This window comes from Lagenorhynchus albirostris, chromosome 20 (genome assembly GCF_949774975.1).
Source record: "Lagenorhynchus albirostris chromosome 20, mLagAlb1.1, whole genome shotgun sequence".
Taxonomy (NCBI): Eukaryota; Metazoa; Chordata; class Mammalia; order Artiodactyla; family Delphinidae; genus Lagenorhynchus; species Lagenorhynchus albirostris.
The window spans coordinates 43442424-43677519 of NC_083114.1; the positions used below are offsets into that span (position 1 = coordinate 43442424).

General features: G+C 42.8%; 2 protein-coding genes across 8 annotated transcripts; one reads left to right on the top strand and one right to left on the bottom strand.

Moving 5' to 3' along the window:
- Nucleotides 1-18100: 18100 nt before the first annotated feature.
- WNT3 (Wnt family member 3) lies at nucleotides 18101-67111 on the top strand. 4 transcript variants are annotated; one of them, XR_009537450.1, is made up of 6 exons: nucleotides 18101-18272; nucleotides 56498-56739; nucleotides 60236-60501; nucleotides 61098-61573; nucleotides 65170-65638; nucleotides 66281-67111. XR_009537450.1 is itself a non-coding variant. In XM_060133315.1 (6 exons), exons 3-6 carry the CDS (start codon nucleotides 56613-56615, stop codon nucleotides 65363-65365), a joined length of 1065 nt encoding a protein of 354 aa, XP_059989298.1. In that variant the 5' UTR covers nucleotides 18232-18272; nucleotides 38425-38606; nucleotides 56498-56612; the 3' UTR covers nucleotides 65366-67111. The 4 variants fall into 4 exon arrangements, 3 of the variants coding, with proteins under 3 accessions (XP_059989296.1, XP_059989297.1, XP_059989298.1); XM_060133315.1 differs by adding an exon at nucleotides 38425-38606 and having other exon boundaries at nucleotides 18232-18272; nucleotides 65170-67111; XM_060133313.1 differs by having other exon boundaries at nucleotides 65170-67111.
- Nucleotides 67112-70823: 3712 nt separating this feature from the next.
- On the bottom strand, nucleotides 70824-228058 carry NSF (N-ethylmaleimide sensitive factor, vesicle fusing ATPase). 4 transcript variants are annotated; one of them, XM_060135079.1, is made up of 21 exons: nucleotides 227995-228058; nucleotides 202576-202661; nucleotides 200533-200632; nucleotides 198166-198205; nucleotides 183224-183390; nucleotides 180366-180473; nucleotides 179817-179892; nucleotides 176998-177153; nucleotides 141143-141342; nucleotides 127287-127452; nucleotides 126136-126210; nucleotides 125763-125950; nucleotides 119245-119340; nucleotides 115650-115806; nucleotides 112415-112548; nucleotides 100871-100937; nucleotides 98564-98643; nucleotides 78156-78290; nucleotides 76742-76855; nucleotides 72937-72992; nucleotides 70824-72448 (listed from the first exon to the last, which is right to left on the bottom strand). In XM_060135079.1, the coding sequence occupies exons 1-21, from the start codon at nucleotides 228004-228006 to the stop codon at nucleotides 72328-72330; spliced, it is 2334 nt and encodes a 777-aa protein (XP_059991062.1). In that variant the 5' UTR covers nucleotides 228007-228058; the 3' UTR covers nucleotides 70824-72327. The 4 variants fall into 4 exon arrangements, 3 of the variants coding, with proteins under 3 accessions (XP_059991062.1, XP_059991061.1, XP_059991063.1); XM_060135078.1 differs by lacking the exon at nucleotides 227995-228058 and adding an exon at nucleotides 209250-209298; XM_060135080.1 differs by lacking the exon at nucleotides 227995-228058 and adding an exon at nucleotides 209250-209298 and having other exon boundaries at nucleotides 70824-72483.
- Nucleotides 228059-235096: the final 7038 nt, after the last annotated feature.

Consider the following 235096-nt stretch of genomic DNA (forward strand, 5'->3'; position numbering starts at 1 on the left):
TTTTTTTCAGTCCATGTTTCTTCACTTTGCCAAATGGTACAATCCATCCTAATTTGCCACATAAATGTTTGAGAAGGAATCAAGTTTTACCACTGGTTGTCATTATAATTCTAAGAGATGATCCTGTGGAGAATCCCTTTGCTATTCTGAGTTCACCTTTGGAGTGAGAAGTAGATTGAAAGGGTGGTGGGGACTTTAGAATAGGAAGTAGGAAATGCCTTTGAGACTTGCTGAACGTTGTCCCTCTGTGTTATTGACTCTGGAATCTCATTTTTAGCCCCCAGCTCCAATGTCAAAGTGTCCCCCGGTCTCTCCTTCTCTGGATTTTGCACCCAGGTTGTGCCTACATGTCTCCTCATGACCAGGCATTGTGCCCACTATGACCTGGATGTAATACAACGAGTTTCCAATAGGGGTCGCTGACCACAACGGGATGGACACCTGCAGTTGAGCGGAGAGAACCCTGGGTCCTAACTTAACTTTGTCCTGTGACCTCGGTTTCCTTATCCATCAAATGGATATAACACTCCCTGTCTGTCTCCCTCACACAACAGTGGTGAGAAATGTGAGGATGAACGTGGACACCTTCCAGTGTCATTCAGAAGAGGCAGCTCCTGTCTGACTTTCTCACAGCTCCGGTCTAAATGATTTCAAAAACCCAGTCATTCCGCAGCTATCTGTTCAGCATTACTCATTGTGCCAGCGCCATACAGAATCCAGAAGTCATTTCTACCTTTGCATAAAAGGACTTCGAGGGCTTCCCTGGTGGCGCAGTGGTTGAGAGTCCGCCTGCCGATGCCAGGGGACACGGGTTCGTACCCCGGTCCGGGAGGATCTCACATGCCGCGGAGCGGCTGGGCCCGTGAGCCATGGCCGCTGAACCTGCGCGTCCGGAGCCTGTGCTCCGCAACGGGAGAGGCCACAACAGTGAGAGGCCCGCGTACCGCAAAAAAAAAAAAATAAATAAAGGACTTCGAGTAAAAATTTAAAGCAAACTGTAATCCTGACGGCGAGGGGGAGGCTCTGGTGGGCAGTAAAAGCAGCATCCGCCGTCCTGGGAAAGATCATGGAGTGTGAAATGGCAGGACATCTACTTGTCCTGGACACCTACTGTGGTTGGAAGTCTTTCCCACCCAATAACTCGTCTCTTCTTCCCATAACCCAGAAAACAGAGGCACAGAAAAGGGAAGTGACCGGCCCCCAAACCTGGATTCCAGGAACCTCCCTGCCAGCTAATCCCAGAAAGTGGGGTGGGAAGGAGCAGTGCGGGAAGACGAGTGACCCGAGAGGGCTGGGAGGGACGGAGAAGGGAGGACCTTCCTGTTCTGACCCCCCTGGCCAGGCAGACGGAGCCGAGGGCGGCCGCGGCGGCCAGCCTTCTGCAGGAGCGCCCCCTGCTGCTCAGCGGTGCCGCCCGTTGCGGAGGCAGCCGGTGGAGGACGATGCTCCGCGCTGGAAGGGCTGTTCTCTAGGCGAGCCGAGACGCCCCCAGAGTAGAGAGCAGGGAGGACCCAGAGGAGTCGTCCCAACCTCTTCACTTTGCACGTGGCACGCGAAGCTCGGAGGAGGAAGTGACTTGCTCAAGGGCTCTCAGCGAGCCCGCAGGAGGCGGGTCTCTCAGATGTCCTGCCTGACACCACAGAGCCCATCTCCCCTCCCCTCCTACTCCGAGTTCCTGAGCCCAGAGGGCGCCTCCCTCCATGCACTGCGCCTGGCCAGCCCCCCCCACCCATTCCTCCTCTCCAGTCCCTACCCGCCCCACAAGCCCATCTCCTCCAGGAACCCTCCGGCACTGCAGCCCCAGAACTCTCCTTTCTCCGAAGCCCTATTGCCTCCAGGGGCCGCGATGATTTTCAATTCGGAGACATGGCTTTGTCAGGCAGTTGGCACGGCCTTGGGAACCATAAATGAGGCCTCTTTCTTTGGAATTCTCTACTCACCTCCCCGCCAGCCTCTCCCCACGCAGAAGTGCCTGGTATAGGGCTGAACTCACTGGATGATGAATGTTGATGAACGTCTTTTTCTTCTTCCCACTGCAAAGTAGCCCAGCAGTATCTGTAGCCCCGGACAGCCAGGATGCCTGTGCTGGCATTGGGGCTCTCCTTCTGAGCCGGTGACCTTGGGCAAGTCACTTGAAATCTCTCAGAGCCCTGGTTTTCCCGACTGTAAAATCAGGCAGGGATAAAGCTATTCTTTGGGCTGGTTGTGAGGATTAAATGAGGTAACGTGTACAGTGTGCCTGGAACATTGTAGGTGCTCAATAATCGGCAAAGTTGATCAGTCAGGCTTCCAAGGAGCCTTAGGTTGGTCTCTCTGGCCTCATCCTTCTTCTAGCTGGAGTCCTCTTTCCTAGATGTGAACCTTCCAACCCTAAGCTCCCCACCTCCTGTCCGCTGTTGTAAGCGGCATCAGGGAAGGGGACACACAGTGGCTATGTAAGGATCATAGGAAAGGAGGATGCTGTTGGAAGACAGAAAAGGCTACACAGTGGGGGATAGTCAAGTCACACTGCCAGGCTGATGCTTCTACTAACAAGGCTCTCAGGTACCTGGGTCTGCCTCTCTCGCTCCCCTCTTTGTGCTGGCTTCCTCCCCCTGCACTCTTTCTAAACAGGTCTTTCTGCTTCTGCTTCCATTAACTCCTCATTCCTGTTTCTTTCCTGGTTCTCTCAGAACTTACAGCCTGCACGTGGCTCATCATGACTGCTGTGACACCCCCATGGTGCCACAGCCATTCAGCTCTGGGGCCCAGTGGCATCTGCCATGTATCCTAACACATGTCTGAGGGGAAAAGGGGGACCCCACACTGGCACTTCCAGGATCTGTCAAAGGCTGTGGCCTGTTGTGAACTGGCTGCCCAAGGGTCAGGCAGCCACACCTGGTCCAGTTGGCTGTGGTCGTGGGGACAGGGTATCTGCTGCAAGCATGGCCACCAACATAGTTGCATGTCTAATAGAATAAATATTCAATAGACACTGTTATTATTAATAATAACAACAATAATAATAGAAACTCATGGAAATTCATTAGTAAAGGAAACAACCTCTTGTGAGCTGTTCTATGTGGTGAACAATTCCCTCTACCTGCACAGACCTCATGCCATATTGTCTGTTCTGTACACCCAGATTTTATGGACTGCATCTGCTTGACGCTTGATATACTCAGTGAGAGTGGTGCCAGGTCTCATGTGGGGCTTTACTGAGGATTAGATGGGAAAGCAAATGAAACCCACCAAGACCAGGGCCCAGCACCTGCTGAGTCCCCAACATTAATCCCGCTCCCCAAATTTCCCCATTTACACTCCAAACTCTAGCCAAGGAAGAGCATCAGTATCTGGCTAAATGGGTAGGTTATCTCTGTAGCCCTGTCGTTGCTGGTGGAGTTCGATTATCCAAGTTAAGGGATGTAAGAGCAAAACAGATGATATGTGAAATACTTGCAAGAATCCTAGACTGGGTTCTTCCCGAAGTGAAGGGTTACTGAAATCCTTACCCCTGGATTTCTGTATTTGCACATCTGACTCTATTTATCCCAGGGAGTTATTGAGCAGCACACCTCCACGTTAGAAGGACACAGCTCAGCGGGTGGCTTCCAACCAAGACATCAACCAACCTGTGGCCCTGGGCACCTCTGCTCCCCTCCAGCCTGGCTCACCAGGGAGGCCGATCACCTTCCACCGTGGAGGAATTGCCCTAACATATTGAGTATTTATCAGGTGTCAGGCACTGTGCTAATTCATTTCACTATCTTATTTACTCCTCCCAATTTCTTCAGAAATTGACTTTACAGTGATCACCTGAACTGTTTTGTTTTTTTTTTTTAAAAGGGCTTCAAATGCTTGGCTTTTTATTTATTTATTTTTGGCTGTGTTGGGTCTTCATTTCTGTGCAAGGGCTTTCTCTAGTTGCGGCAAGCGGGGGCCACGCTTCATCGCGGTGCGCGGGCCTCTCACTATCGCGGCCTCTCTTGTTGCGGAACACAGGCTCCAGACGCGCAGGCTCAGTAGTTGTGGCACACGGGCCTAGTTGCTCCACGGCATGTGGGATCTTCCCAGACCAGGGCTTGAACCCATGTCCCCTGCATTAGCAGGCAGATTCCCAACCACTGCGCCACCAGGGAAGCCCTGAACTGTTTTTAATCATTGACATTTGCAGTATTACATACTTTTCTTCCTCTCATGAAAAAGATAAAACACAAAGATATACAAAACGTGTCCTTGTTCTTTGCCCTTAAAACTCCATAGAAATGGAGAGAACAACCTCAGACTTCCTCTGGGTACATCCCTAGAAACCAGAGTCTGAATGAAGTTCAAAAACTACCATCGGTTCCAAGGAATGCAGCTCGTGTCCCTGGGAGCCCCAGGTGGAATTCCCCACGCCCTGTTCCCTGTGCATCTTCTTGTGCTTCCCTCCTGGAAAGGAGATGAGGGTTTACTAGCTGAGGCGAATTTCCGGATCTGTGGTGAGCTGTTACACCAACTGCCCCTAACCACCGCCCCACACCCGGCAACACTCATTGTCTGCGCCTCACCAGCTGCTGTTCCTAGAAGCCCCAGCAGGTGTCACTGTGACCCCGGCCATCCTCACAGGCCCCGGTTCTGGGTCGGTGCACATACACGTTTGTGGCCTGGGGGACTCTCAGAGGTGGGACCTCACCACTAAGGAGTCCCACAGGGAGGGTCTTGTCCCAGAGAGAAGGGCCCTGTCTCTGCTTCACTCTTTTCCAGGACCATTTTAGGGAAGGGCTGTGGTTCAGTGAAGGTTCAACCTCATGGTCAAGGGGCTGAGGGTGCAGAGGGTGGAGAGTGAAAGGCACAGAGGGGATCTAGACCCTCCTCCCTTCCCCCCAACCCAGCGGGATCTCTTCTTCCATTGCATTAGGAGAGTGTCCCCCCCACCAAGCCCCCTCCCCACTTCAACCCCCCTGACCACCAGCCCTGAGCTTTGGGGACTAATCTTGGTGACTGCTGAGGGCCCCTCAGGATCAGGAATCACTATATTGATGAGGAGCTAGAAGGCACAAAGAGGGCTGTAGGTCAGGGAGGCTTCCTGGAGGAGGTGAGTGTGGACCCAAGAGATTAATTCATGGCTCTGCCCCACATTGCGAACAAGGGAGATGAGGGGCCAATCTGGGGGATTCAGTACTGTCTTGGGGGAGAAATGCCGATGGGTGAGTTCATCAGTGGCCATTTGGGGAGATGTTTCTGGGGTCAGGGTGGGCTTCTCTCCCCCCACAAGTCAGAGAAGCAGGAGCCACAGAATAAGAGGGTGTGAGGGGATGGGAGAAGCTGGGCAGGAGTTATAAGGGGAAAACAGGACGCTGAGCTGTGAAATCGGAGAGGGAGACCTTCCTTCGAGGCTAAAACTGGGTCCTGTGAATGGGGGAGGGGTGTGACAGCCCAGGGAGTGGGAGGGGGCAGGGAGGAAGGACTAAACCCCGTGCCCAGCCTTTAGAACAGCGCTGAGCCACCAGGGGTGTTTGCTTCCTTGACCCCTTAGCCTTTCTTGGAATAGAAAGTCAGTGACAAGCCAGGGAGATGGGCTTTTCCACGAAAGACTCTCAACACCTCCCGTTGTAAAACCCAACCAGAGGACTTCCCTGGTGGCGCAGTGGTTAAGAATCCATCTGCCAATGCAGGGGACACGGGTTCGAGCCCTGGTCCAGAAAGACCCCCCCCCATGCCGCGGAGCAACTAAGCCTGTGTGTCACAGCTACTGAGCCTGCGCTCTAGAGCCCGTGCACCACAACTACTGCAGCCCGCGCGCCTAGAGCCTGTGCTCCGCAACAAGAGAAGCCACCGCAATGAGAAGTCCGCGCGCGCGGTAACAAAGAGTAGCCCCCAATGAAGACCCAACACAACCAACAGTAAATAAACAAGCAAATAAATAAATAAAATTTATTTATAAAAGAAACCCAACCAGACCTCAGAGGGCCCAGCAGAACTTCCCGGTCCCCTAACGGCCCATCTCTCCACCCCTAACCCTAACCCTCCTGCCCAGTCAGCCTACCCTCCCCCAGAGGCCCTCAGGCAATTAGTACTAGTCACCACCCACCCCTCCAGCCACTGAGCAGGACACCACCAACCCCCTACACCCACACCCCATTGTCCCCTCTGAGAGTTTGCAAGTTTGCCCTTTTGGTTATCACCTCATGGAGATTTGGCCCTTCTGGAAACAAGTCTTGACACCTGGGGTGGGGCCTGGCCCCGGGTGGATGAGGACAGGAAAGAAGAGAACCAGGAAAAACACACGCTTCAGTAGGAACAAGATGCAAAAGAAGTTGGAGGAAGAGCAAGCCTTCGCACCAGGAGCCGCAGCAGACAGCTTCTAGTGGGCAGTCTCACCCGCCTGCTTTCTCCAGGAGTCCTGTTTTCCTGGACACTGCCTCGCATGGAAAACATCTCAATGCAGACACACATGCAGAGTAAGAGATTTCTTTGAAGATGCAGCGACTTCTCCATTTTGTGCAGAACTGGCCTCTGCTGAGCTATTTCACTCCCTCATTCACTCCCCGGGGGCCAACTCTGAGGGGCAGCAGGGGATGCAGGGCTGCCCACTGCCCGGGGCAGGAAACAGGTGTTGGAGCCCAGGCAAGCCTCCGGCAGTGCCCCTGAAATTCAAACAGAACTTCCCAGACGCCCAGCTGGGAGGTTGGGGCGGGCTGGCTAGCTGTGTCTTTCCAGCACTAACACTTTGATGCTTCGAAGGGGGTTGGGAAGGCTCACAGGACTAGAACTCAGACCTTAGCTGCTTCCGGGGGAGCAGAAGAAACCCCTCCTTCTCTAATTTGACTGCTACACGAAGCAACAGATATGGCAGCCTGTTTTCAGCGGGGCACAAGAACACAATGTTGAAGGAACCCTTATACCACGGAGCTCACACTCAAGTCCATCACGACCGGTCGGGCCTCCAGATGAGCCGCCAGGCGCACCTAGCAGAGGATGCCCTGGTCTCGTTTACTGGCAGCCCTTGGGCTGAGCGCACCATGCACAACCCTCACGGTTGACATCCATCGATTGACAGCCGGGGCCTCGTGTTGCCAGCGGCCCTCACCCTCCATCTACCCTCGTGGCTGTGTGGAAGACTACTCATGGAAACAGACGCAGTCACCAACTGACCAGGCTGCAAAGACACTGTCCCAGGTGCCAAGGCACAGCCTAGGGCAGCCTGTTCCCACGTGGGATCTGTGACAAGGACCAAAGGGCCAGAGCGCAGGCAGGGGGACTTGTCAGCCCCCCAGCCTACCCCTCTAAGTCCCCGGTTGAGGATTCCCAGACACCTGGACACCCCCAGGCACTAAGGGCCCACCCTGAGCCCACAGAATACTGTGACCTGCCTTGTCGGATTCCCCCAGTAACCCCATCCCGATGCCACCGGCCCTGCCAGCTTCCTGGGGACCCTGGCTGGTGAGTTTCACCCCGGAGGTGGCTGTGGCATTTTGGTGGCCAGGGCCACCGCCTTCCCGAGTCCTTTTCCGTTGCTCTGTAGCCCAATCTCGTTCATCCATAACCCTCAGGAGCGGGTGGCAGGGCTGGGGGCGACAGGGGCTCTCTCCAGGCAGCGGCGGGGGCGGGGCCGGGGGCTCCCCTAACTGCAGAGGCTAGCCTTACACACCCAGCAACACATGTCCCCCTTTATGGACAGGGCTTTCTCTCCTTGCTTAAAGGCAACTGTGAAAAGAGCAGGGCTGATTCTAGCTGCCTAGCCGTCTCCTGGCAACAGGCCTGGCAGGAGGTCTTTCTTTCTCCACCCCCCCACCTCCCTTCTCTCCTCCACCCCCCACCCCTTTCTTTCCCCCCTGTGTCTTGTGTTGTGTATCATTAAAACTTCCCTCCCAGCCACTTCGCAGCCAACAACCAGGCCCTTCTGGGGCCAGTTCCCTTGGGGCAGCTCAGCCAGCCGGGCCCTGGGGGTGGGGGACCTGCGGGGTCAAGCCCCCAGAGAAGAGCCTTTGTGTTCTGGAACCAAGGCTTAAACTCAATTTGGCAACCTTCGGCATGTTCACGAGAGCAGCCACTAGAACTGCCTCCACCCAGGCACCTCTCCCTTCTCTCCTCTCCTCCCTCCTTCCCTCCCAGGGCTCCGTCTCTCCTGTTAGTGCCTTAAGCCTGCCAATAGGGCCCCTGGGCACTGCCCAGCCCTGCTAGAGCCTCACCGGGCTGGACACCAACAACCCCTCACCTAGAAGGACAGTCCCAGCCACAGGCCTGCAGCCAGCGCTGGCCAGTGTCCTAGTCCGCCCTGAAAGCGGCAGGAACGCAAAGGGTGGTGGTCGCGGGAATCATGGGGAAGGGGACCATCCAGTCCATGATGTCAGGACCAGAAGGACTCCTCACTTGGCCACTGTAGTCTAGAGAGACACCGGGGCCCAGAGAGGGTAAGTGCCTTGCCGAGGACACACAGCCAGCTGGGGAAGCTGAGGCCGCGGCCCTGGTTTCTGGTCTCCCTCTTCTGTGGCTCTTTACACCCCTTACGGGAGGGAAACGGGCGGCTCTCTGAGGCCGATGCACCTTCTGGGGCCTGATCTGCTTCCTCAAGTCCTTCTGGCTCCCCCATACAGAGAGCCTCTGTCAGGCCTGGACTGGAGACTCGGCTTCCCCCTCCACCCCTCCCCTGACGGGAGTATCTGGGTCACCAAGGCCTGGGGCTGGGCCACCCCGTCATCCAACACATTCGTAAGGCTGGACGGCTGGCCCCAAGGCTCCTATCTGATACCCCAAGGCAGGGACGATGCTGGGGTGATTCTCAGCTCACAGCAGGGGTAGCTGCCACTGAGGACTCCAGTGCCCTCCCATTCTGCCAGCTTCTGGAGCTAGGTCACCCCCCGGGGCCCTGGCCAATCACCAGGTGCCGGCCCCTAAGGTGCCCTGACCACACAGTGGCACTTGCAGGGCACCCTGAGTGCAAGCGCTCAGCTCCGTTGTCCCCACGATCCAGTGTTTCCCAGACTCCAGGCATTTCCATGCCACCTTCACTTCACGGGTGTTCTGCTATTACCACTTTTCTTTAAATTCATTTGCTTTCCTTTTAATAACTTCAATTACAGAGGAAACTTTAGATCACTATGATTTTCAACAATTTCTTTCTAACCAGAGGCTACGCCCCTCCAAAGACTGAATGTGTGACCTTCTCTCTTTATTACAAAGGGACCTTAGTAAGCGTTGCTTTAGCACCAGACAGACTCTCTCCTCCCTCGACAATAATCAGGAGGAGTGAAGGGAACCGGGATAGGAAATGTGAATAAATGAGATTTCTCACGTGTGACTCCACGTGATTTAACGCCACGCTTCATCTCGTGGGGCATCCATGGTCCTCTCCGGCCTCTGAGAAACATTACCATTAGCCATGAAAATGCTCTTGAAATTCTAGCCTTTGGCCAAACTGTATTTCAGACTTTCTTAAATTCTGGAGCAGAAAAAACAAAAGAAAAAAAGATAAGAGAAAAGAAAGTAAAAGAAAAATATTTTGGTTATGCCACGTTCTCTGATTTGGGTTTCAGAAAATGATTTCTCCTCTTAGCACTACCCTCTTAAATATGTAGAACAAAAGGCAGAGGGGAGACGGTCAAACTCGGGGTAGGTAAGGAGGACGAGCAGAAGGAAGCCTTTCGGACCACGCAAAGCAGGGAAGCTGGGAACATCATCGTGGTCACCGCCAGCCTTGAATCAGGAGACGGTCTGGTCAAGATTTTGCCATTTGTTTGGTCACGAGTTAATAATAAGTTTGGGGGAACCAGCATTTGTGGTCAACTGTATGCCCCCAGCTCTTGGGGTAAATTATGCCATTTGACCCTGTGAGCTGTGGTATTGGTACATGTACCCATTTGCCAGATAAGGAAACAGGCGCACAGAAGTCTAAATAACTTGCCCGAAGTCACAGCTAAGCAGTAGAGTCAGGGTTGGAAATTGCCCTTGTCTGATCACAGAGCCCATGCTTCCCCACAGTACTATTCTGACACCCTCTCCCCCAACCCGAGGCCATCTGGCCAGCGCGGACAGACCCGAGGAGATCCTGGCCCCTCAGATAAAAGGGTGAGTCTGATGCGCAGAGGCCTGAAAACGGTGCGTAGAAAGTAGAACTCAGCTCTCTGTTCACAGATGAGTCTTCCGCCAGCCCCTCCGAGCAGCCCCAGAAAGTGGTGCATGGATGTGTGGGAGGGGGGAGCCGGAGGAGGCCAGTGACGGTAGGGCCCAGATCACAGGTGGAGGAGGAGAGAGTGTGGAAGGGAGGCAGGGGAGTTGCTGCAGCTTGTTTTTCTTTTTTTAAAAAGTGAAGATATAATTCGCACACCGTGAAATCCACCAGTTTACAGTATACCATTCAGTGGCTTTTGGTATATTCAGTAAGTTGTGCAAACATCACCATTATCTAATTCCAAAACATTTCATCACCTCTAAAAGATACTCTATACCCATTAGCAGTCAAGCTGCAGTTTCTTAAGGAAAAGGAAAAGGCAACACCAGATGGAACGCTATTCCGGATTAGTTTTAAGCCCCACCTCAACCCTACACACCCTCCCTTTTGTTGTTTCCTTCTTCCCCCAAGCCATCCCCGAGTGAGTCTCCCAGCTCCAGGCTCCAATTGCAACCTCATTCCCAACCAGACTAAACCCCCAAACCAAGAAAAAGAAAACCAACCAGCCCTTAAATTAAAGCAACTCAATTTGTAAGTCAATTAACAACACTTTACCTAACTGCCCTATGCCAGACACTATGGGCAGGAGGATACAGAATTCAGTTAGAAGGACTTTGGGTGCAAGTAACAGCCTGAAGTAGCCTAAACAACAAGGAAAATATGTTATTTCACATAACAAGAATTTCTGAGGCAGGACTCCCCTGAGGTCAGCTAATATGTCAGCAATGGTGTCAGAGACCCAGCTTCTTTCTCTCTTTTTCTTCTTTTCTTCCTCTGCTAGTCAGCCTCATCCTCAGGCAGCTTCCCTCATGGCACAGAATGGCTGCTGCAGCTCCAGACATCACACCCAGACACAATAATGTCCAAAAACAGGAAAAAGGGACATGTCTTAGTATCATTTTAAGAGCCCCAGAAAACTTAGGGCAGAAAAGTTTTTGTACCCTCCAGCAGACCTCCCCTCATGTCTCATTAGCCTAAACCGGGCCCCATGCCTGCCCTTAAACAAATCCCTGGCAAGGGGAATGGGTGTCCATGATTGGCTTAGATGAATCAGAATTTAACCACTGAGCCAGGCTGGGGAGCCAGAACAAACTGGGGACCCTTGCCAGCCTGGAGCAAGAGGCCACCAGCAGTGTGGGCTACACTACAGCCTAAATAGAAGTCTTTGCCTTTGAGAGGCTCAAGAAAGAGCAGCTGACTGTCACAGAGGAATGGAAGGGGCACTTACCCATCACTTAACATGTCCCAGGTGCCATTTCTGACACTGCAGGAATCACTCCACTGAACAAGCAACAGCCCTTTGAAGCAGGTGTTATTATACCCATTTTGCAGGTGAGGAAACAGGCTCAGAGAGGGTAGGTAATGTGCTCAGTGTCACACAGTTGAGAGGCAGCACTGGGATTCATTGGGGTTGTGGTGGTGCCATGAGATCTGGGCTCTAAGACCACCACTCAGACAGAGGGTCTCTCCAGACAGATATATGAAACTCCATTCAAGCCTTACCTGGAAGCCAAGGCAACTGAGCAGAGGAGGTGGGCTATGCCAGGTGTGGAACAATGCCAGACAGGTGCCCCTGGTCTGCCCAAGGACTCGCCTACACCTGTGCCAGCCACAGCTACCTGTTCCTGGGTACCTGCTGGTGAGGCAGCTCTGACCCCATTGCGAGCTCACTGGATCCACATCCACATGTCCAGACTCCTTGGACCCAGAGCCAATGGTTGGGCCCATGTGAGTTTCCAGCAATGGCTGCTACTGGCTGCATTGTTTTGTGGGGAAGGTAATTAGCTGGCAGAACTCTGGAGGGTGCAAACCAGGATTTGACCAGAAATTTCTGTGTCATCTCCAAGGATAACAGCAGGCATTAGGCTTGCTCTATCCCATCTCCCTAATGGGCCCCCACAAAAGTCTCCCCACGAAGACGCCGGAGATGAAAAGAATCTTCACAGCTCTTACCTTGGTTTAAAGGAAATATTTATTTGATCTTCTGTTGGAAAACTGTGTCTCCCACAGATGGCAAGGCCTGGACAGTTTTTGGTCATCAGCGCTTACCCTGTGCTCTATGAAAATGTGTTGAATGAATGAGCCATCCCCCCACCCTGTGCACATAGGGCACCTACTGTGCTCCTGGGGTCCCCTTGAGGATGGACCATTCCTCCCCCAGAGCTTGGCCTCAGGCTTTGCCCACAGCAGGCGGAAAATATGTGTTTGTGGGTGATGGGAAAAACGGAAACACTTTCCTGCCCTGAAGCCCAGGTGAAAGGGGGCCACAGCCTGGCTGAGGTTGGAGACAGAAGAAAGCAGAGATGGTTCCTGGGTTGCATCTGGGGCTCCCCTTCCTGGTTATGTCTCACCCACTGGGGAATGGAAAGAACACTGGGACCAAGAGAAACTACGTCAGCCACGCACAGACAGCCACGCAGAGGTCTGGCTCGACTTCCTCAAGGAAGAAGCACTTCCCCGGGCAGGAACGGGCCTTGGGTTAGAGCCCCAAGGCCTCAGGCAGGCCCATCATGTCTGGGTGTGGGCTCAGGGCTTGGAGGCAAAGGCAGAATAATGAAGGATGGAAAAAGACAGAAGAGTTGGAAGAAACGGAAAGTGGGGGAGGGAAAGAGGGGGCAGAGATGGGGGCTGGCAGCACGAGGCCCACCAAGCCCCAGGTGTCCTGTGTTGTGGTAACTTCCTGACAGGCTGCCAACCCCTGATCTCAGCCCGCTTGGGGCAGTGCAGGTGTCATCTGAGGGGGAAGCAGGTGCCAAAGCCGGAGTAGGGTAGCTAGGGGGGAGTGGCGAATTCTAGGTGCCAAGATCTCAAGATGGGGACCCCAAAGGGCCATAAGGACCTCAGACAATGGTCCCCCATCTGAGGCCTCAGCCGCTGCCTCCCCCCTTACTCCCTCAGCCAGTCATCGGCGGCGTTTATTAGGGGCCTGGGCCAGATCCCGCTCTGGGTGTTGGGCCTTCAGCAGAACTGAGATTTTCGAGTAGGAAAGAGACAACATTAAATGGGCAACTTAACAGACACATTCAATATGGAATATATGAAATACAAGGTCAGTGTTTAGGGCTATGCAGAAAAATACAGTGGAGTAAGAGGCCCAGAGGAACAAGGTGGGGGAGCAGCTAGGAGGATGGGGCTGAGGGTCTCGCCGAAAAGGAGATTTTGAGTGGGTCTCAAGTTGGGGTGTCAAACAAGATTTTCCTGAACAAATCCTTCTGGCAGAGGCTCCTGGGCGCCTGAGGAGCTGCTTAGCTGAGGCTGACAGGAGCAGAAAAAGCAACCCAAGACAGCCACTTACTCCTCAGCCCCTAAGAGGAGAAGAAAGAAACCCAGTATTTATTATTCGCCATCCTCAGTCTGGCGTTCTGTCAGCACGGTTCTCATTTAACGCTGACAACTCCCTATGAGATATAAAGTATTGTCTCCACCTCGGATGGCACAGAGGAGGCTCAGAGATAACAGGCAGCTGGCCAGGGGTGCCCCCAGCCCATTTTTCTGTTGTCCCCTCCCTTCTAAAGGACTTTGACCCCAAATCCCTTTCCAAAATGCCCTTGGGGAACTAGAGATGACTAAGACAGGAGGAACTACTGGGACAGGGAAAACCCCTTACCGCCCCACAGGTGGCACCTGTGATCTTGGGATGCTGGTGGGCCAGGCCAGGAAGGACTCAGTGACATCACCCTGCCGTTTGCAGCATTCCGTGTCTCGACACAAGGTTGAGGCAGCTGCACGGAACCCGCCTGATGCCCAGTGGGAGCCGGGGCCTCACATCACCCCGCCCGCGCCCGCGTCCTGCATCTCGGGCGTCCTGCGTCTGTGGCGCGGCCCACTCTCCCAGGGGAGCCACCTGGGTGGGGAGGAGAGGGGAGCCTGAAGCCACGCACACCTTATCCCCAGCTAAGCTCGGGGATTGCGAAGTAGATTAAAGGCATTCACTCACGAGGATGCCTTCTTAACCGGGATCCCCAAAGATCCGGGCTGCTCACCGACAAAGGCTCCGGCTCCCAGCCCGCGGGGTCGGGGGCGGGGCGGAGCCACCTTCCTCGCCTGCAGACTTCCTGCCTTATTATCAGCACCGCCGCCAGGGGGCGCGCCGGGGCCGGGAGACCGAGAGGCTAGTGGGCTCCGGGTCGCCTTTGTGCGTTCGGTTGGCGTTTGTTGCTCACCTGTGTGCTTACCCAGTGCACGCTTCCGGCATTTCCAGGACGCTGCCTCTACACTGGGCGGTTTAAAGAAATCTCGTTTGATTAATTCCTGCGCCACCACCCACGCTGTGGACCACCTGCCTCCTGGTTGCCCTCTCCGGTTGTCTAGCTTTCTTTCTAGTGGCCTCCAAGGAAAACCTCGCTTGAAACCGTTCTGCGGCTCCTGTAGCTCTTGGGGTAAAGTTAAAAGCCCCTCTCTCGGTCGGAGTCCGTGGAGGGAGCTCCCACGCGCCCCCTTCATGCTGTTCCCCGCGGGAGTCGCGAGGTTGCAGACCTTCCGCACTTGCTGCTTACCCCGCCCGCAGCAGCTTTGCCCTCTCCCCTCACCCTCCCCAGGCTGGTCTGGGCTCCTGGCTCCTGGGCCCCAGCAGCCTTCGGGCAAGTTTCGAGCAAAAGTGAAGCGCACAGCGCTGGATCGAAGATGTCCTCCTCCTCCCTCCCCGCGATAGACGGGTAGCCCGCTGCGGGCGGGGATAAGGCTGGCTGCCCCGTCCTTTGTCTCGGCGGTGCCTCCGCAGGGGGCCCGGTTGGACAGCGGCCGACTGCTTGCCCCGGGGGAGCGCACGTAAAAGGGAACCTCGGGGCAGCTAGAGAGGTGGAGGTGGGATGGAGATGGGCGGTCACTCGGTCGGTCTGAGGTCCCGGACACTCACACAACACAGAGTGCTTCCCACGTGCCACCCCTCAGCCCCCAGGTCCCTTTCAAGAGGCCACCCTCCCACTCAGGCGGAGGCCTCGGGGTCCAACGCCCGGGAGCCTCCACCTCACCCGCCCTGGCTGGCCTTGGAGTGAATTTAACCCTTTCCCCACCGCGTGCAACCCTTCGTGCGGTTCGGGTGCCCATGAGAGAGGGCGTTTCCGTTCGTGACACTTGGCTCTGGGGTGCCCTCCCCCTCCTGGGCAGGGACCATTTCTGTGTTCCCACTGGCAGCGTTGGGCCGGCAGGAGGAAGGAAATTAAGTCTGTGTTGAAGGAAGGACACCTGGCAGGGGAGGGAAAGGGCTCGGGAATCCCCTCTTCTGGGGAGCTTTCAAATGGGGGGAAACCCCCACACAGTTTCCATTTTCCAGGGCGCCTTGCCCGGCCCGCTAGCAGGTTCCCACATCGCCCCATCCAGTCCGGCCGCTAGCAGGTTCCCACATCGCCCCATCTAGTCCTCTCCTTCTTCACTTCCTCAGTGTGAGGCTAGCAAAAGTCTGGGACTCCACCCTACCACCCACTTGTGTCCCTGTCTCTCTTCCATTCTCTGCCCCATGCTCAGGATCGGGATCTCCGGGTGCTCCCAGGCTGCCTGGAGAAGGCATCAGGATACACGCATCCCTTCAGGGAAAGGCCAGCCTTGCCTACACAGCCCAGGGCCACTGGCCGGGCGAGCCAACCCCCACCCCACCTGCAGCCTCGGGCATCTCCTGCCCCCACCTCCCAGGCTGGCACCTATGGAATTTGGGGACCCAGAAATGACCCCGAAGAGATCATCTAGTCCATCCCCCACCTGCCTCCTGGCCACCCTGAATCTGCAGTGGTGTCTTGGTGGCCAGGGAAAGGTAGCCCTCCTCAGCTCTCAGAAAGGTAGCCCTCCTCAGCTCTCAGAAAAACTGACAGGCAGTATTGGAGTTCCAGCGGGCACGTCTGATCAGAAAACCAGCTGAGAGCCCCCATTGGGGAGGACAGAGCTCCGAGTAGGACTTAGGGTGTGTGTGGACGGCTCTCTACCCCTAGAGTCGGGGCCCTGAGGCTCCGCAGTCAGGGAAAATGGCAAATCCTCCGCAACCCCCTTTCCAGGTGAATCAGAAATACGGCACACCAGAATCAGCCCGCCACGGGGCCATCTCTGAAGGTCCCCATCTCTGCAGCCTCCACCCCGTCCACTGTCCAGGGCAGGTTGGGGTTTTCTCTTCGCCTTGTTCATCCTTCCCCATCTCTGCCTCTTCCTCCCCTCTTCTTCCCCTTCTTTCTCCGTGGGCTCCCTCTGCTAGTCTCCCCTCCCTCTCCTCTCTCTCTCTCTTTCTCTCTCAGGCCCTCGCTTGTGCTCTCTCTCTTTTTTCACTACTCTGTCTCTCCCTTTTCTCCCCTTCCCTCCCCTCCTCTCTTTCATCTCCCCCCCACCCCCCCTCCAGTCGAACACCGGGCTAGGAACGCGGCAGAAGCTGTGACAAGCCCAGGCGGCTCTCCCGACCCTCGATGCCCCCGGGCCAGTTTTCCAAGCTCCCCGCGCCCATCACAGCCTTGTGCGGAGAGGGCTCTCGGGATGGGCAGGGGCAGTGGGTTCAAGCTATGGGCACGGGTGGCCCAGATCAAAGGCTAGGAATGTCTGGCCCTGGCTTGGACTTCCTCCAGCCATGCCCCCATCTGGCAGAGGGCCTGCCACTTCCAGCCTTGCAGCACTGGGGGTCAGCTCATTTGCTGCCCCTTCTGCCACAGTTCTGGGAGTCACTGCCCTCAATCCCTCTTACTGCCCTTGCTTTCTTTGCCCCAGGCCCAGGGATGATGCTCCAGCACCCATCCCTCGCCTGGGGTGCCTCTGGGGGCCTTGAGTGGCCTGGGAGCAGGGTTGCGGGGCAGGTGCCCAGGTGACAGAGGTCAAGGCCCCCCAAATCTGGCTTCCGTCTCAGCACCACTTAAGGCAGACCTAATTCCTTGACTCTGGAGAGGGAGAAGAGAGAAAGAACCCACGGAGGCCTTGGAAGGACTTCTTTCCTATGGCGAGGGGTGGGGTATTGGGATACATTTGGTGTCCACACAGGAAAGGGGGACGTTATCACCAAACCCCAGGTTGGAGCCCAGGGCCTCAGGCAGGAGAGTTGGGCAGGGAAGCGGGTCTCGATGGCAAGGAGGTCCTCCGAGGACCCCAGCTGCTCCCTATTGGGGCTACTGCGTTTCACGCGCCCCAAACTGTTCATCCACAAGATCCAAACGGGACCGCGGGTCGTCCTTCTGACCTGAGCCTGAGGCCGGGCCTGAACCCCTCTAGGAGGAGAAAGTGACCCGGCTCCCCGCGCAGGAAATGCAACTGGCTGCTGGTGTCAGTTGCAGGAAATGCAAAGGCAGCAGGAGGTCCCGATACCGATCTGATCCCTGACAAAAGACTCAAATGACACTCGGCTCTGTCCCCCGGCGCCGCCCGCAGCCAGACCTTCGAGCCTCCGCGGACCCTTCTGCGCGCCTCTCGGATACCCGGGAAGCGACCTCCCGCGGCTGGGTCGCGTGGCCGGCCCGCTCGCGGGCTCGGGAGGCTGGGAGGGGTTGCATTTTCCAACCCCCTCCGAGACCCTCGGATCCTGTCCTGCCCGAGCGAAGCTTCTGGAAACATCCCTGTGCTTTCTACTCTCGATTCCTCATAGGCCCAAGTCCCAAGAGGTCACGGTCTCCCGAGAGAAAAGGAGCCACCCATCAATACCCACGCCAACCTGGCACCACGTGAACGCCCCAGTCACAGCCCCGGCTCCCTAAACCTGGCTGGCGGGGGGCCGCGGCGGTCCCGCGCCAGCAGAGGGTCCAACGTGCCGTGTCCCCCCAAGTTCCCACTGTGTCCGGGGTGCGGGCTTTGCCCAAGTTTGCTGGGCGATGCCCTTCCCGGAGCCCGACTCGTGGGCCGGGCGGGAGGGGCGCGTGATTGACAGGCTGAACTACAGACTCATCTCTTACCTTAGGCCGCGGGCGCTGATTGGCTGCTCGCTGACATCCTCAAACCCGGCTGCTCCGCGCTGGGCTCGGGAGGGGGGCAGCTGCGGGTGGAGGTGCGCTTCTGACAAGCCCGAAAGTCATTTCCAATCTCAAGTGGACTTTGTTCCAACTATTGGGGGCGTCGCTCCCCCTCTTCATGGTCGCGGGCAAACTTCCTCCTCGGCGCCGCTTCTAATGGAGCCCCACCTGCTCGGGCTGCTCCTCGGCCTCCTGCTCTGTGGCACCAGGGTCCTCGCCGGCTACCCAATTTGGTGGTAAGACTCGTCTCTTATCTGCCCGCGGCCAGATTTCTCCGCGGAGCCCCAGGGAGGTGGGGGGCGCTAGCTGGGGGTGGGCTGCGGCAGGGCTGGGGCTCCTTTCTTCTTACCTCCCTCCAGCACCCCGACTCGCCCACCTCCCTGGATTTTCTGCTGGTGTCGCCTTCAGAATCCAACTCCTGGTTTCTCTGATAATCACCATTTTCCCTGCTACTCGCTGCAGAGGCTGGAGGACTTTCCCCGTCTCAGAATGTCTCTTATTCTTAGATCCTAACCCTCCACCCGTCCCAGTCTGGGGGCCCCGAAGACCCTCCATTTGCTTGCAGTTGGCTTTCTGGAAATCCAGCGATGTCCCTGGGGCCCAGCCACTCCTCTTCTCCATTTTGGGGTCTTCATGGGCAAAATCATCCTGTTCCTTCATTGCCACCCTCACCTCCTCCGGCGCCTCCCTCAGGAGATTTCCCCACAATAACCCCCCTGTGCCTTCAGATTTTAGACCCCAGTCGCTTCAGGGATCCCCCAGGGCAGGGGGTGGGGGGTGGATTTCATCAGATTCTCCCTACTCTGCTCTAGATGAATCTGGAGCCTCAGAAGTGAATATGGTATTTGCTGATCCGAGATGCCATTGAATTCAGATTTAATTCATTTCTTGCTTGTCCATCCTGGCAAAAGCGGGGCTTCTTGAAAATGTAGTTGTTTGGGAGGGGGTGGGTTTGTTCTTTGACCAAAAACCCAATTCTCCATGTCAAATTCGTTCCTTTTGGAAAAACCCGAGGACCGAGGAGAAAGGGAGAGAGGGAGAGGAGGATCCCGGTCCCCGAGAAATGTGGATACAAAAGACATTTTTAGTAAATAAGGCTGGGAAACCAGGCGCGGTGTTTTGGCGGGGGCCGGGTGGGGGCTGTGCGTGTGTGGGGGAACTGGCCGTGGAGTAAACAGCCCTTTGGGAGCCCCAGTTCCAGGGAGTCCCCTTGTTTTCCAAGCGGCCTCATCGACACCCAGCAGGTCCCAGAGGCCAGAGGGGAAAGACACACTGAAACCAGTTCTCTAAATTACACCCCGCCTCTCCTCAGTCTCCAGCCCCCTGCATTCCGGAAAACTTTAATTAAAGAATCTTCCCCTCCTGGATGTAGGAGAGGCTCGGCCAGGGGGTGGGGGGGTGTGGAAGGTGAGGAGGAAGAATTTGGGATCTGTGAGTTAGCAGAGGGACTGTGGCCCTGGAATGAAAGTCAGAGAGGAGTGCCACCTGCATGTCCCCCTTTCCCTTAACCACCCTTTGCCCAGCTTGGGATAGGGGGAGCAGAGCAAGGAGATTTGGGGCCACACCCTGAGTCTGCCTGCAGCTGTTTGGGGGTGGCAGCATTTGTGTCTGGGTGTTTGGGGGGGTCAGGATGGGAATAAGAGCAGGGTATGGCCAAGGGTCTCCATTTAGAGGGTACTGAGAGTTGCTCCCAGGACAGACATCCAAGGGGAGGTCTTTCTTCTGCCCAGCCCTTCCTTCCCCGTGGCGATGGGCTGGCCTGAGGCCTCCTGTACATAAAGAAGTCCCCAGGGTGGCCGGGGCCGCCAGGGATGCCAGGTTGGGGACTTTGCCAGTTGCGAGGAAGGCTGCTGCAGAAACCAATCCTGCCCCCCTGGCCCTTCCTGACCCTCTTCCCATCCCCTGCCCAAGGCCATGCTGTTCTCTTCTTTCACAGGGACCTTGGGGGTGGGCGGGGAGGGTGGGAAGAGAGGGCTTGGAGCCCCACAGGCTGCAGGAACCAAGGGGGGAAGAGCAGCTTCCCCTATCCTATGAACTGGACAAGAGCACTTCCGGGGTCAATGCTGGTGGCTGGGGGGTCTGCTGTGTGATGGTGTATTGGGGAGCATCCCGATAGGGACCACCCAATAGGAAGATGTTGGAAAAACCTGGAAAGCCAGGACATTGGCCCTAACATAACGCTGGACACATGGCTTGTTTGGGGTTGGCGGGGACAGGGATGCTGCTTTGTCTGAGCAGTGTGTGTGTGTGTGTGTGTGTGTGTGTGTGTGTGTAGGTCTCTGACCCTAAGGAGTGTCATCTGTACACTCGTGTGCCTCTGTGTGAAGGAGTGTCTGTACCTGCAACTGGATGACTGTGGACGTGAACTTGTGTGAGACGTGCCTGAGGGTCCCATGGCCCGTGACAGGGTGTACTGTGTGTCTGCACACAAGTGTCAGCAAATGGTTGATTCTATGTGAGCGTGTGTGTATGTGTATGAGACAGAGAAAGTCTAGAAGTATCTATGCCCATGTAAAGGTCAGCACCTGTGTCTGCTTATGACACCACATGACTATGTTCATGACCAGGCATGTGAGCAGGGTGTGTGTGTGTGCGTGTGTCTGCACGCGCGCGCGTCTGCATGCGTGCACGTATCTTCATGGTTGTATGAGGGGAGAGCTCCACAGATGTCTCTGCGCATGGATATCAGTGCTCATGGCCATGAGCTGATTGTGAGTATGAGTGTGGCGAGGGCTATGTCTGAGTTTGCCTGTGACCCTGTCCTCAAGTGCTAGTGACCATGGCTGGGCCCATGGCTATGGATAGGTTCACAGACATATGACCTGTAAGTGTGAACGACATCCCAAACTTGGGTGCTTGGTGGGCGTCCATGGTCCTGGAGGGACAGTCCAGCAGACACAGACAAGGGTCTAATGAGGAAGCTGCAAGGGCCACAGTGACCTGGGATCCAGGGCTGGGCAGCATGGAGAAGGGGGACGGCGCAGAGCCTTCTTTGGCACAAGCTCCTCCTGTCTGTCTGAGGACTGTGGTCACCAGCCCTCCCCTCTTACACCGTTTGTCTTTGGGCTTGGAGCTAGGGTGGTGGGTGTCATGTTCTCAGGGCCGGGGCAGGGGGCCAGGGCTGGGACAGTGACAGTAGAGTAGAGGGGCCTCAGATTCCTATTCCTGCTCTGCCCCCAGGGCAGCCAGATACCAGTTCTTTAGCCCATCACGGCCTGTGCTCTTTGGCCCTCCCAGCTCACACATTCCCTAGGAGAGACTTTAGGGGGAAATAGTTCAGCTGGGATTTCTGCCCCCATCACCCCTCAAGGAGGGCACCCCCATCCCAAGCGTTCTGTGCTGCTCAGGCCCCAGCCCTGAGAGAAGGTAGACCAGAAGCCTGAGCTACAAGGGGCCTCAGACAGAGGCTCATAGAAGGAAGAGACACGTTCCAGGGCCTCGCAGCCAGGTAGTGGCGGAGCTGGGACAGGAAGCAGTGGCGGCAGCACTGATTTCTATAATTCTTCTTGTCAGTCCCAGTTAGCGCCTGGTAGAGGAACTTGTCTTTCTTTTCCTTCCTGGGGGAAAATTGAACGATCTTATTAGGGCCCAGCCTAGTGCCTGCTGCATTCCGGAGGCAGAGGCCCTGATGGAAGGGGCCTGTGCTGGGGGTCGGGAGCCCCCCTCTGTGGGACACATCCCCCTGGGTCTCTGTTTCCTTACTCAGGAATCACCAGCCTGCCCCTGCTTCACAGCTTGGGTGAAAGTGCTCCGCAGAAGTCAAGGGCAGTGAGCTGGGCAACAACAGCTGAGTTCTCTCTCCACCATCCTGGGAGCCATTTCCCCACTCGAGCACTTGCCCTAAGCCCTGCCTCAGTTTCCCCATCTGTCCGATGTCCCGCTGCCTCCCCCACCCACTCCCACCTCCACCCGCCTTTCAGAGGCTTGTGAACATGTTCAGTCAAACCCCGTGGGGGTCAGTGGGCTGGGCCCAGGGAGGCACCTGGAGACTGCGGGGAGGAAGGCCCCAGGCCAGGTGTTAACACTTGTAACAGGCAGGAATTACAGCTGGCTGGGGCTGGGGCTGGTGAGGAGCTGAGCTGGCTGGAGGCTGTTGATCCCACAGACAGACAGACAGACAGATGGGCAGATACCAGATCGGATGGCCAGGCTTTAACCGGGTGGTCTCTCCCTTCCAGGGCAGGCCTTACCCTGGGGGGATGTGGTGGGGAAATTAATCCAGGTCTCTTGGAAGTGAGTTAACAGCCCTCCTGCCCACCCCACCCCCCCATTGTGGGCGGGGCTTGCTGTCCAAAGCGAGCAAAATTGGTTACTGATCTGTTTGTCTTCTGATGGGACCACATTTTCCCTAAAAAAACAAAAACAAACCAAACAAACAAACAACGACAAAACGCAGGTCAAATGTTACTCTAATACCAGGAGCCTGGAGCTGAGTTATGTTCTTGGAAGAACCTGCTTTAATATGTGGGGGGGAAGGTATGGGGGGTGGGAAGGGGTAGCAGTCGGGGAAAATTCTCCCAGAATCTCAGAGCATTTTATCAGCAGCTCTGTGGCCATGAGGTGAGGGATGGGTAGTATCTGGGCTCTGAGCATCTCCCTCACTCCAGGTATCCTGAGGGCCCCTGGTCTGGGGAGGGCCTAGGACAGCTGCCTGGTGGAAAGAACTTTAGCAGGGAGGTCAAAAGAGGCAGGAGCTGGACTGCAGTGCCAAGTCCTTTAGTGGGTACGCTCCCCTCCCTTCCTGCAGCTTTCCCAGTGGCAAACCCGGCCAGGCCCTGCCAGCACCCACACCCTGTGGCATCTGGGTGCTTGCTCAATCACTGGTGCAGGTGGAGAAACTGAGGCAGACAGAGAGGGCCCTAGGTAGAAATCCCCAAAGAATAGACGTAGCCAAGCAGGTATCTCCCATCCTTCCCACTACAGAACTTAATGCTAACAAACCTGAATGGTACTCAGGCAGATGTAGGATGGAGAAGGTGTTATGGACACCAAGCGGGCAAAGGGAGCTATGAGCTTGGGGTTTTCTCTAGACTTTGAATAGCTCTCTCCTGGGTCTGGGCAGGAGACAAGGAGCTTGGGGTTGGGGCAGGAGAGGTGACTCTTCTCAGAGGATGTAGCTATCGGACCCTTCCAGGGAGCGTGGGAAAAACCAAGACCTTTCTGGCTTCGGAATGTGGTCAGCCCAGGGGTTGAGGAGGACCTGGTCTTCTAGCCTTTTCTGCCCACCCTGCCATGAGCCACAGAATCCTTCTAAAGCTACCGAGGGGGGAAAGGACAGTCTCCACTCCCTGTCCCTAGCTGGGGGAGGAGGTTAGCCTGACCCCTCCCTCACAGGTTAGTGCCATCCTGATGCTACAGCTACACGTTCATGTTACTTGGGTGCCAGGAAGTGGGTAGAGCTTGAATGGAGGGACCTGTGTCTGGGTGTGGCGTTTACCAGTGACTGGCTGTGTGACCCAGGAAGAGTCCCTTTCCTCTTCTGTGCTTTAAGCCCTGTCCTCCCTCTGGGCTTCATTTTTCTTGAGCAGCCTGAGGGATGCCTTCTGCCTCTTGGAGTCTACAGGGCTATGACAGGGAGCTGATTCACGGCCGTGAAGCAGGGAGCTCCAGGTGGCCCCAGTGCCACTACCCCCGGGAGCCTATCTCCCCCAACCCTCCCTCGCCATTCAGACAGTCAGAGCCTGCCTTAAGCAGCCCAGCCCTTTCGTTCTGCAGCCCCATCTGACCTACATCCCAAAGCTGGCTGCCCCACTACTGCCAGGGGTGCCTGCTTGCACCCCCAAACCTCATTTTCCCCAAACACTCACGTTCCTCTGGAGCCAGGCTGCCTACATTCACGTTCACACACTGGGCAACCTAGGGCAAGTTCACCTCTCCGAGCCTCAGTTTCCCCATCTGTAAAATGAGAACAGTGACTGTTTCTACCTCACAGGGCTGTTGTGAAGATTAAATGAGTGAGTACATGTAAAGCTCCCTAAATAATGCCCGGCATACCGGAAGTACTATATACATATTATTTTCACCCCCTGTGTGCAAGCTATTTTGACTCCTTTAAGTCCTGGATCTAAACTTGCCTCTTCCAAGAAGTCCTCCCAGGTTGGCCCCACGTGGCTCTGTTTTCTCCTTATCCTCAGAGCCAGCTCGCCCTGTTATACTTGGTACTGGTAACCATGAGCCTGTGGCTTTATGCTTAACCTGAGGAAGTTAGGCTGGGCTAACCTAAGCTCAGCTGTTTGCCTGCCCAGGAAAGGGGTGGGTAGAGAGGGCACTGTCGTCTCCCCTAACCCTCCTCCCATCCTACAGTTTGCTGGACTCTTGCAGCCACTGCCATTTCCAGCTGAGCCACCTTGGGCTAGGCCAGGGAGGGGTAGGGGAGGCAGGTTCACGGCAGGGGGGTTGGGAGGGGGGGAGTGGCACTGGGGCCGCCTGGAGCAGCCCGAGCAGAAGTTACTCCTCCAGGAGCTGAGAGATGATTCAGAAGGTGATTTATAGACGGAAGGCAGAAAGCTTGGCTCCTGGCAGAGGCCTGCTGCTTAATTACATTCTTTGGGGGGTGGAGGTATGAGTGGGGCAGCAGCAGGGGAGCACCTTCTACCCCCTCCCCCTCCAGATCTTGTCCCTGTAGCTGCCCCAACTCCAAGCGGGTCCCTTGGTCTCATGCTGCTAGAGAGGGAATTCCCTGTTCTCAATGAGAGACTAGGCCGGGGGGCAGGAAGAGCTTCTGGGGGTCAAGGGGGTGGAGAAAAAGGGAAGAGGCCGGAGTCCCAGCTCCTGGGACTCCTGCAGGGGAGTCTGGGATGCAGAGGGGGCTGGAGATCACTTGGTCTCCTCCCTGCTCCTGGGCAGGTGAATAGCTAACCCACCTGGGCAGAGGGTTTCTAGAATCTTCCTGAGGGTGCAACCCCATACTTTCCCCCCAGTGGCCTATCCTACAGCTGCTTCAGGGTTCTTCCTTCAAGTTGGCTTCATTTCTGTTGCTTGGTTCTCAGTGGGCTGGGGGCTGGGGATCTGGCTCTGTGCTCAGAGACTGAAACCCAGTTCTTCGGCGTTAGGCAACCTGTGGTACGTGGCACAGTGGCCGCCTTAGATCCAGAAGGTTTTCCAGGCAGGGTCAGCCTTGCATCGGAGGGAGAGAAACTTTCTTATCCTCACATTAAACTAATGTCTCAGGGAGTTGCCACAATTCAACTGCTAAAGGTAAAATCACTTCTGTGCCGCTAACAAGCAGTCCCCGTTCTGTTGGTTACCGGCTGTGGTGATGTCTGGGTTCCCTCTATGAACACTGACCCGTGCGGCAACCAGCCTGACATCTCTCCACTGTTCCTCAGTTCCCATGCAGCCTCCATCACAGCTTTGAAACCCCCAAACTCCGCCTCTAGTTTTTGAGGCCAGCAAGGTGTGTGTCGGGGGCAGGGGGTAGGGAAGCCCAGGCCGATGGAGTCTGTTTAGCGTGCACAGCCGGGAGGAGTTGGCAGGGGTCAGGATGGGGACACTAGACAGCTCTCTGGTTCCCCCTGAGGCGAGCCTTCTCAAAATGGCCTCATTATGTGTGTGGAGTGAATTCCAGAAATGTCAGGCACACCCATACATCTAGGGGAAGTATGTTGGGAGACAAGAGGGGGCAGTGTGGGGCGGTGGGAGGTTTCTGGGCAGGGAGTTAGGAAACCTGAGACCCGGCTCTGCCACTGGTTGCAGTGTGACATTAGGCAAGTCCCTTCACTGTTCTTGACTCAGTAAATAGGGGAGTTGAACAAGCTGCTGGCCTTGGACTTCCAGCTATTCGGATTATCTGTGTCTGGTACATGGGTGGGGGCGGTCACTTGAGAGCTGACCTCAGGGCAGTGTGGGGAGGACTGAGCCCAAAACTTTATACTCAAACAGCTGTGAGGTCATGGATGAGTCTCTAACCTCCCCGGGCCTCGGTTTTCTCATCTGCAAAATGGACCATGATAAGGCTATTAAGAGCTTCAGAGGAATACTCCTTACGAAAGCCCTTGAGAAACATGAAGTTCTTTCCAGAGAAGCTCTCTATCATTGCTGGTCCTACCAGAAAAGAGGAGTAAGAGCCAGCCCCTAGTCAAAGGGTGCTAAGGATGGACCTGGCAGGACCCTCTGAGTCTTTGAGCTTGAGATTTGGTATTTCCAGCAGAGGAGGAAGGAATGGGAGCCGGACAGGGGAGTTCTCAGCTCCTTCCTGAGGGGGTCTTGAGGTTCAGTGGGGAACACCAAGGGGAGAGAGCAGAGGTCGGAGGTCAAGTGGCCACAGGGCATGCCCAGGTTCACCCAAACTAGTGCAGAGATCACAGGCCTGACCTGGGCTTAGCCAGGTGTAGGATTTCTAAGCAGGGACACAGTGGTGGGAGATGGGAGTAGAGGTTAGGAGGAGGAAGGGGAAAGGGCCAGGAGCTGGAAGGGGCTCTTCTGAGGTCTGTGGCCGTCAGGAAATCCAATCACCTGGATGGGCACCAGCAAACTGGGAAACCATTCACTCAAGCTAGGCTGGAAAAACAGGAAGGACCGTGTGTGTGTGTGTGTGTGTGTGTGTGTGTGTGTGCCTCCCTCCCTCCCTCCCTCCCTCCCTCCCTCTCTCTCTCTCTCTCTCTCTCTCTCTCTCTCTCTCTCTCTCTCTCAGTGGTGAGGGGGATGGGAGCAACAGGACCAAACGCCCTGCCCCTGGGCACAGAGTCCCACTTATCTGCCAGAGCCAGCTGGGCCAGCAAGGAAAACCGAGGAAAACCAATCTCTCCTCGCAGGGCCCATTGGGAATGCAAATAGGGGCTGCGGCAGCGGGAGCGAGCCAGCCTCCTGCATCCTGTCCGGCTCACCACGAATCTCCCTAACCTGGCTTTCTGAGGCTGTCTCTCCCCTGCTCTAAAACCTCCCATGGTTCCCCACTCCTTGTCTGGCACCGAGGCTCCCTAGGCTTGGCCTCCACCCATATCAGCTGTACCTTTCTTAATCCCCCACGAGCCTCCCAACATCCCTCTGTGCCTGTTCATGGAAATACTTCGCCACCTCCTCTCTCCCCTCCCCACACGCAACTGCTGAAATTCCATTTTGCTTTCCAGACCCAGACCAAAATCCTCTTCCTTTGGGAAGCCCTCCTAGATTCCCGAACCATTGCCCTGCAAGCAGGGAATATGTCATCACTCCCTTCCCTCCCCACCTCCCCCCAGCCATGCCATGTATTCCCACCACCTTCTCCCACGGACTGTGGGCGTCTTCTGCTCCTCTACCAGACTACAGATACCTTTTAGCCGCCTCGTGCTCTCCTCCCCCAGTGCCGAGCATATGGTGGGGGTCAGTAAACAAAAACACAGCTCTGTGCTGCGTGTAAAGGCAAGCGGGCAAAAGAGGTTCTGAAGAGAACCAGCTGCACGCGGCGAATCGCGACAGTGCCGTGAGCGGACTGGAGGAGCAGAATGAATTAAAACCTCGTCCCTGGGTGTGACCCGGGGTTCAGGGCTCCGAGCACAGTGCTTCTGCTGACTTTGAAAGGCAGCTGAAACTGATTCCCATTGCTCAGCTCAGGCCCCACGTGGCTAACAGCCCCTAGGTTCAGAGGGTACCCAAGAGGATGGGACCCTGATCTGAGTAGGCTGCCGTCCCAGAAGCTGAGGTGCACCTTGTCTCCGTGGGCTCAGTTCCCCTGGGGTTATTTTTTCCATCCCAGCTCCATTTGCAAATGTTTCCTATCCGTGCCATATTTCTCCCTCACAGCTCACACGATGCTTAGGTGTCTGAGTCTTTAGCTTAAAAATCCCATTCGGTGGGACTTGTTTCCCTATCCAGGCGTGGGTCGGTATGTTTGTTAATGGTGTGTATGTGCCGGTCCCTATACACCCATCATGATTTAGAACGAAACCCTGCCCATTTTACAGATGAGGACTCAGGTCACAAAGCCTGTGCTCTGAACCCAGGCTCTGTTGGGCCCAAAGCTTTTTCCTTCTACCACCATTCAGACTCAAAAGTGGATTTCTTGGGAATTCCCTGGCAGTCCAGTGGTTAGGATTCCACGCTTCCACTGCAGGGGACCCGGATTCAAGCCCTGGTTGGGGAATTAAGATCCTGCAATCCGGCATGGCCAAAAAAAAGTGGACTTCTTACATGCGGCAGGAATTTACTTATTCATATTCTATGTTGGTCCTCAAAGGATGGCTTTGAGTCAAGATTACATTTGACCTTCAACTTGAAAGCTGCTGCTTTGTGTTTGTTGATACTATTTCTGAACCTCTGGGAGGTCTCTTATTTGGGGACATGTGCAAGTCACTGGCAAGCTTTCCACATCTACGAAACTGGCAGTAGTGGCGCTGTGACTGTTTTGTTGCCTGGGTGGGAGTGGAGGGAGGGTGGCCTTGGGCAAGTCACTACTTCCCGGGCCTTCGTTTTCTCACCTGTGAAATAGGAAGACGGTAGAGTCATGACCTCTCACCCCTCACATTACTTCCAGCTGTAAGATTTCTCATTCTACTTAATCCCTTATGCTCCTTTGCATCCAGCCCCCATCACACATACCAGAAAACAATAGGACAGAATCCTCTTTCTTGCCCCAAACAATTCTTGTGTTAGTATCTCTGATATAGATGATTTTTTACTTGACCTTTATACTTCAATATTCACCTTGATCTCTCTCTGAGGAGCTAGGATGATTCCTCCTTGCAGTTAAAGTATGTTTCCCTTTCTGTCCTGACTGTGAGAAAACTAAGTCAAACGTGAGCTCAGTCCTTGCACCTGTATTGACCTTGACTTGGTGTATTTGTCATCTTCTTCACCTTAATCCTGATTTTCTATTTTCATTTTATTATTCAATCCCATGTGTTTTTTTCGTTTCTTGGTTTTTTTTTTTGCGGTACGCGGGCCTCTCACTGTTGTGGCCTCTCCCGTTGCGGAGCACAGGCTCCGGACACGCAGGCTCAGCGGCCATGGCTCACGGGCCCAGCCGCTCCGCGGCATGTGGGATCTTCCCAGACCGGGGCACGAACCCGTGTCCCCTGCATCGGCAGGCAGACTCTCAACCACTGCGCCACCAGGGAAGCCCCCAATCCCATGTGTTTTGTGTTATAAATTCCTTGAGGGCAGGCACTGTCTCCACACCACTGTCTTCTCTGTGACTGGCAAGTACGTAGTAGTTGCTCAATAAATATTTGTTGCCTTTGGAATTTGTTGCCTCAGGCACTTCAAATCCTTCTGGAAAGAGGCAAGGCATACATAAATTTAAAATATTGCTATATCAGAGAGCTGGCCCTCACTGGATTGTTTTGGGTTGCAGGAATTCTGATCAGTTTCTTTCTGTTTCTTTATCGTCAGAGTGTCCTCCAAGTCTACAGAAGCTTTTTCTTTGGGGAAGTCACCATCTTTGCTTTTCTCCATGATCTTCTTCATCCTAAACTTGAAGCTGATACACAATTTTCCTCTTGGGAAGCTCTCTTATTTCTGGCCAATGATTGTGCTTTCCTCTTTCCCTGTCTCCCTTCACCCCTGGTTCCTCCCACCTTCCTTTGCCCTGGAAGGCAGCCAGTGCTATTGAGGCCATTCTGCAGGTGACGGGATGCCCTGGTAGCATCCACCCTGTCTCTCCAGCTGGGCTGCTCCCACCTCCCGCCCCCCAGCCATGGTGAGAACTGCTGTCACTGTGGGCACAGGTGGGAAGGAAGAGAGAGGCCCTGCCGAACATCGCACACAGCCCTCGCTGCCAGCCAGGCCCTTCCCATCAGCAAAACCCTAGCGGGGCACTGGCTTGACCTGGGAGGTGCTAAGCCCCCATCAGTGGGGGGAGCTTCAAGGAGGGACAGAGAATGGCTGGCGAAGGGGGGCCAGGCTGGCCTCACCCATCCGCCAGCAAGGTGTCCTCTTAGCCTCTCACCTCCTCTCTGCTTCTGCACCTCTGGGACCACCCTCCTCAGCCCCTAGACTTCAGGAAGGAGAGTGCTGAACCACAGGCCGGGTGGTCCTCCATCCTAACGGAAGCTTCTGCAGGAGAGACTCTGCAGCCTTCCTCAGCTATCAGTAAGGAAGGAGTCTATGACCTTGGCACTGTCCTTGAAGCTAAAAGAGCCCCATGAGATTGGCATCTTCATTCCCATTTAATCTGTGAGAAAATGGAGACTCTCAGAGCCCAAGCAAGGAGCTGGGAAGCAAGTGGGGAGGCAGGATTTAACGTCCAGCTAATAATTTATTGTGTATGGTGTGTGCTGAGGGAACACAGCACACACTTGAACTCATCCTCCCAACACCCTCGGGAGGCAGATACTCTTGCTATCCCCATTCTACAGATGAGGAAACTGAGGTCCTGAGGAATCCACTCCATTGCCCAAGGCTCCACAGCTGGCAAACCCCAGAGCCCCAACCATGACACAAACTGCCTGGAGCCAAGCTCGCCAGGCTTCACAGCCTGTGACACAACATCTCAACAGTCAGGAAGTTCCTCCTTAGGTCTGACTGCAGTCTTTCCTGACTTAGTCCAAGCCCAGATTCTCTCATTTGGTCTCCTGGGGTCATGAGCTTCATCGTAGATTTTCAGCTTGACTCAAGGACCAGGATGCATTGCTCACTGAGTCTTCCTTTTTCCAGAACAATCCCTCCCAGATGACCCAGTCTCCTGCACACCTTTAACCATCTTGTTCTCCTTCTGATCTCTCTCCAGCGTCTCTACGTCCTTTTGCCAGTGCTGTGACTCATAGCACAGCTGTTAGAACAGGGCAAAGGGGTCCTGCCAGGCCCTTCAATTTAGACGGCTCCACCCTGGTGTCCTAAGGCTGCACCCCTCCCCGCAGGGCAAGGAATCTGGGGCCCAAGGGGTCATACCCACAACACCTCACCCCCAGCCATGCTCTGGGTACTCCGAAGTATCTGCAAGGCACCCTGAAAAGCCTGGCTTCAGTGGCTGTGAGTCTACTTCTGGGCTGGGCAGACCTCTGCCTGGGGTTCATCCTATCAGGTCAGGCCATGCTGCTGGTGTGTGTGCCCCGAGGGATGAGAGTGGTAAAGGAGAGGCCGGCCGTTTGCAGGGCCTGTGAACGGAGCCTGTCGGTTCAGTCGGGGTGACCAGTGTGGATGAAGCAGGGATGAGGGGGCTGCTGGCTGTGAGCTGGGGGCTGGTTCTCTCCATGTCACTTTCTAGCTCAGAACGCCGTGGAGAACCTAGCCTTCCAGGTGGTGAATAAGACGATAGAATTTTTTTTAGCTTATTATTGAAGAATACCTAAAGAAAAGTACATGAATTATAAGTGTACAGCTCATCGAGTTGGATAGAATATATATATATATTTTAATTGAAGTATAATTAATTTACAATGTTGTGTTCGTTTCAAGTATACCACAAAGTGATTCAGTTATACATATATATATATATATTCTTTTCAGATTCTTTTCCATTATAGGCTATGAAAAGATATTGAGTATAATTCCCTGTGTTATACAGTAGGTCCCTGTTGTTTACCTATTTTATATATAGAAAAGATATTTTATTTAACAGTTTGTTAACCTGACATGAAATTTTTAAATATTGGGCGCCTGGTGGATGAGGCTTCCTTTAGTACTCTCACCCCAGGTCCTGTAAGTGTTCCAGCCAGACCTGGGGACTTGGACAGGAAACGGGGTTCCCCGGGGTCTGACTAGCACAGAAGCTGGAAGAAGCCCTGCTTTCTCCATCTCTGCATCATCTTATCATCTTTCTCCATTTCTGCATCATCTTCCTACCTTAGTAGGCTGACTTCCTTCTACATCAACACTTCTACCTCCCTTGCAGTCTGTGGTCACCTCTTAGCTTCAAATCCCTTTTGATAAACTGGGACCTTGTCTTAGTCTTGGCCTCAAAGGATTTTCCTTCATAGTTGGTCAGTTTTGTCTTCTTTCTTTATTTATCTGTTTAATAAAGACATATAATCCAGGCTGGATTATATTCATTTTTTCTCTTTCTGATTTTTAAAAAAATATTTACTTATTTATTTATTTTCTTTCTTTTTTTTTTTTTTTTTGTCTGTGTCGGGTCTTAGTTGTGGCAAGTGGGATCTTCGCTGAGGCATGCGGGATCTTTCACTGCGGAGTGGGCTTCTCTCTAGTTGTGGCACGCGGGCTCCAGAGTGTGTGGGCTCTGTAGTTTGCGACACGTGGTCTCTCTAGTTGAGGCATGCGGGCTCAGTAGTTGTGGTGTGTGCGGGCTTAACTTCCCTGTGGCATGTAGGATCTTAGTTCCCCGGCCAGGGATTGAACCTGCGTCACCTGCATTGGAAGGTGGATTCTTTACCACTGGACCACCAGGGAAGTCCCAGTTTTGTCTTTTTTTTTTTTTTTTTTAATTTATTTTGGCTGCATTGGGTCTTCGTTGCTGTGCACAGGCTTTTCTCTAGTTGTGGCGAGCAGGGGCTACTCTTCATTGAGATACATGGGCTTCTCACTGTGGTGGCTTCCCTGTTGCAGAGCATGGGCTCTAGGCGTGTGGGCTTCAGTAGTTGTGGTACTTGGGTTCAGTAGTTGTGGCACTTGGGCTCAGTAGTTGTGGCACATGGGCTTTGTTGCTCCGCAGCATGTGGGATCTTCCCAGACCAGGGCTCGAACCCGTGTCCCCTGCATTGTCAGGCAGATTCTTAACCACTGCACCACCAGGGAAGCTCCCAGTTTTGTCATTTTTAAATGGCCCAACAGAAGAGCATTCAACCAGCAGGTCTGACTGTGATGTTCCACCCTCTTTTTTTTTCTTTTTTAATTAAAATTTTTTCTTTACTTCTTTTTAAAAAAATTTTTATTGAAATATAGTTGAGGGCTTCCCTGGTGGCGCAGTGGTTGAGAGTACGCCTGCCGATGCAGGGGACACGGGTTCGTGCCCCGGTCCGGGAAGATCCCACATGCCGCGGAGCGGCTGGGCCCGTGAGCCATGGCTGCTGAGCCTGCGCGTCCGGAGCCTGTGCTCCACAACGGGAGAGGCCACAACAGTGAGAGGCCCGCGTACCGCAAAAAAAAAACCCCAAAAAACAAAAAGACATATAGTTGATTTACAATGTTGTGTTAGTTTCAGGTGGTGTTCCACCCTCTTTAGCACGGCCTGTGAAACCCGGAATGATCTCGCCCCTTCCTGACTCTCCACCCTAACTCACCTCCCACCACCACATCCTCACCCTATGACCTACTTTCACTGCACAGGCGAGAGCCTGGACGTTGGGTGACAGCAGTCCTGGGCTCTAGATCGTTCTGCCTTTAATATCTTGGTGACCTGAACCTGTCTGAGCCTCAGCTTTCTCTCTGTAAAACGAGGAGTAAAGGATGAGGTAACACATGAGAGACTTAGTATAGTGTCTGCTGTCCACCCTTTGCCATCAATGTTGCTTTATCATTTGGGTTGTTCTTACACTACCTCCCATCTCCAGGCCTTTGCGTTTGCCCCACCTTCTTTGGAATGACTTCTGTGAACTCCCCTTCGTTCTTCAAAGCACAGTCCAGGCACCACCTTCTCTGTGCTTCCTTCTTTCACACCTGGCCCCAGCTCAGCCCCTTCCGGGTGTATCCGTTTCATTGATTAGACTGTGAGCGCCCCGCAGGCAGGACCGGGTCTCCATCACCTTTGCGCCCACATCACAAGGATAGCGCAGGGCACACATTGCATCCTCTATGACGGGTGGTAGGATGAAGGGACACCATTGAGAGTCACCTGCCAGTTGCAGGCTCAGTCTGCAGCCCCAGCTAGATTCCCATTGCCTCTGTGAGGCCCTCCTAGGAAGACATGGGGCCCCTGTCACGAGTTACCTCTTCATGTGCATCTGGCTTGTCTTCCCAACTAGAGGGTCAGCCCCTTGAGGGCATGATTCTGCTCTGTATTTCTTCATATCCCAAGTGAGCCCCACACGTCATCCTGAATATTGCAGGAACACAGCTGGTAATAGTATTGGTTGGTTGGCTAATGCTCCGGGCTCCTTCCCAGGCAAGCTTGAGTCCAGGCTCAGCTGGTTCCCACTCTCTGGGACAGTTTTCCCCTCACTCTGTGATTTCCCAGAGAGTCCAGCTCTGAGCTTCTAGCATCTGTGCTGGAAGGCAGCATGGTGTTCCAGGAAGAGGAGTCAACCCGGCCTTGATGTGAATCTCTGAAGTGCTACTTAATAGCTCTGGAACTTTGGGTTGTTAAAAAAAAAAGTGAGCCTCAATTTGTTCATCTGTAAAATGGGAGCAAAGATTCCGATCTCAGGGCAGTTGTGAGGAAGAAATGAAATAGTACTCAGGAACTGAGTTAAAGATGAAGAAGTATTAAATGAATTAAGGATGTTCTGAAGTCATTCCAATGTATCAAGGGTCATAAGATATTCTATCCCAGACCAGGCTTCTTTGGAATAGGAAGATCTGAATTCCTTCCAACACAGGAAAGGCCATACTCAGGGAAAGCTGTACACTTCGTGGCTGTTGGAGTTTTTTCGGGGGGGGTCCTAGGACTGGTCTGTGTAGGTTTAATGTGTCCCTAGTTAATAGCTAGACACTGGCCATTTCAGCCCTGCTAAGCACAGTGAGAAAGTTTGACTGGGGTACCAGGCGGCCTGGGTGGGATGCAGGCTGACCCAGGGATGGCAGTCACTGTACACTTCCAACCTTTAGGGGAGAAGAGCCTGCTGGACCATAGGAAGGAAGGGGAGGAAACCGAAGCACAGAGTGGCCACATAATACTTTTTGTTCTTAAAAACATTTTTGATTGCAGACTGATACCAAATGTTTTTTTATGATGTGACGCTTGATGCACATGAGAGAGTGAGCATACCATAAATACAGGATATAATAACAAGATAAAAACAACCTGGGCCTTACCACACCCCTGAAGAACCAGAATATGATCAAGGTCATTGCATCTATCTGTGGGGTTCTCCCCGTCCTATCCCCGTATCTCCCTCCAGGCATGATCACATTCTGAATTTTGTATATTTATTCCATCACTTTATTATTTTTTAAATTTTTATTTATTTATTTAATTTTGGTTGCTTTGGGTCTTTGTTGCTGCATGTGGGCTTTCTTTAGTTGTGGCGAGCAGGGGCTACTCTTTGTTGTGGTGCACGGGCTTCTCACTGTGGTGGCTTCTCTTGTTGCGGAGCATGGGATTCAGTAGTTGTGGAGCGCAGGCATCAGTAGTTTTGGCACGTGGGCTCAGTAGTTGTGGTTTGCAGGCTCCAGAGCACAGGCTCTGTAATTGTGGCTCACGGGCTTAGTGGCTCCGCAGCACATGGGATCTTCCCAGACCAGAGCTGGAACCCGTGTCCCCTGCATTGGCAGGCAGATTCTTAACCACTGCGCCACCAGGGAAGTCACTATTCCATCACTTTAAAATAATAGTTATCCCAGCTAGGAATGCCTAGACAATATATATTTTTTGTTTATTTTATTTTATTAATTTTTTTATTGAAGTATAGTTGATTAAGAATGTTGTGTTAGTTTCAGGTGTACAGCAAAGCGATTCAGTTATATATATATATATATATATATATATATATATATATATATATGTGTGTATATATTGGGTTGGCCAAAAAGTTCGCTAGGGTTTTTATCATGTTTTTCTGTTCCATCTCCTGTCAGTGGGCGAGTGTCTTGAGGTGCACATGAGGGAGAGTAGCTCTCTGGGAGGGGTACCTACCCAGGAGTAGAAATTTGGGGCTGCAGGACGTGTGAAAGTTCTACTTTGCAAGCTGATGCTAAACTGTTTTCCAAAGAAGTTGTGCCCATCTGCACTCTCATGTTTGCTCTACATTTTCACTGACACTTGAACTCGAGTGAGTTCACTCTTGTCAGTCTGGCAGCTGTAGGATGTGGTCTGTGGTCTTCATTGGCAGAGGTGGGACTGCTTTAAGGTCCCAGAGTTGGGAGAAGCAGAGGCAGGGCTGGGACCCTGGGGATCATGTCAACACATAAAAATGTGCGTTTGGGGGAATTCCGTGGTGGTCCAGTGGTTAGGACTCTAATGCTTTCACTGCCAGGGCCCGGGTTCAATCTCTGATCAGGGAACTAAGATCCCACAAGCCGCACGGTGCAGCCAGAAAAGAAATGTGCATTTGGAAGAACATATGGCCACGGCTGGTGTGTCTGGTGGACATCCTCCCCGACCGCCAGCTCCTCACGTTTTCGGCCCAAGGGCCAGAGGGCGCCACTGGCCATTTGGTGGCAGGGGCAAAAGTAGCTAACAGAGCTCCAGCCTTCACTTCCCTGGCTCACCTCCTCCCCCCACCATCTTCCCCTTCGTACCCTCACTGGGCGTGAACGCCCTGCCCAGTATTCAGAGATAAGGCCGCTCTTCCCAGGAGTCCCCATCCCATCAGCCCCACCAGAGCCAGGGCACATTTTCCTCCTGGCCCCCTCTCTGCCCTTCTGTCCCAATGGGCCACCCTGCCTGAGTTACAGCAATAGCATCTCTCAGGTGCCAGTTTATGCCTTTTTTTTTGCGGTACGCGGGCCTCTCACTGCTGTGGCCTCTCCCGTTGCGGAGCACAGGCTCCGGACGCGCAGGCTCAGCGGCCATGGCTCACGGGCCCAGCCGCTCCGCGGCATGTGGGATCCTCCCGGACCGGGGCACGAACCTGCGTCCCCTGCATCGGCAGGCGGACTCTCAACCACTGCGCCACCAGGGAAGCCCTATGCCATTGTTTTCTTTTGGCTGTGCTGTGCAGCTTGCGGGATCTTAGTTCCAAGCGTGGAGTCCTAACTACTGGACTGCCAGGGCATTCCCTCAGGTGCCTTTTCAGGGAATACCAGCAGGTGAACTTCTTCCCCCAAGCCTTCATCCAAGCACTGGGACTCCCTCCTGAAAGAAAAGCCATGAGCTCTTCAGTGCACATCAGAAACCAGACACGGCTGCCATCACCTACTGGCATCTCTGTCCTCACTGTTTGGTCCTTATTCATCCTCCCTTCCTGCCCTGGAGCAAAATGCTACTTCCTCCTCGGGCCTCCATTATAAAGATAAAGGGGTCTTAGGACCCCTTTCCTGACCAAAAAATTCTTTTCCATCACTCCTCCATCTGGCCATGACCTTCCTGGAATTTTTCAAAATCCCGTTCAGAGCTGTCACCTTCCTGGGAATCTTCCCAGTCTAACTTCCACCCTCTCTCCCAGGTCTTCTGCACACCTTTTGGGTCAGAGCAGGAAGTTGCAAACTGTGTTTCTTACACCAGTCCCACGTAATCCTGCTGAGGAGGGCTTTTGGTGTCAAATAAGTTTGGGAGGTGCCACCTGCTACTTCCAGCCTCTAGGTGTTTGTGGTGCTCATTAGCATATTAGCATCTTGTATTAGCAACACAGAGAGGCCTGCAGGCATGATCCTTGTTTTCATTTGTTTAGTCTGTTTTCCAAAAATATTTACTCTCTCAAGTAACAACTTACTACCTGTTTGGAAAATGTGATCTAGGGGATTCTCCTGTCCCTTTTAGTGTCAGTTTGTCCTTGTGGTCTTATTCATCTCAGCAATTGGGCTATGATTCCTCTGACTTTTAAAAATCATTCTGTGTGAACTAGTTCAGTCCAGAGCACCCATCCCAGAGGGTCTTGAGTTGAACGAATGCATGAATGGATGAATGAAGCAATCAGCTAATCAACTGATCAATTTAGCTGAATCCCGTTTCCTGTGAGGCTGGCAGAAACCAGGCCCAGCTGATCTTTGTACCCTGGGGACATGGGTCTCTCTGGCCAGTGTCAGACCCTTCCCACAGTATTTCTACAAAGCCTAACCCCATCACGCCGGTAGAATGCATCTCTTACATTAGGTCTCCTATCGTTTTCGTTTTAGGCATCTGTCTCCCTATGAATCTGGGAGCCTCTGCAGGGCAAGGACCATGTCACACTCACCTCTCTGTATTCCCATGAACGGGTGCTCGGTCCCCACCTGCTGAGTAATGAAGCTCTCCACCAACCTCTTCCAGACAGCCGGTAGAGCACTGTGGTTAAGGCTGAAGGCTCTGGAGTCAGGCTGGATGCGCTCCAGACTACCTGGGTAACCTCCAGCAAACTACGTAATCTCTGCAGTTCAATTTCCCTCCCCCTCTGAGGGTGATGATAACACTACCCTCCTCACAGGGTCGCTGGGAGGATTAAATGAGTTAATACGTGTAAAGCACATGAAATAGTACCTGGCATGGAGATGGCATTGGTCTGTGTTAGCACTTATAACAATAGCAACTACCATCCATTGTGCCAGGGATCGTGATAAGGGCTTTACCTACATCCTTTCGATGACTCCTCCCTCCAGTCTCTTTGAAGTAGGTGATGTTTACAATTTTCCACCTCATGCACCGGTGGTAGCAAAGGGACCAGGACTCAGGTCAGCCAGATCGACCCGTAGTAGGCGGCGCTGCTCTCCACTCAGGGATTGGGCGTCTCCTCTACCTCTTTTCACCTATAATTAACCCTAATGAGAACCTGACTTGTCCTCTAGGCTTCCCAATAAGACGGAAATCCATCGCAGGGTTGGGTTTTACGTGTACGTATGCGCATAACAGAGAGCACGTTCGCGCGAGAACGAGAGAGGCCGCGGTTGTTGCCAGCACCTTCGTGGCTGACCCAGAAAGACCAAGATACTGAGGCAGGACTTTGAGACTACACAGCGGAAAGTCACCCGTGAGTCAGCAATGCTGCCGAAAAGGCAGAGAGGCCCTGGAATTGCTTGGTATCACCGCCCCCAGCACCTCGCCGCGGGCCCCGGGTGAGCCTGGGAAACGTTCGCAGGCAGGACGCCTGTGGTGGCGTTTACCCGGTTTGGTTATCCTGGTGAAAGATGGAAAGATTCCTGAGGGTTATAAAGGGGCACCCGGATTTGGGGGGGAGGGGGCGCATCACCCCGACTTCTGAAATGAGCAACCTGGAGTCCCCTTCCGCACGTGGCAGCTGGGCTTCTCAGACCCCGGAGGCGGACTCCATTCTTCCCCAGCGGTTACGGGGTTGACCGTCCTCCTCTTTCCGTACTGGCCAGGGCTTTGTTCTAGCACCTTCCCCGGTCTGGCCGCACAACAGAAGTGAGAAGTGGGGGCCTCGGGAGAGGGGCTGAAGCTGGTTATGCGAACCAGGAGATTTAAGATGCACATGCCAGAGGCTGTTTCTCTCGGAGCAGAGAAGGTTGGGGGACTTCATTCCAGGCAGGTGAGCGGCTGCTGCCTCAACCCCTGAGCACAGGTCACGGGGGCCCAAATGGCGGCCGGAGGGCTGGCGGTGCGGTGAGCGGGGAAGATCTCCCACCAGCTGTCATGAGGCAAAGGCACCCCCGAATGGAAGCAGCCAGTGGATGTGGCAGAGGGAGTGAGAGAAGGGGGCGCTGAGATCTTCCTGGCCTGGAAAGGAGGGAATTCCCAGGAATCCCTCTACTGACTGGGCTAGCAAAAGCTTGAGTCTGGTAAGGTGTCAGCGTTTAGATTTTTATCCTCTCCACATGGTGCAGTGTGTTTGTTCTGTGAACAGAGGAGAATCTGAATTCCCTGAAGGCTTGGAAGCACCCCCTTCCCCCAGTTGGCTGAGTTGCCCAGCACCTCAGCTCCTGGGGCCCCAAGTGAACTCCCCCATCGGGGCCATGGAGCCTCCTGGGGGCCTTTGTTTTGTTCCAGCTTCCCCCAGCGTTCCTTCCAGCTCTGAGGGACCCCTTTCCAGGGGGGCAGCCCTGTGTAGGGCCCGGGCCTCTTTCAGGTCCATAGGTGGTCCCCACTTCCCTGACTATGGGATCTAAACTCATCAGCTGGGACCGCAAGCCCTGGCCTCCTCCCTCTGTGCTCCTCGGGTTTCAGTGTTTTGAGTCACATCACTGTCTCAGAAGTGCCCTTCCTCTTCCTTTTCTCTCATAAAGATCTACCCCAGAGCACAGCCCTTTGAGGTCTTGTGGATTACCCGCACCCATCCCGCTCTGCGTGTTCCTTCCATCTCCACCAGGACGGTCCGTGTGCTGGCTGGTCCTCTGTTCCTGTGCACGTGGCCTGCCCGTTCCGTTTTACCCTCCTCCAGGTCAAGGACGTGACACTGTCCTGTGCCCAGTTCCGTACAGAGCACACAGTGGGTGCTGAACCAATGCGTTCTGCTTGAATGAACTGGTCATCACCAGTGGGTGGAATCTCCACAGTGGAGCAAAGTAGCAACAGTACAGGATTTGGGGTCAGACAGACAAGGGTCAAACCCCACCGCCACTTACTGGCTTATGGTGCCCTGTCTGAACCTCAGTTTCCTCATTTGTAAAGAGACAGTATTTACCTCCCAGGGCTGTTGTGAGGATTCACTGAGATGCCATTGATGCTTTGCAAACTGGAAGGTGCCGGAACATGTGTCATCTACCCTGACCTCTCTTGGAAGAGGTCCTGAATTCTTGTGTCCTGTCTCACACACAAACCTCTTCAGCCCTCAGATGGAGGTCTCCTCTCCCCGGGGAAGCCTTGAGTGTGGGTCTGGCCTTGTCTGAGATACAGAGAAGTAAACCTGGAGTGTGGAAGATCATGACAACATTCAGAGGAAGAAAGATCAATAGGCAGGGGCCCCCACATTTGAATTTATAGGGCTGTAAGTCCAGGGAGCAGCCTGAGTAGCCCCCTCCCCCTCAGCCTTCCACCAACACACTCCATACAGACCTTGTCCTAATGTTTCACCTCATTGCTCTAGTGGCCAACTCAGCACCACCATATCCTAGCTGTGTGACCACAGACAAGTTACTTAGCCTCTCTGAACCCATGTCAGATGGGGATAATAATAACCTCATAGGGTTCTTTGGCAAATTAAAATATATGTTCTATGTTAAGTGCTTTACATGGCTCCTGGCACTAGTCAGGGCTCAATAAATGTTAGCTATTATTAGTAATAATAATAACCATTCTGAGTGCCCCAGTAAATTGGTCCCCTCACTACCTTACACAGTTCAGTAAATTATTTTCTCATGACCTTATTAACCACTCTCTACCCAAATAAATGCACTCACATTATCTTATGCAGCACTGGGTATGCACCTGTAAAAGCCTTCCGCTTTATTTTATTTACAGCTCTGCATGTCCCCATTACATCTCTGTTTTGTGGCTACCTTCTCCTGTCTGTGGTACTCAGGCCTTCTCTTAGCCCACGTGATTTATGAAGGACCCTTAACTGGAGCTAATTGCTAAGATATTTTTCCCCTCATGTTGAACACACATCCTATTAGTAGAGAAATTGGTAATTAATTTTTAATTTTTTTTTACTTTAAATGTCTGCTGTGTGTGTGTGTTTGTGAAAGAGAGAGAGAGAGAGAGAGAGAGAGAGAGACTGATTTTATCCTTTCTGTCCAAAGTGTATTTCCCCTGGAAGAAATACTTTTGTAACAAATGTGACTAGGAACACAGGACTGAAAATATGGAAATTGCCTGTGGCACTAGCACTCGTGCAGGGATGCAGCTGGTCTGGTGGGACAACGGCGTATGCAGTGAGCAGAGGTGAGGGAGGGGAAAGTGAGGACAGACCGAGAGGAGGCGTGTGCACAGGAGGGCTCCACCGTGGATGTGTGGAGAGAAAGCACTGCCGGTGAGAGATGAGTGGGGAACTGGAAATCCTAGACAAAAACAGAGTAGCTGTGGGCAAGAACCAAGAAAGATGGGGAAGAAAGGAGGAGAAAGGCCTTGGTACCTTGAACCCCAAGAGTGTTTGGTGGCGTCCTGCATTTCTGCAGAGAGAATTTCCACTTAACAAACATATACCCCACCACTGCAAGGCTAAGAAAAGGACACAGGATTGAAGGCTTGGGTGGGAGGTCACTAGATGAGGCTGTAGGAGGAAACGATTCTTTTGAAATATACTTTCTATCTTGTCTTTTTCCAGTGCATGTTAGCGTGTGTTTTGTAGTGCACCTGACAGGTGAGCATGGTGGCAGGCTGGCGTGCGATTTAGACCTAATGTATGTAAATGGGGGGGCATGCCCAAACACTTTTTACTGATGTGTTGCCGGATCCAAAAAGTTTTGCTTCCGTTCCCATAAAGATGGAGATCTGTTGGGAGGCCAGGAGAGAGACGATGAGGGAGAGCTGCTTCATGAGAGGATGTGGACAAAACCGTGGTTGTAAAGGATGGGTTAGTGCTGGCGCAGGAGGAGGTAGGACCCCTGGGGATGGATGGCAGAGGGCTGAGGAGGCCCAGCTATGCCCCCGCCCGACCCCCGGTGACCACTGGCAGGTTCTGAGCCTTGTCTGTGACCGAGGACAGTGTTTCTCCTCCATCTTGCCTCCTCTTTTATTTTTTTGGTCCCCGACCAGGGATCCAACCGGTGCCCCGTGCGGCGGAAGCGTGGAGTCTTAAACACTGGACCACCAGGGAGGCCCCTTGTGTCCTCCTCTTATAATGGAGGAAGGGAGGCTACCACAGAGAGGAGGGGGCACCCAGACCAATTAAATCCCTTTCTCTGGGGATGGGGCCCCAGCATCAGTAGTTTTAAACTCCCCCGGGGCCATGTGACATGCAGCCAGGGTTGAGAGCCGGTGACCCACCCCTCTGAGTGCTGGAACATTTAAAGGTCCTGCATGGGTCTGCAGTAGACCCGAATATGACTCATAATAGGTGCTGAGTAGATGCTTGCAAAACTCAGGCGCCTGTGGCGAGGGGGCCCTTGAGAAGAAAGGACAGGGGGAGTGAGTGCAATGACACTGCAGAGGAATTGGCGGCGGGACTCCGAGACTGATGAATTTGGAGGGGCGCAGAGGAAGATGTTGAGGCTCGCTCGGGCTGCCTCGCCTGAGGATGGGGATGGGGCCGGGAGGGAGGGGCAGCCACCGCTTTGAACTTGCGTGGAGCCTCCCTAAACAGAGCGGGGGTGGGGTGGGGTGGGGTAGGAGTCCAGGTGCCGGGCAGGGCTGTTTCCCACCTGCGCGTGCTCAGCGCCGTGGGGGGACCAGGCTCAAGGAAGCGCTCCTGGGAACGCGGTGGAAGTACCCGCCCTGAAAGGCGGGGAGCGGACGGCGCCTTGACCGCCCAGCGGTGGCGCAGCGCCCCCCCACCCCGCCCACCCGCCCCGTCGGGTGCACCTGCTGCCGCAGGGGCCACGGCGGGTCCGGAGACTCGGCCACCCTCCGTGCTCGGGGAGGGCGAGGCCAGGTGCGAGCCCCGCGCGGGTCGTGTCCAGAAGTCCCCACGAATTAGTTGGAGTTTATGTTCCTTCTAACTTTTATTATGAAAATTGTTAATCAGGAAAACAAAAAATAATTCCAGGAGCACCCACGTACACACCTCCTAGTTCAAGTGTTTTTCATTTTGCCGTAATTGCTCCCCCCTCCCCTTTCTCTCCTCCCTCCCCGCCCCCCATCCCCTACACAGTGTTTGGTTTGCTGAACCATTTCAAAGTAAGTTATAGTCATCATGACTCTTCACCTCTGCATTTTACAATGTAAGGATGACGCCTATGACCACATACCATTATCACACTTAACCCAATTATTAATGATTCCTAATGATTCACATTTCCCCAGTTATCCTCAAAATGCCTTCATGGCTAGGATTTTCAAACCAGTTTCCAATTATTTGATTGTTCTGTCTCATAAGTTTATTTTAATCCAAAACATCCCTCCCCTCCTTCCCCCAACACACACGCACACACATGCACACACACACACGCGCACACACACACACACACACACTTTTTAAAAGTAACTTGGACTTTGAAGAGTTCAGGCCTGTAGCCTTGTGAATTTGTCTGGTCGCTTCCCCATAGTGTCATTTGGTTTGTTCCTCTATCCCTCGTGTTTCCTGATAGCTGAAAGTTACTTCTAAAGGCTTGTGGAGATTCAGGTTAAACATCTTTGGCCAGAGAACTTTCCAGGGTATGCTGGATACTTCGCATTGCATCATCTTATACTGAGCTGTTGTCACACTCTGGAGGAGGTTTTTAACGATCCAGCTTCCTGGACTCCTCCCCTGATAGTCTGATTCAGCAGGGCTGGCTTTGGAGCCCAGCTGTCTGTATTTTTCAAAACCACTGCAAGTGATCTGAGTCCCGTAGTGCCATGGCCGCACCCACGAAGAGCAGCCAGCTGGTGAAATCATGCTCTTGGTCCTCCAGAAGGTGTGGTGTGAGGGAGTGTGGGTGGGATGGTCGAGGCAGGTGAAGTCCTCAGGGCCCCAGCCCTCACCAGGGCAGGTGGTTCTTGCTGTCTGGGTGTGAGGCAGGGTGGGTGGGCACGCCGGCCCCGGTCAGGGAGGAGCACGGGCTACCTGGGGCAGTGCCCAGGCTCAGCTGGGAGCTCATGCAACACCAGGGGTGCCCCAGGCACCACAGGGCCTGACCTACCATGAATATTTGTTGAGTTGAAGACATAGGGCTTTCAGAGGAGCCCTAGGGAGCCACTGTGAGAGTGAACTCCCAGCCAAGCAGCTCTGATTTCCAGGTTCCCTCCTGGGCTTCTTCCTAAGATTCAGATAAAGGATCTCCAGACAGTGGAAGCAGAGGCTGTGTGATAAGGCCCAGAGGACCAGTGCGGCCGTCACCTGCCCTCAGCTTGTCCTGGTGGCAGCCTGTGGGATTTGGGGGAGGTGAGGAGGTTGGGGTAGTCAGGTGGAGCCGCTCAGTGTGGCGGAAGGAGGAGGTGTGCTGGGCCTGTTGGTGAACAAGCACTCTGCCCGCCCAACCTACAAAAACGAAAGAAATGGTTCCTCCTCTCAAAAAACTGTTTTAGTGGAAAAACACAGCGTCAGTGGACGATTCAATGGAAAGTGTCTGAGTTTCCCTCTGAGGTATATATAAGAACTGGGAAATACCCAGAGGGAACAGTTTAAACTGGACACATTAAGAGGGGCTTTTAAAATTGGATCTTGATGGATGAATAGGAGCCCAAAGTAATAAATAAGAGGGCTGATGGGCTTCCCTGGTGGCGCAGTGGTTGAGAATCTGCCTGCTAATGCAGGGGACACGGGTTTGAGCCCTGGTCTGGGATGATCCCACATGCCGCAGAGCAACTAGTCCCGTGTGCCACAACTACTGAGCCCACGCGCCACATCTACTGAAGCCCACGTGCTCTAGAGCCTGTGCTCGGCAACAAGAGAAGCCAGCGCACTGCAACAAAGAGTAGCCCCCGCTTGCTGCAACTAGAGAAAGCCCGTGCGCAGCAACGAGGACCCAATGCAGCCAAAAATAATAAATAAATAAAAATAAATTTATCAAAAACAAAAAGAAAGAAGAAGGAACTGCGTGGTGGAAGGGAAGCAGAGTTGTGGCTGGGGGCATCTCAGGCCTGGACTGTGCTCCCTGCACTGTCTCAAGCCTGGAGGTACCCTGGGCAAGTCTGGGCTTCAGCTGGAACTGGACCAGATAGCGGCCAAGGTCCCACCAACCTGGACACTGTGCGGCCTGGTACTGTGATAGAGTAACTAAGGCCTGTGGCCGCTCACAGAAGGCTTTATAAAGCCTCTCTAGGGCATCTCATTTCCCTCCCCCGCCCCGCCTTCTCCATCTAGCAAGAGACGGCAGGGGAACCTTCTCAGGCGGACACTCTCATTCCCCAGGCTTTTATCAAGCATCTACCTTTGTACCCAGTGAGCACCCCAGAGACCTGGTCCCACCGTGGTTTCTAGAACGCTCAGCGTCTCTCAAGTTGCTAAGGCTGGACTCATTTGGAGAGAAGCCATTTGGTTACCTTTGTACCCAGTGAGCACCCCAGAGACCTGGTCCCACTGTGGTTTCTAGAACGCTCAGCGCCTCTCAAGTTGCTAAGGCTGGACTCATTTGAAGAGAAGCCATTTGGCAGAAGTATCCTGAACCCCAAGCCAGTCATTTAACGTCTTCAGGCCCCAGCTGCCTCCGCTGTGCAACAGCATAACCACCTGTGCGGGTCTGGGGGCAGAGACTGGGCCGCACCTTCCAGCTCTGAAGGGTCAGGACTCAACAAGTGTGACGTGTTTTGTTTTGTTTTAATTATTTTATTTATTTATTTTTGGCTGTGTTGGGTCTTCGTTGCTGCGTGCAGGCTTTCTCTTGTTGCGGCGAGCGGGGGCTACTCTTCGTTGTGGTGCGCAGGCTTCTCATTGTGGTGGCTTCTCTTGTTGTGGAGCACGGGCTCTAGGCGCGTGGGCTCAGTCGTTGTGGCGCACGGGCTTAGGTGCTCCACGGCATGTGGGATCTTCCCGGACCAGGACTTGAACCCGTGTCCCCTGCATGGGCAGGCGGATTCTTTTTTTGTTTTTTTTTTTTTGCGGTACGCGGGCCTCTCACTGTTGTGGCCTCTCCCATTGCGGAGCACAGGCTCCAGACGCGCAGGCCCAGCGGCCATAGCTCACAGGCCCAGCTACTCCGCGGCATGTGGGCTCTTCCTGGACCGGGGCACGAACCCGTGTCCCCCGCATCGGCAGGCGGACTCTCAGCCACTGCGCCACCAGGGAAGCCCGTGACATGGTTTAAAGGGCTCGCCTGTGAGTTCCGAAGTGCTCGAGGAAGCCGGTGCACTTGGGAGTGCGTCCCTCTGTGTCACCTGGAAACATTGTCCGCCAGGGGTCTTGGTGCCCCTCGGGAGACCCTTTGGGGGTCTGAGGAGTGAGGCCCTGGGCCCCCTTTCGCTTCTCTCTGGACACCCACCTGGGCTCAGGCCCAGTCTTCCCAGCCTAATACCTGCCTGAAGGAAGAGGCCGAGAGCTCGTGTGTCCTCTCGGTGCGAGGAGGACACAGCCCTGAGGACCCAAGCTGGAGCTGCTGACGGGCCAGAGAGGCAGGAGCCCCTCCCCCTTCTCCAAGGCCTCTGTCCCCCTGCTTCCTCTCAGTTCTCACCCTCTCTTCCTCCTCTCCAGGTCTGACCATCCCGCCCTGTGCCACCCCCCTCCCCCTGCAATTTGCCTGAAGGGGTCGATCCCTCTCTCTTACCTCCTCCCCTTCTCCACTCTGATCAACTCCACTTTCCTATGAAATTGAGAAGGCAAAAAAAAACCCTAACGCTCACAACACAACAAAAAACAGGTTTCAACATTTTACAGGTTTCAACATTTTTCAGGCCGCCTTGTCACATCTTATCAGATCAGCCAGGAGCCTCAGGCCAGGCACTCTGGGAGCCGCTTTGGAGAACAGAAGCTGTAACATTCCAGCCGAGGCCCTGCCCCACCCTCTGCACCCCTCTCTTCCCTCCCCCCTCCCCATCTTCTCCCCAAAGAAACGTCCCACAGGGCCCGCCCCTCCCTTTTACTGGGAACTCTGCAAGACCTTGGCTTTGAGTGTCCCCCCACTCGCTTCTCTCCCTTCCACGGCTGTGGCCCCTCTGAGCTCTCAGGTGGTCTGAGGTGCCCACTTGGTCCTGAAAGGTGGCTTCTAGAAGTTGGGCAGCAGAGGGGAGTTGTCATAGCCACTCACAGTGTGCACAAGTGGCCACTTGGCCAGTAGGGCCCTGAGTTGTGCTGGAGAGTTTAGGGCACCGTGGCCAGTCCTCAGGGGCTGCTGCCAATGGGAGGGAACGGCTTTTCACTTTGGTTCCATTTGGGGGGGGGGATGCGTGGGTTTTGTCACCCATGGCGATGCGGACTGCTGGCCTGGAATACCCCCTTTCCCCCACATTCACACCAGTACAGATCCAGGAAGTGCTGACCGAAGTCCAAAGGGCCAGATTTCAGCCAAAACAACCTGAGGGAGCGACCCAGATCCTGGGTCCCAGGGCGAGCGGGACGAGCTCCCCGGGGTGGAGTGGGGGGCAGGCTGGGAGGTCCCACTGTGAGCACGGAGAGGTACCTCCACCCCACCCCGCAGGAGGACAGGGCTGTGAACTGAAGGCTTAGGATGCATCACCCAGGGAGGAGGGTGGGGACAAAAGTGGAAGAGGGAAGGAGCAGAGGAGAGGAAGGAAGGAAGGGCGTGGTGACTCGCTCTGTCCAAGTCTATTGGCTGCATGTCTCCTGCTCAGGAATACCTGCAAGAAAACAGACCCGGGTGCTTGGTGCCCGTGTTGGCAGAGCCCAGCCCGACCAGCCTGCCTCCTGCCGGGTTTTGAAAAGCCCTCTCCACCTCTTGGCCTGAAGTTCTAGCCCCCCTGGTGTGAGGGCCCTGTCTCCACCCTCGTGCCTCCTCCCTCCCTCCCTTGGCACATGGCATCCACCGCAGCCACCATGAGGCTCCCCGATTGTCTCACCCTTTTTCTGGGTGCCCCCTGGGGGAGACAAGACCTCGAGTACTATTCAACTGTTAGCTCCGGGACGGATTCCCAGATCTGAACTTCTAGCCTTGCTCTTTCCCTTGGGCTCCAGCTCTGCACCCCCGGTGCTGTCTGGACCTCGGTGCCTGCAGGTCTCACCAGCCCCACAAACTTCCTCTTTTTTCCCCAGACTGCTTTGCCTCTTACGTCCCCTTTCTCGGTTGACGGCATCTCCATCTTTCTGGTCATCCTGGCTCAAAATCTTGGTCATCCTTTCCTCCTTCCTGTTGTTTCCATGTGACCCATCCTTACTCACTGCTTCTGTTTTTTTTTTTTTAATTAATTTATTTTTATGGCTGTGTCGGGTCTTAGTTGGGGTGCACGGGCTCTGTAGTGTGTGGCCTGTGAGCTCAGCAGGTGTGGTATGCAGGTCTTAGTTGCCCCGCAGCATGTGGGATCTTAGGTTGGGATCGAACCCACGTCTCTTGCATTGGAAGGCGGATTCTTAACCACTGCACCACCAGGGAAGTCCCTTCCTCTCTGCTTCTAAGGCCACTGTCCTGAGACCCAGAGCCACAGGCCCTGCTAAACTAAATGGGAGGTGCTCGGGCCCCAGGCCAAAGAGGTCACCCCTGACCCCTGAAACCTGTTCCCCTGGGGGACTGTGATACGCAGACAGGCCTGAGACTCTCCTTAGCATAGAGTGTCACCCTGGCCACCTCACCCCCACTCCTTTCCCAGTCTTGGGTCTCTTAGTGCCCACCCGCTGGCCCCATTCTGCAGTTAGACGTTGTCTAATAGGTTAATATTCCAAAGCCCAGCTCAGGAATCTTCAATGACTGCTCATGTCGCCAGAGTAAAACTTGGCACTCGGGGCCCCCTTCCCCTCCTCTGCTCCTTTGTAAGGTCCCTGGACTCCAGATGGGGTGGGCCCACCGCCATTCTCTCCCACCTCTTGCCTGGGGCTCTTCCCGGGCACCCCAGCTCCCCCTGGGGGAGCCCCAGCCATCCTTCGCCAGCTCAGTGCCTGCCAGCGTGCTTCATGGTCACCACTGCCTGGGACTCGCTCGCCCCTCTTCCGGGATGCCCCCACTCTTACCATGTGCTTTCTGGCATGAGGGTTACTCGGGTGCTAAGCTACAGGTGGCTGGGGACCCTTTGTCACTCATGGCACCCAGACCTAGCAGGTGCTGGACAAACGCTTGTTGGTCTGTAACTGACAGATGCCTCCTGGTCTGGGTGCCCCATGGGTGTGGCTCAGTTCATCTCCATGTTTCCAGTGCTTGGCACTCGGCCCCATTCAGTGGTCACTTAAATGTGTGTTGAGTGAATAGGTGGGGAATGAATTTGTTTACCAAGGGAAGGCTTTAACCTACTCTGCTAAGGGCAGGCACCTCTATGCACTCCACATGTTTACTGCTCTTGGGGTCAGGTTCTTGCAGTTGCTTCTTCAGTGACTCCTCTCTGGACCTTGGGTCCCAGCTCAGTGTGTGGATGCTTTCTACCCTCACCCTTCCCTTCCTGTGTATAAACAAGGGTGGCCCTGTAGCTCTTCTTGGGACACATGAGAACCAGAGGACCCATCCATGCCTACTGAGTGAATGGACCAGCTGCTGACGGGAAAGGTCCAGGGAGATGTTGATGAAAGGCACCTGCTGGGGTATCTAGGCCCGCTCTGAGGTCTACGGGACCACGTGAGCCCTTTGGACTCAGAAGCAACTCCCTCCCCTTGGCTCGTACTGAGATGGGTTCAGGGTTGGGTTGGGTTGGGAGGGTGTAGAGCTGTGCTTAGCACCCGTGGGGCCCACATGTGCTCCAGGGAGGATAAGCGGATGGGTAGAAAAAAGTGGGAGCTTGTGACCCTTGACCTAAGGCCCTCCTCTTGCTTTGTCACAAGCTCCCTGCCAAAGCACCGGGGTGAGTGGCCCTTGCCATCGTGTTTAAGCTCTTTGGAAGTTCTAGGAGTTGGGTGCATCAGGGCCCACTAGGCCCTGCCCTCCCCTACCGCACTGGGTACATGTGCCCCTGAACTTGTCAGGCTCCCCTCATGATGTCCACCAGCCCTGAGTGGCCTCTTGAGCTAAGTAGAAAGGTAGTAACCTTGAGTTCCAAGGCCAATGCTGGATCTTTACTTTCTGCCCATTTTCAAGATCTTCTTTCCCGTTCTGGAAGTTTCCATCTTGCCCCAGGCCAGGGTTGGGCCCCTCTGGACCCAGGAACAGGAAGGCCATCTGTCCAGTACTGTCCAGGAGCCAGCTGGTAGAGCACCAAGCACTGGGCTATTGTTTCCAGAAACACGGTGGTCACTCTGGAGGAAAGAGACAAAGGACCACAAAGGAGGTGGTTCTGATTCCTCCCTTTTTCCATCTCCTTCCCTTCCTCCTGAACTCATGGCAGTCAGCTTAGGAGGCACCGGTTCTTTGGGTCAGCATCTTCAGGTGGCCTGTCTGGGGCTAGCAGAGATGGTCAGTCCTCGCCGTTGGAAAAGGTGAGGCCGAGAGGACCATGACTCCAAGAAAGGCATGACCAGGGGAGGCTTGGCCACGGAGCTCACGCTGAGACTGGAGAGCAGAGGTGGGGACCCCGGAGCCTTTCCCTGGGCTGCACCCTTGGATCCACCTTCCACAGCCCCGCCCATATGTGACTGTGTGACCTGGGAAAATAACAAACTCTCTCTGGGTCTCAGTCTTCCCATCCAGGGGAGGAAGGGATTAGATAAGACCAGTGGTTCTCAGACTGCATCCTGCAGAGGGGCCACAGGTGAGAGCAAGGGGGAAGGTCAAGGGATAGGTCTCTGGGCCCCTGCCCTTCTTTTTTTTTTTTTCCTTCAATTTAACCATTTTTAAGTGTACAAATCAGTGGCATCAAGTAGGTTTGCAATGTTGTCCAACCATCACCACTGTTTCCAGAACTTTTCATCGTCCCAAACAGAAACTCATACTCATTAAGCTGTGACTTCCCCTCCCAGCCCCCAGCTACCGCTAACCTACTCTTGGTCACTGTGCATTTGCCTGTTCTTGGTACCTCATGTAAGTGGAATCATACTATATCTGTCCTGTGTCTGGCTTGTTTCACTTGGTATAATGTTGTCAGGGTTCATCCATGTTGTAGCCTGTATCAGAGCATCATCCTTTTTTGTGGCTGAATAATATTCCACTGTATGGATTTACCATGTTTTGTTATCCATTCATCTGCGATGGACACTCAGGTTGTTTCCACCTTTTGGCTGTTGCGAATAGTGCTGCCATGAACACTGGTGTACAAGTATCGCTTGGATCCCTGCTTTCAGTTCTCCAGGATCTATACCCAGGAGTGGAATTGCTGGGTCATGTGATGATTCTGTCTTTAGCTTTTTGACGAAGAGTCCCTCTTTTTATCTGTTTTATGTACCAGGGAGGGTGGGGGGAGGATGTATATTAGGAAAAAATGGCTAACAAATAAGAAACACCCTAAACTAGATGACTCCTGAGGCCCCTCCAATCTCTCAAATACTGTAATGTTGGAAGAGTCGAAGGTCAAAAATGTAGGAAAGTTTGAGTGCAGGGGAGGGCACCTGGTTGGGTGTAGGGCTCCAACCCACGTGGCTCGTTAAGGGGAGCAGGGCGGGGACAGCACGTGGTCCCCGCCGGCAGGTCATTGCTGGGTGGACGGCAGAGTCTGTGGGTCCACCGCGCCACGGTCACTGAACAGGCTGCGCCGCGCGGGACCCTTGTAGGCCTCTCACTATATGCTGTGTGCCTAGGCTGGCTCAGCACCGAGGTGCCCTGTGCTCACCATGCAGGCCCACCTCCAGCTTCTGGAGGCCGAAGGCGCCGAGCAGGGCGGTGAACGGCTTGGTGGGGCTGGGAGGCTGATTAGACCGTGCATGGCATTTAAGCCTGGCCTGTTTGGAGAGGGGGTTTCATCCTCAGAGGTCAACATCGAGGCCTCTGGAGCAGCCTGTCGCTGGCTGGCACCTGCCACCCATCCGCCTGGCTGCCTGTGTCTGTCCTTGGCCCAGCTGGGCAGTGGGTGGTTGGGCGGAGGATGAACTGTCCTTAGGGGAGGGTGGCAGGGCCCTTGGGCCGGGCAGGGCCAGGAGCTGGGTATAAATAGGCCTGGCGGTGCCCTCCCCCCTCCCCCTCACCAGCTGCCAGTGCCAGGCAGGTCCCCACCTCCCTTGGGAGCCCAGCCACTCTCTCGGGTCCTAAACGTAGGAACTTCCTCAGCGGAACTGAGGAATCTTGTCCTGTATGTAGGTGGAACCTCCGGATGCCTGGAAGCCTGGGGAGTTTGGCTGCAAGACTGGGGGTGGATCAGACTAGCCTTTTGGGAAGGAGTCGTTCTTTTATTCCTCCCCTGGAGAATCAGCGAGTACCTGTCATGGGCCTGGCCCTCTGGTCGGCCAAGTGTGCTTGTGTGGGTGCTTGTGTGTATATGTGTGTGTGTCTGTGTGTGTGTGTGTGTGTGTCTGGTATGGTGAGAGGTGTTGGTGGGGGATGGGAGGAGATGCAACACAACCTCTATCCTTAGGGAACTCACACTAGCACAACCAGATGGAATTGGAAACAAGTCAGTTCAGCCCTTTGAGATAAGGTCTGAGTGAAGTAGAGGAGAAACAGAGGGAGGAGAGGTTACTTCTGTCTGGGGGCCCACGAAATCCTTCAGAATGGAGGCGGCCCAGGAACTGGAGGTTGAAGGATGGGTAAGATGTTTGCCGGGGACTTGGGCAGTGGAGAGGCGGATGGCGGGCGCTAGTCAGCCAGCAGGCCACTCCCACTTGGGTGCGAAGAACTGAGGGGCATGAGGCTCACCGTGTGGCCTCCTCCAGGGGAACATGCACTTCGCTGGTGGGGACAAAAGGAGCTGTGAGTCAAGTTAACACATCTGTGGTGGTGGAATCTCAGACATGCGCATGTGTGGGTAGGAGGCTCACCAGTCGGGTGGCAGGGCGTATTTGGGGGAGGGCAGCTCTCCTGCAGAAATCCATCCCACGGCCACAGCCCCACTGGCCCCAGCACCAGCCCTCAGAGCTAAACCCCCATCCCTAGAGGCCCTTGCTCATCACCGGCAAGATGTCCAGATCTGAGCTGAAATCCTTGAACGGAGCATCCTGGAAGGGTCCCTATGCCCTTGCCCTTTGGGTTAACTTTAACGCTCGGCCAGATCACAGATGTCTTTTCAGCCACCCTGGTTAGGACTGAGCTTCCGGGAAAGGGGCCAGCCTTGCATCCTTCCCAGTGATGGATGGGAAGGGGCTCTGAAAATTCCGATGTGTTCTGTCAAGTCAGGGATGGGAGGGCTGAGAAATGCGGTTGATGACGTAGCAGGGGACGAAGTGCTGGGGACAGCCCCTAAACACATGGTAACCACCATGACCACCGCGACTTGAGGGCTTCCTATGTGCCAGGGGCTTTCTATCCTTTATCCCTCCCATTATGTCTATTTAACAGGTGAAGAAACTGAGGCACGAGGGGTTAAGTAAACTGCTTGAGATCAGCAGCTTGGAAACAGCAGAGCTGGATTTGAATGCAGGCAGCCTGGCTCCAGGTGCACGATGGACCTGGACGGCAGGAAGGAGACAGGGTTTGGTGGGAGGAGGGAAAAGAACTCATCGTCTCTGAGGCTGGGAGTTATTCTTGGAGGATATCATCCCTGGAGTCAGACAAACCTGTGGTTGCCCAACTTCTCTGCCTCAGTTTCCTCATCTGTAAAACCGAGATGACAGTACCCACGTCATAGAGCTCTTGTTGAGGATTAAGCGACATGATATCTGTGAAGCGCCTGGCATACACGTGCTAAATAAGTGGTTGTCGTGATGATCGCTAGTGTTGAATGCGACTGCAGAGGAAAGGAAATCTGCTTGGTCAGAGGAGAGAGTGCGACTGTCCAGGAGGAAGGATTCACAGTCAAGGGCTTGGTGCCCCGGAGGGGAGCGCAGGGGACCGTGGCATCTCCCTACTGGGAGATGTTTGGGGGACAGCTCTGGCCTTTGCAGCCAACCAAGCCCTGCCGGCCAGTGTGTAGGGCTTGGGCATTTTGCTGGGCTGGGTAGGCCCACCTGGGACCCACTGGGGTGGGGATGCTGGTGAAATGAGGGAGCAGGGAGCCGCTTGGAGGGCTGGGATCAGGGGCAGCCTCACGGAGTGGAAATGAAGAGCCAGCCGGGTCTTCCCCACAGCCCAGCCCCCCCCGCCCCGTCCCTGCAGCGGCACCAGCCGCACCTGGCTCCGTGCATCTGGCTGTGTGGCCTTGAGCAAGCTGCTTCTCTCTGTGGGCCTCTGCTTTCTCATCTGTATAATGGGCTTTGTGCTCTCTAAAGGCATCTCTTGTAGGTTCTTATTCTGATCCAGCTTAGGGTGCCCAGGCCTGCAGAAGTGCCAACGGGTGTAGGGCAAAGGCCACTAGAGGGCAGGGAAGGAGGAGAGGGACAGAGGATGTGGAAGGAGTAAAGGAAGGAGCCCTGGGGCCCTGGTGTGGTTGGTAAGCAGACCAGTAAATGGGGGACGACATGGGACAGAGCCCCCTGGTGCCAGAGGTGATTGTGACACAGGCCTGACCAGGTTGGAGTTTGCAGTGGGTCCAGGAGGCCAGGTTGAAGGAGCGCGTGGGCTCCTCAAGGCCAGTCCATCCCTCTAGGGACAGGCATGGATGGAGTTGCCTTTTGGGGGGAGACCGGGGAGGGCTCTGGCCGAAGGGGAGGGACATGGAGGCTGGGCAGTTGGTGCCAGGTCTCCCCATGATGCTCTGGGACACTCAGGGACCAGGCCGGGTATGAGGAGGTGGCAAAGAATCGCCAAATTCCTTTAGAGGGGTCCTCAAGGCCGACACTCAGAACCAAACCCAGGTGAGGCCATGGGGCTACCTGGCAGCGACCTCCATCCAGCCCCAGCTCCCCTCTCCAGCTGTCTGCATATAGGGCTTTGGGGCCTAAACGTCAGAGGAGGGAGTGGGAAAGGCATGGCCTTCTTCCCTTCCTCCCATGATGGCCCAATGCTGAGTCATCTGCACTGAACCCTGGCTTGGTTTCTCTATCCGGTGGTTGCAGTGCCACTGGGGCAGCTGCAGGGCAGGCCTGGATGTGCTGGTTAAGAGCACGTGGAGAGGCAGCCTGAGCTGGGGCGGGAGGCTCACCTCTGCTGCTGCACAGTCCTGCAGACTTGGGCAGTTTACTAAGCTCCCTGGCCTCAGTTTCCTTGTCTATGAAATGGGATGTTGACGATGATAATGAAGTTCCTACTTCACAGACTTGCTGTGAGGTTTCCATAAGGTAAGACATGAGCACTCAGAACCGGTCCAGCACATAATAAATGCTAGGTGTTTGATTATCATTATTATCACAGTAACCAGTTTATAACTGTAAACAGGGCAGGGGCAGGAGAGGGCAACCTGCAAAGCCCTGTCAGATGCTGTGTGTGTCTTGGTGCGCATCAGGGGGCTCTGGGCTGACCTGCTCTATCACTCAGGTCCAGTCTTAAGGCCCAGGGTGCAGACGGGCCAGGCCTGCAGTCACTCCCACCCCTCAGGACCCAGGCAGGCACCGCAGAAGGCAGGGTGGTCCGTGGTTAGCCCCACCTAGACTGACAGACTACTGACTGAAAAATGAGGGACGTTAGAGTGACGTGATTTGATCAAGGTCACTTGCATTGGATGGGGGGAGTACGATCTGAGGTCTTCTCCCTCCTGACCCTGAGCTAGACTTCCATGAAACAAAGCCAAGCTCCAATCTCTGGTCAGAAAAGAGATGGTGCTCCAGAAACTTCTAGGGAGCTGCAAAGATGGTCACAGAGGCCCTGGCGGACAAAGACCTGGGGAGAGACACTGGGAGGCTCTGGGCTGGGCAGGCATCGTCCCAGGGAAGAGGCTGAGAGGCATGGCCACAGGTGGTATATGTGTGTATGTGTATGTATGAGTGCAAGCTTGCACACGTGCAAGCTCCCTGCTAGGACTGAGGCTTCTCTACTTCCTGCTTTCTCTGAGATGTGATGGAGGTCAAGCCAGCTCCTGCCATCTTCGTCTCCGTAGATTTTGTTTCCTTCTGATGGATCATTGAAAGTCTCCATGTGGCCCTAGAAACTGAAACTCCCAACCTGACCTCTCCCCATCAGGGAAACTGGCCCAGAGCCTGGGAGGGACTTGACCTGGGCCTCTAATACCATCTTTCCATCCAGGGTTCTTTTCATAGGATTGCATTGCTCCCAGGTGCCCCTGCAAACTGGAAATGCCCATGGCAGAGGGCCGACTCCCTGGATCAGAGCTCTGCTCTTCAAGGGACAGTATACACGCCAGGTCGAAGGTAGTGCGTTCAGATGCCAGGTTTCTCAGGGCCATGGCTTCAGGCTCACAGGCCCTCCCTGGCTCCACCTACCCTGAGTACTCACGGAGAAGAAACGATGCCCACAGTGGGCCGCGTGCTTTGTGCCTGCAGTGCCACTGCCTTCTGTCTGCCTGCAGGTCCCTGGCCCTGGGCCAGCAGTACACATCCCTGGGCTCACAGCCCCTGCTCTGCGGCTCCATCCCAGGCCTGGTCCCCAAGCAACTGCGCTTCTGCCGCAATTACATCGAAATCATGCCCAGCGTGGCCGAGGGCGTGAAGCTGGGCATCCAGGAGTGCCAGCACCAGTTCCGGGGCCGCCGCTGGAACTGCACCACCATCGACGACAGCCTGGCCATCTTCGGGCCCGTCCTCGACAAAGGTACCGTCTCTGGGTGGGTAGGAGGTGCGCGAGGAGGTGGGGGGAGGGCATCAGGGCACAGTCACTCTTCCACATCAGGGCGTCTCAGCTCTGAGCCCAGGGTCACCAGGGGAGGGCGATAAAGCTGGTCACGACCTGCGGCCTCCACAGAAATTGGGCCAGGTCCCTCTCTGGCCTGACCCAGGCTGTTGTCGGTGGTTGCCACACCTTCCCAGGTGCTGCTGGGGGCTGGGCAGCCTTGAGATCCCATCCCGAGATCCTAGGGTAGGCTAGGAGGCTGCAGCCTTCCTTTCCTCCTGGCCGGCACAGTGGGTGGCCCCAGGCTTTGATGTGGACTTTCGTGACGTTTTCCCAATGCTGTGTTAAGTGCTATGTAAATCTAGTTTTGGGGTGGGGTGAGAGCATTGTCCCCCTTAGGTCCCTCCCATGTAGAAAATTCTGGAGTTGAGGAAGCTGCCTCGTGCTGGTGGCACTGCATTGCCCCCAGGTGCTTCCGTGGGACGCTTCAGCTGGTCCCCATGCCCCTGATAGCTGGATATGCCCACGGATTGTGGTGGGGCTAGAGGGTGTGCTGGCTTTTGGGTAACTTGCATCTTGCAACCTGTGAGTCTCATTGGCTGTGTCGCAAATGAATGGGATTCACATTACTTGACTTTGAACATGAAGGCACTGGGAGAGAGGCATGAGAGGCACAACTGCTCCCAAGAAGGGGATTTTGGGGCTGGTGAGTTCTGGGCTGAAGTTGGGCTACTATTTGAGCAATCGCAGTGTCTAGGAATGTAATGACCCAGCTGGCCTCCCGGGAGCTACCATTCCTTTTCCTCAGCAACTTGAACCCTCCTCCGGCCACCACCAGGGCTTTGGCACCCAAACAGGTGAACCGGGCCCTCCCTCCTTTTAGAAGAGTTGCCATTTACAGCCAGAAGGAAAAGGGATCTGAGAACCAGCTGGACCTGGGGAAGGGTTGGGGGGGAGTGGCAGGGAATGAGTGGGGCGAAGCCGACCCCCCATTTTAGAGTGGAGTCCCCCTTTACTGTGTCTCAGGTGCACCTTGTAAGTCCGACCTACAGGCTATTGTCATGGGACAGAAGGGCAATTAGCGAATCAATGGATGATGATTCTGCTTAGCTTCTATTACCAAAGCTAATTATTCCTTGTTTACATAAAAGGTTTGGCCTCCAATTGGGGCCAAGTGGCGGTGGTTTGCAGGTTTGCATTTCAAACCTGATCTTGCCGGCGTGTCAGTCTCCTCGCCTTCCGGTGCCCCACCTCGGGCCAGGTAGTCCTTAATCAAACAGCCTGGCGTCTAGACGCGCTCCCCAAAGCAAGACTCACCTTCTGATTGCTCTTCCCCGCGCGGGACGTTAGCCTGTGAAAACCGGGTCTCTGAGCTTATTATCCCTTCACGTCTGTGTTTAACGTTTTAAATCACCGTTGTAGGTTCTAGGACTTACCTACATCTCGAAATTGCAAGAGGGCAGTTTTGTGTGGGGGGAGGGAGGGAAGGTGTCAGAGACACTGGGAATCTGAGGGAAGCTCTGCGGTCTCCGGGAGGAAGGCCCCCGCATGCACGCGCGCCCCAGCGCCCAGAGCCCGGCGGGAACGGGTTCGAACGCAGCTCTAGGCTCCACGCTCGGGCCCCGCTTCTGGCGAGTCCCGCACCCCTGCCGTGTGGGCCGCCAGGGTAGACCTCTGCCCACGGCTTTGAGACCCAGGGTGGCAGGGAGGCGGTCTGCTCCGGGGCGCGCATCTTCCGCGGACGCCGGGGACCGACTCCCCGGGGCTGGCCCGCCCGGAGCGGAGGCCGGGGCGGGGCTGCACCCGGGCGCGGGGGGCGCAGGGGTCAGCGGCCGGAAGGCGCGAGGCTGCGACGGCGGGGTGCGGGCGGCGGGGGATCGCGGTCCCCGGGCGGGGCGGGCGGCCCGGAGGGGCTTAGGCGGCTTGAAAAGGGGCCCGAGAGCCGCCCCCCACCGCGCGGCCCATCCCCGCGCCCGCTGCGGCCGCCGAGCCATTCACACGCCCTCTGGCCATTCGGCGCGGCGCGGGGGCGGGGGGCGCCGCTTCAATGGGGATTTCGCGGGCCGGCGCCGGGGCCGGGGGCGCGGCCCGGCCGCGGGAGCCGCCCGTTGCTACGCGGTGGCGGCCGGCCCGGCGGCCCGGGCCCGGCGGCCGCATTATGCGGGTAATGCGGTGTGACACCGCGCGAACAAAGGCGGATTGAGCGGCCCAGCGGGCCCCGCCGGACGGGGACCAGCACAGCAGGGCTGTCAGCGCCGCTCCCAGGCTAATCCCCGCCCCGCCCCCGCCGCCCCCGCGTCCCCGGGGCTGGGAACCGAGCGCGGCCCGGGGCCCGGGCGCCGCCGCCGCCGCGAGAGGCCGCGGGCCGGCCGGAAGCGCGGCGCTCGCCCTCGGCGCCCCCGGCCCCCGGGTCGCTGAGGGGTGGGCAGCCGGGGACGAGGTCGGAGCCGGGGCGCAGCGCCTCAGGCCTCGGCCGCGCCGTGTCGCAGTCGGCGCTGGCTGCGCGGGTCCACTGCCCAGGCGGGGACCGCTCCCACTCCCCGCCGGCCTGCTCGGGAAGGGGGACGCACCCTCCTCTGCAGGTGGCCCACGAGGGCCCCGGGGCCTCTGAAGAGATGGCAGTGGCCACGAGGGGTTACCAGGCTCCCTCGTACGCCGAGCTGCCCTCAGCGCTCAGGACCAGAGCCACAGCCCAGGAAAGGAGGCATCCAGGCCAGCAGCCCGGCGTTTTGCAACCTGCCTGACCTTGGGCAGGTCACCTCCCTGCTCTGGGTTTCTCACCAGTAAGGAGAGAGATGGTTGGACTGCAGGTCTTTCAGGCCTTTGCCTCCCTAGTTGTCAATGTCTGTATCTGCTAAATGGGCCTGTAATAAGACTTTCTGCCTCACAGGGGTGAGAGGATTAAATGGGATAAAGCACACGAAGGGCAGAATCTGGTGCAAACCCAGCACTCAAAGGTAGTTATCATAATGATGTCAGCGGGGTTGGGGGGGGCACCCTGAGAATCTCTTCTTCTCTTTGCTGGACCCTGGGACAGAAGCAGGGAAGTGCCCTGTGTCCCTCCATCCTCCCGGGAGGGGCTTGGCCTTCTCAGTCCAAAACCTTGGCTTTGTCTGGGTGGAGGACAGGAGAATGGAAGGGGGAAGCTGACATGCTGACCACTGCACTCCTGGCCAGGAACTCTGGTGGCAGAGGGAAGTTGTATCCACCTGCCAGAGTTGCCTTTCCACCCCTGTTTCTAACAGGCTCCACTCTGCCAGCTGTTAAAGCCCTGGGTTAATCAGTTAGCAGCTCTGGGCCTCAGTTTGTTCATCTGTAAACTGGGGATACCCACTAGGGGCTAGGCCAACCAAAGAGGAAAAGGCACTTCTTCTTCCTTGGGGCTGCAGAGCCCCTTTTCGCAGCTGGGGAGGTCAGGGCAGGGCAGCCGCGTCCCAGGGCCCGGCCTGAGCAGCGCCTCCCAATGCCTTCCCCACAGCCACCCGCGAATCGGCCTTCGTGCACGCCATCGCCTCAGCCGGCGTGGCCTTCGCCGTCACACGCTCCTGTGCCGAGGGCACCTCCACCATCTGTGGCTGCGACTCGCATCATAAAGGGCCGCCCGGGGAAGGCTGGAAGTGGGGAGGCTGCAGCGAGGACGCCGACTTCGGGGTGCTTGTGTCCCGGGAGTTCGCGGACGCACGTGAGAACAGGCCGGACGCGCGCTCGGCCATGAACAAGCACAACAACGAGGCTGGCCGCACGGTGAGCCCTGGCCGCCCTCACCCCAGCCCTGCCCAAGACCCCTTTTCCGGACCTGTCCCTGCCCCTCCCTGTGGCCCTTGTGCATTCCTGGCTCCCTGCTCTCCTCTTTCCCCCTCCTTTCTCCTCGGACTGCTCCGGGTCCCCACCCCCACCCCACCCTGGGGATGCGGCAGCCCGTGAGCGCAGGTACCAGCCAGCCCATCCGGTGCACTTCAGCTGCCTGTGTAGGGCTGTGAGACCCATGGACCTGGCTTTGAATTCAGCCTCCATCCTTTCTTATGGTTGCTTGACCTAGGGCTAGTCACTTAAGCTCCCAGCCAGTTTCCCTATCTGTTACACGGGAATAACAATCCTTATTTTCTAGGGCTTTGAGAAGTGGATGTGATTTCTGCCAGTGCTTGGGGTGTGAAGGGGAGGGAAACAAGGTCATCATCCTTTAGGTCTGCGCCTCAGTCCCCAGTCAGTTCTCACCCTGGCATGGTGTAGGAATAGAGAAGGCTTCAGCGATGGGGGTGGGTGGGTCAGAGTGGGAGGGCCTGGGTGTGCTCCCAGGTGGGGTCAGTCTGGGGACCAGCTGCTACTCGTCCTCTTTCTAGACCATCCTGGACCACATGCACCTCAAGTGCAAGTGCCACGGGCTGTCGGGCAGCTGTGAGGTGAAGACCTGCTGGTGGGCCCAGCCCGACTTCCGCGCCATCGGGGACTTCCTCAAGGACAAGTACGACAGCGCCTCGGAGATGGTGGTGGAGAAGCACCGGGAGTCCCGTGGCTGGGTGGAGACCCTCCGCGCCAAGTACGCGCTCTTCAAGCCGCCCACTGAGAGGGACCTGGTCTACTACGAGAACTCCCCCAACTTTTGCGAGCCCAACCCCGAGACGGGCTCCTTCGGCACCAGGGACCGGACTTGCAACGTCACCTCCCACGGCATCGATGGCTGTGACCTGCTCTGCTGCGGCCGTGGCCACAACACAAGGACGGAGAAGCGGAAGGAGAAATGCCACTGCATCTTCCACTGGTGCTGCTACGTGAGCTGCCAGGAGTGTATCCGCATCTACGATGTGCACACCTGCAAGTAGGGAGCCAGGTAGGGTGGCCCGGTGGGGAGGCTGGGGTGCCTTGATGCAGGGCACTGGGTTTGGCTGTCTCCTCTTCTTGGCAACCCTGTTCTGTTTCTGGGCGGTCCAGGACACGTTTCCAAAGCCAAGGTAGGAAGCCAGGATTTCCCAAGCTTCAGTGGGAACGGTCCTTGGGCAGTGTCTTGGTGGATTACACAAAGCACAGATAATAACCAAGTGTGTACACACGAGGCTGCGATTGATTAAATCTGTGTACAAGTTAGTAAGTAAATTAGGAGCCAGGTCAACTTTTCGCACAGCCACTAGCTATCATTATTGAACATCTGTGGAGCCAGAGGAGGGACTGTGGGGTTGGAGGCTGGGACGCCCGACTTCTGGTCTTGACTGTGCTTCTAACTTCCTGTTCTTTCACTTCTTTGGGCCTCAGGTTTCTTACTGTAAAGTGAGGGGGTTAAAATACTTGAAATAGCAGGCCAAAACGTCTCTTGTGCCCCTGAGGCAGAGTCGTTTTGCATCCACCTTGAACTTAGAGGGCAGGTTTTTGTGCAAGCGTCAACTCCTACCATCCTCAAGGAGGTGGGCGGGAGGAAGCGGTGTATAAGCCCATATCCCGGCAGATCTGAAGCTTGGGTGGAGCGGGGCACACTCACCGTGTTTATGGACGGTGATGGGGAGGAGGAAGGAGCCAAGCTCAGAGTGATGGTGGTGAGTAATCAAGGGCTCAAAGGCTGGTGGATTAGGCTCCCACGCTTCCCAGAGGTGGCCTGCGCGGGAGACACTCTTGCCTGGCCCTCGGGTCCATAGGTCCCCAGGACAGGTCAAGATTGGCGTGTGGTGGTCCTGGTCTTGGAGGGTCTCTAAGGCCCAAGGGAGGGTTTCTCCCCTTTCTCTGCCCTGAGAAGGGGCCTGATCTACAGGGGTCCGAGCCCTGGTCCAGCTTCCACCACTCGCCCACCTAGTGACCCAAACAAGGCCATCTCCTCATCTGTCATCCTCCCCAGAGGTGCCGTGAGGAACAAAGTGAAGGACACTGGAGACAGTGCTTGAACTGTTGTGAAGGACTCCCCTGCCTGGGTCATCGCTGCCTGGGGCTGTGTCAGCGAGGGCACCCCACTGGGCGATGCGGTCCCACACAGGGCGGGACTGGGGGAGGGGTCGGACTTCTGTGCTGCATGGAGGGACCTCACGTGCTGGGGAGAGCTCTGCTGGAGGGGTGGCTCAGCCAGTCTGGGAAGCCCCTCTGTGTAGCTCAGGTTCCGTCCTGGCAGGGGCAGAGTCTTGGGAAGACAGCAGGACACTTTCCTTGGTGTCTGAATAAAAGCAGTGTGGGGAGTGGAAAGAGGACAGAGGCGGTTCTACCTCCACCACTTCCCAGCTGGAAGCCCACTTTCCTCATCTGTACAGCAGTGGTGATGATGTGGGCCTAGCAGAATTTTCCTGCGGTTCAAGCAAGCCAGCAGATGTGAATGCTCATCTGAATAGGGTGCTAACAGAAAGTGATAAATGCCATGAGAGCCAGGACATGAGGGCAGTCATCGTGCAAGGAAACGGTGTCATCACTTGGGCAGTTTCATCTACTGCTTTTCAAAACGATGGAAGAGAAGTCAGTGAATAAGAGAGAACGCCCAGGCTCCCTGTAGCTTGTCAGGTGGAAGGAATGTTTGAAACCTGCGGTGCTTCCTTCCTCTGATGTCCATTCTGGCCAGAGGCAACAGTGTCCCCGCTGTCAAGCAGGACACGGCTCTGGCCATTCTGAGAGGAGGCTGGGGGGAAATCGGAATTTCAGAACACTAGCCCTGGAGGGGGCACAGAGGGCCGTTTGTCTAGCCTGCCCATTGCACAGATAAGGACACTGAGCCCAGGGCTCTGCCTCCAGAAAGGCCCCATATGTGGGTCCTGCAGAGGCCACAGCGGCAGCAGCCCAGGCCCCTGCAGTGGCTCTACGGGGCTCCAGGGTGTCACAGCTCTGTTCCAGCACCTGCCCTCCCCTCCCCTCCCCTCCCCTCAGTGAGCAGCCGAGAGAAGCCATCTGCCAGGTGGGAAGGAGATGCTGGGTTTGCCCTCAGTGTCCATAAAAATCCCCCGCCTGCGATCTGATACTGATCGTAAGAAGAGTCAACCCTCTCCATCAGCCTTCTGTTCCCCGTTTCTGAACAGAATGGCATTGCCCCCAGTCTTATGGAAAGTACTACGTGGATGTGGTTTCAACATGCCACGCCCAGGTAGAGGGTGGCCCCCCGGGCCCTCATACATGGACACTCTGGAGTCCTTGCTCTGGGACAAGTGGAGAATCGTCCCCCAGTGTGGTGCCTTTCTGACAAACACTCAGTTTGGTGAGTGATTTGGGGCAAGTTGTTTTGCCTCCGAGCCCCAGTTCCCTCACCTGTGGACTAGAGGTCATCCGTACAAACAGCCCTGGCACAGGGTCCAAGGAAGCAGCAAAAGATTCCAAGGCTGAGTGGAGCTGACCTCCAAGGGCGACTTCCCCCAGGCCTGCTGCTGGTCTGGGGCCACAGGCTGAGACCAGTTGCCTTTCCTGTCCTTTCATCCACACCGACGCTCTGCAGGCAAGATGAGAACTTTGGAGACAGGCTGGCAGGGACTTCAGGGAACAGAGCCTGCAGCCTTCCTCTTGGCTGCACTGTCTCCAGTGCAGGTGGGAGAGAGAAGGGCGCCCCAGAGCAGGACGTGTACCCTCCACACTCTCGGGGAGGAGCCCCAGTCAAGATGCTTTATGCCACAGGAAGGCCAGAGTCCTGGGCCTTCCTTGTGGGGAAGCCTCTTTCCATTGCTTGTAGATTTTGTCCAGTGTCTCAGGCTAACCACTGATTTCCTACCTTACGAGTTCCAGGTTTATTCCTTGTTATTCAGATTCTGTGAGCACAGTAAGCTGGAAAGGGCTCTGCGTGAGAGTCAGGTGGCCTGGCTGACCCCAAGTCCTGGGTCTGTCGCTATCTTGCTGCGAGACTTTGGACGTGTCCTTTTCATCTTGCTGAGTCTGTTTCTCTCCATGTAAAAGTCTACTGGCCAAGGAGTTGGGGGTTGATTGGGAACACCCGTCAGAGCCCTTTGGGCTTAAATCCTTTGTGACATGTAAACACAAATACAAATGAAGAAAATGTACACATCGGTGCTCCTATGAGAAGGAATTATTCATAATGTAATAGACTATCTTCTGTTTGGACAGCTTGATACAGAAACACAGTGTACAGGAGTCTATGAAGCTGGGAACTGGGCCCTAGATCTGCAAGGTTTCTCCCAGTCTCTATGCAAGACAGGTTCCTGTATCAGTCTCGTTACCTGCTACTGGGCTTCCTGTTGCCCAAGCCCCAGCTAGAGGGTGGAGAGGTAGGATGTGGATCCCAGCGTGTAGACGCTGAAGCTCTGCTGCTCTGTAGCTCCCACGCCCTTCCTCAGTGGTAGACCCCAGGTAGCGGAGGGAGCATGGAACAGCCACTGGAGTCTCCTGTTACCTCCAAGTTCAAGAGAAATGCTGAGACACCTGATCAGCAGCCTCTGAGCTTTGCACCCTGTGGGTGGTCTCTCTGGGAAAATAATCATGTTCCTAATTCTTCCTCTTTACTTTCCAAAGGGCACTGGGAACGGGTGAAGTGTGTGGCTGGGCAGATTCACCGAAGTCCTCTGGGAAGCGGGACCCAGAGCCGGGCTCAGCCCTCAGCATCAGACAGCAAGGAATCCGGACTGTTGCCAGATGCACGTGTGGTAAATTACCTGGATCCAACCCGCCCGCTGCCTGGGAGGCCTCCCTCCCTTCTCTCTCATCTTAAGTTTCTCACCCTACTCTGGATGGTGTGTGGTTTTTAAAGAAGGGGCTTTCTTTTTAGTTCTCTAGGGTCTGATAGGAACAGACCCAAGGCTTATCTTTGCACATGTTAAAGAAAATAAAAATGGAAAAAAAAAAACCCCACAGAAAACCACTTCTACTCCAACAGAACAGGCTGGGCTCATGTGAGCGCTCTGCCTGGTGGTAAAGACATCAACGTGGGCAAGATTCTGTTTCCCAGCTGCTTCTTCTGGTGACATTCCAAGATGCCTGCGAGGTGAGAGTTAGGAAGTAGGACAAAGCCCTGCAGTCTCCTTTTCTCTGTCTACTCCCATTCAAATCTGATAGACTTTCACATTCTGATAAAAGCCATAGGTTTAGCTGGGATCAAGTGGTAGGGAGGCCCAAGGCAATCGTTAGAGTCAGGTTTTGAGTTTGAAGAACCGGGAGTTCCAGGCGGCCTGGTAAAGCTGTTTGAAGAGCAGCGGTATGTTCTTCTCAGTCCCATTTTCTCTGTAACCCTGTTCTGCACGAGAGGCTCTTGGGAACTGCAGTCAGATCTCAAAAATCTTTTTCTACCATTCTGCAGTTTCCACCATTAACGCAGTACTTTTTTTTTTTTTTTTTCTGTAGTGAACGTTGTAAATAGGTTATGTGTGTGGGGCAAGCCTCCTCTAGCTCCAATGGCTTCCTGAAGAAAGTGGTATCTTTAAAGGGGCCATTCTGTCCCTCCCAGCCCTGCTCACCTGCAGATTCTCCATAAAAACAAACTCCAGGTTGAGCAGTTGGACTGTAGGTCACCTTAGTATAAATTAGACAAAGGGTCAGAGGGAGAGTAGCAATATATTCCTGAAGTTCCAATGTTGTGGCTAGTAGATGGGGAGGATACCGATGATTCCTTCGTTTCCTCTCCTATAAGGACACGTCGTCCTGCATCCTTGTCTTTCGTTGGCCTGCGTGAGGAAACAGAAATGCAGAGTTCCTTCACACAGGTCTTCCGGCCTCACCTGTATGCTGACAGCATCAATCCGTGCAGACACCAAGGATCAGCATTAGGTGTTCAAAGTGGGGCAAGCCGTCACTTGCTCCCTTGGGTAAAGCGTCTCACAGCTGAGTCCTCCTTGATCCACACGGGTCCTCTGGAGTGTCCTAGAGGAAGCGAGCACAGTGGAGGCAAACGGGTCTGATGGTACGAGTCAGTGCAACAGCTCTGCCTTAGGAGTCAGAAAGAAGAGATGCAGCAGGGGCACAGTACAGAACACAGTGATTTCTTCCTCTTCCCCCTTCTCTCTTTGCCTAACACTGACCTAAGGTACCGGGTCAAGCCATCTTCCTATGTGCTCAGGCAGGTTCGCCAAGACGACTGGCTAGAAGCCATGCCTGCACTCTTGAATCTGCTGGCAGTGAGCCCTGCTAAAAAGATACACATCCCATCCCCTCTAGAGAGTCTGAAATGCCCCTCCCCATCTCAGACTGAAGTTTTAAATCATGTCAACCAGATAATGCTTGCTTTATGTGAGAATTCTTTCAGCAGAATGGATACAAATTTTCAAAACAGTCTTTTCATATCTATGTATTCTGTATTAAAAGTGATAAAGTCATGTTTCTGGGGCGTATTCAAGTAGCTGACAAGTAATTATTTAATAATAGTACATTGAGTGCATTGTAATTATTCTCGCCATAGTCAGGTAATAGTATCCAACAGAAATTTCCTACCAACCTGCTGTATCCAAAGTTTTGTAAAAAGTTGTAGAAGTTGTTGATCTTTTTGATTTTATATTCAAAAAGTCTCTTTTTATAAATATTATTTATTATACAATGTATATACCTTTGAGTTAACTAAGATTATATATTATATAAATATATATATATTTGGAGAAAATATATTTCATCATGCAGTTTTTTTCTGTTAAGTCATTAAAGAGAAGGTAAACAAACTTAAAACGGATACATTGTACAATGTGTGGAGTTTCCAGATTAATGCTTAGGAGGTCAAGAATATGAGATTCTGAATGTGGTTGCCTCCACTTTCACTCTGAAATTAGTGGCCCAAATTAAGGTAATTTCCTTTGTTTTCTAAGCAAGATCATCTGAGACGTCATGGACAGTAAGTCTGATCTACTAAAGGACTTTCTTACAGGCTTACTTTGTTCTAAATCAGCTTCTAACAAAGAATTTCCAGTTTTAGAAGTCAGCAATTGGGGCAGTAATTTACCTCATACACCCCAGCACTTCCAATGCACAAATTAATGTCACAAACACTGAGATACGGCTCGAGGCCCACAGACCATGGGGTTGGCCACCGACTTAATCCCTTTCTAACCCATGTTTTCAACTCCATTTATTGGGAAAATAGGATTTGCTTTACTGAAAATGAAACTTGAGTGGACATGGCTCTCCCCTGCTAGTTCCACTTGAGAGCTAAGCTTCGGAAAGGGTAGGTTGGCGGGAAAGAAGAAATGGTGTGCCCTGGGCTCTGGAACAGGTGTCGTTTGAAGGTTTAGATCTGTTTGGGCAGAACAGACCCACTAGTGGGCATGCTCTTGGGAAGGCCATTCTCTCCTTGCACTGAGGCTCCTAGAGGACTCACCTGAAGCTAATAGGTAACGACTTTTCATCAATGAGATGCTGTAACTCTGTCTCATGACCACAGACAATCCTTTGGTCTTCAGACCTACCCATAAAATGTCACCTTCGGTTTACTTGGCACAGCAAAAATGTTTTCTCTTCCTTTTTCTTTCTCCTGATTTACCTTTAGTAGGAGTAAGTAAATTCATCTCACTTCACAGAAAAAACAACAGAAAAATAGAGGGGTCTGCCTTGTGCGGTGGAGATGGGCTGCCTGTGCTCTAACCTTAGATTAGGGATGGCTACTAGAAGTTCATGAACTTTCTTTTGCCCGTGACATGTCTTTATTTAGTACCTGAAAAGCTCAAATCACAAAAATGGTGGTTTCAGCTGTGCAATGAATCGGACGTGGAAAGGATACAGATCTCCCCGTCTCATGGAGCTGCTCATCTTTGTATTTCACTTTTACATGAAGCTAATACTCATCTACCCCAGTATTTTGGGCACTTTTTTTTTACCCTATAAAATCGCCAAATATTTAAATGGCCCCTGGTCACACTCACCAAGGCCACTGGTAATCCTTTCTATGATTAATTATATTCTATGATTTAAGAGAATACAGTTTATAGCAGTGCTTGAACATTTAGTTTCTCCATAAGCATGAATACTATTAAACATCTAAAAACAAGAGGAAGATCCGCCCCCCCAAAAAAATCCAGAAGAAAGAAAAGATAATATAATGGGAATCATTATTATCTTTCAAAGCAGTATTATTTTATGAAGAAAGAAGGGAAGGGAAGTGTGTGAGAGAGTTCAAGGATGAGGGGATGAGGAACAAATAAAGGCAGAAGGAAGAAGCAAGGCTAGGGGAACGATGATGGTGAGATTATTCTAGGTGCGTCAGATGGTGGTGTCCAACGAGCCAACGGTGTATCCACACCGGCCCTGGGGATGTGGATGTGTGCTAATGTGCGTGGCTCACCTACACGCACACACAAGTGAACTTATTTCAGCAAAATTATGGCTGCTATAGTGTCATCATTTCTCCTAGCTCAACAGAGGACTTTCTAGGAGGCAAAAAATGATCTTACCATTAATCTTATACTCCCCAAATGGAGTGACAGGGTCAGCTGTGTGGAGAAAATTTCAGCTGGGAAAATTTCAAACCTGAATCCCCCTTGCAAACTGTCTCCGCTCCTTGGGATTCTTGCCAATCGTAGGCGCCATCTTCTGCATCTTAATGTCACGGTGTCCACACAGCACACGCCCTCTGTGGGCCCAGCTCCAAGACCCAGTCTCGGCACTGCTTGCCAGCTGAAGAGAAACTTTGGATCATTTTGCAATAACTTCTGAAATCTACATGCTTTTTCGAACTCTCGTACACACCTTTCCCAGTCACTTCTTTGAAGAGGCTTATGGATCAAGTTGCCAGGCAAGGAAGATGAAATCTTGCTTTTACCTTCTGTGTTTGGGCTGGGTCGGTTGTTTATAGCTGACTCAGTGCTTCAGCAAGTCTGTTTACCAGGATTTGATTATTATACACACTTAAATCTGCTTCAAGACTTGTTGCTGAAACTTAGGGAGGCTGTTCACTGTAGTTTTTAGGATATGAAAAAGCCTTAAAGTAAAACAAATTTCAGGTTTGACCGTCATTATCCAGGTTTTCTGTGTTACATTAAAAAAAAAAAAGGTGTTTCAGGGAAGTTGTACAACTTTAGAAAGGATAAAAGAACCTCCTTTTCTGAGGTTTTAATTACATCTTCTGATAAAAAGTAGCCTGTTAACAGTTCATCCATAGAAGAAGAAATCTAAGGCAGCAGATAGTGGAGTCTCCTTTGCTTTATCACCAGGCCGTGCTGTAATCTCGAACGCTCTCTGCCCAGCATCGGCTTTGAAGAGTTCCGGGATGGCTCTAAGACATTCTCAAGGCTATGCAGGGACCAGGTGACCTCAGGGTCCTCCTCCCAGGAGGGTGTGGACAGCTCCTGGGGAGCTGACCCTGCTGTTGGAGGAGCCCTGAGGTTGACCTCTCCCCACAAGCCTTGCTGATTTTCTGGGTGGCTTTTACTCCTAACCCGAGCCACCTCTAAGGATCAGGGTTTAGGCTAAAAGATCTGATAGCTCAGAAACATGCAAATGGATGAAGGATACCAAAACGAACCATGTGAAGAAATCTCACTGAGAGTGTTTGAGTCCCTTGGCTTGTACGTATCATAGGAAGGAGTAGTTCTACTTGAGAAACAATTTTCCCTTCCAGTTTATTACTAACCCGCTTATGGCTTTGGTACACTTCAGTTTTCTAGTAAAGGGAAATAAGTAAAAGAGGTATAAAGATTCTTGTTGTGCACTAACTTTATAAAATATGCTATCAATCTGTATTTCCTTTATTTATTTATTTATTTTTACATCTTTATTGGAGTATAACTGCTTTACAATGGTGTGTTAGTTTCTGCTTTATAACAACGTGAATCAGTTATACATATACATATATCCCCTTATCTCTTCCCTCTTGCATCTCCCTCCCTTCCACCCTCCCTATCCCACCCCTCTAGGTGGTCACAAAGCACCGAGCTGATCTCCCTGTGCTATGCGGCTGCTTCCCACTAGCTATCTGTTTTACATTTGGTAGTGTATATATGTCCATGCCACTCTCTCACTTCGTCCCAGCTTGCCCTTCCCCCTCCCCATATCCTCAAGTCCATTCTCTAGTAGGTCTCTGTATTTCCTTTAAATTAACTATATTTTCTGAATGATTAAAATCAGAGATTTTAAAATAAAAATCATCCATCTCCTTACACTAGTTAAAACAAGGAGGGGCTTTTCTGATCCCTTTCTTCACACACTCATATCAGTTATGTATATTGTTTTGTACAAAATATTTGGTCTACAGAATGTTTTCAAGTATATGTACTCTTTATTGCATTCCTTCATTTGCATTAAACAATATTTATATTTTTTCAATATAGTTTTGGACAAAACACAAAGACATTAACCTTATTTAACAAGACACATAAGTTAATACAATGTGTGCTGCTTTCATGGGAAGAGAAAAAAGAGGCAAGATCTAAAACAGATAAGGGAATCCAGGATATTGGCCACCAGCAATCACAGAATTTCACAATACAATCCACCTAAAAAAAACACAACAAAACAGCCACAAAATAAGCTAGGGATGAAAACCCAAAAGAAAGTAGTTGTGACATACAAGTCTACCGAAAATATACAGAGAGCAAGACCTGGAGATAATTTACCTTCTACCATGGGGACAGATGACATAGCTACACCCAAGTACCTGATGCGTGACAAGCCTTACAGGTGGTGTTAGGTACCTTCAGGTGGCTCCTGATTGCTTGTCCTAGAAGTTTAAGCAGCAACGGAGAGAGAGTGGCATGTTCCACAAGTCTCCTCACCAAACATGACGACCTGATCAAATGTCTTCAAACTCGGCTTACACCACCGTTCTCCTTCTCTTTGGAAGAAGTGCATAGTGGGGAAAGGAAACGTCTTCAGTGTATTGGAATGGATGTTAAAAGACTGAGGGGAGAGGACTAGAAAGTGGTTTATTTTTTCTGGAAAATAGTGTTTTATTATGCTAGGTAGTACAGATAATTTAAAGGAAGGATACATTCTAAGTAAGTCATTAAGCTAAGGAAAAAGGAAAAGTGGTGATACTAGATAAGCCTTTAGTATTAAACTAAGGGATTGACCCATTCAGAGTTGGACACTAATGAGTGCTGAGAGGGTTTTAAGTTACTTTCATGACGCCTTTCTGTTTAGGGGTGTGTGCTTTTTCCATACACATCTCTCACAAGCTGTTAACAACATCTACCAAATGGTAATGATTAGCATATCTCTTGCCACAGAGCAAATTACTTATATTAAGGGGGTGTCACAGCCAACATGGTAATAATCTGACTTTCTGTTAAGAAAGATCTCCTGACTGCAACTTGGAAACATCTCTGAAAATGACTGAGAACAGCATCTTAGAAATTCAAAGCCCTGTTTCTTTAGGCAAAGATAACCGGGCTTCCAGGAGAACCTTTAACCGTATATCCAATTACCTTTAGTGTTAGCACAAGGAAGTTACAAAATAATCCCTTTGAACCCATACCTCTATTCACTGCTCCTGGTTTACATGTAGAAAGTCTTCCTTCTACTCCGTGAACTGCTGTGTTGCAACATCGTTGCGTTTATTGAGAGTTTTTGGCTGACGGTGGTGGTAGGGAGCTTAGAATGTGTAGTGTTCACAAGCACAGTATGTTTCCCACGTTTAAAGACTGAGCAAGAAGGAATCGGCTTGCACGGAAAGGTGAGCACAGCATATTCTAAAGCAAATTTATACCTTCCACAAAACTGGGTATCTCAATAAGCACAAGGAAGCGAGTTTCACTGCACTAATCATGCAGAGCGAGCACGTGTTGAAGGTAGGGAACATTTCACTTTGTCCAGTATCTTCAGTAAGTCGAGTGAAGATCCCAGGCCACCTTCACCTTGGTCCCTTTCCTTGGTCACTTTGTATCTGAAAATAGTTCATTTTCAAAGTCGAGGGGGCTACTGAAAAAGACATATCCAAAACACAAAAAACAGATGACGGTCTGCAAAAAGCCGTTCATCACAAAACCACACTAAAAGCTTCTTAGTGGCTTTTCTACATTTTTCACTATGTATTTGCTATTAGATGAGCATTTCACAAAAGAAAGTGGTTATGCTCCATGCAATTTAAAAGCAGGTTCCAATAAATATGTACCACTGAGCTTTTTCCTGCCTTGTGACAAGGAAGTTTTGCAAAGCAGGACAGGGAGAGCAAACCAAAAGTACAACCCATTTCCTTGCTTGGTCTCCTAGACCTACAACACAGCCAAGAATTCTAATAAATGGAAACAAAGTTGTCCAAGAGAGGTTGAGAATTCAAATTCACATGCACTGTACAGCAACTCTTAGAATAGGCACATGGGTTTAAAAGAGTGGGAAGTCTGGCTGGCAGTCTTAAGTGTCGCATGTACTTACGCTCCTTCTTCTCTCAAGAGGGCCAAGAATTTTCTCACACGGTATTCAGGATCCATCTAAACACATCAGAAGAAATAAAGACAACGGGTTAGTGGTGCCTTCTAATAACGATGCACTTACTTCATGCCAAGAAAATGATCGGGTTTATACTTCCTTAGCGCTTTGCTGAGTCACAGAAATGTGTTACCTGCTCCTTGACCAGTATTCTGATACACAGCAAAGCAGACTGTGTCACTCAAGGGAAGTGAATGGGATTTCCCAGCATAGAGAATCGCCATGCACGAGGTTGCGAATGACCCAGCTGGTCATCCACAGGCACCTCAGTTGAGCGCTCCCTTAGCTAGCACCGGGTGAGGAGGCAGCACTGAGAGGCACCAAGTGTGAGACCGGGGCTGCCCATTCATGGGGGTGCACACGGCATCCAATTCACAGGGTTCATCGAAGGCATCAAAGTGAGACCAAAACTGAAGAAACCAATTGGTGTTGATTAAGCAACTAGAAAATAGCTTATTAACTCTATATAATGGACACTTGAGCTTTTCTTAGCCTTGGTCTCTCTTGCATAGTTTCTTCTTTGCAATCAATGAAAAAAATTGTGCTGAAACTAAAAAAAAAAAAGAACAGTGGGGCTGATTCCTCTGACATGCTCTCTGGATAATCCGGGTCTCTTGTGACTGAGAACCACATTGTGAGTCTAAAAAAAAGATGGGGGAGTTAGTTCTGGCTCAGGTTGTAGGTTCAGGTTGTTATTATTAATTATCCCTACTCATTTTCATTTCATATTCATATTTCTACTAATTTGTTTAATTATATTCTCATTGGTCCACCAGAGATGTGAAGTAATCTAAAAAATGATCATTAGAAACATCTTTAATGGGGCTCCCCTGGTGGCGCAGTGGTTAAGAATCCGCCTGGCCAATGCAGAGGACATGGGTTCGAGCCCTGGTCCGGGAAGATCCCACATGCTGCGGAGCAACGAAGCCCGTGCGCCACAAATACTGAGCCTGTGCTCTAGAGCCCACGTGCCACAACTACCGAGCCCGCGTGCCACAACCACTGAAGCCTGCGTGCCTAGAGCCTGTGCTCCACAACAAGAGAAGCCACCGCAATGAAAAGCCCGCGCACTGCAACGAAGAGTAGCCCCCACTCGCCACAACTAGAGAAAACCCTGCGCGCAGCAACGAAAACCCAATGCAGCCAAAAATAAACAAATTTATAAAAATTTAATTCCTTAGGATTAATTTTTATTGTAAGAAACACAATAAATTTTTATTGTAAGAAACACACCTAACTTTTAAAAAATGTTCCAGGGCAAGGAGTCTGTTTCCCAAGAGGGAACTCCCTGCCCTCCAGGAATAGCTTTCAAATGCTCAGTGCAGCTGTGGGTAAATGTGCAATTGGATTCCCCCCTCCAACCACTATTTTTTTTTTTTTTTTAAGATTTCTTCTCTTCTATCCCAGAAAAACATCTGAACAGAAGTTTCAAATGTATCAAAGTTAAGAGGTCAGACTACAAAGGACTAAGAAAAAGTGTGAATATTTAACAAGAGAAACATTTTTCCTCTTTGGGAATAGAATTACATATGAGTCAATTGTCAAGTTCTTTAAAAAAAAATGGAACTGGCTGGAGTTCCGCTGTAGTCAGTACTTGCAGGTCTTTGCCCATTAAATATATTTAATATGTGTGAGCAAGGACTTACTGACTTGCCTGTAGCTATGGAATTAAAAGTCAAGAGAAAGGGAGGAAAAAAGTAATCTAGATAAATGACTTTATTCCCTCAGGTGACATCCAGTCAGAGCAGATCCTCAGCACTGTGCAAGTTTTAACAGAATTGTGTATAGTGAACAGAGAGGTAACATGACTTACATTCTGCTAAACTACATGCCTCTTCACTTAGGCTCGGTCTCTCTAAGGCAGATCTAAAGAGAATTCACTCAGCTGCACCAAATCCATTTGATGTGAAGGGGTTCAAACTCAGAGGCCTATGAAGTGTCAGTCGCTGAAGATTAGGCCTGAGTGCCCCACTCTCACTTTCCACCCCACATACAGAGGAAGCATTAACTTGATCACTGACCGGTGGGCATCAAAGGAAGAGGAAGGGGTAGGGACTGGGGAGAAAAACCCACATAGTTTCTTCTATGCAATTATTGAAAAAAAATTGTGCTGAAACTTAAAAATTGAAGAGTAGAGCTGACTATCTGACAAATTTATCTTTTCCAAGGAAAGAGCCAATGTATATGCACCTTTACCAAGAATAATCCTAAGCAAAGTGGTTTGTCTGTAACTAATTTACTGCTCAAAATGAAAAATAAATAAATTGGCTTTAAAAGAGTCCAGCTGAAAGTTCAGTAAATTAAACTTTAGGTTTCTGAAAGCTACAATTTTATTTTAAAATAAATTTACCGGACTTCCCTGGTGGCGCAGTGGTTAAGAATCCGCCTGCCAATGCAGGGGACACGGGTTCGAGCCCTGGTCCAGGAAGATCCCACATGCCATGGAGCAACTAAGCCTGTGTGCCACAAATACTGAGCCTGTGCTCTAGAGCCCACAAGCCACAACTACTGAGCCCATGTGCCTAGAGCCCGTGTTCCACAGCAAGAGAAGCCACCGCAATGAGAAGCCCACGCGCCACAACAAAGAGTAGCCCCTGCTTGCCACAACTAGAGAAAGCCTGCGCACAGCAATGAAGACCCAATGCAGCCAAAATTAAATAAAAATTAAATAAATAAATTTATATAAAAAAAAGAAATTCACCAGCAAAGATTAAAAAGCATTTGCTTCGTGATTCCAATTTGTTATTGGTCCAAGAGCCTATTTCAGAAGTAAGTGAAACTTAAATTTCACCTCATCCACCCACAGCTCGCACTGCTGGAAGAGCAGGACTGAGCATAATACATGACTCTCAGAATGCAGCCAGCCTGTCCACCTAAGACCTGGGAGAGATTCATTCAACGGAAGTTTACTGAGTGCCCAACTATGTGTCCAGTTCTGTTCCAGGGGCTGTGGATTTAGTAGGGAGTGAGAGCCAAGGTCCCTGAACTCACAAAGCTTGGAAGTGATTTATTATCTAACTAGTATGTCAGATAAGGACAAAAAGACACAGGATGTGCACACAGAGGGGTGGAGTTACAAAAAGAAGAAAGGGAAGTTGCCCGTAGACGTGAGAAAGTCCCAAAGAGGTTTCATCTGTTTTTGCCCAGGCAGTAGCCAGGGGCTTAGTTTTCTATGTGATCCTGGACGCTTCAACCCTACAGTAGTTTGCATAAAATTTCTAGGAGCCCTGCCAGGGGAGAATATACACAGCTTAAGTCTAATCTGTACACTCAATTACCTTGTCCCTTGAAACTGTCTCCCAGGCCCCTTTTGGTGTCTGTGCGTCGCTTCCTGACCTCTGATGGACAACGCCATCCCACCCCCCGACCCCTGTAGATAACTGGCTGTGACTCTGCATAACTCATTGACAAACCGGTGGGACACTCAGGACCCTCACCTCTAAAATGAGGGGGCAGCAGAACAATTGTTCTTTTAAGTCCTTTCTAGTTCGAAGACCTAGTGACTCCCTAAATTAAAACTTAAAGTAACTCTATATTCTTTTCTTCTATTTTTGAATTTTAAGAAGTAGGAAAGAAAAGTACCAATAAGTTATTGTTTGATCTCAGAAGCAGGCTACTAACACCAACCTGATTCTGGAAATAATATAAAAGAATTATAATTTAAAACCTCAGCGAGAGGGAATGATAAAAACTCTTGGGATATATCGTGAAGCTTCTATGTCTGAACCATACGGAGAAGCAAGCATCTTACCTGTAGGGACATCTCGATCAACATTAGTAACTTCTTGATTCCTATCCACACCTTCTTCCCTTTGACTTGCTGTGCAATTGTGGTGCGTTCTTTATCCCTGAAGTTGCCCAACAGCTACAAAAACAACAAAAAAAAACGAAAGCACTTCTGTAAGTGCATCAACAACATTAGTTAATTCCCACATTTACCCTTAAAAGAACAGTGATAAGAACTACCTAACTGGTTCAAGCTGACAGAATTCTCTCATATTTTAAAATCTAACCTGACTTGCCTGAGATCCATTAGCTGCAATCATGAAAATGAAAACTGGTATCCTAAGCTCTGTTTTCTTACGGACCTTGATTATAATTTAGAGATATATTTGCTGGGGGAAAAATAGCTCCAATCCATAATAAATATCAGTTAAAATTTTTAACATTCCTTTCTAGGAATAATCTGTTATGTGTCAAAGCAGACTAAATTTAATTCTCTTACTCAACCCCAGCACAAAAACTGCTCAAACAGGTAAGCTGGAAACATTTATCATATAGATAGTTTCTATTTTGTTGGGAATATGCCCCAATTGTATGGGTCTTGAGGATTTTGAGAAGCCTTCCTGGGCTTCCCTGGTGGCGCAGTAGTTGAGAGTCCGCCTGCCGGTGCAGGGGACACGGGTTCGTGCCCCAGTCCGGGAGGATCCCACATGCCGCGGAGCGGCTGGGCCCGTGAGCCATGGCTGCTGAGCCTGCGCTCCGCGATGGGAGAGGCCACAACAGTGAGAGGCCCGCGTACCGCAAAAAAAAAAAAAAAAAAAAAAAACAAAAAGAAGCCTTCCTGACTCACTGCTGAACAAGTCACTAGATAATATTTTCTAACACCTCATCAAGTCATTTGTGCACATTGATATTAATCAAAAGTTTAATAAAGGATATATATTTTTTAAAATTAAAGACTATGTTATCCTCAAAAAAATATTTCCACATTATGAACTTGTTAATAAAGGGGTTGCTTTTACTTCTATAGCTTTTTTCAAGTTTCTAAGGCTTTAACCATTGCTCCAATTTATTAAATGCAAGTAAATGGGCTGAAAGCAACTATGAATAACTGAATTTTCTATTTCTTGATTACTCTCCTCCCTCGCCCCATTCCAAGTTTCTGGTCCATGTAATCTATATGCATTAGTGATGCTGGGCACAAAGTAATTCACTCCTGGCAGTTTGTATGCTGCTTCCACCAAGGAATGAGGAATTACTTCACTCTCACTTATATTTATCTCTTCTTCCTCTAATTCCTGAAAATGACTGCAGGTGTATCCCAGGTTCCGTGTTCTAGGTTAACACAGAAACACCAGGTGCGATGTCTGGGGCACCCTTAGCATTAATCCAGCCTCAATTCCTTTCTTTGAACGGTGTGCACTCCACTGGCTCATTCTCACCTCCAAAGCCTCTAGCAGCTGCTCTCCTGTGGCAATGCTGGGCACATGGATGGTGGTGCTGAAGGCGTTAAGCATTTCCATCTCCTGAAGGACATCTTTGCGGCTCGTGGTCCCAATGATAAGAAGCTTGCGGCCCTGATCATAGGGAGAAAATGTGTTAAAACACATGCGAAACGACTGATTAGGAAACTAGAGTAAGCCTGAACAATATCCATTTATTTAATCGCAGAAATGCAAATGATTAGGCAAAAGAGAAGGAAAAAAATTCAGAATTGTCCTCTTGAAAACCCTTCTTTTTGGGGCCGTGCTGCGCGGCATGTGGGATCTTAGTTCCTGCCTGCAGTGGAAGCGCAGAGTCTTAACCACTAGACCGCCAAGGAAGTCCCTTGAAAATCTTAAAAAAATGTATCAACAACATGATTCAGAAAGAGCAACACTTTCTTCAGCACGTGGTTCAGAAAGAGGCAACTGTTCTTTCTCCTTATCCATATCAATAACATCATCGATCAGTAAATCAGGAAGATACACAAACCAAACAGCAAGATACCTGAGTATATGTTTGTAATTCATTTTTCACAGCCAACATAGTATCAATATATGTATGGTTGGGAAAAAAATGAAATGAATGAATGGAAACCCCATGCCACCCACTTAGCAAGGCTTTATTACGGTCTTTAGGAGAGGTAGGATAATAATAATAGCTTACATTTATGCAGCAGTTAACTGTGAAAGGCATGGTGCTAAGTGCTTTACATAATTGTCTCACTTAATATCTTTAATTTCTTTTTAATTTTTAACCCCAAAATATACAAGGCATGTTAAAACTATAGCAGGCCTAGGCCACCATTCCTGATTCCCTCTCTCCAGAAGCAACCATTTTCTACTCTCTTAGTTTTTCTTCTTGTATTTACTTCCTTATCTTTAAATAACAATGGTACACTATTATTTTGATTTTTCTTTTCAGCTCTAAATATTATTTCCTGAATTCCTATTACGGAAGAGGGAGAGTTAATATTAATTTTGCACAGCCCCCCACCCCAATATGTCCTTTTTCTCATCCTTCCAATTATTTCACAGTCTTTAGTTAAATCTATATTCAGTATTTATTATGATTATATAAATATGATTTACAGCTAAGCCATGTAGTGTACTATTAAATTTCCTTTCTTGGGCAACATTTTGTTTTTATTAGAGTTAATAATTGCCATTCCCCCCCCCACCCCTTTGCTTAGTTTATCAAATACTTACCACAAGTTCATCCCAAACAAATACAGACACGGATATCATACCAATATGTTCACACATGTTAGGGAATTTTAAAGTTTTGGCTGTTTTTTCTCAAAGACATTCCCCTCCTGGAGTCCTCTGTTCTCAAAGTTCAATCCGAACTGACTGTTCTCTAGGCCTGCTGCACAGCTGTAGCCCTAGAACTTTCTTCTCTCCTCTGTTAGATCCCCTGTCTCCTCACCTTCCTTTGTTTTTTCATTTATTCTCTCTTTCCATGGTACATATACTTCAAAAGCTTCCTGAGAAAGGGTGTATGGGAGGTAAAAATTTTAAGACCTGGAAATGCCTTTATTCCACCCTTAATACTGTACACTTTATACTTGATAGTTTGGCTAGGTATAGAGAACAAGGTTAGAAACAATTTTCCCCACAGAATTTTCAAGGCATTGTTCTATTGTCTTTTAATTTTCAGTATTGCTGACTAGAAGACTGATGCCATTCTGATTTTCTGACTCATTGTTTCTAACTTTTAAAAATAAATACAATTTTAAAAGAATCTTTTCTTTATCCATATGTTCTATAAGTTATGAACCTTGAGATAAGTCACTCTTTCTTGTTTACTGAATGTTTCTTTTTTAAAAAAATTACATCCTATTATATTTCATGGATACTACCTTTTAGATCTCTGTGAATACTACACATATTAAAAAATGTTTTCTTCTTTTCTCTGCTTTGTCTCCTGTGAGTTCCTTTTTCTTTTCTTTCCTTTTTTTTTTTCTTATTTGTTCATTGGTGGTTTTCTTCAAGTGTCTGGTGATTGTTGGATTACTATTCATACTTAAGAGTTAAACTAGTGACTGGAAGCTCTGAGAGCTTCATGATAGGATGATAAGACTTGGCTGATTACTGGGCGTCTCTCAAAGGTCAGGATGTGTACATTTTCCCCGGAGAATCTTCCAGTCTCCTTCCTGAGGGTTATGGAGACTAGTTCCCAACATACTGCATGGGAGTCGATGGGGGAAGGAGTCTGGGTACCTCACCACTCAATATGGAGACTTCCATTTACTCCTATTTGCAGTATGGCACCTCTTTAGATCAATCTCTCATTCAGTGTCCATTATAATCCTAAGAATTAAGTATGAGCATTATCTCTATTTTACTGATGAAGCTACTGAGTCTTATAGATTTAACTAATTTGTTCACGGTCTAATAACTAATAAATGATGGAGCCAGGAATGGAAACCAGATCCAGAATCCAAAATTGTATACTGCCTTTTTTCATGAAGAAAAACACGTTTTAAAAATGTTTACTCAGAAAATGGAAGAGGAATGGATTTTAAACTATGTCACTAGATTTATGATACACACTCATTCCACAGATAAGCCTTTAATACAATTAAACGTTTCACAGATCTTAGAAACTCAGGGCATTAAAATAAATAAGAAAATTTAAAAATGATGTGAAAATTAAATTAAATGTAGGAAAAGATTTTAAGAAATTGAAGATCAGATGCCAAAACAATTTCAATTGGGGTTTTGTAAATATTAAACCACTATTGCTAATAAGGTGTGCTAGCCTTCCTCAGTCTTACTGATTGCTTTTGTCCATCTGTTGTGCCAAGAATGGATGATGCACCAACATAAACAAAGGCCTACCAAAGAAACAAGGTTGAGGCTTTCTGGTATAATTAGTAATTGGCATACCAAATGCCTGTGCAAAGACTGTGAGAGAGAAGTATACCTCTGAAGTATACACTTAAAGGGTAATCATTGTTATTATTCAAGAAACCCACTAGCTAAAAATCAAACACATTGTCAACAGACCTTTACCAAGCTCCTGGATGAATACGGAACAGACCTTGTATATACAGAGAGACAGATACAAAACAGATCATTATAATACAATACGGAAAGGTAGAGGTATTGCACATAGAATGTCATGGTAGAGGGAAGAAACGTGTGGCAGAGAAACATCTTCTTTTTCTCTGGAGGAGACAATATCTGAACTGAGTCTTAAGGAGTGAGTGGGGTGATTAGGAGACGAAGAGGAAGGACATCCAAGCCAGAAGGAGCAGAAACAGATAAATCCAAAGGCAAAATAACAAAAACAAAAACTGGGGTGCTGGGGTAATTACGAACACATAAAGACATATAAGCTTCTACTATGGAACAGAAAAGTGGTGCATTTACACTCGAACTATTTTTCAACTATTTTAAAATTCTGTTTGTAAACTTAGGAACATATCCTTGAAGGCTCATAGATGCCAAAAGCCACACAGGCTGGTATATTTTCATTACAATTAAAGATAACTGTTACTTTGCTTTTTTCCTTAGGTTTTTAATGTTCCAGAGTCCATAATTCAAACCCCCTCATCTTGCCCCTCTCTTACAGAGGACAACACTGGCCCTAGAAGAATGGCTTCTTACCCATTCCCAAAGGCTGGAATTGCCATTTTCCTAGTGAAACTTTGTCTTATGTTACCAGTGACTATGCTCTCCAGAGTGTTAAGACTGGGAAATGTAGAGCAACTTATAATGGAGATGTTAACTTATGTTCTGCTTTTCTTCTTGTTTAACAAGACTGCAAACACTGCAGAGAGGTCATGACCCAGGGAAGTTCAGGCCTTGACTTGTTGGCATCATCTTTAAGAAAACACCGAAAACATTACCAAATAATTAAATTGTGCTGGGTCATTCTGTATATTAATTAGTGGTAATACTCGTGAGGACGCTTTACCATGAAAAACCAGCTCTGAATATATTAATATCATAAATCACACTGGAGAACATCTTGGAGAAAAAGTTGCCAGCAGCATGAAATGAGAAGGCCAGCTTTAAAAATAAAAGTAGAGCTTAACCCAGAAAGAGAAATCCAACTACTAGTGGCTACTAGTCTGAGTCTATAACGCCAAAACATGCCCCTTGATGGAAAGAAAAAAAGCTGAGCGACAACTTACTTGGAAAAAATTGTTCCCAGCATACTCTTCACTGAGATTTTCTAGTCCTGATGCAATAAAGAAAAGGCCTAAATAAAACGACTATCTGCCAATCGGATTATGATAAACATTGTTCCAAGGTTAAATAAGTATTAGTTAACTAATTCTTAGTACCATAAGAAGCAACTCAGGTGAAAACATTACCATGAAAAAGGCAGGGCTCAGTCAGGTGTTGATCCTTCAGAAAAACCACTTCTTTACATGATGAAGAATGAGCCAAGTACTAAGCAGTATCTAAGCCTTTTGCCACACAAAGGACTAACCAGATAATCCACACCCTTTCATAGGTCCTGCCCATTGATTGGCCCCAATAAACTGATTTGCAACAAAAGTTCATGTGGAAGAAAGCTTTTTTTTCCCTCCCTTAAATAAAAATGCCACCAATATAATACTGCAGTGAAATGGAAGGGCTGATTTTAACCTGCTAACAAAAGTAAAGTCAGTTATGCAGTAAAGAAAGGCCAATTATTTCCATATCATTCAATGCTGAGCAAGGGCAATACACCCTTGCTAAGAAGAATGAACTGTGAACAACTGGAAACCCTGAAATGGATTAAGAAGTGAGTGTGCCGGGGGCCTTAAACTTTATTTTCTCGTTGTTAGAATTTGAGGCTTTTGTAAACAAAAGTGAAATTTTTCAGAATTCAGAATTTATAAGCCAAGTTAAAGATAAAATAGATTAGTTGATCAGACCATTAACATGAATTGACTCTGTTCAGGTATTTATGGAATTATGAGATTCAGTTTGTGCCTCTAAAGTGAGTACAGTCTGGCTGGGGAGACCAAGTAAATATTCAGGGACCACTGCCAAGTAACACACCAGCAAACACCAATGAATAATGGCTGAGGGGACACAGCTTATGGGCACAGCTTCACTGGCATGGGGTCATCCGGGAAGATTCCTACAGTATCATAGAGACACTGATGAAGAGGAGGCCCTGGAGGAGAAGGGACAGGCCTTCCATGCTCCTAATTCCCATGTGGGTGGTGGAGGCAGCTGAGCCAGAGCCCTCAGGGCTGAAAACGAAGTCTTTTTAGAGAGATGGGGAGTAGGCAGCGGACAAAAGGAAGACTCAGAATGCCAAACTAGAAAGGAGATTTAGTATAAAAAGCAACAGGAAACTAAAGAAGGTGCTGGAGGAGGAAGAACTGTGATGACGAGAAAGATGATCCCAGCAGCTTCATGCCGGGCAGTCGGCAGCCTGTGAGGGGGCTGCTGTGGGAAAGACGGCTCTGAGAAAGGGTCTCAGAGTGAGCGCACCTGGGAAGGGTCGGCGCCTCGTCATCAGTGATGCACACACGTGCCTTCCATTTCAACGCAAGCCCAGGGTGGGCAGAAAGCAAGGGAGGAGAGGCAAGTCCCCTGATGGACAGGTGGCTTGGTACCATACAAAAAGTACAGGCTCCACCATTCATAGCTGAGTGATTTGGGCTAGATTACTGAACTTCTCAGCACCTGTTTCATCCTCAACCATAAAAACGGGATTAAAAAATCCTACCTACTTGTCAGAGTAGAGCATGAAGTGAGAATGTGTGGGGGAGGGAGGCCTTTGCCATCACTGTCAGAGGAGGCAGGAGTGAAAGGAAGTGAGAGCTTGAACGATGGTCTTGAGAGGAAGCTGAAAAACTGTCCTCTGCCTGGGATGTCAGGAATCTATGACATCGGGTTGGGTGGGCGAGCAGTGGGGCACCTGAGAATTCCTCTCTTCCCAACAATGCACGGCACTGGCCGCAAATGATGCCAAGAGAGTGCATTCTCCCAGAAGGCCAAGATTCACTCTGCGTTAGGGGGAGATGAGCGCGCCGATCTTCAGCTTAACGACAGTTAGTCAAGGCCCAGACGAGGCCTGAAGCTAAAGATCAAACGCCCCTCAGAAGCAGCCGTGACAGCAGGTTGAGAGTGAGGGGCCTCGGTGAGAGGCAGGGACTCTGAGGAAGAAATCAGCTCAGGGCAGAGGATGTGAAGCTTTTCTGGTAAGAGGTGCTTCAGTTTGTCACACTAGCTTCATTCTTGAAATGGGAGTAATGTCTGATATTTTAACTTAGTTTGTTATTATTCAGTGCAGATTAAATAAAAAATTCTATCCACCATAGAGCTTATACAACTTTACCACTGCATTTATTTGCAAGTCTGAATCTTGTTTCTAGCTTGTCAGCTCCCTGGGGGCGGGGCCATGTTTTATTCATCTCTGTCCTTGCAGGTCTTTAGCACAGCATGCCTGGCACACAGAAGATACTCTGATGTTCCCTCTACCTAGAATGCTCTTCCCTTATACATCCACATGGTTCTCTGCCTCAAAGTCAGGGCTCTGCTCCGGTGTCACCTTTCCCACAAGGCCCACCCCCCCCCACCCCCGCTTCATCTCCCTTTATCCTGCTCTTTCCCCCCACAGTAGGATCACCTCTTAACATACTATATACTTTACTCATTTACTGTCTTTACTTATGTATTCTATTTATTGCTGGTCTTCCCTCATAAGGACAGGACTTGTGCCTGTTTGGTTTCACTGATGGATCCAGGGCTAGCATAGTGCCTTGAACATAGTGACAGGTTGATACATTTGTGTTGAATGAATGAATGGTGACCTCAGTGTAGGTTTCAAGGGCTGCAGATCACTCCTTCCTTGTTACACGTCTCTTCTGGCCCTGAATAATGCACACTATACCAAATGTTCAACAGGAAAATAACTACCATTTCAGAGTCTATACATCTGAGCCCCAAGTGTTGCATACTATGATAACAAGTCAACAAGTTTTAAAGAAAACAATCCAGAATGATCAGCATGTATGCTTCATTTACAACATAACTAGATGCAAAGGATGTCATACCGCTTTCTTTTAGCTAATCAATTGATCGTCAATAGTTAAGCTATTCATAACTATTCATAATACAGACTTCTCTGACAGAGAAAAGATAAGACTCATTAGAAGCCATTAATTTAAGCTAGCGAGATAACTATCATTAAGCATCTCCTACAACTCTTGGTTTCCCCAAATCAAGGGAAAAATTTGACTACTATTAAAAACAACCAGAAGTCTGGACAGCAAAAGGAGAGGAATGGGGCCTCTTTGCATATCCTGCATGCATTTGATTTCTCACGCTCAAACGTCTGTAACTTCTTTTTTTGGTAGTTAAATGTTTAAGTTGAATACCAAAGGAAGGATGTTTCAAATAAATCATGTTACAACTAGGCAGACAACTACATTGAAACTCTCCATTAGATTTTACCCTGAAGCAAATTCTTGGCCTACTGTCTTTGTAACCATCCTCCTGGTGCTGTAGGCAGGACAGAGGACAATAAAGAGGGGGAATTCATAATACATATTGAATATGAAATGAGGAACTTCACCCCAAATAATTTTTTAAAATTACTATAGGCAAGAGCAGACCACTCTGAGATATTAAAGAATATTCTAGTACCAGTTTGTGAAAAAGACATGGAATCATCAGATTTTATACTCGGAGCCTCTCTGAAAGCTTGCCTAGTTCTCTCCTCCTCCCTCTCCTCTCCTGGCTATTTTGTAGGTGAGAAACGGGGGTAAGATTTTACATCCAGGGAGGGAGCTGAAACCAGAGTTCAGGCCTCACCGATATTCCCACTATGCTTTGCTGTCCACTCTTTTTTTTTTTTTTTTTGCGGTACGCGGGCCTCTCACTGTTGTGGCCTCTCCCATTGCGGAGCACAGGCTCTGGACGCGCAGGCCCAGCGGCCATGGCTCACAGGCCCAGCTGCTCCGCGGCATGTGGGATCCTCCCGGACCAGGGCACGAACCCGTGTCCCCTGCATCAGCAGGCGGACTCTCAACCACTGAGCCACCAGGGAAGCCCTGCTGTCCATTCTTATTTGTGTAATTTTTAACTTATATCAGCAATGGCTGATCTCTTAATTATGAGTTAGATATATCACCTAGAAATTACGACCTCTGAGCTCTTAGGAGAAAAGGTTAAATAAATTAAGAAAATAAAGACGTACTGATGTACGGTATTCTTAGTGCCCAGTTTTGTAGGTGCTCTCTCATTAGAAACGTAACTAAGATGATCACTGACTCATCAGCAAATCCAAACTCTTCCACCTGGCACCCACAGTACACTTTCCCTCCCTCCCTCCGCTTTTAGCTGAGATGCCCAAAAATGACCCCTGTGCTCTGATCAGTTCAATTCTCTTCTTCTTTCTCATTTAACTTCTACCTCTGTGATTTTTATCCATAGCATTCCTCTTTATTAAAATGCTTTCCAGAGTTTTCTACCAGTTCGCAATTATCCCTTATGTTCAAGATATTTCAGAACTTGCCTTCTCTCCACATTCTGCCCTCCTTTAACCCTACACAACCCAGTTTGCTCCTTCAGGCTCCACCCTCTCTGAGCATGGATTCAATGTGCCCAGTAAAAACACCTCATTTATCTGGAGGCCAATTTACTGAACAATTTCAACTATCTAGAACATAGCCAAGAACCAAGATACATGCAAAATTCTCTAACTTCTAGAACTGAAAAAACACAATAAATTGAGGTTCAAGTGACTACTCACAGGTAGTACCAACTTATCCACTGGGCACAGCGGGCACAGGGGCAAGGGCCCACAAAAATATTCTAATTTCTTCTAAAATCAGAAGAAAAATAAAAGAACTTTCAGGTTGAGGAAAATGTTTTAAATTCCAACAGTTGGAAAATAAAAGTTTAACATTTTCTTTATGAAGAAAGGGATCCACGGAATTCACGACATGGCCCTGCTGGCAGGAAGCTCCTCTGCCTCTCATCAGAGTCTAGTTGCTCTCGCTTTACAGACAACTCAAGGGTCCTGGAGGTTGCCTTTCTTAGCTCACAGCTAAGAAGCAGCAAATTAGACGAGGGGGAATTGTCAGAGGCAGGCAGACTGACACAACTGACTTGAATTCCTCAAGTAAAAGCTGATAGCAAAACCATTAAAAACAAGAAAAAGTACAACAAACTCAAAAAAACAGGGCACACTAGGTCTACTTAATGACTCCCAGGGCAGAGTCCTCTACATTCCAATAGTTCTTGCATAATCGCCATGTGATTATGGTTTGTAATGAAGATCCTTATTCATTGACGTAGTGTTTATAATACTTTGCTTCAGACACCAAAGATGTATGTAGCATTTCTTTCCTTTTAAAAAAGGCTAAAGTATAACAGTAATTAATATTTAAAGAGGTTCAGCTTCAGTCATTTCGGAAAAATGAAGCCTTTGATTTCTTACTAATTCCTATTCTTCCCTCCAGTGAAACTGAAGATGCCATATGAAGCCTAAGATAAGTAACTGTACACAAAACGTATCCTTAAATTCCCAAGTATCAGTTAGTATGTAAATAATAAAAATGTGCTAGTTCTGGTGCAGGCATATCCTTCACCATCTCTGCCCACTGCTGCAGAGCTGGAATTCCTCAGCACAGCATAATGGTCCTGATCAATCTCCCTTTTACTCATCTTTCAAGACCAGGATCAAGAACTACTATTTGTGAAATACTTGCAGATTTTCTCGGGTAAAATGGACCATACTTTCCTCCATAGTCCACTGGAACCCACATAAGTTATAAAACTTAACTATTTACATCATCATGTTTACACATCTTTCTCCCTCACTGGATTGTGTCAGGGACGCTAGTTGGCCTGCATACAAAGAAAATAAATACCCCTCCTAGGTGGATGAATTAGAAAAAAGCAGTCATCTAGGTATATGTAGCCACCCTTGTCCCCATCTCCTAAAGCCCCAGCACCTTATATGAGTAAAAAGGCACCCCTTTTCCTCTTCCTCAGGCTGGGGTTGCCAGATAAAGCCCTGAGTATAGGTATGTCCCAAACAATGCATGGGATATACTTACACTAAAACATTATTTGGTGACTTTCTGAAATTCAAATTTAACTTGGCATCCTATATCCTCATCTACTAAATGTGGCAACCCTACTCAGCTGGGCAGTTACAGCCCACGTCAGGGTACACGGCTCACAGGGCGACTGGAGTGTGGGCTGGATGTTAACCCCCACTTGCCAGTTGACCTTGTGCACAGCTTGTGCCCAAACTGCGCAACTGAATAGGTGGTCCTGGATTATGAGCTCTTTGAGGGCAGGTAGCATGTCTTACTCATCTTTGTTATTTCTATAGTACAGAACAAAAGTTTATGAAATGTACATCCTAATAAAAGCATATAGAAAGAAATATTTCAAACTTGCATTTCAAAAGAAATATTTTTGGATAGAAGGAAACTTCTCATCTCCTTTCCATGAAGCTTGTCACCATCTATCCTGGTCAACCTTGGTCACATTGGCATTCAACCATCGTTAAGTTCAGCCTGGAAGCACAGCACTGAGCTGAATGCCAGGTGGGTGTCCAAGGACAACCATGAGAGTCAGGAGGCACTTACATACACACTTTTACTTGCAGGACCACAGAGTATCTTACAGACCAGACCTTAAATTAAATCAGCCTTAAAGAAAAAACAAGGCTAACAAAATATATTGCATACAGACAAGCTTAGATACAAAGGTAGATTCATTTAACGGTTATTGTTAGTCAAGCAGCAACTTAGTTGCAAAGGACTGGAATTTTGACAGTTATACTGCTGAGTTAAAAATAAAAATGACTGGGCTTCCTTGGTGGCACAGTGGTTGAGAGTCCGCCTGCCGATGCAGGGAACACGGGTTCGTTCCCCCATCTGGGAGGATCCCACATGCTAGGCCCGTGAGCCATGGCCGCTGAGCCTGCGCGTCCGGAGCCTGTGCTCTGCAACGGGAGAGGCCACAAAAGTGAGAGGCCCGCGTACCACACGCACAAAAAAAATAAAAAATAAAAACGACCGTATACACTTTAAGTTTTTATTTTTCCTGATTATAAAGTAACAAATGCTTATTGTAGAAAATGTATAAAATGTAAGAAATAATAAAGCAGAAAAACCCACCTACGATCTACCATCTAAGAGCAGCTGTCTTTAAGATGGAGAAATAATAGAACTTCCTTTAACTTTTGTTTTTCTCTTCATTCTTTTCAAAAATTCCTTTTTTGTACATTTTAAAATGAATATCAGCTAATAGAATAATAAATGCATTAAAATATTGGGAGGATGAGCTCAAACTTTATTTTCAAAATTTTGAGGCAATCACAGAAAACAATTTTGGCATATTTCCTCCAGTCCTTTTTTCTTCATAACTGAAATCACACTTAGAGAATAACTGAGGATTAAGTGGAAGGTGATCTGATCCTTAGGCAGGCAGTTTCTGACACGGGCCCACTTTATATAGATAATGGATCACTAGCAGGGCGGCCACCAAGCTTTTCATCTCCCTGCTCTGGCTGGTATTTCTCCCTGTCCTCCCTTCCCATTATTACTCCTTACTTGGGGAACTGGCACCCTTCTTCCACCCGCTCCAGGGCTGGCCCCAGCAGGGTCTGTAGGAGCCCGATGGCTGGCAGCTAGAGGGAAAGGAAGCTGTCATTCCCGCTGACATTTCTAGGGCTGGCTTCTTCCGCAGCAGCCACCTGGAGCCTAGCTCCTTTGATATGGGTTGGTTACTTTGTTGGTTTTACATATTTTTTGTGTGAGGAAAGACAGAGTCAGAATTTTCTTTACAGTGAATAATAAACTAACAATTGAGTTGTGATTTGCAGTTTACAAAGAACTATAATCAACATTTATCTTATTTAATTCTCACGATCTAAATATTAGTTAAATATTACTACTGTTCCCATTTTACTATGAGAAAATCGAGGCTCAGAAATTAAGTGACTGAATTCAAGTTCACGTCTTCTAATTCTAACTCCTGAGCTCTTATTTACGCTGCCAATGCCATTCTACACATAGACTCACCATCTTCAAGATATCCATTCAACAAATATCATCATCTATGTAGCCTAAATAGGTCTGCAAAGAGAGAGAGAGGGGAAGAGAAGAAGAGAGGAAGAGAGGGAGGAAGGAAGGGAGGAAGGAAGGAAGAGGAGAAAGGGAAGGGAGGGAGGGGGGAGGGAGGGAGGAAGGAAGGGGGGAGGAAGGAAGGGGGGAGGAAGGAAGGGGGAGGAAGGAAGGGGGGAGGAAGGAAGGAAGGAAGGAAGGAAGGGGAGGAAGAGAGAAAGAGAAAGAAAGAAGGGAAGGGAGGGTCTAGGCAGATTGTCTGGAGCTTTCCTTGTGAAAAGCACTCTTGACATTTGCCATTCCCCAATGTGAGAGGTAAGCAGGATTGTCAAGATGAAAACGTGGTTACAGACCAAGCTGTGACGAGAAAAGATCAAGGCCTTGTTCCATCTACATTCCAATAACCATCAGGAATACTGACAGATTGTTTTGGACCCTTTGTAAGGTTCCCCTTATTGGTTCTTCTCACCCAATAGTTGTTATGTCATATAGTATAAACCCTTACGGATCTTCAAAGATCTGTGTATTTGTTTTGGGGAAAGGTAGGTAGAAGAGAAACTGTGAAATGCTATCCTGTTCCACCTTAGATTAGAAAAAGAGGTGAACTTTAGTCACAAGCAACAGGTAGCTACAGGGAAAAAGGAGGGCCAGTCCCTGGAGGCTAAGGACAAGTGTAATGGGTAGTGTACTTGGGATCCCACAATGGCCACAATCCCTGGCTCTCTCTCTACTCCTCACGCTGTTGAACTCTGAAATTCCTGTTTCTACTTCATTCTCCCTTTTATAATAGGGATCTCCAATCCCCAGACCAGAGTATTTGTCTTAGGACTCAGGAAGCTTCTAAATTTCAGTGAATGGGCGATGGGGAAGCAGGGTGCCTTTACTTCTTTTTCCAGTATTGCAAATGAGAGAAGTTGAACTTGGGCATTCCAACTTGAAACACTGAACTCACTTTCCATGGAAATTTGCTATATACAGTTACATTCTTTAGTTTTCCTATCTTAAATGCTAAAGAGGTTCTGTGGACTATCTAAAGGCACCTCTTTTCTTAAAACAACAGCTGGGAAATACATTTCTAGTTCTATACAACAGCCTTAATAAAATACTAAACCCCTAAGAACTTTGAAACATTAAGAAAACAGGAAGAAACAGAATCTTAGATGTCAACCCCTAGGCTCCAAGCAATGGGAACATTCAAATCACGCAAGAGAAACATTCATCCTTTTTTAAGGATAGGACTTTATAAACTGATTCTTTACAAATGACATTCTCTGTGGAAACAGCATACTCCTACTTCTCAGTAACTCTATGCTTTTCACAATCAGGCATTAATACCTTATATCTGTGCAGCCCGCAGGTTTACACAGAACTTACATTATGTGAGTTGGCCGTCACTGTGGTAGGTAAGGAGGAATTATCTTCATTTTACAGATGAAGAAATAGACACAAAGGTATTAAGGGACTACTTCAAGACTAAAATGCCAGGGCTGTGCTAAGACTCAAACTCAGGTTTTCTGACTCCAAGTCCAATACAATGAGTAAGTTGTGCAGAGAGGATACTCATAACTAGATTCATGGCCCCATGGAACATTATGATGGTATAACCAACACTTTTCTAATGCTGATGTCAAGTCACAGTAATATATTTAAGGCAGTGAGAGGATATTTTGTCTCAGCACCATTAGCATTTTTCTATGATTAAAATTTAGATATTTAATTTTGAGCTACCTGAAAATGGTGTATGTGTGTATATATATTTATCTTATAATTTTTTGCATTAATTAATACATATTTTAGATGTGCTCTACTGAAAAACAAAACAAAAAGCCCTATTTTGAAAACATGGTTTTATTTAGCAGATATCTGCAGCAATGTTTCATGAAAGGACTCACCAAATTTCTTTCACTGTTTTTTCTTTTTTTTTTTTAACATCTTTATTGGAGTATAATTGCTTTAAAATGGTATGCTAGTTTCTGCTTTATAACAAAGTGAATCAGTTATACATATACATATGTTCCCATATCTCTTCCCTCTTGCGTCTCCCTCCCTCCTACCCTCCCTATCCCACCCCTCTAGGTGGTCACAAACCACTGAGCTGATCTCCCTGTGCTGTGCGGCTGCTTCCCACTAGCTAGCTATTTTACATTTGGTAGTGTATATATGTCCATGCCACTCTTTCACTTTGTCACAGCTTACCCTTCCCCCTCCCCATATCCTCAAGTCCATTCTGTAGTAGGTCTGTGTCTTTATTCCTGTCTTACCCTTAAGTGTCCATCAACAGATGAATGGATAAAGAAGATGTGGCACATATATACAATGGAATATTACTCAGCCATAAAAAGAAACAAAATTGAGTTATTTGTAGTGAGGTGGATGGACCTAGAGTCTGTCCTACAGAGTGAGGTAAGTCAGGAAGAGAAAAACAAATACCATATGCTAACACATATATATGGAATCTAAGAAAAAAAAAAAGGTCTTTCACTGTTTTTTGATGAACTTGAAATTGTTCTCTCTCTCTCTCTCTCTCTCTATATATATATATATATATTCAATTTACATAGAACTTTCTGAGATAACCTAGTAAGTAAAGTACACTTTTAGAGAATTTTTTAAACTATAGTAGCCATCTAACGTCACTGACTTAATAAATGAGAAAACTGGGCTACTAAACAGTCAGTCATCACACAGATTTTTTTATAAAGAAGTCCGATGCAGAAGTCAACACATCAGTGATTACAATTAATGTGTCTGGCAAAATTACTAAACCTCTCTCTTAAAGTGGTTATATATCTTCTTGAGTCATATTGTAGTCATTAGCCAGAGTTAATTTTGAACAGATAGACAGAGAGATATTCATGTTTAGGCCTGTGTGATTTGGAATCTCTTCCATTATTTGGTTATTTTGCTAAAGCAACCCAAAGACTGAACAGTTGCTTAATATCACCAAGACTCCTAATAACATATCCGAAGTAAGATTGCACTGAGATGTCATACAAGGATTACAGAAAAAGCAATCTTGTAGAGAGACTGGTGATCTTAAATTAAACCCATGGAGAAACAAATACGTCTGCCTGAGTTCCCATCAGGAATTTACTAACAGTCTTATTGTTAGTTATACCCTTCCCAGCTCTAAGCCCTACTTCTTTCTTATCAGGTAATATTCCTAAGTGCCAGAGCAGTAAGGAAGTGATTTTTTTCAACAACTTTATTTTTCAGCTAAAATTCTAACAACTGTCAGGTCCAAGTTCTACTTCAGTAATATTGCTATTAATTTAGAGTGATCTTCTTTTGTCAAAGTTTACAGTTTCCAAAGAACTTTCCAGCTGGCATGCTGCGAATGAATTATAAGTGTTCTAAGATACCAATTCTCGTCAGGCCTCCTTGGGAAGGCTGGGTGGCACTTGGCGTGGCTGCATCTCTGGCCAGCTGTGAACGGCCTCATCCACTTACCCAAGTACCTCATCAGATGTTATCATTTTCTACATGCCACGATATGAAAAAGGCTGGGAAGCACTGAAGTGAAAAAGGAGTGGTTCTCCATTAGTTACAAGGTTATTCTGGTACATATGGATGAACTCTTCCAAACTGATTTGCAAAAGTGTCAGGTAAACATTAAAGCAGTCAGGTTAATGGGCTTAACTACTCTCACACTTGTTGAGGAAACTGGAAGTCATGTCATTTTACAGCTGAGGAGTTCCTTTTCAGGCACTTTGTCTCCCAAAAAGAAAAAAAAAGAAGGTGCCAGAAGAGACCTATGAGGAAAATCATAAAGCCGCTGGTGCTGCAGTTTCCAGGAAGATTTACCTGGCCTTACTGCATTACTACTGCCTCTTCCTTGACACGAAGACTAAGGCTTTCATCCTCCTGATCCTGAAAGGCACATTCCCTTCGACTTCCATAAATCTGCAAAGCTTGAAAAGAGCCCCAGTGTCATCAAGCAAAAGAGCCGGCTTTAGGAATCTCACTGGAAGGAGGGGTGTCTTCAAGCCTCTCACTGCTAAGCCGGACATTTCCTAACACTGGACAAATTGTACGTCCAGCTCAGGGAGGGTGAACTGCAGTGGTCTTTTACCCTCCAAGCCAATTGTTAGCTTTTCACAAGAATCAGCAGGGAAGCACATGTGAAACCTCTGTGGTGATGGTGAGCACCCCCATGCCTTGTGTGACTCTGCATGTAGATGAAGCAGGCTGGGAGCTTTCTTAGCTACTGCTGCTGAGTTCTCAGAGCAGCCCTTTTCTGCGGCGTGGCTCCCTGCTGGGACAGCCCTTTTCAATTTTTCTATCCCCCCTCGATCTCTTCTCCTGCAGAACACAGGGAAACTTGATTGAAATAAAGACTTAGGGAACATGTTTTATTTTCTCCTGTTCAATCCATTTTAGAAAAGCTTTTAATTGGTTTTAAAAAGATGCTAAACAAAATGTGATGATGTTTTTCAGTCTTCATGAACTACAGATACCACTTTTTATACTTTCAAAGGGCTAATAAATCAATCATGAAATTAACTCTCCAGCTAAATTTAAAGCAAATCCACTGAATACTGGGTTCATTAAAAATCTATGCATTAACTTGGAAAAATTTAAAATTCAAAGAAAATTATCCTAGTAACTGAAATCTGACTTGAATTTTTAGTCCTACACTGAAAATCCAAGACCAAAGCAATCACAAAGGGAAAAAAGGAAGGCTTGTGAACCAGTTTTAATAAGCCAATTTACAATGAGGGAGGGGAGATGGGGGAGGGGGAGAAGTAGAAAAAAAGAATATCTTGATACATAACAACATAGTACCCCTGAAGGGATTCTTTTATTTGAGCATGTGCACACATGCACATACAATTTTTCTATGTGAAAGCTGAATTACAACAAATGCAAAACTAAGGATTCTGTGACTGATATGATTACTGTATTGTATGCATGTACAGTTCCTCTTTTGAAAGAAAAATGCCTACAACTTTTCTGTTTTCTTGACATGATAAAATAATAGCTTTCTACCAGTCTATGCATCTCTACAACATTCAGATTCATATACATTTAATATTTAATTGAAAACATCTGAAAAACCTACATGATAATGGTTTGGTAAAGTGAATGCTTCTACTTTAGAATGACAAATAGTCTTGACCCTGGATCAGCCTGAAAAATTTTCCCTTATTGTCCTGAGAGAATACAAACTAATTTAAAAAAGCAAGGTGGTACAGAGAAAGCATATTTTTATTTTGTTAAATATATGCCAACTAGAAATATTTTAAATGTTACCTTCTTCTGCCACTGATTCACTTATACAGCAGGTCATCTAGCAGTCCAGGTCAGAGTCACCAAATTCTGATTAAGGACAGGCTGGTATTCTCTTAAAAGAGAATCCCCACCATTTCCAATCACTAAGGCAACTACATCTATCTTCTACTTCTTACATGCTCCTATATCCTTCCTTTCCAATCCTTAGAGAAATTCATTCCACAGCCCTTTTTTAAGGATTCAACTCCTGTTTCTAAGATTTTTTCCAATCTGGGCCATGTATGTTGTATGCTCACTCCTTACCTCTAGCTCTGCATGGAATCCTCCTTTCATCATTTAAGCTTCTGACACTATCTATCTATGTATCTATCTATTGTAACCATTTTATCAAGATGTAACTCATATAACACACGGTTCACTGACTTAAAGTGTACAATTCAATGGTTTTTAGTAGATTGCACAGATATGTGCAACCATCACTGGAATCAATTTTAGAACGTATTCATCATCCCCCAAAGAAACCCGGCACCCATTATCAGTCACCTCTCATTCTCCCTATCCACCCCTCCAGTCCTAGGCAACCACTGATCTGTTTTCTATCTCTATAGATTTGCCAGTTCTGGACATTTCATATAAATGGAATCATACAATATGTAGTTGTTTGTGACTGGCTTCTTTTGTTTAGCATGTTTTCAAGGTTCATCCATGTTATAGCATGTATTAGTACTTCATTTCTTTTAAATGCCAAATAATACTCCATTGTATGTATATACCATAGTTTATTTTACTTGATGAACATTTGGGTTGTTTCCACTTTTTGGCTATTACGAATAATGTTGCTATGAATATTCATGTACAAGCTTTTGTGTGGATATATATTTTCATTTCTTTGGGGTATATACCTAGAAATAGAATTGCTGGGTCATATGGTAACACTATCTTTAACTTTTTGAGTTCTAGACTGTTCTTCAAAGGCTGCACAATTTACCTATTCCCACCAACAGTGTATAAGGATTCTAATTTCTCCATATGCATATCAATACTTGTTATTATCTGACTTTTTGATTATGGTAATCCTAGCTGATATAAAGTGATATCTCACTGTGGCTTTGATTTGCATTTCCCTGATGGCTAATGATGTTGAGTATCTTTTTGTGTTATTGGCCATTTGAACTTTACTTATTTTTGAATGTTTTCACTTTAGTCATATCTTGCCAAATATAAACTACAGCAATACTAAATACTCAATCCCACCAAAATGAGGGGACACTCAAAAAATATTTAAAAGTTTATATATATATGTGTGTGTGTGTGTGTATATATATATATATATACATATATATACATATATATATATATTTGAATAAGTTATTCATGAAGCATATCTGTATAAACCTCAGTGCCAGATGCTGTAAGATTTAAAAGCATAAGATAATGTTCCTTTCCTCAAGGGTGTTAACAATTATTTTTATAAAACAAAAAGTTATTCCTAAGTCTTTATTCAAGATTTTGCAAATCATTTGTCAATATGTTCTATTTATTTCTATTAGTATCTATTTTGGATTACAAATAATTCTCAGGGGATGTCTCTGTTTAAATCCATGTGTATAGTATTTAACAATGTAAAGGGATAAGCAGTTTAAAAAGTACCATTGAAAAATTATTCTTTCTTCTCTCAAATGGCTTGTAGCATAAATTATTTTTAGCTAAAAACCTGAATATTATAAGAAGTAAATTTTAATACCTGGGAAAAGTCTCCTAATCTTATAATTTTTTAAATGCTGATTTCATAAAAAGGATTTTTTGTGTGTGTGATATATATATTTTAAAAATTTATTTATTGGGGTTATTTTTATTCTAGAAACTTTAGATATATCTATATACATTAAAAAAATTTTTTAACATCTTTATTGGAATATAATTGCTTTACAATGGTGTGTTAGTTTCTGCTTTATAACTATATACATATTTTTTGAAGGAATCAGAAAAGAAAAAAATTCTCACTTCTCTAATTTCAGCTTCAATATAAGCTAAAACTCCAACTCCTGGGAATAACAGTTTACAGAAAAATGATTTGAAAAAATCCTTTCACCGTGCAAATATGTAGTAAATTTTCAAGGTTGTTGTATGTTTCTTTTCACTAGTTTAGGGAAATAAAAAAAAACCCTAGAAAGTCAAGACAAGTCCTTTACCTTTAGGCCTAACACATACACACATATAATTTTAACTGTTAAATTAAATATTAGATTCACCAGCTTAACACTAAATATTTTCCATACAGCTTAGTTTATATCTCTAACTTCAAATATGAGATTCCCATACAGACATTAAGATGTTTTTTTAAGTTAGTGCTTCACCCCTTTGTATCTGCCTTTGATTGGCATTTCTTCAAGGTTACAACATGCAGAATCAACCAAGAGAATTCATGTCTTATGTCATAGCCAAACATGCTCTGGCAGCCTCTACATAATTAACATATTTAACCAACCCTCATAGGTTAGTTTAAATGTGTTAACCTATCAAAATCACCAGTCTCCAACAGCCACATGAGTAAAAACTACAACCACATGAACCAAGGTTCTGGCTATAAACTCACTCTTCAAAACTGCCACATTACACAAGAAAAATAACTCAAGCTCATCCTTAAAAACTAAAAACAAAACAAAACTCCCTACAGGATGTAAATTACCCCAAATACAAATTCTTAGGAAAACTTATGAAACGAAAAACAAAACAAATGGGAACATGTGTTTAATCCCTTCTACATTACTATCATGTATTAATATCTCTCATGGGAAACGGAGGGAAGTAGGGATGTGTAATATGGTGGTGAAGTTATAAAGCAACACAGAATACTAACTGAAACTGGGATTTTGAGATCTTCAGAAAAAGAACAGAAAATTTCTCTGATTAAGAAAAGTGATTAAGAAAATCATTTACCTTAAGGCAGAAGGCCAGACCAGACAACCTTTCAAAATCTCTTCAACAAGAAAATTTTATATGTTTATGATAATCTGCTTATTTAGAGAGTGCACCGTTGTATAATTTACTGGAGAAACTCTGTGAAAATGTTCCTTATATTATTTTTACCTGAGGAGGCGCCTTTTTCAGTAACACAAGAAGAGCCTGTAATACCAGATTAGAAAATCGAGGGCCAATAGGGACATAATCTGGAAGAGAAACATTGCTATGTTTAGGGATTCGATATACATATGCACATATTCCAAACATTCTGATTTTTCTGCATAAAGAGTCCTGGGGGGTGGTGGTGGGATGAACTGGGAGATTGGGATTGACATATATACACCAATATGTATAAAATTGATAATCAATAAGAACCTGCTGTATAAAAATAAGATAAAATAAAATTCCAAAAAAAAGAGTAAACACAGTCCTAAATAACAGTCATGCAACTAACGATAACAAGACAAAATATCTACAGTAACTTAAATGCTTAAAATAGTACGTAAGAACTCTTATCTGTAAATTTTTAAAAAAGTGTCTAAATATCCATTTTGAGTTCATGTAGACATCTCTGTCTGATATTCAGAGACAGTTTTTTTTTTTTTAAAAGAGGAAAAAGAAATCCCCAGGAGTATTTACTAAACATTTCCAAGAAGTTACTGCAAGCCATGGTAATACAGTGAGTACACAGGCAACAAAACATGATACTAGAAAATGGGTAGAGGGGGAAATGGCAAGTAATAATAATGTAAGTAAGGTACTTCAATACAACTGAAATGATGGTAAAGCCACTAAGATTGGTCCACAGATGGTGAAGAACAGTGAACTTCTCAAATAACTTTCTACCTGTTAAAACTTCTACCCATCCTTCAAGATTCGACACTAATGACACCCGCTTTGCTTTCTCTGCATGTTGCACATGCACCCTTGCCCTGTGCTTAGAGCTGCCTTCAGGCATCAGCCCTCTGAAGTCAAAAGTGATCCTCCCCTTTCTGAATATCCAGAACACATGGCACATTCTACTTTGTATTAATTTTTGCCAATGTATGTCATAATGACAGCATCTTACTACTTATTTTCCTGAAACCCTAATAATTCTAGCACAGTGGTAAGGGCTCAGCAAATGCTTACTGAATAAATGAACAAATAAGTACGGATAATAACTATTCATACAAGTGAAAATATACTCAGAGGGCACACATTCCTGACATAGTACTGTTGCTATGACCACACATCTCAATTGTGTTTAGATAAAGGACTTTACACAGAGCTATGAGTATGTGCCTAAAAGCTTTTAAAGAAATAATCCCAGAAACTGAGCTGAAGTGTATCAAAAATAGCAGACCCAAAACCCAGGTCACTAGATAAAACTATTGATTTAAGAAGACCTCACAGATATACCTGCTTTGCTTTGTAATAAACATTGCCTTAGGAAACAGGAAAATAAAGAAGTAATAGAGGATGTAACACAAGTCTGAAAATCATGGGAAAAACGTAGTAAGAACAGTTAACGTGAAATCATTACTACACCATTATGGACCCCTTAATGAAGAAGGGGTTAGTTAACCAGGTGTTGGCAGTATTTTCAGATATTTATTAAGTTACCAGGTAGGTTCAATTTCAATCAAGTTTATTATAGCATCCTGAGCCATTGTTACAATGAATTTATTCCAGATTTATCTATTTTTTTGCAATGAAATAAAATGTAAGAGTAATAACACTGTTCTGGCATTTATTTGTAGAATACCTCTTATGAGCTGAGTACAGGGACTGTTTTATTCATCTTTGTATTCTGTAGAAGTGCACTTAAACGTAGGAGATGTTTAATAGGTATTTTAAAAAATTACTGTAGAGCACTTTTAACTTTCAGAATGTTTTCAACTTTCACAATTATTATCTCATTTTTGTCTTTACAATTACTCTGTGGGATAAGTAAGGAAGAGAATACAGTCTCTTTTTTATGTGAGCAGAAACTGATGTACAAAGAGATTACAACTTCTGCCCCAAGTGTTACAGCTAACCTGTAGATTTCACTCCAGCCCTAAACCCTTCTTTCCTTAGTTCTGTCAAAGTTCACAAATGGAATCCCTAAGCTACAGGCAGCTCAGAAATAGTATACAGCAAATATATCCATCAACGAAAATTACTAATCATTTATTATGGGCAGGGAACTCTGTGGAAGATACAAAATAATATGAGACATGGGCCCTTATAGGAAAGCAGTTTATAATGCAGCTACGGTCATAAGGCATATTTAACATGAATACCATTGTTGACTTCAGATATAAGCGATAGTGTTGTATTTCCTTATTAGACAAAGAAAGGTATTTCTATTGCCCTATAGATTATAAACACCTGTATTTTCTCTTGTAATTTGTGAGACATTAGCTGTAATGCGGCAAGGATAGTACGATGGCAAAAGTCATGACTCACCAAGCAGTCTCTCAATGTCATCCACAACCACACAACTGAGCTGGGATTTATATGCATCATCAAAGATCTAGAAGAAAGCAAAACCATTTATTATCTCACTGCCCTCCATAATTATGACAATTTCCAAGAAGATAAAATTTAGCTAATTCCTGACCAATGCTCAAACAAAACACAGTAAAACACCCAATATTTCTGACTACACAAAACTAGAATTTAATAGAGCTTCAGAACTTGAAGAGTTCTTACAATTTTAAAAAATTAATTAATTTATTTATTTTTGGCTGTGTTGGGTCTTCGTTGCTGTGTGTGGGCTTTCTCTAGTTGTGGTGAGCAGGGGCTACTCTTCGTTGAGGTGTGTGGGCTTCTCATTGCGATGACTTTTGTTGCTGTGGAGCACGGGCTCTAGGCACGCAGGCTTCAGTAGTTGTGGCTCGGGGGCTCTAGAGTGCAGTCTCAGTAGTTGTGGCGCACGGGCTTAGTTGCTCTGCGGCATGTGGGATCTTCCCGGATCAGGGATAGAACCTGGGTCCCCTGCACTGGCAGGCGGATTCTTAACCACTGCCCCATCAGGGAAGCCCAAGAGTTCTTACAATTTAAAAGGGAGGAAACTGAGGCCCAAAGCAGTTAAATGACTTGCCCAAGATGTCACAGCTGGATCATGGCTGAGCAAGGGCAGGGTAATGCTGCTTTCAGCTCTAAGAGCTGGATGTGTCACATTGGGGCGTGCTGAGGAACAGCTGGAATTAATCAACTGACAAATCCATCAAGTTTATCATAATGGTCTCTCCTATCTATGTCAGAAGCATGACTTCAGTGTTATGACTCAAGAGCTAGATGGAGCCACAGGGATGTGCAGGGTAGAACTGAATATCATTTTATTATCTATAAGAATTGTGGCCTGTCAAACAGGAAAAACACAGAAAGCAGAGAATTCTGTCAACTCAAATCAGACCACAGCAACCAAAGTGTTTACAAAAGAATTAAAGCTGGTATAAAGGATCAGATAGATGCATGTTAGAACTAGACAAAAGATAACAGGACATTATCTTAAGATAACCAAAGTAATGCAAATTAAGCAAACAGTGAAGGAAGCTGTTATATGCTGGCAAGGATGTAGCAATTTCAAGCCAGACAGAAGAATTAATTTATGTATAAATTTAATGTAAGTGCTCAAGGCCTTGAGACCAGCCTTTTTGTAAATGTTGGGCATTCCTATTCCAGTGACCATAACTGGGGCTCAGTGAATCCCACTGGTGTCATCTGTAAGAATTAATTCCTGTATCCCAGCCTAATCTGATTGATAAGTAACCTCAGTGCACCAAGATGGTAACCACGCCTCTCCCAAGTTTGTTTGTAGTAGCACAATATTCCTTACTGGGTATCTTTTAACTATAGAAGATTAAGAATTAGGTATAGAAATAAAGTAAATTAAACCTAAAATATTAATCTTTTTCATATTAAGTTTAAAGACAATCTGTGAATAGTTGGTCTTTAAACTTCTGTAACAATTAACTTACCATGTTAGATTAACAGATTAGTCTTGCTAGTTCAATTTAAAATATGCAGTTGAATAATTAATTTTGATAAACTTTTATGTTGGAAGGTAAAATATAACTTTAATAGCCCTCCAAATGGTAATGGTAATCTGAGATTCACCACAGTTATATTATTAGTTTTAATTTATTACTAAGTAAATGTACTTATAGATTTACTTTGAAATTTAGAATGTTTTGTTTGTTAAACAACTGAAGTACGTCAAAGAGAAAATAAAATATTTTAAATGTGTAAATATTGTTTAAAATATTTAAAGAAATTTGTTATAAAAGTCTCTTTTTGAACTACCTTTTACTAGACTTACAAATAGAATAAAAGAAGTGGACTTAATTTATTTTTATTTATTATGTATTTATTTATTTTAATTATTTGTTTTTATTTTTGGCTGTATTGGGTCTGCGTTGCTGTGCGTGGGCTTTCTCTAGTTGCAGCCAGCAGGGGGGCTACTCTTCATTGTGTTGCGCGGGTTTCTCATTGTCGTGGCTTCTCTTGTTGCACAGCACGGGCTCTAGGCTCGTGGGCTTCAGTAGTTGTGGCACGCAGGCTCTAGAGTGCAGGCTCAGTAGTTGTGGAGCACAGGCTTAGTTGCTCCCCGGCATGTGGGATCTTCCTGGGCCAGGGATCGAACCCGTGTCCCCTGCATTGACAGGCGGATTCTTAACCACTGCGCCACCAGGGAAGCCCCAGGGGTGGACCTTTTTAAAGTTTAAGTTTTCTTTTGTGTTGAAATACTGGATTTTAAATTATATAATTTTAATATGTTGAATTTTAATTTTTTAGACCTCAAATTAGCTACACATGGTCTTTTCTATGCTCAAAACTCGCCCTCAGAGATGCAAAAACAACAAAAACAAAAGCAAAATAATAACTCATGTTGACAATCTAGATGGTAAGTTCCTCCCCAACATACTGTGTATATATATATATATATTATTTTTCTTTTTTTTCTATATTATTTAAGGTAGGAATTGTCTTCCTCAGTATTATGTTTTCAGGATCTGATGCCTCACTGGTGCCTAATAAATGTTTGCTGTATGCATGCATGAAAGAATGCCTCTGTTGCTTTCCTTTGCACCATCCCCCATACCCCTCAGTCACCCTCCCACATTGTATCAAAATCTCACCTAGCCTTTCGTCCTTAGCTACCTGTCTCCTCACTGGACTGTGAGGTGGAAAAAGAACTTTATTCATGTTATCCTCAGTACCCAGCATAGAAGAGTATTTAGTAATAATATTTGCCCAGTGGATTCAATGGTTGAAACAACACAAGTTCTAATTCCATCTTGCCGTAAGTCACTTGTTTCTCTTCTCCTTTGGTATAGCATTTTGTATATTGTGTATATATTAACGGATTCATTGTATTCTTCCCTATATTACACTAGATTTTAAGCCCTGTGAAGGCAAGTACTATTGTATTTATCTCTGAATCCACATCACTTCATATAATGCCTTATCAGAAAGTAATCAATAAATATTTACTGAAGGAATAAATTTAAATTTATGCATTAAATTCAAGTAGAAATACCAAGTAAGTAGTTGGAGATGTAAGATTGAAGTCAGGGTATGGACATCACCCTCAGGGCAATGACTGCTGAAACCATGAGAGAGGCATGTGATCTTCAAGGAGAAATGGTAGAACTAGAAGAATAAAGAGCTAAGGACTGAATCTTGGAGTGTTGTTCTATGCATTCATTCAACAAATATTTTTGAATTCCTATTATGTGTCAAGCACTAATGAAGGCAATGGAAAGAGTAATGAGTAAGGTCACATGTAACTATAATAAAGCATGGCATCACGATGTTAGAGGAAATACAAGATGATGTGCTGGTATACAGCACGGGAGCGGCGGTAGTCCTTGGGGATACCCTACACATCCTGGTTCTCTCTCTGGCACATGGTAGGATTGTACTTCCTTACCCCCTCTTAAGTTAGGGATGATTATGGGGTTTGCTTTGGGTAGTAAAATGTGAGTACAGAGTATATCACTTTCTGAAAGGAGCTTTAAGAGCCACTGCTTGATTCATCATACATCCTTTATCCTGCCTTGGCTATCATGGAATCGCATATGAGATGGAGTCTCTATTACCTATTAGCTTGAATCTCTGAGAAACTATGGCAGAGCTTCCCCTCTGAGTCATGACGGACATGTAATGTGGGCAAGAAATAAACTTTGTTGTGTTAAGCCCCTGAGATTTTCAGCGTTGTTCATTATCGCAGCATAACTTAGCCTATTGTTACTGATAAGAGCTTATGGAGTCAACGATGGTCTCCTAAATTTAGGAAGTGACATTTAAGCTGAGACCTGAAGGATGAACAGTGCAGTAAAAAACAGGAAAGAAAGTGTTCTAAGCAGAGTGTACTGATTATTAAGAGGCACAGAGATGAGAAAATTTAGGAGCACTGCAGGAACTAACATACAGTCAATAAGAACTAAAATGAAGAGGTGTCAGCGTTGGTGCTGTGTGTATGGGGAGTGGTGGGTGAGAGATGAAGCAGAAGAGAAATGGAAGAGACAATGGAAAAGTTTAGAAGCAGTTCCACTGTGGTTCTTTGCTCTTTTTTGAAAACTGGACCATATAGCAGCCAATGTGGTATCCTGCGAACTCCGGTGATTTTAAGAAGTCACTGAAAAAAATGCTTGGCTCTTTACAACATTTGTTCAGAATTCTACTAAGGGCTCTGATGCAAGCATATCATTCTGTCTGACAGGCTGTAATATCGTGGATTAAAGCCACAGGGGCCCAAGACATCATGGACTGGCTACTTGCATTAGTTTTACACTTTCCCTGAATCAGCCCTTCTCCCTTCTTAAAGCTTACAGGGCTACAGGAACCTTATTCAGGACTCTGCTGGGGTCTAAACTGATGATAAATTTATATGCAGTCTCACTAACTTATCTCAGATACTGTGATTCACAAAGCATTACAAATCACTTCACAGCTGACCACATGGGTTACCTATAACATTTTAGAAGAAAAATACCTAGAGCAGTCTTTAATTTAGTTTTTTTTACAGACAGCTCTTAATGTACTAATTACTACCACGGGGATAGGAGTACTCACAGCAAACTCTCTTAACAACATACTAACCATGACAAACGCTATGCAATTCCAGTTGTAATCTGACCAGTTTCAGTTAACTCTGCTTTAATTTAAATACACACACACACCTTTCACTTCTTACACACACATTCTTTTCCTTATGTAGTCACGAGTGTAATATAAGGTCATCACTCTTTCCCTGAATCCATGTTTCTGCCTAGTCTCCTCAGCCTCTTCCATTCTTGGCTTCCTGGCCCAATGCTAAATAAGGAGATACTCAGATTCCACTGGCAAATATACGCGTTTAGCTGCCAGACTAAAATCTAAGTGAGATATTTACATACTGAGCTGGGAAGTTCTACCATAACTTTAGGTAGATAAACCCAAAAAGGAGGAGAGGTACAAGAAGGAAAGATGAAAGAAAAGTAAAATTGTACAAACTGCCGCAGCTCGAATTGAAGAACTGAAGTGCCAAACTTGCCGTCAGTAACAGCACACAGCAAATACACAGTGCCTGCTCCAGACCAAACGCCCAAACAACATTTAGCCAGGCGGGCTGAAGCTGGGGCTACTAGTGGTATCTTACAGACTCTTTAAAAAATTAACTTAAATTTTGATCCTTTCATTTAGTAAGATGAAAGTATGATGCTCAAGTCTTTTCTTGCTGAAGAGGTTATCAGAAAGGGATCATAGAAGTTATCATGCAAAGCAGGACACTTGAAAGGTGGGAGTTGTTAATAATCATGCTGGAACAACAGGTAAAAACCAAGATTGCACACAGCACATTGGAGTGTACGGCCATCCTAGTTCTATCAGGGAGTTTCCTGTAGAGCAGGTAAAATTAGCAGAATAGACGTATTCTTAGAGTCAGGTGAGAAGTCTGAAAGAGAAGGCTAAAGAAACAGAATGGAAGAACGGAAGAAAGGAAAAGTGTGGAAAAGAGTGTCAATAGTCAACAGGGAAAAAATGAGAGGTCTATTCTAGAAGATGAAGAACGTCTCTAGAAAACAGAGTTCCATAGTCTATCTCTAGCTGTGGACATAATGAGGTTGTCATCGTTAAACTCTCTGGTGCCTCCACTGTTGGGTGCAAAGGCAGGTGTAGTGGGTCATGAGAGACAACGTGGAATGTGTGGGGCCTGGGACTGCAGCAAAGGCATGCTGGAGGCCCTGTGAGAGGAGGTGTGGGGCTCCTGCTGCCAAGGGTTTAGGGGCAGGTCTGTTATGGTCCTGAAGGACACAGCAAGCTCTCAAGGCACAGAGCCCACTCCTGGAATCTTCAGACAAGCTGGGAGCCACCTGTGTGCAGGGGAGGGGCAGCAGCTGCAGACGCTGGAGTCTACACGAATACAAATGGGAACACGCCAGCATTAGCTCCATGTTAATCCCAGCCTTTCAGAATCACAAACCACAGCAAAGCGTGTACTAAGTAGATTCTGTCCTCCTTTTTCTATAACCTCTTTAGCGCTCTGAGGTAAGTGAAGCCAAATTTTCAGGTTCTTTGGGGGCTGTAAGAGCTCATCTCAGTTCTGAAGTGGCTCGCATGAAGTACCTAGTTAGTAGAAATCTGATGACAGTAGGAATCTGATGACTTAGAAAATCCCTAATGTAGTAAATCTGTCAGCAATTAGTTGAAAGAATACTCTAATCATATTTGGTAGCACATAAAAACGTAAATGAGCAAATTCAAATTGGTGCTATCAGTAATAATCTCTAGTTTCTAAAAATAACTTGGGAGCAAACCAAGCAAACATTAGTTGTCTTCTAATGAAACTGCCTCAGGAAGTGGACCCAAACTTTTGGCAAAGCACTCAAGCTTCCTGGAATGACCTTAAAATCCCTTATTTGTTCTCCCTGCTTTTCAGGAAAAATTCTTAAATTTTCACATGACATGAGCGACAGAGTGGGGTATTTTTAATAATATAAAAAGTCACAAGATCTGAAAGTTAAATTCCACTATAGAGCTACATACACCATCTTCCTTTGTGTGCCGAACAGATACAAACGTCAAAAGACAGAGTGTATTAAACAAAAACAACAAGTGCTCTGTCCCCCAGCAGTACAGGGACCTGTAGTCACTTCCGGGGTGTCCACTTCTCTCAGTTAATGCATGCACAATCTTCAACAAATCAGCTACATGATATATTAGGATGTTAACCAAAAACATCCAAATTCTGTTGCTTAGTAACTGCTGTCAAAAGATCCAATTTCCAGCTCTGCTCTTTGTATGGACTAAACCATGAAAAGAGGAGGATTAGGCACCATGATTCTGTTCTGTGCAGACTACAATCTGCAGTGGGATTTACAGGAGGATATTCAAAGAAGATTATTTCTTTCTTGCAAAGCCAGTGGAAAGGAAAATTTCTTCCATTAATTTTCAGTCCTTTTAAAAACAAGACTATATTATGCTATTAATGGGTATAGTTTTATAAATCACTAATTTTCTACTTAATTTTGTTCAAACAATGTAGTCACATCGGATTGTTCTATTTCACCTCTGTACTGATTGTATACTCGGAAAGCACCAACATTAGGTAATTAGTTAAAATCAAATTCTACTGCTTTGTTCTTTTGTTCATTTAATGCCATTAATAGAACTAGTAAAATAGGGTTTTTTTTTTAAGTATAGATGCAAAAATGGATAAAGGAATGAAAATTTTTAAACAGAATAAAGTTGGGGAAACAAAAATAAAATGGGGGAGAAGAGAAAGATCTGTGAACACTTCAAATATCTTAATGGAACACATAGTATCCCCCCCAGAATGTAAGGATAATACTTCATACAGACTTTGCTAGTATTGAGGAGTTTATCTATGGAGAAAGGATTTATTAAGCAGATTAAGTATAAGGTGAATTTTAAATTAATTGAGAATAAACTACTTTCATATATTTTAGCACCATCTGTATGTGAATAAGAATACCTTAGTTGCAATTAAATCTTAGATACTCATTAAAGCAAGCCTAATGGCCCTCTCTACTAACAAAAACTCATCTCTTGGTTTAAGTAATAAAATGGTATATAAAGATATTCTATGACTTAAGTATTCAGACCACCTCTCTCTAAGAAAAATTAATGTGTTATAATATTTCTGAGTTTCACAAACTATTGCCATTGCAAAACATTTTGAAAAATCTTTAAAACTGAGGATCTAGTCATTAAAATGTAGGTGAATAAATGATTTTAATGCCAATCTTTTACCTATCAAATTTGCAAAAAATATATATATATATTTTTAACATCTTTATTGGAGTATAATTGTTTTACAATGTTATGTTAGTTTCTGCAAAAAATATTTTAACAACATCAAGTTCGGGCAAGAGCCCAAGGAAACTGACATTCTTATATGATGGGGCCGCAAGTGTAAATTAGCACAACTTTCTTAAGAGGTGGGCTTTATAAACATTAGTATTTTTACATAAGTTTTAATAGCAATACTTATAAAAATTTGAAAACCATTAATATTTTTACCTTAGCAATCTCAATTCTGAGAATTTATCTTAAAGAAATAACCAGAAATGTATGTGCAATAATAATAAGTAAAAACAACCACTATACTTTACTGAGCACATATTATATCCCAAGGCACTATGTGATACCGTACATAAATCACCATCTCATTTAATTCTCATAACAACCCAATGAGGCAGCTATTAATATTATCTTCATTTGGTAGATGAGAAAACAGAGGCTTATATGTTAAGTGACTATAAGAGCTGGTAAGAGCAGTGGAGCTGGGATTCAAATTCAGGTCTATTTGAAACCTAAGTCCAAATTCTCAGCCAGTAAATCAGGATGCTACTCTCAGAAAAATGTAATAAGAAAATGGGGGCAGTGATTGGGAGTTCTACAGAATATTGTTTATAATTGTGAAAAAACCTGGAAACAACATAAATGTTCAACAAAAAAGCAATGTTTAAATGGATATTATACAGCTATTAATTTAACATAATATCGAGATACATTTAATGACAATGAAAAATTTTCATATTAAGTGAAAGAACCAGGTTTAAAACAGTATGTCCAATGTGATCCCCAATATATGTGTGTGTGTACGTGTATCTGAGTAGAGAAGAAAATAGAAGGACAAATATGGGCTTTATTTTCTTCTGTATCCTTTTCTGCATTTTCTAAATTATTTTTGAAATTGGGAAAAGCTACATTTTGGGGGTGGGAGGGAAGCACTTAAAAGGAAAGAAATGTCTTCTCCCTAATGATAAAGAATTATAAATTATTTGTGCTTTGAAAAAAAAAATCTTTCCATCTTCACACTAAAAAAAAAGAAGGGAAGAGAACAATGGTGGGAGGGAGACTAGAACTACTAAAGAATGGCATTAATATTTCATTTTCAAAAGCAAACTGGAAGACTTAGCACCTTTAGATGGGTTTGAGCCCCCAGGCTTTTGTCAATCTATCATTAGGCAACAATGTGAAAACTATTTGCAGGGAAAGATTTTGCAGTATTTCTAATATATTTCTAAGACACCTATGCTTCATTCTTTTCTCTGTTCTGTTCTTTAGTCACAAGGAATAATATTTTTCCCCAAGGAAAACCCAAAAAGTCTTAATATGAATTTATTATACTGTTGAAGCAGAAATGATTTTTGTAACTTTAAGGGTACAAGGATGATCCAGACAGTGAATCATGAATCCAAACCATTTCAAGTAAGCTTGTATAGACACTTATTTTTTTTTTATTTTTTTTTTAAATTTATTTATTTATTTATTTAGACTGTGTTGGGTCTTCGTTTCTGTGCATGGGCTTTCTCTAGTTGCGTCAAGCGGGGGCCCACTCTTCATCGCGGTGCGCGGGCCTCTCACTGTCGCGGCCTTTCTTGTTGTGGAGCACAAGCTCCAGACGCGCAGGCTCAGTAGTTGTGGCTCACGGGCCCAGTTGCTCGGCGGCATGTGGGATCTTCCCAGACCAGGGCTCGAACCCGTGTCCCCTGCATTGGCAGGCAGATTCTCAACCACTGCGCCACCAGGGAAGCCCTAGACACTTATTTTTATACACCTTAGCCTTCTACTCATCTGAAACCCTACCTTGAAAGGCTTCAACAATTTAAAGATTAAATCATAAATTATTAAGCCATTAATTTAACCATTTAAGCCTCTAAAATCAGCACATATTACCTTCCCCCCTCAAGTCAATCTGCAAGAGATTGAAATAATAAAAATGATAATATCTCACACTTGCAAAGCAGCTTTGATGTGCAGGAGCCTAAAATACTTCAAAAAAAAACTTTATAGAAAAAACCAGGACCATCCACCCACATCTCAGAGTACATGTGAGGTAGAAGCTGGCAGCTGGTGGAAAGCAGTGGAGTAATTTACCATATGCACAGAAGACGACTACTTTGAACAAGTATAAGGAATAGATGGAGTTAGGAAAATAGAATCAGCTGTTCAATTAAATGCTAAGTTCAATGGCCACCAATTCCAAAGGCTATTTAAATTTTCAACAACAGCGGTTTAAAGGTTCCCTTTAAAGGGAAAAAGACCAAAAAATAAAGAAAAGCAACCCCTACCTACATTAGGGAGGTTACTGGTCCTAGTGATTCTGTCCAGATTTTCCTGGGAAGGATAGATACTACAGGTCTCACTTCAGACACAGAATAAACAGACTATGATATTTAAGTTCTTGTATCTACAACATTTCCCTCGCTTTCACACTCAACTTCAAAGACCTTACGCAGAATATTTACCTTGACGTTTTGGTGTGGAATCCTGTTCCAAGCTCCGCCTCCTCTATCCATTTCAAGCAATCTACACAAATGATTTTCTGCTACCTGCACAAACATGAGACTAACTTCTCAAACTTATATTTTTTGGGAGTCTGCTTTTGAAAGAATGTATTTTCCTCTTCAATCTCTTCCCTAAAGAAAAACTAAGGTAATTCTATCCTACATCTTTATAAAGTGAGGGCCTAAGAACAAGGTAAAAGAACATCTGAGCTGTCTTTACTAGGCAGCAAGCCCATTCTCAAGATTCTTTCCCCTCATTCTGATTTTCTCACATCTCTTTAACTTACAGTAAGTTCTTATTTATAAAAGATCAAGCATGAAAAAAAGGATTTAAGTAAAATAAATACTTCAACTAAATATATAAAAAATAATCTTTCTTCACTGTCTGGGAGTACGCAAAATCAGAATATCAATGGAAATTAAGTGAGGTGAAACAGGCATTAAGAGTGTTCAGCATTGATTTTTGTTGTTTTTCTTTTCTGTTTTTAATGAGCAACCACCTACTATCCTAAATGCCTTACATGGTACCTGCTTGAATGTAAGAGCGATGAACCAGACGATCTTAGAGTTCTTTCAGTGCTAGGATTCTATGTTGTTCTAACTTTCACCAGTGGTTCAAAGCAGCTGTATTAAGAAGGTGACAAATGGCACTTGGAGAAAGGCAAAAAGACAAGGACCGCACTAAGTCTGCCAAGCAGACTGATTACTATCTAATATACCACCATCTTTCTGTAGGGGTTTTGAGAATATCTTTCCAATGATACACCTCTGTTCTTTCCCAAACTATACAGTCAATTTAATTGACCCTAGTCTGACTTTATACATTGATGAAAGAACTTAAAAATTCCTAAATGAATTTGCTCCACTCTACTCAAACAATCTTAACTGTGATCTTTCAATCAAGTCAATACAAACTTAAGAAATGAAAATTAATCATAATACACACTAAACAAAGCATAATTTGGAAGATAAGGATACTCTAATAAAAATGCATTACGAAGTTAAATACTATGTCTAAAACAGTTGCTGTTTCCCACCAAATTCTGCTGATAATTTAATTCTACTTGAGAAGAACATAACTGCCATGGCATATATATATACACACACAAGGACAGATATATATGTACATGTGTACATACACACGCACACGCGCGTGCACACACATCTAAGAGATAGGAAATTAAAATGAAAGTAAAAATCCTGATACCTTCTTCATGGCCTGACACTTGGCTGTCTCAGAAAAGCCAATCATCTTATCAGGAGAACAGATCTTGATGAAGGGGAAGTTGGATTCCTCTGCGATCTTTGCAGCCAAAGCAGTCTTCCCACTGTGAGGAGGACCTGCATAACAATACGAGCAAGTCAGGGGAAAAAAGCCAACCTAAGCAAAGAGGAATAAAACAAGTTTAAACTTTTATCCACAATGTACTGAGGCCTCAACTAGTTGCTCATTAACATTTCCTGACACAATTTCACGGCAGACATGTTTTCTCTTATTTATTAGCAACTAAATTTAATGAACTGATTAGCACTTCTCAAAAGTATACTGAAATATATTCCTTCTTTCTTTCTCACATAACCGTAATCTTTCAAACTTCTGGCTAAATATAAAAAATGCAAGCGTTTTGCTTCTTTAAAAAGAAAGAGAATGCATTCGAATGCATATCAGTACCTATGTTACTAGTTCTATCAAATCATTTGTCTGACAGAAAAATACAATCTTCTTAGGAGGTGATATTAGGGGCAGAGAAAACTGCCTTATTAGAAGCAAACGTGACTTAAAGAGCTAGGAAACTAAAGACTCAGGTCTTCTCATGAAAGCAACCAAAGCTACTTACTTATATTTAGACATCTCCTCCTTCCATTCTGTGTAATAAAAGATGTGCCCCTCTTCCAACCATAAATTGACCAATCATTCTTTCCCATCTTCTCAGGAACCTGACATTATTATTATTTTTTTTAATTTTATTTTTTATACAGCAGGTTCTTATTAGTTATCCATTTTATACATATTAGTGTATACATGTCAATCCCAAGCTCCCAATTTATCACACACACACACACACACACACACACACACACACACACACCACTTTCCCCCTTGGTGTCCATACATTTGTTCTCTACATCTGTGAGGAACCTGACATTATTGACTGTACCCTCTCCCCCATATGTTCCACCCCTCCCTCTTCCCTGGAGCCTTACCAATGGCATTTAAACATGCTCTAGTCTACTGACAGTTTAATAAACAAAACAAAAAAAACCTCTTTCTTGACTTCACTACTCTCAACACTACTCTGCCTTCTCCCTTCGAAATGGAACCTCCCTAAATAATCATTTACACCAGCTGCCTTCACTCTTCACCTTCCATCCATCCTCAAACAAACGCTATGGCTTCCATTGCCATTACATGGGACAGGCTCCCATCAGGGTCACCAATGACCTCCACGTCGCCAAATCCAACACTTTATCTGTTGGCCTCTCAGGAATATTTGATACAACTGATAACTCTCCTCTTTATTTATTTTTCTTTTTTTCATAATCAATTTTTATTGGAGTATAGCTGCTTTACAATGTTGTGTTAGTTTCTACTGTACAGCAAAGTGAATCAGCTATACCTCTCTTCCTTCCTTAAATACTTTTCTTGGCTTCTGTGACAGCACATTCTCTTTTTCCCCCCTCTTACCTCTCTGGTTATTTTTGCTCAATCTCCTTTGTCAACTCTTCCTGCTCTACTTAGTCCTTAAATGTTGACACACCTCAGAGATTAGTCCTAGGCCCCCCATTTCTTCTCAACCTACCCTTTCTGTAAGTGACTTCATCCACGCCCATGGATTCAACAACAGTCTACACACTGACAACTCATGAATGTATACTGCCAGCGAGACCTCTCTTCTAAGCACTAGACCCACATATCCAGTGGGCTACTCAACATTTCCCATTCAATTATCCTACAGGAACCATGAACTTAATGTGTCCAAAACTGAACTCATGATCTTTCTTTCTGAAATGTACTTCTCCACTAGCGTTCCCAGTTTTAGTAAACAATAGCATTTACCAGCCGTGAATACCAGAAACCTGGGGATCATGTTTGATCTCTCCCCATTTTCAATCTACTTACTATTTCTAAGCTTCAGCTTCCTTATCTACAAAATAGGGATAACAGCAGCATCTGCCCCCACAGGATTGAAGTGGGGTTTAAATGAGAAAGTATATGTAAAGTGCTAGTAGACTGACTGGCAAATAGTTAAGAGTTCAAAGAATGTTAGCTTAATTATGCTTAATAATTAATTAATCATTATTATAATTATCATAAAGTCTCTTTTATTCTCCCTCCTAAATATTTCTCAAAAGGGTCTACATAACTCCATCTCTCCTACCACTACAGTACTTCAAACCATAATCAGCTCTCATTAAAACTAATGCAACTGCTTCTCACCATTGGTCTTTCCTGTGTATTTTCGCCACTCTAATCCTTTCTCTATCACAAAGCAGTCATGACGTTTTGAAAATATAAATCTGATCATGTCACTTCACTGCTTAAAATCCTACAAATGGCTCCCCACTGCCCCCTGGACAGAGTCTAAATCCTTAACATGGTCTACAAGGCTTTGCACGAACTGGCTCCTGTCTAATTCTTCAGTCTCATGTCTTAGCCAATCTCCCTTTCTGGTTCAGTCTCCTTCCAGCCCAGGGCTTTTTCACACGCTGGTCCCTCTGTTTAGAACATCTTCCGCAGTTACTATGCACACCCAGCTTCTCCTCGTCCTTTAGGTCTTGGCTGAATGTGTTTCTCTCAGGGAGCCCCCACCCCTAGCCCTTTGGAAGGGGCTGGATTCCCCTGTCATGTGGACTCACTGAACTTTTCTGTTGTTCTACTAATTATAACTATAAAAAATAATTGGTAGAATGTCCTTCCTTTTTTGTCTACTTGGTAAAATCCTAACTGATCCTACAAAATCTAAATTGAACACTTTCTTTGATCACCCTTGGGCAAAATGACTTGTATTCACATACCCTTACACACATACATGGTAGTTAGGTGTTTGTTTACATGGTTTTTTTCATGACCAGACTCAACTCTGTGAATGTCTTTGTGTCTCCAGCAACCAGTTCAATGCCTAAGACACAGTAAATACTCAGTGAATATTTTTTTAATTGAATTGAATATTATGTAGTATCATAGAGTCTATTAAGTAACATAGAAATTTAGATACAATCCTATAAGAAAACTAGTTGCTATCATTCATTAGTAACATTCTAACCCAAGAAGATTTAAATTCGTGCACAATATCGGAACACAGAATGGATTGCTATTTTCAAATCATGAACAGGTTTAGAACTGAAAATAATTCATTTTTCTGGAATGTGCTAAATGGCTTTGTAAAAGTGCTTCTTTTTCTTTTTTCAGCTTTTGATGCTATCACATCATTTTTTCTCACCTTCCAGAAGGACGCTAACCAATGGTGTGCGGTCACTGTTTTTAGTCTGTTGGACCAGCAGCTCCCCATCTTCTAGAACTCGAGTAACTGGATCACCCCATTTGATGATACCATTCATAATGTAACTTGCATAATCCTCTTGGTTTGTGCCAAATGCCTATGAAGGAAAAGGACAGTTTAAAGCATTTTCAGCGTCAGTATTAAAAATTAAATATTTAAAGGTATAAAGGATGAGTAATAATTCCTACATGCTAGGGCTATAGCAATATCCCATATTAATATAAAAAGCCTGAAAAGAAAAAAGAAACTTTTATAATTTCTCATTTAACTTTTTACCCAATTGGAGCAAAAACTGCTTCACGTGACTTAATGGAATAAAAAATATATTTAGGCTCAGATTCTGTGAGGGCTCAAGCCCTCGCAATCCCTGAGAAAGGGTATGTTCCAACGTGCTTGTTTCTATAAGGAGTACATGGGTTGTGGCCTTCTGTCAAGAGCAAAGAGAAAGAGAGAATATGGATTTAGAAATTAGAAACAGTTGGCTCAGCACACAAAGATACTATCCTAACACTGACTGTAGGTGTCAGATATTAAAATGGAAATATGAAATGGTAATGAGGAGATCTTGTCCACATACGCTTGGTGGTAGGGGATATAAGTCGAATCGCACCAAAAGGTAAGTGTGTGTGTAAATGTAAGATTTAGAACGAGCTAGAAATGAGCAGAGGTAATGAAGATTGAAGGGTTAGGGAAAGGAAAGAAAAGCAATTGCTATATATAATCATTTCATTTGTACTATATATGGGGGCATAAATCACAACCCTTTTCATTTTCAACTTCTAATCTCAAATTGTAACGCTCATCAAACCAGCTACCAAAAGTAGTTAAAAACTTTAGTACTTATTTACTTAATTGAATAGCATTTCCACAAGGTTAACAGGAGAAAAAATGAGTAGGAAAATATAACCCAATATAATATAAAGCTCATATAGCTTGACAATTTCTAATTTAAAAAAATTATCACAATCCTAAAGTCAAATTTTCACTCCCCAATGTATGGAATAACTTTAACAGTTCTTTAGAACTTGCACCTAACAGAAAGTCATCCTTTGTAATACTGTTTATAAACAGTATACAGTGGTCTCATCACTCTATTACTTTGCCACCAAATCATTTTTCAGACCACTCTTTGGTCCTTGCATACACTAGTGCTTTGATTCCTGAGTACAGAGTAAAGTTCTTATTCCCTGGTCTGAATATGGTAAATGCAGTGGCTGTGTAAAAAGTTATAAAGGAAGAGCCTAATAAATACTGGTTGGAAGGCTGTTGTAGGAAATATGTAGATTGGCTGGCTTTTGTCTAACAGAGCTGAGATACGTGAACCAGAAAACAGTGACCCTCCCAAGCTATATAATATGTATGAGTCATCCTTACTTATCCTGTCATTTCAGTTTTTGTTTTATCCCCCAGACCCCTGGAATAAATAAAAGTTACTGCTTACTTAACTAAGTTATCTTAGTTGCCCCTTTCCTTGTAGCCAAATTACCTGCCTTGAAAAAATTTTAAGATAGATCAGTTAGGCTGGGCTCTAATATTTTTGGTAACTATTATAAATAATAACAGCAAAAGATTAAACCATTTCCACTGCTGAGTAACTTTTGAAAAGTCAGTTAAAAGTCAGAATAGTCATAAAAAAGCAGACAGGGGGCTTCCCTGGTGGCATAGTGGTTAAGAATCCGCCTGCCAATGCAGGGGACACAGGTTTGAGCCCTGGTCTGGGAAGATCCCACATGCCACAGAGCAACTAAGCCTGTGCGCCACAACTACTGAGCCTGCGCTCTAGAGCCTGTGCGCCGCAACTACTGAAGCCAGTGAGCCACAACTACTGAGCCCGCGAGCCACAACTACTAAGCCCGCGAGCCACAACTACTGAAGCCCACGTGCCTAGAGCCCATGCTCTGCAACAAGAGAAGTCACCACAATGAAAAGCCCGCACACCACAACGAAGAGAGTAGCCCCCGCTCGCTACAACTAGAGAAAGTCCACACGCAGCAACAAAGACCCAACGCAGCCAAAAATAAATAAATTAATTAATTAATTAATTTTTTAAAAAAGCAGATGGGCTAAAACAAGTTGATTTTTGTCTTTAAAGGAGATACTTGCAACAAATAATTATTGTCAAGGATATATAAAGAACTTATACAGATCAAATAAAAATAAACAATACAACAGAAAAATAGGCAAAACACATGAATGGCATCTCACAGAAGATACTCATATGGCCAATAAACATATGGAGAAATACTTCACAGGTAATCAGTGAAATGAAAATCAAGACCAAAATGTGATCCCATTTTACATCCAACTGAATGGCAAAAAGTAAGTCTGACAATACCAAGTGTTGTATAGGATGCAGAGAACAGGATCTCTTTTACATTATTGGGGGAAGTGTTTATTGGTTCAACCACTGAAAAAAACAGCTTTAAAGTCTTAGTTTGAATTGTACATTCATATACCCAGCAACCCAGCAATTTAATTCCTAAACATATATCTAGGAGAAACTCATTCAAGAATGCTTTAGCAGCAGTTGTTTGTAATAACAAAAAACTGGTAATGTTCCAACTGCCCATTGACAGGAAAACAGACAAATTGTGTTAGTCACACAATGGAAGGCTATCCAGCAATGAAAATAAATGAGGCATAGCACAATCATATAGATGACTTGATAATAAAATACATAATAAAATAGCAAGTCTCAAAAAATCAATACATACCATATTTTATTTTACACACTGTAGACTAATGACAGTATGTCATGAATTAAAGATTAAGGTTAATCCAATTCTGTGCACCCAAGGTCCATTGAAGAAAGAAAAACAACATACACACCTTTTTAAGGTTCTACAATTTGTTTTTGTATTAATATAGGACTCCAAGTAATGGTTACTCAAACATGAGTGGTTGTTTTATAGAAAAATGGGTTAATGACCTTATAATGTATTCTAAAACTCCAACTATGACTACTGAGTTTTGAGTATATTTTAAGAAAATTGACACCTTTTTAAAAAAGGGCACTGAAAATGGTTAAAAGTTTTAGAAACTATAGCAGTTAGAGGAACTGGAGGTATTGAGCAAGAAAAAGGGATGCCTTGGAGGAGGGTGGGGAAAGGGAGAGAGAAAGGAGATGAGAATTACTTTTAAACATAATAACTAACATATGAAGGATGGATGAATTAGGATGAATTTAGGTTTCCGTAGCTTCAGATTATATAAGAACTAATGAGAAAACTATTTCTAGTTCAAAACAATTTAAGAACTAATAATTAGAAAGTCTCAAAATTGAATGGTCTGCCTTACAAGATGGTGAGCTCCCTATCATGAGAAATATTTCAGTAAGTCTTGGTTAATTACCCAGCCATCAGAGTTACTGAACAGATGTTTCTTATATTGGACAGTTCCAGTACTGAGATTTTATGATTTTTTAAAAACTACACGTGATATAACCTTCCAAAATATTGAGTAAAATGGCACTTATTTTTCCCCTGAATTATTATTATTATTTTTGGCTTATACATCACTCAGTATTCATACTCACTGGTTTGATATCATTCTCCAAAGAAGCAAGGAAGTCTCCTCTTGTCACCTGCAGGCTCTCTGCTTTCTCCATGTCCACTTCCACTTTAGTACTGGCCTGATTAGAAATGAAAACAAAACGTTAAGGACTTCCAAGATTTAAGAATATTTTCAGCCTAAGAATACAACACCTGAGGATATAAAAGGCATATTTCCACAGACAAAAAAAATCTCTCTCAAATTCACAAACATACATACACACACACACACCTACATATACCTATATTATGCCTTTTGCCTGAACAACTCCACTTCTAGGTGTTTATCCCATGAATATACTCACAAATGTGCACAAAGTTATATGTACCAGGATATCTACTAGAGTAATTTGTAATAGCCGAAGACTGGAAGCAAATTAAATGTCCATGAAGAGGGTACCAGTCAAGTAAATTATCACATATCTTTACCAAAGGACACTGGATAGAGGTTTTTTTTGTTTTTATTTTTCAAAATGAGGCACGAGGAGGAGAAACTATATAGAGAGGGTCTCTAGGAACAGTGGTTTTCATCCTCAGCTGCCTATCAGAATAACGCCTACAGTCTTTAAAGATATACACACACACACCCCTACATACTTATACAGATGCCCAGCCCCACCCTGCAGGATTTTGATTTAAAAGGTCCAGCAGAGGGTCCATGCATTTACATTTTTATAAAGTGCACAGGTGGTTCTGATGCTCAACCAGGTTTGTGAACCATTATCCTAGGAGACCAAGGACCTACAACTTTGATTTTTACTCATACTCTCTGCTTGAGAATCTATGTGCCAGCTCCAAATATTCTGCTTATTGCACCTGAAGCTACCACTTAGAACAGACATCTGGAGAAGCATCAAGGCCTTTATCAGCACTTGGAGCTGCCTGGACCTGATGAGTGATTGAGATACCAACACACTTTTTAACGAGACTGGGCTCACTCCCAATAGCACAAGGCAAGTGAGTCTAATTTTTAAAATGGTACTATGGGCTTTAAAAAACCATATCTTCAAAAAAATCTGACTACAAAACCAAAGCATGTTAAGCAGTATCAACCTTCCAAAGGTTATTATAAAATATGAGTCATGTTCCTTTAGGAATGGACTGCTGAGACAAATAAAATGACAAACATTCTGTAAAACTCAGCCTTATGGGACAAAAAGAACTCTGTCAGAAAACTAGATCAAGATGGCAAACAGAACACTTTTATTTGTCTCCCTTCCTGCCCCAAATCCCATGAAATGACAGAAAGTGAGAGAGAATGGTTAAAAAGCATGGAACATGTATCTGGAAGTTTTAACACTGATCTAAGAGGAGTCTCAGAAGGAAAGAAGAGAAAGAATGATAGAGAAAAAAACAATAAAAGACAGAAGAAAAAAAATTTCTCCGGCTGAAGAGAGGTGTATCTTTGCAATTTAAAGGTTTCAATGAGTGATCAGGGTAAATGAAAAGAAACCCACATCTGTCTAGACACAGTGTTGTAAACTATCAGAACACCGAAGGTGAAGAGAAATTTCTAGAACCTTTTTGAGAGACAAAAACAGGTCACCTGTAAAAGGAACCAGAATAAACACTAGAAACTAGAAGACAATGCAACCATGTCTTCAAAAATCCATTTGGCTATCTATCTATCCTAGAAAATGATTCTCGTATGTACACAGGGAGGCACAGGCAAGCATCTTCATAACAGTGTTATGAAATACTATTATGATTTCCTTTTAGAGTGAAACTGAATTCAAATGACAGAAACATATAGCAATATGAAGGGAAAATCTTGTCTATCTTTCAGCATTTGCTGAAAAAAATGACAGATTTCAGGACTGCAGCTGGTATGAACCTTGCATTTTTACTACTAAGAAAGGACTCACCCAATGGATTAAAGTGAATTAAGATGGCTGGGGGACAGTTATTTTAGAACAATTTGTTTTTAGACACTCCAGGAATTTCAGAAGTCACCTAATTGTAAGTAATCAATACTACAATGATAAACCTTTCATACCTATTCATTAAAATAAGTTTAAGGACTTCTCTTGGCCAACTTTTACTATTTTACTATTTTGTCAAAATCTCAAAATGTTATTTAAAAAAATCTACAATTCTGAATTTTTATTCATTCAGAAAACCTTTTCTTATTTGTCTGAATTAGTGTGATTTTTTCTGCATTTTATTTATAACAGCTAATCAATATGGAAGAGGCAACATCTTTCAGCTTATACCTGCAGAAACTAATAAACTTGTATTTCAACACTAGCAAATATCCAGTGGTCACACTTAAATTTCATAACCTTTTAAATCTGACCTTTCAAAGTTCTTATCATTCCTCTTAAATTAAGGGTAGAATGACCTTAATCATTCAAAATTCTACAGAAAATAAAAAAGAATTTTATTGAAATTCTGAAAACATAAATCAGCTGATTCAGTTGTAAAGTGTGTGTGTGTGTTTGTGTGTGTGTGTGTGTGTCCTCAATTTATTTCCTTACAACAGATTAGAGCAGAAGAAATTTGTGTTATCTTCTCTACCTGAAGCAGAAATTCCTTTCAAGCTAAAAACAACCAAATGTCACATGAATTTTAGTTGACCACAAACATGGATTCAAGCACAAATGACATGCACATCAGGTGTTCATGACTGGATTTTCCACTTGCTTCAAAAAACCTGAAAGAACAGTTTAACAGGGAAGACTTGTTTAGTTTATTTCACCTGACTTTGGTTAAACCTAATTCTTTTGAAAAGGAAGCAAAATAACACTAATAATGGCTTTTTTCTTGGCCATGCCAGTAGACTTGCGGGATCTCAGTTCCCCGACCAGGGATTGAACCCAGGTCCTGGCAGTGAGAGCACCGAATCCTAACCACTGGACTGCCAGGGAATTCCCAATAATGGCTTTTTATAATACAAACAAAGAACATCATAATAAACAGATGAATGTTGTGTATAAGTTCTACACCAACTGAGGCGCTTCCACAAACAGTATTTGATTTCATTTTTACAAAAACTTGATGAAATAGGTAGTTATTTCCCCTTGACAAATCAGAAACAAAAAAAGTGGGAAGAACTGACTACACCTTCTGACTACAAAACTTGTGATTTTTCCACCGTTTCTCATTGCCTCGTGTGTAAATAAATCCAATACATGCTTAAAGAAAGCACGTTTCTTGACAATGGCTTAGAGACACTTTGGGATAAGATTATTGTGATAAAAATGACAAATGACTAAATAGGATAAAAAATCCAGTGGCTAATGCATATGAAAAATCTGATACCTAATAAACTAGCTATTGTGGATTATAGTATCAAGAAGCACTGATGTGGTCTGAGGTGAAAGATCGGTATGGTGGGGAGCAATTTTCACATCATTTATACAATTTTTCTTGAAGTCACCATCACTTTTTCTAAGACATTTCTTACGACAAGGAGAAAGAATGGATGAATGAAATGAATGGGTCCATTCTATAAAGGACCCAATACTATATTTCCACACTATCCAGTCCTTTGGCATTCTCAATTTTTTTTTGTTTTGTTTTAATGCAGTAGTACTAGTATCCTCCTCCCCACTGGGCCTCCGGTATTTTAAAGAGGTTTACCATCTTGTCTAAAGTGGCCTCTTCCATTATGGCATTCTTGAGCTAGAACAAAGTCAGTTCCATTATGTAGGGGAATTATGGCTTATAGATAGTTTGATACAGAATACATATTTACTAATTTAAAAAATATTTACTAAACAGCTACCATATTCTCAGTATTAAGACCTATATGAAATACTGTGGGAGATTCAGAAATGAATAAGATGTGGACTTAAAGTCTACAACAGGGGTTGACAAACTTTTTCTGTAAAGGGCCAGATAGTAAATATTTTAGGCCTTGTGGGCCATGCAGTCTCTTTTGCAAATACTCAACTCTGCCATTGTAGCATGAAAGCAGCCACAGACAATACATAAATGAACAAGGGTGGCTGTGTTCCAAAAAAACTTTATTTATAAAAACTGGTGGTTGGCTGGATACGGCCCATGGGCCACAATTTACCGACCCTTGGTTTAAAACCATTGCCAGGGTATACCCGAATAAAACATACTCAACCTGACTGTTCAGGCTTTTACTATTTCCTGTGTGAATTGTTATACAAGTTCCCCTCTCTTGGCTTATGTCACCAACTTCACTCCCCTAAATACTCCACTCGACAAAGCTGCCAGAGTGAGCTTATGTTTTAACACTATGTCACTGCTATTCTTAAAACTCTTCAATGGCTTAGCACTACTCACAGAAAAGAAGTCCATACTTCTTAGCACAGTATAAAAGGCTCTTTGTGCTCCATCCCCTGCTTTAGCCTCCTGACTTATCCCCCACGTCTCTTTCTACCTCCCCTTCCCTACCTTTTATGCTGCAGCAGTACTGAATTACTGTAACACACCATGCTGTTTGTGTGTCTCTGTTCCTTTGCATATTTGTTCTTTCTACCTAAAATGCCTGACTCCATCAGGAAACATATCCACCCAGAAATTCCTCTGTGAAGGCTCCTCTCACCCGACAAGCTGACCACACCTGACACCTTTTCACTTCCTTACCCCGTATGTACTTTCTATTACTGCATGTGGCGGATTAGACTGTGAGCTGCTCAAGGGTAGGCAATTGGAGCATTAACCCCTAGTACAGTGTCTGGCACACACTAGGCTAGATAAATCCACTGATCGAAAGTCAACAGAAGGTATTGTAAATGATGCGCTACTATTTCTTTTTTTTTTTGGCCACGCTGTGTGGCTTGCGGGATCTTAGTTTCCCCACCAGGGATTGAACCTGGGCCACCGCAGTGAAACCACCAAGTCCTAACTACTGGACCGCCAGGGAATTTCCGATACACTACTAGTTCAAGAAGGAACAGAACATACCATTCTTGAAAGGGAGAATGAGAAAAAGTTTGAAGAAAGTGGTGGTACATGAGCCAGGTATTGAAAAGATAAGTAAACATAGAGGGTAAACGTTTTCAGGGAAGAAAAAAAAAAGAGGTAACAGCAGAGAAGTAGAAAAATACATTAATATCTGATGACTGGTAAATATTCAATATTTTAGTTTGGCTAAAGTGTATGGAGGGTTTCCCTGGTGGTGCAGTGGTTGAGAGTCCTCCTGCCAATGCAGGGGACACAGGTTTGAGCCCTGGTCTGGGAAGATCCCACATGCTGCGGAGCGGCTAAGCCCATGAGCCACAACTACTGAAGCCCATGAGCCACAACTACTGAAGCCCATGAGCCTAGAGCCCGTGCTCCGCAACAAGAGAGGCCACCATAATGAGAAGCCTGGGCACCAAAACAGAGAGTCCCCGCTCACTGCAACTAGAGAAAGACCGTGTGCAGCAATGAAGCCTCAACGCAGCCAAATATAAAATAAATAAATAAATAAATTTATAAAGTGTATGGAGAATAACTGGGAACACATCAGGAAAGGCCAATTTAGGGTCAGATCTAAGAGGACCTTAAAGACCAGACTAAGACTTCTGTACTTTGTTCTGTAGATCATGGTGAGTCACTGAAAGTTTCTGAAGAATAGAATGGTGTGAAACAGGAAGGTTAATCAAACAGAAGACAGGTGGTGGCAATGAGAACTGAAAGATACTGCCAAGATAGAACTGACAAAATTTGGCAAATAACTTGATATAGGACACAACAGAGTGGTAGAAATCTTGGAGTTTTAAGCTTGGGAAATTGGGATAAACAGGGAAGTAGGAGCAGGAAGGAAAGTAGTAAGAAAAAACAACAACAAAAAAGTGAATTTGGTTTTGGAATATTAAATTTGAGACCTGATAACATATCCAGGTAGAGGTATTTGGTATAAATCTGAAAGTGAGAGAAAGATACTTTCAAGAGATGAGACATAAATTTGGGAGTCATCTAACTACAGGTGATAAGTAAAACCTGAAGAGAAGCGATGGTAAAGGATCAAATGCACTTTATCAAATTTTATTTACCAAAATGAAAGTATCCTTTGTATTTCTACCAAAGTATCAATAACATTATTGTATTAATTTGCAAACATATCCATTTCCCTGACTCTCTACTCCTTGTGGGAAAAGGTCGTGCTTTATTATCTTTGTGTCTCCTGCTTAATACCTTGAAAATAGCAGGTATTCAATACATTTACTTAATGAAGCAGCCCCCGTAATTCTAGCATGTAGAAAATCCAACTTCCTATGTCATGATACAAGTCAACACAGCACAAATTTTTAAAAAATTCTTCAAAATCTTCATTTTCACATGTCTGTATCAAATGGTGGCAACCTAAGGTAAATGGGTCAGTGGTTACCATGGGGCAGATGCTACCATTATCTTTTTTCCAACTACTCGGAAGATTTATTAGCAGTTGACAATTAATCCCTATACCTTTTACCATGTCTATTCTCCATCAAAAGTCAGTATTACCCTAGTCCTTAGTATGCTTAAAAGGAAAGAGAAAGAATACTGGCATGGTATTTACAGGGCTGCAGACTCCTAATATATGGTAGTTGATTTCACTGACCTTTATGTGTCTGTTCATAGCAGTGGACTGCGCTGCTCGCACCAGACCCTCGAGCTCAGCACCGCTGAAGTTCTTGGTCTCTACGGCCAGTTCTTTTATGTCTACATCAGCAGAGAGCAACTGATGCCCTCTCATCCTTGCTGTGTGGATGTGAAGGATCTGGAGTCGGCCTTTCTCATCTGGTAAGCCTGATAAAATTGAAAATAAAATAGACATTATTATAATCTTAATGTTTTTCTTATAGGTACTCAAGCGTGTAAATACCTGCTTCTGATATACAACTTTTCTAACAAATATTAAGTTATATGACTTTGCTCCTGCTAATGAACTCTAATTACACTCCCCTCCCCCAATCAGTGACAGATCTATTTACCTATCTCCATTTTAACTTCCAGTCTTCCAGGTCGAAGGAGAGCCTCATCTATGAGATCTGGTCTGTTGGTCATTCCTGAGCACAGTTGTTAAAACAACAAACAAATTATCAGAATTCAAAAATAAGATAAAATGCCCCTTCAGTATGTGTAAGAATAGCATTTTCCCTGACAAGCTAAGAGGACATTTTATAAAAGTCAAATAGAAAAGCAGTCATTTTCAAAAATATCATTTGTTCTCGACCTAATGAAAATACCTGGGGACTTTGCTTTAGTATTTCACTACTGTACAGGCCAGTGGAATATAAATGTAATGAAATCTTCACATATTTAAAAAGAAAATTTTAGGTTCAGAGAAGGTAAGTAAACTATCAAAGTGAGAGAGGGGCAATGTGAACATGATCTGTCTGACCCCAACATCCCTTCTCTTTTCTGTAGGCCAATGGTTTTCAACCTTCATAAACGGCAGAATTTTTGTTTTGTTTTGTTTTCAAAGTCATCTTAAGAAGAACTTCAGTACATAAAGCAGTTAAAAAGATAAGTTATAATAGGGATGCATGATCTGAAGCTCAAACCCTGGCCGCACAGACCCTGAAGTAGCTCTGAGGACTCCTGGAGGCCTACAGGACCCAGTTTGAAAACCACTGCATTACATCGTGCAGCCTTTTTCACCTGTTAACTATAAGTTTAAAGCCATGAGTTGGGACTTCCCTGGTGGTCCAGTGGTTAAGAATCCGCCTTCCAATGCAGGGGACGCGGGTTCGATCCCTGGTCGGGGAACTAAGATCCCACATGCCACAACTAGAGAGAAGTCCATGTGCCGCAACGAAGAGCCCGCGTGCCGCAACGAAAGATCCCACATGCCACAACTAAGACCCGACGCAGCCAAAAATAATAAAAAATAAATTAAAAAAAAAAGTGAGGAGTTTTATTAAAAGAAAAAAAAAAGCCATGAGTCACTAAAACCCCTTTTTCATTTGTCCTATTAAGGCTAGACATTAAAATAGTGAAATTCTTCAATATCACTTGATTCTAATTTGGAAACACTGGCAAAATAGTATAATTACAAGCTACACAAATCTGAATTCAGAACCTAAGTATCTAATGTTTTTGAAATCATAGTACCTTTTTTTTTTAAACCAAGCAAACATACCAATGACTAAGATGTTGTTTAGTTGCTCTACCCCATCAATTTTGGACAGCAACTGGTTGACGACAGTGTCATGAACTCCTGTGCTACCAGCCATGCTCCCTCTCTGTTTGCAGATGGCATCAATTTCATCAAAGATGATGATGTGCAAACCACTGTTAGCACCAAGCTAGTGAAAGAAATAACATTAAAGATCATAATTTGAATATATTATTAAACAAACTAATCAAAAGAGCAAAACAAAGCTTTTGCGCTTTTTGACTAATAAATGTAGCCAGTATAATCATGATTGCTGCCCTCTCAAAGGTGTTGGAACTGCAGTCTCAGAATTCTGCAAAGTGAAAAGGCATTCCAGAACCTCATATTTAATAGACATAAAACGAAAACACACATTATATACTGATGAAAATGAACAGTCCATCATAACTAACTATTCATTCACACACATTTCTTATCTCACTCTTTGAAAGAAGAACTGTCAAGCATTTCTTAGGTCAATGAACGGCAGCTCCCTCCCATTTTCCCTGAGTTTGGGTGAGAGGATAGCCCCCAAAGCAGTAAGTTTAATATTTGTCACACTATATAGCTGAAGAGTAACTCCACACAGAGGTAGACTGGGAATTGGGCAAATGGGAGAAGATACTGAACTTGATTCATATTCAGTTATATCGTATGAAAACAGATTGCTTCTTCTGAACAGTAAAGTGAGAACAGAGACCAAGTTTATAAAAAGAACATGGTCAAGCAGATGCTGTTTCTTCTACATAGTGATTTCTGTTTTACTTTGTCAGATATAGAGTTATCATTAAAAGAAATCAGTTTATATATTTTGAACTTTTAATAGATGCAAATACTTTTAAATGCCAATAGTTCACTAGGTTAAGTTAACATGGACCTTCTACCTTCTAGCAATTTATATTTAAGTAATTAAGCCTCTTGTTAGGAACCAAAGGGGGAAGTGCATTGCAGAGATTTTTTTTTTTTTTTAACAAAAACCATTAGGGATTAGCAAAACAAAACAGGTGAAAATGAACATAACCTAAATATGACAACATACGGATGGTATAAATGATGGGCATAATGAGATTCAAGATTAGATATGGTTGGTATTCACTAAAACTCTGGCAAGGATATCATTTTTTTTTTTAAATAGACTTAAAAATTTTACTATGAAAGTATTAGATGTTAACTGAGCAAAAGTTATAAAACAAATAGAAATAAGTTAAAAATAAACTATATTATGTTGCTTAAAGATAAATGCTGTTAATGCAGATTTATTTGTTTTAATTTTATTTTAATTAAAAATTGGAAACTCACTGCATCTTGCATTCTCTTGAACATTAACTATTTTTTAAAAACAATTTAAAATTGTTATTTTGGGTTCTAATTGCAAAATACATGATCACTATAGAAAACTTGGAAAAAATACCAAAAGATGTAAAGAAATCTCAATCATCCAAAATTCAACTAGCTAGAAATAACTGATATTATTAATTTGGTACTACATAAAAAGTTTGTATCTCTTTTTTCCAGCCCAGATATTATCTTAAGCCCTTTCCCATGTCTATAAATACAGCTATACATTATGAGTTTTAATGGCTCCATAATATTTCATCATATGACTGGTTTCACAATTTAATTCCCCTACTCCACATTAATTCTTTACTGTCACATATTTAACAATTTCTAAGTTTTTAGTATCAAGAAGTTGTTGCAATGAACATTTTTTTTTTTTTTAAAGAAGATATTGGGGGTAGGAGTTTATTAATTTATTTATTTTTGCTGTGTTGGGTCTCGGTTTCTGTGCGAGGGCTTTCTCTAGTTTTGGCAAGTGGGGGCCACTCTTCATCGCGGTGCACGGGCCTCTCATTACCACGGCCTCTCTTGCCGCGGAGCACAGGCTCCAGACACGCAGGCTCAGTAGTTGTGGCTCACAGGCCTAGTTGCTCCGCGGCATGTGGGATCCTCCCAGACCAGGGCTCGAACTCGTGTCCCCTGCGTTAGCAGGCAGATTCTCAACGACTGCGCCACCAGGGAAGCCCGCAATGAACATTTTTATACTTAAATCTTTGACAATATGTATGATTACTTCATGAAGGCAAATTGTTATGTTAAAAGGTGTTTTGAGTATTTTAATGCTCTTGAAATAGGCTTTCAAATATTTTTCTAGAAAGGTTTTTATCATTTTGTAACAATCCTACCACCGTATATGACAGTGACTATCTTGGTATATCCTCGAAAGTAATGAATACTAGAAATTTTTTAAAGTAGTTATCAACTTGATGTATGAATAATGGTATTTTTCAATCATTTTAAATTGGCATTTGTCTAATTATTGACGAGGCTAGCACTTTTTAAAATCATTTTTTTTACCACTGATAATTTTTCTCTTATTTCTTCATGTCCTCTGTACATTTTTCTGTTGGGATTTAATAATTTTTATTGATTTATAAAAATTATTTATATATTAAGGGTATTATTATATTTGTTATAAACGTTTTATCCCAGTTTGCTATTTGTCTTTTAATTTTATTTATGGTATATTTTTGATAAATGGAAGGGTTTTAAAAAATGTATTTTTACTATTTAAACAGCCAACATTATCAATTTTTATTTTTATGATGTTTTCCATTACTTTTATCCTTAAAATCCTCTCCCATTACAGACACTGGTAGTCACCTACATTTTCTTCTCTTGTAAATTTTTACTTTACATATAATTCTTTAGTCTATCTGGAATTTTATTTTTGTATATGGTACAAGTGAAGTAAGAATCCAAGTAATTCTTCAAAGAGTTAACTAACTGATCCAATATTGTTGACTAAATAAACTTTTCTTCATTGACTGAGATGCCACTTCTATCAGGCTTTATATTTTCATATGTGCTAGACTATTTCCAGCCTATACTATGGACCATAGCAGTGGTTTGGGCAAGCTCTTACCCTCCACACGTTCTTCTTCTTTTTTTATAACTGTCTTGGCTACTTTCAACCATGTTTACTTCCTGACGATTATTAGAATCATTCTACTAGAGCAAAAACAACTTTCTCCAATGAAAAACAAACAAAAAAAGTAAAAAATAAACAAAAAAGCCAAGCTTTGATTGGAATTAGATTCAATCTCTAAATCAGTTTAGGAAGTACTAATATCTTTATAGCACATTCAGTTCTTAAGAATATGTCTCCAATTATTCAAGTCTTTTACATCTCCCAATAAAGTTTTGTACTTTTTGTCATACTAATTCATTCATAACATTCCTAACTATTTATGTTTTTTGGTTGCAGTTGTGCATGGGATTTTTACATTATATTTCAAAAACAGTATATATGAAGAAATATTAATTTTTGTATATTTATTTTATTATCTGGCTACTTAACTTTCTTCTAACATCTAAGTTTTTTTAGTTGATTCTTTTGAATTTTCTAAGTAGACAATCATATTACCTGCAAATACAACTTTGTGTCCTCCTAAATCACAGGTACACTTGTTTTGGGGTGTGAGAAATTATTCCTGAACAAAGACATGCAGAAGGAGAAAGAGAGGGCCTAACAGATAAGAATTTAGAAGCATGCAGGGCCACTTGAGCAAACGGCTAAGAGGCAATCCAGGCCCTATAAAAGGGATAATAAAATTTACCTAACGTGAGAAACAAAAGTTATAGTACTATCACAACAGGGAGCAGGCCTTTCTATTGAACTCTCTCTCTCTCTCTCCCCCTCTCTCACACACACATACACACACACACACACACACACACACACACACACACACACTTGCAAAAGCAGAATGCTCTTTATGTAAGATGATTTTAATCCTGACTTTAGGATGGAAACGGAGAAATACGTAGTTGGAAGGTCAGTGAGAAACAATGGTATGTAAATGAGGTAAACAGAATCTGTAAGAGAGTTTTGGTGATGGGAGTAGTGATGACTAAAAAGCCAAGTCCTAGGTTTGGTTACTGCCTGCAAGTAGAAGGGGAAGTAACAGCAAAGGTTAAGAAATTATCTTGTAGTTATGATAAGAAAGCTGTAGAAGGGAAAAGATGGAAGGGAAAAATTTTTTTTTAAGTTTCTACCATAAGAAGATTAAAGAGTTAACAGGACATCTAATTAGAAATGTCCTCCAGAGAATAAGATATAAACTGAACAAAACAGGTGAGAAAGATAGATCTGAGAGTCATCTACAAATGGTAAAGAAGAGTATAGTAGCAAACTAGATTGTGTAAGAAGATGAATCATATAATTAAGCTGGAGGCATATAAAAGCAAGACAGATTCTGGGCTACAACACCAGAAGATGACTCCAATAAAGGCAACCCAAAGGAAAAAGGATCAAGCAAACATGACAAAGATAAAAGATGAAATGTTACATCAGAAGTAGGAAGAAAAACAGTTCTAAAAATGACCTGAAGGAAATTGGATTGGATCTAAAACACATCTGAATATATATTAAAAAAAATAAAAAACAGATAAAACACTGTATGATCAAGCAATTCCACTCCTTGGTTTATAGCAGCTCTACTCATAACTGCCCCAAACTAGAAGCAACCCAAATGCACTCTAGTGGGTGAGTGAATAAACAAACTATGGTATATCCATAAGATGGAATACTACTCAACAGTAAAAAGGGATGTTTGATACATGCGACAACTTGGATGAATCTCAAAGGCAATATGATGAGTGAAAGAAGCCAGTCTGAAAAAGAAGAAACTGGTCATAGTTACATACTATGATCCCATTTATATGACACTGGAAAAGACAAAAGTATAGGGATGGAAAACAGATCAGTAGTTACCAGGAGTTATTAGCAAAGGGACAGCATGAGGGAATTTTGGGGGGTGATGTAAATGTTCTGCATGTAGATTTTGGTGGTGGTTACATGAAACTATACACATGTTAAAATCTATAAAATGGTACACCAGAAAAGTTAGTTCTACTTCATAATAATAAACAAAAAATAGATACAGTATCTTATAATACTTACATTTTATTATTCATTATTTGGAGTACTGTTCATTCTTTAATGCATTCTTATGCAAGATGATACTCATGTGTTCATTAAGGTTCCAAAATTTAACTAAGTTTCATTATATTTTTTCCTGAACATAACTTACAAATTGTTCTCTTTCCACAATTGTTTTAAAACTAAATTAAAACCTGAAAAAATTAACTTTATTTCTCAATTACTGTCATAATTATTGAACAGATGTCTGATAAGTGATAGCTTGTTGCTTAAAAAAATTTCAACACCAAAAACTATTCACCTTTCCATCTGTAGAGAAGACAGAGAATGAAGAATTGGAACTACAACCTTAGCTTTGCCAAACACTTCTATAATAGTAGAGCATTAATACTTGCTGTCTTCAAAGAAAAACTAGGACACTCCTGTTTGTGACTAAGAAGCTGTGAGATTCTACATTATTTTTAGAAAACATTTTTATTCAAAGTTGTCTGTCAATACAGCATAAAACAAAAAGCTGTTATAATGTATGAATTTTGCTATCAATGTGCCTTATGTTACCACTGGAATCATGACTTCCTTCTCAGTCGAACCTCAAAAATCATCTATGTGGAAGGGAAGCCAGAGACAATAAGGATACTGTGCTTGATTTAATGATCACAGGAGCAATCTTCCCTAACCATAATTCAGTACAATTCTGACCTTTTCAGAACCTTGCTAATCTTACGACTTGTCATCAGGTCCCTTCCGCCAACCTACTGAGTATGATAACATCAATTTCTACAGGTGTGTTACTTAAATAAAGGCAAGTTCTTACTGCAATAAATTAAGAATCAGGTAAGGAAGATGTCAAGATTAATGTTCACAGATTAATATAGCTGAATTATCAATAAACCCTTTACCAAAGAGTTTAAAGTTCCACAATGCAATTCTCTTCAACTCACTGACTTCTAGCTCTGTTCTTACCATTTGCAAAGTCTTCCCCCATAGAAACAGAGCTGATGCTGTTGAGCCCCTGGCAACAGCCTTGGAAAATGGCTGTTCTATATTTAGCTAGTTTGACCTATATGCAAGTGTTCATCTTTGTCAGCCTGGACTGTCCAGAATCACAGAGGTGATGCTTTTCTTTATTATGTAACACATATATACTCTCCATGGGGTCATTAACCGAATATACCAAGCCTTTCTGGATGTAAGGATTGAGAAAAGTATATCAGAAAAAGCTGGCTATGATTAATATCTACCTAGAAATTCTTTGCCAACTCAGTTTTATTATTAATAGTGTCATACTTAAACTGTCTGCAAGTTTAAAAACAGCACCAAAGATACCTATGCAGCCATGTGGAAACTATCACAACAGATTTTATAAAATGCTTCTCACCTGCACCTAATAATTTAATCCTCAGTATACCATTAGGGTCCACTTGAAAAACAATTTCAGTTTTTAATTTTCACTGTTAAGCAGTTTTAACTATTTATAAAGATTGATATCTCATGACTACGTTTTTTCTAGAAGTATTCCACAGGAACAAAATGGAAAATATATTTTTTTAAAAACAGAAAAAAAACCTCACTCTATCTTGCAATTACTGTATGGGTCCACTGGATCTTTTCATAAATCTAAGATATATTATACTATTTCAAAATTCTAGAAATTATGTCATCATTACTCATGTGGGAAGATCCCACATGCTGTGGAGCAAATAAGCCCATGCGCCACAACTACTCAGCCTGCACTCTAGAGCCCGCAAGCCGCAACCACTGAAGCCCATGAGCCTATAGCCCGGGCTTCACAACAAGAGAAGCCACTGCAATGAGAAGCCCATGCACTGCAAGGAAAAGTAGCCCGTGCTCGCCACAACTAGAGAAAGCCCACATGCAGTAACGAAGACCCAATGCAGCCATAAATAAATAAAGTTAAAATGATACTTTAAAAAAATTAGATTGGGGCTTCCCTGGTGGCACAGTGGTTGAGAGTCCGCCTGCAGATGCAGGGGACGCGGGTTTGTGCCCCAGTCCGGGAGGATCCCACATGCCGCGGAGCGGCTGGGCCCGTGGGCCATGGCCGCTGGGCCTGCACGTCTGGAGCCTGTTCTCCGCAACGGGAGAGGCCACAGCGGTGAGAGGCCCGCGTACCGCAAAAAAAAAAAAAAAAAAAAAAAAATTAGATTGGCCATTCTAAAAGGTGTATACAAATCTAAAAATATTTTGCAATTATGGAGTGCCTGGTGTCCATCCCGTCTTCAACAAAATTATAAGCCAAAGATTTTTTTAAAAACTCTTCAAGTATTGTCTTGACGACGCAAGTAGAAGAACAAGAAGTAATGATAAGCTATAATCTATGAGAGATGTATTTGAAATTTAGAATCAGTGTACAACTTCATGCATGACAACTGATGAACAATTAGTTACATACAGAGGCTCCTGCGCATTTTGGGTATATATCTATCGATCAATCAGTAGATATCTTCAAACAGGAAAATATGGAATAAAAATTTGGTTTGCTATATTTAAGCTCTATTAAATATTTTAATAGTCTCTGCTTCCCTTTATTTTTGTTTGTAAGTGATCTGTAATCAACTTAAAAACAATTTTTAAAAAGAAGTTCTTTCAACCCAGATAGTAAATGGTAATGACTATTTTTCTTGGTATTCTGAGAGGTAAAAAGATATCTGAAACAAAAAATATTGTAGTATTAGGAACGAATTGTAAAACCGAATTGGTTCTGGGACTGTCTGAAGAGTTGAGATCAGTTATTAGACTTGCAATAATATACCAGGATGCAATGGAGCTGAGATGGCTAGAGATCTGAATATGAACAAGAACTTAATGGGATATAGGGAAGCAGGGGAGAAAACCACCTTGTGTAAAACTGAAATGATTAAGCACCCAACAAGTAGATTTGAAGCAGCAGAAGGGTTGTTATAAAGGCAATGTTTAAAATTTATTTTTACCATCAACAAAAATAAAAAGTAGGAAATGACAGGATAAATTAGATTTAATAAAGCTTACTAGATTAAAAAATAGATATTATGTTTCTGGGTGTTATGCATATTGATCCATGTAAGTCTGTTATTTATTTTAATGTCTAAGATGATATTCCATTTCCTACTGAGAAGAATCAAGATGTTTCTAGCTTTCCCCCCATTGCATATAGTGCGGCAATCAACATTCTGGTACATGTCATTTGGTGCACAAGTGCAAGAGTATTTCTCTAGGGTAGAACTTGAAGTAGAACTTGAAGTAGGGTTGAAGTAGAACTCATGGGTCATGAGGTTTGTGCATCTTCATTTTTGTAAGATGTCAAATTAATCTGCACAATATTACTATTTTTCTAATTTATACTATGACTAGTAATGTATATGAAGCCCTGTTTCTCCATAACCTCATCAACTTCTGGCATTATTGGTCTTTGTAAATTTTATCAGGTTGTTTATAAGGTGATTTCTCTTTTATTATGCATTTTCCTGAGCATTGTTTCATCTGCTTATCGTCAGTTGGGTTCTTCCTCTGAGAAATTGCCTATTCATATCCTTTGCCAGTTTTTTAAAAAAATTGTGGTGTTTGTCTTTTTCTTACTTATTATACAGGAGTTATTACAGAGAATTTATTATAGAGGAATACCAATTTTTTGTGGATTATATGGGTTGCAAATATCTCTTCTAGTTTGAGACATTTGTATCCAGTGTAATTTGTCAGAGAGAATTTTCTTTATATTAATGTAGCCAAATAAACTTTTTTTTCTTTTATGGATTTAATTTCTATATCTTATTAACAAATTCTTCCCTAGCCTCAATTCTTAATGCCTTTCCCTAGTTTTCTTCTAAAAATTTTCTCTTAAGTTTTAGTTTTGTTTTTTGCAAATCTATTTTGTAATTCTGTATGAAGTGAGACAGGGACTGCATTTTATCTTTTTCCAAACAGAGAGCCAATGATCTCAGTCCCATCTTGGAACAGTATATCATTTCCCCTCTGATTTGTATTGCCACTTTTCATGTAACAAGTTCTTCCTGTGTTCCTCTATTTCCATGGTCTGTTTTTTCATGAATATATAAAATTGTTTCAATTACTATAGGTTTCCAGTAAGTCTTGATATCTGAATAAGTAACTTTTCATTATTCTCCAAAATTTTCATGACTCTTCAAGCATCCAAAAAAAAAAAAAGTCAAATTCCAAAAAAGTCCTGTTAGACTTGACTGGAAAAGCACTGAACTTACAGATTAATATGGGCAGAACTGTCATTTTTATGATAATGTCAGGATTCCCATGTGAAAATGTTCTATCTTACCATTTATTAGCTCTTGAAAAAAGATTTTCAAAAATGTTTATAATTTTCTCCTTTAACGTTCCTGTTAGATTTAATCCTAGTTATCTTATCATTCTGAATGCTATTCTAAGTGAAATCTTTTTAAAAGTTACGTTTTTGGTATCTTCACATTTTCTTCGAGTCTTGTTATTCCTTTCTTGCCTTCTAAAGTATTTGAGTTTTCTTTATTCCTTCCCCCACTCCTCCCTCATGCCTTGGAAAAGCTTGAGAACTATAAACAATTTTCACATAAACATTTACTTAAGTTTTATGTTAATTAATATGTCTAACTTCTTCCCAAATAATACAAGGATCTTACATGGATTCAACCCACTTCCCACATGTTTTGTTCCATATTTTAGTTCTATCCTTAAAAAGATATATTGATCATCATTATTATTTTGTACAGTGAATCCTTCTTAAATTTAACCTCTTTTAAACGTTTTTATTGTGGAATATGACATACATAGAGGGAAAGTTCCACAAATGTGAATGTATGTCTGAAGGAACTGTCACAAAATGAACATCCATGTAACCATAACAAGACGCAGAAGAGTGCCAGCATCCTGGCAGTGCCTCCTCACCACCCTTCCCCAACATCCCTCCCCTCCATGCCCCAAAGGCAACCACAATCTGATTTTTAAGGTAATTATTTCTCACTTTCCTTTATAGTTTTACCAACTTAGAAGCATGCATCATTAAACACTGTACTTTAGTTGAGCTGTATATAAATGGAATCATATAGTATATATGATCCTTTCTTGTGTTTTCTTTTGCTCAACATTTATTTGTTAGATTCACAACTGTGTACAGCCAGTCTATTTTTATTACAATACAGTACTTTATTGTATATTTACATGACAATGTAAATTCTAAGTTGACAGCTATTCTCTTAAAAAATGACATTCAACTGATTTCTGATTTTTGTCATTTCTGTTGAGAAGACAGCTGCCAGCTAATTGCTGTTTATTGGAAGGTAATCCTTTTTTTTCTCTAGCTGCTTTTAAGATTTCTCTCTCTCTCCTTTTTTTATTTTCAGCCATTTAACAATGATTATAAGTGTAGAATTCTTCAGTATTTCTTTTGCTTGAGGTTTATATCACTGCTAGAATCCATGGACTGATGTTCTTCACCCATTTTAGAAAGTTCTAAACCCTTTTCTCTTCAAATACTGCTTTTGCCCCATCATCTTTCTCCTGACTTTCTGGAAATTTAAATTGTGCACTAGACTTTCTTGTGGTATTTATCTCTCTTCATTCCTTTCATCCTTTGTCTGTAGTTATTTTTGTCTAACATCTTTCAGTTCACTAATTCTCTCTTTAGATGTGTCTAATCTGTTGTTTAAACTTGAGTTAATTTACTGAATTTCTCATTCCCAGAATTTCCATTTGATTTTTTTTAACAGTTTCTAGTGCTCTGCCAAAATTTTCAATCTTGTTTCTCTTTGAATGTAATAAGTATACTTATTTTAAAAGTCTGTATCTGAGAATTCCAGTATCTTGAGGCCCAATTTCTATCATCTTTTGTTTCTCTTTCTTCATGTTGTTTATGTCTTTGTGTATCTGATTGCTTTTGATTATAAGCCAGGCACTGCATTTGCAAACTATAGAAATAGTTTATGGCCTTGCATGATACTACCTTCCACCAGGAAGGATCTACAATTCTGCCAAATGTCTGGGGGCACTAGTGGTTTAGGAACCCTCAGCCTAATTTTAGAGAATGACATGACTCAAAGCTGATCTGTAGCCTCTGTAACAGCATGTCTGCTTCTGGTTAACGCTTGCTCCTATGGTGTAGCCCTTCAGAGTCCCAACTCAAAATGAGGCATGTTCATCAGACGTCCCCTCTTTGTGGGCCATAGGCTCTAATCTCTGTCCCCCTTATACCCACTAGCCCATCAAGAAGGCTGCATAGCTGTTTAGCAGCTCCCTCCAGAAATGGCTAATTTCTCCAGAGGAACAGTGACCCCCATAAACTGGGACCTTTTTTTCTGGGCCTCCATTCTCCCCCTAGATCTTGTAAGCTCTCTGATACCTCCAAGCACATTAAAAAAAAAAAAATTAAACATTTTGTTGAGCTTTTCCAGTAGTCTTCAGTGGCAGGCATGATTCAGATTACCTAATCTGCCACAACTAGAAGTAGAAGTTCCAGATTTTATCTACATTTTTACCAATTTCATTGCTCACCATTGTTTCTCGCATCCACTGCTTTCCTTCTGGGTTCAATTTTCTTCATTCTCAAATATATCCTGCTTCACATTCTTCCAACAAGCTTCTGTGACTAGTTAATTCTATTAGACTTTGTCTGAAAAAATATCTTCATTTCATCTTATTCCTGAATGAGAATTAAGCTGGGTATAAAATTTTAAGTTGACAGTTGTTTTTACTTAGCTCTGTGAAGATATTCTTCCACTCTTTTCTGGTCTCTCTTGCTGTTGTTAAAAAGTTTACTGTCAACATAATGGATATTCCTTTGGATGTCATCATCATTTCTTTTTTGTTGATACTAAGACATTTCTCTTTTTTTCTTTGGCATTCTCCAGTTTCACTACAATGCATCTAGACATAAATTTCTACTTATCCCATTTGGGCTCATGGTGCTACATGAATCTAAGTATTTATGTTTATTAATTCTAGAACATTCTCAGCCATTCTATCTTTGAATATTGCCTCTACACTACTCTTTCTATTTGGACTTCTCATTTTAACTCTGTTATCTCAATTTCTCTTTCATATTTTCCATCTCTCTATCTCTCTGTGCTACATTCTGGGTGATTTCTTTAGATCTATTCTACTGTTCATCACTTCTCTCCTCAGCTGAAACTACTGCTTATGTTTAACCTAGTTGCTGAGTTTAAAATTTTGATGATGACATTTTCCATTTATTGGAGCTATTTTAGCTTCCCCTGTGAGAATCTCTTGTGGCCTGGCTTTGTTGGAGTATCCCTTGGGGTGTGCTTATATCTAACAACCCTATGTGTTAACATTGGCCCAGGATTCATTTTAAAATTAATTTCTCAATTTTGGGGCCCCAGACTACATAGTGGGGTGTTTGTGTGTGTGTGTGTGTGTGTGTGTGTGTGTGTGTGTGTGTGTGTGTTTTCAAATCCTAAACATGAGTTAAAGATCCATGGGTTAGAATTCCCATGGCAGATTCCTCATCTCCCACTCTAGAACCCAGGCAAATAGTTAAAAGGTTTTGTTATTTCTCTGTGCTGGTAGGGAAATATTTTCTAGTCATGCTTTTCATTGATGACAGAGCTGCTTTGAAGGTTCCAGTTCCTAGGCCACACCTTAAGTAAGTTCAAGGACTCATTTTATGTCCCCTATTGGATGATAAAACCCAAATGCACACATTACCAGAACCAAAAGCTGCAGCTCATTATCTTTACTACTCTAGTTTTCAGTTTTCTTTTGATTTCTGAAGACTTCCTTTTCTTTCCTGAGAGCTCAATTGTGCATGTGAAATTATTTTAGCTGGATTATATTTTATCCAGCTTTTGAAGATTTTTGTAGAAGGAAGATTTTCAGGTTACCTAGTCTACTGTATTGCCAGAACCAGAAATCCCACAATGCTGTTTTTAAACTTTCCTTTAATGAAACAAATATATTAATACTAGTATATTAGTCAAAGTTTTCCAGAGAAACAGAATCAATAGATCTAGTCTATCTATTCTATTGGTACCTGAAAAAAAAAAGAATATATATATATATATATATATATATATATATATATATATATAAAATCTATCTACCCATCTATCTATCTAGAGACACAGAGAGCTGATGGTGTAGTTCCAGTCCAAAGGCCTACAAGCTTGACAGCCAGGAAGAGGTGTTTCAGTTTGAGTCTGAAGGCAGGAAAAAACTGATATTCCAGGTCAGGCACTAGGAAATTCCCTCTTACTCAAGGGAAGGTAAGCCTTTTTGTTCTATTCAGGCCTTCAAAGGATTGGATGGCATATTAGGGACAGTCTACAGATTCACATGGTAAACACAACCCACCCAGAATAATGTTTAACCGATGTCCGGGCACCCTGAGGCCCAGGCAAATTAGCACAAAATTAACCATCACAATTAGTAAACTCTGACTTGATTTTTAGTTAATTTTATTTTTTTCTAAGACCCCAATCAAGTTCTCCTTTGAGACCTAACAACTAATACCTGTCACTACAGCTGAGTTAAGTCAGTGGTAAGTAAACTAGTTTTCTGCACATGAACCTTACACATACTTAATTCTACAAGTCTCTTTATGGATTTAATTTCTCTCTTTTAGGATAAATGAGTTCAAGTCTCTGGAAGTAATGTGGAATAAAAGTGTCACTTAAATACATATTCATGATCTGTTTTGCAAAACCTTTGGCTCATATAATCATCTATCTTTGTATTATGAACATGTGGATATTGACATCTGCTCACAACATGTAAATCTCCCATAAATCCCAGTTCAGTGACATAACTCGGTTCAAAATAAATTTTATCTGCAATTTCTTCAAACTATAAATCACAGCAACAAGTCTTCCACCATAACTCTGGGTTTCAATCATCATATAAGTGATAACAAACTTTCACTAAATTGTACTTATGTTAACATTACCCTCCTTTGCTCCTCTTCAGCATCAGCAAAGAGTTTACGAATGTTAGCCTCTGATTCTCCCACATATTTGTTGAGGATTTCCGGCCCATTGACCACTTTAGGCTCTCTTGCATTCAACATCTTGCCAATCTGTCGAGCCAAGAGAGTCTTACCACAACCTGGAGGCCCATATAACAGGATGCCTTTAACATGTTTGCAACCTAAAAAGGAAAAGAAAACAGTCTTACATCAACTAACTAAAATCCAAGTAAGACATCAAAGTTTTCTTTCTTCTTCACATGAATGTCAGGAAGAATACAGCAATAGCATTAACATATATTAATATCTAGGTGCTATGAACAGAACAAGAATGAACTGAAGATCTTTTTAAAATAGAAAATCCACAAACAATTCCTACACCAATACCAAAAGTTGAGGGGGAAAGCTGCCAATTAAAGGTCTTTGGAAAAGTATATTTGAATTATCATTGAGAACGAATACTTTTAACTCTGAAAATGTCTCTTTGACCTAAATACCTAATTAGGAAATATTACTTCTTTTTCATTATCCTTTACTTTAAAGCCAGGGGGAAAAAAGATCTGTTTTTAGGCAAGTTTAACCCAACACAGATCTATTATGATACGACAGGCTACGGAAACTGTATCTTAGTCAAAGAAATTACAGGTCTACCTGTCAATACAAGCACTTGAAGAAAGGGCAGACATGTCTGAGTTGGGTGGGTATAGAGCAATCCATAGGATCCAGATGGATGTTACAGACTTTGTGGATGAAGTCGAATGCCCTATTTCACGTGACTATGCCAAGTGAGAAACGTGTTTTCTCAGAGCCACCAGGATGAAAATGAAACTGAAGCTTTACGAGAATAGTATTCAATTCTTTTCTAGGCAACCATTGCTAAATGCCTTAAAGGTATCATTAACGATAGCAAAATAGCAAGACTAATGATTTAGACTCCCTGGGATTTCTTTAGCCCACTCTACACAAGCATTTACTCCATTTCTTAAGATTAAGATGAAATTTGGTTTCTGTTTACTCACTCTAGGAATTCTCACCTATTTAAGTTTCACACTTAAGATGCATGACTCTTTACTTATGCGTTTTTTTCTTTATACTACACCAAAAAAGCACTCTGTGAAATAATGAATTCTTAGATTTCAAGCGTTACACTCAAAACTACAGGTGAACAAGAAAATTTCTGGAAATGGGATACAGTGTATTTTTATGGAAAATGTCCTCATTTGGAACAAAAGCCTTAAAAAATTATATCTTTAAGAAAAATTACGACAATACATCAAATGACTCAATAAAGGAAACCACAAGATTCAACCAACTCTACTAGAAATTTTAGATTCTGAGGAGGAAGATATTTTGGGTTGCCAGTACAGCCATTGCTTCTATCTTTGTTTCAAAAAAAGACTCCCTTTAAATCCTTAAAAGTAATGAGATCTGTGCTTCTGGTTAGACTTGTAGAGACAGGGGGAACTTAGTGGAAACCCTTAAAGGCTTAGATTCTTAACCCTTCTCATCACAGAGTAAATTCCTGTCCTAAGAACTGTGGCCCAGGGACTTCCCTGGTGGCTCAGTGGTTAAGAATCCGCCTGCCAGTGCAGGGGACACGGGTTCGATCCCTGGGCCAGGAAGATCCCGCATGCTGTGGAGCAACTACGCCCGTGTGCCACAACTACTGAGCTCGTGCTCTAGAGCCCGTGAGCCACAACTACTGAGCCTGTGTGCCACAACTATTGAAGTCCACGTGCCTAGAGCCGTGCTCTGCAACAAGAGAAGCCACCGCAATGGGAAGCCCGGGCACCACAATGAAGAGTAGCCCCCACTCACTGCAACTAGAGAAGGCCCGCGTGCAGCAACAAAGACCCAATGCAGCCAAAAATAAATAAATTAAATTAAAAAAAAGAACTGTGGCCCATAAAATGTCTTTGCCCTTGTCCCACCCTTGGGGCATGAGGGGTAAGGAGATAAGGGGATAAGCCTTGAGCTTCTCCTAGAGGCCAACACCACCAGGCACTGTCAGCATCCAAGCCACTGGGACACATCTGATGAGGACTTTGGAACCTGGCTCCTAGCCTTCCTCTCCAAACCAACTGCTACTATCTTGATTTGAAACTATTTGTATAAACCATTAAAGAGGCAGGTGGTGGTGGAGGGAGTGAAACAGGCACAAGGAGGGGAGAGCCAGGAAGGATAAAATGAAGACTTGCTAAGTACCTACAAAGTACCAGCCCTTAGCCACATCTCTCCAGTCTCAACCTTCTCCAAGTTTATCAGCTTCCTTCTAACCACACTTCCTTCCATATTAAGCCACGCTTTCTTTCAAAGACTCTCACCTCCTCAGCATTCTTATACTTCTGTTATACCTACCCTATGAACCCTGAACACAATATGGCTTTACTGCACCTAAACATTGGCCAGAGCATGACCAGAGAAAATTACACCACTGTGCTGACTGATATCCTAACAGTCTCATGCTATCTGATTTCAGTTCTACTCTCACTGCTTTCTCAATATTGCATGCCACCCCTTACCTGTTTCTGTTCATCTCCCATATCTCCTTAGTTATTATCCAGACTTCATTGTTCTCTTCTCAAGCACTACCCATGCCATTAATTCTTAGAGATGATCTAGTTTCCTACTTTTCATATTAAAAAAAAAAAAAAAGACTATCAGGTATGAACTCCCTTCAGCTCCCTGCTTCTTTTTTGCTCTTTTTGGCCCCCCTCTTTTTTTAAACACTGCAAATTTATTATTTCACAGTTCTTTAAGTCAGCAGTTTGGGTGGGTTTGGGTGGCTCTGCTCCATTTTTCATAAGACTGAAATCAAGGTGTGGGCCAATGGGGCTCTGGGAAGAATCCACTTCCAAGTTTACGTGGGTTGTTGACAGAATCTATTTTCTTGTGACTGTAAGACTGAGATCCCTCTTTCTTTGCTGGCTGTCAGCTAGGGGTCAGGTTGATCTTTTCTCCTAGAGGCTGCCTACTTTCCTTTTGACACTTTCCATGTGTTCCCCCTCCAGCAAGTGACTGAGTTTCTCTTATGCTTCAGTTCTCTTCAGCTTCTCTTTCTGACACATCTCTCTGCCTCTTCTGCCTTAAACTACCTTATGTGATTATGTTGGGCCCACCCAGATATTTCAGGTTAATCTCCCTATCTTTTGATGAGGTTATTAGTAATCTTAATTACATCTCCAACCCCCCTTCACATCCCTGCTTCTTTATCTACAAATTTATCTGCAGGCATCTCTTTTCTCAACCTCAGCATCAGTTCTCAAAGAAGGAGCTTCCTTCCTCTTCTCCAAAGTTTAAATTGCAAATATTTGTTTATATACTTTCTTTTCTCTTAAGACTATAAACTATTCAAGGGCAGGTACTGTCTCATCAATCCTCAATTGCAGACACCCAACCCAAATCTAGTACATAATATGTACTCAATAAATGGCTGAATAAGTAAATTATTGATTCTTTTCCTAAAAAACTCAGAGAAAATGGGAGGATAGAAGATGGTTTTTAAAAATTATTTGAAGCTCTTAAATTATGAACAGTATGTACTTTCATGGCTGAACTAATTTAAATACCTAAAAAACACCTTTGCAATGACTGGGACTTACAAATTTAGCAAGACAAACTACATAATACATAAATACTAGATTTTTAACTCTGTAACTCTGTTTTTGTATGTGGGAAATGCTCAATTTAATGTGTTTTGAATTAAATTGACTCAGATGTCATAAAATAAATAATCCACAAAATATTACCATGAAGCTTGAAAGATAAAATGCATATCCATGGAACTTATATATAATACAGATCTGTGAAATTACAGAATCTATTCAATATAACATCAATAAGAATGTCATAGAAACTCTAGTCTGCATGAGAACCATAATTCCTTTAGGCTGTCAAGAAAGCACATCAAAAATATACAATGGGGCTTCCCTGGTGGCGCAGTGGTTGAGAGTCCGCCTGCCGATGCAGGGGACACGGGTTCGTGTCCTGGTCCGGGAAGATCCCACATGCTGCGGAGCGGCTGGACCCGTGAGCCATGGCCGCTGAGCCTGCGTGTCCGAAGCCTGTGCTCCGCAACCGGAGAGGCCACAACAGTGAGAGGCCCGCGTACCGCAAAAAAAAAAAAAAAAAAAAAATATATATATATATATATATATATATATATATACACACAATGACGTGAAGATTTTCAAAATCCACTTCCACAAAGGAAGCAGTTACTTGAATAAGCAGTGGAAATGGGACTTTGTTATTCGTATTATTATCATAGCCTTTCTGACTTATTAAATAAGCATTGGTCTCTAATTTAAATGAGTCATAAAAACTCTGCATAAGTAATTCCATTCTACAAAAGTGTATTAAGCTCCTGTTTGGACTAGGCACGAAACTAGGTGTTTGGGATACAAACATGAAAAAGGCAGTCCCTACCTGCAGGGCGTTTCTGATTTAGTAGGAAAGACAAATAAAAATAGGTTATCTACAATATAATATGACATTATCAGAGATGTGCATGAAATGTTTTTTGGAACCTAGCCAAGAGAGACTGATTCTGCTAGAGTGATGGCAGAAAATTAGGGATGGACACAGGGGAAGAGGTAACATACAGTCTGGGTCTTGAAGGCCAGTTCGAGGTTCGTGGTTGGGCAAGTGAAGGGAAATGGCACCCTAAAGAGAGAGATTAGCATTAGATTAGACATGGCAGTATGGACCTAGAAGCTGTCCTCTCAAAACAACCAGTTATCACCTTCTGTGGCTGGGAGCCTTAGAGGTGAGTGCCTGAGTAAGGAGGATGACAAGTTCCCAACTAAGGAAGGCCTTGACACCAAGCCCGGGAGTTTTTAATTTGTTTTGTAAAAACCCAGTGTTTTTTAATCAGGGAGGATACATAATGAGATGTGTGTTTAAAAACTAACCGGCGGTGGAGTAGACGAAGGACTAGAGAACAAAGATCAGAGGGTGGGAGTCTAGTTGGAGGTATGTTCTTAACCTTTTTCTGGGGACACTGCCTCACTGGCTGGCTCTGGATTTTTGCCAATTAAGTTTTCCTTTTCCTATCCCTCCAAGTCCCTCCAAGCACATGAACAACTGGGTCCAGAGGCCTCAGAAGGCTGCCTCCCTGCTGATACCCCAGCTTTCCCCTGAGCTTCTCCAGGACATTAAGGCCTAGCTCTGATGCTGGGGAGCCTCTGATCTCTGGCTGCTGGACTGTCTGACTGCGAGCTGTACTGTTCCTTTTTTTTTTCCCTTTATGTCTTACATGCCCCCTCACTACTCAGAGATCAGTTCCCTGGGTTAGGGAACTACATAGCAAAGGGCAGGCACAGAAGAATGAGAAATCAGTGGAACTGACTTGTTTAAAATGTCATATTCTCTCATTCTATCTCTCATTTTCTTTCCCATGGAATAGTCTAATGGACCTGCCCAGAAAAAATGCCCATGTACAAAAATTTGCATGCAATTTTGAGAAGATTTTTTGATCCTCTGGGGTCCAATCATGAAATTCAAATTAAAATCCCTGAATGTACTACTGAAATAATCCAGACAAGAGACCAGGAATGGAAAGAGGTAATAATCTTAAGAAATAGTAGTAGGAAAAGAATGGAAGAGAGGAGAGATATTCATCAGAACTTAGAGACCAAATGAAAATAAGAAAAAGAGGAAGAGTCAAGGATGACCTTAAGGCATCTAGCCTGGGGGCACATGGGAAAAATGATAGTAATCTCAGAAAACAACCAAGAGGTTAGCAAGAGGAAATCATAACTTTGTTTTTGGCTATAAGGCATTTGAGATTCAGGCAGTAATGTCCATTAAGAAAGACTTGTTGAAAGCTCAGAGAAGATATCAAAACTACTGGTTCGATATTTTTGAATGCCCGCTCTGGGCACATGAAAAGCCTCAAAAAGCTTTAAGCAGAGGAATGTGACAATAGGGACAAATGCTCCAGAGACAAAGGATGAGGCCTGGAAAGAGAACATCAGATTTAAAAATCAGAAAGTTCATGCTGATCTGGGTCAGATCATTTTGGGTTGTGGTAGGAGAAGGAAGCTAAGTAGCATAAGCAAGAACAGACAGAGATCACACTTTCAGGAACTCTGGCAACAAAGAGTAGGGATTTAAGGAGACAACTGCAAGGAAACTTCTTCTGAGACTAGTTAAGTAAAGAGAAAAAGAAGAAGAAGTAAGAAGAAGTAAGCTGTTGGGTTCTGTTTACTATGTGAAGTAGGGGGCTTAGGTCATCTACAAAATGCAGGATAAGGAGATGATATTGGGAAACATGGTAAAGGTTTGGAAAGAACGTGGGGAATTGGGAAAATGTGTGGGGAAATGTGCTTGAGCAGACAGATGCCATTGGGTAAGTGAGCTCAGCATACGAAATTCAGGTTACTGAGGGACTCTCCTCTTTGCTGTAATTATATAAGCAACTTACAGTTAGGTAAGGTAGGTTCTTACTCAATTATATAAATATAAATTTTATCAAAGCTGGCATAAGAATATTGACTTTTTTGGTTTTAAACATCTCTTTTTTTCAAAACTGAATCTTAAAGTTTAGCAACACAAGGTAAAGTATTAATTTAATTTGAAGTTTATTATCTAATTTTAGCTAGAGTCTATTATCTAATTTTTGCTCAAGTCTATTATCTAATTTTCCATCCAAAAAAATCCAAAACTATCACATGGCCTGTTTTCAACATTCTCCCTCCATTCTCCACCAAGTTTGAGGCTTTAGTCTTCATTTCTAAGTCATTCGCACCTTTTCTCCTTCCTCCATAACTCATATAAGTAATAACTAATGTGGGCTAATAGTATAATCACATATAGTGCCAAAGCAGTTCTTCTCTTCATTTCCTAAGTTCAGTTATTTAACTGCTCCTGTTAATCATCTTCCTAAAAATAACTAATTTTTATTTGGATGAGGCAAAACATAACAACTCTTGGTTACAGTAACATAAAGGAAGGTGGTAGTGAAAAGTGTAATTCAAAATGGCCAAAAATGGCTTTATATATTTGGTTTTGGAATTTTAAGTTGCTAATTATATTTGAATATAGGAGTAAATGAAGTTCTGGGATATCATGTTCTTTGATTCATTCAACAAATGCTACATTTGGAGGTGGGAAGATGAAGCAGTTCTCTTCTGATTATTTCTATTTTCTCAGTGAAATAAAGATTCCAGGTCATCAGCTGCTGGTGAGGATGGAAGGATGGAAGAGGTGGTGTTGGATGTTTGAGAAGAATGGAGAGGAACCAGTCATCTCAGAGAGTAGGTGAGGAAACTGATGAGACTAAGGAAATACATCCCTTCTCGGCCTTTTGGCTAAGTTCAAGTGTAGATTAAGTAAATACAGAAGGAATGCAAGGAAATACTGACTCCAAGAAATACTGAGGGCTCGCTTGAGATTTGGTTCTTAAATTTAAAGTGAGGTCTAATACCATGGTTTTGTGTTTTTCTTAAGCCATATTTAAGTCTGGGTACTGATACAGAGTAAGCAGGTAGCTGAGAAACACCTGACATATACAAGATGAGGAGCAAGGCTGTTAAGGGTGTATGTGAGGAGGGTGAAGGTGATAGACCATGGAATCTAAGCTGGGTAAAGACGACAAAAAGGCTGGGAAGTGACAGAGTAAATTAACTGGAAGGTCCCCATGTCAAACTTGCTGGAGTTGGGGTAAGGGCTATGCTAGAAGAAAGCAAGGAAAAAACGGGAGGTGGCTAGAGAGCAAGATGCTTAAAACTGAGATCCCCGAAGTAGTGGTTATTAGTGATGGTGCAGTCTTGGGTATGACCAAAGAGTGAGCAGCTGAGATGGAGTGAAAGAAAAGTTAAATGGAAATGAGAACTCCAAAGAACTGTGAAGACAGACTGTTGAACAAATCACCAACAAGGATACTGAAGTCGCCAATGACACACAGATAAATAAAGCAAACAATGAAGATTACAGTTAGAGCAACAAGTAAGCCAGACAACTTCTTTGTCTGGCTCCCCTGTTCATTCGTCTCTAGCAGGGCTACTCTTGTTCTCTTCCATTTTGTTCTCCATATGTTAGGGACAATGAAAAGTATTAATATCTATTAATATATCATTATGTAATAGCTATTAATAACAGTACAAATAATGTAAAACACCAAAGAAATAAACATAGCAAATGGTAACGCCATTGTTTACTAAGGATTTAAGTGAACATGACACTGGAACCTCACTATAAGACTACATTCTGTAAATAATTTAGTATAAGGCTTGTTTGTATCTCATTCTAGAGCCCTTGTCATAAAGTATTTTTAATGATTTCCTAAAATATGAACCGCAAAGCTGCATTTCAATTATATTTCACAACAGATATTTGTCAAATGGATGAAAGTATGACTTGTGGTCAGGTGCCAGATAGGTGAGGACTGATTGGATTAAGTGCATTAGGAAATAAATCAAGTGAAAAAAATCTCTAGAGAACATTAAAAATTACTAAGAGTCCCATTTTTCTGACCAGTGATTCTCAGACTTAGATTTCCAAAACTAGCTAAACAACTTCTTTTTTAAAAAATATCTGGAGATTAGTGTTGTCATTGGGTTGCTTAGTTTTTAATTTGCAAGGTAAAGATTTCTTAAACAAAAATATCAAACCTGGCATCTTCTATCAGCACCACTTCATATAAGAAAATATACTGTAATATCAAAAGGTAGGGTGGACATAATCTCAGAATAAAGGACAGTTTTTTGTATTAAATAAATTCAAAAGTGGGGGCTCTGGAGTCAGCTTGCCTGGATTCAAGTCCTGGTTCTTCCATTTACTAACTGGAAATAATAGCAACTACCTCAGAAGATTATTATGAAGTTTAAGTATAATGCACATAAGGCACTTAGAATACTTCCTGGCACATAGGAAGATCTCGTAAATATTGGCTTAATAAATATTAACTTATTTTTTATCACCTTGCTATAGAGGAGTGATGAAATGGAACCAGACTCCCAACTGTTAATGTGAGAATTAGATCATTGTTAGGTGACCGTAAAGCTTGAAAATAAGTGACAATCTTGCCTGTGAAATTCTTTCTGAGACTATTGTGACCATCTGGCCCCTTAGGCACTTTATCTAAAACACGAGTGTCACTTGGACACTGCAAATTATAGTACTCATTCCTTTGATGAATCTCAAACTCCAAATTAACACTGTAGTAAATGAGTTGTAACACAGCAGTTTCACAAAGATTTTACTAGTGTTCAGTAGAGCAGGATTCTCTGTAGCTCTAGTCTCTCTCTTCCAGGTGGATTCCTATCAGAGTCAATCCTGCCTGCTTCTCTTATGCCTTAGGCAGAATTCAATTCACACCTATTTCTCAAGCCTTCCAACTTCATTTAGGGTCAAGATGTAGCTCCATCCATAAAAACCAAGCTACCACAACTATCAGTTCCATGTGTACACATCCTTCTATCATCTTTCTCCCCAACCTGTTCTATTACAATAAATATTTCTTTTCCAAAGTTCCCCTTATCCTCCCAATTGCACCCACTCTCATAGCCCTTAACTACCAGATATTAGAAAGCTGCCTCTCCTCTTTCTTACGGGGGCACACACCTCACTCTGCTAGCACCCACCTGGGATGATTTGGTTCTATTGAGAGGAACTGGGGCTATTTCTGGGTTCTTCACCCAAAAGGTCATTTGCAATGCTAGATTACCACTGCCCATCCTTTGCCTCTTAGTTTGAGGTAGATTAGTATGATATGCACTTCTCACCTTAATTCTAACTACCACTCTCTGCCAGTTGAATTAGCAATTCTCCAACAATGTAAAAATTTGCAGCCCCAGGTATTGATATTCACTGATACTGATATTCAGTGATTATAATCATACAAATTTTGGTGGAGAGAACTTTAGGAGGCTTTAAGTGTGTGCTATGAATAGCTTGAAATGATTTTTGACCTAGAAGTCTAAATATAATAAGAACTTATCCATTATAATAAGGCTTATGTAGCCCCTCTGATGAAAATATGTATGAGACGTAATATACTAATTGTAATCTCTTTTCTTAAAATAGCTCAATGAAAAATACACAGCCTATTTCTGCAGTAAAATGAATAAATAGTAATGTTTATAATCTTTCAAATATTATCCATAAAAGTGACAAATTTGTATTTGCTAATCTCTTCAATTTTAAAAAGCAGTGAATTTTCTTTGCTTTCCTGAGATTATATCAAAGGCAAGCTGCACTGAGGAAAAATTGTCAGTCAACTTTTAGGTATCCAAAAGAGGAAAACATTACAGCAAACACTAACTTTACACAAGAGTAAGCAGAATAATAATAAATTAGGAGGAATGTCTGTCAAATTAGCATCAGGATAAAGAGTGTTTAATTTATTTTGTGGGAACATGATCTATAAAGAGAAAGAAGTGTGAAGTGGGTTTTGTGATGTTTAAAGGGGAATCCCAAGTAGCTTCCAGTTCAAATGCAGACAGATTTGCCAAGTTTGCCAAAATAGGGAGGCTATCAACAGACTAGCAGCAAGTCAGGACATATTCACAAGTCTTGCAAGCCTCTCTCTGCAGTTGTACAAACCAGATTTGAATGCTTATTTTTAAATCATGCATGCACTTGCAGAAAACACAATCACAAATTAACATCAATATTTAATCTTTTAAAGTTTGCATAATTCTAACTTCTCCTAGAATTATGAGTATTTTCTTAGTTCTATTCAACTTCTCATTTTAGTAGTACAATATGATTATTTACACTAAGAAACAGTTTTCCAACCATGCAATGAGGACCTGGAGAATAGCTTCCATCAACTCATAATATAGGAGGGCTTTTTGTTTGTTTGTTTCAAAGATCGTCAGTCAGCCTCTAAAACGAGTTATCTATATTTGCTTAGCTGGGCACTTAGCAAATCTTTAAGAAAAGGAGATACTTAAGACTAAAAACACAACTTCTGACCCCATTTGAGCAGTCAGGTCTTTGATCGTCTAATCTCTGGGTATCATTTTGTCTAGCAGAGACCTGCTGTTGCCCCATCAACTTTAAAATGCCAAGAGCACCTTGAGTTCCGTTATGATAAAGTGGAAAAGGCCTGTGCCCTAAGCACCAAGCGTCTATGCAGGATGCCTACCACCCAACTAGTCTATATCCAAATTAGTCACCTGAGATTCACTATAGATCCTCTCATTAGATAGCCTAGAACTAAAGATGGGGTATGTGTAGTAACTCTCCAAACTAATCTTTGCTGACACCCCCATCCGTTTTTTACTCCCTCAGAGGGTGTGGCCTGGTATTTCACAAATTCTTGATGACAAACATCATGCTTCTACTATAGCAGGTCCTGCCTTGCTGCCATCTGGCAGCATGTACTTTATTAGTTTCAGAATTTTACAGCTTTTCCTTTCCTCTTTTTTTTCCCTCTGTCTCTTAGCTTTAAACCCATTTTACTTGCAGTCCCCAATGGAGCCTCTTAAAATGCAGATTTTCAAGCACTACTCCTAGAAATTTGAATTCATTAAGTCTGGAGTGGAGCTGGGGAAGCTATTTAACAAGCACCTTCCAGGTGACTGTAATGCAGGCCAGAGGACACTTTGAGAAACATCATTCATAGTTATAACTGACACTACATTAAGCTGCCTTCTAAGAGTTCTTAGGTTTTTATTTTATTTAGTGTATATGTTCTATAGCATTAATTAAATCATAAACTAATAAGGATATTTTTTTATTCCTCGACAAGTTGTAGCTGTTGAAGAGCAAAGAGCTATTCTAACAAGATAAAAGTTACCAAGAATAAATGTAAGGGACTTCCTTGGCAGTCCAGTGGTTAAGACTCCATGCTTCCACTGCAGGGGGCACAGGTTCAAACCCTGGTCTGGGAACTAAGATCCCACATGTCATGAGGCGTGGCCAAAAAATTAAAAATTAAAAAAAATAAATAAATGCGGGACTTCCCTGGTGGCGCAGTGGTTAAGAATCTGCCTGCCAATGCAGGGGACATGGGTTCAATCCCTGGTCCAGGAAGATCCCACATGCTGCGGAGCAACTAAGCCCGTGCACCACAACTACTGAGCCTGTGCTCTAGAGCCCGTGAGCCACAACTACTGAGACCACGTGCCACAACTACTGAAGCCTGTGTACCTAGAGCCCGTGCTCCGCAACAAGAGAAGTCACTGCAATGAGAAGTCCGCGCACTGTAACAAAGAGTAGCCCCCACTCGCCACAACTAGAGAAAGCCTGCGCACAGCAACGAAGACCCAACGCAGCCAAAAATAAATAATTTTTAAAAAGAATAAATGTAAGATTTCTACACTTGAGTACAATTGGGGGAGATATGGTTTTGTTAGAGATGACTTGGGGGTTTTACTCAACAATAAAGTCGGTATGAGTCAAGATAGAATGTGGATGTCAAAAATGTTAATGCAATTTCATCCTGCATTGAAAGGAGATTGATGTTTTGAACAAAGGATGGATAGTTCTGGTCTACGGCATGCCACGGACTACACTTGCAGTACTCGAAGTACTCCACTGATTTCTGAGTTTCACAACTTAAAGCAAACATAAACAGATGTTAAAGTTCAGAGAAATGAGAATAGAATGGTAGAGGAATAAAAATTAAGTTATAAAAGAGTTTACTAGAAGAACCAATCAAGCTGGGAGTTTTAGCTTAGGGAAAACATGAATCTGAGGAGAGTTTAGTTCTGGACAGAATAGCTTTCTTCACATACCTAAAGGGCTTTCACAGGGAAGCAGGATTATCCTTGTTCTGTATAGTCTTGGGGAAGAACTAGAGTTTGCAGAGAAGCTACAAGGACATGTATTTCATCTTAAGTTAAGGAAGACTCAAATCAACAGCTGTCCAAAAAATGGAACGCAGTGTTCAGAAAGAATGAGTTTCCTGTTATTGAAGGAATTCAAGCTTAGCCTAAAGAACTTGGCAGAAGTTATTCAGCAGAAATGGAGAGAAAATGTAAACAAAAGACAAGTATGTGAATTAAATGACTTTTAAGATCCCTTGCAATGCTGAGATTCTATAATTCCTTTGATATTCTGATAGAAACAGCTAGTTTTGCAAAGATAGGAATATTTAAAATAAATATTCCAGGATGGGAACAAAGGAAACCGAAGGCTAGTAAGACAATAAAGAAGCTATTGCTGTAATTCAAGTGTAATTTACTGAAGCTATGAAAAAGATAAGAGGAATGATCCAAAAAACAAAGCAGAAACAAAATTAGGAGCAGTCAATAATGGATTTGAAAAAAATGCATGCACACATGAATAGAGCCCACTGATCTTTGACAAATAATCAAAGGCAATACAATGGGGCAAAAATAGTCTTTTCAAGAAAGTGGTGCTAGAACAATTGGACATCAACATGCAAAAAAAAAAAAATTGATACAGACTTTATACCCTTCACAAAAATTAATGCAAAATCGCTCAAAGACCTAAATGTAAAACGCAAAACTACAAAACTAAATGTAAAATGCAAAAACTACAAAAGTATAAAACTTCTAGAAGATAAAGCATGACCTTGGGTCTAGATGACCTTGGGTATGGCAGTTCCTTTTTTTTTTTTTTTTTTTTTGTGGTACGCAGGCCTCTTACTGCTGTGGCCTCTAGTTGCGGAGCACAGGCTCCGGAGGCACAGGCTCAGCGGCCATGGCTCACGGGCCCAGCCGCTCCGCGGCATGTGGGATCCTCCCAGACTGGGACACAAACCCGTGTCCCCTGCATCGGCAGGCGGACTCTCAACCACTGCGCCACCAGGGAAGCCCCTGGCAGTTCCTTTTTAGATACAACACCAAAGGCAAAATCCATGAAAGAAAGAATTGAGAAGCTGGACTTCATTAAAATAAAAAACTTCTGCTCTATTAAGAACAATGTCAAGAGAATGAGAACACAAGCCACAGAATGGGAGAAAATATTTACAAAAGACACAACTGATAAAGCATTATTATCCAAAATACACAAAGAATGGGACTTCCCTGGTGGCACAGTGGTTAAGAATCCACTTAAGGGGACATGGGTTCGACCCCTAGTCCGGGAAGATCCCACATGCTGCAAAGCAACTCAGCCCATGCGCCACAACTACTGAGCCGCACTCTAGAGCCCATGAGTCACAACTACTGAAGCCATGTCTAGAGCCCATGCTCCTCAATAAGAGAAGCTACCACAATGAGAAGCCCACGCACAGCAACGAAGAGCAGCCCCCACTCACAGCAACTAGAGAAAGCCCGTGCACAGCAACGAAGACCCAACGCAGCCAAAATAAAATGAATTTAACAAAAACAAACAAAAGAACCCAAAATACACAAAGAACTCTTAAAACTCAACAATAAGAAAACAACCCAATTAAAAAGTGGGCCAAAGACCTTACAGACACTTTACCAAATAAGATAAACAGATGGCAAATAAGCATATGAAAAGATGCTCTACATAATATGTCATCAGAGAAATGCAAATTGAAACAACAGTGAGATATCACTATACCTATTTGAGTGGCCAAAACCCAGAAGACTGACAACACTAAGTGCTGGTAAGGCTATGGAGCACTGGGATTCTCATTCATTGTTGGTGGGAATGCAAAGTAGTACCGGCACTTTGGAAGACAGTTTGGCAGCTTCTTACGATCCTAAACATATTCTTTCCATTTGATCCAGCAATCGCTCTCCTTGGTGTTTACCCAAAGGCGTTGAAAACACATCTAAACTAAAACCTGCACACAGATGTTTACAGGAGCTTTATTCATAACTGCAAAACTTGGAAGCAACCACAATGTCCTTCAGTAGGTGAACGAATAAATAAACTGTGGAACATCCAGACAATGGAATATTATTCAGGACCAAAAAGGAATGAGGTATCAAGCGACAAAAAGACATGAAGAAACCTTAACTGCAAATTACTAATCCAAAAGGGCTACTATATGACATTCTGGGAAAGACAAAACTATGGACACAGTAAAAAGATCAGTGGTTGCCAGGGATGGGTGGGCGTGGCACAGAGTATGTTTAGGGCAGTGAAAATACTCTGTATGATACTATAATGATGGATACACATCATTATATATTTGTTCAGACTCAGAGAATGTACAACACCAAGAGTAAACTGTAAGGTAAACTGTGGACCTGTGTGTGATTATGACATGTCAAAGTAGGTTCATCAGTTGTAACAAAGGTACCACTTTGGTGGAGGATGGTGATAATGGGGGAGGCTGTGCATGTGTGGGAACAGGAAATCTCTGTCCTTTCCCCTCTATTTTCCTGTGAGCCTAAAACTGCTCTAAAAAATAAAAGTCAATTAAAACATGCATACAAAGCAAAAATGATATGACTGATAAGGGATTAATATCCAACATAAACAAACAGTTCACACAACTCAACATCAAAAAAAAAAAAGACAAGCCGACTGAAAAATGGGCAGAAGAACTGAATAGACATTTTTCCAAAGAGGAAATGCAGATGGCCAACAAGCACATGAAAAGATGCTCAACATAGCTAATCATCAGGGAAATGCAAATCAGAACCACAAAGAGGTATCACCTCACACCTGTCAGAACGGCTATCATCAAAAAGAACACAAATAACATGTTGGTGAGGATGTGAAGAAAAGGGAACCCTTGTACACTGTTGGTGGCAATGTAAATTGGTGCAGCTACTGTGGAAAACAGTATGGTGGTTTCTCAAAAAACTAAAAATAGAACTACCATATGACCCAGCAACTCCACTCCTGGGTATATATCCAAAAAAAACGAAAACACTAATTTAAAAAGATAAATGCACCCCAACATTCCTAGCAGCATTATTTACAACTGCCAAGATATGGAAGCAACCTAAGTGTCCATCAACAGATGAATGGATAAAGAAGATGTTGTGTGTGTGTGTGTGTGTGTGTGTGTGTGTATGCACACACATACATACACAATGGAATACTACTCAGCCATAAAAAACAACGAAGTTTTGCCATTTGCAGCAACATGGCTGGATTTGCAGGGCATCATGCTAAGTGAAATCAGTCAGACTGAGAAAGGCAAATACTGTATGATATCACTTATATGTGGAATCTAAAAAATACAACTAGTGAATATAACAAAAAAGAAGCAGACTCACAGATATAGAGAACAAACTAGTGGTTACCAGTGGAGAGGGAGGGGAGGAGTAATACAGGGGCAGAGGAGTGGGAGGTACAAACTATTGGGTATAAGATAGGCTGAAAGATGTATTATATGACATGGGGAATATAGCCAATATTTTGTAATAACTGTAAACAGAAAATAACCTTTAAAACTGTAGTAAAAATGTGTAGAAAAATAAAAATAATAAAAAGTTAAAAAAAAAAAAGCATGCAAAGCAAAGGAAAAAGGGGAGAAAACATGACTCCAAGGACCTAGAAAATAAAGGTAACTGGGAAGACAGAACTATTTGTGGGATGGGGAAAAAATGTTTAATAAATGTAACAAAGTTTTGAACATTTCAAGAATTCACTTCAGTAAGAATTCTAATGGGAGATGGTGAAAGCATCTGGAGATACAGTCATACATTACATACATCTAAAAATCACCACTAAATGCTTGGATAACCTTTTATAAGCCTCCGGAAAATAGTGAAGCTTATTCTAGAGAATGGGTAGTGTGGCTTCACATCCAAGTTGTGAAATCTAGAAAGGAAACCTAATAGTAAATCAACTCATTTAAAATGCTGAATCAAGAAGCCTAAAGAGCACCAGACTGGGAGTAAGGCAACCTGCATCCTAGCCCCTACTGTGACTCTAGCTTAAATAAATTGTTTACCCTCCTGGGGCCCCAAAATCCTCATCTATGAAATAAGAATGACATAAGCTTTTAAATAAGCTTTTCTCAAACTGGTGTTCCTTGAAACATTAATAGTTATATCTTTATGTCCGTATGTTTGTTAAGTAAGTTTAAGTAAATTTGGAAAATGTCAGACTAGATAATTTCTATGGTCTGCTGCTCTAACATGGTGTAATTCTGATCCAAATATATAGTTACCTTAATGAATTTAAATCTAATGTATATACAGATATACTATTTGCTTTTGATTATCTCATAGAGAGGAGTATCAACGAATGTAAAATGGGTGACAATCCTTTTGAGAAAATTTCATACCTCGACAGTGGCGATTGAGAGCAGAAAGCAAAGAGTCTAATAACAAGAGGGACAAAAACTGAGAAAGGACTGGATAATTAACGTAATAAATGTAAATAATGCTTTTCATTCTGTTTGTCTATCCTTCTAAATGATCTTTTCCTTCAAATTCTTAGACAAGGTGCTAAGAACAGAATTACCCAACTACAGGTTCAACCCATTTGATTTTTTAAAAATTCATTTTTAGGCAAAATGGAGAAAAGGATTCAATATTTTGACTGTGGCAATAAACTATCATCTTTATGTTACACACAGTGTCTCACCTGGAGCCATTACTACATATAAGACAAATATGAATTTTGAATGGCTGAGTTCTATATCATTTAGTATGACATATGGTCAGCCTTCTGTAGCCAGATAAAGAAAGATCAGACTACAGAGAATTTTTAACACAATAAAGTGGGTCTTCCTATCTCCCTTTTTCTAAGCTTTCACAGCTACAGTTGGTTGCCTAAATGAAGGGTTATGTTCTGGGCAGTTTTTTGCTAACATTATTGTTAATTCTTTCTTCCACTTCCCTTCCTACAACAACCTATTCTCTATAGTGTCTATCAAGATGGTTGTTGTTTTTCTAAGTCAGTATACCACATACAAGAAGAAACTGATGAGATTTATAGAAGGAAGTGATAGAGCATTTATCAGCTCTCCTCTGATGGAATGTGATAAAAAGTAAATATAAATCAGCCAAAGTATGAGTTCACAAACAAAGAAAACATATTTCTAGGTGTTCCCTTGACTACCTTATCAACAAACACTGTTCAAAATAGGTAATTACAAAATAGTATATGAGGATAATCTAAGGCGTAAACTATTTTGAACAGCAACAAAAGTTTAAGATAAGGATTTGATTAAAGGGAATAGATTAAATATTTTTCTTTCATAAAATTACTTTTTGGCAATATAATCATACCAACCACCATCTACATAGTACCTTGCTCACTGTGAACACTATGTTAGAAAATTTATACACATTAATGCTATACTGACAATAAACATACAAAGTAAATAATTTTGCAGGTGAGGGTACCAAGACTCAGAGAGTCTAGGGCCCAGGGCCCTTAAATATTAAGAGGCCCAGGACCATACAAGTGACAAGTGGTAATGGTAGACTCAAAGCGAGCCTTGTTTTGGCATACCCAAGAGCCTTCTTACTGCTGAGGAAGAGATGCTAATTTACCAGTACAGGGCTTATCTGGATACAATTTTGCTAATACTATTTATCTTAAAAAAAAAAAAGTTATCTACCTGTTCTTTCTTGGAAAAAAGCTCATGACACACTATTAAGTAGAAAAAAAAGTTACAGAAAAATGACTAGTATGATCCTATCTAAACAGAAAAATAACCTATACATGAGTACAGACAATCAAAAATACATATGTGTATAAATGCCTAAGCAAAATACTTTCCCCCTTCTTATTTCTGTAGTCTAGTTCCATCTGGGGCCAATAAAAGAGGTCTTTCCAAGATTAAGAAGGAATCTCAGGGGATCAATGTAGATTTAGTAACTTTTTAAAGACATGGCTCAAGTCTTTACTCCTTGAGTAAAGTGCATCAGCAGTGCATCTGCTGCTTCCTCATATTGCCTACTTCGTTAATTTGGTTCACAATGTGCCTTATACTTTACACAACACTGCTCTGCGGGACTTCCCTGGTGGTCCAGTGGTAAAGAATCCACCTTACAATGCAGGGGATGCGGGTTCGATCCCTGGTCGGTAACTAAGATCCCACGTGCCGCAGGGCAACTAAGCCCACGCAACACAATTACTGAGCTCATGGTCCTCAACTAGGGAGCCCGCGTGCAGCAAATTACAGAGCCCGTGCGCTCTGGAGCCTGCACAACACAACTAGAGAGAGAAAACCCACACGCCACAACTAGAGAGAAGCCCGCGCGCCGCAGTGAACGATCCTATATGCCTCAACGAAGATCCCATGTGCCGCAACTAAGACCCATCGCAGCCAAAAATAAATAAATAATAAATAAATCTTAAAAAAAAATACTGCTCTGGGATGTGCAAATATAGTGTTAGTCCCAAATACACTGTAAGCATCTTGAGGGCAGGACTTGGGTCTAACCAACTAAAGTGTTCCACAACTGAGATTAATCAAGTTTTCGGTGTTTATTCTTTTCCTGAAAATTTATACTATGAGCCAGGCACCAGCACAGGAGCAGAACATACACTAGTAACCAAATAAACAAGGTCTCTTCCTTACTGAATTTATATTATGCTTGTGGGGGGTAGGGGCATGCAGGGGGCTGGAATATATGTAATAAGCAGTTATGCTACAAGGTAATAATGCATAAAAGAACACATGGAATTACTGGAACACCTAGGAGGACACTAAAGTAAAAGCATTCTGAAAAAAGTGAGATCAAAGCTGAGGCCTAAAGGATAAACAGAAGTTGGATAAAAAGATGGTGAAAAAGTACCCTCGGATATAGAGGTAAGAAACAGTAGCATGGCAAATTAGACGAACTGAAAATAGCACAGGTTGGCTGGAACCCAGAGCATGGGAGAGGGGGCAGAGGCTGAAAGAAAGGGTGGGAAAGTCTGGCAGGGGGCAGACCACATAGGGCTTGTAAGCCATGGATGGAGTTAAGGAGAGCTACTAAAGAGTTTTAACCAGTGGAGTGACAGGATCAGACTTGCCTTTTTATAAAAATCGCTCCAGTTACAGTGTGGAGAATGGATTAGGGAAGGGCAAGGCTGAAGGCTTAAGGAGCAATTCAGGCAAGAGATAATGGTGGCCTGAAGGAAGGCAGTGGCGGGGGAGATGGAGAGAACTGGACAGATTTGAGATTCTGAGAAGACTGCAGCACTGACAGGAAATGGGAGGTGAGGGAAAGAGACGAGTTAAAGAGGGTGCCCAGATTCTCAGCTAGAGCATCGCCTGAGCTAGAAAACAGAAGTATGTTTAGGGAGGATGGAGGGGGCAGTTGAATGAGTTTGACTGTGAATTTACTGTATGATCATGAGATAGCCAAGAGGTTATGCTGCTAAGAGCTCTAAGTTAAGACTGTGATGGAATATGCATATTTGAGAGTTAATGGCATAAAGACACTAATTTAACCTGCGGAAATGGATGTGATCAATTTGGGGGAGAACAATTACAGAGTGAGGAAAAGAGTAGCTCTAAGACAGACTCCTGAGGAACTCCACTGTAAAGGACACAAAAGAGACTAGAAGGGACACCCAGAGAGGTAAAAGGAAGATCAGAAATCCTTGGAGGGAGAAAAATCAAGTAATGAGATTATTTCAAGAAAGAGTGTTCCACAGTGTGTTTCTTAAATGTGTGTAGACTGACTGAAGCTCTCCTTCAGTAAAAGTAAATATCAGCAATTCTTCCTTCTATCCTCAATTCAGCTTCCAGCTTCTTTTTGTGGTGATGAAAATATGTGCAATGATTATTCTCCACTCCCCCCAAATGAGGTCCTCCTGATTTTCTTATTTCTAACATTTCCTCACTGAGACATGAGTCTCACCTCCAATTTTGTCACCACAGTAAATAATGACCAAACTCTGCCAATTTCATCTTTGTAATTGTTTTCACATCTTTTCTTCCCTTTCCATTCCCACTGTCACCGCCCTAATCCAGGTTCTAAGTACCATACAACTGGACAATTATGGTCTACTGGTCTCCCACTTCCTCTCCAGAGCAATGTTTTTCACATAGAATAACCATATTAATTATTTAAAATATTAACTTTACTTGCTTTATGCCACTGCTGAAAATTCCCCAATGATTTCCCATTATAATTGTTCACAAATTTCATTCATTTAGCAAATATTTATGTAGGGTAGTACTTCTCAAACTACCTATGCTAAGGTCCTGTTGTTTTTCTTTTTCTTTGAAGTTTTCAATCCATTGCAGACCAATATTGTAAAATGCAATAAAAAACGCTGTGGTAATGTTAAATTCCTAAAAAAAGTTTCTAAATTCTTGTTTTCAATTTTGGTATTTATCTTATCGTGGACTGGTAACAACAGTTCATGGTCCAGCAGTGATCTGTAGACCATATTCCAAACAGCCCCAGTGTTGATAATACATGGATAAAAAGACATTACAGTTCTGCCTTCAATGCATGCACTCAATGCAGGGCAATTCTGCAATTCAGGGGAGACATTTTTGATTGTCACACAGGAGGAAGGAGGGAACTACTGGCATTGAGTGAATAGAGCCCAGAGATGCTGTTAAACATCTTATAATGAACAGGATATACCCCCTCCAACAAAGAATTATCCAGCCTAAAATGTCAAAAATGTCAAGGTTGAGAAACTCTGCTTTACAAGTGTAATGCAAATGAATAATTAGAAGACATTAAGAACAGAGCTATACACCCGAGAACTTGCAGTGTGTTTCACTGGCATAGTTTCACCCATTGTTGGAGCCCGTTGGGCTGGCCAGCCTCCCGCCTCTCCACCAGTGTGTCACGCATTCCTTCCGCATCTACCTACTTGAAAGCATCCCTCCGTGATGAGGATGGGGTGGTGGTCCACAGAGTCCAGTGCCAAGAGGGAAAACCGTGTGGCTGACAGGGTCTTGGTGCTCTGGCCGGGTGTCAGGCCTGAGCCTCTGAGGTGGGAGAGCCGAGTTCAGGACATTGGACCACCAGAGACCTCCCAGCCCCATGTAATATCAATCAGCGAGAGCTCTCCCAGAGATCTCCATTTCAACTCTAAGACCCAGCTCCACTCAACGACCAGCAAGCTCCAGTGCTGGACACCCCATGCCAAACCATTAGCAGGACAGGAACACAACCCCACCCATTAGCAGAGAGGCTGCCTAAAATCATAATAAGTTCACAGACACCCCAAAATACACCACCAGACGCAGTCCTGCCCACCAGAAAGACAAGATCCAGCCTCATCTACCAGAACACAGGCATCAGTCCCCTCCACCAGGAAGCCTACACAACCCACTGAACCAACCTTACCCACTGGGGGCAGACACCAAATACAACAGGAACTACGAATCTGCAGCCTGTGAAAAGGAGACCCCAAACACAGTACGTTAAGCAAAATGAGAAGACAGAGAAATACACAGCAGATAAAGGAGCAACGTAAAAACCCACTACACCAAACAAATGAAGAGGAAATAGGCAGTCTACCTGAAAAAGAATTCAGGGTAATGATAGTAAAGATGATCCAAAATCTTGGAAACAATGGAGAAAATACAAGAAACGTTTAACAAGGACCTAGAAGAACTAAAGAGCAAACCATGATGAACAACACAATAAATGAAATTGTAAGTTCTCTAGAAAGAATCAATAGCAGAATAACTGAGGCAGAAGAACAGATAAGTGACCTGGAAGATAAAATAGTGGAAATAACTACCACAGAGCAGAATAAAGATAAAAGAATGATAAGAATTGAGGACAGTCTCAGAGACCTCTGGGACAACATTAAACTCACCAACATTCGAGTTATAGGGGTCCCAGAAGAAAAAGAGAAAAAGAAAGGGACTGAGAAAAAATTTGAAGAGATTATAGTTGAAAACTTCCCTAACACAGGAAAGGAAATAGTCAATCAAGTCCAGGAAGCACAGAGAGTTCCATACAGGATAAATCCAAGGAGAAACACGCCAACACATATTAATCAAACTATCAAAAATTAAATACAAAGAAAAAATATTAAAAGCAGCAAGGGAAAAGCAACAATGACATACAAGGGAATCCCCATAAGGTTAACAGCTAATCTTTCAGCAGAAACTCTGCAAGCCAGAAGGGAGTGGCAGGACATATTTAAAGTGATGAAAGGGACAAACCTACAACCAAGATTACTCTACCCAGCAAGGATCTCATTCAGATTCAATGGAGAAACTAAAACCTTTACAGACAAGCAAAAGCTAAGAGAATCCAGCACCACCAAACCAGCTTTACAACAAATGCTAAAGGAACTTCTCTAGACAGGAAACAGAAGAGAAAGAAAAGACCTACAATAACAAATGCAAAACAATTAAAAAAATGGTAATAGGAACATACATATCAATAGTTACCTTAAATGTAAATGGATTAAATGCTCCAACCAAAAGACAGAGACTGGCTGAATGGATACAAAAACAAGACCCTTATATATGCTGTCTACAAAAGACCCACGTCAGACCTATGGACACACGCAGACTGAAAGTGAGGGGACAGAAAAAGATATTCCATGAAAATGGAAATCAAAAGAAAGCTGGAGTAGCAATATTCATATAAGATAAAATAGACTTTAAAATAAAGAATGTTACAAGAGACAAGGAAGGACACTAAATAATGATCAAGGGATCAATCCAAGAAGAAGATATAACAATTGTAAATATTTATGCACCCAAAATAGGAACACCTCAATACATAAGGCAACTGCTAACAGCTAAAAAAGAGGAAATCGACAGTAACACAATAACAGTGGGGGACTTTAACATCTCACTTATACCAATGGACAGATCATCCAGACAGAAAATGAATAAGGAAACACAAGCTTTAAATGACACAACAGAGCAGATAGATTTAATTGATATTTATAGCACATTCCACCCAAAAGTGGCGGAATACACTTTCTTATCAAGTGCACATGGAACATTCTCCAGGACAGATCACATCTTGGGTCACAAATCAAGCCTCGGTAAATTTAAGAAAACTGAAATCATATCAGGCATCTCAACACTGTAAGATTAGAAATCAATTACAGGGTAAAAGAATGAAAAAAACACAAACACATGGAGGCTAAACAATACGTTACTAAACAACAAAGAGATCACTGAAGAAATCAAAGAGGAAATCAAAAAATACCTAAACACAAATTACAACAAAAATACGACAATCTAAAACCTATGGTATGCACTAAAAGCAGTTCTAAGAGGGAAGTTTATAGCAATACAAGCCTACCTCAAGAAACAAGAAAAATCTCAAATAAACAATCTAACCTTACACCTAAAGGAACTAGATACCTAAAGGAACTAGGGAAAGAAGAACAAACAAAACCCAAAGTTAGCAGAACGAAAGAAATCATAAAGATCAGAGCAGAAAGAAATGAAATAGAAACAAAGAAAACGATAGCAAAGATCAATAAAACTAAAAGCTGGTTCTTTGAGAAGATAAACAAAATTGATAGGGCTTCCCTGGTGGCACAGTGGTTGAGAGTCCGCCTGCCGATGCAGGGGACGTGGGTTCGTGCCCTTGTCCGGGAAGATCCCACATACCGCGGAGCGGCTGGGCTCCTGAGCCATGGCCACTGAGCCTGCGCTTCCGGAGCCTGTGCTCCGCAACGGGAGAGGCCACAACAGTGAGAGGCCCGCGTACCACAAAAAAAAAAAAAAAAAAAAAATTGATAAACCATTAGCCAGACTCATCAAGAAAAAGAGGGAGGACTCAAATCAATAAAATTAGAAATGAAAAAGGAGAAGTTAGAACAGACACTACAGAAATACAAAGCATCGTAAGAGAATACAACAAGCAATTCTATGCCAATAAAATGAACAACCTGGAAGAATGGGCAAGTTCTTAGAAAGGTATAACCTTCCAAGACTGAACCAGGAAGAAACAGAAAATATGAATAGACCAATTACAAGTAATGAAGTTGAAACTGTGATTAAAAATCCTCCAACAAACAAAAGTCCAGGACCAGATGGCTTCATAGGTGAATTCTATCAAACATTTAGAGAAGACCTAACACCCATCCTTCTCAAACTCTTCCAAAAAATTGCAGAGGAAGGAACACTCCCAAACTCATTCTATAAGACCACCATCACCCTGATACCAAAACCAGACAAATATACTACAAAAAAAGAAAATTACAGGCCAATATCACTGATGAATATAAAATCCTCAACAAAATACTAGCAAACAGAATCCAACAACACATTAAAAGGATCATGCACCATGATCAAGTGGGATTTATCCCAGGGATGCAAGGAATCTTCAATATACAAAAACCAATCAATGTGATACACCATATTAGCAAATTCAAGGATAAAACCCATATGATCATCTCAATAGATGCAGAAAAAGCTTTTGACAAAATTCAACACCCATTTATGATAAAAACTCTCCAGAAAGTGGGCACAGAGGGAACCTACCTCAACATAATGAAGGCCATATACGACAAACCCACAGCAAACTTCGTTCTCAATGGTGAAAAACTGAATGCATTTCCTCTAAGATCAGGAACAGGACAAGGATGTCCACTATTGCCACTATTACTCAACATAGTTTAGGAAGTCCTAGCGATGGCAATCAGAGAAGAAAAAGAAATAAAAGGAATACAAGTTGGAAAAGAAGAAGTAAAACTGTCACTGTGTGCACATGACATGATACTATACATAGAGAATCCTAAAGATGCCACCAGAAAACTACTAGAGCTAATCAATGAATTTGGTAAAGTTACAGGATACAAAATTAATGCACAGAAATCTCTTGCATTCCCATACACTAACAACAAAAGGTCAGAAAGAGAAATTAAGGAAACAATCCCAGTCACCACTGCAACAAAAAGAATAAAATACCTATGACACAAACAGATGGAGAGATATACCATGTTCTTGGATTGGAAGAATCAATATTGTGAAAATGACTATACTACCCAAAGCAATCTACAGATTCAATGCAATTGCTATAAAATTACCAGTGGCATTTTTTACAGAACTAAAACAGAAAATCTTAAAATTTGTATGGAGACACAAAAGACCCCGAACAGCCAAAGCAGTCTTGAGGGAAAAAAACGGAGCTGGAGGAATCAGACTCCCTGACTTCAGACTATACTACAAAGCTACAGTAATCAAGACAATATGGTACTGGCACAAAAACAGAAATATAGATCAATGGAACAGGATAGAAAGCCCAGAGATAAACCCACACACCTGTGGTCAACTAATCTATGACAAAGGAGGCAAGGATATACAATGGAGAAAAGACAGTCTCTTCAATAAGCGGTGCTGGGAAAACTGGACAGCTACATGTAAAAGAATGAAATTAGAACACTCCCTAACACCATACACAAAAATAAACTCAAAATGGGTTAGACACCTAAATGTAAGACCGGACACTGTAAAACTCTTAGAGGAAAACATAGGAAGAATGCTCTTTGACATAAATCACAGCAAGATCTTTTTTGATCCACCTCCTAGAGTAATGGAAATAAAAACAAAAATTAACAAATGGGACCAAATGAAACTTAAAAGCTTTTGCACAGCAAAGGAAACTACAAACAAGACGAAAAGACAACACTCAGAATGGGAGAAAATATTTGCAAACGAATCAACGGACAAAGGATTAATCTCCAAAATATATAAACAGCTCATGCAGCTCAACATTAAAAAAACAAACAACCCAATCCAAAAATGGGCAGAAGACCTAAATAGACATTTCTCCAAAGAAGACATACAGATGGCCAAGAAGCACATGAAAAGCTGCTCAACGTCACTAAATATTAGAGAAATTCAAATCAAAACTACAATGAGGTATCACCTCACACCAGTTAGAATGGGCATCATCAGAAAATCTACAAACAAATGCTGGAGAGGGTGTAGAGAAAAGGGAACCCTCTTGCACTGCTGGTGGGAATGTAAATTGATACAGCCACTGTGGAGAGTAGTATGGAGGTTCCTTAAAAAATGAAAAATAGAATTACCATATGACCTAGCAATCCCACTACTGGGCATATACCCAGAGAAAACCATAATTCAAAAAGACACATGCACCCCAATTTTCCTTACAGCACTATTTACAATAGCCAGGTCTAAATGCCCACTGACAGATGAATGGATAAAGAAGAAGTGGTACATATATACAATGGACTATTACTCAGCCATAAAAAGGAACGAAATTGGGTCATGTGTAGAGATGTGGATGGATCTAGAGACTGTCATACAGGGTAAAGTAAGTCAGAAAGAGAAAAACACATATTGTATATTAACGTGTATATCTGTAACCTAAAAAAATGGTCCAGGTGAACTGGTTTGCAGGGCAGAAATAGAGACACAGATGTTGAGAAGAAACATATGGACACCAAGGGGGAAAGTGGGGGCTGGGGTGGTGGTGGTGGGATGAATTGGGAGATTGGGATTGACATGTATACAGTGATGTGTATAAAATAGACAACTAATAAGAACCTGCTGTATAAAAAATAAATTTTTTTAAAAAAAAGGAATCCTAATTGAGACAGTTTGTCCACTCAAATTTTAAAACCCAAACAGATAGAGATCTTTATGCTTTCAGTCAATACCCTCACTGCCTTGAGAGAAATCTGAGATTTTATAAAATACCTCTACTCTTAAAAAGAAAAAAGGGAAGAAGGAGGGGTTGGGGGGAAGGGGGAGAAGCAGGAGGGGGAAAAAGAAGAGGAGGAGAAGGAGATGAAAAGGAGGAGGACAAAGAGGAAGGAGGAGAGGTAGTTTAACTCTTTAGCAGAGGAAGAGAGGCCAGAGAAGTTTAAACAGTTGTCTGATATCTAAATGCAAAGGTCAGATTTCTGTAGTTATTAACTATCTCTATATATTAACTATCTCTATATATACTCAATATGTAGAATTCTACCAGATCACTAAAGTACTGGATAATTTCTAAGTTCGAAGGCTGTCATTTATAAGTGCATATAGGAAATGGTAGGGGGTGAGGCCAGACCTATAGAGCTTCAGTGTTTTAATAATTCCTCCCTTCCTTTTCACCCCCAAACCTATTTTGTCTAAGTTCTCACAACCTTTACATACATGGAAAGCTTTGTAAATTTCCTTGAGAATTAATTCAGGAAGAAAGGCAAACATGGAACATATGTACTCATCATAGGGTATTCTCTGACATAAAATTCAAGGCTTTATTGACTACTTGATTCTTAGATCTCTTCAATATCTGGAGAGGCAGTTCAGAATATAGACCCTGGAACCAGACATCCTGATTTCCAAACCCAGTTCTGCCAATTACTAGTTGTACAAACTTAGTGAGTCATTTCCTTTTCCTCTTTTTCTCCTGGTTCCTGGACCAGGAGAACCAAGTTCTAGTCCTAGTTCTGCCTGTGACTTGCTTAGTGACCTTGGGGCACAGTTTCTGCATCTGTACAGAGAAGGAGTCAGGGGACTGTAGTAGATCAGTTCTCAACCAAGGGTGATTTTGCCCCCAGGGGATGTTTGACAATGTCTGGAGATACTTCTGGTTGTCACCACTAGGGGTGAGATGGGGAGTGTTACTTGGCATATAGTGGGTAGAGGCCAGTGATGCTGCTAAACATCCTACAATGCAAAGGACAGCCAGCACCCCATGACAATTATCCGGCTCAAAATGTCAGTGGTGTCACAGTTGCAAAACCCTTGGCTCCAGCTCCCTCAAAGACCACCACAGAGGTCCCCAAGAAGTGGGGCTGAGAAAGCCCATTTTAACGGTTTTATGTTATGGGCTTTCATGAGAAAAGAACAATGTAAGAGTTAACAGCATGGGACTTTCCTGGTGGTCCAGTGGCTAAGACTCTGGGCTCCCAACGTAGGGGGCCCAGGTTTGACCCCTGGTCAGGGAACTAGATCCCACATGCCGCATCTAAAGATCCCTCATGCCGAAATGCAGATCCCACATGCCGCAACTAAGACCCGGCACAGCCAAATAAATAAATAGAAAAAAAAAAAGAGTTAACGGCATGGACTCTGAGGCCAGACTGCCTGAGTTCAAATGTGACTCCACCACTTACTAACTATATGTCTTGGACCAATTACTCAACCTTTCTGACACTCAGTTTCCTTCTCCATAAAATGGAGACAATATAGTATCTACCTCATAAGGTTGTTGTGAGGATTAAGTAAGTTAATATATGTAAAGCATTTAGAAGGGTGCTGGCCCTATATAGGTATTAGCTAACATCATCATCACCACCTAAATATGGGGATAAAATGGAAAAAAATACCAACCATTTCACTTTAGGAGTCACATGAGTTAGGTTCCTCAGTGGAAAGGTTTTGAAGGCTGAACAAATTCAAGCACAGTTCCTCACACTGTCAGAAACTCTGCTCTCCCTCCTTCCCATCTCCCACTCTTTCCTCTCTAATGCTTTCGCGGCTGCTTAAGCACTCAGATGCAAATGTTCTCACGGTTTGGAGGCAATACAAACTACTTGTACCCATTCTATAATGCAAAAAGTAATTGGAGGAGGTAGTTTGTTACACACCAAGAAATTGTTTTTATCTTTTAGTAGAAAAGGACAGGCACGTCTGCCTATGCTCTGTAAGGAGCTGCAATTAAAGCCCTCGGGATCCAGGCCTCACCCTCTTCTCCACTGAAACCTCATGAAAGGAGTGGGTCATATCCGTCCCCCTGCTCCTTTGCTGTGCTGTCAGGGGAGCCGCCACAAGACAGAAACAGCCTGTGATAGTACCTTTTTGTTTGTATTTTAATTACACAAGTAGAAATATAATATCCCAGTTAAACATTCAGAGAAGGGGTACACAGAGTGAAAGAACAAAAATCTCCCTCTATGTCCATCCTAAATTCCCTTTCACAGAAGTAAACAATTTTTTCAATTTAATGTGAGTCCATATGGACTTCTGTAATGCATTTGCTTCAGATTTTTTAAATTACTAAAACATATCTGTACATTTAGAGCTATACCATTTTAAGATTCGCCTCCCTCTATTTCATAATGAGGATGGGAGGATGCAGCATAGTTTATTTAATCATTTCCTTACTGGTGGACATTTAGGTAAAAACTTACACTTCAACTTCATAGTGACCCGATTATTGATTTATAAGTAACTCAACTGTAGTTGCCAGCAAATCTAATCCATTGGTGATTCTACAGAGAGCTCTGCCTCCGCAAAAGAAAGAAATCACTCTAAGTCTGTTTATAAATAAAAAATGCCAACTGAATTTACATATAATTTGACTCTGAGATATAAGCACAACTACATTATTTCTATTCAAATGTAAGTAAATTTAACCTGAAAAATTAAAACCAATGGAAAAATTAATTCAAGGTTAAATTTTTCAGCTTATTAAAAGGCACCCATAGTATTTTTAGGTTGTCTGCTTTATTTCTATATCCTGCTCTAGAGATTCTGGAAATCACATGATCATAAGGCCATTTTCTTCTTCTAATTAAAAAAAAAAAAAAAAGATAAATTCCCCAACCTGAGTTAGAATTAGTAAATTATTACATTCTTCATATTCAAGTATCATCTATAAGTACTCTGTGGAAAAGCAGAAAGGGTAAGTTTTGCATCTCTGACTAGTGAGCAATTGCTTTCTTTTCCTTTCTTAATAAATTACAGGCAGACTTGAACAGATGTCAGGTTGGCATTCAAAACCTAAAATATAGCTGAAAAGCAAGTTATGACTAATACAAGGAAAAAAGATGAATGTCAGGAAGCTTCTTTTTTTTTTTTTTTCAAATTTCAGATAAGCTCTTTAGCCTTAGGGTTCCTTTTACAGAGCCCTGGAGTTCGGTAAGATGTCTTAACCACCATGTAAATTGCAATCTCTCCTCATGAGTTGGGGGTGTGAAAATGCATTTTAAGAGTGTCAGTGTTTATGTTAATCTTAGCAAGAACTCCCTCTCTCCCAAATATGGCATGTACAAAACCGTAGTGCCCTTTCTTCCACTGTATTTTATTTGCACTGTTCTTAGCATGTGAAAGATGTCTGCATGTGACTGAAAGGCTCCTTATCTTCTCCGCAGCTCTACTCACAGAGTAACTGCAGTTTCACTTGTGATATCAGAAATGAGTTGCTTTCCTCTAGAATTTCAAAAGAAACCTTAAAAATACAGATTGAAAATGGGCTTAGAGAGGGAGGCACAAAAAGGGGGACCAAAAAGAACAGTGTCAGTTTCAAAGAAAGGGCATACAAAACTCTAACCAGTGGCTTTCCTCCCCACTGGTCAGCCTGCAATATCTACAAGGTACAGGTCCACCCAAAGACAGGACAAGGCTTGAGGCCTTTAAGTCTCTACACTCTTTTCCTTTCAGCTCTAATACAGATAACTTCTGCCAAAGCCCCTTTCCTTGGATACATGTGAACCTAGTCCTAAAATTATATTACAATTCTTTAATTCTTTAACAATTATTTCACTGTTCTTTGAAAAAAAATTGTTACTGTTGTTTTGCTCTGACATTTATAGTTTAGAGGTAACTTGCCAGGGATGCCAAAAAATGAAGTTTCTCTGTGGAAACTATCTTTTCCAACAAAAGAGCTACAATGAGAACTGAGGTAATCAATTATTTATCCAGAGCACTATGCACAAAACTGCACACAAGGGAATAAGCGTGGTCAACGTCTGAAGAGGAGTACATGCATATGCCATCGACACCTGGGTGCACCCAAGGACTGCTGAGTTTATTCACCCATACTTCCAGATGCTGGTTTTTGATGCCCACATTTCTATCCTGGGACCCAAAAGGTATTTCTATATTATCCCACAAAGGATTTAAGGTCTTTCCTAACTTAACGGCTATCATTGTAGGCATTAGAGGATATTCTAACTAAATTGCTGAGGGTATCTGCTAAGTGCAAGGTTTAGGTCTAGTTTTCCTTGCTAATGCTTTCATGTGCTTTCAAGGAAGAGCCGCCCCATGTGGGTTTGGGTGAGTCCAACTGCTCCAGACAAAGAAAAAGTTAGTTACACTGATTAAATACTTACACTGATTAAAACAAGAACAACAAAAGTCTAACCTGATATCCCCCCAAAGTAATCCCTTTTCATACTTCTGCTTATGACCTTTCTTCCATTCTCTATAGGGCTGGCTGTATGTGACTTCTTCTTTTCCCTTTTAAGGCCTTCCTTGACTTTAATTCTATAAAAATGTTACAACAAAAACAGGAAGTACTTGAATGCATTTCAAGAGAGAAACTAACATTTTGGAAACTCTAGGACACTTATTTCATGGGTATTACCTCATCTGATCCCTACATTTTCTGCATAAATGTGTGCCTCTGGTTAGTCCTTTAGTCTCTCTGTATCTCACTGGCAACATTCTGTATTACCTAAGGTATATTTGCAGTTTTCAAAAGCAACATGAAGTTATATGTTGCAACATGAAGTTCTTTCCTTTTTCAAGCAAAAGGAAAGAACTATATTACTTACAACACTGGCAACATTCTGTATTACCTAAGGTATATTTGCAGTTTTCAAAAGCAACATGAAGTTATATGAAGCAACATGAAGTTCTTTCCTTTTTCAAGCAAAAGGAAAGAACTATATTACTTACAATTCTCAGTCTCATAAACACAATGACAGAAGATAATTCTAAATTTATCACTTTGTGAACTTGAAACTTTGATATATAGGCAAAAAGATTCATTTAGTTAAGATTCCTGTTTACAAAGTAGACATAACTCTAGACTCCATGGTAAAAACAATGATTTGGTCTCAAGCCAAAAGTAAAAATGTTCTCTGCTTAAACAAAATAAAATAGTCCCATAACCTATGTTAATTATTCTTTTCTAATCCCTATTTTTTTTCCATTTGAATTGATTTAACCAATCATATCCAGTGTCCAGTGAGATCTCACAACCATATAGGTTGACGATTTAGTTAACAGAGAGAATGAGGAAAAAAATTAGCCAATTTTGTTTCCACCCGGCAGGGTAAAAGAATACAGGATATATATAAAAAAGGACACATGTAATGTCATTTTATTTATTTATTTATTTTTAATTAATTAATTTATTTTTGGCTGTGTTGGGTCTTCATTGCTGCGCGCAGGCTTTCTCTATTTGCAGCAAGTGGGGGCTACTCTTCGTTGCGGTGCGCGGGCTTCTCACTGCGGTGGCTTCTCTTGCTGCGGAGCACGGGCTCTAGGTGTACGGGATTCAGTAGTTGCGGCGCACGGGCTTAGTTGCTCCGTGGCATGTGGGATCTTCCCGGACCAGGGATCGAACCCGTGTCCCCTGCATTGGCAGGCGGATTCTTAACCACTGCGCCACCAGGGAAGTCCCTGTAATGTCATTTTAAATTAAATGTAGCAATCTGTTCTTTTATATACCTTCATCAAAGCCCAATGAGAACTTTAAAATCACACTGCACTTAGAAGGCAATGAAATATTCTATTATGTAATTCCCCCAAAATTCAAACGAAAAAAGAACATTCTATTGGAAAATAAGGAATGATACGTGCACAGCAAGAGAATTATTTTTCAGCCATTTTACCATAAAATAAAGTAGCATAAGGACACTGAGAATCTTAATTCAGAATAAAGAAAAAAATGTCTTTCAGTTCAGCTCAAAAGCCAATGTACCTTTAGACTTAATGTCTTTTAAATCAAATTGATAACACAAGCTTCTGGATAGCAAAATGCCATAAAGCAAAAAAAATTTACTACATTAAAATAAGAACTCATTTATGCCTAACTAAGTCAGTACAAAAGTATTAGAAAAGTAAATCCATAAAAAAAGGTTCTGGGGATTTCCCTGGTGGTGCAGTGGTTGGGAGTCTGTCTGCCAGTGCAGGGGACACGGGTTCGAGCCCTGGCCTGGGAAGATCCCACATGCCGCAGAGCAGCTGAGCCCATGTGCCACAACTACTGAGCCTGCGCTCTAGAGCCCGTGAGCCACAACTACGGAGCCCACGTGCCACAACTACTGAAGCCCGTGCAGCTGGAGTCTGTGCTCCACAATAAGAGAAGCCAATGCAACAAGAAGCCCACGCACTGCAACTAGAGAAAGCCCAAGCACAGCAACGAAGACCCAATGCAGCTATAAATAAATAAATAAATAAAATATAGTAATTCTTTGTTTGCCTAAAATAAGTTAATGGTTAATGTTCCAATTAAATAAAAGATTTATTTAAAAAAAGGTTCTGGGTAGTAGTACTCACCAACAAAACTGAAATTCAAGGTCCTTGGTCAAAAAGCACATTAACAACAACAAAAAGCATACTATATAATTCAACTAATTTCAATATGGATTGCAAAAACAGATCAAAGTCACTCAGAAATCCCAAATCTGTTTTTTTTTTTTTTTTTGCGGTACGTGGGCCTCTCACTGTTGTGGGCTCTCCCATCGCGGAGCACAGGCTCCGGACGCACAGGCTCAGTGGCCATGGCTCACGGGCCCGGCCACTCCGCGGCATGTGGGATCTTCCCAGACCGGGGCATCGGCAGGCGGACTTTCAACCATGCGCCACCAGGGAAGCCCCCAAACCTGTTTTGATTTAATTTCAAACTCTTCAACAGCTGGCAGAGTCACAAATTGACTGAAATGAGTTTACTCCTTTACGTGTTATCTCCTCAACCTCAGACAGAGGCCCTAATGAGCAGGGTTTGGATAATGCACAAACAGGAACCTAGTATCTGAATAACTGAATCCTCAAAAGTTTCTAAACCGTGAGAAAATACTTATACTATAATTAAAAGATATAACTTATAGAGGCAGTAATTTTTCTACTTGTTGGCTGAAGAGTATACATGCTCAAAGAAACAATCATTAGACTATTTCTATATGGGGCTCAGGCTTGAAAACTAGTAAAAATATTCCACAAGAATAACTTAGAACATTTGGAATTACCCTTTAATCTCTGCTTATACCCCAAGTATACTTAAACAATATTTCCATGTCTTTATTTAAAAGTTTTATGGATTTATTGTGCCTCAAAATACATATTACCAAGATAGTGAACTACCATACTTTTAACTATTTTCCAAATTAAAATTCTGTTTTTTATGGACTTGGCCTTTGTATCTTTCAGATAAAAAAGTATGCTATTGCCATTTCAAGGTGTATAAAACTCAGGTGATGAGGGTCTCTGTCATTTTCTCTTAATCCAAATCCAAACTCGACCTTTAGCCAGTGAACAGGTGTGTGCTGTGCCTGTAATTTATCAGAGTGAGCAACCAGGCAGAAAAGCTACCAACAATAGGAGGTTGATAGAACCAAGCACTTAGTGCCTGGAAAGCAGTTCTTATCCCCACCATGATGAATGTACTTTTATCTCCCAGTAGCAATTTAAAGATAAAGAATGATGGAGGTGAAGGGAGTAATACATTTGTATTCCTTCAGTTTTTTTGGATACTGTTTTTAATACTAATAGTCTTCCAGAAGCTGTTATGTTATAAATTCCTTTCTCAGATATTCTGTTGCTCACATTCCAATCCAACCTATGATATGGATATGAAAACAGTCATGACAGCATTTCCACCAGGGCAAATAAAGCCATTTCACACACACAGATAAATTAAATAAACCTTCAAGAAAAAAGTGATAAATGACTAGTGCATTTCTTTGTATGCAACATGGAAATTCCAATGTCTATCCTGCATCTGTCCTTTTGCACAAATTTAAAACATGTCAAGTATCCATTTACTAGGTATGAAGATGCACCAACTGGGTAATAAAACAGTACAATAAGAAGAAACAACAGCTAATATTAGAACAATGCCCATAGTCTAATCGGTAATGACTATTCAGCAGGGTAAATCTGACCTCTAGTGAATCTTTACAGTCAGATGAAATCTCTAAATATGACCTATTAAAAGATTCATAAATATATAAATAAAATGAAATTTATAAATATGTCCTATAGAAAAACATACTTGAATACATAAAATCAAGCAACCACAAATATTTCTATGATTTCCCCATAAAATTAAAATGTAATTTAAAAAATCCTAATACTTCAAAGTTTTTTTTTTTTTAACTTTTTTTTTTAAGTTAAAAATACTTTGTCGGGTCTGAAAAATAATTTCAAAACATTACTGAAAAGAGACTATCACATCCATTTTTTAAAAAAACAATACAAGATTTTATCAAAATTTCCTTTTTAAACTCACCCATCTGCTCCACAATCTCTGGAGGAAATACCCGGGAAGCAAACGCTCGTCGAAAAATATCTGAGAATTCCTTGTCCAGACCTCCTATTCCCATTTTTTCAAAGTTCCAGTCAGGATTGATAATAGACTGGCGATTTTCCTTGGTTTTAGCTTTGCCTATGTCAAACAAAGATAATCAAATGTGAGACAAGAACTTCATCACTAAATGTAAAAAGATAGAACTCCCTGGGTATCCTCAGTGAATAAAGAAAAGCTACCCTTATACAAAGATGAACAACATGCTCTTAGCTGATTTCTAAGAAGGATGAGTTTTGCTATATTCACTACTTTGTCTGGTCCCCATTTAGGGTCAGTAAAACACTTTCAAAATGACTAGCTAAACTCATGCTGTAGTCAATCCGTGGAGTCTGGTCTTATTAACCTCTAATCCTAACCAAGTTAACTAACTTGGTTGATTAGAAGAAATCAACCATGTGCATGTCTGATGAAGAAAACACTAGTTGCCAGAAATGCAAATGAAATCTAGCAGTCCCTCAAGGCTCCTAGAGCAAGATTTTAAGATACATATATTTATCTAGACTAAGTATATAATTGGGAATATAACCCCTCAGTCTGAAAAGATGCACTAAGTTTGATGCCTTATTTTTGCTTTTTCTTCATTTGCACACAAAAGTCTAAAATCATCCTAAAGTCTTTCATGATTTCAAAATTCATGTTTTCAAATTCTTTCGCAAATGAAAATTATCTAACTTAAATGTCATAGTGCCCCCTAAAGTAACTCAAGAGAACCACATTAACTATCTCAAACACAAAGAATAAAAGTGCCTTAGTACATTCCACTATAAACAAAAGAAAGAAATATTATAGTTTTTTTAAAATTAGGGGATAAAAGGTCACATTAGAAAAAGTTTACCCTAGATGCTATTTGTATGGTTAGTTTTGTGGACTTAAACATTTCCTTTATGAAGCTATCAAAAATATTTTTATTACACTCTACTGCCCTCTTGTGGTCAAATTTCCTGCATGTTAAATCACTACACAATTTTACTTTCCAATGGAAAAAAAATTATCAATTACACCTTTGCATGAATTACTTAGAAATATCCACATTGTACAAAAGTCATGCGACTCTCTTGGGATAATATACCTTAACGAAATGTGTACAGAATATGATATACAAAGAAATCACTCCAGAAATGTACTGGATCAATAATAGGAGATTATGATATATCCTACATCCATGAAACAATATGTATAGTCATTAAAAATTATATTGTAGAAGTGTATTTATTAAGATGCTTGAAATATGTTAAGCAAAAAAGAACAAATTATAAAACAGTATGAAAATATAATCAACTTTAAAAATTTTAGAGTGTGTTATTTTTGAGTATCCACATTTCATGAGCTAAATATTTTATTTTATAATTAAGAAAAAACAGTAAGGAAGGAATGATAATTTATGGATCAAGAGAAAGGCCACATATTCGAAGTTAAATGACTTTGGATATAATGGTGTGCAACCAATGAAAATCATCTACCTTGTACTGGGTTAGACATCACATAGTTAAGTCAACCAAAAATAAGAATTACTACATAATTAACAGCATCATTATTCTGGTGAGTTACTATTTTTAGAGATCTTCATTATTTTAATATAATAAAAGTAGGGCTAACGTACAAGAGTAGGACTGAACTATGAATCTGTTGGAAAGATGCTCTTTACCTGTACATTCATCATTTAACTCAATCAGTAACGGATGTGATGCTAGTACTACATTTAACACACAACCAGCTGAGGGACATCCTACAAAATAAGTGACCAGCTCTCAAGGTCGTGAAAGACAATGAAAGACTGAGGAACTGTCAGAGACTGGAGAAGACTATGGAAACTAACCCACTAAACGCAATGTGGAATCCCGAGTTAGATCCTGGAACAGAAAAAGAACATAATGAAAAAACTGGTGAAATCCAAATAAAGTCTGTAGTTTGGTTAGTAGCAATGGAACCACGTTAATTTAGTTTTGGTAGCTGTACTATGGTTATTTAAGATCTAACATCAGGGGCTTCCCTGGTGGCACAGTGGTTGAGAATCCGCCTGCCAATGTAGGGGACACGGGTTCGATCCCTGGTCCGGGAAGATCCCAGAGCAACTAAGCCTGTGTGCCACAACTACTGAGCCTGCACTCTAGAGTCTGTGAGCCACAACTACTGAGCCCACGTGCTGCAGCTACTGAAGCCCATCCGCCTAGAGCTCACGTTCCACAACGAGAGAAGCCACCACAATGAGAAGCCCGCTCACTGCAACGAAGAGTAGCCCCCGCTCGCCGCAACTAGAGAAAGCCTGCGCGCAGCAACGAAGACCCAATGCAGCCAAAATAAAATAAAATAAAATAAAATAAAATAAAATAAAATAAAATAAAAAGATCTAACATCAGAGGAAGCTGGTGAAGGGTATACAGGAACTTTCTGAACTATTTTTTATGGAACCTCTGTAAGCCTGAACTTACCTCAATATTAAAAGTTTAAAAATTAATTTTATCTGTATCTTTTCCCTTATTTTTAATGTAGTTACTAGGAAATTAAAAATGACATACATGGCTCACATTATATTTCTATTGGACAACACTGACCTAGTGAAGGTTTTAAATTCTTTTCTACATCATCACATTTGACAGATATGACACTCCATGATTTTGTGATAAGCCTTCTCAAGGGAGGTGTCCCTATTCTCCTTCCCTGCTTAAAAATCACTGTAGTTGAGTCACATAACAGAGATAGTCCCACTTTACTTAGAATCTTCTAAAAACTGTAAATCTTACCAATAAGATTGAGTGATGAATTTTCTGCTTTTTCAAATGCAACTTGACTGTTTCCAACAACCAGTCCTACTTCAATCTGTATAGAAAGACGGTTAATTAGTAGTTAGTCTAATAGCAGACTTCTGGACTTCTCAAAGCAAGGCAGAAAACAAAGGGGAAATGAGGTCTCTCTGAGCAAAGTAAATCTTCCAAACTATCAGCTAAGTTACATTTATTTCTGTCATAACTACCTTCTATTATTCCTATTTTATTTCAACACATATATTTTTGATAACACCTGTCTTATTATTTATTTACAATAAATATCACTTGCATTCAACCAGAATTACAAGTATATATACAAATTTCAAATTACTATTAGATCTGCAAATAAGTATATTTTACACTATATTTTAATAAATATGCTGGCTAGAAAAGCAATTTTTTCCCCTACTATCTTAAAAGAAAGAGCGCATAATATAAAAGAAATCACTGCGGGAGAGAATGGCTAGGAAAATTATATTAACTTGCATAATGCACATCATAAAGATTATTAAAAATAAAACATACCTTTTGTCTTTTACCTGTCGCAGGCTCTCCCTTCAGGATGCTAGGATCCATGGCTTCAATGTCTTTTACCAGTAAGCCAAAAAGCTTTTCATTGAAGCTAAACACAAGCTATGTAGAAAAGAAGGGGAGAAAAATCACTTCACGATTCAATGGCTTGATTCTCACATCATCATCAATGTTTTCCAAATGCAGGCAAGCAGCTTTCTCTTGTATATCACCACGAGCAAACTACCCACATAACCAATGAGAGGTAACCACTCATTACCATAACCAACTAACATTTATTGAGTATCTGCTGTGTGCCAAACAAACATTACAGGAGGTTGTGTAACTAATACTCACAAAGTCTCTTGCAAACAGAAAGTATTCCTCAGTTTTACTAGGAAGGAAGCTGAGATCCAGAGAGGGGCTAAACAATGGGACCTAGAGTCACAGTAAACGACAGTGCCAGGATGTAAGCCTGGGTGTGTGACTCTAAAATAATGCTTTTCTACAACCAATACAAAGTGCCTGCCATTCGAGTGCAGAGACAGCTTCTGAATGGTCATTCATTCACCAAATATTTATTGAGTACCTTCTACAAGCTAGGCCCTCTTCTAGGTACTGGCATATAACAAAAATATAATAAACAAAGCTGACTGTCAATCCTGCCACTACTAATTACTACGAATGAGAATAAATACTAAGAAAAATGATTTGAAGTAAGATGTTTACTTCTTCTCTGTATTATGGAGGATTTTGTTTCATGGGTTTATAGACATCTGCATGTTACTGGGTTTTAAATTATTACAAATACCAAAGCATTTTCTATTAAAATACAAAAGCTAAAGGAGAAGGTAAAAACAATGAAGTTTAGTCAGGCAATTTGAGCACAACTATCAGTCAGAAAGTGTAGGAATCCAGAAGGACTACGGAAAAGCCCCCAAAACAATGGACGGGTAAGTCAACAAATTATCAGCTAATCTCTGCCATCCTGGGGAGCCTCCTCAATCCATCTAATCCAAAGTAGCAGCCCAGTGGCTCTCCAGTGCATCATCCCATTTTACTGACATCAAAATACTAAACAGTACGTGGCATTTCTTATTTTCTGTCTTTCTCAACTAGAAAGTAAGCTCTATGAGGGTAGGAATTCTGTTTATTTTGTTCACTGCAGATCCACCGGGATACTAAAATAGTATGTATTGAACACATACTGGGTGTTCAATAAGCATTTAATTAATTAATTGATCAACTGACGAATAGGTTCTTGTCTCAGCTACAACCCTGGCTGAGAAGGTCATGGACCTTCGCTGGACCTAAATAAAATTCCTCATTTGCAAAATGAGGTTAGACAAGATAACCTCTGAGATTCGTTCCAATTCTAGTACTTTTAAAAACAATAATAAATGCTCTACATCCTTTTCCTGTCTACCAGTAATTGAGTTTACACTTGTAAAAGTTTGACATTATGATGTATGGTGTATGTATGTATGTACTCTCAAATCATTAGAGTCTCATTTCTCCAGCTAATGACACTCCATTCACTCCCACAGGTCTTTCCTTCTACCACTTCTCTCATTCCCCATCTTACAGACCTTCCCACGTGAGAGACGCAGAGACAGTCTACATAACTCGTTACAGATCAGAATTCTATAAGCTGGGATTCTCAAACTTTTTGGTCTCAGGATCCTTTTATATATAAGCCTAAACATTTTTGAGGATCCCCAAAATTTTGTTTATATGGATTATATCTCTTGATAGTCACTGTATTAGAAATTAGAAGAAACTTATTTTTCAAAAAACAATTAAGTACATTATGTGTTAATAACATATTTTTAATTTGTTAAAAAAAATCCCTCCATTTTCCAAAATAAAAAATATAAATGGGAAGAGTGGCACTGTGACATTTTCGTGAATCTCTTTAATTTCTTGCTTAATGGAAGACTGATGGACACTCATGTCTGCTTCAGCAGTCAGTGTGCTATGCTATACCCATCACACAGTCTACAACACTCCACTGTAGACTTGTGAGAGAATAAGAGGAAAAGGGCACATAATGTCTTGATATTATTATGAAAATAGTTTTGACTTCGCAAACCCCTTGAAAGGGCCTCAGGGACCCCCACAGGTCTCTGGACCACAGTTTGAGAAAAGCTGCTACTAAGCTATGGGAGGAGGAAGGAATTAGGAATGATTAAGAAAAGTCATAGAAAACGAGACAAATGTAATGGTGAGGTCAAAAGAGCAATGATTATTTATGTGTACAAAGAGCAATTTATGAACTCATACATTTTTTAACTAAAATTTTAAAAGAACAGAATTTCTTCCTAGGAGGTTAAACAATATGATATTAACTGAAGTCCAAAAAAAGGGAGCAATGTAAATATCATTTTCAAGAAAAGAAAATCTGGGTTTCAAAAGCTCCATGAAAAAAACTAAGTATATATATATATATATATATATATATACACATATACATACACACACACACAATTTTCTTAAGATTCTCAAAGAAGTTCATAACCAAAAAAGTTAAGAATTACTTTTCTACAGAAATATATCAGTAAAAGATAAAGACATCCAGAGACAAATGTCCCACAATAAGAAGAAATTTGAGACATGTATGTCTATAGTATTTCCAAATTTACAGAAGGAAAAGCTGCTGTAATTATATATGACACTGTAACCTAAAAGCTACTTTAGAATTTTTCTGAACAGACTGCTAGAGGTTCAGCAAACATATTTCCCTCACTTTTTATCATTCATCTTAGATATAGCTGTTCACATGCAAAGCTCCTCTCAGTTTTTAAAAAACAGAATTAATTTTCCACAACTGCAGAGATTAGAATTTCTAGAAATGAAAGAAAATTTAAAACTACCTGTTGTCCCACTGAGAATGCCTGGTTGTTGAACTGCTGAATAAATTCTGCGGCCATCTTGTCAGTATCATAAGGGTTAGAGTCGATACTTTTTTTCTGCAGGAAATCAATTTCGATGGTCATTGTGCCAATACATTGTTTGGCTTTGTCAAATGTATATAAGAACACTAGAGAAAAAAAGAAGCATTTTTTAAATCACAGAGACACCAAATACTTGCTGTGCTTCAAGTAACTAAAAGTTTCATATAAATGAATTATAACAGAACTTGACCAAAAGGGGATTTTACATGGCCTTCACTGGAGAGACACATAAGCACAGATTTTTTTAAAATAAGAATAACCACTAGAGATGTTCTTCCCTCTGACTTAATTAGAACATACTGAACAGCACTGTCCTATACTTCTACCCCTCACCTGACTCTTCTAGGGAAATCACAGCCCTCCCTACACAGCCTCTGCATCTTCCTCCTTCTCATTAAACAAAGGACAAAATGACAGTGGGAAGTCCCAGTGGAGTTGGCATAACATACTGTTTCCAAACAAGATTTTTGTTTGACACAAGGAAGAGCTAAGGTGAGAGGTGTGTGAGCTCTTTTGCCCTAACAAATTAGAATGTAGGACACACACACACACAAAAACCTTGAGAAAAAAAAAAATGTTTACTAGAGGGATTTCCTCCAGAGCAACAGAGTGTAACATTTCTTTTTTTAATACTACAGAAATATTTACTGAGCACCTATGATATGCAGGGAACTACAGTAAGTTCTACATGTATAACAGGACAAAGGCCAGGTTTTTAGCTCTTCTTTGTATTAACAGCACCCAACAGTGCCTGTAGGATGCTTAATATATTCATGAACTGTTTAAATGAAACAACAGCAGCAAAATACCTATCGTCTCCATGCTAATAACAAAGGAGGCAAGACAAAGGGACTTTGGAGTCTGTGTGCTTCAACAGAGTCTGTTAGTAACTAGAAGACTCTTCTGTGCCTTGATTTGTCGGTAAAATAAGACTGCCTAGATAAATCTTTATGGTCCTTTCATACTCAATTTCTGTTCTAAACTTATCTCTTACAGTCTAGCCACTTGAAGAATGTAAAAGGATTTTCTGTAAATCCTCTGAATGAAATTGCTTGAGTAATCATATTTTTATATTTTTGTTTGCCATAATAAAGGAGACACACATATTTTAAAGATAAACATTTCAAAAGCAAAATAACAAAGAAAGCCAGGGTGAGGGTTGGGAAATTCACCGAAGATTGAAGAATAAGTTCAAATCTCAGCTGAAAGTTTCAGAATACTCTCTGACCTCCACTTCTGGGTGTTTTGTTCTTTAACATTTCCTAGAAAGTACAGGTTACATTCTGAGTACCTTTCATAAGCAAGAGAGCTTAGTTATTTCCCAAATAATGAAGATATTTATGGGATGAAATAATGTGAAAAGGAATAAGTTGATTCAGCAATTCCATTTCTGGGTGTCTATCCCAGAAAGACTCTTGAACATTTGTCTAAAAAGAGATTTATAGGGCTTCCCTGGTGGCGCAGTGGTTAAGAGTCCGCCTGCCAATGCAGGGGACATGGGTTCGTGCCCCGGTCCAGGAGGATCCCACATGCCGCGGAGCGGCTGGGCCCATGAGCCACGGCCGCTGAGCCTGCGCGTCCGGAGCCTGTGCTCCGCAACGGGAGAGGCCACAACAGTGAGAGGCCCGCGTACCGCAAAAAAAAAAAAAAGAGATTTATAGGGAGGTTCACTGCAGCATTATTTCTAATAGTCAAACACTTAAAAAATGCTGATCAGTAGGGAAATGATTAATAAAATGTGGCATATTCATAATGTGGAATAATGTATAGCAATTAAAATTAAAACTTGATGTATATTTAATAAACACAGATGGTCCATTAAAACATAATATTGAGTGAAAAAAGTACACTTCAGAAAGATGTGCACAATATAATACCATTTTGTGCATTAAAGACTCCAAAACAATTCCATAATGTCATAATGCATATATATGTATGCATATATATACATATATGCATTTATACACGTGTATATATACATGTGTACATCATCCTTATATCAAGAACTTTGAATAAGTGTATTAAAATATCATCATCACTGACTATAGTTTTCAAGTGCATTTTAATTTAAGGTCAATGTTCCTCAACAGAAAAGACCAAACTGTTATAATTTCAAATGCTAGAACAGTACCATGGACAGTTTCATAGGCAGCACCATGGCCAGCACCATCATCAGCCCCAAAGGGACAGATGCCCTGAAGGTTTCAACCAGAAGCAAAGGGCCAGAAGGTTGAGAATGTTTTCTTATTTTATGATTAATAGCATTTTAATGTCAGACTAATAAAAAATATTTTTATAAACAAAAGAATTATAGCCAATGCTTTGAATAAACAGACATTACAAAGACAGGTAATGGGCAAAAAACATGTGCTAATTGAATATCAGTCTGCAGTACTTAAAATATGGCATTTCCAGATGGAAAGAAGACAATGATTCTTCTAAGAAGATTTAGTCTGAGGACTAAAATCATTGACTTGACTAAAAAAAAAAGTCTCCTTGCAGACAGAACTCCTGTTCAGAATCTTTGAATTAGCACTCCCCTTCATACCAAACTTCCTACCCTTTCTTTGCCTACATCTCTACTTACACTGAACCAGCTTTCTATCTTTATGCTACATCATGACATCACTCAGGGCCCCAAATCCTTCCTTGCCTCATGCTTACTCCACCTTAGTCCCACCTGAACACTTAGTTTTATAATTTTGCCCATTAGGTCTGTTTGAGTTGCCTTTTAAAGAACTGACTTTACAATCAAGATAAGCATTTCTGGTAGCAGGAGAATGCTTTAAACACAATTCAGGCCACAAAACACATTTCTCATTTCATCTTGAATTTTCACTTCTTCACAACAGAATTTATCTGCATTAAAAGTTAAATTTACGCACACTCCACTCTATATTTAGAAAAGTTTAAGGAAATTAGAAACCTAAGCTACTTACACACCCATTTTCTCATTAGATTTAACAAGTGTTCATTTTTATTTCTGCCACTGTCCACAAATAGGGAACCCTGGCTTCAGCAACTGACCTACTTCCCTTTGGCACCAAACTCCTCCACTGTCTCAGCTTCACACTATGCTTCAGGTGAGGCAGTGATAGTTAAGGGAATTACTTATGTCAGTGTTTCCAAAAATGTGGCTGATAAGAGCTACTTAAGGGTGATTGTTAAAAACACAGATTCATGGGGCTTCCCTGGTGGCGCAGTGGTTGAGAGTCTGCCCGCCGATGCAGGGGACGCGGGTTTGTGCCCCAGTCCAGGAAGATCCCACATGCCGTGGAGCGGCTGGGCCCGTGAGCCATGGCCGCTGAGCCTGCGCGTCCAAAGCCTGTGCTCCGCAACGGGAGAGGCCACAACAGTGAGAGGCCCACGTACCGCAAAAAAAAAAAAACACAGATTCATGAATCAGACTTCCCAAGGGAGGGGCCTGGGAATCTTTTTCTTTTTTAAAAAACAAACTCCCTAGGTGTTTCTCTGAGGTAAGTTTAGAAAGCACTAATTATGCAACTACCAGCTACCTATATCTAAAGTAATTTCCTTTATTTTCACCCCAAGTCAAAAAATTTTCTCTCTCATCCTACTTCTGCAAAGAAAAGGCCAAATAAAGATATTCCCAATATTTAAGTTCCCTCTAACTCAGAAAAAAAAAAGTATAAGTTGCCATGTTCCTAAATGAGGAACAAGATATTCTCTCCTTCCACTTTACCAACTTCTCTTCTCAGGCATCTCGACTACAGACAAACCTCGTAATGTGTTCCAAGCAACTGCTTTCAGTATCTGTTTTCTTTCAACCAGTTTAAAGTTAATATATCTTTGAATATCTTCAAAAGCATTGGATCTAGAGGATCTGAATGTGAATCTGAACATTCCCACACAGCTTCCTAAAACCCCGTGGAAACAAAAAGGTGAACAAATAATGCTACATACGTCCATACCTTCAGCATTACTTGGAGACAGAGAATACCATGAAACTCAAATTACTTGAAAGTAGAGAAATATGTAACAAAATTAGACAGAGCTCCCATTGAGGAAATAAAGGAGAAGGGAGAGCACTACATAGAGAAAATATAGAGAAAATCACCCCTCGAAAGAGAAAGTCCAACACCAAAAGCCAAAACACTACACACAGGTTTGGGACTTGGTAGTCCATGACTCCAGGTACAGGGAAAGGACCTGAAAGTAAGTAGTACTGGAAGTGGCAGCATCAAAGAACCACTGGAAAGAATCAGATAAATAGAGAAGGGATGGTGTCCTTTGAGATGTGGCAATGAAGGGAAGAAGGCAGTAAGAGAGGAAAATTAAGGATCATGCAGAAACCAAAGAGAAATAAGCTATGCCAACCAACCTCTCTACCTCCCCCTCCACCTCACCATTATTCCTTATTAAAAAACTGCACTTCTCTGCACTAACAGAAAAGAATGCTCTTGCACTAGTAATTTTGTCTACAAATCATGTGAAACAGAAAAAAATAACTCCACAAAGTTACTGTAAAGAAAATATAATAACAAAATATTGTAGCATTTCAGCTCATAAAGCATCTTCCCTAAAAAGATCAACTATGAAATAGAAAATGTATGTAACATTTTAAACTAAATTAAGTATCCTCAAATAAGTATTCAGACATATAACAAAACACCTAAAATCAGAAGTTTAAAAACTAAGACCAGAAATAGACAAATAAAAGAAATGCAATGACAGCTTATCAAACACAGGAAAGAAACTGAGGAAAAAGACAAACTACTCAGATGTGAATAATAAATTACAAAGTGCCCATGGGAGAACAGATTCAAATTAATATTTAATAAGAGGCAGTGAATAAAGACAGGAAAATAACCAAGGTAGTAAAAATAAGGCAAAGAAAGAATTTGCAAAGAACAGAGAGAAAGTAGTTGAAATGGAAGACAGGCTGATAAGGCCTAAAATACATTTATAATTGGAGCTCCTGAGAAGAAAATCAAAACAACTGGGCCAGAACTAATACTTAAAACCATAATCTAAGAAAATTCTCTGGAAATAGAGAAAACTTAAATCTACATATTGAAACAAAGCATTGTATACCTGGGTTGTTGATCCTAAATGACCAATTCCAAGAAATATCCTAATTAAGGATATTAGAATTTAAAGACAGAAAAACCCTCAGCGTTCCCAGGCAGAAAAATCAAATTCCTTATAAAGATTAAGAAATTTAGACTGGCATCAGCCTTCTCAAGAGTTTCATACAAAGCAAAGCAATGCGATGCACTATTTTCAAGAAATTCAAGGGAAGAAAACAAGCCAAGAATTTTATATCCAGCCAAGCTGTCCTTAAGATATCAAAGGTATAAAAAAAATCAGTTTGAATATTCAAGAACTTAGTAAACACTGTACACATATATACTTCCTGGAGGGATCTACTCAATTTATCCAACTAAGTAGAAACTGGCAAAAGGACTGATCATGATCATTTAAGAGATTTAATTGCAGAGTTAAGGCTAAAACAAGTGTGGGGTCGTACGTGGAAGAATAGCATGAAAATACCATGCTCTTATAGACAGAAATCAACTAGCATGGTCGCCATAGTTAGTGATACTGTACTGCATATTTGAATGTTGCTAAAAGAGTAGATCTTACAAGTTCTCAACACAAGAAAAAAAAGCTGTAACTATGTAAGGTGACAGATGTTAACTAGACTTATTGTGGTAAGCATTTCACAATGTATACAAAATATCAAATCATTATGTTGTATACCTGAACTAATATAATATGTCGATTATATTTCAATTTTTAAAAATTTGCTTCTTCCAGTAGAAAAAAAAAGAGAAGACTTAAAACTTGAAAAAAAAGAAAACAATTAACAAAATGGGAGGAGAAAGGGGAAGGCAGAATATTACAGTTAACTGTTGTATAGGTAATAGATGAGAGTCAAAGGATATCATTTAGAACGGACAGGACAGTTTTTTGAAAAGGTTAAGTAAGGAAAAAAAGAGGAAGTACTAAGGGTACTACGAGAGGTATAAGTGCAGATGTAATCACTAAAACAAAAATGTAAACATTCTTAAATACCAAAATAAATTTTAAAAAATAGCAAAGAGGTTGGTTCAAGATGGCGGAGTAGAAGAACATGCTCTCACTCCCTCTTCCGAGAACACCAGAATCACAACTAACTGCTGAAAAATCATTGACAGGAAGACAGTGGAACTCACCAAAATAGATACCCCACATGCAAAGACAAAGAAGAAGTCACAATGAGACGGCAGGAGGGGTGCTATCACAATAAAATCAAATCCCATAACTGCTGGGTGGGTGACTCAAAAACTGAAGAACACTTATACCACAGAAGTCCACCCACTGGAGTGATGGTTCTGAGCCACACAACAGGCTTCACAACCTGGGGGTTTGGCAACAGGAGGAGGAATTCCTAGAGAATCAGACTTTGAAGGCTAGTGGGATTTGACTGCAGGACTTCGGCAGGACTAGGGGAAACAGACACTCCACTCTTAGAGGGCACAAACTAGTGTGCACCTCGGGACCCAGGGGAAGGAGCAGTGACCTCATAGGAGAAAGAACCAGACCTACCTGCTAGTGTTGGAGGGTCTCCTGCAGAGGCAGGGGGCAGCTGTGGCTCACCGTGAGGACAAGGACACTGGAAGCAGAAGTTCTGGGAAGTACTCCTTGGCGTGAGCCCTCCCAGAGTCTGCCATTAGCCCCACCAAAGAGCCCGGGTAGGTTCCAGTCTTGGGTCGCCTCAGGCCAAACAACCAACAGGGAGGGAACCCAGCCCCAACCATCAGCAGACAAGCAGATTAAGGTTTTACTGAGCTCTGCCCACCAGAGCAACACCCAGCTCTACTCACCACCAGTCCCTCCCATCAGGAAACTTCCACAAACCTCTTAGATAGCCTCATCCACCAGAGGGCAGAGAGCAGAAGCAAGAACTACAATCTTGCAGGCGGTGGAACAAAAACCACATTCACAGAAAGATAGACAAGATTAAAAGGCAGAGGGCTATGGACCAGATGAAGGAACAAGATAAAACCCCAGAAAAAGAATTCAGAATGATAGTGAAGATGATCCAGAACCTCGGAAAAAGAATGCAGGCAAAGATTGAGAAGATACAAGAAGTGTTTAACAAAGACCTAGAAGAATTACAGAACAAACAAACAAAGATGAACAATACAATAACTGAAATGAAAACTACACTAGAAGGAATCAATAGCAGAATAACTGAGGCAGAAGAATGGATAAGTGACCTGGAAGATAGAATGGTGGAATCCATTGCTGCGGAACAGAATAAAGAAAAAAGAATGAAAAGAAATAAAGACAGCCTAAGAGACCTCTGGGACAACATTAAATGCAACAACATTCACATTATAGGGGTCCCAGAAGGAGAAGAGAGAGAGAAAGGACCAGAGAAAATATTTGAAGAGATTATAGTCGAAAACTTCCCTAACATGGGAAAGGAAATAGCCACCCAAGTCCAGGAAGCACAGAGAGTCCCAGGCAGGAAAAACCCAAAGAGAAACACGTCAAGACACATAGTAATCAAATTGACAAAAATTAAAGACAAAGAAAAATTATTGAAAGCAACAAGGGAAAAACAACAAATAACATACAAGAGAATTCCCATAAAGTTAACAGCAGATTTCTCAGCAGAAACTCTACAAGCCAGAAGGGAGTGGCATGATATATTTAAAGTGATGAAAGAGAAGAACCTACAACCAAGATTATTCTACCTGGCAAGGATCTCATTCAGCTTTGACAGAGAAATCAAAAGCTTTACAGACAAGCAAATGCTAAGAGAATTCAGCACCACCAAACCAACTCTACAACAAATGCTAAAGGAACTTCTCTAAGTGGGAAACACAAGAGAAGAAAAGGACCTACAAAAACAAACCCGTAACAAATAAAAAAATGTTAATAGGAACATACATATTGATAATTACCTTAAACGTGAATGGATTAAATGCTCCAACCAAAAGACACAGGCTCGCTGATGGATACAAAAACAAGACCCATATATATGCTGTCTACAAGAAATCCACTTCAGACCTAGGGACACATACAGATTGAAAGTGAGGGGATGGAAAAAGATATTCCATGCAAATGGAAATCAAAAGAAAGCTGGCGTAGCAATATTCATATCAGATAAAATAGACTTTAAAATACAGAATGTTACAAGAGACAAGGAAGGACACTACATAATGATCAACGGATCAATCCAAGAAGAAGATATAACGATTATAAATATATATGCACCCAACATAGGAGAACCTCAATACATAAGGCAACTGCTGACAGATCTAAAAGAGGAAATCGACATTAACACAATAACAGTGGGGGACTTTAAAACCTCACTTACACCAATGGACAGATCATCCAAACAGAAAATTAATAAGGAAACACAAGCTTTAAATGACACAATAGACCAGATAGATTTACTTAATATTTATAGGACATTCCATCCAAAAACAGTAGATTATACTTTCTTCTCAAGTGCGCATGGAACATTCTCCAGGATAGATCACAACTTAGGTCACAAATCAAGCCTCAGTAAATTTAAGAAAACTGAAATCATATCAAGCATCTTTTCTGACCACAATGCTATGAGATTAGAAATCAATTACAGGGAATAAAACGTAAAAAACACAAACACATGGTGGCTAAACAATATGTTACTAAATAACCAAGAGAACACTGAAGAAATCAAAAAATACCTAGAGACAAATGACAATGAAAACACGATGATCCAAAACCTATGGGATGCAGCAAAAGCAGTTCTAAGGGAAGTTTATAGCTATACAAGCCTACCTCAAGAAACAAGAAAAATCTCAAATAAACAATCTAACCTTACACGTAAAGGAACTATAGAAAGAACAAACAAAACCCAAAGTTAGCAGAATGAAAGAAATCACAAAGATCAGAGCAGAAATAAATGAAATAGAAACAAAGAAAACAATAGCAAAGATCAATAAAACTAAAAGCTGGTTCTTTAAGATAAACAAAACTGATAAACCATTTGCCAGACTCATCAAGAAAAAGAGGGAGAGGACTCAATTCAATAAAATTAGAAATGAAAATGGAGAAGTTACAACAGACACCGCAGAAATACAAAGCATCCTAAGAGATTACTACAAGCAACTTTATGCCAATAAAATGGACAACCTGGAAGAAATGGACAAATTCTTAGAAAGGTATAACCTTCCAAGACTGAACCAGGAAAAAATAGAAAATATGAACAGACCAATCACAAGTAATGAAATTGAAACTGTGATTAAAAATCTTCCAACAAACAAAAATCCAGGACCAGATGGCTTCACAAGTGAATTCTATCAAACATGTAGAGAATAGCTAACACCAATCCTTCTCAAACTCTTCCAAAACATTGCAGAGGAAGGAAAACTCCCAAACTCATTCTACGAGGCCACCATCACCTTTATACCAAAACCAGACAAAGATACTACAAAAAAAGAAAATTACAGACCAATATCACTGATGAATATAGATGCTAAAATTCTCAAAATACTAGCAAACAGCATCCAACAACACATTAAAAGCATCATACACCATGATCAAGTGGATTTATCCCAGGGATGCAAGGAATCTTCAATATACACAAACCAATCAATGCGATACGCCATATTAACAAATTCAAGGATAAAAACCATATCTCAATAGATGCAGAAAAAGCTTTTGACAAAATTCAACACCCATTTATAATAAAAACTCTCCAGAAAGTGGGCATAGAGGGAACCTACCTCAACATCATAAAGGCCATATACAACAAACCCGCAGCAAACATCATTCTCAATGGTGAAAAACTGAAGGCATTTCCTCTAAGATCAGGAACAAGACAAGGATGTCCACTATCACCACTATTATTCAACATAGTTTTGGAAGTCTTAGACACAGCAATCAGAGAAGAAAAATAAATAAAAGGAATACAAATTGGATAAGAGTAAAACGGTCACTGTGTGCAGATGACATGATACTATACATAGAGAATCCTAAAGATGCCACCAGAAAACTACTAGAGCTAATCAATGAATTTGGTAAGGTTGCAGGATACAAAATTAATGCACAGAAATCTCTTGCATTCCTATACACTAATGATGAAAAATCTGAAAGAGAAATTAAGGAAACAGTTCCATTTACCAATGCAATAAAAAGAATAAAATACCTAGGAATAAACCTACCTAAGGAGACAAAAGACTTGTAATGCAGAAAATTATAAGACACTGATGAAAGAAATTGAAGATGATATCAACAGATGGAGAGATATACCATGTTCTTGGATTGGAAGAATCAATATTGTGAAAATGACCATACTACCCAAAGCAATCTACAGATTCAATGCAATCCCTATCAAATTACCAGTGGCATCTTTTACAGAACTAGAATAAAAAATCTTAAAATTTGTATGGAGACACAGAAGACCCCGAATAGCCAAAACAGTCTTGAGGGAAAAAAATGGAGCTGGAGGAATCAGACTCCCTGACTTCAGACTATACTACAAAGCTACAGTAATCAAGACAATATGGTACTGGCACAAAAACAGAAACATAGATCAATGGAACAGGACAGAAAGCCCAGAGATAAACCCACGCACCTATGGTCAACTAATCTATGACAAAGGAGGCAAGGATATACAATGGAGAAAAGACAGTCTCTTCAATAAGTGGTGCTGGGAAAACTGGACAGCTACATGTAAAAGAATGAAATTAGAACACTCCCTAACACCATACACAAAAATAAACTCAAAATGGATTAGACACCTAAATGTAAGACCGGACACTATAAAACTCTCAGAGGAAAACATAGGAAGAACGCTCTTTGACATAATCACAGCAAGATCTTTTTTGATCCACCTCCTAGAGTAATGGAAATAAAAACAAAAATAAACAAATGGGACCTAATGAAACTTAAAAGCTTTTGCACAGCAAAGGAAACCATAAACAAGACGAAAAGACAACCCTCAGAATTGGAGAAAATATTTGCAAATGAATCATCAGACAAAGGATTAATCTCCAAAATATATAAACAGCTCATGCAGCTCAATATTAAAAAAACAAACAACCCAATCCAAAAATGGGCAGAAGACCTAAATAGACATTTCTCCAAAGAAGACATACAGATGGCCAAGAAGCACATCACTAAGTGTTAGAGAAATGCAAATCAAAACTACAATGAGGTATCACCTCACACCAGTTAGAATGGGCATCATCAGAAAATCTACAAACAACAAATGCTGGAGAGGGTATGGAGAAAAAGGAACCCTCTTACACTGTTGGTGGGAATGTGAGTTGATACAGCCACTATGGAGAACAGTATGGAGGTTCCTTAAAAAACTAAAAATAGAATTACCATATGACCCAGCAATCCCACTACTGGGCATATACCCAGAGAAAACCATAATTCAAAAAGACACATGCACCCCAATTTTCCTTACAGCACTATTTACAATAGCCAGGTCATGGAAGCAACCTAAATGCCCACTGACAGACGAATGGATAAAGAAAATATGGTACATATATACAATGGAATATTACTCAGCCATGAAAAGGAAAGGAATTGGGTCATTTATAGAGATGTGGATGCATCTGGAGACTGTCATACAGAGTTAAGTAAGTCAGAATGAGCAAAACAAATATCGTATATTAACGCATATATGTGGAACCTAGAAAATGGTACAGATGAACCAGTTTGCAGAGCAGAAACTGAGACACAGATGTAGAGAACAAACGTATGGACACCAAGGGGGGAAGCGGCAGGGGGTGAGGGTTGGGGTGTGATGAATTGGGCGATTGGGATTGACATGTATACACTGATGTGTATAAAATGGATGACTAATAAGAAAAAATTAAAAGTAAACATAAAAAAATAGCAAAGAGGACTCACCACATAAATACAACTAAAGCATAAAATGAAGGAATTGAGGGCTTCCCTGGTGGCGCAGTGGTTGAGAGTCTGCCTGCCGATGTGGGGGACGCAGGTTCGTGCCCCGGTCAGGGAGGATCCCACATGCCACAGAGGAGCTAGGCCTGTGAGCCATGGCCGCTGGGCCTGCGAGTCTGGAGCCTGTGCTCCGCGGCAGGAGAGGCCACAGCAGTGAGAGGCCCGCGTACCGCAAAAAAAATAAAAAATGAAGGAATAGAGAACAAAGCAGTCATATCAATAACTGAGAATGGGCTTAACAAACCTATTAAAAGAAAAAGATCTTCAAATTAGTTCATAAAGCAAAATCCAACTCTACGTTGTATACAACAGACACATCTAAAACAGTGATTCAAAACGGCTAAAAGTTAAGAGATGGGGAAAGGTATTTTGAGCAAATTAAAAACAATAAAAAAGCAGGGATTATGATCCTAATATCAAAATATAATTCAAAACACATTAAACAAGATTAAAAAGGATACTTTATAATGCAAAAAGGCATAATTCACAATAAAAATATAACAGTTATGAATATCTACATACCAAATAACACAGAAAGTACTGTGTAAAGTAGAAATGACAGGAGATGCAAGGAAAAGTAGAAAAACACTAATAATAGTAGATTTTAACACACCATTCTCAGTGCAAGACAGGTCAAGTGACCAAAAATAAGTAAGAATATAGAAGATCTAAACAGCAAGATCAATAAAGTAGAGCTTATGGATACACAGCAAACAGTACACGCTGATAACAGAGAATATATCTCCTCAGTGCACATGAACCATCTTCTTTCCATGTGCGTGCGTGTGTGTGTGTGTGATGAGAACACTTAAATCTACCCTATTAGCAAATTTTAACTATCCAACACAGTATTGTTAACTACTGTCATCACGCTGTAACTAGATCTCCAGAACTAATTTATCTTGCAAAACTGAAACGTTGTACCCTGCGACCAACAACTCCCCGTTATACAAATGTATTCTTCAAAAATGTCACCATCGGGCTTCCCTGGTGGCACAGTGGTTGAAAGTCCGCCTGCCGATGCAGGGGACACGGGTTCATGCCCCGGTCCGGGAAGATCCCACGTGCCGTGGAGCGGCTGGGCCCGTGAGCCATGGCCGCTGAGCCTGCACGTCCGGAGCCTGTGCTCCGCAACGGGAGAGGGCCACAACAGTGAGAGGCCCGCGTACCGCAAAAAAAAAAAAAGTCACCATCGTGAAAGGAAAGAAAACTGAACATTAGAGAAATGATGACTAAATGCAATACACGATCCTGAACTGGATCCCACACTGAAGGGGAAAAATACTATAAAGGAGATAATTGGGACAATTAACAAAATTGGAATATGAACTATAGATTAAAGTTTCAAAGTTTCCTGAATTTGATCACTATTTCGAGCACATCTTTTTTCTTAAGAAACACACACTAAAGTATTAGAGGTAAAGAGGAATGATTTCTGCAACGTAACCTCAAATGTTCAGGAAAAAAATGGGTGTGTGCAGGTGTGTGTGTGTGTGTCTGTGTGTGTGTGTGTGTGTGTGTGTGTGTGTGTGTGTGTGTAGAGAGAGAGAGAGTAAGGACAGAGAGAAAAAATGATTTTAAAAAATGACAATTAGTGAATCTGGGTAAAAGTAGTACATAAGAATTCTCTGTATTATTTTTGTAACATTTCCACAAATACGATTTTTTTTTAGGTCTTAAAAGCTGGCAGAAAAAAAAGCTGACTTAATCACACTTGCATTTTCTTTTCTCCCCCTACTGAACCCATTAAGTTGACATGAAATTACCTGACAAAAAGACTCATACTCCATTTTCCCAACTTTGCCACAATGCCTAACTAACAATTCCAGTTTTTACTTATTAGCTCCTTAGTTTATAAACCACAAGTGGTTTAGTATTTTTTTCCCCCTGAAGTCATAAGTTGCCTTCCATGCCCTTCCCTAATGAACTATGATGACTTTATAACACATTTCATTTTAAAAAGTGCATTGTTTTCTTAAGTATTGTCACCCTTTCTTCTCCTTACCCTAAATCATATTTATCTTTCCAAACAAAGATATTAGGAAACATATCTCAGTATACAGTAAAATGGAATCACCATGTAATACCAATTATTCCTCTTCAACATAACTTCGACTTTAAAAAAAATTTTCCATAGCCATAATTTCACCAAGTCCTATTCAGCTTAATTCTAGGCAAGTCAAATAACCTCCCAGCTATTTTCCTTCACTCCTGAATTCTCCTCACTCCTCACTAGACTCCACAATGATACTAGAATTCTTTTCTAAAGGTAGGATTTTGTTGGGCTCGTTCAGAAATTCTCAGGAGCTCTAAGTGTCTTTGTGTAAAATCCAAAAATCTCAGTATGTACTTCTAGGCCCTCCACTAACTTCACACTCTACTCTAATCACTTAATACAATCCATTCAGGCAAATCATTTCAGTCAGACAAACATACTTATGAGCACTGCCTATGATTTGCTTGCTTCCAACTCAATGCCTTTTATTTATGTTATGTCTCATCTTAAGAGTCTTTCTTCCTTGTCTCTATCATGTCATGCTTTTCCCCTACTTCATAATCATGCTCAAAATTCCAGTGCCTAGAAAGATTTCTCTGGCTAATTTTCCAATCAATTCATCCACTCCTGCTCCATCTTAGCACTTTTACAAAGAGCTCCTAAAGGTAATATTTGTGCACAAATTTACCTTGTACATCTTCTGTGAGGTATGAACATGTGGATATTCCTTTCCCTACTAGACTGTAATTTCCAGATAGAATAACAAGTAGATAAAGAGGTAGGTTCCATAACTATTTACTTTCCATTCTCATAGACCTAACTGTAATATGGATGAAAGTGTAATGGCCTGAGAAGTAACAGAAAATTGTACAGATATCTATAACTATGAGAAAATCATAAAGAAAATCTAACTCAGGTAGCTAAAAAATATACCTACCTTCTATTTCTTGCCCAATAGAAAGTCCAGCCCATTTACGCTGTAAGATAAGAGAGACAAAAAGACACTTAACACAAAATCAATCGAAATTAGAGAAATGAGGAAAAGAGGATTTCTTTGCATTTCATTAACACGTTCCCAGACCAAAACATGGCTGTTAAGTGTTGAATTGTATCCCACAAAACAATATGTTGAAGTCTTAGCTCCCGACACCTGTGAATGTGACCATATTTGGAAATAGGGTCTTTGCAGATGATTATCAAGGTAAGATGAGGTCATATCGAATTAAGGTAGACCCTAACCCAATATGGCTTCCTTATAAGAAAAGGATACAGCATACGGGGAGAAAGTCATGTGACAATGAAGGCAGAGACTGAAGTGATATATCTACCAGTCAATGAACATCAAGGACTGTCCGCAACACCAGAAGCTAAGCACGGAACAGATTTTTCCCTAGTGCCTTCAGAGAGAGCCTGGCCCTGCTGACACCTTGACTTCACACTTCCAGCCTTCAGAACTGTGAGAGAATACATTTCTGTTGTTTTAAGCCACCCAGTTTGTGGTACTTTGTTACAGCCACCCTAGGAAACATATGCTATAGTTTATTTATGCCTGAACATCTATCCTCAAAACATATAAAGCTTGCCTTTTTACAGTAAAGCTGGCACCACTGAATAGGATGCTCCTTTGCACAATATAATGCTCCTGAAAGACTTCATAGTATCAGATATTCCAGCGTTCTAAATGTACTGTGGATAGTTATACTGTTTGATACAGTAGCACAAAAAGAAAGACGTTCAATTCATGAAAACTAAATTAAAACTTATCAGATAATCTATACTGAAACCCAAGCAGGGATTCAAATCATTAGATGGTCATGACTATTCTTTGTGTACTAGCCAAAAGAGTGTCAGGCATTTGGCTTTAGCTTCTCCCCAGTACTGACTGGCAAGAATGTATGGAAGCAGGACAGATTGTGTTCAGGCAGGAATTCAAGACTGGCTTGGTATAGATTCAAAATTAGCAGTTACTGACAAAACTCCAAAGAACAGTGAGAAAAATAATTTTTGACTGGAAATCAAAAGTTTGTCTACTCATCTGAACTTTGTGGATTTTGTGGTGGGTAGTTAAGAAGATGCTGCGTTTTGAATATGTGCAACAAGTGCTCTACCTTCCAGCTTTCTTACCACCTCTCCACCCTTCACCTCTCTCTTCTGTAGTACCCTATCCCACTTCTGACCAACTGGAAATTTAGTAGCATACTGGTTAAGCCCAGACTTTGGGTCACAAAGCAGCCATAATTAGGTTCTACACCCAGAGACAGCCTCAAGGACGATAATAACAGTATCTATCATTTGGGGTTGTTAAGAGAATTAAACGAGTGAACACAGGCAAAAGCACTTAGAATAGCACTTGGCCTAGAGTAAATGTTGGGAAAATTTTTTTAAAGCAGAGACAAGGAAAAATAGTTAGAAACCCCATTTCTGGCCAGCAGAATCTCAAATGCAGCTCTGTAAAAGCTGGTTAACTCTAGAATATTCCAAACCTTTGATTTATAAGAAGCAAATGCGAAAGGTAGTCCTGATATTGGAGAGGCATCTGAACAGAGAAAAAGGGAACAGTGAGTGAACACTTCCCATAATTTTTGAGGGATTCAAGAGATCTTTAATAGTTCCCTAACAAGTGTTTGATCTCCTTCCCTAAACCTCCAGGTGTGGGAGGGCAGAAATCAATGCTTATTAGCATACTACAAGGAGGTAAAGGTTGCATTTGCATCGTTTAGGACTGGGGACCAGCAGCATGAGTAAGGTGACAAGGGAGGAAAGGATACAGACTCCTACTGGCGATGCTCCTACATTATATATTATGTGCCTGCAATAGTGCTAGGCAATTTCCCCTCCATAGAATCCACCAACGGTTATAAATGTAATCATAATCCTTTCACTTATTACAGAAGCCCAGCAAGTTAGGTTGTAATTTGAGATAACAGCTACTCATATCATATTCTTTAGCCTAACATCATTGCATTTTAAAATCACTATTAGATGTCAATTTTAGAAGTAAATGCTATTTTTATATATTTTATACATTTTCTGTTACCCCGTGAGCTAACATTAAAATAACTTGACACTTTGATAGTTGATATCACTGCAGAATTCTTTTAAATTAGGGGGAAAAAGTCAAGGCAATAAAAGGTAGACACAGTAAAAATTGGCAATTAAGAATATATCTTTTAATTCCTTACATAATACCTAGATGGTTTTCCTCAATATGAATCAATACAGTTACAGTGTGACACAGCTTGCTTTAAATGAATTGATTCTTCTACGACTTTCAAGAATAGAAGAGAATAAATTCCTGAGTTACCTGAGGTAAGCTGAATGCAATGCTCCCTGGAACCACAGATGGGTGGGTCCTCAGTGTAAACGTGTACCTGTGGTTGGGGGAGGTCCTAACCATCACGTGCCTAAAGGACAGAAACACAGTCAATACTCCACATCAAAGGAAATAAAGAACATCAATTCCAAATGTGCTCATTTCCAACAAACGATGTTTGATGAGTACTGGGTGGAAACATGGCATTATATGAGTCCTGAAGAAACAGGACCACAAATTTCATTTCCAAAAATTGTCAGCAATTCAAAACGTTTTCCAGGAATAAGGACCACCTCAGGCCAAACAGACATCAAGCAGAATCAGGACCAAGTTCAAGAGAGTACCTACCATCCAAAACCTCAACGTCATTGCATTTCCAGTTTACATAAAACTGAAGACAGTAATTTACTTGATATTAAGTAAAAATTAGATGAATTTCCTCTCCTGAGACTTATTTCACATTCTAACTAGACTAAATGAAGGAGAACCAAAGATAGAATAAAGCCAGGATATAGCAGTCAAAAAAAAAGTTAGTTTTTAGGACTATTCATTAAATCTCTTTGCAGATTCCCACAACAGGTTGAAATAGTAACAGCCTGTAATATTAAAAAGGTGGTAAAAATGAAAATTTTTCACAAAATATATCAGTTTCCATACAGATATCAATATTTACTATTTCAAAGCATTTTGTGCTAATTCACCCTGCTCAGAAGTTACCTGTAAACAGATGAACTATAGTTATCTCATGGTCATCTCCTATACCAAGAAACTACCAAGGACTGTGTGTGAGATAGAAGCTTCAAACTCTGCTACAATAGCACTATCTTTTTAAAAGTTATCTTTTAGAATGCTATAATTTTTAAAATATTAATGGTTAATGTTTCTAATGTTTCTAAAATACTAATGGTTAATGTTTCTATTCTATATAGTTAATATTTCATATCGTTTTGACAGTAGGACACAAGTTCCTTGTATCTACTATACTTTAAGTAACCCCCTCATGTGTACAGTGAACATCTAACACGTAAAAGTATTCCATAAGCATATTCTCACACTGATTGTCTGTAGTGCAGTTTATATGTAGAAAGTTCTATGTTCAACTTAGAATCACAGAATTTTTAGGACTGGAAACAATGTTAATACAATTATGTAGTATAGCCCTTTACCCTGAAGCGGAAAACCACAGATGATTAGCAGTTCTAACCCTGTGAAACTCATGTATTTCTCAGATAGCTTTAGAAACAGAAAAAGGCTCAGTTAAAATCCCACTTCCTTCCTCATTTCCCTAGTCTGCCTTCTGGAACAGCCCCTTCATGTCCTTATCTCCACCAACCTTAGAAGCACATGGACGGCAATGAACTTGGTAGCAGGGTACTTAGAAGTTCTGCCAATGGTGATGTGAATCAGTTAAAAATAAATGACAGTGAAAAATGCTTGTAAAGATTCTATAACTGTTGTGCATCTTCCAATTTTCATGTCTCTTGGATTATCATAGTAATAATGATCAAAACAGCTAATATTTATTGAGGACTTATTAATGTGGTAGACTCTGTTCTAAGTGCTTTATTTGTGTAACTCAATATTCACAAACACCCTGAGGAAGATAGTACCACCGTCCCCATTTTACAGATTAGGACACTGAGGCACAGTCAGGGTATATAACTTACCCATGGTCACCCAGTATATAATTGGCAGAACCATGATCCAAACTCAGACAATCTGACCCAAAGCCAAAAACCTAATGACTACGCTATATATGATTCATATATCCAGTATGTTTAGTTCTGCTAAGAAAACCAATGGAAAAATAAAGTCATATATAAAAAACTATGTATCATTTAGAAAACATTTATCAAAATTTGATACAGTAAATACATGACTCTTTCTCATCTCCCATTTTCCAATTCAGCAAGAGGAATTAAAAAAGTATACTCAAACGTTTCCCAAAATAAATTAATTAATTAAATACGGACTCTCTAGAAGTTTCTAAAATACCATTTAGCAGGTTAGAAGAAAACAAAGTCAGATACTCACTGGCCAGACTGGAAATCCTTTTCATTCACAACTGCACAGTTAGTTAAAGATAATTCATCTGTAGGACATCTTGCAGCTTGCATACTCTGTAAGAATCAATGATTAGGAAAATAAAATTAAGTCACCTTTTATTTTCTTAAAGAATATTTTATGCTTCCTTGTCCTCTATTCCCCATCACCTGTAGTAAACGCTTACTGTTTTTGACCCCTAACTCTGTGGTAACAATAAACCCTGCCTTTCGGAAACTGCTCCCTCCCCATTCCACGTGCTTCTGTGGGCCTGCCAATCACAGCACACGTGCAATCACACAGAGTACTATCCCATCCACGGGACTTTATATAGACAGGCGCTAGAAGAAAGGCACTCTCCCTCGCATCACCACCACACGAAGGAAGCCTTTCTGCTCTAAAAGAAGAAAACTATTGCAGAGAAAGCAAAGGTGACAGAGACACAGACAGACACCTTGAGACTCAGACCTGACAACGAAGTTAAAACCCTTGAGACCAGTTCTGAAAGTTGGTTGAGTCAATAAACTCTTTTTTGCTCAAGCTTATTTGAGTTGGTTTTCCATTTCTTCCAAAAAAAAAAAAAAAAAGATTTTGACATAAAAATGCAATGATGTAAATTCAATACATTTGAAAAAGTATCTCCTCATAAGAGATCTCAAGTGGCTATGAACCATTTCTTCTATAGACTAAGAAAAGCTATCTTCCAAATACCTCCCAACAAAAATAATTACAGGTATATTTAAAATAAAATAGCAATTAACAGTCCTTTTGATCAACATTGATCAACAGCTACTAGTAAAACATTCCTTCATATAATGTATGTAACCAATAATCCTTCCACCATCCTCTAGGGTTTCCTAGTTATTGAAATATGACACTCATAGTCTGTTTATGACTAACGTACTCACTCTTCAAACCTCAAGCCAAAGCTGATTCTTCTTAAATTTGTCTCCCAAATATAGAGGAAATTAAATTACTCTTTGCCTTGCTTTTGTTTTTAATAAAAGGCTAGTTTCAATACAGCTACCCCAGTTGTTCAGAGCAGTGGTCTCTAAAGTGGGGTATGTGCACCTGAAGGGTTTGCTGGATAATCCTTTGGGGTATAAGAAGAAAATATCAGTTCTTCTATTTATATTTATTTATACCCATTTTTATTAAAGATGAACCCCATGCTAAGTGTATATTCTGCCTTAAGATATAACCTAATGACACTAATAATATAACCTAATGACACTAATAAAGTCTTCATAATCTGCCAGGCCTTTAAAAATTCAGTATTCACAGCAAGAGATAAACTTCTCTAATTTTTCCACCTATGTTTAAAGTCACATCCTATTGAATCTAGCAATTCACAGCATTGTATTAAAGTTAAATAACTGTTGAAACTGCTAAGGTTTCCTGAGAGAAAAGACAAGAAGCTATGACCCACAGTAAAAATGACTAAAATGATACATGGAAAATAAAATGTTGACAAACTAGTATTCTTCTATTGGTAAAGATAGCCAAAATCTCTTAGAAAACTCTAAAGAGCTGAAGATATCAGGACATATTATAGAGTGTAGGAGGTCTGCTATATAGTAGAATCAAAATATAGTTATTTCTTTCATCTTAGAAGATTTGCTAGGTAATTGCAAAACACACCAAGAAGTACAATTTTGCGAGTCACTAAAGGAAAGATGTAGTGAAAAAGATACAGTCTAAACTATAAATGAAACAATACGCGTTATGGGAAAACTGTAACCACTGATGGAATGGCTGTTTTGACTGGAATAAAAAGAATAATTCCAGAATAAAGTTACAAAGACAGCACATTAAGTGAAAGTTGTTCACTGTTTCATTCACAGGTAAACTGTTGCTGCATACAAGTCAGAGCCAAAGGTGTGCACATGTCCTTCATGATGTCACTGAGGTCAACTTTATCAAAACAAGACCTTTACAATATAGAATCTTTCCTACACTCTGTAAAAGGCCAGGAAGCAGTGTAAAATCTTTTTTTTTTTTTTTTTTGGTAAACCATATAGGGATTCACTGGTTACCAAAAGGTAAAGTGCTACCAATAAGATATTAAAAAAAGAAAGAAAAAGAAAAGAAAAATTCACCTTGCTCCTACAAGATAAAAATGAACAAAAACAAAAAGTAAAAAATACCTTGTGCTAACGAATAGAGCACATTTCAAAAATGGTTACTTAGAAACATTTCCATTGCTAAGCGATTCTGCTATTGAAAACAATGTATATTACCTAAAAACAAGCAAGAAATAAAAACTCTCATATCTGCATGCTTTAAAAAGTTAGAAGCAAACTTTTCTAATCTTTAAAAAAATCATCTAAATGATTTTTCAATGATTTTTGAACCCATTTATTAGTACTATAAAAGTACAATACATTCTGATTAGTCTGCAAGAAAAATAGATGGAAATTTACCAACCACATTTCACACATTTCAATAAAACATTTCTATAAATGGTACACAATCTGGGGGAATTTCAAAAGTACAGCTAAATTTCCCCCATTCTTATCTATGCTTTGATGGCCATTAAAATCAAGTAACAAAAAACCCCTAAATTTAGGGCTTCCCTGGTGGCACAGTGGTTAGGAATACGCCTGCCAATGCAGGGGACATGGGTTTGAGCCCTGGTCTGAGAAGATCCCACACGCCACAGAGCAATTAAGCCCATGCGCCACCATTACTGAGCCTGTGCTCTAGAGTCCGCGAGCCACAACTACTGAGCCTGCGTGGCACAACTATTGAAGGCCGCGCGCCTAGAGCCCGTGCTCCGCAACAAGAGAAGACACCGCAATGAGAAGCCTGCACACTGCAATGAAGAGTAGCCCCCACTCGACACAACTAGAGAAAGCCTGCGCACAGCAACGAAGACCCAACACAGCCAAAAATAAATAAATAAATTTATTTTTTAAAAAAACCTGAATTTAGAAATAGACCTCTGAATAGCTGTATTACAAAATATTAAACCTAGATTTTAAAGAATAGTAAAGCATCACTTTGCTTTCTGAATTATTAATAAATAAAATTAAGAGAATTTTCTACAGTTCATCTTTAGCTCATCCTTCTTTTTTGTGTATGTTTTACTATGTATATAAACTATTAGTGTATCACTTAAAAATAAATAGGTATATATACTGGGGATATAGGATCAAAACATATTTTGTGTATGAGATCTATGAAATCACTAATTTAGAACATGACACAAATAAGGTCATAAGTTTGCTTTCCGAATGAGACAGTATTTTTGCCCATGGTCACCATTTGACCGGCCACCTGACCAAACTGTGCAGAACTTTGTTTTCCTCTTACCCTGGGGTCTCTCTCACATACAAGCTTTTTTTTTTTTTTTCAATATTTTAACCCCGAGGCCCTGCAAAATCCAGAACTGCTTTCTATGACATTCAAGTTCTTTTTTTTTTATCCTATAAATTTATTTATTTTTGGCTGCACTGGGTCTTCGATACTACGCTCAGCCTTTCTCTAATTGTAGCGAGTGGGGGCTACTCTTCGTTGTGGTGCGCGGGCTTCTTGTTGCGGTGGCTTCTCTTGTTGCAGGGCACAGGCTCTAGGTGTGTGGGCTTCAGTAGTTGTGGCTCGCAGGCTCTAGAGCGCAGGCTCAGTAGTTGTGGCACACGGGCTTAGTTGCTCCACGACATGTGGGATCTTCCTGGACCAGGGCTCGAACCTGTGTCCCCTGCATTGGCAGGCGGATTCTTAACCACTGCACCACCAGGGAAGTCCCACTTCTTTCTCTTATATTCCTCTCTTCCCTAACTCTGAGCCCCTTGTCCAGCCAACTCCTACTTATTCTACAATTTCTCAGCTCAGACATTACATTTTCTAGAAGACCTTCCTAGATATCTTCATCTCCTATAAGATAAAGGTCAAATGGAAGAACTTAACTGTATTTTTATTATCTGTTTACACTGCGTAAAAGACATAAGGTTCTCAAGGACTGAGACTACATCTTGCTCGGATCTATGGTTCCCAGGACTAAGACAGGGCATGGCACACAGTCAGTGCTCATTAAACATTTGTTGAATAAATGAACTTACAGATCAATACAATCTATCCCAACTTCAGAATAAACAATTCAAAGAACATGGACACAAAGGACATTTCAAGGTTACTTAGGAAGTGATATAATTTAAATAAAATTATCTAATAGTTCAAAATTACACAGAATTGATATAGCCAAAGTTATGTAAAAATTTACAAAATGCTAAGTTAACCTTTTCATTTGTAAACTTGTTTACTTGTCAAAGAGTTGGTGTCCTTTAAATAAGAGTGAAAAAATCTGTAAAAGTCATCTGGCTGGCCAACTAAAACATGCTGTGAGCAAACGGCCTCCCTACTGGAGTCTAGAAGCATCTGTGTTTTTATGGTAAGCCAAGCACGGTATCTCATTTTCTCATCAAAATATGAGACCCTATAAATAGTAGCTGTTTACTTATCACAATAATGCCAAGGGAACATTCCACAATTTTTCTAACACTGACCTTGCCTCTAGGAAACAATGATAAAAGCCCAGCCACGACGGCCACATAGCTATTATGAAATGAAAATACGAAACTGACAGGCAAATTTATATAAGTTTAGTTATCTGAGGTACTAGAATATTTAACTGTCTGAAGGTTATAAAATGTTTTCATTAACAACTTGAAATGTAAAAAATTATTAACTCATTGCTACGCAAAAGAATGAAAATCTCAACAAATTTTTAATGAAAACTTCAGCAGAAGTAATTATATCATTACTTTGAACCCTCTTGCACTGTTGGTGGGAATGTAAATTGATACAGCCATTATGCAGGTTCCTTAAAACACTCAAAATAGAACTACCATATGACCCAGCAATCCCACTACTGGGCATATACCCAGAGAAAACCATAATTCAAAAGACACATGCACCCCAATGTTCATTACAGCACTATTTCCAATAGCCAGGACATGGAAGCAACCTAAATGTCCATCAACAGACGAATGGATAAAGAAGATGTAGTCCATATATACAATGGAATATTACTCAACCATAAAAAGGAATGAGGGCTTCCCTGGTGGCGCAGTGGTTGAGAGTCCGCCTGCCAATGCAGGGGACATGATTCATGCCCCAGTCCGGGAAGATCCCACGTGCTGCGGAGCGGCTAAGCCCGTGAGCCATGGCCGCTGGGCCTGCGCGTCCGGAGCCTGTGCTCCGCAGCAGGAGAGGCCACAACAGTGAGAGGCCCGCGTACCGCAAAAAAAAAAAAAAAAAAAAAAAAAAAATGAATGAAATTGGGTCATCTGCAGAGACGTGGATGGACCTAAAGAGTATCATACAGAGTGAAGTAAGTCACAAAGAGGAAAAAAAATATCGTATTAACACATATATGTGGAATCTAGAAAAATGGTAGAGATGTTTTTTTTTTTTAAAATAAATTTATTTATTTTTGGCTGCTTTGGTTCTTCGTTGCTGTGTGCGGCCGTCTCTAGCTGCAGCGAGCAGGGGTTATTCTCCGTTGCGGTGCATGGGCTTCTCACTGCAGTGGCTTCTCTTGTTGCGGAGCACGGGCTTTAGGTGCATAAGCTTCAGTAGTTGTGGCACGTGGGCTCCGTAGTTGTGGTGCACGGGCTTAGTTACTCCGCGGCATATGGGCTCTTCCCAGACCAGGGCTTGAACCAATGTCCCCTGCACTGGCAAGCGGACTCTTTAACCACTGCACCACCAGGGAAGCCCAATATAGATGATCTTATTTGCAAAGTAGAAACAGAGACACAGACATAGAGAACAAACGTATGGATACCAAGGGGGAAAGGGGGTTGGGTGGGATGAATTGGAAGATTAGGACTGACATATATACACTATTGATACTATGTATAAAATAGATTACTAATGAGAAACTACTGTTTAGCACAGGGAACTCTATTCAATGCTCTTTGGTGACCTAAATGGGAAGGAAATCCAAAAAAGAGGGGATATATGTGTACATATAGCTGATTCACTTTGCTGTAAGGCAGAAACTAAAACATTGTAAAGCAACTATACTCCAGTGTAAATTTTAAAAATACTCCTTTCTTTTCCAATTACATATCTGCATGAGACAACAGATTGAATGCAGATGCAGATGTGTGAGAATTACAGCTGTCTTCTAAGTCAGAGATTTGCAAAAATGTAAAACAGTGCCACTCACTATTTTTTTTTTTTGCCTTGTAAACTATAGTTATCTTTTCATAAAGATAGGTTCTTTTTTTTTAAACATCTTTATTGGAGTATACTTGCTTTAAAATGGTGTGTCAGCCTCTGCTTAAAGATAGGTTCTTTATGATAACCTGTAATGGGCTTTAATGTTATTTTTAAATGACTCCATCAATAAATATTAAAAAATTTTTTAAATATATAATCCTTATGCCAAAGGAAAAAAAAGTTATATCATTACTTACGTGAGAGCCTTTAAAGTGCAGAAAGAGAACTGGCTTCTTCCCATCAAAAAGAAAAAAATTGGGCGGGGGGGGCAGGTAATCAGGACTCCTCTGGGCATCACTGCATAGTTTTCAAATTTAAATAACATACTTTCATCCAAAGGTCCACTTTAAAAATTGGATTTTTAAAATATATGCTTTATTGTTTACCAAAGAACTCAGTAGGGCAAAATAAATAGAAAAACCCAAAGCGTGTAGTACCTGATTATAAGACCTCATTACAGATAACTGCAACACTCATGAATCCATTGGTCTTCTCTGTGGTGCTTCAGGCCTAGGTTACATCTGTCTAGAGACACAAATTCCCCCACAGGAAAGGGAAGTAGGACAGAATATACGAACTTGCCCCAGAGCCAGCTCAGCTAACAAGTCTCACTCAATTTTGTGCTTCCTGAAAAATAACATTTTATAACTGCACTATTCAATAAAGTAACCACTAGACACATATGGTTATTAAAATTAAAACTAATTAAAATTTTAAAATTCAGGTGCACTAGTCACATTTCAAGTGCCACATGTGGCTATTAACTGTCACTGAAGAAAGTTTCATTAGATGGTGCTAGTCTAGAGCAGTGTGAGAAAGGCCATCAGTAATCCGTGTCTTCAGGCCTATGGAACCACTCTGCTATAAACTCCTGAAATAATAATTTCTATTAAAATTGTGAAGTCCTGTGGGACTAGAAGTGATGGACAGAAATAAGCTAAATTTGTGTGTCCTATAGTAATCTTGCAAAGAGCATGGAGGGATACCCTTCACATTATCCATCTCAAATCAGTAACTATTCACATAGGTGACATCCCTTAGGGCCTTAAAATTCCTTTCCAAACTTATATTGAAAAAGAAAAAAAAACCTGAGCTCCCATTTTGGTTTTTTGAGGGGAAAAAAAAAACACAAAGGAAAATATAAAAGGCTGACAGCACTAAATAGTGGCAAAGATGTAATGCAGTTTCTTATAAGGTTAATGTGACCCAGCAGATCTACCCCTAGGTTTTAAGCAAAGAGAAATGAAAACATACAGCCACACAACGACTAGTACACAAACGGTCACAGCAACTTTATTCATAATAGTCAAAAGCTGAAATAACACGAAGATCTACCAACAGTTGGATGGATAAACAAATTGTGGCACAGCCATACAATGGAACACTACCCAGCAATTAAAAAGAAACTACCTACTGATATATGCAACAACATGAGTAAACCTCAAAAACATAATGCCAAGTAAAGCCAGATGCTTATATAATATAGGATGAACTCTATTGCATCACCTTGTAATTACATGAAATCATAGAAGAAGCAAAATTAATCTAGAGTAACAACCACACACACACACACAATCAGTGATTGCCTGGGGCCGGGGTGAAATGAACAGCAGAAAAGCATGAAGTAATTTTTTGAGATAACAGAAATGTTCTATATCTTGATTGTATTTTATTGTATATAGGTTATACCTCAATAAAGTTGAGAAGTGATGGTCTGATTTTTTAATGGCTGGGCAATCACCAATAATTCCCATGTAAAGACAATATAAATGTTCAAACTAGAAAACATAGTTTAGGTACAAGGTACATACACATATGCAACAAAGACCTAGACCTTGGTACATCTGTACTCAGGTAGGCCTACTGGAAAAGAAAGCCAACTAGGTCTGCAGAACAGATTCAGTTCTCTCCCCAACCAGTCCTCATCCAAGCTGTAGGAATAAACAGAACTAGGAGAATGGCCAGATCTACCTCTAAAGGCCAGTCTAAGGTTGCTGACCATATTGGCCTGCTAGTCCTGGGCACAGGATGTGAAAAGAGGAAGTATAAAACCTACAACTCCTGGCATGAATGTCCCATACTAACCATCAGATTGGCAATTCTTCCTCCTGAGAAAAGTAAGATTGTTTGTTTTCCCTGTAATAATTCTTCCACTAAGACGCAAGGGAATTTGATCTAAAGTTCTACTCTCCCTATGGGCAGGAATGGAAACAGGAGGACATAGGAATAAATGCACAACCACCCAAACATACACAAGAGAATTAAATGAAGTATTCTTATTCACTTGATATAGAGTAAATAATAAATCTCAGCTATTATTATGACCATCATAGAGATATTCAGTAAAGAATTATTTGTAATAGAAAAAAAAATCACAGTCTAAAGCTAAATAAATGCCGTGAATAGGCGCATGGTTAAAAGTATCACAACTATGCAGCCATTTAAAAGGTCAAGGTACCTCTGTATGTACTGACAAGGGAAAAGTCCACAATATAGAATTAAGTTTTAAAAAAGAAATAAAATAGCATGTAGAGTAAGTTTTTAATAAAAAAGATACACACTAAATTAGTTACCACTGAGGTGAAACAAGAAGGTATAAATGAAACACCTTCGCTTTTCACAATTCTGAATGGTTGGAACTGTTTTTTACAATAAACTGTTTTTTACAATAAATAACCCTTATCTTAGGAAAATAATTTTAAATATAGAGAACTTTTATGTACAAAGTTGTCCTCTACAGGATTACTTTAACGGTGATGAATTAGAAGCAAACTAAAAGTCCTATTTCAAAGTGATGGTCAATGAAAACTAAAACATATCCACTTAATTAAATATCATATCCTCATAATATTCAAATCACAGGATAGTATATGTATACATGGATATATACACATATATATATATAAATTTTACTTTATAGTTTTATTTTTTTAAGTATAGCAAAGAAATTAAATAAAAACACACCAGGGCTTCCCTGGTGGCGCAGTGGTTGAGAGTCCACCTGCCGATCCAGGGGACGCCAGTTCGTGCCCCGGTCCGGGAGGATCCCACATGCCGCGGAGTGGCTAGGGCCGTGAGCCTGTGCTCCGAAACGGGAGAGGCCACAACAGTGAGAGGCCCGCGTACCGCAAAAATAAATAAATAAATTAAAAATAAAAACACACCAAAATGTAAAAAACAATTGTGATTGGACAATGGGACTATGAGTGATTTATTTTCTTCCTTTCTGCATTTTCCAAGTTAAAAAATATAGATAGCTGCTATTTTACTACCCAAATTAAAATTTTTGTATTAAAGTTAATTGATGGTATATTTCATTTCAGACCTCTGTTTCTGCATAGACAGTGATGACCTCACACATTAGGAAAATAACTGGAAGGACATGCTTAATAAAAGGACACTGTCATTATTCATGAAATATAAGACATGGTCTCATAATTTGCTTATGTGTGTTTTTTCTTCATAATTAAACCATGTAGGTTAAATCTAATTCTCTTTGACTACAGTGTGGCAAAGATTTTTGTATATAAATTAAGAAAACATACTTTTTAATAAACTCTGTAAGAAATTACAAGATATGGTCTGAAACACAGAATCTTTTGATAGATATACAAAGAGTTAAAATTTTATTTATACTGGGCAGATTAACCAATGACTGAGCATCAAAATGAACACCAAGTCATAAGCCAGTTAACTAAATCCTTGGCTCTGTGAATAAATAATTTCCTCTCCAAGACTGCATTAACTTGGGAACATTCATTAATGCCTCAAAATACATTACTTTAAAATTTGGAGAAGTACTTGGTACAATAGTTAGCACATAATAGACACTCAATAAATATTTGTGGAATTAAAAAATTGGTAGGGCTTCCCTGGTGGCGCATTGGTTGAGAGTCCGCCTGCCGATGCAGGGGACACAGGTTCGTGCCCCGGTCTGGGAAGATCCCACATGCCGTGGAGCGGCTGGGCCCGTGAGCCATGGCCGCTGAGCCCGCGCATCCGGAGCCTGTGCTCCGCAACAGGAGAGGCCACAACAGTGAGAGGCCTGCGTACCGCAAAAAAAAAAAAAAAAAAAAGAATATCCAAGTAAATGTAGAGATATATGATGTCATTCTATGCAATGACTTAATACTGTAAGGATATCATCAACTCCAAATTAACCTATAAACTTAATGTAATTATAAGAAAATCCAATGGGACTTCAGCAAATTCAATCTAAACTGTAACTGGCAAAGTTTTATAAATGTAATAGTCAAAATGAGAAGGGAACAAAATTTTTTTTTAATTTGTGAAAGTAGCCAAGAAAAATTTCACAAAGAATGAGACTGGCCCTACTAGACATCAAAACATGCCGTACACAGTAATTAAAACAATTTAGTGGAATTCCCTGGTAGTCCAGTGGTTAGGCTCCACGCTTTCACTGCCGAGGGCCGGGGTTCAACCCCTGGTTGGGGAACTAAGATCCCGTGGCCAAAAAAAAACCTAAAAATAAAATAAAATAAAACAATGTATTGTAGTATTAGTACAGAAACAGTTCAATGGAGTAGAACAAACAATCCAGAAATAGAACCAGGTGAGAACTTGATATGTGAGATTTAGAATCAGTAGAGGAAAGCTGAACTATTCAATAAATGGCACTGAGGCGAATGATTATCCACTTGGTGGCTGGACTGGAGGAGAGTCAATAATAACAGATAATGTGTTTTGAGAGCTTATTACACGCCAGGCGCTGTTTTAAAAGCTTTACACACCTGCAAACACCCGGCCCTCGCTCTAGCTAACATTTTTGTTTTCTCATAGGAAAATTACTTCTCTCTAAATGATTTTTAAAATATGACTCATGGGGCTTCCCTGGTGGCGCAGTGGTTGAGAGTCCGCCTGCCGATGCAGGGGACACGGGTTCGTGCCCCGGTGCGGGAGGATCCCACATGCGGCGGAGCGGCTGGGCCCATGAGCCGGGGCCGCTGGGCCTGCACGTCCGGAGCCTGTGCTCTGCCACGGGAGAGGCCGCAACAGTAAGAGGCCCGCGTACCGCAAAACAAAACAAAATAAATAAATAAAATAAAATAAAATATGACTCATTCTGAATTTTGTATACTTAGAAGATAAAAAAATCTAATTTTAAAGTGAATAAACTAAAGATTGTGTGTTTTAATCCTATAGCTACCTCTAATTTGATTCAAGCTCGTACTGTAGCTCCATTTGGTCACATTCAAGGATCACAGCATTCTATTCTTAACCTTACAGAAGCATCTTAAGGCACATATCTCAAATGTATAAGGAGGTAGAATCCCTCATCTGTAGGTTTGATGGCAACCCGCCTATGCAGCCTTTGGTCTTTCGCCTTTTGGGTCACTGACAGTAAGCCTCTCTCATTCCAGAGGCAGGTCCACACCCCTCATAGTGACTTAAAAAGCAAAAGTTCCTTAATTCTCTTACCTCAAATTATCAACCTTTCTCTCTTCACTTTACAACCAAATTTCTCAAGTCTCCTTCCTTGCCTCCCATCTTCTCATCCTCTGGCAATCTTCTTTGAAATCCTCTCCAGCAACTACTTTACTGCAATGGCTCTTCCAAGTCACCAATGCCTTTCTAATTGAGAAATTCAGTGGTATCTCCCTCTCCTCAGTATTCATTTTAATTTGTTTCTCTGGCTGTCCTAACGTCATCATTAACCTTTCAATTCATTCAAATTCACAATTTCAAGGTCATTCTCCCCTTCACCATCCAATACACTCACGCACGTGCACACACATACATAAATTGGGGCCAAGACCTATTAATTCTACTTCTGCACTGTAACTTGCATTTGATTCCTCCCTTCCATCCTCACAACTGTTCATCTATTTCAGCCAACATCACCTCTCTCCTAAAAAAACTGCAATAACCTGATTGGTTTCCCTGCCTCTAATTTCTCTTCTCCAATTCAATCTTCTGTCTGCCACCAGACATGACCTAAAACTAAAAATGTGATTCCTAAATAATAAAGCCCATGTATTGATACTTCATATTCCTAACTCCATACCTTTGTTTTATACTACCCCTTTTGCCTGAATTTCCTATTCCAAACCCCTTCCACCTATGGAATCTTACCCATCTTACAAAGCCAAGTCTATACAACTCTTTGTTTGGTTCCTAGTAAGACTGGGTATCTCCCATATCTCTATTATTTGTGCTTCTCCAACAGTCTTATCACTACTTATCACCAGCTGCCTTAAACTACTTAGTTGAGTACCACTATTCTAAGCTCTGGCATGCCTGTGCCACCCAGTATATGCAACGTTAGTTGAAGTGTTTATTAGCATTTTTTGAGATACACTTCTGCTATGGTTTGATGTTTGTCTTCCCAAAATCCATACGTTGACAACCTAATGCCCAAGGCGATGGTATTAGAAGGTGAGGCCTTTGGGAGGTGAGTAGGTCAAGAACCCCCATGAATGGAATTAGTACCTTTATAAAAGAGGGCCCAGAGAACTAGCTTGTCCCTTCCAGCAGGTGAGGATACAATAAGTCTGTGACCCAGAAGAGGGCCCTCACTCAACCATGCTGGCACCCTGATCTTGGACTTCCAGTCTCTAAAACTGTGAGAAATAAATTTCTGTTGTTTATAAGCTACCCAGTCTCTGGTATTTTGTTACAGCAGCCCAAACAGACTAAGACAAGTCCATATAACATAAAATTCATCACTTTAAAGTGTACACTTCGGTGATTTTTAGTATATTCACTACATTGTGCAATTATCACCACTAATTTCAGAACATTTCTAGCACTCCAGAAAGAAACCCTGTACCTATTAGCTATTTAATCCCCATTCTCCCCTGCCTCATCCCTTGGCAACCACTAATCTACATTCTCTTTCTATGGATTTGCCTATTCTGAACATTTCATATAAATAGAATCATACAATCTGTCATCTTTGTGATTGCTTCTTTCAATTAGCATAATATTTTCAAGATCATCTATGTTGTAGCAAGTGACAGCACTCCATTCCTTTTTGTGATCATATTCCACTGTATGGATAACCCACATTTGTTTTATCTATTCATTAGCTGATGGACATTGGGTTATTTCCACGTTTTGGCTATTATGAATAATGCTGCTATGAACATTCATGTACAAGTTTATGTATGAACATGTATTTTCAACTCACTTGGTTATATAGCTAGGAGAATTGCTGGATCATTCTATGTTTAACTTTTTGAAGAACTGCCGAACTGTTTCCCACAATGGCTGCTCCATTTTACATTTCCACCAACAGTGTATGAGGGTCCCAAATTCTCTACACTGTCACCAACACTTTTTTTTTTTTTAACTATAGCCATCCTAGTGGGTGTGAGGTAGTATCCCATTGTGGGATTTGATTTATATTTCTCTAATGACTATGATGCTGAACATCTTTTCATGTGCTTATTAGTCATTTTCACATCTTTTTTGAAGAAATATCTATTCAAATCCTCTGCCCATTTTAAAATAGAGTTTCTTTTTATTGTTGAGTTATAACGGTTCTTTATACATTCTGGATACTAGACCATTATCAGACATATGATTTATAAATATTTTCTCCCATTCTGTGGGTTGTCTCTTCACTTTCTTGATGCATGATAATTTTAAATTTTGATGAAATCTAATTTATCTATTTTTCCCTTTGGTGCTTGTGCTTTTTGTGTCGTATCTTTTTTTAAAAAATCACTGTTTAGTGCAAGGTCATGCAGATTTTCACCTTTGTTTCCTTCTAAGAATTTTATAGATTTAGATCTTTGACCCATTCTGAGTTCATGTTTGTATGTGGTGTGAGGTAAGGGTCCAGGTTCATTCTTTTGCATGTAGATATCCAGTTGTCTCAGCATCACTTGTTAAAAAGACTATTCTTTCCCCACTGAATGGTCTTGGCCCTCTGTTGAAAATCAATTAACCATAAATGTATGGTTTTCTTCTGGACTCTCAATTCTATTCCACTGGTTTACATGACTATGTGACTATCCTTAGGCCAGTGCCATATCATCTTGATTACTGTACTTTATAATAAGTTTTGAAATCAGGAAGTGTGTCTTCCAACTTTACTCTTCTTTTTCTTTTTCAAATTGTTGTGGCTAAAATGGCTTTGCAACTCCATATGAATTTTAGGATCAGCTTGTCCACTTCTGGGAACAAAGCAGTTGGAATTTTGAAAGAGGCTGCACTGAATTTATAGATCAATTTTGGGAGTATTCCGATCCATGAACAGATTTTCATCTACGTTTCCTTCTAAGAAGATGTCTTTCCATGTATTTAGATCTTTAATTTCTTTCAATGTGTTTTATAGTTTTCAGTGTACAAATCTTACAATTCTTTGGTTAAACTTAGTCATAGGTATTTTGTTCTTTTTGATGCTATTGTAAATGGAACTGTTTTCTTAATTTTATTTTCAAATTGTTCATTGCTAGTGTATAGAAATGCAACTGATTTTTGTACATTGATCTTGTATCCTGCAACTTTATGGGATTCATTTTTTAGCTCTACGTTTTATTCTTGTAAATTCTTTCATCTGTATATAGATACAATTTTCTTTCTTTCTAATTTGAATGCCTTTTTTACTCTTTTACTTAACTGCCCTATCTAGAACCTCCAAAATAGTGTTGAATAGAAGTGTAAGACAGCAGACATCCTTATCTTGTTCCTGATCTTAAAGGGGAAAGCTTTCAGTGTTCACCAGTAAGTATGATGTTAGCTGAGGGTTTCTGTGTTAGTTGAAATATATTTGTTGAACTGAATTTTGAGAGTGCCAACTCATAAGGTTGCTCTGAGAGTCTAACAAGAAAGGATCTGTGAAGGTGTTTTCAAAACTGTAAAATACCATTCATTCAATTTAAGATATTCTTATTTAGTAACTTAGTGTTCTTACTCTGAAAAGTTTACTCCAAATGTTCTTAAAGAAATCAAAACAATATTTGTGAAGCTTTTTTTTTTTTTTATTCCCAACATCCTGATGAAAGTTTGGCACCTACGTTCTTTTGAAGGGTGAAGAAGGTGAGAAGAATTTTTGGAGAAGGAATCAGAACAAGGATCCCAGGCCTTAGAGCCTCTCCCCAGTCCCAACCCCTAAGTCCCATAGCTCTGGGCTCTTCCCTTAGCGAGACACAGGGCATTCAGGAAAGTAGAAAGTTAGAGATGCAAGACAGGCAAGAAGCAAGAGGCAGCATGGTACAGAAGGTGGAACACAAGTTTCAGTAGAAAAAGTTAGCTGTGATTTCAGTTGTTCAGAAAAAAAAAAGAAAGAAAAAAAGTGAGATACCCGAAAATATTAGAAAGTCTACTAAATTTCACATCTTCAAAGCTGCAAAATCTATTGATTTACATCCATATTAATCTAAATTGCTGATGTTAATCTGAGTCACTATAATTAAACATGCTAATAATTCATGATGCAAGTACCTGTAATACTGAGAGGTTTCTCTGTTTAATAAACTCAGCTTGATAGTATAAGAATAATATAATGGTATTATTTATATTTTTTGGTTATTTAGAAATAATTATTTATAAATAATTGAGTAAAAGATTGGCTGTCGGAAGGCAAAAAGGAATTACTACCCTACGCTTGTTCAATGGAACAAATATTTAATGAATACCTATAATGTTCCAGGCACTGTGCTCTGTGCAGGAGATGTTCAATTAACAATGAAGTAGTGACTACTTTTTATATTTTTTGAATACTGAATAAAAATAAAATATTTATTAAAAACGTAAGATATAAAATACCAAGAAACAATCACCATGTTCCTACCACCTAGTTTAAGGAAAAAAACATTACCACTTCTTTAAATCAACTTTTTATTAAAGAAAACACAGATACAGAAAAGTACACACATTGTGTTTGGCTCAAAGAATTTCTGCAAAGTGAACACACCCAGGGTAACCAACACCCAGTTAAAGAAAAAGAACATTACCAACATCCCATACTGCCCCCTCCTTACCACTAGCTCTTCACCCCCAACCACAGATAACTGCTATCTTGTTTCTACCACCAGAGATAGAAATCAGAGTTTAGCCTGTTGAAAACTTTATATAAATGGAATCATATAGCTTGTATTATTTTGTGTGTGACTTCTACCCATCATTATTATGATTAACACTCATCCATTTTGTTGCATGTAGCAATAGTTCATTTTCCTTGCTTTTTACAATATATAATTATATGAATATACCACCATTATTTATCCATGAGTTGTTTCCAGTTTTTAATTATGAATACTGTCGCTAATAACATTACATGTCTTTTGAATAATATATGTATGCATTTCAATTGGATAGCTATACTCCCACCCCCACCCCCACATACACCCACTCCAGAAGAACTGCTGGATCACAAGCGTACATGCACACGCTCAGCCTTAGGGAATTTTGCCTAAGGTATACAAAGTGATGTTTTGATATAAGTATACCTTGTGTAATGATTACCACAACAAGCTAATAAACATATCCATCACCTCACAAAGTTACTTCTGTGTGTGTGTGTGTGGTAAGAACACTTAAGATCTACTGTCTTAGCACACTTCTTTGGTGGTCCAGTGGTTAAGACTCCGCGCTTCCAACACAGGCAGCACAGGTTCGATCCCTTGTCAGGAACTAAGACCCCACAAGCCACCCAACACGGCCAAAAAAAAAAGAAAAAGAAAGATCTGCTGTCTTAGCAAATTTCAAGAATACAACATCTTTTAATTAACTGTAATTACCATGCTATCTAGCATTGCAAATATTTTCCATGGAAAGGTCTGTCAAGGTACCTAATTCTCCATACTGCACGAAATAACTTACGCTTTCTTAAACGTCTGAAAATTGGATACAGGTGAAGAAGGTATTAAAGGAAAGGTAAGACAATAACGCTGAAATCTAGAAATAACAAGGTTGAGTATACATTTGGAAGGAAATCTGGAGAAAAAAATCTCGAACAATTTGTTAAAGTATATTGGAGAGCTCAAAATCCTAAGTCAATGGTCCTCAACTTTAGCATACAACATCTTCAAACTGTTAAGGGATTGCAGGGGCCCCACCTCCAGTATTTCTAATTTAATCAACCTCTGTGGGGTAAGAGAATCTGCACTTTTAACAAGTTCTCAGGTGATGCTGATTAGCTGGTCTGCAGATTCCACTTTGGGAATCATTGCACTAAGAGAAATAAACTTCATAAAAACAGAAATAATGGCAGGTTCATTTCCTTCTATAATAGAAGAGAAGAAAATACGGAAAAGAGACTTCAATAATGCTCTTGGTCCATTTCATCCTTTAACTTGGTAAAACTTTATAGTTAAGTTTATTTTGATGCTTTATAAGTAGTAAATTGATTAGAAGTCTATATAAACAAAAAAGTTATCAGACTCAATATTTGCAGATCGAGAAAAGGACTGTATCGGAGGCCAGCAGCTATTTAAAGTTAGATCTATGCTATATTAATGACTTGGATAACAGAATAAACAACAGTATTCAATAGTTGGCAGAGAACATAACATTAAAATCCAACTACAGACACTGTCCAAAATGATAATTTACTAAGGTATACAGAAATGAACATTCCCCCATTCAACAATCATTTACTAAATAACACTTTCATGCCAGGCTTTGTTCTAAACAGTGGAATCTAAGTCTGCTATCATCTCAAAAAATTTTGTCAATATTATTCTCTAGGAGAAAAGTAACTAGGATAACTAAATCGTTTTAATCTCCGCACTCAGATTTTTTTTGGAAGACCCAGAATTAGTGATAAGTTTTATTTTCATTGCTTGTCAAACCAAGTAAGAAAATGTTTGCTCATATGCCCATAACACTAAAAACACTTTACACTTTTAAAAAATCCACCAGCGATGGGAATTCCCTGGCGCTCCAGTGGTTAGGACTCTGCGCTTTCACTGCCGAGGACCCGGGTTCAATCCCTCATGGGGGAACTAAGATCCCATAAGCCACTTGGTCAAAAATAAATTAATAACAAATTCAAAAATAATAATCCATCAGTGAAATCCTAAAATTCTCTTTAATATTTAGTGATTTTTATAAAGAAGTGAATGTTGGGTTTCAAAAATGACAACTTATTTCTTACTTTAATAATTTTCCTATTTTCTCCATTACCAAAGATCTACATAGCTAGTGCAAAATACATCAGAATTTTAGCACTTCATTCCGAATTTAGCAAAGGACCAAAACACCCTGCATTACTCATAAACAGCTAATGCTAATTCATCTGATTGCAAATCTATAGGGCACAAAGTTGCAATAAATTATTAGCACTTTTTGCTTAATGGCAAAAAAAACAGGAAAGAAAGGAGGGAGGGAAGAAAATCAGCTTATCAGCTTCCTAGAGTAATTCAGCTAAATTTTATTGAAATGATCTTTGTATCTGCCCGTATAAAATACTATAAAGAAAAATGTAAATCAATGGCAAAGGATAAATATAAAATTTTTTTTAAAGGAGGGATTAAGTTGCTCATAAACTTCATATGGAAAGGGCAAGAAATGCCAAATGAAGAAAAATGAGGGGGACTAACACTACCAGATAGCAAGAATAATTTTAAAGCTATGGTAATTAAAACAGTGGTATTGGTGCACATATAGACAAACAGAATAATGAAACAGAATAGAGTCTAGACTTACAGTGGATATAAAACAGAGGTAGCATTACAAATCAGTGGGAAAAAGGATGGAGTCAATACATGACATTGGGACAACTGGTTATACATATGGAAAAGATAAAATTAGCTTCCTAATTCACACCAAACACAAAAATAAATTCCAGATGAATCAAACACCAAAACCTTTTAAAAGAAAATCTTTCTAATTTCAAAGTGGGAAACGATCTGTTTTAAAACATACAAGTACACTACTTATAGAGGTTTAAAAAAATGGGTAGTTATAACTAAAATAAAATTTAAATCTAAAACACTGCAAACATGAAAAGATCACCACTGAACAGCCCAAAAGAAAAAAAATGGGCAAAGGATATGCAAACGTAATTCACAGAAGAGGAAACTCCGAAGACCAATATGAAGAATGCTCAATCTCACTAGTAATCAGGAAAAAAATGCAAATTTAAACAATATTATTTTACCCCATCATATTGTAAAAATTAAAATGTCTGCAATATTAAGTGCTGGAGAGGACATGAGTATCAGGTACTCATATACTGCTGGTAAGACTGCAAACTGTTATAACTAGGTAAAGATAAAGGTCACTGATCACCCAGAAATTCTATGTAGCTATTCTACATAGGGTACATGTCCACGTCTCTAGACATATACCTTAAAGAAACTGTTACACTCATATGTAAGGAGACATATACAAGAATGTGTGCACCAGGAGAAATAAAATTGAAAACCACCTAAATTGTCCTCTGATAAGAAAACAGATAATTGTGGTATATTTACAAAATAGAATACTACACAATAAACAGAATTAACTAGCTCTATGTAATTTCAACATGACTAAATCTCAATCACAATTTTAAATGAAAAAATGCACAATTTTAAATGAAAAAATGCACAAATATACATTGTGACACCACTATATACATTTTTAAAACACAAAAAGCAATATATTAGTTATGGGCACAAACATACGTAGATGTGAACAGAAAGGATTTATACCAACTTTAGGGTAGTGGTTACTTCTGGAAAAGGTCAGTGGAATCAAGAAGGGATACAAAGGGGATTCAATTGAATCTATAAGGTTTTATTTCTAAAAGTTAAAAGATATAGAGCAAATTTCACAGTATGTAAACTTCCCTGGTGGTGCAGTGGTTAAGAATCCGCCTGCCAATGCAGGGGACATGGGTTCAATCCCTGGTCCGGGAAGATCCCACATACCGCGGAGCAACTAAGCCCAGGCGCCACAACTACTGAGCCTGCACTCTAGAGCCCGCGAGCCACAACTACTGAGCCCTCGTGCCACAACTATGGAAGCCCATGCGCCTAAAGCCTGTGCTCTGCAACAAGAGAAGCCACCGCAATGAGAAGCACGTGCACCGCAACGAAGAGTAGCCCCTGCTGGCCGCAACTAGAAAAAGCCCGCGCACAGCAACAAGACCCAACGTAGCCAAAACTAAATAAATAAAACAAATTTTTTATAAAAAGAAGGGATACAAAGGGGAATCAACTGGATCTATAAGGTTTTATTTCTAAAAGATACAAAGCAAATATCACAATATGTAGACACAATCTGGATGATGGGCACATAGATATATGTATGTTATACTATTTTCTGTACTTTTCATCATGCTTGAAATCTCTTAAGGCGCATATGAATTATTCTTGTTTAAAGTGCATAGAGCTAGAAATAGTTATAGTCACACAAGGAATATTTAGTTTGCATCATAAAAAAAATAAGTTGAAAATGAGTTTAAATCACTAGGAAATTGAAGGCAGTGTAAGGTAGGTCTCAGAGCCCATTCAAGGGCATTAATACTGAAGTAGGATAAAGGACCTCATTAAGAGATTTTTACCTATACACATACCCAGAGTATGGACCCTTAAGAACGGCCATATAGCAAGTGACTAGTGTATTGCCAATGTAGCTGTTTCCAAGGATTCACTGCTCTAACAATTCAAGAATTTTCAATAGTAAAATAATATACTTTCACCTTACACCTTTGCACCCTTACTTAAATACGTGAAAAAAGAATACATCCATCTTAAGCATAAATTCCTCTGGGTTTCAGAAAGGAGCTAGTTGATAGTGCTTAAAGAGTTCAATTTTATTTTCTAAAATGTATTGCATTTGAACATACTTTATAAAATCTCCACTAGAGTGATACACAAAAGCAATAACTACTGCATACAAGATTGCAGAGAGCTGATATGTTCCGGACAGTTAAACTCTGATTTAGGAAATGGGACTACAAAACATTTTATATTATTTGTTTTGACTTGTGGTACTGCCCATGAGCTGTCCCCAATCTAGGACTTGTGTTCCAATCTGAAGGTTGGTTATTTGGTAAAGATGTCATTCACCCATAAAAATGTTATAAATGGTTAGGTTTCTGGACTAGGTTACAAAAACTTTTTCAATATACTGATACTAAATATACTAGCCTGACCTAGACAAACAGCCAGATTAGGTAAAACTTACCTCTAACATCCTTCTAAACCCCTTTCAACAGCTAAGAGAGTTCCCTCTCTTAGATTCCTATTTAACATCATCTTACTCCTATTTCTTAAAACAAATTACCTCCACTAGATGTAAGAATTTATGAAGAAAACAATCCCTTGGTTTTATTTTCATTAATGTATGTGTATTTTCAGAAAGGGACTGCTAAATTTCCAGTAAGTGAGATTTCTGGCAATTTTAAAAGAGAGAATACAAAAAAGTTCAGGCACTGTGGAAAGCCTATCTTCTTCTCTTTCCTTTTTCTTCAGGAGTGGGGTGACAGTGGTAGTCTAAGGGGTCTGGAAAGCAACACCAAACAGAGAAGCTTTACTAAGGAGCTTCTCCCTGCCTAGAGTCAGCTCTCCTCAGCTATTAAGGCTACATTTCAGATTCTTTCCTCTGCTTCTGATTCCCTGATTCCAGAGAAAATAAATGCAGCACGAGAGTTCTGAAAGACGGTGTGGAGGCCTAGGGCAGTGGCAGACATCTGTACGTGGAGGTCTTTTATAAATAAGAGTCTATAGTCAATGTAAGTAATAAGAATTATAACTTTAGAATCTGATTTATTACTAGCAAAAATTTAAAACAGCTGAGAAAAACCTATTACCTAATTGAGTCTTTTGAAAGGCCAAAAGGAACCAGATACGTTTAAATTAATTGATCGTGTTATAAAATGTATCCAACTTGTCATTCCATATTTTTCTCATATAATAAATACACTAAAACAATAATGACAAAAATTATTTTCTTTTAGGTTCTTTAGTTTTGAGATTAGGGGCTTCAAAGTATTTTAGGGATTAACCAATTTCTGATGACCTAGATGCTATATTGAATAACATCACACAGTTTATTCTTCAGTTTCCCAGATGGACTAAATATGATGCTTTCTTTTTTGGTCAGGAAAAGCAAAGGCCAAGATACACAGGTTACTAATGCTATCATCAGCAACACTGATACAAATCTTCAATAACAGAGTGAACATAAATACCGTTTACAAGCTGATGTCAGAATGCCAAAATTAACTAAACCAATCAAAAGCAGTAAAAACTCAAAATAGCTTTTCTCCCATAAAAAGAGAATTACAACAAGGCTGACTGTATTTGTTAAACATGGATAGGTAGCTGTTAGACAATTATGGCTATAGGAAGAAAAGATAAGACCACTCAAGATGGGCCAAAGGTGCTTAAATTTTCCGAAAGATAGAAGGTAGTTTTTCAAAATTAAACTTTGACAGCAGGCAAGTTCTAGGTGAAGTAAATCTACTCTTCTTTATACCCTTGCAACTAAGTTGATGAACTGACCTGAATTCAAATGCTAATCCTGCTTCTTGCTGGCTGTGAACCTGGCAAGTTACTAAGTCCCTCTCTCTGAGTAAAACAAAGTTAATACTACCTATCTTGCAGGGTGGTTTTGTCATGATTAAATGAGATACATTTGTAGCTAAGCAATGGTACCCAAAGCACTAACCCTAGGCCCCAGGCAGGTGCAAAGCACTGATGATAGTAAGTAAAAAACTAACATGGTCTCTGCTTTCATGGAAAGCAAAGTCTAGTGGTAGAGGCAATCACACTAATAAATTTTAAATGACAGACATAAATATCTAAGGAAAGGAATTCAGTTCTTCAAGAGCATATTAACAAAGGATCCTGACTTAGTGGGGGATCATCAGAACAGGCCTCCCTTGAGGAGCTGAGTGATCTATGAGTAAGACATAAATGGTTGGGAGCAGAACATCACAAAGAAAGGAAACACACATGCAAAGACCCTGTGGTAAGAGGTTCAAGGAACTGAAAGGCTTATATAACCTGAGCATAGAGAGTAAGGCAGTGAGTAGAGATGCAGGAGCAGAACCACAAAGGGCCTTCAAGGCCCAGTTAAGGATTTAGTCTTCTCCCAAAAGTAATGACTGTTACTGAGGGAGGGGTTTAAGTAGCAATGGGCACGGGAGGGAATAATCAATGTGGTGAATGGCATAAGGAGGCCACTCGGGAGCTTCCCGAAGTAGTCCAGTCCAGAAATGATAGTAGTTTGGGAAAAGGGGGTGGAAATGAAGTTGTAGAGAGGTTGACAGATTGGAGAGATTTTTAGGATGTTAAAATGACAGAACCCATGTGACTAGTCCAGTGGGTGTTTTGGATACAGTTTAAAGCAGTAATGCCCAACCCAGATTCTTTGGCCCTAATAATTAATAATACCCTTTTCTGAGGGGGGAAACAGAACTCAGTGATGAATTCTCCTTGAGGGCAGAGGATATGGTAAGAGACATAAGTATAAAGAATGACCCACTCGCCCCCTCCTCAGGTTTCCAGCTTATATAAGTGGAATGCATTGTGATGCCATTCACTGAAATAAGAAACCCTGTAAAAATACTAATTAGGTGGGCTAAGACCATGGGTTTGAATTTGAACAAGTTGAGTTTGAGGTGCCTTGATTTTAAATAGTCAGTTTGACATACTGATCTGAAACTTAAATGATAGGTCTGCACTGCGTGTAAGATACTGAGAATCGTTGGCATCTAGATAGTAGTTGAAGCTGGGCTTAGAAGAGATTGCCTGGGGAGAAAACAGAGTGAGGAGACAGCCTTGAGGAACATCTGCACTGAATAACAGAGTAGAGGAGGGTGAGTCTGCAAAAGAGCAGTCTGACTAAAAACAGGAGGGAGGCTGAAGCCAAGGGAAGAACACTTTCCATGAAGGAGGCAACGGTCAACAATGTCCAACGCTGTTGAGGCATCAAGTAAGACAAGGAATGAAAAATGTCAGTTAAGTTTAGGGGCACGTTTCAGTGGGATGATAGGGCCAGAAATCAGGCTGCAGTGGGTTGAGGCGTGGGTAGGTGGCAAGCAAATGGGAGACAAATAAATGGAGACAAGATTTCTAGCTGTAAAGTGGGAAGAGAAAAGGTGACAGCTGTGGGAGTGGAGGGAGGGTTTACGATGGGAGAAGCCTGAGTTTGTGAAGAGGGAGCAGGTGAATATAGAGGAATGGGGCTCCTTAGAAGCGGGGGAAAGAGAATCTGAAGCACATTTGGAGCAGCTGTAGATAAAAGGAGAGGCTGCAGGGAAAAGAAGAGAAACAGGCCTAATTATATGACCTTTAAGGTCTCTTCTCACTCTAGAATCTCCCGACTTAACAATTTCCTTTAGGGAGAACATTTGCGTGTATGCATAATTTATGCAAACTTATTCAAATATTCCAGTAGAAATAAATCAGTCAAGCACATCCTTATCCCCTAATGACGCAGTTAACGTCCCCGGGTTTATGACCAGTGTAATCTCTGGGCAGGATCCATCCCTCAGAGAGGTTTTTGCTCAACGCACACTGCAGTACACGCCAGAACAGGCCTTATCTCCCCTCGCCAAACCCATACTACCCCGCGATCTCAGAGGCTAAAGGAGGAAGTAAAATTTAAAACCCTGAAACTACAACATATCCTGCTGCATTCGAAACGGCTGTCATTCATAAAAGGAAAACGCGACACTCCAAATCCATCCCCACTCCAAGCTCAAGGCATTTCTGCCTGAGCCGGCAGTGACACGTCCCCCAGATGGCCGGGGTTCAACACTAAAAGTCATTTGCACCCCCTCCTCCTTTCTCAAGACCTTTTATTGTGAAGAACCAGAAATGGGTTCCTTCTGGTCCCTGTCACAGCCCTCGCCCCAATGCAGCAGACGGATCCCCCGCAGTTTTTCCAGAGGCGGCACCTAATAAGCCCTCGCAAGAGGGTGCGGAGAAACCCCTAGAGCCCTCAGACCGGCCTGGGACGGCCACGAGCCTGCCGCTAGCTTGAGAAGAGAGGGGGACAAGCCCCAAGGGATGTAAAGGGAGGATTAAGGGAGACCTAGGAGACCCGGGTAGCGAGGTGGTCTCCTCCCTCGAGCTTCTAACGGGGACGGAGTTTCTGAGGAGGGCTAATCCCCTGCCACCGCTCCCTCTTCCCAGCTTCTCTGGCCTGCCACCCCCCTTCACCGCCCCGTTTGCTCAGGCTCATTCCCCTCCCCTGGGGCTGTCTGGACCTCCAGTTACCCGTGAGCCAGGCACCCCCGCCTCGAACCGCGGCTCCTCGAAATGTACTCACCCGGCCCGCCATCTTCGCGGACACGTCCGGCTCCACCGCTGCAGCCCGGCGCTCTGAAGAGCCCGCCCCCGCCGCGCGCGCACTCGCTGCCCGCTCTCGCGCAGGCGCGCAGCCGTCTAGACGCCGCGCACGCGCCCCGCCGCCCCCGCCCTGCAGTGCACGCGCGGGCTCGACGGCAGCCCGGGGCGGGCGGGGCGGTGGCGCCATTTTGAACGCGAGCTTCCGGGGCGGAGGGGCTTCTGGGTGTTTCACGTGTCTGCTGCCGACTTTGTCCAGAGCTCGTTTTGCGAATCTCATCACAACTGGCCGTTTGCGCCGGACTTTATAGGAAGTATAGGACGTTGATGCTTTTAATCACTGAGCCCCTGCTTATCTCTGCCCTTTAATGGCCTTTTAACTTTATGCTTCCAGACCCACTTAAGTGTGAAAATGTACGGAAGAGCACCCAGCGCGGTTACTGGCCTTCGCCCCTGGAAAGATCAGTAATGTGTAGTTGGTTCTGAATTCAAATTCTGCGTGAATTCAGGCTTTTGTTTGTAGGCGGATGTGTTTCCTAGCTCCTGAAAGTGATGAGCCTTGGCATTTACATTTAGCTTATGTGTAGCCTGGAGAACTCAGGTTAAGATTTTCTTCAGGGGCTTCCCTGGTGGCGTAGTGGTTGCGAGTCCGCCTGCCGATGCGGGGGATGCGGGTTCGTGCCCCGGTCCGGGAGAATCCCACATGCTGCGGAGCGGGTAGGCCCGTGGGCCATGGCCGCTGGGCCTGCGCGTCCAGAGCCAGAGCCTGTGCGCCGCAGCGGTGAGAGGCCCGTGTACCAAAAAAAAAAAAAGATTTTCCTCAAATGTGTAAGTGAATTGTGACTGTTTGTATATCTTTATATATTAGTTTATTATTAAATATATTTATTAATAAAGGTAATTTGTGTCTAACAACTTTTGTCAATTCCCAGTGTTCATTTTAGACAATATATACACGGTGGAATTTGAATAAACTGTGCCCTAAATTCGGCCTTTTTTTTTTTGACCTTGATGTTTCCTGTCTACCATACCATTTCCTCAGAATAGATAATAATAACAGCTCTCTACAAGAGGAGAGGTTCTCCCAAATAGGGTCTCTGATGATCTTATTGCTTCTACTATCTTATATTTCTCTTTATATTTACACAAGACAATAATAAAAATTGATCAGATGTGTTACCTTTTCAACAGTTAATTAGAAAAAAATAGTTTTTTCCAATATGAGGAAAGGAAAGAAAGAATTAGAAGAGCTGGGCAGGCTTTAGCGATTTAAAATGGAAAACTAATAACAATAAGTGACCTGAAGATGGGCAGGGGGACAGAAGAAAAAGGTCAGGTAAGTTTCGTAAACTCTCACACTGTACCTGAGAACCAGAGTGTGCTGTTGGACAAATCAGATGTTAACTAAATCATCGATGGATCAGAGAGTTTATCAGGAAGGACAGGGAACTAGTTGAACTCTGATCTATTAACTTGGAAAAGCTATAAAAATAATTTAAATAGATTGGGGAGTTGGAAGATTCTCATCCTTTTCCTTTCTCTGCCACTAACTCCCCACCTCCCTTCACCTCTCTGAGCCCCAGTTTCCTTACTTGGAAAGTGAGAGGTGTAATTTGATGAGCTTAACAGGTTGTCTTACATTTTTTGATACTTTGAATCTATAAATCAAGAGATTTTGCCCAAATAATTACCAGATCCAGAAGATGACATTGGCTCTCAGTACAATGATCTGACGTTATTTTCAAGGCCAGAGAATAAGCAAACGTATTTACCACTGCTTTGTTGTCTTGTTTTGCTAGGTAAACTAGATTGCAGGAGAAAATGTCTTCAATCTCTACACCGAGGAGGAGTGTTTATCATGTAGGAAAGACAGGTTTGCTGGATGCTGGAGAGGTTCCACTGTGTCAGCTTACAAGCATATCTCTGCACGATAAGGGACTCTTTGTATCCTCTCACAAGTGGTATAAATTCATTAGAATCATGTGCACAGCCCTCTGCAGGGTCTACCAAAGAAATCATAAGAAGACATGAGCTGCAGCACTTGAGGTGCTTAGCATCCAGCTGGAGGGGAGACATTACCCCAGGTTGTCACATGCCTGTGCGTCCCATCTGTGCCTTGCTCTAATATTCAAGGTTGTCTTAGAAAGAGAGTGGAACTGATTCTGCATCCCCTTCTGAGCAATCCTTGCAGTTATGGTTGATAGATAACAAATATTTTTGCTGCCCCAAATTCATTCCCCTTTTTTTCTGGTCACAGCTACCCTGGTTCATGCAGCCTTGATAGCATTGTCAGTCAATGCACCCTGCCGTCCCCTGGCCTAGGAGGGAGCACAGAACCCAGGCTCAGTCAATCAGATGCTCTCTCCCAAGCAACTACAATCTGGACCATCCTGAGGAAGAAAGAAAATAGCAAGAGCTGATTTACCCCAATGGTGATATTCTGAAAGGCCATCCACTAATTATCTAGACCTGGAATTTACCTGATTTCTGTCTTTGGCAAAATCTGGTTGTCTCTCTTTGTCTTGATTTCTGTGACTTAATCAGTCTTTCCTTTCCTCAAAAAACAAAAAGCAAAACTAAACGAAACTCCTTCAGTTTGTCATTGATCCCTGAAATCCTTAATATACTTTCCTCTCACGGTGATGAGAAAATAGGTAAGACAGCCTTACAATGATTTAAATTTAACCTAAAGTGCAAATGTCTAAGGTCATTTTCTAAGGTCTGGAGGGATTTTTCGGGGTAGAGGAGGTTGGTGAGGTGAGACTAGGGATAGACTAAGAGAGGAAAAGGGGACTAGGTACCTGAAAGGTGAGGAGAGAAGATGACGACATGATGAAATGGAGATAACAGTGCCCAGGATAAAGAACAGTGAGGCACGTGGGGAGAGGGGTAAGGGTTTGACCAAGGTCAGCTCTTGCTGATTACAGCTACTCTGTGACCCATTGTGATGGTTAATTTTATGTGTTAACTTGGCTGGGCCCCGGTGCCCAGATACTTGGTCAAATGTTATTCTGGATGTTTCCATGTGGGTATTTTGGGATGAGATTTACATTTAAATCAGTGGACTTTGAGGAAAGCAGATTGCTCTCCATGAGGCCTCATCTAATCCACTGAAGGCCTGAATTGAACAAAAGTCTCATCTCCCCAGAGCAAGAGAGAATTCTCCAGCAGACTGCCTTTGGACTTGGACTGTAGCTCTTTCCTGAATCTCCAGCTTGCCAGCGTCCCCCATCAGATTTTTGGACTTGCCAAGCCTCCACAATCACATGAGTCAATTTCTTAAAATAAATCTCTCTATATATACACATCCTGTTGGTTCTGTTTCTCTGGAGAACCCTGACTAATACACTATGTTTCCTGTCAGTGACAAGGAAGTGATTCCAGACTTTTATGTAGTGAAACTTGGTATCACCTGTTGCTCCCTGTTAGGTATCGGGCATCTATAGGTGGAGGCCCAATTCAAAGTCTTGGAAACCCCATGGATATAATTCTATTGATATGTTCAAATTACGTCCAGTTAAACATCACTTAACAAGTGCTCCATTAGAATGGGGCTGAGTAACTTTGGGACATTCTGGTTGTAACAGTGATGCTTAACTAGGGGGAAGTAGATTTCTTCTGTGTTTTGAGGAGTGAGAGCAATAGTAAGCTACATAAAAGTGAACTGATTCACTGTTATCCAGTTTATTTAACAAAGCAATGTGATGTTTTGCTGATTTCCACAGTAGTCAAAGGAAAACTAACTTTAGTCTGTGGAAGCCTAGGGTTAAACAAATGGCACTGGGGATAGAAAGGAGTTTTAATCACTTCAAGGTATAGGTTTCAAAGATCTTCCAACAGGACTGCATGCAGGAGTTTCGGGGAACAGCGCTGTGCATTGAATTCACCACTGCATTGTGACTGTCAGAGGGTATCCTCCAGGGTGTGTGTGTGTGTGTGTGTGACAAGGACCTGCACTGACCCCTTGCAGAAGATATCCCTGTGAAGCAGACAAAGGTGGTCTTAATAAATCCTTTGATACCCTCCTCCTCTTTCCCAAGTTCTTTCAGCAATAATAACCTAATATATTACTCTTTCCAGGAGTGTATGCAATTTAAGAGAACATTGCTGGGGAGCAATAAAAAAACAAATCTCTAAGGGCAAAATTTCAGAGACTGGGACATCTCTATGTGGACAGCGATCCTTAACCTTGCCCTTCCCATCATAACCCACAGGCCAGCCACCCATGTCCTCAGCCCAGGCTTTCAGAGAGCCCTGTTGAAAACTTGATATTATGGCCCCATCATAGCCAGTTTTAGGAAGATGCAGCTGCCATCTGTTTGTTTTCTGTCAGAGAAAACTAGTTCCCAAAAGGATGGATAAGGCTAGAGAACAGAGCATAATGGAGAAAGGATATAGAGTTCTTTTAAAAGAAGGAAGACCAGCTGATGCAATGCAGCCTTTTAGCTGCAGTTAGGTATTTTATTGTTGGGTTATTTATTTATTTATTTTGATGAGTATGTCTTTTCTCTTTGGAGGATCAAGGACAAACACCTATACTCACAAAAATCAGTTCATTCTGGAAAGTCTCAGTGGGCAGAAGAGATGATAGAATCCTACGTGGAAAGGAATGAATGTTGCTATGGAAACCAGCTGATCCTTTAGTGCAAGCCCCAATGCACTTGCCAGGCTGCATAACCCTGCATAATAAACATTGTGGGTCCAGAGAGCTGCCTGCATCTCTTTGAAAAAGAATCATTCAGATACTGGTCTGATGAGCTTTTATGCATCGTGAGAGAAGGAAGTCACAGTCTCCTGGGAGTGGCTGAGTTGCCTAGAACTTCAAGACACCAGAGGCCCACAAACCACATTGGGGGTGACTGTATTTTCTCCAGAGGACTCCTGAGAAAAAGTGAAGGGTGTCTTAAGGTTTCTCCTAAGGGCAAATTTACTGGAGAGGTTTGTTTCTAGGGCAAGGAGTATGTACAGCAGGACTTTCCAAGGGAGGGAAAATACATCTCTCCAGCAGGAGCATGACCAGAATAGAAGGATAAGTTTAGTGATACTTGAGGGGAGGTGGTCCCGGTATACTGTGTTGCATTTAAACTCTCTAAACTTAAATGTATTCATGTGAGAACTGGATGAGGTAATTATCATACAGTACCTAATACATTAAGCACCTGACCCAGCAATTATAAGGCAAATACTAACTACCACTACCAAGAGTGCTAAAACTAATAATACTATTAACCAATTTTAAAGTCGAACTCAGAGGCAGGGAGCTATCTCCAAATAATATGCTTCTCAGGATGAAATTATCTCTCTGCTTCTCCCAAGAGCACTTTGTACTTTCCGTGCTGCACAAATAACATTATATTGATGAGAAGTGTTTTCTATTAAGAAAAAAAAAAACCCACTCAATCAATATCACCATAAGCAATTTGTATTTATAGAGTTGCCAGAGTTTGAGCTTGTTAAATTTCCCCTGAGTACCAATCACGATTTCTATTATTCTATTACACTTCCTTCATAATTATCAAAATTTTGTATTTTTAAAAAAATAAGTTGTTTTGCCTTATAAAGTTAGTACAACATTTTCTCACAATCACTTAAAAAAAAAATCACAACCTCAACTCCTGAATACAATCACTAGTAAGTTAGGTCTCTTTTCCTTCCAGCCTCCTCCCATGCATGCCCCATGGATATTCTGGGTGTTTTTTTTGGCCAAACCAGCGGCATGCGAGATCTCAGTTCCCTAACGAGGGATTGAACCCGGGCCCCTGGCAGTGAAAGCATGAATCCTAACCACTAGACCACCAGGGAACTACCCCCATGCATGTTCTTATTAAAAAAATAAGCTCTTCCTCAGCTAACAATGTGGTTATATCCCTATAAACCATCATAAGTTGAAAATATCGTTATGTGGAAAATGCATTTAACACACCTTACCTACCTAGGCTGAGCCTAGCCTATTTTAAATATACTCAGAACACTTACATTAGCCTACATTTGGGCAAAATCATCTGACACGAAGCCTATTTTGAAATAAGGTGTTGAATATCTCATGTAATTTATTGGATACTGTACTGGAAGTGGAAAACAGAATGATTGTAAGGGTACAGAATGATTTTAAGTATATCAGTTGTTTACCATTGTGAACGTGTGCATCACCCACAGACCTTGTGGAAGCTGTGTGGCTTCGTGTTAGATGATTTTGCCCAAATGTATGGCATATCACTGGCCCAGAAAAAGATCAAAATCCAAAATTTGAACTATGGTTTCTACTGAATGTGTACTGCTTCCCCACCATTGTAAAGTCGAAAAATCATAAGTCAAAACTGTAAGTTGGGGGACTTCCCTGCTGGTGCAGTGGTTAAGAATCCGCCTGCCAATGCAGGGGACACGGGTTCGATCCCTGGTCCGGGAAGATCTCACTCACATGCTGCGGAACAACTAAGTCCGTGCACCACAACTGCAGAGTCTGCACTCTAGAGCCCGCGAGCCACAACTACTGAAGCCCGCGCGCCTAGAGCCCGTGCTCCGGAACAAGAGAAACCACCGCAATAAGAAGCTCGCGCACCATAACGAAGAGTAGCCCCTGCTCGCAGCAACTGGAGAAAGCCTGCGCGCAACAACAAAGACCCAACGCAGCCATAAATAAATAAATGGACCCTATTTTTTTTTTTAAATTGTAAGTTGGGGATCATCTGTTTATATGTATGAAATATATATGTATGTATGAAACACATATATGTGTATGTATGTACTTACATAGTTGTAATCCTTTAGCAATTGAGTGCCATATGGACTGGGACTTTGTTTTATTCACAGGCTTGATGCAGCTCATGTGAAAATAATGCATATTCTCAGGCTGTGAAGGTTGGAGGCAAAAAGCTCTATTGTTATCAGCCTAAATATTGCTTCTGTAGGCACAAACAATGGTAGGTAAAAAAAAAAAATCTTATCTTTGCTGTTTCACCTTTTTTTCAGGTTATGATGACTCCATTCGAGCAAACAAACTTCATAGTTGCTGGCAAAACTTCTTTACGTCTTTTCTTGCAAGTCATCAGGACATAAATAGATCATTCATAGTACAGGAAATAAAA

Excerpts from the sequence above, each read along its gene's own strand:
- WNT3 (XM_060133313.1), top strand. The coding sequence starts at position 18,193 with ATGGAGCCCCACCTGCTCGGGCTGCTCCTCGGCCTCCTGCTCTGTGGC. Across the intron at positions 18,273-56,497 it reads GCCGGCTACCCAATTTGGTG|GTCCCTGGCCCTGGGCCAGC; the intron begins GTAAGACTCGTC and ends GTCTGCCTGCAG. Across the intron at positions 56,740-60,235 it reads CGGGCCCGTCCTCGACAAAG|CCACCCGCGAATCGGCCTTC; the intron begins GTACCGTCTCTG and ends CCTTCCCCACAG.
- NSF (XM_060135078.1), bottom strand. Across the intron at positions 179,893-180,365 it reads CGACAGGTAAAAGACAAAAG|ATTGAAGTAGGACTGGTTGT; the intron begins GTATGTTTTATT and ends CTTTCTATACAG. Across the intron at positions 100,938-112,414 it reads AGTGTCAGGCCATGAAGAAG|ATCTTTGATGATGCATATAA; the intron begins GTATCAGGATTT and ends GCTTTCTTCTAG.